Source organism: Pseudophryne corroboree, chromosome 3 (assembly GCF_028390025.1).
Source record: "Pseudophryne corroboree isolate aPseCor3 chromosome 3, aPseCor3.hap2, whole genome shotgun sequence".
NCBI lineage: Eukaryota > Metazoa > Chordata > Amphibia > Anura > Myobatrachidae > Pseudophryne > Pseudophryne corroboree.
The window spans coordinates 606,821,360-607,109,717 of record NC_086446.1 but is presented as its reverse complement, the minus strand read 5'-3'; the positions used below and the strand labels follow the sequence as shown (position 1 = coordinate 607,109,717).

The window sequence follows — 288,358 nt, the reverse complement described above, 5'->3', positions numbered from 1 at the left end:
ACATCAATGTACATACAATTACATATATGTGAACTGTATTATTTACCTCAAAACATGCATACAGTATTACAACATCCATTAACTTTTATATGAATAATATATATGCTTATACTCCATTTTAGTCACCATATTATAACTACCTCAGTATAAGTGTTGTTTAAACCCTAAATCAGGGTTACATTTCTCCCCCTGGTGCATTGTCACTGTTTAACATCTTTAGGTGCCAATGCACCATCTACCTTACTCACTATGCTAAAATAGTATATATTCATTCACATCCATTAGCAAGCCACCTCATCTCAACCATTTTAACTGTTGGCCAAATAGGGAGGGATGGAACTACATAGCCTTCATGCCTCCCAGGGATAGTGTTCTCTGATCGTGCTGGTTTCCCTTGCTCTTCTACACCTGATTTATTGACTTCTTTTAGTACTGGACTTCGGATGGAAGATTTAAGAGATTGTGCTAGGGTAAAGTTATCATGTACCTCACTACGATTGTCACTGAGACTAGTTTCTTTCTCTGGCGAAGCTTCTAAAGTTATCAAGTCTTTAGCATCTGAATTTTCCGTTTCTTGATCCTGGTACTGATTTACTCTACCATTGAATCTCGAGAGAGGTCGGTAATGTAAGGTTGTAGAAGGATGACATGGAGCTGGATCTCTCCCTTGCCTTTGTTCTGAATATGCACTTCCTTCATCAACCGCTTTTTCTCGTGGTTGATAACAATAACTGTATGATCCTCGTCGGTTTGGAGCAAATCGACTCCCTTTCACTGGTACTCCACCTATGCCAGTCACATTTGCTGCATGTACACCCTTTTCCCCTTCCAACACTTAAAATTCTACTTTCTCTCCATCTCCTACACTGTACAACAGTTTTAGGGGGTTATTCTTCGTTATGGATGTCCAATGTACAAATATGTCTTCTCCGGTGTCATGCCTTTTAATGAAGCCATAGCCTTTCTTCACATGGAACCATATTACTGTGCCAGTCATTTTAAGAGACATATACTGTGTCCCTTTACTATCAACTTTATTCATAGAAGATTGTCTCAGCAATATACCATCCACTACCTCAGTCTGTAATGCTATGTCCTTAGTATCTGGTCGCATAGAAAATTCATGGATACGGTCTTCAGGACAGTTGTTTAGGAAGTTGGCATCCTTGAGTATTTTATTCTCAGATTCTAGCTGAGACAGTCTTTCTTTCATTTCATTCAGACGAATATGATCCTCCTCTTCAGTTTCTTTACCCACTTCCAATAATTCAGACAACTCAGTTATTTTTGATTCCAGAGAATGAATATTGTCTTCCTGCTGCTGGTACATTATCAACTTTTGTTGCTCCTGATCCACTCTGGTTTGTCTTTCATCAGATGCCATGGTTTCCATCTCTCTCTGTATAAACCAAAGTTCTCTTTCAAGCTCTTTGTTCCTCTCATCAATTTTGGTGTTAAACATCTGTTCTTCTTTTAGCTTCCATCGGGTTTCATCTAGAACCTCCAACAACTGATAAATATGTTTAGACCTGTCCAGTGCTATATGTCTTATCACCTCTATCGGGGTCTGTAGATCCACTGGGCTATCTCTTCTTGTTGGTTCCTCAATGGAAGTTGGAAACAGGGAAAGCAGGTCCTTCTGTTGATCTTTTGGCAAAGCTAATACTAATTGTCCATGTTTCTTATAATCCTCAGCTATTTGCTTTAGCACAGTTTCTAATTTCTGTATACCTACATCTATCTTCACTTCCCCTGGAACTCTCTCTTTCAGTGGTAGAACATTCTTATCTCCTATCATTCCATAATCCATGTTAGCGACCAAAGTATGAGCAAGGTTGTCACTAACACCTCCCTCACTATCCTTTAGGTGGGGATCAAGTTTGACTTTCTTGTCCTTTGATTTTTTCTTTCTCTTCTCCAACTCTACAGGGACATCTAATATTTTTTCATTTTTCACACCTAGGTTATTTACAAAAGTTCCCACAAACTTGCATGTCACCTCTTCCTTTAAGCCTGGTCCCTTATGGTACTCTTGTTTGTCCATACTTTTACATTCTCTATTGGCTTCAACTCTCCCAACTGATACAGCAATTGCTTTATGTCCAACCTTCTCCCTGTTCCTTTGCTTCTTTCCCATATTTGTATTTTATTTTTAGGGATGTGAGGACTTTATCAATAATAATTAATGGCAGCTGAAACTTGAGGTGTAACAGGGCCTGAGTGTAACTTCTATCTCACGCGGTGCCTCCATATGTAACCCTACCCTCAATACCTTGAACGAGAGCTGTCTATGTATTCTATTAAGGGATGGTTACCTAATAGTTGTGCCTCCACTCAAGCTATGTGTAGTATTTAACTACCGTTAAGGCTTGCTTGAGTAAGCCTGATCTCTATCCTTAGGGGATGATTCCCTTATATCATAGATATATTATCTAATATACCTGTCTCTTTCTTCCTGGATCTTCAGATCAACTTCCAGACGGACCAGACACACATGGCAAGTATAACACTTTAATGACCAGTACCAAATGGATTAAGTATACATTAGCATTTCATCAATTACACATTCCCCTATAAGTCATTAATCCATGCTAACCCCCTGTCAATTAGGCCTATACACAGTACCTGCATGCAATACAACAAATCCTTTTTCTTTTCAAGACACCCTTAGGTGTTAGAGTGACCCGGGTACTCTTAATATGATAGTGCACTCTAAGGGCCCATAAACTTCCTAAAAATAACAGCAGTTAATACAGAATGTCTGACACTATGTTTTAGTATCAACTATCAGTTCTCCCTTCAGTTAATGAGAAAGATGTTTGGCTCAGTCTACTTATGGTAGCGATTACTTTCTCCTATAAGGTTACTTATAGTTCCTCCTTGGCAGATAACAGAAAGTACCTATTTAGCTCATAGATAGTAACATCAACAGTTGATTACCAAGGAATCTGTATCCTTTCCTCAGTAAAAATGTTACCGTAGTTGTCCAGTATTAAACTAAACTCCTAAGAAGCTGGTATGATAAACCTTTGTTATGCATGCGTCCTTGTGTCCATTTGAAGTAGCTGATGCTTTCTATATTTCAGAGCATATATAGCTTTTCGATTCCTGTATGCCTCAAATTATTGTTGTCTCTTAGGATGAGTCTATATTAAATATATCTGCAAGAGATGGTTTCTCTTATCATAGTCACAGCGAGCTCAAATCCTTTAACTTTAAAACTAATAGTCTCTTACGTGTCAGTCCTTCTTACGGGTTCACGAATATACATTTCTCTATCGTCCTAGTGGATGCTGGGGTTCCTGAAAGGACCATGGGGGGATAGCGGCTCCGCAGGAGACAGGGCACAAAAAGTAAAGCTTTTCCAGATCAGGTGGTGTGCACTGGCTCCTCCCCCTATGACCCTCCTCCAGACTCCAGTTAGATTTTTGTGCCCGGCCGAGAAGGGTGCAATCTAGGTGGCTCTCCTAAAGAGCTGCTTAGAGAAAGTTTAGCTTAGGTTTTTTATTTTACAGTGAGTCCTGCTGGCAACAGGATCACTGCAACGAGGGACTGAGGGGAGAAGAAGTGAACTCACCTGCGTGCAGGATGGATTGGCTTCTTGGCTACTGGACATTAGCTCCAGAGGGACGATCACAGGTACAGCCTGGATGGTCACCGGAGCCGCGCCGCCGGCCCCCTTGCAGATGCTGAAGTTAGAAGAGGTCCAGAATCGGCGGCTGAAGACTCTGACAGTCTTCTAAAGGTAGCGCACAGCACTGCAGCTGTGCGCCATTTTCCTCTCAGCACACTTCACACGCTGTCACTGAGGGTGCAGGGCGCTGGGGGGGGGCGCCCTGGGAGGCAAATGTAAACCTATATACTGGCTAAAAATACCTCACATATAGCCCCCAGAGGCTATATGGAGATATTTAACCCCTGCCAAACTTCACTAAAGAGCGGGAGACGAGCCCGCCGTAAAAGGGGCGGGGCCTATCTCCTCAGCACACAGCGCCATTTTTTCTCTCACAGAAAGGCTGGAGAGAAGGCTCCCAGGCTCTCCCCTGCACTGCACTACAGAAACAGGGTTTAAACAGAGAGGGGGGGCACAAATTGGCGATATAAATATATATATAAAGATGCTATTAGGGAGAAACACTTATATAAGGTTGTCCCTATGTAATTATAGCGTTTTTTGGTGTGTGCTGGCAAACTCTCCCTCTGTCTCTCCAAAGGGCTAGTGGGGTCCTGTCCTCTGTCAGAGCATTCCAGGTGTGTGTGCTGTGTGTCGGTACGTGTGTGTCGACATGTATGAGGACGATGCTGGAGGAGGCGGAGAAATTGCCTGTAATGGTGATGTCACTCTCTAGGGAGTCGACACCGGAATGGATGGCTTATTTAGGGAATTACGTGAGAATGTCAACACGCTGCAAGGTCGGTTGACGACATGAGACGGCCGACAAACAATTAGTAACGGTCCAGGCGTCTCAGAAACACCGTCAGGGGTTTTTTATAAAAAACGCCCATTTACCTCAGTCGGTCGACACAGACACAGACACGGACACTGAATCCAGTGTCGACGGTGAATAAACAAACGTATTCCTCATTAGGGCCACACGTTAAGGGCAATGAAGGAGCTGTTACATATTTCTGATACTACAAGTACCACAAAAAAGGGTATTATGTGGAAGTGAAAAAACTACCTGTAGTTTTTCCTGAATCAGATAAAATAAAATGAAGTGTGTGATGATGCGTGGGTTTACCCCGATAGCAAATATTGGCGTTATACCTTTTCCCGCCAGAAGTTAGGGCGCGTTGGGAAACACCCATTAGGGTGGATAAGGCGCTCACACGCTTATCAAGTGGCGTTACCGTCTCCAAATACGGCCGCCCTCAAGGAGCCAGCTGATAGGCAGCTGGAAAAAATATCCTAAAAAGTATATACACACAGACGGTGGTTATACTGCGACCAGCGATCGCCATCAGCCTGGAGATGCAGTGCTGGGTTGGCTTGGTCGAATTCCCTGACTAAAAATATTTTATTGATATAGAGCATTTAATAGGATGCATTCTATATATATGTATGCGAGATGCACAGAGGGATATTTGCACTCTGGCATCAAGATAAGTGCGTTGTCCATATCTCCCAGAAGATGTCATGGACACGACAGTGGTCAGGTGATACAGATCCCATACGGCACATGGAAGTATTGCCGTATAAAGGGAAGGAGTTATTTGGGGTCGGTCCGTCGGACCTGGGGGCCACGGCCACAGCTGGGAAATCCAACCTTTTTACCCCAAGTTACATCTCAGCAGAAAAAGACACTGTCTTTTCAGCCTCAATCCTTCCGTTCCCATGTGGGCAAGCGGGCAAAAGGCCAGTCATATCTGCCCAGACATAGAGGAAAGGGAAGTAGACTGCAGCAGGCAGCCCCTTCCCAGGAAAAGAAGCCCTCCACCAGTGGGGGGGTAGTCTCAAGAGTCTCAGCGCGCAGTGGGATCACTCGCAAGTTGACCCCTAGATCATACAAGTATTATCCCAGGGGTACAGATTGGAGAGTCGAGACATTTTTTCCTCGCAGGTTCCTGAAGCCTGCTTTACCAACGGCTCCCTCCGACAAGGAGGCAGTATTGGGAAAAAATTCACAAGCTGTATTTCCAGCAGGTGATAATCAAGGTACCCCTCCTACAACAAGGAAAAGGGTATTAGTCCTCCACACTATATTGTGGTACTGAAGCCAGATGGCTTGGTGAGACATAGTCTAAATCTGAAATCTTTGAACACTTACATAAAAAGGTTCAAATCAAGATGGAGTCACTCAGAGCAGTGATAGAGAACCGGAAAAAAGGGGACTATATGGTGTCCCTGGACATCAAGGATTACCTCCATGTCCAAATTTGCCCTTCTCAACAAGGGTACCTCTGGTTCGTGATACAGAACTGTCAATATCAGTTTCAGACGCTGCCGTTGAATTATCCACGGCACCCCGGGCCTTTACCAAGGTAATGGCCGAAAAGATGATTCTTAAAAGAAGAAAGGCATCTAAATTATCCCTTACTTGGACGATATCCTGAAAGGGACAAGTTTCCAGAGAACAGTTGGAGGTCGGAAAAGAACTATCTAAAGTAGTTCTACGACAGCACGAGTGGATTCTAAATATTCCAAAAATCGCAGCTGTTTTCCGATGATACGTCTGCTGTTCCTAGGAATGATTCTGGGCATAGTCCAGAAAGAGGTATTTCTCCTGGAGGGGAAAGCCAGGGAGTTATCCGACCTAGTCAGAAACCTCCTAAATCCAGGCCAAGTATCAGTGCATCAATGCACAGGAGTCCTGGGAAAAATGGTGGCTTCTTACGAAGCGATTCCATTCGGCAGATCTCACGCAAAAACTTTTCAGGGGGATTTGCTGGACGAATGGTCCGGATCGCATCTTCAGATGCATCAGCGGATAACCCTGTCTCCAAGGACAAGGGTGTCTCTTCTGTGGGGGCTGCAGAGTGCTCATCTTCTAGAGGGCAGCACATTCAGCATTCAGGACTGTGTTCTGGTGACCACGGATGCCAGCCTGAGAGGCTGGGGAACAGTCACACAAGGAAGAAATTTCCAAGGAAGTGTGGTCAAGTCTGGAGATTTCTCTCCACATGAATATACTGGAGCTAAGGGCAATTTACGATGCTCTGAGCCTAGGAAGACCTCTGCTTCAAAGTCAACCGGTGCTGATCCAGTAGGACATCATCATGGCAGTCGCCCACGTAAACAGACGGGGCGGCACAAGAAGCAGGAGGGCAATGACAGCAAGGATTCTTCGCTGGGCGAAAGATCATGTGATAACACTGTCAGCAGTGTTCATTCCGGGAGTGGACAACTAGGAAGATTTCCTCAGCATAAATGAATTCCACCCGGAAAAGTGGGAACTTCATCTGGAAGTTTCCACATGTTTGTAAACCGTTGGGAAAGACCAAAGGTGGTTATGATGGCGTCCCACATGAAGCGCCAGGTCTAGAGACCCTCAGGCAATAGCTGGGACGCTCTGGTAACACCGTGGGTGTACCAGTCGGTGTATGTGTTCCCTCCTCTGCCTTTCATACCCAGTGTATGGAGAATGATAGGAAGGAGAGGAGTAAGAACTATACTCGTGGTTCCGGTTTGGGCCAAGAAGAACTTGGTACCCGGAACTTCAAGAGATACTAGAAAGGATCTTGATTCAGCAAGAATCATGTCTGTTCCATGACTTACCGCAGCTGCGTTGACGCCAGGGCGGGTGAACGCCGGATCCTAAGGGAAAAAGGCATTCCGGAAGAGGTCATCCCTACCCTGGTCAGAGCCAGGAAGGAGGTGACCGCACAACATTATCACCGCTTAGGTGAAAATATGTTCCATGGTGTGAGGCCAGGAAGGCTCCACGGAAGAATTTCAACTAGGTTAATTCCTACATTTCCTGCAAGCAGGAGTGTATATGGGTCTCAAATTGGGGTCCATTAAGGTTCAAATTTCGACCGGTCGATTTTCTTCCAGAAAGAAATTGGCTTCAGTTCCTGAAGTCCAGAAGTTGTTAAGGGAGTACTGCATATACAACCCCTTTTTGATGTCTCCAGTGGCACTGGGCGATCTCAACGTAGTTTGGGATTCCTAAAATCACATTGTTTTAAACAACTCAAATCTGTGGATTTGATATATCTCACATGGAAAGTGACCATGCTGTTGGTCCTGGCCTCGGCCAGGCGAGTGTCAGAATTGGCGGCTTTATCTCACAAAGCCATATCTGATTGTCCATTCGGACAGAGCAAAGCTGTGGACTCGTCCCCAGTTTCTCCCTAAGGTGGTGTCAGCGTTTCACCTGAACCAGCTTATTGTGGTGCCTGCGGCTACTAGGGACTTGGAGGACTCCAAGTTGCTGGATGTTGTCAGGGCCCTGAAAATATAGTTTCCAGGTCGGCTGGAGTCAGGAAATCTGACTTGCTGTTTATCCTGTATGCACCCAACAAGCTGGGTGCTCCTGCTTCTAAGCAGACTATTGCTCGTTGGATTTGTAGTACAATTCAGCTTGCACATTCTGTGGCAGGCTTGCCACAGCAAAAAATATGTAAATGCCCATTCCACAAGGAAGGTGGGCTCATCTTGGGCGGCTGCCCGAGGGGTCTCGGCATTACAACTCTGCCGAGCAGCTACGTGGTCGGGGGAGAACACGTTTGTAAAATTTTACAAATTTGATACCCTGGCAAAAGAGGACCTGGAGTTCTCTCATTCGGTGCTGCAGAGTCATCCGCACTCTCCCGCCCGTTTGGGAGCTTTGGTATAATCCCCATGGTCCTTTCAGGAACCCCAGCATCCACTAGGACGATAGAGAAAATAAGAATTTACTTACCGATAATTCTATTTCTCGGAGTCCGTAGTGGATGCTGGGCGCCCATCCCAAGTGCGGATTATTCTGCAATACTTGTACATAGTTATTGTTACAAAAATCGGGTTATTGTTGTAGGAAGCCGTCTTTCAGAGGCTCCTTTTGTTATCGTACTGTTAACTGGGTTTAGATCACAAGTTGTACGGTGTGATTGGTGTGGCTGGTATGAGTCTTACCCGGGATTCAAAATCCTCCCTTATTGTGTACGCTCGTCCGGGCACAGTACCTAACTGGAGTCTGGAGGAGGGTCATAGGGGGAGGAGCCAGTGCACACCACCTGATCTGGAAAAGCTTTACTTTTTGTGCCCTGTCTCCTGCGGAGCCGCTATCCCCCCATGGTCCTTTCAGGAACCCCAGCATCCACTACGGACTCCGAGAAATAGAATTATCGGTAAGTAAATTCTTATTATAACACAGTTGTATTAAAGTGCCACAAGCTAGTCCTTGAATCGGGATGATATTCTAATCCTTTGTGGCTAAGAGGCTTTAACATTCATCCAATGTCACTGTAGTATGGCTACCTTTAATGTCCTTGACTCTAATTCTGCTAATTCAGGGGCATAAATACACACATTAGGTGGCAGCTTTTGGGTGTTACTTTCTATTTAGCGCTGCGGAACAATGTCTCTGTCTCTCCTTTGACTGATGTGATGCTGATATATGGGGGAGCTTTAAAACTGTATTTATGAAGCATTAAACAGTTCAAGTTTCACTCCACTCCTCCTGTTACATATATATATACCCAGTGCTTTCTACCTTCTCCTTAGCACTATGATTAAGCCATACATGGAACTGTAAACTAATTATAGGTCACTCTGACTACTGTGACCCATTACTATCCTCCTGCTTAATAGCCATTATTGCGGCCTAGCCCTGGAGTCCTTAGTCCCAATATGAAATTGACTATGTACCATAGTCACCTATGGCTTGCTGTGCTTAGTGTAGGGGTAATATAAATGGCTGGATTATACACTCACACTTCTACGATCTAGTGATGCTGCTGCAGGATGCTCCCCCTACTCCTCCCTTACACTTACAGCCACACAGAATGGAGCCTCTGCTGCTGGTCCTGGCTTCTTTGTGTGGCTGTCAGAGTCTGTGCCGGTAATAGGTAGGAAGGAACCCTCTCTGCCTCCCTGTCATAGATGCGCCCTTCCAATACTGCTGGGTGAGTTGACTAGCGCTGATGCCGGGTTCTATGAACAGTGCTGAGTCTCAATGCTGCTGTCACCACCTTCAGTAAGGAAGCCCTGTTTTGGCTACACACACTAAGCCCCCTCCGGCCGCCGCAATGTGTACCGCTCAGCTCTAATGCGGGCGACGGCCGGAGCAGCAAAAAACTATGTCCTCTCACCAAGGGATATGCAGTCTCTCCCCCAGCTACACTCACAGCACCTCTCCACCCCTCTCTAGTAGTCACATGACCCACTCTGAGGTGATGCCCCGCCCATTGGCAATCACCCCACTAGGTGATTGACAGTTAGGAGCACAAGGACATTAACCCTTTAGATACACTGTGAAACCATAAAATAAGCCTTAATTGTATTCACCACTACATTTACATCAATGTACATACAATTACATATATGTGAACTGTATTATTTACCTCAAAACATGCATACAGTATTACAACATCCATTAACTTTTATATGAATAATATATATGCTTATACTCCATTTTAGTCACCATATTATAACTACCTCAGTATAAGTGTTGTTTAAACCCTAAATCAGGGTTACATACATATCACTGAGGACCCTGCTGTTCCTGATAAAAGGGTCTATATGTATAAGGAAAAGAAACCTGAGGTAACGTTTCCTCCCTCTCATGAAATGAACACTCTATTTGAAAAAGTCTGGGAAAGTCCTGATTAAAACTTTCAGATTCCCAAAAGGATTCCGGTGGCTTATCCGTTTCCCTCTGGGGATAGGGAAAAGTGGGAGTCACCCCCCCCCCCCATTGTAGACAAGGCCCTATCGCGTTTGTCTAAAAAGGTGGCTCTTCCGTCACCTGGCACGGCAGCCCTTAAAGACCCTGCGGATCATAAGCAGGAAAATACGTTAAAATCCATTTATACGACCACAGGTACGCTACTCAGACCGGTCATTGCATCTGCGTGGGTGAGTAGTGCTATCGTAAAGTGGGCAGATAACTTGTCATCTGATATAGATACCCTAGATAGGGATTGCATCCTCTTGACCCTGGGTTATATCAAGGACGATGCAGCTTATCTAAAGGAAACTGGGAGAGATATTGGCCATTTGGGATCAAACGCCAATGCCATGGCAGTCTCAGCTAGGCGAGCATTGTGGATTCATCAATGGAATGCTGATGCTGACTCCAAGAAAAATATGGAATCTCTACCATATAAAGGTGGTGTGTTGTTTGGTGAGGCCTCGCTGATTTGGTATCTACGGCTACCGCGGGTAAGTCATCCTTTTTGCCTTATGTTCCTCCACAAAAGAAAACACACCACTATTAAATGCAGTCCTTTCGGCCCAATAAATACAGGAAAGGGCGAGGTTCTTCCTTCCTTGCTACTAGAGGTAGGGGAAGAGGTAAAAGATCACCAGCCTTGTCGGATGCCCAGGAGCAGAAGTCCTCCCCAGCTTCTGCCAAATCCACCGCATGACGCTGGGGCTACTCTGCAGGAGTCCGCGCCGGTCGGGGCACGTCTCAAACTCTTCAGTCAGTTCTGGTTTCGTTCGGACCTGGACCCATGGGTTTTACAAATAGTATCCCAAGGGTACAAACTGGAGTTTCAAGACGTTCCACCTTGCTGGTTTTTCAAATCGGCCTTACCAGCTTCTCTTCAGGACAAGGAGGTAGTATGCGACGCAATACAAAAGTTGTGTCAAAATCAGGTCATTGTCATGGTTCCCCCATCACAACAGGGAAAAGGCTTTTATTCAAGCCTGTTCGTGGTCCCGAAGCCGGACGGCTCGGTCAGACCGATCCTAAACCTGAAATCCCTCAATTTCTACCTAAAAAATTCAAATTCAAGATGGAGTCTCTCGAGCAGTCTGGAGGAAGGGGATTTTATGGTGTCACTGGACATAAAGGATGCCTACTTACATGTTCCCATTTATCCTCCGCATCAGGCTTACCTGAGGTTTGCAATTCGGGATTGTCTTTACCAATTTCAGACGTTGCCGTTTGGTCTGTCCACGGCTCCGAGGATTTTCACCAAAGTGATGGCGGAAATGATGGTTCTCCTTCGCAAGCAAGGAATCACGATTATCCCGTACTTGGACGATCTCCTGATAAAGGCGAGATCCAGGGACCAGTTGGTGCAAAACATTGCACTCTCCCTGACAGTTCTTCAACAACATGGTTGGCTCCTAAACTTGCCAAAATCATGGCTGATTCCGACGACGCGGGTGTCGATTTTGGGAATGATACTAGACACAGAACTACAGAGAGTTTTTCTTCCAGTGGAAAAGGCTCTGGAACTTCAGAGTCTGGTCAAACAAATTCTGAAACCAGCAAGAGTGTCTATCCATCAATGCACTCGGTTGCTGGGGAAGATGGTTGCAGGCTACGAGGCCATTCAGTTTGTCAGATTCCATGCCAGAGTGTTTCAGTGGGACCTGTTGGACAAGTGGTCCGGATCCCATCTGCACATGCACCGAAGGATAATCCTGTCTTCCAAGACCAGAATCTCACTCCTGTGGTGGCTGCAAGGCAAGTCTCCGAGGCTGGGGAGCAGTCGCACAGGGTGAAAACGTCTAAGGAAGATGGTCAAGCCAGGAAACTTGTCTCCACATAGACGTACTGGAGTTAAGGGCCATTTACAACGGCCTTCTACAAGCGGAACATCTTCGCAATCTGCCCGTACTGATCCAGTCGGACAATGTGACAGCAGTAGCGTACATAAACCGCCAGGGCGGAGCAAAAAGCAGAGCGGCAATGGCAGAAGCCACAAAGGTACTCCGCTGGGCGGAAAAGCATGTAAGCGCTCTATCAGTGATCTTCATTCCAGGAGTGGACAACTGGGAAGCAGACTTCCTCATTAGACACGATCTCCATCCAGGAGAGTGGGTCCTCCATCAAGAGGTCTTCACAGAAGTGACAAGTCATTGGGGAATTCCTCAAATAGACATGATGGCATCTCGTCTCAACAAGAAGCTTCAGAGATATTGGTCCAGGTCGAGGGACCCTCAAGCAATAGCAGTGGATGCACTGGTGACACCATGGGTGTTTCAGTCGGTGTATGTATTCCCTCCACTTCCACTCATTCCAAAAGTTCTAAAGATCATAAGAAGTACAAAGATTCAAGCGATCCTCATTGTCCCAGACTGGCCAAGGAGGGCTTGGTATCCAGATCTTCAGGAATTACTCATAGGAGATCCCTGGCCTCTTCCTCTACGCGAGGACCTGTTACAGCAGGGGCCGTGCGTGTATCAAGACCTACCGCGGCTATGTTTGACAGCATGACGGTTGAACGCCAAATCCTAGCCCGAAGGGTATTCCCAGTGAAGTCATTCCCACACTTACTCAGGCCAGGAAAGGAGTAACATCTAAACATTACCACCGTATTTGGAGAAAATATGTTTCTTGGTGTGAATCCAAGAAGGCTCCTACGGATGAATTTCAGCTAGGACGTTTTCTCCATTTTCTACAAACAGGTGTGGATGCGGGCCTGAAGTTGGGCTCAATTAAGGTACAGATTTCAGCCTTATCGGTTTTCTTTCAAAGACAGTTGGCCTCCCTTCCAGAAGTTGAGATTTTCGTGAAAGGTGAGTTGCACATCCAACCTCCATTTGTGCCCCCAGTGGCACCATGGGATCTTAACGTGGTATTGCAGTTCCTTCAATCACATTGGTTTGAACCTTTACAGAAGGTGGGGTTGAAATTTCTCACTTGGAAAGTGGTCATTCTGTTGGCCTTGGCATCCGCTAGATGGGTGTCTGAGTTAGCGGCCTTGTCTCACAAGAGCCCTTATTTGATCTTCCATTGAGATAGAGCAGAGTTGAGGACTCGTCAGCAATTTCTGCCAAAGGTGGTTTCATCTTTCCACATGAACCAACCTATTGTGGTGCCAGTGGCTACTGACGCCTTAATTGAGTCAAAGTCTCTGGATGTGGTCAGAGCTTTGAAAATTTATGTCGCCAGAACGGCTCAGGTTAGGAAAACGGAGGCTCTGTTTGTCCTGTATGCTCCCAACAAGATTGGGTGTCCTGCTTCCAAGCAGACCATTGCACGCTGGATCTGTAATACGATTCAGCATGATCATTCCACGGCTGGATTGCCGTTACCGAAATTGGTGAAGGCCCATTCTACTAGAAAGGTGGGCTCGTCCTGGGCGGCTGACCAGGGGGTCTCGGCATTGCAACTTTGCCGAGCAGCTACTTGGTCGGGTTCAAACACTTTTGCAAAGTTTTACAAGTTTGATACCCTGGCCGATGATGACCTCAAGTTTGGTCAATCGGTGCTGCAGAGTCATCCGCACTCTCCCGCCCGTTTTAGAGCTTTGGTATAAACCCATGGTTCTAATGGTGACCCCAGCATCCTATAGGAAGTATGAGAAAATAGGATTTTAATACCTACCGGTAAATCCTTTTCTCTTAGTCCGTAGAGGATGCTGGGCGCCCGTCCCAGTGCGTACTGTATCTGCAGTTTAGTTGTGGTTACACACATGTTGTGTTATGTTTATAATTGTTCATGCCGTTGGCTTGTGTTCTGTTGAATGCCACGTTGTGCGGCATGCTTGAGGTGTGAGCTGGTATGAATCTCACCTTAGTTTAACAATAAATCCTTTCCTCGAAATGTCCATCTCCCTGGGCACAGTTCCTATAACTGGAGTCTGGAGGAGGGGCATAGAGGGAGGAGCCAGTTCACACCCCTTTAAGTTTTAATGTCTTAAAGAGCCCATGTCTCCTGCGGATCCCGTCTATACCCCATGGTTCTTGAAGCATCCCCAGCATCCTCTACAGACTAAGAGAAAAGGATTTACCGGTAGGTATTAAAATCCTATTATATAATATCCATTGGTGTGGCATTCAGCTAAAAAAAAATAGGAGACCGGGTAGTGTTTTGTAGACATTTAATGCACTACCATCAGGATACACATCACAATAATACAAAAACTTACCTTAAATACCAGATCAGCCCAGTGATGTTTGATTTGATTTCTACGTTCCCGGTGTGTGAGTCCTTTGCTCCTGTGTGTGTGTGTACTGTGTGTGTGTGTGTGTGTATATATATATATATATATATATATATATGTGTGTGTGTATATGTGTGTATATATATATATATATATATATATATATATACACTAGTATTTTTAATATAGACACATGCATACAAAACAAATGTTTATTTATGTCCCCAGGCAGTGTGCAGCTAGCATGTGTTCTTAGTACACAGCATATCAATACGCATGCTGTGTACTGAGAACATATGCTGCCTGCACACTGCAGGGGGACATATTTACATTGGTGGGCAGTGGTGTTTGTCCCCAGACAGTATGCAGCCAGCATGTGTTCTCAGTACACAGCAGGGACGTGCAGGCAGGGGAGGCAGTGCCTCCCCTGTCCTTAATGATTTATTTTAATACAAAGAAGATACTTATGACACATATTCTGTGTCATAAGTATCTGCTTTAGCCTTTATATTATTTAAATCATTATTGTCATGTAAAAGAAAGTTTTAAATTTAGTTTTAAATGTGGTCGGAGGCACCGCTCTCGGTGCCTCCCGCTGTCAATGGAGAAGGGCCGGAAGCGGGGGGCCGGGCCAAGCATCGGGCAGTAAAAGCCCATTAAAAAAAGCCTTGTTAAGCGGCACCTATAGAAGTGCCTCTTAACGCCCCTGTCACAAAGGCTGATCTGATTGGGTAGTGGGCAGGTTCGAACTGGCTCTCCGTCACCAAACCACCACCATCCCGGAGCTGGCTGACGCGGCGAGCATCAGACGCTCCCTCCCTCCCACTACCAGCCGATAATGCCCCCTCTCCTCACCCCTGGAGATTACAGCTGCACTGGCGCTGCGATGGCCCACATCATACGCAGGTAGCGAGCAGGGCTGCCGCAGAGGCTCAGGGCAGCATTTCTCAAAAGTGTGCGCCGCAGCCACGAACATCGATCTGTGATGTGGCCCGATCACCCAGTTTGCATGCATAACTTGGTGATCGGTGCCTGCATGTGGGGAAGCAGTGCGGGCGGAGCAGCATCTACAAGTGAAAATGGATGCCGGGGCCGACGATGATAGATTGCCCTGTCCGCCCGCACCCCAAGTACGCAAATGCAGCTGCAGAATGAGCGGGGGAGGGAGAATGGAAGCGCACCTACTCAGGACCTTCGTGCTCATTTCCATAGGGGCCGCAGCTCCTCCTCTACACATGCTGCGCTCCCTGTCATGAACTACTTCTGCAATCAGTGTTTAAAGGTCAGTGTGTCACCATGACCTCCCCCAAAAAATGTGTTTCACTGTCCGTCCCCCCCAAGCTCCTGTATGTTTGTTAACTCCCCCTCCAGTGTGTCAGCAACTCCCCCTCCCTCCAGTGTGTCAGCATGTCTCCCTCTCAGTCTCAGACCCAGTGTGTGTCTGTCTGTGCTACCATGTCTCCCCCCATGCCCATGTGTATGTGTCACCATGCATTCCTATGTCACCACCCCAGACCCCAGTGTGTTTTTCAACATGTCATCCCCAGGCCTCAGCATGTGTTACCACGTTGCTCCCCAGGCCCGTGTGTGTGTCTCATCCTTTTTTCTTCTTTGCCTATTACTCTTTTTATATCTGTCCCACCACCTTTTAACATTTACTCTCACCACCCACCTTTCCCTTGTGCCCTCCCAAAACCACTATTTCTCTTGCCTTGCACTTTCTCCTCACACACATTTTCTTCCACTTCCACACTCTATACTACTTACCTTCCTTCCAGAGGCGTCTCAAGAGAGGAGGGGACACGTGTGCAGACTCCATATGTGCGCCCCCTCCTCTCCTGTAGCCGGCAGCGCCGCTGCTAGCGTTCTGAGCACTAGAGACTCTGGCACAGTGCCAGAGTCTACAGCGCATGCGCAGGACGCCGGAAAAATGGCTGCCGTACCATTTTTTCGGAGTCCAGCGCATGCACTGTAGACTCTGGCACTGTGCCAGAGTCTCTAGTGCTCAGCGCACTAGCAGCGGCGCTGATGGCTACGGGAGAGGAGGGGGCCCACACGGTCGCCAATGGGCGCCAGAAAGGTAAGTAAGGAAAAAATGGGTGCAGTGTGGGCCCCCCTGGACCCAGGGTCCCATGTGCACCGCACACACTGCAACCATTATAGATACACCAGTGCTTCCTCCCCATCTTCTGCCGGTGATGGAGTCCTGCTGGCAAGGAGTCAGAAGCGACATGGAGAAACCGGAGGATGGCAGGTAAGTACAAGTAAGCATAATTTCTCCCCCATTCCTCCTCTCTCTCTGCCATCTCCCTCTATTCCTCTCTCTCTCACTCCCATCTCCCCCCTATTTCTCCTCTCTCCTTTGTCCCCGCTACATCTCCTCTTTCCCATATAAGTCTTTTCCTCCTCTCTCTCTGCCATCTCCTCTATTCCTTCTATCTTCCTTCTCCCCCTTTTACTTCTCTCTCTTCCTTCTCCCCCTTTTACTTCTCTCTCTTCCTTCTTCCCCTTTTACTTCTCTCTCTTCCTTCTCCCCCTTTTCATTCTCTCTCTTCCTTCTCCCCCTATTCCGCCTTTCTTCCTTCTCCCCCATTCCTCCTCTCTTCCTTCTCCCCCTATTCCTCTCTCGCTCTATCTGCCCTTTCCCCCATTCCTTCTCTCTCCCTTTGCGTTGTTTCCCCCTATTCCTCACTCTGTCTGCCATTTCCCCCTTTTCCTCACTCTCTGCCGTTCCCCCTAGTCATCCTCTTTCTTCATTCTCCCCCTATTCCTTCTCTCTCTGACTGCCCTCTCCCTCATTCCTCCTCTCTCCCTTTGCGTTGTTTCCCCCTATTCCTCTCTCTATCTGCTGTCTCTCCCTATTCATCCTCTTTCTCCGGTCTCCCCCTGTTCCTCACATCTCCATACTTCTCCTCTCTCTTCCATCTCCCCATATTCCTCCTCTTTCTTATCCATAAATTTATAAAAATTGATAATATATTAGCCTCTTGCTCATCACAAGTTTGATGAGCAGACAGGCTACGGTCATTGGCGGGGACGGCGGCAGTAGCGGGCATTGGCTCGGGGGCTGTAGGAGTCATCTGCGGTACTCGAAGGACATTATGGCTGCAGTGCCTCACCAGCCATTGACCTCACCGCACGCCACTGGTACACAGCATATCAATATGCATGCTGTGTAGTGAGAACTTATGATGTGTGTAGAGGCGGATTTGGGGCCCTAAGCAAGATACCAATTTGGGTCCCTCTCCCTCAAACAATCTATAGATATATTTTCATTCCATTTGGCCGCCGTTTAGGGAACGCGGTCCGGCCAACACAGGTGTGGCCAGACCACACCGTGGGCGGGCCGCGGCAGCTGCGTGACGTCACATGCAGCTTCTGCGACTTGGGCAGCGACGAGCAGCTCCCGGCCGGTGCACAGGAGCTGCACTGGCTGAGAGTTACTCCTGAAGTACACAAGTATTGCCGCTGTGCAATGCTTTTGTGCTTCTGCGGGAGGGGGGGGGGAGGGGGCCGCGTCCCCCCGCATGTCAGTGTGTCTGATCGTAGATGTGCTGAATTTAGCACATCTACGATCTGGTCTGAATTAGGCCCTATGTCCCCTCCCCTTAATTTCCATTATTACACCAATCAATGTGCGCTGTCAGCCTCAGATGTATTTTGATTAAAAAAAGTTCACCGCACTGACACACGCAGTGACACAATAATACACCAGCACCGCACTGACACAATAATTCACCAGCTCCGCACTGACACACACACTGACACAATAATACACCCACGCCGCACTAACACAATAATACACCAGCTCCGCACTAACACAATACACCTGCTCCACACTGACACACACACTGACACAATAATACACCTGCTCCGCACTGACACAATACACCTGCTCCACACTGACACACACACTGACACAATAATACACCTGCTCCGCACTGACACAATACACCTGCTCCACACTGACACACACACTAACACAATAATACACCCGCACTGACACACTAATACAACCGCACTGCACTGAAATAATAATACACCCGCACCGCACTGACACAATAATGCACCCGCACTGCACTGACACAATAATACACCCGCACCGCACTGACACAATAATGCACTCACACTGCACTGACACAATAATGCACCCACTCCGCACTAACACAATAATACACCCGCACTGACATAATACACCCGCACCGCACTAACACAATAATACACCCGCACTGACACAATAATACACCCGCACCGCACTAACACAATAATGCACCCACTCTGCACTAACACAATAATACTTCAGCTCCACACTGACACAATACATCTGCTCCACACTGACACACACACACTAACACAATAATACACCCGCACCGCACTGACACAATAATACACCCGCTCTGCACTAACACACACACTGACACAATAACACACCTGCACCGCACTGACACAATAATACCCCTACACACTACACACTGGCCGATTACAATGAAAGATATGAACGATCTCGTTCACTAATGAAAGAGATATCTTTCAGTGTGTATGCACCCACGATGAATGATGCGCGGCCCCGCGCTCGTTCATCATTGGTGCTGGCTCATCGATGCCTGCAAGCCAATATGGACAATCTCGTCCATATTAGCATGCAGGGCTATGGGGCCGGGTGACGGAGGGGGGGGGTTTGGAAGAAACTTCACTCCCCCCGTCATCCTAACCCCTCTGCTGCCGCAAGGTCGGGCACTTCGGCGGCCAGGCGGCCAGTGTGTAGGGCCGTCACAGGAACACAATGAGCTGCTTTACCTGCAGCAGCATCGGAGCAGGAGCGCAAAGAGCGTGGCAGCCAGAGCGCACATCTCCCAGGCAGCATTTTCTGAATCGGGAAGCAGCAGCAGCAGTCACGAATGGGAGGGCTACGTCACGCCCATTGCTCTAACCCGATCTCGTCATCCACTCTCCCATTAAATTAAAACATATATCCTCTGCAGCGCTCCCCCTGATCACCGTAGCTGGCAGTGGCCGGGCCCCTGAATTTCGCTGGGCCCTAAGCGCATGCCTCGGTTGCTTAGCAGGAAATCCATCCCTGGATGTCTGCACACTGCCGGGGGACATATTACATTGGTGAGCAGTGGATTTTAGGAAATGTGTTTTATTGTGTCAGTGCGGTGCGGGTGTATTATTGTGTCAGTGTGGAGCTGGTGTATTGTATTAGTGTGGAGCAGGTGTATTATTGTGTCAGTACGGTGCGGCTGTATTATTTTGTCATTGTGGAGCAGGTGTATTGTGTCAGTGCAGAGCTGGTGTATTATTGTGTTAGTGCGGAGCAAGTGTATTATTGTGTCAATGCAGTGCGGGTGTATTATTGTGTCAGTGTGGAGCTGGTGTATTATTGTGTCAGTGCGGAGCGGATGTATTATTGTGTCAGTGCGTAGTGGGTGTATTATTGATTCAGTGCGGTGTGGGTTAATTATTGTGTCAGTGTGTTGGACTTTTTTAAATCAAAATACATCTGAGGCTGTCAGCGCACATTACATGGAAATTAAGGGGAGGGGACATAGGGCCTAATTCAGACCAGTTCGTAGATGTGCTACATTCAGCACATCTACGATCAGGCACACTGACATGTGGGGGGACGGCACCCCCCCCCCCTGCAGAAGTACAAAAGCATCGCACAGTGGCAATGCTTTTGTACTTCAGGCGTAGCTCCCAGCCAGCGCAGCTCCTGCGCATCGGGCAGGATTTACTCGCTGCTGCGCAGGTCACGCCGCTGCATGTGACGTCACGCAGCCGCCACGGCACGGTCCGGCCACACCTGTGTTGGCCGGACTGCGCTCCCTAAAACGGCGGCCAAACGCCACCATCCCACCCAGCGACCGCCTCTGCCTGTCAATTACGCAGAGGCGATCGCTAACCTAAGACAGCCATGTGCAGTTCCGACCTGAATGGCTGCTGTGTGAAATTGCACAGCACCGATCAGGTCTGAATTAGGCCCATAGTGCAAACAGTGAAGGGGGGAAAGTAAAAGAATATAAGGAGGAAAAAATACAGATAATGTAATGGGCATATCGGAATGAAAATATATGTGTGACACTGACATGGATATCCTATTAACGTGGATTTATGGGGATATATGTGGATATATAGGTACCATCACCCATATACTGGAGACAACCTGGGTGAGATACCTACATTTTCCCTAAAAGGAATCCTCACTTCTCACTAGCTTTCACAGTGCAGCTGAAAGGGTTAACACCTTCCCCTTGCTTAGGTTGCTAGGCAACGCCAGCCACCAAAGGACAGCATCTTGTGGAGCGCTAGGACCCACGTGCAGACCTGCAGAGCAGAAGAAATCAAAGCTGCTGATTGGGTGGTGCAGAGCAGGAAGAGTAGGAGGTGGGGTTACCTCCTGAAGTGATTGCTGAGGAGTCTCCTGAGGTGACAGGGAGAGAGACGCTGTGAGGAGTGCGCAGGGGAGGAAGACAGCCTGCCAGGAGTGGAGCCCTTGGGAAGAGATCACAGAGTCGCTATCGGGGAAAGACCTGTCTAAGAACCCTGAGCTGCCGCCCACCACTCGCTGCAGTGAACAGAGCCGGAGAATCCAGCACCGATGCTGTGACGTGCTGAGGAGAATTGCAGCTGGGGCAGAGGCACGGCGAGAGAGTGACCTCAGCCACCAGTCGCAGCTGTGAGGAGAGCCGGGGCCCGACCGCCGCAGCCAGCCTCTCCGCCGCTGAATGGATCCCAGGGCGAGCCTGCAGAGTCCAGAACGAGTGAGCCGGAGGCCATCAGGTACCAACAGGTAGCCATACCCCTCACCGCTTTCAGTGCCATCAGCCCATCCAGTGATCATACCCAAGTTACTCTGTTTAAGCACCACAGAGAGGGAGACACGGGAGAGGAGCCAGCCACTCTCACATATCTCGGCCAGTTATATTGAACAATAGGGGCGCCCCCAATTAGAGTGACTTCTCTGTAGCCGGTATCATGGTCACTTTGATTCTGCATCACCCCTGCACAAAGCAAGCTTAATTCCTATTCAGGAATAGACTCCCAGCTAAGTGGAAACCCCAAACAGGGATACTTCAACTAACAGGGACTAATGAGTCAATTACTGTATAAAGCAGCATTAGAGGGAGAGAAAGAGATACTCTGCCTAGTGACCTATTGCAGGGCTGTATTGTAGTCAGGAAGCTTGCCCAAAGGGAGAAACTGTGTCGGGCCAATCCACTACTGTTTGCATTATTCCAGTGAACTTATCCTTGTAAGAGTCACCACATTTCTCTCATTTTCCCTGCACACTAACCTCTATTATAAAGAACTAAGCTACCCTGTGGAACTTCTTACTGCTTGAGCGCTTATTTGTAGGCGGAACTGTGTCATGAACGATACTCCCCTATCTACTGCCAAATTTTGTCAGCTTGCTTTTGTTAAACACCTTTGCCTGCAATTACCTCATGCACTGGAACTGAACCCTGCTACTTACATTACCAGCTTTGCCTCAACCTTTCTATTCTGCTTAGAAACTGCTCTTACTAACATTATCAGCTTATTCATGCTGCCTTTATTGACTGAGCACTGTTAAGGACCTGCATGCTTAATTTCACTGAACTGCTGGACCTAGGTTGCATATTTGCTGTCTGACCTTTAGCATTTCTGAACTGTGCTATTGTCTGTGATATATCAACTGACTGTAGGTTAACTATAAATTGAGTTTGTGCCTAGGTAAAAGCGGCGTATAGTAATCAATAGGGTTAGACCGCCCAGCATAATAGAAGATTGCAAGTTACCAGTATAGTAATGTATACATTGTATACTGATTTGTTTGATTGTACAAGGTGACATAGGGGGTCATTCCGAGTTGATTGCTCGCTAGCAGTTTTTAGTAGCCGTGCAAACACATTGTCGCCTGCCCACTGGGGAGTGTATTTTTTTCTTTTCAGAAGTGTGAACGCTTGTGCAGCAGAGCACCTGCAAAATCTTTTTGTGCAAAACAAGAGTAGCCCTGTAGTTAACCTTCATGTGCGTTGATTCGAACGACGGAGGGACGGCTTTTGACGTCACACACCCGCCCAGCCATGCCTGCGTTTTTTCTGCCACGCCTGCGTTTCTCTAAGCACTCCCTGAAAACGGTCAGTTGAAACCCAGAAACGCCCTCTTTCTGTCAATCTCTTTGCGGCCGGCTATGCGATTGGAATCGTCGCTAGAACCTGTGCAAAACCACAATGGACTTTGTACCCGTACGAATCGTGTGCGCATTGCGGAGCATACGCATGCACAGATTAGCCGTTTTTTTCACTGATCGCTACGCAGCGAACAACTGCAACTAGCAATCAACTTGGAATGACCCCCATAGTCTTACTGTTCGCAACCATATTGCATCTCTTTATATGTATTATTTTTCTTTATATGTGAAATTGTATTTGCTCTTTAACCAAATAATTTTGCAGTGGTGACCAGTTGTGTTACTGCATAATAAATCTTAATGTCACCGTCCTAACGTGTGGTGACCTGTATATTGGGTCATCTGGAGTTGTGGTTCCTCGTCCTTTCTGCGTAGGGTTCCAGCAAGTGAGATCTGGTCTAAGAGGCGAAGAATCCAGGTAGGTCAACGTCCACCTGCACCTGCACAACACATCCACAGTACTTACTTGTTTGAGGGAGAGGGCCCCAAATTGGTATCTTGCTTAGGGCCCCAAATCCGCCTCTACACACATCCAGTGCCAGATTAAGGTCTACATGGGCCTGGAGCTGAAATTTATGAAGGGCCTATTATGCGCTGCAGAAAAGGGTGTGACCAGCGCTGCATGGGTGTTACTAGTTATATGGGGGTTGTGACCAATGTTGTGGAGATGTGGTCTGCACAGGGGGTGTGGCCTGTGTCGTAGGACGTGACTAGCACCTACCTTCAAAAACCTCAAACCACCCACCCTCTTCACTTATATCAATAGTGTAATGTGAGAGTCTACAAGCAAACAAATGAAATGCTAACGTGACTGTAAAATGGCACTTAATGATGATGCAAATGTGAAACCCTTCTATTAATTAGAGATGAGCGCCGGAAATTTTTCGGGTTTTGTGTTTTGGTTTTGGGTTCGGTTCCGCGGCCGTGTTTTGGGTTCGACCGCGTTTTGGCAAAACCTCACCGAATTTTTTTTGTCGGATTCGGGTGTGTTTTGGATTCGGGTGTTTTTTTCCAAAAAACCTAAAAAACAGCTTAAATCATAGAATTTGGCGGTCATTTTGATCCCAAAGTAGTATTAACCTCAAAAACCATAATTTCCACTCATTTTCAGTCTATTCTGAATACCTCACACCTCACAATATTATTTTTAGTCCTAAAATTTGCACCGAGGTCGCTGTGTGAGTAAGATAAGCGACCCTAGTGGCCGACACAAACACCGGGCCCATCTAGGAGTGGCACTGCAGTGTCACGCAGGATGTCCCTTCCAAAAAACCCTCCCCAAACAGCACATGACACAAAGAAAAAAAGAGGCGCAATGAGGTAGCTGTGTGAGTAAGATAAGTGACCCTAGTGGCCGACACAAACACCGGGCCCATCTAGGAGTGTCACTGCAGTGTCACGCAGGATGTCCCTTCCAAAAAACCCTCCCCAAACAGCACATGACGCAAAGAAAAAAAGAGGCGCAATGAGGTAGCTGTGTGAGTAAGATAAGCGACCCTAGTGGCCGACACAAACACCGGGCCCATCTAGGAGTGGCACTGCAGTGTCACGCAGGATGTCCCTTCCAAAAAACCCTCCCCAAACAGCACATGACGCAAAGAAAAAGAAAAGAAAAAAGAGGTGCAAGATGGAATTGTCCTTGGGCCCTCCCACCCACCCTTATGTTGTATAAACAGGACATGCACACTTTAACCAACCCATCATTTCAGTGACAGGGTCTGCCACACGACTGTGACTGATATGACGGGTTGGTTTGGACCCCCACCAAAAAAGAAGCAATTAATCTCTCCTTGCACAAACTGGCTCTACAGAGGCAAGATGTCCACCTCATCATCATCCTCCGATATATCACCGTGTACATCCCCCTCCTCACAGATTATCAATTCGTCCCCACTGGAATCCACCATCTCAGCTCCCTGTGTACTTTGTGGAGGCAATTGCTGCTGGTCAATGTCTCCACGGAGGAATTGATTATAATTCATTTTAATGAACATCATCTTCTCCACATTTTCTGGATGTAACCTCGTACGCCGATTGCTGACAAGGTGAGCGGCGGCACTAAACACTTTCGGAGTACACACTTGTGGGAGGGCAACTTAGGTAGAATAAAGCCAGTTTGTGCAAGGGCCTCCAAATTGCCTCTTTTTCCTGCCAGTATAAGTACGGACTGTGTGACGTGCCTACTTGGATGCGGTCACTCATATAATCCTCCACCATTCTTTCAATGGGGAGAGAATCATATGCAGTGACAGTAGACGACATGTCCGTAATCGTAACCACGGTTAGGTGGTATATACAATTATGGACGGGCTGCCGAGTGCCGACACAGAGGTAGCCACAGCCGTGAACTACCGCACTGTACTGTGTCTGCTGCTAATATAGACTGGTTGATAAAGAGATAGTATACTCGTAACTAGTATGTATGTATAAAGAAAGAAAAAAAAACCACGGTTAGGTGGTATATACAATTATGGACGGGCTGCCGAGTGCCGACACAGAGGTAGCCACAGCCGTGAACTACCGCACTGTACTGTGTCTGCTGCTAATATAGACTGGTTGATAAAGAGATAGTATACTCGTAACTAGTATGTATGTATAAAGAAAGAAAAAAAAACCACGGTTAGGTGGTATATACAATTATGGACGGGCTGCCGAGTGCCGACACAGAGGTAGCCACAGCCGTGAACTACCGCACTGTACTGTGTCTGCTGCTAATATATAGACTGGTTGATAAAGAGATAGTATACTCGTAACTAGTATGTATGTATAAAGAAAGAAAAAAAAAACACGGTTAGGTGGTATATACAATTATGGACGGGCTGCCGAGTGCCGACACAGAGGTAGCCACAGCCGTGAACTACCGCACTGTACTGTGTCTGCTGCTAATATAGACTGGTTGATAAAGAGATAGTATACTCGTAACTAGTATGTATGTATAAAGAAAGAAAAAAAAACCACGGTTAGGTGGTATATACAATTATGGACGGGCTGCCGAGTGCCGACACAGAGGTAGCCACAGCCGTGAACTACCGCACTGTACTGTGTCTGCTGCTAATATATAGACTGGTTGATAAAGAGATAGTATACTCGTAACTAGTATGTATGTATAAAGAAAGAAAAAAAAACCACGGTTAGGTGGTATATACAATTATGGACGGGCTGCCGAGTGCCGACACAGAGGTAGCCACAGCCGTGAACTACCGCACTGTACTGTGTCTGCTGCTAATATAGACTGGTTGATAAAGAGATAGTATACTCGTAACTAGTATGTATGTATAAAGAAAGAAAAAAAAACCACGGTTAGGTGGTATATACAATTATGGACGGGCTGCCGAGTGCCGACACAGAGGTAGCCACAGCCGTGAACTACCGCACTGTACTGTGTCTGCTGCTAATATAGACTGGTTGATAAAGAGATAGTATACTCGTAACTAGTATGACTATAAAGAAAGAAAAAAAAACCACGGTTAGGTGGTATATACAATTATGGACGGGCTGCCGAGTGCCGACACAGAGGTAGCCACAGCCGTGAACTACCGCACTGTACTGTGTCTGCTGCTAATATAGACTGGTTGATAAAGAGATAGTATACTACTAATATTATATATACTGGTGGTCAGGTCACTGGTCACTAGTCACACTGGCAGTGGCACTCCTGCAGCAAAAGTGTGCACTGTTTAATTTTAATATAATATTATGTACTCCTGGCTCCTGCTATAACCTATAACTGGCACTGCAGTGCTCCCCAGTCTCCCCCACAATTATAAGCTGTGTGAGCTGAGCACAGTCAGATATATATATACATTGATGCAGCACACTGGGCTGAGCAGTGCACACAGATATGGTATGTGACTGAGTCACTGTGTGTATCGTTTTTTTTCAGGCAGAGAACGGATATATTAAATAAAACAAACAACTGCACTGTCTGGTGGTCACTGTGGTCGTCAGTCACTAAACTCTGCACTCTCTTCTACAGTATCACAGCCTCAGGTCAATCTCTCTCTCTCTCTCTCAACCCTAATCTAAATGGAGAGGACGCCAGCCACGTCCTCTCCCTATCAATCTCAATGCACGTGTGAAAATGGCGGCGACGCGCGGCTCCTTATATAGAATCCGAGTCTCGCGAGAATCCGACAGCGTCATGATGACGTTCGGGCGCGCTCGGGTTAACCGAGCAAGGCGGGAGGATCCGAGTCTGCTCGGACCCGTGAAAAAAACATGAAGTTCGTGCGGGTTCGGATTCAGAGAAACCGAACCCGCTCATCTCTACTATTAATGACCGTAATTTAGTGTTGTCATGAATCAGAAATCTCTCTCTCTCTCTCTCTCTATATATATATATATATATATATATATATATATATATAAATAAATAAATAAAAGACTTTATTTATATCTATAGAGGTATATTTATTAAAATGTGCAGTCTGCCATGGAAAATTAACAATCCTTATTGCCGTATATTAAGGCAATAAGGATTCTTCTTCCGCTCAAGTTTATCAATCTTAATCACCAGGATAAGGGCTACATGAGAGCCTGTCCCAGAGATGAAAAAGAAATAAGCGATCGCATCTGCGTTCACTTTACTTTTATTTACAGACCCCCTTGTGACTACTGTGCACACGCACCTTTCGTGCTGTGCAAATGCATCAAAAGTAACAAATCTCTTTGTGACGCCCTGCAGCCCACCAGAGAGGGATCGCAAGATCCTCTCTGGCAGGGAAGCCCCAAAGCGATGCTGGGCTAACACGGCACTAGCCCATGCAGCAAGCTATGGGGACAGTTGCTGCAGAAGCCTGCTTTTCTCTTTAGTACAGCTGAAGGATACATAGTAACATAGTTTCTGAGGTTGAAAAAAAGATAACTTGTCCATCGAGTTTAACCTATTAAAGACTTCTGTATAAATGATGTAACCAAATTGTTTCATTTGGAATTCTTGTAGTACTTGTAGTAACAGACTGAAAAAAAAAACCCAGTTAAAAATAAACAAAATATAGTACATTTACTACTCTAAGTATGAAGAATCAGTACATCTTATAAACTATACGTGCTCCAACAATAGATGATCACCAAAAAAAACCAGCAGGCAATAACAATCTTAGAAGATGTGCCAGTAACATACCTGTGTGGGACATTAATAACAAATGGTGCAAACAAACAAATGCACTTGCTATAGCACTAAGGCGGTTGCTTTCTTTTTTTTAAACTACACTAGAGAATGCGCTACAGTCTGGATTCTAGGTGTTACACCAATTTTTTATGTAACGGCCCCCAATTGTGTTTTGGTGGTGGGTGATCACAGTCAGTGGCCCTTGCAAAAGAGAAGGAACAAGAATATTAGCGCTGGCTACAGGTCCTAACATGCAAATATTCAGAGGCAACATTTGTTGGTTAATGTAATCAGTATAATCATTGCAGATGATAAATCTCCCATACAGAATAAAGCTTTTTAAAACAGGAAAAATTTGTTTTTCCAAACCTCATCTGCAAAATACTGGCTTAAAAAAGGACTGTTGGTATCTTGTAAGAGAGCTTGCTTAAGTCCATCAATTCTAATTTCAGCCTATCCCGTTGTGTCTGCCACGATCTGTATAGCACAAAAGATTGCCCTTGCCATAATTTCCTACATGTAGTCTCATACAGATACTGTGGGGCAGATGTATTAACCTGGAGAAGGCATAAGGAAGTGATAAACCAGTGATATGTGCAAGGTGGTAACCACACCAGCCAATCAGCTCCAATATGTAAATTAACAGTTAGGATCTGATTGGCTGGTGCCTTTATCACCTCGCACATATCACTGGTTTATCATTTCCTTATGCCTTCTCCAGGTTAATACATCTGCCCCTGTATGTCAAACACTTAGGGGGAGATTCAAATGTTTGAAAAGTCAGGTGGGAGTCTGTTTTTTCCTATCTAATAGACAGGAAAAAACACACCCAACCGACTTTTCAAACATTTGAATCTCCCCCTTAAAATTTCATGAAGGCATGGTGTAAAACATGACGATGTGGGTTGGCAAGTGTGAGTGCCAAGTGAATGGTGCAAGCAAAAGTGGAGACAGAACGGTGGATACCAAGTTACTTATTCCCTTGGTGATATGCTGAATTTAATAGATTATTGTGGTACAATTAACTGATCATATACAGTATAATTCTATGTTCAGGCATTATGACACCAGGAAACAAATGTACGTTAATTTATCACTGCATATTGGTTGTGGTATGGAAGGTAGATAGTAACTAGGTCGACAGTGTCTAGGTCGACCACTATTGGTTGACAGTAACTAAGTCGACAGGGATATTAGGTCAACAGGGCCTCTAGGTCGACATGTTCTAGGTCAAAAGGTCGACATGAGTTTTTAAATGTTTTTTTATGTCGTTTTCTTCGTAGAGTGACCTGGAACCCCAATTAGTGCACCGCCATGATTCGGGCAAGGTGCCTTACTCCGCTACCGCTGCGCTCGGCACAGGTTACTGTTCCCAATCGTAGATTGTTAAGTATGAAAAGGTTCAAAAAAAGAAAAAAACTGTGAAAAACTCATGTCAACCTTTTGACTTGTTGACCTAAAAACCCTGTCGACCTAGAAACCCTGTCAACCAATAGTGGTCAACCTAGATAGTGTCGACCTAGAGACCTGATCCCCTGCATATTACACTGCAATGGTTCTGGACTACATTAAAACAGGTCATATTTTGGCTGCACACAAATTCTGCCTTTAAACATTTGGATATAGCAGTATCCGCATATTTTAAGGGCAGAATTGGTTAATAAATAGGCACCATAGTAAGAATATATTAGATCTAAACACAATATTAATGTTTGCGCTAGGATTTTTTTGAACAGGGTGCTGATTACTGTAGAGGGCACGTTTTAATTTTGAAGGGCAACATTTTGGTTGCAACGCATTGCTACAACTGTGGCAGATTATACATTTTGGAGTATACAGTGTGGTGTAGTATTTATCGGATGCAGTCACGATGTTAACAATTCCAATGTCAACAGTTATGATTTCAACATTGTTGAATGTTGGCATGGAACATGCAAAATGGCAACATGTTCTCAGTGAAGGCATATGAAAAGTCAACATTCTTAAAAATGCCAACATTAGGGTTAGCTTGCAGGGGGAGGATCAGAGCAAGTGATTCACCGCCAAAATTCTGCATCGGCTGACATTCTGAAGACAGCAGCGACACTGCTGGAGCTGCCAGACCACGTTCCTGCACCACCGGGAATGCTATGTTGACATTCTAATCATATCAACGTATCATCAGTGTCAACATGATAAATGTCGACATAACATACCAAACCCATATTTGTAAGAATTTTTTTTACATCTTTCCCATTCATCCCCCAAATCCTTTCAATGCCCCTCAGTCAGAGCCGGCCGTAGGCATAGGCAAACTATGCAAATGCCTAGGGCATTTGGTATGCTTAGGGGCACCAACAGCTTCTGCTGATTAAAATGATATGCGGCATGCCTATATTCTGTGTGTGACTGCGGCTGTATCTGCATACGAAATGCTACGTTGGAGTGTATTCCTGGATATCACTGTAATGTAGCATTTCGTATGCAGATACAGCCATAGTCACACACAGAATATAGGCATGCTGCATATCATTTTAATCAGCAGAAGCTGCTTGTGCATCCTAGCCACATAGTGATGCAAATTAGAGGCATTTTCATAAGCAAAAGGCGCCCGACGTTAGCAGAGCTGCCAGCTGACTCATGCCAGGCATCTCCTGCAGAACTAGCGGCGGTGCTAGGGGGCACCAGCCAAAATCTTGCCTAGGGTATCATATTGGTTAGGGCCGGCTCTGCCCTCAGTCCTCACAAAGTGCCATCAGACCACCCCACATGCTCCTTCACTGCCCATCAGACATGCCCCTTCAGCGGGTATAGCTTTCCCTGCACACCATCAGAACACAATTCATGACCCTGTAATGCCTCACAATTTCACTGGACAGACCCCTGTGCAGTGTTTGAACAGAGAGGGAGAAAAAGAACTGGCCCCCAGAGAGTGGCTATGCAGACTGGCGGAACATGGAAGAAGCAGTGCGATCAGCGGGTTTATGCAGAGGCACTGGTTCTTTACTGCAATCACTCCAGTTCCCGCTTCCTCCTGCCAGCCACACAAGAGTATTTCTACTGATTCCAGACTCCTTTTCGCCTGTCACTAACCTCGCCCGCTGCCAGTGACTTCACCTCGGGTGCTGCCCGGCACAAAGTCCATCAGGCAAAGGCGTACTCTACTTACTCACACCAATATTCCACCTGCCCCCGCTCCGCAGCTCTTTGTGTGGCTGCGGCCCCTCCTTCCTACAGAAGTGTGGCTCTGTGCAGTGTGCTGTTACTGCTTTGTGGTCCAGGATTGCAGGGGCAGGTGATAGCCGTGTCCAGCATCAGAGAGTGTCCACATCAGAGCTGATATTCAGTCAGCATGACACTCCCTAAAAAGGCATGGCACATGTTTCCGCGTACAAGATATGCAGGGTGCTCTCTGCTTAATCACAATGACATAATAATTGTGATCCGGTCAGGGTCCCAGCAGTTGGGATCCCGGCTGCCAGAATCGTGACACTGGGCCTGATTCAATAAGGATTGCAAATGCAAAGCTGTGCATTTGCAGTCCTTAGCAGTGCAAATACAGGAGGAGGTGCATACCACCTCCTCCCTGCACTTGCGATGCGATTGCATATCAGATGAACATCGTGACCATTGGTCGCAATGTTCATCTGCGATGGCAGGCTGAGTAAGCTTCAGCTTACTGAGCCTTGCCTTTGCAGTGCAGCTTGCGGGGCCAAGGAAACTGCATCTCACAGGCCAAGTCCTTGGCCTCGCAACTCCAGGAAAAAGGGGGCGCTCCGCCCCCTGTTTTCCCGAACGCTGGCCGACCCCACCTCCATCCCTCGCCTGTGAAAGCCTCTGCCTGTCAATCAGGTAGAGGTGTTTGCATATCTGCTCCACAACTGCAGGACCCAGTGTAGCCCCACTGATCAGCTTGGATCCTGATGCCGGTTTCTGACAGATGGGATCACGATCGAGTAACTGCCAGGACATCGGAGAGGTAAGCCGTGGAAGGGGGCGAGGATGGGGGGGATAGGATTAGGCAACCCCATTGAGGGTTAAGATGGGGGGGGGAGAGGTTAGGTTTTGGCTGCGGGGGGAGGGTTAGAGTAAGGCTGCGAGAAGGGGGGGTTAGGATTAGGCAACCCCATGGAGCGTTAAGGTAAGGCTGCAGTGGGGTGGGTTAGGTTTAGGCTGCGGGGATGGGGGGGTTAGGGTTAGGCAACCCCATGGAGCGTTAAGGTAAGGCTGCAGTGGGGAGGGTTAGGTTTAGGCTGCGGGGATGGGGGGGTTAGGGTTAGGTTTAGGCTGCGGGGATGGGGGTTACGGTTAGGCTGCGGGGGGGGGAGGTTTAGGCTACAGCAAGTTAGGGTTAGGTGATAAGGGGGTGAGGGGTAACATGCATCCCAACCCCTGTCGGGATTCTAAACAGCGGGATGCTGCAGTTAGTATTCTGACCGCTGGCATCCTTCCCCACCGGCATTTTAGTCCCAACCCATTATATATGTATATATATATATACATATATAATTTTGTAAGGCTCTCTTGTCTCCCCAATCTGGGAGCCCCAAATGTGGGACAGCCATAGGGTTCAGTATGGGAGCAAGGGTTTCGGGAAGGAACTGTGAAGGTGGAGGGGTCAAGAAGGTCCACTGCAATAGATGTGCGGAACCTAGCTGTTGGAGGGGGGGGGGGGGTCGGAAAGGAGCTGTAAGGGGTGGGGGATCAGAGACGTGCCAGGAGGTGAGGGTGGTATAATAGTAGAGGGGACAGGGTCAGCCAGAGAGGGTGCAGAGACCGAGTTTAGTAGCAAAATTTAATGACTCAAAAATTCAGTCAGCGGCACTGCAGGACACTGATGCCCCTTACCCTTCTGATCAGCCGCAGCTTGTCCCCGATCAGCAGCAACAGCTTATCTTGTCCCCAATCATCAGTAGCAGCAACAAGAAGCAAGGCCGCCTTCACGGAGCTGAGCCCCGCTGCATGCAGCAGTTGGGGTGGCACTTGTGTTACATAGGTAACAGCTGGATTTCCCGTCACTGCGCAGCCGCGCTGGAGAGGTAGACACTGCGGCACACGCAGGGCTTGTAAAACCTTCTGCTGAGCCGCCTTTAGCAATATTATGCCCGGTTTTTCAACCCAGGACAGGAAAGTGGGAAAGGGGGTTTGCTGTCTGCACTGGCTGGCCACTGTAACAGGAAAGAAAAATAAATCCTGTTTACAGCACCACAGCACAGATCTGATGGGCCTATTTTGATGGGTGGCCTGGAGCTGCAGCTCCATCCGCCCCATTGTTAATCCGGCCCTGCACACATCATAAGTTCTCACTACACAGCACAGCATGCATATTGATATGCTGTGTACTGAGAACACAAGCTGGCTGCATACTGCCTGGGGACAAACACCACTGCCCACCAGTGTATTTAATAATCCACTGCCCACCAATATAAATAAGTACCCCTGCAGTGTGCAGGCAGCATATGTTCTCAGTACACAGCATGCGTATTCATATGCTGTGTACTAAGAACACATGCTAGCTGCACACTGCATGGGGACATAAATAACCAATTTTTTTTATGTATGTGTTTATATTAAAAATACTAGTTTAAATATACATTATATCTATCTACACTGCTCAAAAAAATAAAGGGAACACTTAAACAACACAATGTAACTCCAAGTCAATCACACTTCTGTGAAATCAAACTGTCCACTTAGGAAGCAAGAGAAAGAGGGTGTATCTGCGCACACACACGCTTAGTCAAATGAGAGCTTGGAACAACAGTTCTACAAAAAAAACCTATAACTTGTTGGCAATTACCATTCTTTATGGGGGTGCTACCAACTACAGCTATAGTTAATGTCAAGGGAAAGAGAAAAAAGGCTGTACTATTGGTGCACGAAGAGAGGAGTGAACTAATTATCACTACTCCTTAAAATTTAACTTTTATTATGTTAAAATAAAAGTTAAATTTTAAGGAGTAGTGATAATTAGTTCACTCCTCTCTTCGTGCACCAATAGTACAGCCTTTTTTCTCTTTCCCGTGACACTTAGGAAGCAACACTGATTGACAATCAATTTCACATGCTGTTGTGCAAATGGAATAGACAACAGGTGCAAATTATAGGCAATTAGCAAGACACCCCCAATAAAGGAGTTGTTCTGCAGGTTGTGACTACAGACCACTTCTCAGCTCCTATGCTTTCTGGCTGATGTTTTGGTCACTTTTGAAAGCTGGCGGTGCTTTCACTTTAGTGGTAGCATGAGACGGAGTCTACAACCCACACAAGTGGCTCAGGTAGTGCAGCTCATCCAGGATGGCACATCAATGCGAGCTGTGGCAAGAAGGTTTGCTGTGTCTGTCAGCGTAGTATCCAAAGCATGGAGGCGCTACCAGGAGACAGGCCAGTACATCAGGAGACGTGGAGGAGGCCGTAGGAGGGCAACAACCCAGCAGCAGGACCGCTACCTCTGCCTTTGTGCAAGGAGGAACAGAAGGAGCACTGCCAGAGCCCTGCAAAATGACCTCCAGCAAGCCACAAATGTGCATGTGTCTACGCAATAGGTTCTCAGACTCGGTCCTCAGGACCCCACACAGTGCATGTTTTGCAGGTAACCCAGCAGGTGCACAGGTGTATTAATTACTCACTGACACATTTTAAAATGTCCACAGGTGGAGCTAATTATTTCACTTGTGATTTTGTGAGGAGACCTGCAAAACATGCACTGTGTGGGGTCCTGAGGACCGAGTTTGAGAACCTGTGGTCTACTCAAACGATCAGAAACAGACTCCATGAGGGTGGTATGAGGGCACAGCGTCCACAGGTGGGGGTTGTGCATACAGCCCAACACCGTGCAGGACGTTTGGCATTTGCCAGAGAACACCAAGATTGACAAATTCGCCACTGGCGCCCTGTGCTCTTCACAGATGAAAGCAGGTTCTTACTGAGCACATGTGACAGAGTCTGAAGACGCCAAGGAGAACGTTCTGCTGCCTGCAACATCCTCCAGCATGACCGGTTTGGCAGTGGGTCAGTAATGGTGTGGGGTGACATTTCTTTGGGGGGCCGCACAGCCCTCCATGTGCTCGCCAGAGGTAGCCTGACTGCCATTAGGTACCGAGATGAGAGCCTCAGACCCCTTGTGAGACCATATGCTGGTGCGGTTGGCCCTGGGTTCCTCCTAATGCAAGACAATGCTAGACCTCATGTGGCTGGAGTGTGTCAGCAGTTCCTGCAAGACGAAGGCATAGATGCTATAGACTGGCCCGCCCGTTCCCCAGACCTGAATCCAATTGAGCACATCTGGGACATCATGTCTCGCTCCATCCACCAACGCCACGTTGCACCACAGACTGTCCAGGAGTTGGCGGATGCTTTAGTCCAGGTGTGGGAGGAGATCCCTCAGGAGACCATCCGCCACCTCATCAGGAGCATGCCCAGGCGTTGTAGGGAGGTCATACAGGCACGTGGAGGCCACACACACTACTGAGCCTCATTTTGACTTGTTTTAAGGACATTACATCAAAGTTGGATCAGCCTGTAGTGTGTTTTTCCACTTTAATTTTGAGTGTGACTCCAAATCCAGACCTCCATGGGTTAATAAATTTGATTTCCATTGATAATTTTTGTGTGATTTTGTTGTCGGCACATTCAACTATGTAAAGAACAAAGTATTTAATAAGAATATTTCATTCATTCAGATCTAGGATGTGTTGTTTAAGTGTTCCCTTTATTTTTTTTGAGCAGTGTATATATCTTTATATAGATATATACAAGAGCAAAGGACTGACACACCGGGAACGTAGAAAACAAATCACACATCACTGGGCTGATCTGCTATATATGGTAAGTTTTTGTATTGTTGTGACGTGTATCCTGATGGTAGTGCATTTAAAGTCTACAAAACACTACCCGGTCTCCTGACTTTTTTTTTTATCTGTATGCCGCACCAGGTTGGCACTCTCTGTTTTTATACGTCAACTACATGGGGTGCACTCCAATGCATTCAGTTAGAAATCCATATGTACAAATATTCCAAAAAAGGCACTCACCAGGGTCTTTATAGCAAAGTCAAATGATGTTTATTTTACTCACAAAGTGGAAGCCATCGTGGCGGTCAACGTTTCGGTCACTCAACGTGTCCTTTCTCAGGACACAATCCCACAGAAGAGACAGGCATATCCACCCTAGTGACCAGAGCCTCTTTAAATACACCTGTCAATTGGTATTGAACAGGCCACTCCCACCTCCACCTACTGTATATTTAGCCTTACTTCCGGCTACAGTAGGCGGAGGTGGGAGTGGCCTATTCAATACCAATTGCCAAGGGTATTTAAGGAGGCCCTAGTCACTAGGGTGGATATGCCTGTTTCTTCTGTGGGATTGAGTCCTGAGGAAGGTCACGATGAGTGACCAAAACATTGACCGCCACAATGGCTTCCACTTTGTGAGTAAAATAAACATTGTTTGACTTTGCTATAAAAACCCTGGTGAGTGCCTTTTTTGGAATATTTTAATTATATTTCTGCAGCGGGGTACACTGGGTTTCACAGGGATAACATCGGGGTGTAGAGTTGGATCTTGATCTGAGACATCAACAGGCTAAAAGCTTTGACTGTTCCCAAGATGCTCAGCGCCGCCTCCTCTATAACCCCACCTCCGTGCACAGGAGCTCAGTGTATAAGTTGGTGCTCTGCAGGCAGGACACTAAGCAGCCCTGAAAAGAGCTTTTAAAAGAATCTAGAAGACTTCAAGCGCTGCAGCATGGGCACTCTTAGTGCTAGACGTCATTCTGACATCTCATGCTGCAGCTCCATCACCTCCCCCGGCGGCGCTGTATACTTCCGCGCCCTGGTTGCTGGGTACTTGAAGCAGAGGGCTCCGGTTTTTCACATCGCATCTCTCCGGGATCGTGTTGCCGCATCAAGGGAGGAGGTAAGAGGGTCCCCCAGGTGGGACCCACTGCAAATCGCGATCCGGCATGTCCATTAGGAGACGGGCCGCGCGCTGGCTGTTGGTACAGGGACCCCACTAGACCACCAGGGCAGGGGCACAGGTCGAATTCTCCTATAATCCGTTTTATTGAGACCCACAGTAACCGGTGGTGAAGTCCAGCAAGGGGATAAGGCTCTGACATATAGCCCCTCCCCCAGCCCCAGGGCGACATTTACAGTAATGTTCCCGCCCTGGAGCTGCATCTCTCTCACTCCCTGTCAGCGTCTGGGCGCCATTACACACATGCTGAGCTGATTCTGGGACTGCTGGGCACTGTCTCCTCTGTAAAGCCGCCTTTATCATCAGTGCTGTGCATTTACAGGACACTTAAGTATTCTACATGTCTTTTGACAGTGTTAGTTAAGAAACAGTGCATTACTACAGGGCTATTTAGTACAAGTACCCTGTGATATACATCCAGTCATTACTGTGCATTGATATATCTATAAGCCTATATAGCTTTACTTAGTACTACTTAGTAATGCTGGTCCAGTGCAGTTTTATTGTTTATCATAATTTCTGCATTGTACATGTGACTGTGTGTGTGATATACAGTAGCTGCTGTGTGATATCTACTTCATGTATCTCACTCATACTGCTATCCCTATATTCTGTACCCTGAGTGGGGCTAAGTGCATCAGGGTTATTATTTGATATAGGAATTTCACAGGATATACTTATTTTGTATTTTTCTCTGTGATGTCAGCTACAGGGGGCGATGGTTCTGTGGCTGATCCCGCAATACTTGGTGGTGATGCCGCAGATGCATTCGAGGAAAACATAGCAGCGGAGGGTTCCAGTTCTGGGGGTTTCCTACCCCCCAGTCAGTTTGTAGCAACAGGGGCACATCACGACCCGCTTTCGGGCTACTTTCTCTAATTTACTGACTACGCTGGTAACTAAACTTACGCCCCCTATGGGACCTCACATGACTTTACAGCCACATATCGTCCCTGCGGTTAATCTGCCATGGGCAGATCTCCTGTCCACTCAGTTACAGCAATTGAATCACTCATTGACTAAACAGAAACCTAACGCTCGTCCGCCTAAGACTAAGGGATCCTCTATGCAGGCCATTACTTCCTCTCAATCCACTCATGTTTCAGATACTTCGTCCGATGAGGATGGCATGTATACTGACTCTAAGACACTGATCCAGATGCTTCTGATGGGGAGTCTGTTTCACAGGTGGATGTTCCTGACCTATTAGAGGCTAGCAGGCTGATCCTTCAAATTGATGATGACCCAGAACCTGTTGTTGCCATTAAGAAACCTGAAAGATTCAAACGTCAGAAGGTTACCAAATTAAGTTTGCCTCATTCTGACCACTTCGTTGATATACGTCAGGAATCCTGGGAGAATCCAGGAAAAAAATTCACACCTCACAAGAAGATGCTGACTTGCTATCCCCTCGCTGCGGAGTTAAGTAAAAATTGGGAAACACCGCCGCCGGTGAACTCGGAAGGTGCCCGGCTAGTGGTGTCCTCTGCTCTGCCTGTCACTACCGTCACCTCTCTGAAGGAACCAATGGATAAGCGTGTGGAGGGTTGCTTAAAGTCTATTTATACCTTTGCGGGAGCTGTGCATTGGACCGCTATTGCGGCTACTTGGGCTGCAGAAGGTACTGAAGCGTGGGTTCAGGAGGTGGAAGCAGAGCTGCTGTCCAATTTTTCTGATAATGCTAGACAATGTCTTTCGTATATTGTCACAGCCTCATTAAGGAGGCGGTTTCTGATGCCGGTGTTCTGGCGGCCAAGGCTTCTACTATGTCCATTTTGGCTCGCCGGATTCTCTGGTTGCGGTACTGGTCTGTGGATCTGGACTCTAAGAATACCCAGGAGGTGCTCCCTTTTAAGGGGAACATCCTTTTTGGTGAGGATCTCAACAAGATTGTTGCTGACTTAGCTTCCGCTAAGACGGCATGTCTACCTAGTACTGCTTCTTCGGCTCTGAAGGTTAAGAGTACTTCCTTTCATTCCTTTTGACCTCCAGGTAAAAAGCAAAGGGTCAAACGTACCCGAAACAGGCTCGCACTTTCAAAACCACTAAGCCTAAACCTAAATGTGCGTGGGCTGCCCATCAGCCTGCTTCCAAATCAGACAAGCCTACTGCGTGACGGGGCGGGCCTCCCCCTGGGGGATCCCAGGGTGGGAGGCAGACTTCTAAGGTTTACCCAGGCATGGTTGAAGACCACTTCCGACACCTGGGTAAGGGAAGTAGTCACTCACGGATACGCCATATCCTTCAAGAAACGTTCCCCTCATCAATTATGCCTGACAAACATCCCTTCGGATCAGGTGAAGGCAAAAACTCTTCTTTTAATGGTACAGTCCCTCCTGGACACAGGAGTGGTATTGCCGGTGCCTTTGGCTCAGAGAGGCAAGGGGTACTATTCACTGCTGTTTCTAGTTCCGAAACCGAATGGTTCCTCCCGGCCAATTCTCATGCTCAAGTCTTTGAACAAATTTGTGAGGGTCTCCAAGTTTTGTATGGAAACTTTTCGCTCTATTGTTCTGGCTTTGGAGCCCGGGGATTATATTGTCTCCCTGGACATACAGGATGCTTACCTCCATATTCCTATTGCCATGTCGCATCAGCAATAGCTGCGGTTTGCTATTGGCAACCTCTATTATCAATTCCGGGCCTAACCTTTTGGATTGACCACGGCTCCGCGAGTCTTCACCAACAGGTCATGGCGGTGATGATGGCCCTACTCCACTTCAGGGTGTCAAGATTCTACCATATCTGGACGACTTGCTGATCCTTGCAAATTCCCCAGAAGTTCGGTCCAGTTTCTGCAAGGCCACGGGTGGCTCATCAACTGGAAGAAATCTTCCCTGGTCCCTGCTCAGTGCATGGTGCACCTGGGGGCATTATTGGACACAGGAGAAGGTCCTGAACGTTCAGGACAGGATTTGATGCTTCCTTTCTCGCCCGCGAGTGTCGATACACTCGGCGATGCAAGTACTAGGCATCATGGTGTCTGCTTTCAACATGGTAGAGTACACTCAATTTCACCAACGATTGAGCAGGTGTCGTCCATTCTGGATCTCCCACTGGGTCTTCCTGACAATGGATGCCAGTCTGAGGGGTTGGGGCATGGTGTTGGAGCAACACTCTGTTCAGGGTTGGTGGACCAGGGAGGAGTCCCTCCTCCCGATAAACATTATGGAATTGCGGGAGGTGTTCAATGCTCTGAACCTGGCCCAGCATCTGTTGCAGAACAGGCCTGTTAAAAGTACAGTCGGACAACACCACCATGGTGGCGTACATAAACCATCAAGGTGGCACTCGAAGCCGTATGGCAATGAGGGAAGTGTCAAGGATTCTTCAGTGGGTGGAACGCCATCTGCCAGACATATCGGCAGTGTTCATTCCGGGCGTCCTCAACTGGGAAGCGCACTTCCTTAGTTGTCAGGACGTACACGCTGGAGAGTGGAGCCTCCATCCAGAAGTATTTCAACTCCTAGTGGACAAGTGGACCTGATGGCGTCTCGACACAATCACCAGGTTCCGATCTTCGGAGCAAGGACAAGGGATCCTCAAGCGGCGTTTGTGGATGCACTGGCAATTCCATGGAACATTTGGATGCCGTACGTGTTCCCTCCGGTGTCACACCTGCGCAGTGTAATAAGGAAGTTCAATCAAGAAGGAGGAATCCTACTTCTGATCGCTCCAGCATGTCCCAGACGGCATTGGTTCTCAGACCTACAGGGTCTCTCGTTAGAGCATCCCCTTTTGCTTCCGCAACGCCCAGACCTCCTCATTCAGGGCCCTTGTGTATACCAGGATTTGGACCAGCTGGCTTTGGCGGCGTGGCTCTTGAAGCTTCAGTTCTGAGGGCCAAAGGATTTTCTGAGGCGGTTATTCAAACTATGTTGATGGACCGTAAGCCGGCTTCGGCTCGGATTTATCATAGGGTCTGGAATTCTTACATTGCTTGGTGCGCATCTAACAATCATGACGCTTACAAGTTTAGTATGGCCAACCTTTTGGCTTTCCTGCAACAGGGCCTGGACTTAGGCCTTCGTCTGGCCTCCCTCAAGGTTCATATTTCTGCCTTGTCGGTATTGTTTCAGAGAATAATTGCGATCCTTCCTGATGTTCAAACGTTCACTCTGGGTATTTTACGGATTCAACCTCCCTATGTCCCACCCGTGGCTCCTTGGAATTTGTTGGTGGTTCTGGAGGCCTTGCAAGAGTCTCCGTTTGAACCCCTTGAATCTGTGGACCTTAAGTGGCTTACTCTTAAGGTCTTGTTTTTGCTGGCTATTGCCTGTGCTAGATGGGTTTCAGACTCGGGTGCCTTATCCTGTCGGTCACCTTTTCTGATTTTTCACCGTGACCTGGCGGTTCTTCGGGCGCGCCCTGGTTATCTGCCTAAGGTGGTGTCATCTTTCCACCTTAACCAAGAGATTGTGGTTCTAGCCTTTATCTCTCCTGAAATGTCCTCCAAAGAGTGGTCTTTGGATGTGGTATGGGCTCTCCGTATATATGTGAAGAGAACTGCCTCTCTTAGGAGATCTGATTCTCTCTTTGTCCTTTTTGGTTTTCACAAACGTGGCTGGCCTGCAAATAAGCAGACCTTGGCCAGATGGATTAGAATGGTGATTGCACATGCTTATGTACAGGCTGGACTTCCAGCTCCTGCTACCACCAAAGCCCATTCTACTCGGTCTGTTGGACCTTCTTGGTATTTTTCTTGGCATTAGCTGCTGATCCCTTCTCCTGTCGTGAGAATGTGGTGTATGTGGCTACTAACGGTTGTTGTCTCTTTTACCTGCTACTGCATTGGACTGGTTAACAAAACTGAGCTCCTGTGCACGGAGGCGGGATTATAGAGGAGGCGGCGCTGAGCATCTTGGTTACAGTCAAAGCTTTTAGCCTGTTGGTGCCTTGGATCAAGATCCAACTCTACACCCCAATGTTATCCCTGTGGAACCCAGTGCACCTCGCAGAAAGAGATTTACAAAGGTAAGTTCTTACCATAAATCCCTCTCTCTCTCTCTCTCTCTCTCTCTCTCTCTCTCTATATATATCTATATCTATATCTATATATATATATATCTATATATATATCTATCTATATATATACACTGCTCCAACAAATAAAGGGAACACTAAGATAACACATCCTAGATCTGGATGAATGAAATATTCTTATTAAATACTTTGTTCTTTACATAGTTGAATGTACTGACAACAAAATCACACAAAAATTATCAATGGAAATCAAATTTATTAACCCATGGAGGTCTGGATTTGGAGTCACCCTCAAAATTAAAGTGGAAAAACACACTGCAGGCTGATCCAACTTTGATGTAATGTCCTTAAAACAAGTCAAAATGAGGCTCAGTAGTGTGTGTGGCCTCCTCGTGCCTGTATGACCTCTCTACAACGCCTGGGCATGCTCCTGATGAGGTGGCGGATGGTCTCCTGAGGGATCTCCTCCCAGACCTGGACTAACGCATACGCCAACTCCTGGACAGTCTGTGGTGCAACGGGGCATTGGTGGATGGAGCGAGACATAATGTCCCAGATGTGCTCAATTGGATTCAGGTCTGGGGAACGGGCGGGCCAGTCCATAGCATCAATGCCTTCGTCTTGCAGGAACTGCTGACACACTCCAGCCACATGAGGTCTAGCATTGTCTTGCATTAGGAGAAACCCAGGGCCAACCGCACCAGCATATGGTCTCACAAGGGGTCTGAGGATCTCATCTCGGTGCCTAATGGCAGTCAGGCTACCTCTGGCGAGCACATGGAGGGCTGTGCGGTGCCCCAAAGAAATGCCACCCCACACCATTACTGACCCACTGCCAAACCGGTCATGCTGGAGGATGTTGCAGGCAGCAGAACGTTCTCCTTGGCATCTCCAGACTCTGTCACGTCTGTCACATGTGCTCATTGAGAACCTGCTTTCATCTGTGAAGAGCACAGGGCGCCAGTGGCGAATTTGCCAATCTTGGTGTTCTCTGGCAAATGCCAAACGTCCTGCACGGTGTTGGGCTGTAAGCACAACCCCCACCTGTGGGTGTCGGGCCCTCATACCACCCTCATGGAGTCTGTTTCTGATCTTTTGAGTAGACACATGCACATTTGTGGCTTGCTGGAGGTCATTTTGCAGGGCTCTGGCAGTGCTCCTCCTGTTCCTCCTTGCACAAAGGCGGAGGTAGCGGTCCTGCTGCTGGGTTGTTGCCCTCCTACGGCCTCCTCCACATCTCCTGATGTACTGGGCTGTCTCCTGGTAGCGCCTCCATGCTCTGGACACTACGCTGACAGACACAGCAAACCTTCTTGCCACAGCTCGCATTGATGTGCCATCCTGGATGAGCTGCACTACCTGAGCCACTTGTATGGGTTGTAGGGAGGTCATACAGGCACGTGGAGGCCACATACACTACTGAGCCTCATTCTGACTTGTTTTAAGGACATTACATCAAAGTTGGATCAGCCTGTAGTGTGTTTTTCCACTTTAATTTTGAGGGTGACTCCAAATCCAGACCTCCGTGGGTTAATAAATTTGATTTCCATTGATAATTTTTGTGTGATTTTGTTGTCAGCACATTCAACTATGTAAATAACAAAGTATTTAATAAGAATATTTCATTCATTCAGATCTAGGATGTGTTATTTTAGTGTTCCCATTATTTGTTTGAGCAGTGTATATATATATATATATATATATATATATAGAGAGAGAGATATTTATAGAGTTTTGCTTTTTTATTTTCTTAATTATATCATTTAAAAAAAATAAATAAATAAATATATATATATATATATATATATATATTCTAGCAGATTCAAACAGGAAGCGGCACTCTGAGACACAATGCATCAGTAGAAGGTAAACAAAACGTGTTATTTATTCCATCTTGTGAGCTGCCTGTTTGAACCTGCTCGTATATTTCTAATTACACCAGATGATACCTGAGCTAAGTTGAATATCAATCGAGGGGAGTGCCGATCCTTTTATATTGTGTGTATGTATGTATGTATGTATATATATATGTGTGTTTATATATATATATATATATATATGTATACACGGGTATTGTAAATAAGGACTCGTAGGCAGATTTTTAGGTTACAACCACAGTGTCTTTAATGGCATCAGACACTGTAGCACAGCATACATAGGCTTGGGCCTGGTCACAGAGGTACATTGAAAAAATAAACAAACATAAAAGGTCCTAGCAATTCCCGTGCTAAAAAATCAATCTGCTGCAGTGGCTTGCAGCTACACATGCCATGGTCTCCTGGCATGGCCAATGTCCACAGTCCCTGGCGCTATAAACTCAGCCCTGCTCACTGGCCTCTAACAGGCACCAACAATATGCATTGTGGGTAAAAGGGATTTTTAAACCCCTCTCGTGCTCCTGACTTCCTGCTGTCTCTGGCTGAGCTGGAAAACACGGACATCTGTTTCTCCAGCTGCAGGATTTGTTTTCTCCCTTGGATGGAGCTGATTCCACCAGAATGTGGCCAATTGTGGTAAGACACAAGCCCTCTCACCACAATATGTATATAATTAGTTGAACATATTATATTTGATTACTGTGTTAAGTTTTAATTTTAATATTTTTTAATTAAATCTCACCTTTTACAGAGACATGGATGCAAACCGTGAGTTCTGGGCTGGATTCATCAATCTATTCCAGGCCAATGAGTGCTTGTGGCGTGTCGGATCAAGGGATTACGCCACTAGAGTAAAGAAAAATCTGGCATATCAGCAAATGGCCAGGTACAGCCTTGTCCAAGATAGTGGCGCTGACATCAAGTGGGTGAATAAGAAGATCCAGAATCTGAGAAAAGTATTTCTTAAGGAGCACAAGAAAATAAGATTTTACTCACCGGTAAATCTATTTCTCGTAGTCCGTAGTGAATGCTGGGGACTCCGTAAGGACCATGGGGGAATAGACGGCTCCGCAGGAGACTGGGCACATCTAAGAAAGATTTAGGACTATCTGGTGTGCACTGGCTCCTCCCCCTATGACCCTCCTCCAAGCCTCAGTTAGGAACTGTGCCCGGAAGAGCTGACACAATAAGGAAGGATTTTTGAATCCCGGGTAAGACTCATACCAGCCACACCAATCACACCATATAACACGTGATAGGAACCCCGGTTAACAGTATGATAACAAAATGGAGCCTCTGAAGAGATGGCTCACAACAAAACCCGATTTTTGTAACAATAACTATGTACCGGTATTGCAGACAATCCGCACTTGGGATGGGCGCCCAGCATCCACTACGGACTACGAGAAATAGATTTACCGGTGAGTAAAATCTTATTTTCTCTGACGTCCTAGTGGATGCTGGGGACTCCGTAAGGACCATGGGGATTATACCAAAGCTCCCAAACGGGCGGGAGAGTGCGGATGACTCTGCAGCACCGAATGAGAGAATTCCAGGTCCTCCTCAGCCAGGGTATCAAATTTGTAGAATTTTGCAAACGTGTTTGCCCCCGACCAAGTAGCTGCTCGGCAAAGTTGTAAAGCCGAGACCCCTCGGGCAGCCGCCCAAGATGAGCCCACCTTCCGTGTGGAATGGGCTTTTACAGATTTAGGCTGCGGTAAGCCTACCGCAGAATGCGCCAGCTGAATAGTGCTACAAATCCAGCGCGCAATAGACTGCTTAGAAGCAGGAGCACCCAGCTTGGTGGGTGCATACAGGATAAACAGTGAGTCAGTCTTTCTGACTCCAGCCGTCCTGGAAATATAAATTTTTAGGGCCCTGACTACGTCCAGCAACTTGGAATCCTCCAAGTCCCTAGTAGCCGCAGGCACCACAATAGGTTGGTTCAAGTGAAAAGCTGAGACCACCTTTGGGAGAAACTGAGGACGAGTCCTCAATTCTGCCCTATCCATATGGAAAATCAGATAAGGGCTTTTACAAGACAAAGCCGCCAATACTGAAACCCGCCTGGCCGACGCCAAGGCCAACAGCATGACCACTTTCCACGTGAGATATTTTAAATCCACAGTCTTAAGTGGTTCGAACCAATGTGATTTCAGGAATGCCAAAACAACATTGAGATCCCAAGGTGCCACTGGGTGCACAAAAGGAGGCTGAATATGCAGTACTCCTTTGACAAAAGTCTGAACTTCGGGCAGTGAAGCCAGTTCTTTTTGGAAGAAAATCGACAGAGCCGAAATCTGGACCTTTATGGACCCCAATTTGAGGCCCAACGTCACCCCTGCTTGCAGGAAGTGCAGGAATCGACCCAGTTGAAATTCCTCCATCGGGCCCTTCATGGCCTCACACCAAGCAACATATTTTCGCCAAATGCGGTGATAATGTCTTGCGGTGACATCCTTCCTGGCTTTGATCAGGGTAGGGATGACTTCCTCCGGAATACCCTTTTCCTTCAGGATCCGGTGTTCAACCGCCATGCCGTCAAACGCAGCCGCGGTAAGTCTTGGAACAGACAGGGTCCCTGCTGCAGCAGGTCTTGTCTGAGCGGCAGAGGCCAAGGGTCCTCTGTAAGCATCTCTTGAAGTTCCGGGTACCAAGCTCTTCTTGGCCAATCCGGAACCACGAGTATGGTTTTCACTCCTCGTCTTATTATTCTCAGTACCTTGGGTATGAGAGGTAGAGGAGGAAACACATAAACCGACTGGTACACCCATGGTGTCACTAGAGCGTCCACCGCTATCGCCTGAGGGTCTCTTGACCGGGCGCAATATCTTTTCAACTTCTTGTTGAGGCGGGACGCCATCATGTCTACCTGTGGTTTTTCCCACCGGTTGACCAGCATTTGGAAGACTTCTGGATGAAGTCCCCATTCTCCCGGGTGGAGGTCGTGCCTGCTGAGGAAGTCTGCTTCCCAGTTGTCCACTCCCGGAATGAACACTGCCGTCAGTGCTAACACATGATTCTCCGCCCATCTGAGAATCCTTGTGGCTTCTGCCATCGCCATCCTGCTTCTCGTGCCGCCCTGTCTGTTTACATGGGCGACCGCCGTGATGTTGTCTGACTGGATCAGTACCGGCTGGTTTTGAAGCAGGGGTCTTGCCTGGCTTAGGGCATTGTAAATGGCCCTTAGCTCCAGGATATTTATGTGAAGAGAAATCTCCTGATTTGACCACAGTCCTTGGAAATTTCTTCCCTTTGTGACTGCCCCCCAGCCCCGAAGGCTGGCATCCGTGGTCACCAGGACCCAGTCCTGTATTCCGAATCTGCGGCCCTCTAGTAGATGAGCCCTCTGCAGCCACCACAGCAGCGACACCCTGGTTCTGGCCGATAGGGTTATCCGCTGTTGCATCTGGAGATGGGACCCGGACCATTTGTCCAACAGGTCCCACTGGAACGTCCTTGCGTGGAACCTTCCGAATGGAATTGCTTCGTACGAAGCTACCATTTTTCCCAGGACTCGTGTGCATTGATGTACCGACACTTTTCCTGGTTTTAGAATGTCTCTGACCAGAGATGACAATTCCTCGGCTTTTTCCAGTGGAAGAAACACTCTTTTCTGGTCTGTGTCCAGAATCATTCCCAGGAACAGAAGACGTGTCGTCGGGACCAGCTGTGACTTTGGAATGTTTAGAATCCAGCCGTGCTGTTGTAGCACTTCCTGAGAAAGTGCCACCCCCACTATCAATTGTTCTTTGGACCTCGCCTTTATCAGGAGATCGTCCAAGTACGGGATAATTAAAACTCCCTTCTTGCGAAGGAGTATCATCATTTCGGCCATTACCTTGGTAAAGACCCTCGGTGCCGTGGATAACCCGAACGGCAGCGTCTGGAACTGATAGTGACAGTCCTGTACCACAAATCTGAGGTACTCCTGGTGCGGAGGGTAAATGGGGACATGCAGGTACGCATCCTTGATGTCCAGGGATACCATGTAATCCCCCTCCTCCAGGCTCGCAATAACCGCCCTGAGCGATTCCATCTTGAACTTGAACCTTTTGATATAAGTGTTCAAGGTTTTTAAATTTAAGATGGGTCTCACCGAACCGTCCGGTTTCGGTACCACAAACATTGTGGAGTAGTAACCCTTTCCTTGCTGAAGGAAGGGTACCTTGACGATCACTTTCTGTGAATACAGTTTTTGAATAGCCACCAACACTGCCTCCCTGGCAGAGGGAGTTGCCGGCAAGGCAGATTTTAGGAAACGGCGGGGGGGAGACGTCTCGAATTCCAGCCTGTACCCCTGAGATACTACTTGAAGGACCCAGGGATCCACTTGTGAGAGAGCCCACTGTGTGCTGAAAAACCTGAGACGTGCCCCCACCGTTCCCGATTCCGCCTGAGCAGCCCCAGCGTCATGCTGTGGACTTACCGGACGCAGGGGAGGACTTCTGCTCCTGGGAACTAGCTGTGTGTTGCAGCTTTTTTCCCCTTCCTCTGCCCCTCGGCAGAAAGGATGAGCCTCTAGCCCGCTTATTTTTCTGGGGTCGAAAGGACTGTACCTGATAATACGGTGCTTTCTTTTGCTGTGGGGTAGCCTGTGTTTTCCGACAGGGAGTCTGACCATGCAGCAGCAGCACTGCACATCCAAGCTGATGCAATAGCGGGTCTCAATATAATGCCAGTGTGTGTGTATATAGCTTTTAGGGTACTTTCCAGCTTTCTATCAGCAGGTTCTTTTAGGGCGGCCGTATCCGGAGACGGTAGTGCTACCTTCTTTGATAAGCGTGTCAATGCTTTATCTACCCTAGGGGGTGTTTCCCAGCGTGACCTATCCTCTGGCGGGAAAGGGTACGCAGCCATTAACCGTTTAGAAATGATCAATTTCTTATCTGCGGAAGTCCACGCTTCCTCACACACCTCATTTAATTCGTCAGATGCAGGAAAAACTACTGGTAGTTTTTTCTCACCAAACATAATACCCTTTTTTGTGGTACCTGGTGTATCATCAGAAATGTGTAAAAACATTTTCATAGCCTCAATCATATAACGGGTGGATCTATTGGAGGGTACACTCGTCTCATCATCGTCGACACTGGAGTCGGTATCCGTGTCGACATCTGTATCTGTCATCTGAGGTAGCGGGCGTTTTATAGCCCCTGATGACATTTGAGACGCTTGGACAGGCACAAGCTGAGTAGCCAGCTGTCCTATGTCGTCAAACCTTTTATGTAAGGAGCTGACACTGTCACGTAATTCCTTCCATAAGTCCATCCACACTGGTGTCGACCCCGCAGGGGGTGACATCACATTCACAGGCATTTGCTCCGCCTCCACATCATTATCCTCATCATACATGTCGACACAGCAGTACCGACACACAGCAGACACACAGGGAATGCTCTTACAGAGGACAGGACCCCACAAAGCCCTTTGGGGAGACAGAGGGAGAGTATGCCAGCACACACCAGGGCGCTATATAACACAGGGATATCACTATACAGAGTGTTTTCCCCTATAGCTGCCTATAATATATATATACTGCGCCTAAATTGTGCCCCCCCTCTCTTTTTTTACCCTTTCTGTAGTGCAGGACTGCAGGGGAGAGCCAGGGAGCTTCCTTCCAGCGAAGCTGTGAGGGAATAATGGCGCCAGTGTGCTGAGGGAGTTGGCTCCGCCCCTTTTTCGGCGGGCTTTCTCCCGCTATTTTATCGTTTCTGGCAGCGGTTAATATACACCTATATAGCCTCTGGGGCTATATATGGTGTTAGTTTTGCCAGCCAAGGTGCTATTATTGCTGCTCAGGGCGCCCCCCCCCCCCCCCCCCCCAGCGCCCTGCACCCATCAGTAACCGCAGTGTGTGGTGTGCATGAGGAGCAATGGCGCACAGCTGCAGTGCTGTGCGCTACCTTGGAGAAGACAGAAGTCTTCAGCCGCCGATTTTCCGGACCACCTTCTTGTTTCTGGCTCTGTAAGGGGGACGGCGGCGCGGCTCCGGGAACGGACGACGAGGTCGGGTCCTGTGTTCGATCCCTCTGGAGCTAATGGTGTCCAGTAGCCTAAGAAGCCCAAGCTACCACCACTTAGGTAGGTTCGCTTCTTCTCCCCTTAGTCCCTCGTTGCAGTGAGCCTGTTGCCAGCAGGACTCACTGAAAATAAAAAACCTAAACTATACTTTCTTCTAGGAGCTCAGGAGAGCCCCTAGTGTGCATCCAGCTCAGCCGGGCACCGAAATCTAACTGAGGCTTGGAGGAGGGTCATAGGGGGAGGAGCCAGTGCACACCAGATAGTCCTAAATCTTTCTTAGATGTGCCCAGTCTCCTGCGGAGCCGTCTATTCCCCCATGGTCCTTACGGAGTCCCCAGCATCCACTAGGACGTCAGAGAAATACAAAGATTCCCAACATTCTGAAGCAGGGGCAGATCAAGTCAAGAAGCCAACATTATGGTATTATGACTTGATGAAATTCGTATTGGATGAGGAGCCTTCGAGGACAGCGTGGAGCATGGAGGAGCCGAACACGCCCGAGATGTTCGAGCCTGAGGAAGAGGAGAGTGTGGATCCGGTAAGTATCCTCACAATACAGATGTCAGTGTTTCCTGTTTACTTTGTTGCCATAATATTCTCACATTTTTAATTTTTTTGTTTGTTAACACAGCTGTCTTTGAAGGAGCTGGACGTGGAACCTGCAGTGGAGGAGCCGGCAGAGCAAGCCACTGTAATGCCGGAGCTGGAGGAGAGTGAGGTGATGATGGAAACGCCCCAGGCTCTGGCTAGAAAGAGACGCCTGCTGGCTACCTGTGGAAGATCTGTCTCGTCCAGCAGGTCAGATACAATTCTGAGGCAGGCAGAGGAGGTCCTAAAAAAAAAAAAAACTGATGGATTTAAAGCTATGGGAGACCATTTCACCTGTGAGTTGCGGGACATGAATCCCACTCAGCAAAAATACGCTCAGCGCCCGGTATATGCCATTATAACACATGGCCACGATGATGAATTGAGCAACCACAGTGGCGTTGTGTTAGATACTAGACAGGTGCCTAGTACATATTATGCCCCTCCCCCACCTCACCCTCCCATGTATTCTGCGCCGGTAATTCCTCAACAATACCCAACATATCCTGCACCGGGTTACCAAATGCCACAATCCCCCTTCCCTGGCACCTCTTCAAGTTGAGTGTTCACCACTCTGTTGAGTGCACACTCCACTGTTCAGGGCGACCCAAATTTTAATCAAAATATTTTTGAATTTGCGTTTTTGTTTGCTGGCTTCAGATTTGTATTTGACCTTCCTCATCCAATATTTTTTTTCTTGAAGTCAATTGTATCATAATATTAGTTTTTTTACACTTCATTTGCCCCTGTAATAGAACATTGGGAATTATTTTATTTCTTGTGCACTTTAGAAATACTGTCCTCAAATTCTTTTACTTCTTCTTCACCTCAAGTTACGTTGGCGCCACTATTTTCGCTGCACTGTATCTGGCCAATTGTTGGAATGCCTGATGCCTCTATTGGTGTAATCCGTGCTGTCATGGCACTCATTGGCCCAAAAATTGATGAATCCAGCCCAGAATGTTTCTAATTTATTTTTTTTCTAAAATTTATAATTAAAAAAATTGTTCCAAAAAATTTCTACAAAGCAGATATGCAGTGATTTAAAATGGATGCTGTTATTTATTGTACAAAGAAGTCCTGCCCACCATCCTAAAACCATACCCAGAATTTAAATGAAGCTGAATCTTTCAAATCTTTCATCAGACATTGTTCAGTGTGTGTGCACAATATCGTTGATGGGAAATCTTTCATCTATCATATCTTTCATCTTTTAAATCTTTCGAATCTTCAAGTGTGTAGGGCCCTTTAGAATGGCTGCTTGGCAGTCAAAGTCAGGGCCGGTTCTTGGCCTTGTGGCGCCCCGGGCAAAGTATAGGGGCGTGGCTTCAAATGGGGGCATGGACAGTTACGCCCCCATTTATGCCCCCTGTAGTGACGCTGAAAGAAAAAATAAAATAAAAAAAAGTATACATACCATCCCCGTTCCTGATCCAGACCGCTGCAGACCTCCTCCGCCGGCGCCGCTCTTCTCTCCTCTCCTCGATCTATGGGAGAGACGTTATTACGTCTCTCCCATAGAACAGCATAGACACTAGAGGTCAATTATGACCCCTAGTGTCTGTGCCACTATGCTGTGCGGTGCGCGATGACGTCATCGCGCACAGCAAAGGTCCTCTACATGAAGGGAAACTAGACCGTAGCGTCTAGTTTCCCTTCATGGAGAGGACCTTTGCTGTGCGGTGCGCGATGACGTCATCACGCACCGCACAACTAAGGTCCTCTCAATGAAGGGAAACTAGACGCTACGCGTCTGGTTCCCTTCAAAGCGGGGGGCACAGTGGCGGATCTTGCCCTGGTGCGGCACCCTCCGGAAGGCGGCGCCCCGGGCAAAAGTACCGCTTGCCCGTGGCAAGATCCGCCACTGGTCAAAGTTGTCCGCTGCACGAAAAGACCGTGCAGCGGCTAATGGGCCCTACACACAGTGCGATCCGCCGCCGAGCTGCCCGACGTGGATACGGCCGACGGGTGACCCGGCGGCTGGGGGGGCACCCATCACCTGGCTCCATAGCAGTGCAGGCAAATATGGAAGAGATCGTCCATATTGGCCTGCATGCACAAGCGACGGGGCACCAGCGATGAACGAGCGTGGGGCCGTGCATCGTTCATCGCTGGTGCCTCCACACTGAAAGATATGAATAGTATGTCATTAATTAATGAACGAGATCGTTCATATCTTTCATTACTATCACGCAGTGTGTAAGGCCCTTAAGTCTATTCAGAGTTAATGCCGTCTGAGCAGCCAAAGTGGGCTCAGGATATTTCTAGAACTTTGCAGGGGTTACAACAGTCCATGTATAGTTCAGTTTCTAAGAATGGTCATCGTTTGTCTCATAATTACATTCTGACGATGCAATGCCACATCTGATAACTCAGAATTGGGCCAGGAGTCAGATAGTGACTCTTAAAAAGCAGTTAACAGAAGCATGGCTAAATCTAGCTAAACAATTTTCTGTGACCAAGTGTTTTTTGTGTAAATATACTTTCCCACAGACTATGACAACTAAGTCTCCACCAGTGGAGTCTTCAGTTTCAAACTTTCCAAATAAAAAATATATTTTTTAACTATTCCAGTCCCATCTGCAGCGACGCTTAAAGACCCTTCAGAGTGTAAGCTGGAGGCCATGCTACTGTCCATGTATACAGCAACAGGTGATGCTTACACCTGATTCAGTTGGAGTTTGGATTAACAAGGCTGTAGTTGCATGGGCGAAACAGCTCAGGTTAGGCCTACAACAGGGTTTTTTTACTTCAGGCCAGCTTATACTTCTTACCGATCACATTGGTGAATTGGCTGCGTATTTAGGTATGGCTTCTATGCCTGTTGGATAAGTTTGTTCTCGACTTTCTATATCACTAGTTGCGGCCCGTTGGACGCTATGGTTGCGTTCTTGGCAGACCGAGGTGGAGTCGAAACGAGGGAAAGAGGCATTGCCTTATACTGAAAATATGTTTTTTGGTCCTGAATTGGACAAATAGAAATCTGTTTTCCTGCCATTGCCCACACCAGTTCCTAAGTGGAAATTCGTTGGACCAGGGTTCAAATCTTTTAGACCTCAGTCCTTTCGAGGTTGTGCCACAAGAACAACCATACAGAGTAGACGTGGTTTTCAAAAAACCACTAACCGTCGTCAGAACACAAAAGCCGCTGACAAGCCAGTGGCATGGCAGGCTTCCAGCCCATCTCGGATCTTCAGTTGTGGGAGCACGACTTTAGATGTTTCACTTGCCATGCTTTCAGACAGCTGTGGATCCGCAATTTAGTGTTCAACGGTTACAAAATACAGTTCCATTGTCTACCACCAATGTGGTTTTTTTCAAGACGTTCCTGCCTGTGCCAGGAGATGAAAAGGCGGTTGTGCAGACCGTGATTCAATCTCGCATAGATTCAGCAGTTTTGATTCAAGTTCCAGTACACCAACAGGGTACTTTGTAGTACCAAAGCCTGATGGCTCAGTCAGACCGATATTGAACCTGAAGGAGCTCGATCAGTATGTCACTTCCTACAGATCCAAAATGGAATCTCTGTGGTCAGTGATTCCGGGTTTAGAACCACAAGACGCATCATTTTGCTGGATCTCAAGGATGCGTACTTACGCATTCCAATTTGGCCACCGCATCAGGCATACAGTACATAAGGTTTGCAGTACAATAAAACCATTTTCAATTTCAGGCGCTACCGTTTGCCCTCTCATCAGCGCCGCGGGTATCACAAAGGCGACGTACAGTGTACTAGTTCAGCACCGTTGGATTGTCAACTTCAAGAAATCAAGCCTGGTTCCGTGTAAAAAAATTCAGTTCCTAGGAATGATTCTGGATTAGGTGGATCAATGAATTTACCTACCAGAACAGAAAGCACAAAGTATTCATCATCTGGTACAGTTTGTGCTTGATCCACGGACAGTCTTGGTGCACTTGTGCATTCGACTGTTAGGAAATATGGTAGCGTCTTTCGAGGCACTCCACGGCAGATTTCACTCACGTCCTTTTCAGCTAGATCTTCTCGCACAGTGGTCTGGCTCTCATCTACAAATTCATCAGATGGTGCAGTTGTCCCAAAGGGCCAGAGTATCACTACTCTGGGAGCTCCAAGTACAGCATCTCACTGCGGAAAAATGGTTCGGAGTCTGGCATTGGATAATTCTGACAACGGACGCAAGTCTCAGAGGTTGGAGAGCAGTGGTCCTACATCGTCAGCATCAGGGTCTGTGGTCAGACAGAGAAAGACTGCTGTCTATAAATGTCCTGAAACTCAGGGCAATTTACAATGCTCTGCAACAGGCAGTTCACATCTTCCAGTCTTAGACTGTTCAAGTTCAGTCAGACAACGTGATGGCAGTCGTGTTAATCAACAAACAAGAAGGGACTCGAAGTCGCATGGCAATGTGAGAAGTTGCTTGACTCCTGAATTGGGCCGAGCATCACCAAGTGATATTGTCAGCAGTTTTCATTCCAGGAGTGGACAACTGGGAAGCAGATTATTTTAGCCATCAGGATTCTCATCCAGGAGAATGGGCTTTACATCCAGAGGTGTTCCAGATGTTGGTCCAGTGGTGGGGTTACCCACAGGTGGATCTAATGGCATCTCGCCAAAATCATCAAACACCCTATTATGTGTCCAGAACAAGCGATCCAAAGACAGTGGCAGTGGATGCTCTCACAATAGCGTGGCCGTACAGCTGCGTGTATCCGTTTCCGCTGCTTCCTTGGTTGCGAAAGCAGATCACAAGAGAAACCACGACCGTTATACTACTGGCGCCTCATTGGCCTCGGAGAGTGTGCTTCTCGGATCTCTGCGGTCTACTCGCAGATGATCCCTGGCCGCTTCCACTACGTCCAAACCTACTACAGAAGGAACCGTTCCTTTACCCCGATTTAACGCAGCTGTGTTTGACGGGGCGGCTGTTGAAACCGCTCTCTTAAGACAAGAGGGCATTTAAGAGTCGGTTATACCAACCATGTTACAGCAGCTCATTATCACAGAATTTGGCGAGCTTCTATAGGTTGGTGTGCTCTGAAGTTTCCAACATCTTCTTTCAAGTTATCCCATCTTTTGCTCTTTTTACAGGCGGGGTTAGATGGAGGACTACGTTTAGCTACACTGAAAGTGCAGGTCTCTGCCTTGTCAATTGGCTTTCAAAGGAATTTGGCTCTTTTGCCAACAGTTCACACTTTCCTGCAAGGTGTCCTTAAAGTTTAGCCTCAATTCATTCCACCTACAGCTCCATGGGACTTGAATGTAGTTTTGCATGTTTTTGCAGTCTTCAATTTTTGAATCCTTACAACAAGTGGATGTTAAGTTTCTAACTTGGAAAACAGTGTTTCTCCTAGCCTTCGTTTCGACAAGGCATGTTTCAGAATTAGGTGCTTTGTCATGCAAGTCTGATGTTTCATGGTAACACACTGGAACTTTGGACGAATTCCGCTTTTCTACCAACGGTAGTATCTTCTTTTCACATCAATCAACCAATCGTAGTTCCTGTTTTTTCAGAATGTTCAAGAACTCCAGCTACTTTGGATGTGGTACGCGCACTTCGTGTTTATGTAGCCCGAACATCAACAGTACGTAAAACAGATACATTGTTTGTTTTCTATGATGCAGTCAAGATAGGTTGGCCAGCTTCTAAGCAGATCTTGGCTGGATGGATTAAGCGGACTATTCGTCAGGCTTACTTTCGTAGAAGAGCGTCGCAAACATATACTTTCAAGAGTGGTGAGAGGCCTAGAAGAGAAAGTGGTATGAACCCCGGAGTGAAAGTGTCTAAGTTGGAGGTAGCTGAAAAATTCACTGTGAGGGAGAGAGTATTGTGTCTGAACCTGGGTAAATGAAGGAAGGGGTATACTAGTGGTAATGTCGTTAAGAAAGGCAATGTTTCCTTGTTTCCAAAGTGAGAAAGCAGATTTAACCATTCCCGGAGGGAAGGCAGGGTTATGGAACAGAGGTATGAGGGGGGATGGGTTAGGGGCCAATTGATGTTTCCTCACAACAAGATCCCAAATGTATAAAGAACGGGCCACCACTGGGTGAGATGAGGTGGCACGAGGGCGAGCGGTTCTCGGAAGCCACAAGAGGGAAGAGAGTGTGGAGAGTCCCAGCTCACCGGCTTCGATAGCTATCCACACCTTGTCCACCCCTGGGCCACACCACTGGACACAGGATGCCATCTGGGCTGCGTGGTAATAGTATTTAAAATTGGGTATGCCTAGACCTCCGCCCCATGAAGGCCGTTGCAGCAGTGAAAGTTTAATTCTAGGATGTTTATTGGCCCAAATAAAGCGGGAAGTTTGATGCTGCAAGAATTTAAAAACGAAGGGGGGAATATAGATCGGGAGCGTCTGGAAAAGATAAGCAAGTCTGGGAAGAACATTCATCTTTATAGAATTGGCACGTCCAATCCACGAAATGAAATAGGAGGACCAAGTTTGGAGATCAGAGCGAATTCGGTCCAAAAGACGTGGGAAATTCGCCTGAAAGAGTTGGTGGTGTCTGTGGGTTAGATAAATACCTAGGTATTTGATTTTTTGGTTATGCCAGGAAAATGGAAATATTGATTCAAGTTGCGACCTAGACGCAGGGGTAATGTAAAAATCGAGTACTTCTGTTTTAGTAGCGTTAATCTTATAACCCGAGTATTGCGAATAGAGGTCAATCTCAGAGAGGAGAGGAGAGAGTGACGATGTCGGGTTTGAAAGAGAAACCAGCACATCGTCAGCATAAAGTGCAATTTTGTGTTCCATGCGGCCGATTCGAATCCCCGTAATATTCGGATTGAGACGAACCCTGGCCGCTAAAGGCTCCATGACAAGGGCAAAAATCAAGGGCGAGAGCGGGCATCCCTGTCGGGTACCATTACATATCTCAAAGCATGAGGAAGTGACCCCATTGACAGAGACCCATGCTGAGGAGTTGCGATACAGTGCTGAGACACCATCGTAAAACTTACCAGAAAAGCCCATGCGTTGGAGGACCGAGAAGGCGAAAGGCCACGAAATGCGATCAAATGCCTTCACCGCATCCAGGGCTAGCAACAGGGAAGAGGACTTCTGTTGGTGAATAGAATGTATAACATCAATGGCCCTTCTGGTGTTATCGGAGGCCTGTCGGCCTGGAATAAATCCAACCTGATCGGGATGCACCAGTGCAGAGAGAAGGGAGGCCAATCTCAAGGCTAGGATTTTTGCATAAATTTTCAAATCAACATTTAGCAATGAGATGGGCCTATAGTTACCGCATTGAGTGGGGTCTCTGTCAGGCTTAGGGATCACAACAATATCAGCTTGAGTAGTTGCCGGAGCAAAGGATGCGCCCCCCAAGATCTGGTTAAAGGGGGCGGTAAGATGAGGGGCTAATATTTTAGCAAAGTGTTTATAGTAGTGTGCTGTGAAACCGTCAGGGCCAGTAGTGGCTGAGGACCGCATGGATTTCACTGCTGTTAACGTCTCCTCTACTGAGAAATCCTGATTTAGTGTGCCTAATTGAGCTGCGGATATGCCCGGCAGAGGGGTTGAGGACAGGTAGGAACGTAACCTCTCCGGATCGAGGGAAGGGGAATGCATCGGGGTCGTCAAGTTATAAAGAGAGCTATAGTAGTCCTTAAACTCATCAACCATTTGTTTAGGGTCGTAAGTAGGCCTACCCAGAGTTCAGGAATAGAATTTGTCAATTGCGCCAGTCGCCTGTTTACGTCGCAGTTTATTCGCCAGCAGGGAATCTAACTTGTCCGCCTTGTCATAGAATTTCTGATTTAATTTCCGCAAAATGAGAGCTGCAGGTCGGGATAAAAGCGCGTTCAGTTGGCCTTGAAAGTTAGCGATTTGTGCAAGTAAGGCAGGGCAGGGAGTTAGTTTATGCTGGGTGGTTAGGGTAGCTATTTGAGATTACAACAAGTATATCTCCTGCGTCGCTTTCTTGCGCAGCGAGGAGGTCCGTGCCATAAGCAGCCCTCTCAAGGTGGCCTTATAAGCCTCCCAAATTATACTAGAAGAGATATCAGGCGTGGTATTCTCAGTAAAATATTGTTCTATCGCCATTTGTATTTCCGCGGAGACTGACGAGTTAAGCAACAGGGATTCATCAAATCGCCATTTGCAAACAGAGTGTGCGGAATGATGCAGATCCATGAGAATGTAAACACCGGAATGGTCAGCCCAAGTGAAAGGGGTTATTCCCGCATCAGTAATTCTAGAGGCAATGGAGGACGAAATATGTAACATATCAATCCGGGTGTAGTGTTGATGCGGGGCTGAATAGTGGGTATAGTCTCTGGCTACAGAGTGGCAGAGACGCCACAAGTCCCGCAGATCGTGAAACTTAAGGGAGTCTGCAAGCGTGCGTGAAGCTCTAGAGGCAAGGGGGGGATCAGTCCTATCTAAACTGGGGTCAAGAATGGTGTTAAAATCTCCACCCAACACAATGTGGCCCTGTGCAACCTTGCCAATGTGACGGAAAAGGGAATGGAAAAACTGAGGCTGATCCTGATTAGGAGCGTATATAGAGATAAGTGTCAGGACTTCAGAGCGGAGAGTACCAATAACCATCAAGTACCGACCGTCTGGGTCCGCCACAGTTTTGCTATGTGTGAATGGAACGTGGCGATTAATTAAAATTGCAACCCCACTGTGGCTGGAGAGACCCGAGCCCACGTGGACAATGGCGACGCGGCACTGAAGGGGTTAACCCTCAGTGACCGGCGCCATATTCAAGGACAATGGGCGCTTGGCGCCACTTTTAAACTGTGCACTGGTGCTAAACGCCATCTTTAAATGTAGTGTGGGTGCTAGGCACCGGGTATTTAAAAATATATTTACTACTGTGTTTTCACCAATGTTATATTTAATGCAAATGCCAGCACTTAGAAGGAATGTGTAAGCTGTGTTGGTTTTAAAATGCACTTACTATAGATGTCTGAATAATCATCTCCTGTCAGTAGGAAGTGGCATGCTAATGGCCCTGTCCTAGCAGAGAGGTGTGAATGACAAAACCTTTTGATGTGTAAAGATGCTAATCACGGGGTCTATGGGCTTGGGACCTGTTTCATGTACCTGATTTAATTGATATACGAACCCTGAATGGCAGATGCAGGAAGGAAGACTGTATGTTTGTATTGTAGCCTTTCCTGTTGTAATCTCAAACACTGGGTTTGCCTGGAGATGTGAATGAGACAGAAACATTTGTATTTTGAAGCTATGTGATAAATTTATCAATAGTGAATGTTAATCTGATACCAAACGTTGTCTGGGTGACAGGAAGGAGGATATTGTTTTATTGCACTTATCTCCTTTTGAAATGTAATTTATTTATTGGTATTTTGTTAAATAACCTGATTGGTTGGAGAAGACAGGGAGGGCTTACCCCCCTGTGGTACTGTGTGGAAACTGACATAAAAAGGAGACCTGCGTGCCTCCAGAGTTGTATTGCATTGTACCATCTTTATTCTGCTGAAACATCTTGTTGTATGCTGTTGCCCCTAGCAATAGGGAGGAGCCTTTTTAAAGGTTATTATTGAGCAAATAAACATCATTGCCTCAAGAAGATTGCTTTATCTTGTGACCTACAGGGTAATGCCAAACATAGCCCCGTCCTCCAGCTGTCCAGGGAAGCACCTAACGTCTCCAAGTTCCGCCTTCCGCCAGCTACCGGTAGAGGCCTAGCAAGTGGCTAGTGGGGATTCGTCAGCACCACACAGGTGTGGTAAGGCAGTGCGTCGGCACATACAGAGCAGAACCGTGGTTCCAAACGCCACGGCAGGTTAGGAGTTTGGTGGTGGCAGCATAAATCCGCCCACAACGCAGTGGGTGGAGTCAGTAACAGGCGGTTACTGACGGTAAGCGGGAATCCCCTATGTGGTCAGGCCTCGTGTGACTTGACCTTCCATTCTGTGCGCAGCCAACGGGACGCGAAAGCGGCAAGTGCTTTCGTACGGGATCGTCCTGTCACAACCACGTTTCTTACAATCTGCTGAAGCAAAAAAAGTTTGTGTAAATTGCCTACCGCAGAGTTGTGTATGGGAGCCCGTAAGGTGGGTTTCCTGAAGAAAAACTACATCAGCTTTCTCACGTCTACAGGTGCCCAAGAGCACCGTCCGTTTTTTTGGGGAGTTGAGGCCATTTACATTAACAGATAATATCTTTAGGGGCATGGTGGCCTAAGTTACAACATCTCGTAGAGAGCCATAAAAATGGGGGCACAAAAACTAAGGCCTCCCGGGACCCAACTACCCATAAAGGAATAAGGACAAGTAGAATGGATACCCAGAACCCACCACAAGGACGAGGGGAGAAATGGGAGGTGAGAGAAAAGAAGGCCACAGAAGGAGAGTAAAGAAGAGCAAGAAGAGAGGAAAAAAAAAAAACATTAGGGCAAAAACCCTGTAGCAATGGGGCCCGTAACAGGACCGCCAAACTAAAGAAAAACATAGTCAATATAGTAATCAAAGCAGGGAGCATGGGGGTAGTGGCACGAACCACCATATCAGGCTTAGCGGCCTGACCGAGAATAAAATGGCCGAGGCCAAAAAAGTATAACATACGAAGATAAAACCTGTGTCAGGAGGGGAAGGAAGAGGAAGGGAGGGAGGAGGGGAAGAAGAAAAAAAAGGGATGGGGGGGGGGGGGAAACCGGGAAGGAAGGACAGGTAAGAGGGGCATCGAGGGGAGTAGTATAGCAATAACATGTGGTCCACAAAATAGGATAGGCATCGCAGCACCAAACCGTAAAACGACCGGTTATCTTGTGGCCACGAACCTGAAAGCAAAATGTACAATAAAAAACATAACAAGTGGAACATTCAAAGAACCATCATAGATAGTGCCTGAGATAAACCAGGGAGACCAGGAAGCAGGGACCAGGTCAACCCGCTCCGTGGAAGGCCCCCATTACCAAAAAATAAACAAACAAACAACTATTGTCATTGGATATAGAACATTAAAGGCAAAATATCAATCAACATATAAAGAGAAACAAAGGAGGTCCAAGGAACCAGGGAGGTTAGTCCAGACCAGGGGGAACCTCCAGCAAACTGGTACAATAGCTTAGTGAAACCAATAGTAGAGAAGAGGGCAGGCAATCAGGGGTGAGCATCATCTTCACCCCTATGACGAGACACTCTTGTCCAGTCCGGCTGAGGCGAACGGGGTTGTTGTGATTTTGGTGAGGCAGGTGGATCGACAGAGGAGGACGACGAATCTGGAAGGAGATCAAGCTTGCGAAGCAGTTCCTGCCCTTGTGCCAGGGTCTTAAATGTATGGTTGACGCCATTAAAAGAAAGCTGCAACTGAAAGGGGAATCCCCAGCGATAGCAAATTTGGTGTTGGCGTAGAAGCCTAGTAATCGGTTGGAGGTCCCGTCGTTTCTGGATGGTCGAGGGCGCCAAGTCCTGGTAAATCTGCAATTGCATGCCCCGGAAGACTATATCAGAGGAATCCCGGACGGAAGCCATTATTTTTTCCTTCGCGCGGTAATAATGGAGACGGGCTATAATGTCCCGAGGGGGTTGTGACGTTGAAGGTTTGGCCCACAGGGCCCTATGTGCCCTATCAAAGAGGCAATCCTCATCAGATAAGTCCGGGATTAAATGCTGGAAAAGGTCTTTCAAGAAGGAGGGCAACGTAGAGCTCTGGACTGATTCCGCCACATTACGTATGCGCAAATTATTGCGATGGGATCGATTCTCTTGGTCCTCTTGGCGCTCCTTCAGGGTCTCACCTTAAAAAGGAGCCTCGAGAGTTCGTGGTTTATGCAAGCGACATAAGTCGTCAGTCTTCGTCTCCAAGGCATCCGTACGATTTCCAAGCGAGGCAATCTCCGTTTTGAAATCCAAGACAGCTTTGGACAGTTCTTGCTTAAAGGCTGTTTGCACGCCTTCCAGGAGGCCGGACATCACTGCCTGAATCTGAGGGTCAATACCCAACTCCGAGGAGTGTGGTGACGAAGGGGACTCCGGGGAGTGCGCCATATTCTGGGGCCCTTAGCCTTGCTGCCAAAAAAGTTTGCGGAGGCCTGGGGAGCCTTCTTGTTCCTTTGTGAAATAATGGATGCCAGCCGGGGAGAAAGCTATCTTTTTCAGTAAAGTTGCAATAGAGAGGGGGGAGGAGTGGTGGGGTAGAGAATAGGAATTGACACAGGTGGGTTATGAGGCGGTCAGGCCGACCATGGGGTGTTATTCATCCAGAGACCATCGCAGCCGCGAGAAACACCAGGGCCAGACTGTATAGGCAGGAAAGACAATATCGTAGAAGTGGGTAACAGTGACCACTGGAGGGGGTCAGTGTATCAAAAATGGATCAGCAGAATCCAAGCAGGGGCATTATATCAGAGTAAAGACAAGGATACAGCTGTCGTGCTCCTTAGTAGAGGGTAATGGCTATTCGTGGACCCTCAGCAGTGGCTCCGGAAGCGGCCTGTCACCAGAGGGCGTGGTTTCACTGGCAAGGGTAGGCCCCGGTCCGCGGACTGGAGCCAGCAGGTCCCACTGCTCCCCACACAGCAGACAGGTCAGCAGAAGGGGCTGCGGTGGCCGGGTGAGTGAACCGGGAGGTCGGATGTGCAGGGAAAGGTGAGGTCAGAGCCACCTTAGCTGGAACTCAATTAAGCATGTACCTCACGATTAGGCAGTCACGAGGCTGTGCTTTTCAGCTCACTTGAGGGGTGCCAGCAGAAAGGTAGGGGCAGTGGACTAGGCAGCAGAGGGCACAGCTTAAAATTCAGCAGGTGCTGCAGCACTTCAGCGTCCTCACGGCTGCAGAGCAGGGCGAGTGTGGCGCCAGTTGCAAGATGGCTGCCGCCCGCCAGCATCCAGCGACTCTCCCGCGATTCCCCCAGGCCTCGGTCACCGGCAGAGCCGGAGAGTCCACAGGTCGAGGGTGCAGGAGATGGGGGCCGGGACCCGGGAGCACAAAAGAGCTGCGGCGCGGGCGGAGCAGGCCTCAGAAACCAAGCGGCGCCAACCACAAGATGGCCGCCCGCCCACCAGGGAGATGTACACCGACCTTGTCCACCCACGAGTTCCCAAGCCTCCGGCCACCTGCAGGGCAGTGGGGTCCGCAGGGCGAGGGGTGGAGAGTGGAGACCAGGAGGAAGGGGGGTCCACGATGCAGGCTGAGCTGAGCCCGCGAGGGAACTTCCACAGCGGTCTCCACCCGAAATCCAGGTCCCGGCTTCCATGCTGGAGGTAGGCCACAATCCGTAGGGGGCAGAATGCCCCCCCGATTCCGCAGCACCAACCTCCAGGAACAGGGTGATTCAACAGGCCCAGGGGACCGTGTTACTGGTGATGGGCCACTAAACCAGGGTGAGGGCTACGTATAGGGAATATTGCAGAGAGGAGCTCCACGGGAACACGTCTACCCCAGATAGCAGCCCCCCGTCAGGCTTACTTTCATACTAGTTTACAACCGCCTGCATCCGTTTATGCATTCCATGTGTTCTGTGGGTCGTGGAGCTTCTACAACACAACTTTGCCGTGCAGCTACATGGTCACATTTGTGCACTTTTACAGGTTTGATACGGCTGCGGCATCAGCATCTACCTTTAGCCGTCTACTGTTACAGGTGCCAACCTGCTCTCCCGCTCAAGGGGGAAACTTTGGTACGTCCCAAGAGTACTCCAGTGACCCCTAGTGGATGAAAAAGAAAAGAGGATTTTGGTACTTACCAGGTAAATCCTTTTCGTTGAATCCTTAGGGGTCACTGGACGCCCACCCAGAGCAGTTTCACCTGTCACGTGGTAAGTTCAGTAAATCTTAATGGCAACACATTCTCACCGACTTGTTCAAATGTTAGGGTGATTGTTATCTATTGTCGTGTCAACTTCTAGTTGTCCGTTATGTTATAATGTTATATGTAATTCTCCATTGTTCATCCTCTCTTTCGCTCTGGTTCGGCTCAGCAAAAAAAACTGAGGCATCTGGGGCGTATAGAGGGGAAGGAGGGTTACACATTTAAATATTAAATGTGCCTATCCCTGCTATCGCACCATCCATATCCCAAGAGTACTCCAGTGACCCCTATGGATTCAAAGAAAAGGATTTACCTGGTAAGTACCAAAATCCTCTTTTTAGGCTGCTGTCCACCCCATGAAGAAGTGCTGGCTGCACATTGGCCCTCATTCCGAGTTGATCGCTCCCTAGCTGCTTTTAGCAGCAATGCAACGCTAGGCCACCGCACTCTGGGAGTGTATCTTAGCTTAGCAGAAGTGCGAACGAAAGATTAGCAGAACTGCACAGGAAAAATGTCATGCCATTTCTGAGTAGCTCCAGACCTACTCCTATCTTGCGATCACTACAGTCTGTTTAGTTCCTGGTTTGACGTCACAAACACGCCCTGCGTTCGGCCAGCCACTCCCCCGTTTTCCTGCCACTCCTGCGTTTTTACCTGGCACGCCTGCGTTTTTTAGCACACTCCTTGAAAACGCCGAGTTGCCGCCCAGAAACACCCACTTCCTGTCAATCATACTACACGAATGACTGAAAAACGTTGCTCGAGCTTCTGTAAAACTGCAAACTTTTGTGTGAAAGTACTTAGCGCATGCGTGTTGCGTACCATGCGCATAAATGCCGTTTTTTCCCCTGATCACTGCGCTGCGAAAAATGGCAGCGAGCGATCAACTCGGAATGAGGGCCATTTATAGATAAGGAAAGTTGACAAACGGCTGCGCTGTGTCTCAGGAGAAATAATGAAAGGATGAGAGCCGTTATAAGCAAACTAATTTATTAACCATGAGGAAGGTTAAAAACACCTATTTATAAACAAACATGCATAAACCTATAAAAACACCTTAGTGGTCTCTTGTAAACGAAGTCTTGCTTTTCAGTATTAAAAACAGTCTTTAAGAAAGAATCCGTAGTCACTGAATGCTGGTAGTGGGGGTAGTGGTTGGTATGTGATTATAACCGCCCCTAAGATTCCAATTGATCAATTTCACCGGGTTCAATCATAAATGCTTGTTATTACCTCTCTGTGTGGGCTGGTGTTTAAACCGGGCGTCCCCGGTCTAAGTCCTGCAATGCCCACGAGCGCTTAGCAGCGGGAGGAAAAGTAGGACCAAGCCGCCAGGGTCGGTCTGGTCAGGAGCGGTGCAAGATACTACCGCGGTCGATGGAAAGGAACCCGTCAGAAGAAAACCAGATGGATCAGTGCTTGCAGACACGGAGAGAGACCTCAACAGGTGTATCAGAGGTGGAGTTCCTATTTATATATAGGAATATAGATAAGCTAAGTTAGTTATATCGGCTACTGTGTGCAGAGTGGTCAGGTCATTACTGCAGAGCTTGACACTACCACTATCACTGCTGCTCCCAGGTGCAAGTAGCATCACCCCTCTGCCTATAGTGACCAGTGGAATGATTATTTACTACACATCCTTCACAGCAGAAGTGATCTGTGCTGTACAAGTAGAGAGCTGGTGAGTCTCCCTTGTCAATATTATGGATAACTGACATGTACTGAACTCCTAGTTAACACATCCAAAACTAATAATCTGTGCTTTGGTCACCATTGTAATGACTTTTCTTTTTTTTTACTGTCTCAACTATGCCAGCACCCACCTCAAAAAAAAAAGTGTAGAATGTGCACAGCTGTGTTCATTTATATAAATTCACAATTTCACTATCTGTCCCCACCGATAATTATGCACACAGTCCGCCCGACCCCCCCCCCCCCCCCCACCCCTTTTTACATGCACCTACCTATCTGCTGTGGTCAATATTTTAATTACAAATTCACTGTACAGTATACCAGGGTCTCCTGAACCCCCACTATATGTGAATTACTCACAATCTTAGTGTCACACTTTTGCTAACAAGGCTATCACTGCATGCTCATTGGTCTGTGGCTTGAACAGCGGTGGGCTTTTTCCTTCAACATTTCACTTCATACTTGCCTACCTGACCCTCTCCATGAGGGAGAAAATGTTCTGTTCCTGGACTTTCCTGGTAATGTATGATTGCCATCACCTGTGGTGAGCTAGGTAATTGATAAGAAAGGCGTTTCACCACAGGTGATGGCAATCATACATTACCAGGAAAGTCCAGGAACAGAGCATTTTCTCCCTCATGGAGAGGGTCAGGTAGGCAAGCATGTTTCACTTGCTGGTTTACAGTTTGGTAAGCCTGGAGGCAAAAGGATTTTCCCACGCCATATATCACTCCACTTGTGAGCAGTTTGGGATACATGCCTTGTAAGGCAGATGACCAACCCCATCCCCCGCACACAGTTTACAAGCCATAGTATAGAGTTTGATTAGTCTATAGCAGTGGATCTGTATTTGGAAGCAGGTGGTACAATTACTGACCTAGTTAAATACATTAACATTAAATAAATCCACACAACCTGACCTGTTGATGATACTTGGTCAATAGAGCATATAATATTTATCAGTTTGGTCCCCTTATTGGAAAATTAAGGACCAATTCTGCACTCCATGGTCTTTATCCTTAAAGACTCACAGCCTGAAGTATGGAGCTTCTCTTGTCCTCGTCCTCTCATTTTCAGTACTTTTTTTTTTTCTCCTAACAATTTTTGACAGGTTACAAAAATATACCATTGCAATACACAAGGAATGCCATAAAGAAACAACAATATATATTGGAGTATTGATGAAAAGAGGAGACTAGAACTATGAACATACAGAATTGCCAGTGTGTAACATATATCAGAAACGTGTGTTATTCTATTGCATCAAAAAAGAACTTCCAACTTTTAACATTCAGTAAGGTAGAAAGATTTTCTCAGGGCTTCCTTCAATTCAATGGATAAGGGGGGTCATTCCGAGTTGTTCGTTCGTTGACGATTTTCGCTATATTGGGATTAGTCGCTTACTGCGCATGCGCAAGGTTCGCAGAGCGCATGCGCTTAGTTATTTTACACAAAAGTTAGGTATTTTACTCACGGCATAACAAGGAATTTTCATCGTTCTGGTGATCGTACTGTGATTGACAGGAAGTCGGTGTTTCTGGGCGGAAACTGGCCGTTTTCTGGGCGTGTGCGAAAAAACGCTGGCGTTTCTGGGAAAAACGCTGGAGTGTCTGAAGAAATGGGGGAGTGTCTGGGCGAACGCTGGGTGCGTTTGTGACGTCAAACCAGGAACGAAACTGACTGAACTGATCGCAATGGCTGAGTAAGTCTGGAGCTACTCAGAAACTGCTAAGAATTTTCTATTCGCAATTCTGCTAATCTTTCGTTCGCAATTCTGCTAAGCTAAGATACACTCCCAGAAGGCGGCGGCTTAGCGTGTGCAATGCTGCTAAAAGCAGCTAGTGAGCGAACAACTCGGAATGATGGCCAAGGTGTGTACATATGGAAGTAAAGAAATTTGCTGTCATTCTATCCTTATTTCTTTTTCATCCACTAGGGATCACTGGAGTACTCTTGGAATATGGACAGGGATAGGCACATTTAAATATTTAAATTAGAAACCCTCCACCCCCTCCATACTCCTAAAGGTACCTCCAGTGTTTTTTTGTGCCTCACCAGGATGCACACGTTGGAGTCTTCTCCACACTTAATTTTTCATTTAAAGATTTCTCTTTTTTGGCTATTCCCAATCCTTTCCCATTTTACTAAGAAACGTGGGTCCGGGATTGTGGGTGCTGCTGAGTGCAGCAAGGCTTGTCGGCGCTCAGGAGAGGAGCCCCGCCATAGACCTAATCAGCAAGGCTGCAGGAGCTGGATATTGCTTAACACAGAAGCCCCGTCAGAGCCTCCACTTAACACAGCTAATGAGTGGGCAGGCAGCAGACACTGTCGTCGCTCCGTTATACATTCATGTTATGGTACCTGGGGAGCGGGGCAGTCTGCTCATGCAAACGCCCCGCCATGTGTGGGACGTTTTAGTTACAATCGCATGCGCGGCAACCACGCTGCCACTGCTGGGTGCCCACCACTCCCCTGTGTATAGCCGCGCTCAGCTTCTGCTGCCGCTAGCCGCCGTCGATGAGGGGGAGATCGCGGTGACACTCGGCAAACACAGCTCTAACTAAGCTGTGGTGTGTTACTTCAGCCACCGCCGGCTTCCATGTGGAGATCACGCTGCTGCTGGGGTTCACTCCTTACTGTTCCCGGCCGCAAACAGCTCTTACTACTGCCGCAAGCCACCAGCTCTGTTACCCTGCATTGCGCTGAGGGGAAAGATCGCAGTTACTGCTAGCAGGACCTCCTTTTACACACTAGTACCACGGTTCACAGCAGGGGGGGGGGGGGGGGGCGCTGTAAAGTCCAGCATTTTTACCTCTCACATAGGGGGGGGGGGGGGGGGGGGGGGTTAATAGTTTGTGTACTAAAACAGGCTATTAAGCCTGAACACAGTGCTGTTATAGTAAGGATTACTGAATTTAAAAACAATAACATATCTAAGCACATGGCTGGATGCCATTTTGACACTACTTCCCGTTTCTTCTTACACAGGAATTTGATGTCACCTACAACACATGACCACTGGAGGGGGCAGGGGTGTTAGTAAAAAAATGTAACTAAAGTGTGTAAAAGTCAGAAGTGTACTGCACCTGAAACACCCTAAATATGTTAAATATATACTTCACTGAAAATTCCTACCGAGTCGTGGGAACTTGTGCTTCATTGTCTATCGGTGTGCATGATGAGTAAAGCTAATGCAGAATCAAAAAAGCAGCTTGTCTGTGAGGGTGTTACCTGACGGGAATTCCACTTGCACAGTGTGTCTTGCAAACAAGGGTCCAAATACGAACCTGTACCCTGTTCCTCCTTGGGCGATGATGACAGGTGTGATGACAGACTTAAAATCAGAGTTGGCCGCTGTGCAAAAAGATTGTGAGGCGGTTAGATCTGATGCTACATTAATAGCATCTGAGCTGCCAGGGTGGGCTCAGGATATGTGTAGGACTTTGCAGAGTTTACAAAGGTCCAGGCATAGCTCACTTCCTAAGAGTAGTCATCGTTTGTCTCATAATTTACCGGTTTCAGCTGTGTTGCATTCTGATGATTTAATGCCAGACCAAATATCTCAGGAGGAATAAGAGGAAGGTGAATTGGGCCAGGAGTCAGATAGTGAGGTTACTGATAGTCCAGCCATTGATAATCTCATCAGTGCAGTACGCCAGGTTCTAAATTTTACTGAGACTGAGGAATCTCTTACAAATGGTGAAGTTTTATTTGCTAAAAAACAGAGAGCATCTGTGTATTTTCCTTATTCAGATTCTCTTAATAAGCAGTTAACGGAAGCATGTAAAAATCCAGATAAATGGTTTTCTATGCCTAGCTGGTTTCTGTCTAACTACCAGTTCCTAGAGTCTATGACAACTAAATGGTAAAATCCACCAATAGTGGATTCCTCGGTGTCAAAACTTTCAAAGAAGTTAACCATTCTAGTCCCAGCTGCAACAACGCTTAAAGACCCGTCAGAGCATAAGCTAGAAGTTATGCTAAAGTCAATGTATACAGCAGTAGGGGTGTTGCTTAGACCTGGTTTAGTTGGAAGTTTGGGTTAACAAGGCTGTAGGTGCATGGGCAACACAGCTCAAGTTGGGCCTACAACAGGATCTTCCCTTAGACCAGCGTATACTTCTTGCTGATCACATCTGTGAATCTGCTGAGTATTTAGGTACGGCTGCTATGGAAGTTGGCCAGGTTTGTTCTAGGCTTTCAGCTTCGCTAGTTGCGGCCCGACAGAAGCTTTGGCTGCGTTCTTGGCAAGCAGAGACAACGAGGAATAGAAGCGTTGCCTTACGCTGGCGAGATGTTATTTGGTCCTGAATTGGACAAATGGATTCCTCAGGCTACTGGGGGAAAGTCTGTTTTCCTGTCATTGCCCGCACCAGTTCCTAAATGGAAAAATGCTGGACCAGCATTCAAATCTTTTAGACCTCAGTCCTTTCGAGGCCATGCTAGAGGAACAACAATACAGAGTAGACGTGGCAAAGGACGTGGTTTCCAACAAACCACTAACAGTCGTCAGGACACAAAGTACGCTGACAAGCCCGTTGCATGACGGCCTTCCAGCCCATCTCAGATCTTCAGTTGTGGGAGCACACCTTCAAACCTTTCATTTGGCGTGGTTTCAAACATCCACAGATGGGTGAATCTGCAATTTAGTGTTCAAAGATTACAAAATAGAGTCCCATTGTCTACCACCAATGTGGTTTTTCAAGACAGGCCTGCCTGTGTCAGAAGACAAAAAGGCAGTTCTGCAGACCGCGATTCAATTTCTCGTAGATTCAGCAGTTTTGATTCAGGTTCCAGTTCTCCAACAAGGTCAAGGTTATTATTCCAGTCTTTTTGTAGTACCAAACCCGGACGGCTCGGTCAGACCGATATTGAACCTGCATGAGCTCAATCAGTACGTCACTTACTACAGATTCAAGATGGAATCCCTGCGGTCAGTGATTGCAGGTTTGGAACCACAGGAATTCATGATTTTGCTGGATCTCAAGAATGCGTAATTACACATTCCAATTTGGCCACCGCTTCAGGTGTACTTATGGTTTGCAGTACAACAAAACCATTATCAATTTCAGGCACTACCTTTTGGCCTCTCCTCAGTGCCTCGGGTATTCACAAAAGTGAGGTCTGTGATGATAGCTTATCTCAGATCCCTGGGAGTGATAATAGTTCCGTACTTAGACAACCTTCTCATCAAGGCTCCGTCTCAACGAATACTTCTTCAAAATGCCTTACTAACGTACAATGGGCCTAATTCTGAGTTGATCGCAGCATCAAATTTGTTAGCAGTTGGGCAAAACCATGGGGGTAATTCCAAGTTGATCGCAGCAGGATTTTTGATAGCAATTGGGCAAAACCATGTGCACTGCAGGGGAGGCAGATATAACATGTGCAGAAAGAGTTAGATTTGGGTGGGTTGTTTTATTTCTGTGCAGGGTAAATACTGGCTGCTTTATTTTTACACTGCAAATTAGATTGCAGATTGAACACACCACACCCAAATGTAACTCTCTCTGCACGTTATATCTGCCTCCCCTGCAGTGCACATGATTTTGCCCAATTGCTAACAAAAATCCTGCTGCGATCAACTTGGAATTACCCCCCATGTGCACTGCAGGGGGGACAGATATAACATGTGCAGAGAGAGTTAGATTTGGGTGTTGTGTATTCAAACTGAAATCTAAATTGCAGTGTAAAAATAAAGCAGCCAGTATTTACCCTGCACAGAAACGAAATAACCCACCCAAATCTAACTCTCTCTGCAAATGTTATATCTGCTCCCCCTGCAGTGCACATGGTTTTGCCCAATGGCTAACAAACTTGCTGCTGCGATCAACTCAGAATCACCCCCAATGTACTAGTTCAGCACCGTTGGTTTGTCAATTTAAAAAACTCAGGCCTTGTCCCGGGTCAAGGGATTAAATTTCTAGGAATGATTCTGGATGTGGTGGATCAACTACTTTACCTTCTAGAACAGAAAGCACAAAGTATTCGTCTTCTGGTACAGTTAGTGCTCAGACCACGGACAGTCTCGGTGCATTTGTGCATTAGACTGTTAAGAAAGATGGTGGCACCTTTCGAAGCACTCCAGTTCAGAAGATTTCACTCACATCTCTTTCAACTGGATCTTCTCGCACAGTGGTCAGGCTCTCATCTCCAAATTCATCAGATGGTGCGGTTGTCCCCAAGGGCCAGAGTATCCCTACTCTGGTGGCTCCACATACACAATCTCACCACAGGCAAACGGTTTAGAGTCTGGAATTGGATAATTCTGATGACGGATGCAAGTTTCAGAGGTTGGGGAGCAGTGGTCCTATATTGTCAGCTTCAGGGTCTATGGTCAGACCGAGAAAGAGTGCTGTCAATAAATGTCCTGGAACTCAGGGCAATTTACAACATGCTGCGACAGGCAGTTCACTTGCTCCAGTCTCAGACTGCTCAGGTTCAGTCAGACAACGCGACGGCAGTCGCATACATCAAAAACAAGCAGGGACTCAAAGTCACATGGCCATGTGAGAAGTTGCTCGAATCCTGAATTGGGATGAGCATCACCAAGTGATATTGTCGGCTGTGTTTATTCCAGGAGTGGACAACTGGGAAGCAGATTATCTCACTTGTCAGGATTTTCATCCAGGAGAATGGGCTTTGAATCCTGAGGTGTTTCAGATGTTGGTCCAGCGGTGGGATTACCCACAGATGGATCTAATGGCATCTCACCAAAATCATCAAACAACCCAGTATGTGTCCAGAACAAGAGATCCAAAGGCAGTGGCAGTGGATGCTCTCACAATAGCCTTGTGTATCTATTTACACCATTTCCGCTGCTTCCTCAGTTGCTAAAGTGGATCAAAAGAGTCCACAACCATTATGCTAGTGGCGCCTCATTGGCCTCAGAGAGCATGGTTCTCGGATCTCTGCAGTCTACTCGCAGACGATCTGCGGACGCTTCCGCTACGTCCAGACCTTCTGCAACAGGGTCCATTACTTTACCCCGATTTAGCGCGGTTGCATTTGGCAGGGTGGCTGTTAAAACCACTCTCTTAAGAGGAATGGGCATTCCAGAGTCGGTTATACCAACAATGTTACATGCTAGGAGGCCAGTTACAGCGGCTCATTATCACAGGATTTTGCAAGCTAATATAGGTTGGTGTGAAGCTTGGAAGTTTCTGACATCTTCTTTCCGGTTATCCCGCATTTTGCTGTTTTTACAGGCTGGGCTAGATGGAGGACTACGTTTAGCTACACTAAAGGTGCATGTCTCTGCCTTGTCAATTTTCTTTCAAAGGTGTTCGACTCTTTGACCAACAGTTTACACTTTCCTGCAAGGTGTCCTTAGAGTTTAACCTCTATTTATACCACCTACAGCGCCATGGGACTTGAATCTAGTTTTAGATTTTTTGCAGTCTTCAATTTTTGAACCCTTACAACACGTGTATGTTAAGTTTCTAACTTGGAAAACAGTTTTTCTATTAGCCTTAGCTTCGGCAAGGCGTGTTTTAGAATTAGGTGCGTTGTCATGCAAACCACCGTATTTGGTGTTTCATGATGACAGAGCGGATCTTCGGACGAAGAACCGCTTTTCTACCAAAGGTGGTATCCTCTTTTCACATCAATCAACCAATCGTAGTTCCTGTTTTCAGAAGTTTCAGGAACTCCAGCTACTTTGGATGTGGTATGCGCACTTCACGTTTATCTAGCCCGAACATCAACGATACATAAAACGGATACATTGTTTGTTCTCTATGATGCAGTCAAGATAGGTTGGCCAGCTTCCAAACGGACAGTGGCTAGATGGATTAAGCTGACCATTCATCAGGCTTACTTTCATGCTGGTCTACAGCCGCCTGCATCCGTTTCAGCCCATTCCACGTGTTCTGTGGGAACGTCATGGGCAGCAGGTTGTGGAGCTTCTACGATGCAACTTTGCAGTGCAGCTACATGGTCATCAGTGCACACGTTTATGCGCCTTTTACAAGTTTGATACGTTTGCGGCATCAGCATCTAGCTTTAGCCATCTAGTGTTATGGTGCCAAACAGCTCTCCCGCCCTAGGGGGAAACTTTGGTACATCCCAAGAGTACTCCAGTGACCCCTAGTGGATGAAAAAGAAAATGGGATTTTGGTACTTACCAGAAAAAATATTTTCTTTGAATCCACAGGGGGCAATGGACGCCCACCCAGAGAAGTTTCACCTTGTTTGTGGTAAGTTCAGTAGTTCTTATGGTAACACATTCTCACCGACTTGTTCAAATGTTAAGGTGATTGATATCTATTATTGTGTCAACACTTCTAGTTGTCCCTTATGTTATAATGTTATATGTAATTCTCCATGTTCATCCTCTTGTTCCTGTTCGGCTCAGTAAAAAAACACTGAGTGAGGTACCTTTGGGAGTATGGAGGGGGTGGAGGGTTACTAATTTAAATATTTAAATGTGCCTATCCCTGCTAACGCCCCGTCCATACCCAAGAGTACTCCAGTGCCCCTGTGGATTCAATTTCCCTGGTAAGTACCAAAACCCTATTTTAAGGAGGCTTACGTCCAATTCATAGAAAATAGGACTGATGGGGTAATTCAGAGTTGATCGCAGCAGCAACTTTGTTAGCAGTTGGGCAAAAACATGTGCACTGCAGGAGGGGGCAGATATAACATGTGCAGAGAGAGTTAGATTTGTGTGGGGTGTGTTCAAACTGAAATCTAAATTGCACTGTAAAAATAAAGCAGCCAGTATTTACCATGCACAGAAACAAAATAACCCACCCAAATCTCTCTCTGAAAATGTTATATCTGCCCCACCTGCAGTGCACATGGTTTTGCCCTACTGCTAACAAATATGCTACTGCGATCAACTCTGAATTACCCCCTGAGATCCTAGGGTGCAGAAGTTGAATAGATAGTCCATTGGGACAATATAGTCTTTTTAGTGGCATCTGCCAATTTAATCATAAGTGTTTAGTGAACTTTAGGTAAGGTATAAGAGCTGTCTTTGGGATACAGACCCCAAAAAGCCCAGGATAAAGTTATCTTTAAGGAATTAATAATGTAATCTTGCAAAGACATCCACAAGATTTGTACTTTAGGACCAAATCTTTAGGACTATATGTTCCTCCAGCTCTCCACATTTATAACATTTGGAATTGGCAGCATCCCCTATTAAATATTTAAACTTAGGGGTCTGTGTAAGATCTTTTGGTGCATCTCAGCATAAGACATTGAAATTAATCTTTTGTCTAGAATAAGATTTGCATTTAAAATAGTCTTCAAGAGAGATTTGGAAAGTCCAATGCCCACTTTAACAGACTTACAGTACCTGATTTTATATTAAGTTCGGGTCGGACATGTACATAAATTTGAGAAGTGGAGAACTGGTTCCCAGCCCTATGACAAACACAGCCATCTAGTCTACATTCTTTATCTGTCTCCTTTAGAGATTGTAAGACTTTTTGTATGTAACTATAGGCCTGTAGGAACGGACATGAAGGGATAACTAAAGCAGGGATTTTTCTTTAATCTGAGAATGTGTAAGCAAAAACACACGAGTTCGGTTGTAAGGATTAGTCCTCCGTCATACCACATTTTAAAAATTGGGGAAGATCTATAGGATGGGAAATTTGGATTACCCCATAATGGTAGGACTATAGAAAAATATTTAGATACTTTCAATGGGGTGCGGGCAATTCTCCACGCCATACAAGCGGAGTGTAGCAGTATGTTATTTTTGACCAGCTCTGGAATCGAGTGTGGAAGAGTATGCAAAAGCGATACTAGAATCCAATGTGAATAGAATCCAGATAAATATTATTAGTGCCTTATTTGTGACTAATCTCGTTTACATGGGATGAGCGGAAGCATCTGTAATACGTAAAGACATCTTGAGAAGCAAACCCGTTTGTAAAGATGACATCTACCAGTGTACTTTAATGGGAGATAGGACTACTTTTTTAAAGTCCCAAAAAGTTTTTGGGAAGGGGGGAATATAATTGGAGTCATACAGTTTAGAGAGATGATTAGGGATTTTGATGCCTAGATATATAAAACAATCATTAATGGGTCATTTAAATTGTAAAGAGGTCCCCCAACCAGATTTTGCCCCTGAGAAAAAAGCGAATGCTTCCGTCATAGTGTAATTAATCTTAAACCCTGTCAGCGATTCCAAAGGTTTCCAGCAAGGCAATCACATGAGGTACTGTATGGCTGGTTTTAGATTAGTAAAACACAATAGTATGTCATCGGCAAAGGCCGAAAATTTCACCTCAGTTTGAGCCATTTGAATACCACACCATCTCTGTTTCTTTAGAAAGTGTTGAAAAAGAGGGTCTAGGGCTAAGTTAAATAAAAGCAACAATGGGCACCCCTGCCTCGTACCTCTGAACAAACAAAAGCAGCAGGTATGAAGTGCATTTATAGTCATATAGGCTGTCGGACACTGTTAAATAGTGTGAAAACATGAATAAAAGTTAAACCACACATCTGAAGTCGGAATACTCTGTGCAAGTGTGTCCAGGAGACTCTTAAACACTTTATCCATGTCACAATTAAGGACTATGGCCCAGATTTATCAAGCCTTGGAAAGTGATAACTGCCATGTTACAGGCTGTGTTTTAAAAATTACAGTTAGGAGCTGATTGGTTGTTACTTAATCACCGTGCTATTAATCACTCTTCAAGGCTTGATAAATCTGGGCAATGTTTTCTTTTTCCTGTATGTCAAGTGTCTTAATCATGACAGCTAAAAGTGTCCTGACGTTGTGCAGTGTCGGTTCCTAAAAAAGGCAGTTTGTGCTGGATGTAAAAGTTTACATGGAATCAATTAGAGTTGGGTTGCAAGCATCTTAATAAATATCTTAAAATCCTGATTCAGGAGGAAAATTGGTCTACATGAAGAGACTAAGTTAGGGTCTTTATTAGGCTTGAGAAGTACTATTACCCGTGCGGTGTTAAATTCTAACAGAGATGTTTCCTTCCAAAATGGAATTAAACAATTTATAAAGATACATTGTAACTTGTAATGAGAGAGCATTATAGTAAGCTGCCGTAAAGCAGGCAGGGCCAGGCGTTTTACCAGTGGGCAACGATTTTATAGTTACATCTATTTCTAGGTCTTAGATTGGTTATATGAGGCTCTCCCTGTCATCAGTGGAGAGTTCAGGGAGACCGGCCTGTTCCAAAAATTCCAGCCCTCACACAGAATCATCAGGGGGTGCTGAATACAAATGTTCAAATAATGTGTTATGGCGATGTGAAAAAAAGGAGTATTCTTGGGAAGTGGTTTATACAGCGCCACGGATCTAATACTTGAAAGGCGTCCATTAATAAAGACAAAGTGGATGGAGCCACACGGCCCTGGCCAGGCTGGGGCCACCTGAGACATCCAAAGAGGGGGTCTATAGCAACATTCAGGTCACCACCTAAGATCAGCGAGCATCTTCATTACTCTTATGAGAATATTTCTGGACCATTGTCTGACCTTATCATAATGTCATATTGGCTCACACATTTATTATGAAATAGGTTGTGTACTGTACCTATTGTTCTAATTAAATCGGTTGCCTGTCAACTCCCCCCCCCCCCAAAAAAAAAATATAAAAAAATTAAAAGCATATTCAATAAAAAGCTAAAAAGTATGCTTCAAGAAGGGTTATTAAATTGTTTCCATGCCCTTTATGTACTGTACATTCCACGTGATTGCTGCTAAATGCCTCTCTAAGCGCAAGGCTAAAATATGTCAACTCAAAGCCTGCAAATCTGTGAGGTGCAAACAGATGTTGCGTTTTTATATGGTTCTTTATCCAACTCTAGTTAAGGGCTTTAGTTTTACCACGCTTTCACTTGGAATGTGTTAATGAATCTTACACTTTGTACATGCACATGATTTTGGAGAGCTGTGAAACCTCACATAATCCATGAATGTACAAACTGGTCTTATCAGTAAAGGAGGTAAGTGGCAAAAAATTGCAGCTTGCCTTATATTTCCTAGTTATTTTTGGCCACTTGTACGCCACAACTATAATTGTATACAGATTTTTGTAACGCTTTACAGACGTTTTTACCATATTGAGTTTTGTTGAAGAAAGAGCGCTATATAAACAAAATAATAATTATATTATATCACATTTGCAACTTTTCTACCATCAACAAACTAGATATTGAACTTGTATAAAAACCACGCCACACAATGTGTTTAATAAAGGTTTTCTGTATTGAATATCAACAAAAGTGAAGATGAAAAACCATCAGATGTTGGTTTGAAGTTATCATCATGTAGAAATCGTCCACAGGTATTTTCTGGAAAAGCGTTTACTGCAAACATTCAAGTTTAGGTAAACAGAAGCCTTGCTCAGCATAAAAATTGGATAGATAATGTCAAATTGTTTTCAAAACAGTAGTGGATAAGAACAGAATTGTTTATTTGGGGAATACTGTAACCACATCGTACCCCTCAGGTGGGGTCACACGTTCCCGGGCATGTTTTTCACAGTACATCTTTTCTTCCACAAAAAAGTGCCCTTTTTGCTTCAGGTTTATGCCACAGTCACTGCACACATAGCATTCGGGGTGACGAGGTTTGTCACGAATCTTAACAAAGATGCCCCTGAGAAACAAAGGTTATATTAGATGACTCCGTATAATATCAGACCTCACTGCTGTTCAGGGAGCTTTATTAATATTACAAAAACTGCCCAGGTTACATCCAAAAGATTTCACTGAAAGGTATTTGGTGTTTCTACATGAATCCCATTAACTGCAACCAATACTGCAGCAACACATACAGGGACAGATCAGGTGTCTATCCATAATAAATATCAACTATAGTCTACAGTATTTCATTTGGCCTCCCCAATGTTTACAAACTGAATAGATCTCATACACCTACTCATAGAACACACATCAAGTGACCAGATTCTATATGCTAAACAGATGTCAATCGTAGTTTTCAACAAAACTGGGCCCAAACATCCACACTGGCCATTCAGATCACTATGCCAGGGCTACTTACACATTCTCTGGATTTAACAACTAGAGAGAAAATTGATAAAATATAAGTCTATATGAACAAGAAGGAGTAGCTAAGGTGTAGTATACACATATACAAATACTCACACAATGCCAGATCCACAGTGATCACAGATTGGCAGTTTCTGCCCACTGCCCACAGAGGCTGCCACTTTATTAGCGGGGGCTCTCACACTACGGAAGCCGGAAGGCTTCTCACCTGAAACAGATCATAGAAATTCATTATAAATCCATTTAAAACATATAGACTATTAGATTATACATTTCTATATGTGAAATTTAGAAGATGTAGTGCGATGTGAACGTTAAGTGACAAAACACTATTGTCCATGTTAATGGGCAATATAGTGTTTACGTAAACAAAATATTCATAATGTAATTGTACAGACTTGCATATCAGAGTATCCTAAAATCAACCTAGTACTTGCTTAAAGGAAGCACTAAGACAAACAATAAGTCAGCCTTAATTTAAAGGCTTACTAATAACATTCACAAGTGTATATGCAAAGACTCCCATATCGTGACAGGTGTTTGACATATTTTGCCATTTAGCTGAGTAAGTGGTTTTAGAAAACGTATACTTAAGTTAATATTATTTCCCTGGACATGGCAGTGGATATGAAATCTTTATGAGGACAATATGGCAGATGTATTAACCTGGAGAAGGCATAAGGAAGTGATAAACCAGTGATATGTGCAAGGTGATAAATGCACCAGCCAATCAGATCCTAACTGTTAATTTACATATTGAAGCTGGCCACCGGTTTTTCATACTGACCCGTCATTCTACTCCCTAACTTCCTTCCATGAATCTACAAAGTCATAGCATAAATAAGAACTAGCACAGGGGGACAAACTGGTGCCCACTTCCATGTCCTGATGATAATAATGTAACCCTACCCTCAATACCTTGAACGAGAGCTGTCTATGTATTCTATTAAGGGATGGTTACCTAATAGCTGTGCCTCCACTCAAGCTATGTGTAGTATTTAACTACCGTTAAGGCTTGCTTGAGTAAGCCTGATCTCTATCCTTAGGGGATGATTCCCTTATATCATAGATATATTATCTAATATACCTGTCTCTTTCTTCCAGGATCTTCAGATCAACTTCCAGACGGACCACACACACATGGAAAGTATAACACTTTAATGACCAGTACCAAATGGATTAAGTATACATTAACATTTCATCAATTACACATTCCCCTTTAAGTCATTAATCCATGCTAACCCCCTGTCAATTAGGCCTATACACAGTACCTGCATGCAATACAACAAATCCTTTTTCTTTCAAGACACCCTTAGGTGTTAGAGTGACCCGGGTACTCTTAATATGATAGTGCACTATAAGGGCCCATAAACTTCCTAAAAATAACAGCAGTTAATACAGAATGTCTGACACTATGTTTTAGTATCAACTATCAGTTCTCCCTTCAGTTAAAGAGAAAGATGTTTGGCTCAGTCTACTTATGGTAGCGATTACTTTCTCCTATAAGGTTACTTATAGTTCCTCCTTGGCAGATAACAGAAAGTATCTATTTAGCTCATAGATAGTAACATCAACAGTTGATTACCAAGGAATCTGTATCCTTTCCTCAGTAAAAATGTTACCGTAGTTGTCCAGTATTAAACTAAACTCCTAAGAAGCTGGTATGATAAACCTTTGTTATGCTGCGTCCTTGTGTCCATTTGAAGTAGCTGATGCTTTCTATATTTCAGAGCATATATAGCTTTTCGATTCCTGTATGCCTCAAATTATTGTTGTCTCATAGGATGAGTCTATATTAAATATATCTGCAAGAGATGGTTTCTCTTATCATAGTCACAGCGAGCTCAAATCCTTTAACTTTAAAACTAATAGTCTCTTACGTGTCAGTCCTTCTTACGGGTTCACGAATATACATATAACACAGTTGTATTAAAGTGCCACAAGCTAGTCCTTGAATCGGGATGATATTCTAATCCTTTGTGGCTAAGAGGCTTTAACATCCATCCAATGTCACTGTAGTATGGCTACCTTTAATGTCCTTGACTCTAATTCTGCTAATTCAGGGGCATAAATACACACATTAGGTGGCAGCTTTAGGGTGTTACTTTCTATTTAGCGCTGCGGAACAATGTCTCTGGCTCTCCTTTGACTGATGTGATGCTGATATATGGGGGAGCTTTAAAACTATTTATGAAGCGTTAAACAGTTCAAGTTTCACTCCACTCCTCCTGTTACATATATATACCCAGTGCTTTCTACCTTCTCCTTAGCACTATGATTAAGCCATACATGGAACTGTCATTATAGGTCACTCTGACTACTGTGACCCATTACTATCCTCCTGCTTAATAGCCATTATTGCGGCCTAGCCCTGGAGTCCTTAGTCCCAATATGAAATTGACTATGTACAATAGTCACCTATGGCTTGCTGTGCTTAGTGTAGGGGTAATATAAATGGCTGGATTATGCACTCACACTTCTACCATCTAGTGATGCTGCTGCAGGATGCTCCCCCGACTCCTCCCTTACACTTACAGCCACACAGAATGGAGCCTCTGCTGCTGGTCCTGGCTTCTTTGTTGTGGCTGTCAGAGTCTGTGTCGGTAATAGGTAGGAAGGAACCCTCTCTGTCTCCCTGTCACAGATGTGCCCTTCCAATACTGCTGGGTGAGTTGACGAGCGCTGATCTTGGGTTCTATGAACAGTTCTGAGTCTCAATGCTGCTGTCACCACCTTTACAGTAAGGAAGCCCTGTTCTGGCTACACACACTAAGCACCCTCCGGCCGCCGCAATGTATACCGCTCAGCTCTAATGCGGGCGACGGCCGGAGCAGCAAAAAACTATGTCTTCTCACCAAGGGATATGCAGTCTCTTCCTCAGCTATACTCACAGCACCTCCCCACCCCTCTCTAGTAGTCACATGACCCACTCTGAGGTGATGCCCCGCCCACTGGCAATCACCCCACTAGGTGATTGACAGTTAGGAGCACAAGGACATTAACCCTTTAGATACACTGTGAAACCATAAAATAAGCCTTAATTGTATTCACCACTACATTTACATCAATGTACATACAATTACATATATGTGAACTGTATTATTTACCTCAAAACATGCATACAGTATTACAACATCCATTAACTTTTATATGAATAATATATATGCTTATACTCCATTTTAGTCACCATATTATAACTACCTCAGTATAAGTGTTGTTTAAACCCTAAATCAGGGTTACAATAATAAAACAAAAAGGTAGTATGGTACGTATGACAAGCAGTATCTGATGTCTGGACCTTACATCTGTCTGGCTAGCTACAGGGGATATTATGAGTAAAGGTAGACTAAACTGAAGACAGCAGGTCAAGATTATGGTGTTTGATAATCATATGTAAAGAATGGCTAGATTGCCAACTTTGGGCCTGATTCAGGTTTGGCTGTACGGAGAAAAGCAGCTGCTTCCGTGGAGAGAGCAGCGACACTTACCTATGGTAATGCAGCAGGAGGCATCGGGTATAAGTAGACGCCTCCTGCATGTATGTGTAATCCAGTGCTGCATCTGTGGACGCAGCATCAGATCACTCTGCGATACCATCATCCGGCTGGGTAGCCCTGAGGTTACACAGACCGGCCACCGCAGCTCCATCGCTGAGGTCAAAAGATGGAAACCCTGGTCTCAGCATTCCCACGGTCCGTTTTGTGAAATGAAGACCATGCCATGCCCTCCCTGCCCCCAGGCAGCTGTAGACTATCAATCACCTGACGTATGGAGCCGATTTGCAAGAGATGTCTCAGGACCCATACTGCACGCGCATAATATACTGAACATTGGTACACTGCTTTGCCAGCATAATGACCGGACATGAATCAAGCCCATCATCTGGAGATGTTACAAATCCTATGAGGCATAAACGGAGTTCTGTAATTGTTATTATTGTCATTTATGAGTATATTTGGCCTTAATGTAGCTGGTGATTCATTTCCTAACTACCCCCAGTGTCCAACCTTAGGTCTAGGGTAAGCAGTTAAGCATCTAAAGCCCTAGACTTTTGTACATAAGACAACAGACCGCATTTGACATCCAGTATACGCCACCTTAATGGCATTGTATGACACTGACCAAGCAGACAGCACACATAACCATGTATAACCTCTTCATGACCCTTATTACCATCTCTCCACCGGATCCATGAATATTGCTCCATCATCTTACAGAGGGTCACTTTTTTTAACATGGAAAAATCTAATTCTAATTAGCATTTGTTTGGATCTTAACCAGGGAAAATTCTTGCCAAAGGTTTAGCCCAGGGTAGCCATAAGGACCTTACTCTCTCATGGGTGCAGGAAAGATGGATGGGTTAATATAAAAAGAATCTGCATTAACCTGTGCTCCTATGTCTGGAACATAGGAGCATTGGGAACCTCTTTGGTACCCAATGCAAGGCTATGGTCCACAAGAATCCTAATAACATTTGAAACTAACAGCTTTGTATAAAGTGAAGTACGCAAAAAGGGCACAAAAGGAAAAAATCTCTCTTTTATATATATATATATATATATATATATATATATATATATATATTTTCAGCACTTTTAACATCCTGACACGTTTACATACATGGCTGTACTACTATTAGAGGCTCTTTTACTTAAGGCTACGTGGATAGTAAGTGTCCTTTGAGCTTGCTTTGTTTATGGACAAAGGTAAAACAGATATGAGCAAGGTGACTGCAATATCCACATATAACAATGACTGTGCCATCTGCCCCTCATAGTAAGAGAACATGCAACTGAGCGCGTAGCGACAGACGTGAGCAGCATTTACACCAATGTGACATGTAGCAATTGCTAAACATGCTCTACCTGGCTCTCTAATATCTCCGGCTGTAGGACCTGTGAATAAATGTTCTGTGCCATCAAAAGCTGGCAACGGGGAAAGATTGTTTAATTATATGAATCATTATTTTTAAACTTAAGATACACCGACTTGGAAGTTCATTTTGTAACGTACATCTTTATAATAAAAGACATATGGGGGAGAGGTATCAAACTTTAGAGAGATACAGTGGAGATTTTGCTCATAGCACCCAATCATATTCCAGGTATCATCATCGCTCTAAAGTTTGATACATCTCTCCCATACATAAATGAAATAACATGAGAAAAATAGTTTTATAGACACTTGTTCATTTCTTAGGAAACTGCATATTAAAAAAAGTACTGAACAGCTGGACCCAATTGTGTTGTCGGAAACTTTATTTTTATTATTTATTATACATTGTACTTAGAACCTGTAATATGTGTGGCACTCAGGGTCCGCAAATATGATACAATAGAACTGCCTGTGTGTGTTCCAGCATTAACGGGTCTATGAACTAAGCCTTGGAGAGAGATATAGTGGAGAGATATAGGAATCTATGTACTTTGTCTTGGAGAGAGATATATTACCAGCCAATCAGCTCCCAGCTGCCATGTTACAGGCTGTGTTTGAAAAATGACAGGAGCTAGATGGTTTGGTACTTTACTGTATCTCCAGAGCGGTCTTTTCATATGGGCTCAATGGGCAGTTGCCCAAGGGCCCCAGGAGTGTAAGGGCCCTAGGCTGATAGCTGAGGGCCCCCTTTTCCAGGGTACCAGATTTTTAAATTCGGCCCTGGGGAACCAGAGATATCTGACTTCAAAGCAGTGGTCCCATGATCTGAGCCTGTTGATTGCTCTTCCTAGCCAGATATCTCGGGTTCTGTCTGACAGATTTTTGCTGAGTGTATACTCCAAAATCTGGTACTCTCCCCTTTCAGTGGAAACTGGCAGCTTGTCTCTACTAGGACCAGTACCAGAGATTTCAGCCTTCCAACAGCTGGTCCCTGCTCCAGCTCCACACACCCGATATGCAGTTTTATATTTCCGTCAGTGGTTTGCTCTGGTTCCTGAACTCTGATCCCCAAGTACCCAGTACTTCCTGAAAGGTGGGACTCTCTAGCTTTTTATCCCATTGAAAGCTAAGAAATCTATTTCCAGGAACTGGAGATATCTGCAGTCAAGCAAGCTGCCCTCTCACCGGAAAATGATGAATATTAAGCCCACTCAATCCAACTCCTCCCTGCATATAAAACACCCCCTACCACCATGGAAGTCATAACACGGGGCTTCTTCATTCAGCCCCATGTCCCTTCTACAGTTTAGTGTTCTCCCTCCCACCATCTGTGCTGCCACTGATAGCAGCCCCCACCCCTACCGCTGGAGGATGGGTAGGGGCCCCAGTGCGCTGCTTTGCCCAGGGGCCTGCACTGCTGTTAAAATGGCCCTGTGTATGTCCGTCCACTTTATATCTCTCGAAGGATTAGTACATAGACCCCATAGTTTTTGAAATGACAGTTAGTAGCTGAATGGTTGTTCTGAGCAACTTCTCCACTTTATCTCTCTCCAACGCTTGATACATCTACCTGCAAACATGTAGGTCTGTTGTGCTACTGATATTTCACTACCTCCACTCACATTCCCTTGTGTGAGAGACCATGCAATTTACCCTACACATTCAACAACTTGAAACGTCACCATCCATGGGAGTCAATCCAATTACTGCAGGTGCGAGTTGGCTTGTGCAAATTTGCATTCCATTGTCCTTTCAAAATCACGCACAGATGAAAAGTAGGGAACATTTTAATTATAAGGTAAAATGCAGGACTTGCTTTAGACGCCCTCGTACAGCCCCCCCTATTGACTAATTAGACAATCGGAAGTTTTCAATTCTATTAATTAGGCCATTAATTACATGTCATTATTGGGGTTACAAAAAGTTGCATCAAATTTTCCCAAAGTCAACTTTATTTGTTTCTAAATTTAAAGTGGCCTCAGATTACCCCAAAGTCACCTTTTTTTTCTTTTGCATTTTTGTTTATTAATTTGTAATTAAACAAAAAAAAAAAGTTTCCTTTTTATAATTTTTCATTTTCAAAACAAATGCACAAGTCAGCCATTTGACACCTTTTAAGAACCTCTAGCACTTTCTTTATGGCAACTAACAGCCTTCTATATGATTCTGCTATCTTAGTTGTGTTTATAGGGTCCAGAACAGTTTTCCTACTTTTTCATGCACTTCTCCCAGATCACTTTTTTTTTAAACTTGCGCTGCCTGGCCACAAGTACCACGAATTGGCATTTCTAATTGGATGTAGCATTTCTCGGGTACGTGCATTCGGGAAATGCTTGCAAGTTTTATGATGCAAGTTTGCTTTTGCAATCCCGCACCTAACTGGATTGAGCTCCATGTCTTGACTAAATGGTTCACAGATCCAGTTACTTGAAGGCCCCCCAGAAAAACAGATTTACTATGTTTGGGCAACATAAAGAGGTTTCTACTGTCAAATAAAATAAATTTATTGACCTGCAGGTGTCCTTCTAATACTTTGCTTTTTAATTTTATTTTCCTTCAAAACAGATTATACAGAATATGTACAATATACACTGTCTCCCCTATGCAGCTGGTTGGCTAGTTACTAAATATGTGCTTCTCTACCTAAAGGCAACCATAAGGTTGATTGGGCCGATTGTACAGTGTATGGCCAACACCGAACGTCAATTATTACTCGGTTGGGCAGGAGAGAACTTTCAGTATGCTGCTCGGATCTGACAGTGGATATACTCAATATCACACCAAGAGACCAAATTATCTGGCAGCATATGGCACCACATTGATTTCACTTTTGTCAGATATTATAGTGAGGTGTACTGAATGCTTGTAAGTGAAGTCGTATGGCATGATGTAAATAAGTATAGTCCATCAGTAAATATTACTGCAGTATTGATGTTCTATGTGTACCACATCTATGTAGACTGCTATTAGTATAAACAGTCTAATAGAGCAGGCAAGGAATACTAGACAATAACAACTGTATCTATGACATAAAACAGAAATAAACCAGACTGTTACCACAATATGTAGACAAAAGTGATTAGACACTGACTGCAGATAGATCAACAAGATTTTATTTACATCAGTACTTTGTAGGTCCACCACTTTGCAGTAATCACTAGGACACCCTTCTTGCCAAATTGTCCACAAGTTCCTGGACAACAGCAGGTGGTATGTTTTGCCATTCCGCCTTAAGTACAGTGACCAACTGTGGCACTGAAGAAGGTCGTCCTAGAAACGCACCCGCTGCTCCAATTCGTCCCAGAGTTTCTCAATGGGGTTAAGATCTGGACTCTGAGCTGGCCCGTCCACGCATTGTCATCCTAATAAAAACGTAAAATCTAACTCTCTCTGCACATGTTATATCTGCCTCCCCTGCAGTGCACATGGTTTTGCCCAACTGCTAACAAAAATCCTGCTGCGATCAACTCAGAATTACCCCCCAGGTCCGGTTTTAGAAGCTTTGGTAAATCTACCCCCATTGAATGAAACACTGCAAATACACTGCATACTCAATAACATGTTAGTACTGTATCAGGAAACATTTCTCATTACCTAGTGTGTTGGCATGTGGATATGTTCATTTTTAAATTAAATGATAGGAATTTAAAAGTGAAATATAGTATAAAACAAGATTTTATAATTTAGTGTAATTAGAATGACTTAATATATTTAAACTCCTGTAAAGAAAATAGGATTTTAATACCTACCGGTAAATCCTTTTCTCCTAGTCCGTAGAGGATGCTGGGGTCCACTTCATGACCATGGGGTTTAGACGGTTCCGCAGGAGCCATGGGCACTTTAAGACTTTTCAAGGGTGTGAACTGGCTCCTCCCTCTATGCCCCTCCTCCAGACCTAAGTTATAGGAACTGTGCCCAGGGAGACGGACATTTCGAGGAAAGGATTTACTTTATACTAATGGTGAGATTCATACCAGCTCACACCTCAACCATGCCGCACAACATGGCATTCAACATAACACACGCCAACAGGCATGAACCAATTACAGCAACATGCTGAAACTAATATAACACAACTTGTGTAACTCTAATAAACAAAACTGCAGATAAAGTACGCACTGGGTCGGGCGCCCAGCATCCTCTACGGACTAGGAGAAAAGGATTTACCGGTAGGTATTAAAATCCTGTTTTCTCATACGTCCTAGAGGATGCTGGGGTCCACTTCATGACCATGGGGTTTATACCAAAGTTCCAGTACGGGCGGGAGAGTGCGGATGACCCTGCAGCACCGATTGACCGAACTTGAGGTCCTCATCGGCCAAGGTGTCAAACTTGCAGAACTTTGCAAAGGTGTTTGACCCTGACCAAGTAGCTGCTCGGCAAAGTTGTAATGCCGAGACCCCCCCGGGCAGCAGCCCAGGATGAGCCCACCTTCCTAGTAGAATGGGCCTTCACCGACGTCGGTAACTGCAATCCAGCCGTAGAATGAGCCTGCCGAATCGTACCTCTGATCCAGAGCGCAATAGTCTGCTTGGAAGCAGGACACCCAATCTTGTTGGGAGCATATAGGACAAACAGAGCCTCTGTTTTCCTTATCCGAGCTGTTCTAGCTACATAAATCTTCAAAGCCCTAACCACATCTAGAGACTTTGACTCAGTGAACGTGTCAGTAGCCACTGGCAGCACAATAGGTTGGTTTATGTGGAAAGACGAAACCACCTTTGGAAGAAAATGTTGGCGAGTTCACAACTCTGCCCTATCTTCATGAAAGATCAGGTAAGCGCTCCTGCGAGACAAGGCCCCCAACTCCAACAACCGCCTTGCGGATGCCACGGCCAAAAGCATCACCACTTTCCAAGTGAGAAACTTTAACTCTATCTCCTGTAGAGGTTCAAACCAATGTGATTGAAGGAACTGCAACACCACATTAAGGTCCCAAGGTGCCACTGGAGGCACAAATGGAGGCTGGATGTGCAGAACCCCTTTCACGAAGATCTGAACTTCCGGAAGAGACGCCAATTGTTTTTGAATGAAAACTGATAAGGCCGAAATCTGGACCTTGATTGAACCCAATCTAAGGCCCGCATCCACACCAGCCTGCAGAAAATGGAGAAAACGTCCCAACTCAAACTCTTCCGTAGGAGCCTTCTTGTATTCACCCCAAGACACATATTTGCTCCAAATACGGTGGTAATGTTTAGACGTTACTCCTTTCCTGGCCTGAATAAGAGTGGGGATGACTTCCTTGGGAATACCCCTTCGGGCTAGGATCCGGCGCTCAACAGCCATGCCGTCAAACGTAGCCGCGGTAAGTCTTGATACACGCACGGCCCCCGCTGCAGCAGGTCCTTGTGAGGAGGAAGAGGCCGAGGATCTTCTATGAGCAACTCCTGAAGATCTGGGTACCAAGCCCTCCTTGGCCAGTCTAGGGCAATGAAGATTGCTCGAACTCTTGTTCTTCTTAGTATCTTGAGAACTTTTGGGATCAGCGGAAGTGGAGGGAAGACATATACCGACCGGAATACCATATGCAAAGTTCAAGCCCTTCTCTACACACTCGGCGCAACACACAGAAATGCGTCCCTTAATTTGTTTCTTTGGATGTCAATCTTCCTCCTCGCACTTCTTCTATTGGAAAGTCTCTGATCCGTAAGCTCCGAAAAAATATGAAAAAAAAAACAACAACCACCAATGTGTAGTTCCTTCTTATCTGCAAATAGTCTCTGTGTAAAATGTCTCTATAGTAAGATCAAAGCTTCAGCGTACCAAGACTCTTATAAACAAATATCAATATATGGCTTAAAGGTATCTTTTATCCTCTTTTTCCTCTAAACTCGTGTTAACTTCACCACATAGTGTAACAACTTGAAAAACATGTTTGAGTAAAGGATAGTCCAATTGGGAACGTACCCCAAAACTCACACAATAAGTGCAGACTGTAAACACATCTAGGTATCTTTGGGGTATAATGCACTGCGTACCCGAACTCACAATGTATGACGTGGGATAACTCTTATAAAAGGTATCTTTCGAAGACAGTGATTCAGTGTTCCTTTCTCCACTCGGAAATCTTATGTGCTCAGTGTAAATATATAAAAAAATAAAAAAATAAATTTTTTGTGCAGTATATTTTGGTAAGTTGATTTGAAGAAAATGATAAGTGCTCAAAAAGTATGTCCTTCACCACTTTCCTTTGTATGAAGGATTCACCGCGAGGTGTGTAGAAGAAAGAGACAAATTTGTCAAAAATAGAGGGAGTCAACTGGGATGCGTACCCCACAACTCACACAGGAAATGCTGATTATAAACACATCTAGGTATCTTTAAATCAATTCATATTGCGTACCCGGACTCACACTGTAAACTATGTGATGATTCTCATAAAGGTATCTTTAGAGGCCCAGTTATTCTCATCCAATGGATCTTCAACTATTAATATAGTCGCTCAGGAAAAGAAAAAATGAAACAGGAAAGGAAAATGTGTAGTAGGTTCTAAAATCAAAGGGTGAACTTAATGGTATTGCTCAAACTGAAGCGTACCCCACTCACACTAATCGCAAGTGATATATACACATCAAGGTAACTTTAGGTGTTCTTATGTTGAAAAAAATGCATTCAAACCGGAAATAAGTGCCCAAAAGAGAAACTGGTCATAGGGGAATGCGTACCACAACACTCACAGGAACAGTGAAAGAACCAAACATATCATGGTATCTTTAACATGTGTAGTTTCCACATATATCTCGTACCCCGACTCACACTCTGAAGTGATATGCTGCTCCTATCAAGGTATCTTTTCCAAATGGTCAGTGGAATGCCCCCTTCTCCAATTTATATCCTCCAAAACAGCATGTATCCACCATTTATTCCATAAAAACCAACGATTTATTTGAACAAAACGATAAAAAGGTCCACAGTCAGAAAAAACAACTGTCCAAATAAAAAACAAAAATAAAAGATTTTCCAGATAAAATAGATGTTGGCTACTCACACTCCTGATAGCAGTATCAACGCGTTTCGGTCATGCGACCTTTATCAAGATAATGTGGAGTGTGCAGGAGCCAAATATTTAAACTAAGAGTAGCCAATGAAATTACTACAGGAAATGACATCATGTAATTAATACAAATGTGTCTAAAAATCAAATTTCTGCATAAGCAAATCCTAACTGATCATAAGATCTATTTAGCTCAAATAGAAATATTGTCTATCTTTTTATAAACAGCCCCCTTGGGCAACATTCAATCACTAAAAACTTATCCTAATGGTCTAATTACGTTGCAGCAGGTCCTTGTGAGGAGGAAGAGGCCGAGGATCTTCTATGAGCAACTCCTGAAGATCTGGGTACCAAGCCCTCCTTGGCCAGTCTAGGGCAATGAAGATTGCTCGAACTCTTGTTCTTCTTAGTATCTTGAGAACTTTTGGGATCAGCGGAAGTGGAGGGAAGACATACACCGACCGGAATACCCACTGGGCCACCAGTGCATCCACTGCTATTGCTTGAGGGTCTCTTGACCTGGAACAATATCTCTGAAGCTTCTTGTTGAGACGAGATGCCATCATGTCTACTTGAGGAACTCCCCTGAGACTTGTCACCTCTGCGAAGACTTCTTGGTGGAGGCCCCACTCTCCTAGATGGAGATCGTGTCTGCTGAAGAAGTCTGCTTCCCCGTTGTCTACTCCCGGAATGAAAATCGCTGACAGAGCCTTTACATGTCTTTCTGCCCAGAGGAGGATCTCTGGCACCTCTGACATTGCCGCTCTGCTTTTCGTTCCACCCTGCCTGTTAATGTACGCGACTGCTGTTACATTGTCCGACTGGATCTGCACGGGATGATCTTGAAGAAGATGTACCGCCTGTCGAAGGCCGTTGTAAATGGCTCTCAATTCCAGAACGTTTATGTGAAGGCAGGCTTCCTGACTTGACCATTTTCCTTGGAAGCTTTCCCCCTGTGTGACAGCTCCCTAGCCTCGGAGACTTGCATCCGTTGTTATTAGGACCCAGTCGTGAATCCCAAACCTGCGTCCCTCTAGTAGGTGAGAACTGTGTAGCCACCACAGGAGCGAAATCCTGGCTTTGGGGGACAGGATTATTTCCCGGTGCATGTGTAGGTGGTATCCGGACCACTTGTCCAACAGGTCCCACTGGAAAACTCTGGCATGAAATCTGCCAAACTGTATGGCCTCGTAGGCCGCTACCATTTTCCCCAACAACCGAATGCATTGATGGATCGACACGCTTGTTGGTTTCAATATTCGTTTGACCATTTTCTGGATTTCCAGAGCCTTTTCCACTGGAAGAAAATACTCTCCGTACTTCTGTGTCCAGAATCATCCCTAAAAAGGACAATCTTGTCGTCGGTTCCAACTGCGACTTTGGAAAATTGATGATCCAACCGTGTTGTTGGAGTATTGACAGGGAGAGTGCGATGTTGTGCACCAACTGTTTCCTGGATCTCGCTTTTATCAGGATATCGTCCAGATAAGGAATTATATTGACTCCTTTTTGACGAAGGAGGACCATCATCTCTGCCATCACCTTGGTGTATACCCTCGGTGCCGTGGAGAGTCTGAACGGCAACGTCTGGAACTGGTAATGACAATCCTGTATTGCGAATCTCAGATAAGCTTGGTGAGGAGGATAAATGGGAACATGCAAGTAAGCATCCTTTATGTCTACTGACACCATGAAGTCCCCCTCCTCTAGACTGGAAATCACTACCCTCAGGGATTCCATCTTGAACTTGAACCTTTTCAGGTAGAGATTCAGATTTTTCAGGATTAAAAATCGGTCTGACCGAGCCTTCCGGCTTTGGAACTACGAAGAGGCTTGAATAAATTCTCCTTGCTGTGACAAGGGTACCAGGACAATGACCTGATCCTGACATAATTTTTGAATTGCCATTGTTACTGCCTCTCTTTCTGTAAGAGAAGCTGGCAAGGTCGATTTGAAAAATCGGCAAGGGGGGATGTCTTGAAACTCTAGTTTGTACCCATAGGACACTATTTGTAAGACCCATGGGTCCAGGCCAGATTGAATCCAGATTTGACTGAAAAGTTTCAGACATGCTCCCACCCGAGCGGACTCCCGCAAGGGAGCCCCAGCGTCATGCTGCAGATTTGGCAGAAGCAGGGGTTGACTTCTGCTCCTGCGATCCGGGAGACGCTGCGGATTTCTTTCCTTTTCCCCTTCCTCTACCTGCAAAAAAAGGGGGAACCTTTGGCCTTTTTATATTTGTTGGGCCGAAAGGACTGCATGTGAGAGTGATGTGTCCTTTTCACCGGTGTAGGAGCATGAGGCAAGAATGTCGACTTACCTGCGGTAGCCGCCGAGACTTAAGCATCCAGCCCATCACCAAACAAGGCCTCACCTTTATACGGGAGAGCCTCCATATTTCTTTTGGAATCTGCATCAGCATTCCACTGGCGAATCCACAACGCCCTCCGAGCCGATACTGCCATGGTAGCGGTTCTTGATCCCAAGAGACCAATATATTTTATGGTTTTTAGTACGTACGCAGCAGAGTCTTTGATATGACCTAATGTTAGGAGTATCTCGTCTCCATCTATTGTGTCAATGTCTAATGACAAGTTTTCTGACCACTTTTCAATAGCACTACTCACCCACGCACAGACAGTGGTAGGCCTGAGTAGTGTCCCATTGGCCACATCAATAGATTACCTCACTCACTTGCGGTCTGTCGGCTCCTTAAGTGAAGCCATTCCAGGCGCAGGGAGAAACACCTTTTCTCTTTTATGACAGGGCCCTGTCTAAAATGCGGGGTGACTCCCACCTTTTGGAAAAAGGTAAGCTGCCTGAATTCCTTTTGGGAATCTGAAATTTCTTTTCAGGTTAAAACAGACTCCCTCCAAGAGACTGTTCAACTCCTGAGGTGGAGGGAAAATTACATTACTTCTTTACTAAAGTAAACCCTCTCCTTGTGGTAAAAGAGGGGACTTCGTAACTTCTAACACCTCCTTTATAGCTAAAACAAGTTTTGAATGCTTTTTTACTAACTTAGGACCTATTCCCCTGGAATCACTAGTGTCGACACAGGAATCAGAGTCCGTGTCGGTATCAGTTTGTAGTAGTTGTGCAAATTTGTATGTGACCCAGAGGGGTCCCTGTGGATGAAAGGCAGAACTATTAAAAATCACATCTTCAACAGATTTTATTCAGTTTTCTGTATGAGATTCAGTCCAACCTCTTACTGATATGATTCACACTATGATGTAACCTTTCACCCAGTCAGGCTCTTGGTGTCATATTACACCTCTGTTTCCCTAACATGTCTCCCACAGACTGAGGAAGAATTCCCTGCCTCAGACTTGTCACACACGTGCAACAACCACACCACAGACACTCCGGGAATTACAGGGGACAGACCCACAGTAAAATCTGCCAGAGGGACACAGATAGGATTTGCCAGCTCACAACCCAGCGCCAGTAACACAATATCTGTGAACACAAAATGCCCACTGACATGCAGCGCTTTTATAATGTTAATCACACAATTATATAGCACCAAATTCACTGTGGCCCCCTGTTTTGCACCCTGATACTTGTTCAGCAGTGGAGGAGGACCAGCGTTGTTCTCTGCAGCCTGGAAGGAGAGAAAATGGCGCTGAGCAGTGTGCTGGCTGACTGAGGAGGAAGCTCCACTCTTCAGTGGTGTGTTTCTCCTCAGCTTTTATGAGGTAAATGTTTATACTGGCGGGGGTAGGACTGTGCCTTGGCATCTTATGCCCCTTTTCAGCCAGTTTTATAAGGTATTATGCTGCCCAGGGCGCCCCCCCCCAGCACCCTGCACTCTGCAGTGCCTGTGTATGTGTGGGCAACATGGCGCGCTGCGCTCCCGCCAGACACGCGGTACCTTTAGCCGTCACCTTGATTGAAGATCTCTCTTCTAACACTCACCTGTCTTCTGACTTCTGGCTCTGTGAGGGGGGTGACGGTGTGCTGTGGGAGTGAGCATCTAGGCACGGCTAGCATTCAGTTCCCTTCAGGAGCTAATGGTGTCCTGTCAGCCAGAAGCAGAGCCATGAAACTCTTTAGGAAGTTGGTTCATACTTCTGCCCCCTCAGTCCCACGAAGCAGGGAGACTGTTGCCAGCAGTTCTCCCTGAAAATAAAAAACCTAACAGAAGTCTTTTCAGAGAAACTCAGTAGAGCTCTTCTGGAGTGCATCCAGTCTGCCTGGGCACAATTCTAAAACTGAGGTCTGGAGGAGGGACATAGAGGGAGGAGCCAGTTCACAGCCTTGAAAAGTCTTAAAGTGCCCATGGCTCCTGCGGAACCGTCTATACCCCATGGTCAGGAGGTGGACCCCAGAATCCTCTAGGACGTATAAGAAATACAGGTTATACGGGTATTGCGATTTCAGCAATTTAGCGAATACTTGCCTGTCTCATCGGTCTCTAAAATTTCCTGCAGTACTAAGAAAGACGCAGACTGTCTTGGGGGCTCGTCCGACTCTTGATTCTCCTGCAGCATCTTGTAGACCTCAGAATCTGTGTCAACATGTCGAGTGTTTGTGGGCTGCGGTCTTTCTGCACTGCATGTAATAAAAGAACAAATATAGGCCTATTAATGTACATCTTGATCTTCATACTTCAAACTTGATAAGAACAGTACTACATGTGACCCAAATGTAGAAATCTTGCAGAAAATAAAATACAATACACCTCTAATTAGACTTGTTACTTACATATAACACATGCATATTGTCTGCCCTAGATAGATTTTTAGAAACATATTTTTCTCGGTCATAATATGTAAAAGACAGACTATTAGTTTTTTTTAAGGATGGAAGTTTTAAGGAGGGGCAGTAGGGATGATGTAAAGGTTAGCATTACTGCCTCACATCAATGAGGTCATGGGACTAGATGGGCCAAGTGGTTTTTATCTGCCATCAAAATTCGGATATCTGGTCCATAGATCTACACTAAAAAGATCTACAGTCAATAGGTCGACCATTAATGGTCAACAGGGTCAGAAGGCAGACAGTTCAAAATGTCTCCAGGTACAAAAGGTCAACACAGGTTTTTTTAAATTTTATTTTACTTTTACATACTTTACCATCAACGTGGACTACTATTAGGAAAAGAAACCTGTGCCGAGGGCAGCGGTTGCGATGCTTAGTCCTAACTCTAAATGAGGTCCTGGGTATATATTTTACTCCACACAAGAATATGGAAGATTAGTTATGACCATTCTACTAGAACGTTTATTGTACTGGTTACAGAAATGAAGGCCACTAAGGTGTTAACATGGTTTTCCATGAGACAGCTTTTATTTCTTGGCTTGTATATGACCTTGTGCAGGTTTTACCAAATATAATTTTACTCTTAACGGCTTCCTTTTGTATTATTCAGCATGTGTTTAATTAATCAGGCAGAGATGTTTATTTGTGTTGCCCTAGGACAATATAAAGCAGCTGCCTGGACACAACCCTATCCTATGACTTGTGTCATATCCTAGGGCAATGCAAGTAAACAACTCTGCCTGATTAGAAGAAAGAACACTTACCTAAACAACGCAGAAGGGAGCCAAACAGATAAAACAATGTATTTAAGGAAAAGTTGCCAGAGGGCATGTACAATGCAAAATATACTTTTGCCCACAATCAGGGAGACTGGATATGGAATCATTTACCATAAAGAAAGAGAGAAATGAAAGATATGCAAACATGGTCTATGTATAGTTACCCTGAAATTATGTATGCTTACACTGGGATTAAAATGAACATATATTATAATATATTATTCTGAATGATATGAAATGTCTCATGATGCTTCATTTTGTGCCCCATTTGCACATATATAAATAATGTCCCCACTAATCCTGTAGAGCTTAATCTGAAGTTTTGACAGAGAATCCGAAATAAAAGATTTCCAGTGCTACAAAAAATCATGACTCTAGAAGTCTGCAAAGGTCAGTGATCCTGTTCCAACATTTGTAAAGGTGACGGCAGTAGTTTATCTTCGGTTGCATCAGATGATTTTAGTAGCTCTTCTTCCTTGATGTCTATAAGCTTACTGAATGATCTATTATAATGCCGAGCTTCTCAAAAATGCAACATTGGCAGGAACTATCTCCTAGAGTGAGCTGGAACTTTAAATGACGTGACCAGACCAGACAATACAACGCACAGGATAAAGTTATCAGCCATGAGATGCATCCACACCATACACAATTTGACTGGCAGTGCCTGAAGAAGCGGCCCGTTGCACTGAGACACAACCACTTTCTTTCATGTAAGAAATCCATTTCTATTTTTTTTTTTCAATTTTATGATTTATTATCCATATTTTTTGTTGCTATGTTGTTTTAAAATATGGATTTTATGTGCTGTTGTATATATTTTATTGGTTCAGAAGCATTTCAAAAACACCTGTATTTTAGAATGTAAGTTTTTACGAGCAGGGCTCTCTTCCCTCATGTGCTTTTACGTCTCTTCCTTAACCTATCTTCTTTTCAATACACCCTTTGTCAGCACCAAATCCCTCGGTTTTCTGCCGCCCTGATATTTCAGTGCTGTTTACTGACACAGCTATGTTTATATACCCTGTACTTGTACTATATTGTATGGAGCTGTAAGTCACTGTCTTCATGTTTTGCTTATTTGTTTAATTTGGCGCTGCGGATCCCATGTGGCGCCATATAAATAAAAGGATAATAATAATAATAATTTTAAAAACACTTGTTTTTTTATAGACTTGCATCGCATTCCCCATTATTTCTTCATTTATACACTGCAAGTGGGACTAATAACCTTAAATACAATCTGCTTTAAGTTATTGGGGTATATTTACTAAGGCGTGAGTTTTTTAGAAGTGGAGATGTTGCCCACAGCAACCAGATTCCACTTAACATTTATCTAGCTCAGGCCTGGCCAACCTGTGGCTCTCCAGCTGTTGTAAAACTACAAGTCCCATCATGCCTTGCCACAGTTTTGCTATTAGGGAATGCTAAAACTGTGGCAGGGCATGCTGGGATGTGTAGTTTCACTACATCTGGAGAGCCACAGGTTGGCCAGGCCTGATCTAGCTGCTTCTAGAAGATAATAGCTAGAATCTGATTGGTTGCTATGGTCAACATCTCCACTTTTCTAAAAAAAGAAAAAAAACCTCATGCCTTAGTAAATATACCCTATTGTATACAATCCGTTTCTGGGGGTAAAGGAAAGAACACTCCAGACATATGTGCTTTTATTATTTAATTCAATAAACTTAATTGACCCATTGGGTAAGATATTAGAGATTAGCTACTGTATATGGGAATAATCCTGAACACAACTACAGCCTACAAAATATACTTTTTTTTATTAGGGCTTTCACATTTTTGGTCTATTTTTAAAGAATATATATGTGATTTCCAGCATCGGAGAAACACACACACAAACGTACTATGGGGGTAATTCAGATCTGATAGCAGCAGCAAATTTGTTAGCAGTTGGGCAAAACCATGTGCACTGCAGGGGAGGGGGGGGGGGGGGGGGGGGAGCAGATATACCATGTGCAGAGAGAGCTAGATTGGGGTGGAGTGTGTTCAAACTGAAATCTAAATTGCAGTGTAAGAATAAAGCAGCCAGTATTTACCCTGTACAGAAACAATATAACCCGCCCAAATCTAACTCTCTCTGCACATGTTATATCTGCCACACCTGCAGTGCACATGGTTTTGCCCAACTGCTAACAAATTTGCTGCTGCGATCAACTCTGAATTACCCCCTATGTGTAGTGAGCCAATATCAATCAGGCACTGATTTGTATCCAATAGATAGGCTGCACATTCCCATGTATATTCGATCATCTCACAAAAGTGCTGCTTGCACCGTGTTTATGTGATGTGTGCTCTTAAGATTCCATCAAATTTATCTATGTAAAAAACAATGGCGTGCATGTTTTCAGGCCTAACACTTTTTTGTAAAAATAAAATAAGAATTTACTTACCGATAATTCTATTTCTCATAGTCCGTAGTGGATGCTGGGACTTCCGTAAGGACCATGGGGAATAGCGGCTCCGCAGGGAACTGGGCACAAAAAGTAAAAGCTTTAGACTAGCTGGTGTGCACTGGCTCCTCCCCCTATGACCCTCCTCCAAGCCTCAGTTAGGATACTGTGCCCGGACGAGCGTACATAATAAGGAAGGATTTTGAATCCCAGGTAAGACTCATACCAGCCACACCAATCACACTGTACAACCTGTGATCTGAACCCAGTCAACAGTATGATAAACGTAGGAGCCTCTGAAAAGATGGCTCACAACAATAAACAACCCGATTTTTTGTAACAATAACTATATACAAGTATTGCAGACAATCCGCACTTGGGATGGGCGCCCAGCATCCACTACGGACTATGAGAAATAGAATTATCGGTAAGTAAAATCTTATTTTCTCTGACGTCCTAGTGGATGCTGGGACTTCCGTAAGGACCATGGGGATTATACCAAAGCTCCCAAACGGGCGGGAGAGTGCGGATGACTCTGCAGCACCGAATGAGAGAACTCCAGGTCCTCCTCAGCCAGGGTATCGAATTTGTAAAATTTTGCAAACGTGTTTGCCCCTGACCAAGTAGCTGCTCGGCAAAGTTGTAAAGCCGAGACCCCTCGGGCAGCCGCCCAAGATGAGCCCACTTTTCTTGTGGAATGGGCTTTAACAGATTTTTGGCTGTGGCAGTCCTGCCACAGAATGTGCAAGCTGAATTGTACTACAAATCCAACGAGCAATCGTCTGCTTAGAAGCAGGAGCACCCAGCTTGTTGGGTGCATACAGGATAAACAGCGAGTCAGATTTTCTGACTCCAGTCGTCCTGGAAACATATATTTTCAGGGCCCTGACTACGTCCAACAACTTGGAGTCCTCCAAGTCCCTAGTAGCCGCAGGCACCACAATAGGTTGGTTCATGTGAAACGCTGAAACCACCTTAGGGAGAAATTGAGGACGAGTCCTCAATTCTGCCCTGTCTGAATGAAAAATTAGGTAAGGGCTTTTATATGACAAAGCCGCCATTTCTGAGACACGCCTGGCTGACGCCAGAGCTAACAGCATGACCACCTTCCATGTGAGATATTTTAATTCCACAGTGGTGAGTGGTTCAAACCAATGTGATTTTAGGAACCCTAAAACTACATTGAGATCCCAAGGTGCCACTGGTGGCACAAAAGGAGGTTGTATATGCAGTACCCCCTTGACAAACGTCTGAACTTCAGGCAATGAAGCCAGTTCTTTCTGGAAGAAGATCGACAGGGCCGAAATTTGAACCTTAATGGATCCTAATTTTAGGCCCATAGACAGTCCTGCTTGCAGGAAATGCAGGAAACGACCCAGTTGAAATTCCTCTGTGGGGGCCTTCTTAGCCTCACACCAGGAAACATATTTTCGCCAAATGCGGTGATAATGTTTCGCAGTTACATCCTTCCTGGCTTTGATCAGGGTAGGGATGACTTCATCTGGAATGCCTTTTTCCATCAGGATCCGGCGTTCAACCGCCATGCCGTCAAACGCAGCCGCGGTAAGTCTTGGAACAGACAAGGTCCCTGCTGGAGCAGGTCCTTTCTTAGAGGTAGAGGCCACGGGTCCTCCGTGAGCATCTCTTGCAGTTCCGGGTACCAAGTTCTTCTTGGCCAATCCGGAGCCACGAGTATAGTCTTCACTCCTCTCCTTCTTATGATTCTCAGTACTTTTGGAATGAGAGGCAGAGGAGGGAACACATACACCGACTGGTACACCCACGGTGTTACCAGAGCGTCCACCGCTATTGCCTGAGGGTCCCTTGACCTGGCGCAATATCTGTCCAGTTTTTTGTTGAGACGGGACGCCATCATGTCCACCTTTGGTTTTTCCCAACGGTTTACAATCACTTGAAAGACTTCTGGGTGAAGTCCCCACTCCCCCGGGTGGAGGTCGTGTCTGCTGAGGAAGTCTGCTTCCCAGTTGTCCACTCCCGGAATGAACACTGCTGACAGTGCCACCACATGATTTTCCGCCCAGCGAAGAATCCTTGCAGCTTCTGCCATTGCCCTCCTGCTTCTTGTGCCGCCCTGTCTGTTGACGTGGGCGACTCTGCCGTGATGTTGTCCGATTGGATCAATACCGACTGACCCTGAAGCAGAGGCCTTGCTTGACTTAGGGCATTGTAAATGGCCCTTAGTTCCAGGATATTTATGTGAAGAGACGTTTCCATGCTTGACCACAAGCCCTGGAAATTTCTTCCCTGTGTGACTGCTCCCCAGCCTCTCAGGCTGGCATCGGTGGTCACCAGCATCCAATCCTGAATGCCGAATCTGCGGCCCTCTAGAAGATGAGCACTCTGTAACCACCACAGGAGAGACACCCTTGTCCTTGGAGATAGGGTTATCCGCTGATGCATCTGAAGATGCGATCCGGACCATTTGTACAGCAGATCCCACTGAAAAGTTCTTGCATGGAATCTTCCGAATGGAATCGCTTCGTAAGAAGCCACCATTTTTCCCAGGACTCTCGTGCATTGATGCACTGACACTTGGCCTGGTTTTAGGAGTTTCCTGACTAGCTCGGATAACTCCCTGGCCTTCTCCTCCGGGAGAAACACCTTTTTCTGGACTGTGTCCAGAATCATCCCCAGGAACAGTAGACGTGTTGTTGGAATCAGCTGTGATTTTGGGATATTTAGGATCCACCCGTGCTGACGTAGCACTACCTGAGATAGTGCTACTCCGACCTCTAACTGTTCCCTGGACCTTGCCCTTATCAGGAGATCGTCCAAGTAAGGGATAATTAAGACGCCTTTTCTTCGAAGAAGAATCATCATTTCGGCCATTACCTTGGTAAAAACCCGTGGTGCCGTGGACAATCCAAACAGCAGCGTCTAAAACTGATAATGACAGTTTTGTACTACAAACCTGAGGTACCCTTGGTGAGAAGGGTAGATTGGGACATGGAGATAAGCATCTTTGATGTCCAGAGACACCATATAGTCCCCTTCTTCCAGGTTCGCTATCACTGCTCTGAGTGACTCCATCTTGAATTTGAACCTTTTTATGTAAGTGTTCAAGGATTTTAGATTTAAAATTGGTCTCACCGAGCCGTCCGGCTTCGGTACCACAAACAGCGTGGAATAATACCCCTTTCCCTGTTGTAGGAGGGGTACCTTGATTATCACCTGCTGGGAATACAGCTTGTGAATAGCTTCCACTACCGCCTCCCTGTCGGAGGGAGACGTTGGTAGAGCAGACTTCAGGAACCGGCGAGGGGGAGAAGTCTCGAATTCCAATTTGTACCCCTGTGATACTACCTGCAGGATCCAGGGGTCCACTTGCGAGTGAGCCCACTGCGCGATGAAATTCTTGAGACGGCCCCCCACCGTGCCTGAGTCCGCTTGTAAGGCCCCAGCGTCATGCTGAAGACTTGGCAGAAGCGGGGGAGGGCTTCTGCTCCTGGGAAGAGGCTGCCTGGTGCAGTCTTTTTCCCCTTCCTCTGCCCCGGGGCAGAAATAAGTGGCCTTTTGCCCGCTTGCCCTTATGGGAACGAAAGGACTGAGTTTGAAAAGACGGTGTCTTTTTCTGCTGAGAGGTGACCTGGGGTAAAAAATAGGATTTTGGTACTTACCAGGTAAATCCTTTTCTTTGAATCCATAGGGGGCACTGGAGTACTCTTGGGATATGGACGGGCGTAGCCGAACAAAGGCACTGAATATTTAAATTTAGGACTCTCCCCCCCTCCATATCCCCAAGTACCTCAGTGTACTTTGCCAGTGTTTTTTACTGAGCGAACAGGATATAGAGAGATTGACAATGGAGAATCCCTATAACAGACAACCACAAAGTTGACCTGTAACCTTATTGTCAACTAAACAGTTGACACCTTAACCGATAGAACTTTATAATTTGAGCCAATCGGTGAAAATGTGTTACCATAAGCTCCTTTGAGCTTAACACCACCTTATTGTCAACTAAACAGTTGACACCTTAACCGATAGAACTTTATAATTTGAGCCAATCGGTGAAAATGTGTTACCATAAGCTTCTTTGAGCTTAATACCACACAAGTAAAATTTGTTCAGTAAGCTCCCTTGAGCTTAAAACAACCCAGGTAAAACTGCTCTGGGTGGGCGTCCAGTGCCCCCTATGGATTCAAAGAAAAGGATTTACCTGGTAAGTACCAAAATCCTATTTTCTTTATCATCCACTAGGGGTCACTGGAGTACTCTTGGGACGTACCAAAGCTTCCCTCGTGGGCGGGAGAGCTGTTTGATACTTGTAACAGTAGGCAGCCAAAGCTATATGCTGACGGCGCCACCATTCATAACGTGTAAAAGTGCACAAACGTGGTGCACTGAAGGCTATGTAGCCGCGTCGTAGACGCTCCACGACCCGCTGGGTCTGACATTCCCACAGAACCTGTGGGATGAACTATTACTGACGTAGGCGATTGTAACTTAGCCTTAAAGTAAGCCTGACTTGTAGTCATTATTATCCAACTGGATAATGTCTGCTGAGAAACTGGCTAACTCCAGTTTGCAGTATCATATAGAACAAACAACGTATTCATATCACGTACTGTAGTCGTTCGGTACATATATAAACGCGTAACGCGTGTACCACATTCAGAATTTTAGAATGTGGTGTCCACACAGGAACCACTATTGGTATATTGATGTGAAGAATACGAAAGCGGATTTCGTCCGAAGATCTGCTTTGTCATGAGAAAACTCAAATACGGTGGCTTGTAATACAAGGCAACCAAATCTGAAAACAAACCCCTTGTCGAAGCACTATTGCCGAAGCCAAGGCTAGAAGAAAAATGTTTTCCAAAGTGAGAAACTTAATCCCCATTTTTTGAAAGGGTTCCAAAATATGAAAACTTAATTCCCTTTTGTTGAAAAGGTTCCAAAATATGAAAACTGTCATAAATCTGAACCCAACCTCAAATCGCCTAGCGCTGTAGGTGGGATAAATAGAGTCTGAACTTTGGTGACACCTTGTAGAAAGATGTTTACAGACGCAAATAGAGCAAACGCTTTGAAAATAAGTTTACCACACAGATACCTGCACTCTTAGTGCAGATGACCGCAGTTTTCCATCCCATTCCGTTTAACAGAATACGGTTACTTGAAGGATGATGTTGGAAACTTCCGAGGTTTACAACCTATGTAAGCACACGAAATCTTTTTAATAATGAGCTGCCTTAAGCGGCTTACTATTTCGTAACATGGTTGGTATAACCGATACAGTAACGCTCTATTTTTTTTAAGAGGGCGGTCTGAACCCTCACCCTGTCAACCGCAGCTGCGGTACATAGATAATAGGTACATAGGTAACTATGGGTAAAAGAACGTTTCCTGATGTAACAGGTTGGACGTATTATGAGCGGGCCCAGATCGTGTGCAAGTATTCCTTGAAAATTCGAGAAGCAACTTCTCTGAAACCCATGAGATCCCACCAGTATGACTGTGACGAACTGTCTTCTGATCCGTTTTGGCAACGAAGAGAGAAGCGGAAAATGGTGTAGCTAGACACACGATGCTGAATGACCCCATGAATGTGATGTACACATACTGATATACTTGAGGGTAACCTCCTTGTGTGGACTCACATACGAAACACCTGTGGATTTAATGTCCAGTTTTCAAGATCCAAACCCTGACGGGTGAGATCGTGTGTCTAACAGATGTCCACTCACGGATTGATGTCTTGACATTTTCACATAATGGCGTTCTGAGCCATTGAAGATTTGAGTTACCTGCCGCATTGTCATGCGGCTTCTTGGTTCTCACTGGTTGTTGAGTATGCAACTGCCGTTGCTTTGTTTGACTGCTTAAGGGCAGCGTGAGCCAGGCCTGAAAAACAAAATTACATGAAACTCACGGTTGTTTCTCTCCACAGAAATCTTTAGTAAAAAGCGAAAGATTTATTCGTTCTGAAGAGAAACCAGAGTCTATCTCTGGTTCGACTGAAAGCGAATCATTTAATGCATTGTAAAATGCACAGAGTTCTAGGACATTTATCTATTGCATTGTAAAATGCACAGAGTTCTAGTACATTTATCGACAGCAATGTGTCGTGTTTTAGAACCTTTGCGTTGAATTTAAATACAAATCCTGACTCTCTGTGACTGTTGTCCAGATTATACGCATCCTTGCATTCCAGAGTATACGCACCCTTGTCCCTTTGTGGGAAACGCGAGTGAAGGGTGGCGAACTAACTGAAAACACATCTTTATTCTTAATAAGTGAATACAGCAATATACCGCTAGTGTGCGTGTACTTTTGTTGTTGCTGGTGTAGTAGGTAAAAGTATTTGATTTACCGTATTTATAATCTTACTTCGGAATTGATATCGTTTAGACAGACTTAGATGTGATTGTTTTCGAACTTAATCTGCTACCGCAGTATATCTTAGTAGCGCAAGATAGAGGACTTTGTTGATACATAGTTCTTATGTGAGATGAGCTATCATTGCAACATCACTTTGGTAAATACCGGAAGCGATAAGCAACGGTAGAATGGAAATGGGTAATGGTTGTGGCGATTTGCAAACGCTATAACCTGTGATGAAGAAACCGGACTGGGTAAATACGCATTGTGAAGATCAAATGCAATTATACAATTTTGTGGCTCGAAAAAGCAAAAAACTCACTGCAGAAAAGCCATTTTCTAACTGTAGTAAATGACTTGCTGATTGATATTGCAACGGAGCTGTTTGATTTTGCTCAAACAGAGGGAAATAAGTAACTTTGACTCTGTTGGCGTACTATTGCCTGGTTTATAAACCAGCAAAGACTAAATGACAACCTGCCAAACCGTTCGACAGAAGCAGTTTTGTACTCCAAGCTGTAAATAGCTGAGACATATATGAGTTGAAGTCATGAAACCTCGCAAAGGTAACATGAAAAGACGCACTTCCACAATTGTAAAAGAGGTCATCAAACCACTGGCTTGTTGACTGTAACGTCTTGTCGTTACAAGGCGTGACTATTTCTTATACAGGAATAAAACGCCGTTACAAGTATACTGTATGCGCTAATGTCAGAATATCCTAAAAGGGATAAAATGCCGTTACAAGTATATTTAGGAGCAAACAAGCTCTGGCCTTTTAGCGCTTAACTAACGACAATGAAAATAACCGGCGTTAGCAGAAGCTTTACAGATATACTGTGCAGCTTATTTAACCGTGATCGACATGGTTTCATACATAGAATCTAGGGGTTTTTATAATGTTTGACAGAAACGCATATACCAATGGCGGATCGCGTCTGTATGGTTGTCCAAAACCCCGCACTATCTGAGTGCTGGACTAATGTACCCTTCTCACTCGTAGTTATCGGTGTGAGATTTGACATAGAATCGTGCATTAAATTATAAGACCAGTGAAATAAACCCTCTGGTACCCAAAGGAAAATTGTCCCTTTGGAAAGATTGTCTTTTGTTAGCGCTGGCGGAGTTATTCCGAGACTCCGATTACCGCTGTTTTAATTTGAATTGCCAATGTTAACATTTTTAGTCTGCACTAGAGCCTTATTCGCTATGTAGACAGACATCTTAATAGGCAACAGACAGACACTTGCACGACTTAATAAATTTATTATATGGCATATATATCTATATATATATGTTATTGCTGAACAGCATATTTATTAGGAACTAAAGTGTTCCTTATGTGAAAAGCATTTCACATGGGCATGAAACCCGAACCAAATTCCTACTAACACCCCTGCGCCTTCTGGTGGCTTAAAGATGTAGGGCAGGAATGTTCTAGAATTATCCTAAACTAAAAATTCCCACTAACACCCCTGCGCCTCCTTGTGGAGTAGAGGTGTATTGCCGGAATGTTCTGGAATTATAACTGGAAAAACAGCAATGATTAAAATGGCCGTCATGCCATGTTTTCACATAAAATCACAGTACAGGTTACCTGCTGCATTTTTAATATAGACTTAATAGCCTATTATACAGATTATACAGTGATAACACAGGTGTAGGATACAGTAAAATACATGTATTTAGTTAGCCTTCATTAATATGAACACTGCCTGCAGTGAATGTCTTATAGAAATTAACAGAAAACATGGTTAAACCTGCAATAGATTATGCCACTGATAGCCTATTGCCAACCAAAGCCTCATATATATATTATATATATAAACTGCTTAACATATAATCACAGTTTCATACTGATATTAGACACAGTCTGGCAGCAACAAGCTTCATTATATATTAGATATATAAAATGTGCTGAACATATAATCACAGTTCCCACTGATCTTATATCTACAGTTTTATACTGATAATATAGCTTCTGATTCTGTTTAAAACGCTGCGCTGCTTATTTTAAACCCATGCAGCCTTTGCTGCTGCTATGGGCATTACTCCCCCTCCCCCCCCCTGTCTCCCCATGGTACCTGCAGCGTACGGGGTTCGAGGTGCAGGGAGAGCAGGAGAGCGATAGCAGAAGAGCGCTGTATATAGCGCCGGGGAGCCGTCCGGACGAGCGGGCGGCGTAGTACACAGTCTTCTGTGTCCGGCCAGCAGCGTGCAGTGTGTCATTGAAAGAGCGGCCGGCGTCCGTGAGTGACGTGCGGCCGCTCTTTAGCATACAGGAAAGTCTCGGCAGTGTTAAAGTCTCGGCAGTCTCTGTGCGGCGTGTAGTGGTGCCGGGCATTAGCGCAGTGAGAGCGGCCGGCGTCTGAGTGACGTGCGGCCGCTCTGCGCGTATTCAGCACACGGAGTCTCTCCGGTCATCAGCACAGTGAGAGCGGCCGGCGTCTGAGTGACGTGCGGCCGCTCTGTGCATAGTTTAGCAGGACCCCTTCAGCGGTGCTTAGCGGCGGGTACAGTTAACACTTTCACACACAGCAGGGCGGCAGCGTGAGCTGACCGCCCTGACACCCCTACCTTGTGCCGTTTTCATCCTGGCTGTGATCTGTGTAAACTCCGTTACAGCCTCCAGCTTCTCATCTGTGACGGGGCTTCTGGTGTAAGCTCCTTGCAGATGTAGTTTCTTCCAGCTCTTTGTCTCATCCTGGCTGTGACGGAGCTTCTTCCTGTAAGCTCCGTTCAGTTTGCAGGAGACAGTGGCTGCCTGTGGCTGTGAGGGTGCTCTTTGTGAGGACCGACACGCCATGCGCTGCCTTGTAGCGCCTGTGGCTGTGAGGGTGCTCTTTGTGAGGACCGACACGCCATACGCTGCCTTGCAGCGGCACCATCCCGGACCCAAGTTTTTCCAGAAACTGGGACGGGAAGTGTAAAAATTAAAAATAAAAATAAAAATCTTCTGAAAAGTGGCCATTGCCACAAGCCGATGTTCATCTGTGAGCACCGAAAAAACACTGGCAAAGTACACTGAGGTACTTGGGGATATGGAGGGGGGGAGAGTCCTAAATTTAAATATTCAGTGCCTTTGTTCGGCTACGCCCGTCCATATCCCAAGAGTACTCCAGTGACCCCTAGTGGATGATAAAGAAAGGTGGATTTTCCAGCCGTTGCTGTGGCCACCAGGTCCGATAGACCGACCCCAAATAACTCCTCCCCTTTATACGGCAATACTTCCATATGTCGTTTGGAATCCGCATCACCTGACCACTGTCGCGTCCATAACGCTCTTCTGGCAGAAATGGACATCGCACTCACTCTAGATGCCAGGGTGCAAATATCCCTCTGTGCATCTCGCATATATAGTAATGCATCCTTTAAATGCTCTATAGTTAATAATATACTGTCCCTATCCAGGGTATCAATATTTTCAGTCAGGGAATCCGACCAAGCCACTCCAGCACTGCAAATCCAGGCTGAGGCGATTGCTGGTCGCAGTATAACACCAGTATGTGTGTATATACCTTTTAGGATATTTTCCAGCCTTCTATCAGCTGGTTCCTTAAGGGCGGCCGTATCGGGAGACGGTAACGCCACTTGTTTTGATAAGCGTGTGAGCGCCTTATCTACCCTAGGGGGTATTTCCCAACGCGCCCTAACCTCTGGCGGGAAAGGGTATAGTGCCAATAATTTATTAGAAATCAGCAGTTTTTTATCGGGGGAAAACCACGCTTTATCACACACCTCATTTAATTCATCTGATTCAGGAAAAACTACTGGTAGTTTTTTCACACCCCACATAATACCCTTTTTTGTGGTACTTGTAGTGTCATAAATATTCAATGCCTCCTTCATTGCCGTGATCATGTAACGTGTGGCCCTACTGGACATTACGTTTGTCTCCTCACCGTCGACACTGGATTCAGTATCCGTGTCTGGGTCTGTGTCGACCATCTGAGGTAACGGGCGTTTTAGCGCCCCCGACGGTGTCTGAGACGCCTGAACAGGCACTAATTGATTTGCCGGCTGTCTCATGTCGTCAACAGTTTTTGTAAAGTGCTGACACTGTCACGTAATTCTTTAAATACGACCATCCAGTCAGGTGTCGACTCCCTAGGGGGTGACATCACTAACACAGGCAATTGCTCTGCTTCCACATCATTTTCCTCCTCATACATGTCGACACAATCGTACCGACACCCAGCACACACACAGGGAATGCTCTGAAAGAGGACAGGACCCCACGAGCCCTTTGGGGAGACAGAGGGAGAGTTTGCCAGCACACACCAGAGCGCTATATATATATACAGGGATAACCTTATGTAAGTGTTACTCCCTTTATAGCTGCTGTTTTATATTAGCTGCCAATAGTGCCCCCCCTCTCTTGTTTTACCCTGATTCTGTAGCAGGACTGCAGGGGAGAGTCTGGGAGCCTTCCTTCCAGCGGAACTGTGAGGGAAAATGGCGCTTGTGTGCTGAGGAGATAGGCTCCGCCCCCTTCACGGCAGCCTTTTCTCCCGCTTTTTTTAGGAAAACTGGCAGGGGTGAAATGCATCCATATAGCCCAGGAGCTATATGTGATGTATTTCTTTAGCCATATAAGGTTTAAACATGTTTTATTGCGTCTCAGGGCGCTCCCCCCCAGCGCCCTGCACCCTCAGTGACCGGAGTGTGAAGTGTGCTGAGAGCAATGGCGCACAGCTGCAGTGCTGTGCGCTACCTTATCTAAAGACAGGAACGTCTTCTGCCGCCGATTTCTCCGGACCTCTTCGCTCTTCTGGCTCTGTAAGGGGGCCGGCGGCGCGGCTCCGGGACCCATCCAGGCTGAACCTGTGATCGTCCCTCTGGAGCTAATGTCAAGTAGCCAATAAGCCCAATCCACTCTGCACGCAGGTGAGTTCGCTTCTTCTCCCCTTAGTCCCACGATGCAGTGAGCCTGTTGCCAGCAGGACTCACTGAAAATAAAAAACCTATTTAAACTTTTACTTCTAAGCAGCTCAGGAGAGCCACCTAGCATGCACCCTTCTCGTTCGGGCACAAAAATCTAACTGAGGCTTGGAGGAGGGTCATAGGGGGAGGAGCCAGTGCACACCAGCTAGTCTAAAGCTTTTACTTTTTGTGCCCAGTCTCCTGCGGAGCCGCTATTCCCCATGGTCCTTACGGAAGTCCCAGCATCCACTAGGACATCAGAGAAATTAACATTTTGTGAACCAATAGACATTTCAGTCATTTCCAACACATTTATATACATTGTATATCAGTAGCGAAGGATGCAATATGCAGATACAGTGCATTCATACTGATAAGGATTGTACTATTACCATAGCAGACAATGTGAGAAGAAAATACTGTAAGGTGAGATGCGAATTCATAGGCATGCGGTGCCACTCTACAACATGCATGCAACATGCCAGCTACTTGTGCGCACGTGCAATGTTACCTGGGATAAGATGGGTTAATGGAAGAGATCTGCCCCTGCAATGTATCCATAATGTTATCCTGGGAATAGAGCTGTAATGGGGAGTTAAACTGGATGTGCGTAACTCTGAGGCCAGGAATATCCACCTCCACTGGGCTGTTGGGACAGATCTGTGCGGCTTGTTTTAACTCTTCAGGTACCACTCGCACTTGAGATGGGATTGAGGAGGTGCTGTGCCTCCTTTGCAAAGTGCTGGGGGAAGTACTTGACTGAAGAGGGTTATAGACAGAAGCCAAAGGTGCCTTAAACATGGCAGAGGGTGACAGGGGGCTAGACACCAGTTTGAAGTTACAGGTCAGAGGCAGAGAGATGTTCACGTTCACGTCAGCAACAAAAGGAAGGAAAAGTTTAATTAATAAAAAGGAAACAGTTGTGTGCAGCAATCGCCTTCCTAAAACTATAGTATACTAATTCAGAAATACTGGACTTCTGTCAAATAAAAGACTGTGCATCTAAAAAAGTTAAATAATATTGTATCAGTAATGTAAATAAATATACACACTATATAATAACAATATAATAAATAATAGTCATACGACATATCTAATAATAAATCAATCTTAAATATACTTTTTTTATATATAAATATATATTTCTATCTACCTCAAACTTAATATTTCCAAAACAGAGTTAATTATATTTCACCGGCCAACAGCAGTTATCAACCTGATATTTCTATCACTGTTGAGAACGCTACAAACAACCCTACACCACAAGCTCACTGCCTAGGTGTCTGCTTCCCACATTCAATCTGTCTCTAAATCATCTTACATGCATCTAAGAAACATATCCAAAATACGCTCATACCTTACACAAGACACTGCTAAAACTCTAATCCATGCTCTCATTATCTCCTGCATTGATTATTGCAATAGTCTTCTTACTGGTCTTAGTAAGAAGAGGCTCTCACCATTACAATCCATTCTGAATGCAACTGCAAGGCTAATATTCCTCGCTAGACGTTCATCGTCTGCAGACCCACTAGGTCACCCCCCCTCCACTGGCTACCGGTATTCTACCGTATTCAATATAAAATACTGTTACTTACACACAAGGCTATTAACCATACTACACAAACATACATCTCTTCGCTTTTCTCAAAATATCTCCAAACCCGGCCCCTTCGCTCTTCACAAGATCTACATCTCTCATCCACACTCATTACTCGCTTCCACTTACGATTACAGGACTTTCTTCGGGCTGCACCCACTCTGTGGAATGACCTACCACGTACAGTAAGACTCTCCTCTAGTCTTCAAACCTTCAAGCGTTCCCTGAAAACTCACCTATTCAGACAAGCTTATCAAATTCCAGAACCGCTCACATTACCTTCATCGCTTTCCTATGCAATTATATCCCCACAGTACAGTTCAAACATATCCATCTACATATTTTCTTTCTTCACTCTCCCTTCCTCCTGACCCTGGTTCATCACTGCTGTGATGTGATATCATGCAGCCCACCAAGAACCTTTGCAATCTGGTGGACAACTATGCAATAGATAGGCATTGATACACAAGGATAGGTGATATTTCCCCATAGATTGTAAGCTTGCGAGCAGGGCCCTCCTACCTCTATGACTGTTTGTTTTTATCCAGTTTTGGCTTCTAATTGTGCCCAGTTGTAAAGCGCAACAGAATTTGCTGCGCTATATAAGAAACTTCATAAATAATAAATAAATCTATGGATTAAATTAGAATGCTGCAGTGTATTTTATGGTCTAAATTGCCCTCTGCTGGTAACACTTTAAAGAGGACCCATATCTTACAGCGGACAAAAACACGTCAGGCTGATTAAATATTCACCCTCTCAATTAACCAGGAAATAGTGACAGCACTGAGGCATTAGGCGGCTTATCCTACGGCTTCAGCATGTACATTGTCTCCACTAAATGTAGACGATGGGACCCCCATAAGCTAGCAGCAGATCAGATAAATGGAAAAGCACCTGATGGAGCTTGTTGGTGATTTTAGTGGCTGGTAAGTCATGCTGAAAGCACGCTGAAATTTGACAGGTCTCTGGTAAATAAAGAAAACACGCTGTTAGTTTTCCACCGGTCGATCATTTGTAGGACTCATGTGAACAAAGAGAAAAAATACGGTCAAACATGCAAGGGTCAGATAAAATTCAACATAATTAATTTTGGATGTAACATTATCAGCTGTACATTTTATCACATGTTGGAAAATTAACACATTGTTTGCAAGTTAGGAATGTGGTTTGGTGAACATACACAGTATAACAAATACAGAAATGTTGTCTATATACTGTACCATGCACTTAATACACCATTGAAACATTCCAGACTCAAGATACTTACACTTTGCTTGGCACTGGGACACCAGCAGATTTGGTTTCCAAAGTACTATTGAAGGTTTGGATGTTGTCGGAGGAATAAAGGCCGGCTGGGTTGTTGTACTGGGCAGTGATGACTTTGGGGGTGCTGGAAGCGGAGGCAGCAGTGAACGGTAAAGCACTTCGATTGTGTGCGATTCCTATCTGTTTTACTTCCTGCATGCAAGGGGACCAGAAGGAAAATCAGATGTGTATCTAACATGCACGCGTGCCGAGACAGCTAGAACTCATGCAATGCTGAACCAAAAGATATGGACATATGATGGCTGGCAAGTCATAAAGGATACTGAGGGCAAACTGAAAGCTAGAACTAGGACAAACCACATTTTAAGTCTCAGAATGGGATTTCAAACTGGTATCACAACTGCAAAATACAACGCGTTGTTAGACTAAACCCTTGGGATTTTTTCTTTTTGTTGTCAATCTTAAGGAACAAGATTTTTTTTTTATTTTAGTTTTAAACCTCATATATTTATTGAAAAACAGCAAAAGTTTAATTGCTGTCCATTACTAGCATAATGATTTGTTGCAGCAAGAAAAAAAAAAAATCTCATTACGTGTGTGTGTGTGTGTATGTGTGTATGTATGTACATGTGTAGAAATAGGCGGCACCCACAGGTCTCAAACAGAGTAAGTCACAGCACATACAGGGTGAACTGGGATTCAGTATGAAATGCCGCCACTTGGGATCCCAACAGTAAGAAGACAGACGGTGGGAACCCGAAGTATGCAATGCCGATGGGTGAGAGTTGAGGCTGTTCTCCTCCCTCCCCTAACCTCCCCCTATAGTGGCTAACACTAACCTCCCTGCGGCAGTGCCTAAACCTAATCCCCCACCTCACCCTAAACCTAACCCTCCCTCTCCCACAGCCTAACCATCCACGTGAGTAACCTATCCCACCCTCCCCACAGCCTAACCCTAACCCCCCTCGCACAGCCTAACCCTAACCTTTCTGTGGGGCGCCTAAACTCACCACCCCACCCCACTAAACCTCACGCAGATGCTATACTTATATAGGTCAGTATTCCGAAGTCTGTGTCCTGACCATTTCTGTATTCAAGAGCCGGCATTGTGACAGGTGTCTGCATTCCGGCATCAGTATTCCAACAGCCAGCAAATTAACCACATCCTGTTCAGGGTTGTGCTGTGACTTCTTTGGTTTGAGACCTGTAAGTGCTGCCTATTTGTACACAAACAGTATTTTGGGCACCATACCCAAGAATGGCATGGGGCAAGTTAAACTTTTAGCAAGTTTTAGAGTGCCGGCGTTTCTATAGTAAATGTTAATAACAATAGTAATGTATTGTATACGCAATACTCATGTACAAAGACAATAAGTCATACATCTTTGCATCATAAATTTTGCTACAATCTTAAGTTTATAAAACATAAACGTTAATTTATCTTACGTCCTAGAGGATACTGGGGACCATTTAGTACCATGGGGTATAGATGGTTTCACTAGGAGCCATGGGCACTAAGAATTGATAGTGTGGGCTGGCTCCTCCCTCTATGCCCCTCCTACCAGACTCAGTCTAGGAAACTGCCCGAGGAGACGGACATACTTTGAGAGAAGGATAGTGGTGAGATTCCGAACCAGTACACACAACAAGAGGAAAGCCAAGCTAACCAAACTTGAAACAGGAACAGTAACGGCTGAACTAACATTACTTAACCAAGTAACAGTGTAGGAAGAATGAAGCACTGGGCGGGCGCCCAGTATCCCCTACAGACTAAGAGAAAAGGATTTACCGGTAGGTAATTAAAATCCTATTTTCTCTTACATCCTAGAGGATATTGGGGTCCATTTAGAACCATGGGGATGTACCAAAGCTCCCAAACCGGGTGGGAGAGTGCTGAGGTTCCTGCAGAACTGATTGACCAAACTGAAGGTCCTCAGAGGCCAAAGTATCGAACATGTAGAACTTAGCAAACGTGTTCGAACCTGACCAAGTAGCTGCTTAGTAGAGCTGTAAAGCAGACACACACCCCGGGCAGCCGCCCAGGAAGAACCCACCAACCTAGTAGAGTGGGCCTGTACAGATTTTGGACATGGCAAACCTGCCATGGAACAAGCATGCTGGATAGTAAGTCTGATCCAGCGTGCAATTGTCTGCTTGGAAGCAAGACACCCAATCTTATTGGGATCATAAAGAACAAACAGCAAGTTTTTCTGTGACGAGCTGTTCTTTTCACATACACTTTCAAAGCCCTCACAACATCCAAAGAAGTAGCAGAGGTGTCGGTGACAGCCGGAACCACAATAGGTTGGTTGATGTGAAATGCGGACACCACGTTAGGAAGAATTTGCTGACGAGTTCTGAGTTCAGCTCTGTCCTTATGGAAAATTAAATAGGGACTTTTGTGAGACAAAGCCCCCAGCTCCGACACATGTCTTTCTGAAGCCAAGGCCAACAGTCTGACGGTCTTCCATGTAAGTTATTTTACGTCCACCTCCTGTAACGGTTAAAACCAGTCCGATTGGAGGAATGGAAGCACCACATTGGTGGGAGGCACAAAGGGAGGATGGATGTGCAGAACACCTTTCAAGAACGTCTGGTCCTCAGGGAGAGAAGCCAATTGTTTCTGAAAGAAAATGGACAAGGACGAAATCTGGACTTTTATGAAGCCCAGATGCAGGCCCACATCCACGCCTGCCTGCAGAAAAAGCAGGAAACGTCCCAGATGAAATTCCGCCGCAGAATAATTTCTGCTCTCACACCAAGAGACTTATTTCTTCCAAATACGATGGTAATGCTTAGACGTTACCCCCTTTCTGGCTTGGATCATAGTCGGGATAACCTTTTTAGGGATCACACTCCTGGCTAGAATCAGCTGTTCAACTTCCATGCCATCAAACGTAGCCGCAATAAGTCCTGATAGACGAACGGGCCATGTTGCAGAAGATCCTCACGAAGTGGTAGCGGCCACGGATCTTCGAGGAGCATCTCCAGAAGGTCTGTGTACCAGGCCCTTCCTGGCCAGTCCAGAGCAATGAGTATTGCTTGATCCTTTCCCTTTTTATTTGCTTTAGAATTCTTGGGATCAGAGGAAGTGGAGGAAACACGTACACCATCTGATAAACCCATGAAGTTGTCAGGACGTCTACCACCACCGCCTGTGGGTCTCGACCTGGAACAATACCGCCTGAGCTTCTTGTTGAGACGAGAGGCCATCATGTCGATCTGTGGATATCCCCATCGACTTGTCAATCATCCGAGTGAAGGCCCCACTCCCCCGGGTGCAGGTCGTGTCTGCTGAGGAAGTCTGCTTCCCAGTTGTCTACTCCCGGAATGAAGACTGCTGACAACGCCACAGCGTTTCTTTCTGCCCAGAGGAGAATTCTTGACACCTCTGACATTGCCGCTCTACTTTTCGTTCTGCCCGATCGGTTTATGTACGTTACTGCCGTCACATTGTCCGACTGGACCTGAATGTCCCGATCTTGAAGATGTGAGGCCTGCAGAAGGGCATTGTATATGGTCCTGAGTTCCAGAATGTTGACTGGAAGAATGACTTCCTGACTTGACCATCTTCCACGAAACTGCACACCCTAAGTGACCGCTCCCTAACCTCTGAGGCTTGCGTCTGTGGTTAACAGAATTGCATTTTGAATTCCGAACCGCCTTCCTGAGACGAGGTGAGAAGACTGTAGCCACCACAGAAGGGAGATCCTGGCCTTTGGTGACAGACGGATCCTCTGGTGCATGTGAAGATGCTATCCGGACCATTTGTCAACCAGATCGAGCTGGAAGGGTCTTGCGTGAAACCTTCTGTATTGAAGAGCCTCGTTAGAGGCCACCATTTTCCCCAGAAGGCGAATGCACAGACACCCAGGTTGGCTTCAGGACATCCCGAACCATCGATTACCAATGCCTTTTCCAATAGAAGGAACACCTTTTGTGACTCCATGTCCATTATCATTCCCAGGAATGGGAGCCTCCTTGTTGGCTCTAGGTGAGATTTTGGAAGGTTCAGAATCCACCCGTGATCCTGGAGGAGTTTGGTTGAGAGAGCAATGCTGTCCTGCAACCTCTCCATGGACGGCGCTTTTATCAGGAGATCTTCCAGGTACGGAATTATTTTCACTCCGTTTGTGGAGTAGAAACATCATCTCTGCCATCACCTTGGTGAACACCCTTGGTGCCTTGGGGAGACCAAATGGCAGGGCCTGGAACTAGTAGAGACAGTCCTGCAGTGCAAACCATAGATAAGCCTGATGAGGCGGCCAGATCAGAATATGAAGGTACGCATCCTTAATATCCAGAGACACTAGGAATTCCCCCTCCTCCAGACCTGAGATTACCGCTCTCAGAGACTCCATCTTGAATTTGAACACTCATAAGTATGGGTTCAAAGACTTGAGGTTCAGAATCGGTCTTACCGAACCATCCGGCTTCGGTACTACGAACTAGTTGGAAGAGTACCCCTTGTTTAGTAGATGAGGTGGTACTGGGACAATGACCCGAGTCTGTACCAGTTTTTGGATGGCATTCTGTAAAGTTATACTTGCCTTTTGTGAAACTGTTAAGCCTGATTTGAAGAATCTGTGAGGTGGGAGCTCTTGGAACTCCAGTCTGTAGCCCTGGAAAATAAGATCTATGACCAAGGGATCCTGGCATGAATTTGACCAGATCTGACTGAAGACTTGTAGCCGGGCTCCCACCTGACAGCCTTCCAGGCATTGCTGTCCACCATTATGCTGAAGGCTTTGAGGAAGCAGAGCCTGAGATCTGTTCCTGAGCACCTGCAGTTGCTGGTTTGCGTGGTTTACCTCTTGCGCCGCTGGAGGACGTAGAAGCACCTCTGGATTTGCCCTTGAACTTGGCCATCCGAAAGGACTGTAACTTAGAAGGAAGATACATAGACTTACCCGCAATAGCTGTGGAGATCCATTTGACTAGTTCATCTCCAAACAAGGCCTCTCCAGTGAATGGTAGACCTTCCACACCTTTCCTGGAGTCCGCGTCAGCAATCCAATGGCGTAGCCACAAGCCCCTGCATGCCGATACTGCCATAGCGGTGGCGCGTGCATTAAGCACGCCTACTTCCTTTATGGCTTCCACCATAAAGTTTGCAGAGTCCTGTATATGCTGTAGGAGTAAGACAACATCCCCCCCAGATAAGGAATTTAACCCCTCAATTAGGTTACCCAACCATTTCGCAATGGCTTTAGTGATCCACGCACATGCAATAGTGGGTCTTTGGGCCACCCCAGCAGCTGTGTACAATGATTTGAGTGTAGTTTTAATTTTACGATCAGCAGTGTCTTTTAGGGAGGCTGCATCAGGAACAGGCAATACAGTTTTACGTGACAGCCTAGAGACTGATGCACTATCGGTGGATTTTCCCATTTTTTCCTATCCACAAGAGGAAAAGGAAAAGATGAAAGCAACCCTTTAGGGAACTGAAACTTCTCATCAGGATTAACCCATGATTCTTCATACAGAGTATTCAATTCCTTTGACACTGAGGACTTCTTTACATTAAAATAAGATTCCTCATTCTCCTCTGACACCTTATCAGGAATATGCAGAACATCTCTGATAGCCTCTATAAGAGCCTCTATTCCCTGTGACAGAGCCACATCCCCCCCCCCCCCCCCTCCAAGTCTACCTTACCCTCCTCCAAGTCTGACCCGTCAGAGTCACATTGCAGGATATGGGCCAGAGATCGCTTTTGCGGACAAATGGGAGGGGATTGAGACTCTGTTCATAAACTCATCCACAGTTTGTTTTAAGTATTGCGTCTCTTTCTCATTGCAGGACAATTTTGTAGAAAGAGTGGAAATCATTGCTTTGAGAGAATTAACCCACAACGGTTCAGCCCCGCTAGCTTGTGAATCCTGAGTACCCAACAGTGAGCCCCCTGGTGCAGAGGAACACTCCGCTGTACAAGAAAAACACTCTTTGCCTGACATAATGTAAATGTGACAGCACACACACACACACAGACACACACACACACACACACACAGACAGGAAAAGGTTAAGCACAATTAACCCACAAAGAGCCCTTCAGGGAGACACAGAGTTGTTTGGAGCCAGCCCCCACCGCGCCCTTATTGCTAATGCCAAGCTTAGCCGGGTCGCAGACTAAGTACCCTGATAGGGGACTTAGTACACTAATAGTCGCTCCCCCCCTGCTATGACCCCCTGGCACCGCTGAGGTAATCTGTAGTCAGACCAGAGGAGCTGCGCGTCCCTGTCCTGTCAGCGTCTGTGTCCACTGCAGAGGGAAAATGTCGCTGGTGAGCTGCTGGATCCTCTCATAGTGAAGCCCCGCCCCTTCAATGGTGCATGGTCTTCCCGCTTTTTTTATACTGGCTGAGGAATCTGTGCTTAAAATGGAGAGAAACCGTTTTAGGGCTGTGTTGCCAGTCTGGGTACTGTGTACAGTGTACTGAGACGCAGTTGCGTACTGTGTCTGGAGACGCATTCTGCCCCATTTAGAAGACATGCGTCTCCGTACCCTCATGCCGCCATAATGGCCGGCACCCCGCTAACCGGGACGCCGGCTCAGTACTCGCCACTCTTCATTCTTCTGACTCCGTTAAGGGTGGCGGCGTGCTGCGGGAATGTGCGCTCGCCATGGTGGGGCTTGCAAATAGTTCCTTCAGGAGCTCAGTGTCCTGTCAGCGGGGAACGGGACCATTAACCCTTCAAGAGGTTGGGCTGTCCCAGAAAGCAGGCAGGCTAGTGCCAATCAGCCCTGCCTGAAAACAACAAACATGGAAAATAAATGCAGAAAACTCTTCAGGAGCTTCCTTCAGCGTCATCGGCTTCTCCGGGCACATTTTCTAAACTAAGTCTGGTAGGAGGGGCATAGAGGGAGGAGCCAGCCCACACTATCATATTCTTAAAGTGCCTATAGAGCTCCTAGAGGACCCATCTATACCCTATGGTATTAAATGAACCCCAGTATCCTCTAGGACTTAAGAAAAATTGAGACTACACTCAAATCATTGTACACAGCTGCGGGGGTCGGCCAAAGATCCACTACTGCAAAGCCATTGCAAAATGGTCAGATAACCTAATTGAGGGATTAGATTCCTTGTCTGGGGGGGATGTTGTTTTACTCCTGCATCATATACAGGACTACAATTCTTCAGTCAGATCTGGTCAAGTTCGTGCCAGGATCACTGGGTCATAGATCTTATTTCCCAGGGCTACAGACTGGAGTTCCAAGAGCTCCCACCTCACAGATTCTTCAAATCAGGCTTGCCAGTTTCACAAGAGGCAAGTATAACTTTACAGTATGCCATCCAAAAACTGGTACAGACTCGGGTCATTGTTCCAGTTCCATCTCATCTGCTCAACAAGGGGTACTATTCCAACTTGTTCGTAGTACCGAAAACCAGACAGTTCAGTAAGACCGATTCTGAACCTCAGGTCTTTGAACCCGTACTTATGAGTGTTCAAATTCAAGATGGAGTCTCTGAGAGCGGTAATCTCAAGTCTGGAGGAGGGGGAATTTCTAGTGTCTCTGGATATCAAGGATGCGTACCTTCACATTCCGATCTGGCCATCTCATCAGGCTTATCTACGGTTTGCACTGCAGGAATGTCACTACCAGTTCCAGGCCCTGCCCTCTGGTCTCTCCACTGCACCGAGGGTGTTCACCAAGGTGATGGCAGAAATGATGTTTCTACTCCACGAACAGGGAGTGAACATAATTCCGTACCCGGACGATCTGCTGATAAAAGCACAGTCCAGGGAAAGGTTGCAGTACAGCATTGGTCTCTCAACCAAACTCCTCCAGGATCACGGGTGGCTTCTGAACCTTACACTCACCTAGAGCCAATAAGGATGCTCCCATTTCTGGGAATGATACTAGACACGGAGTCGCAGAAAGTATTCCTTCCGTTGCAGAAGGCACTGGTGATCCAGTCGATGGTTCGGGACGTCCTGAAGCCAACCCAGGTGTCGATGCATCTGTGCATTCGCATTCTAGGGAAAATGGTGGCCTCTTAAGAGGATCTTCAATACGGTAGGTTTCACGCAAGACCCTTCCAGCTCGATCTGTCAAATGGTCCGGATCGCATCTTTATATGCACCAGAAGATCCGTCTGTGGCCAAAAGCCAGGATCTCTCTTCTGTGGTGGCTACAGACTTCTCACCTCGTCGAAGGTCGTAGATTCGGAATTCAGAACTGGATTCTGTTAACCACAGACGCAAGCCTCAGCGGTTGGGGAGCAGTCACTCAGGGTGTGCAGTTTCAAGGAAGATGGTCAAGTCAGGAAGTCGTTCTTCCAATCAACATTCTGGAACTCAGGGCCATATACAACGCCCTTCTGCAGGCCTCACATCTTCTTCAAGATCGGGCCATTCAGGTCCAGTCGGACAATGTGACGGCAGTGACGTACATAAACCGACAGGGCGTAACGAAGAGCAAAGCATCAATGTCAGAGGTGTTAAGAATTCTCTGGGCAGAAAGAAACGCTGTGGTGTTGTCAGCAGTCTTCATTCCGGGAGTAGACAACTGGAAAGCAGACTTCCTCAGCAGACATGACCTGCACCCGGGGGAGTGGGGCCTTCACTCGGAAGTGGTCAGGTGCTTGACAAGTCGATGGGGATAACCACAGATCGACATGATGGCCACGAACAGGGAGTGAACATAATTCCGTACCCGGACGATCTGCTGATAAAAGCACAGTCCAGGGAAAGGTTGCAGTACAGCATTGGTCTCTCAACCAAACTCCTCCAGGATCACGGGTGGCTTCTGAACCTTACACTCACCTAGAGCCAATAAGGATGCTCCCATTTCTGGGAATGATACTAGACACGGAGTCGCAGAAAGTATTCCTTCCGTTGCAGAAGGCACTGGTGATCCAGTCGATGGTTCGGGACGTCCTGAAGCCAACCCAGGTGTCGATGCATCTGTGCATTCGCATTCTAGGGAAAATGGTGGCCTCTTAAGAGGATCTTCAATACGGTAGGTTTCACGCAAGACCCTTCCAGCTCGATCTGTCAAATGGTCCGGATCGCATCTTTATATGCACCAGAAGATCCGTCTGTGGCCAAAAGCCAGGATCTCTCTTCTGTGGTGGCTACAGACTTCTCACCTCGTCGAAGGTCGTAGATTCGGAATTCAGAACTGGATTCTGTTAACCACAGACGCAAGCCTCAGCGGTTGGGGAGCAGTCACTCAGGGTGTGCAGTTTCAAGGAAGATGGTCAAGTCAGGAAGTCGTTCTTCCAATCAACATTCTGGAACTCAGGGCCATATACAACGCCCTTCTGCAGGCCTCACATCTTCTTCAAGATCGGGCCATTCAGGTCCAGTCGGACAATGTGACGGCAGTGACGTACATAAACCGACAGGGCGTAACGAAGAGCAAAGCATCAATGTCAGAGGTGTTAAGAATTCTCTGGGCAGAAAGAAACGCTGTGGTGTTGTCAGCAGTCTTCATTCCGGGAGTAGACAACTGGAAAGCAGACTTCCTCAGCAGACATGACCTGCACCCGGGGGAGTGGGGCCTTCACTCGGAAGTGGTCAGGTGCTTGACAAGTCGATGGGGATAACCACAGATCGACATGATGGCCTCTCGTCTCAACAAGAAGCTCAGGCGGTATTGTTCCAGGTCGAGAGACCCACAGGCGGTGGCGGTAGACGCCCTGACGACTCCATCGGTCTATCAGATGGTGTACGTGTTTCCTCCACTTCCCCTAATCCCAAGAATTCTAAAGAGAATAAAAAGGGAAAAGGTTCAAACAATACTTATTGCTCTGGACTGGCCAAGAAGGGCCTGGTACGCGGACCTTCTGGAGATGCTCCTCGCAACAGGGCCCGTTCATCTATCAGGACTTACCGCGGCTACGTTTGATGGCATGGAAGTTGAACGGCTGATTCTAGCCAGGAGAAGGATCCCTAACAAGGTTATCCCGACTATGACCCAAGCCAGGAAGGGGGTAACGTCTAAGCATTACCATCGTATTTGGAAGAAATACGTCTCTTGGTGTGAGAGCAGAAATTATTCTGTGGTGGAATTTCATCTGGGACTTTTTCTGCAGGCAGGCGTGGATGTGGGCCTGCGTCTGGGCTCCTTAAAAGTCCAGATTTCGGCCTTGTCCATTTTCTTTCAGAAACAATTGGCTTCTCTCCCTGAGGTCCAGATGTTCTGGAAAGGTGTTCTGCACATCCAACCTTCCTTTGTGCCTTTTACCTTGGGATCTCAACATGGTGCTGCAGTTCCTCCAATCGGACTGGTTTGAACAGTTACAGGAGGTGGCCGTAAAATATCTTCATGGAAGACCGTCACACTGTTGGCCTTGGCTTCAGCAAGACGTGTGTCGGAGTTGGGGGCTTTGTCTCATAAAAGTCCCTATTTAATTTTCCATGAGGACAGAGCTGAACTCAGAACTCCTCAGCAATTTCTTCCTAAGTGGTGTCTGCATTACACATCAACCAACCTATTGTGGTTCCGGTTGTCACCGACACTTCTGCTGCTTCAAAGTCTTTGGATGTTGTGAGGGCTTTGAAGGTGTATGTGAAAAGAACAGCTCGTCACAGAAAAACGGACTCACTGTTTGTTCTTTATGATCCCAATAAGATTGGGTGTCCTGCTTCCAAGCAGACAATTGCACGCTGGATCAGACTTACTATCCAGCATGCTTATTCCACGGCAGGTTTGCCATGTCCAAAATCTGTACAGGCCCACTCTACTAGGTCGGTGGGTTCTTCCTGGGCGGCTGGCCGGGGTGTCTTGGCTTTACAGCTCTGCCGAGCGGCTACTTGGTCAGGTTCGAACAGGTTTGCTAAGTTCTACAAGTTCGATACTTTGGCCTCTGAGGACCTTCAGTTTGGTCAATCAGTTCTGCAGGAACCTCAGCACTCTCCCACCCGGTTTGGGAGCTTTGGTACATCCCCATAGTACTAAATGGACCCCAGTACCCTCTAGGACATAAGAGAAAATAGGATTTTAATTGCTTACCGGTAAATCCTTTTCTCTTAGTCCGTAGGGGATACTGGGCACCCGCCCGGTGCTTCGTTCTTCCTGCAATGTTACTTGGTTAAGTAATGTTGGTTCAGCCTTTGCTGTTCCTGTTTCAAATTTGGTTAGCTTGGCTTTCCTCTTGTGTGTGCTGGATCGGAATCTCACCACTATCCTTATCTATCCTCTCATAGTATGTCCAGCTCCTCGGGCACAGTTTCCTAGACTGAGTCTGGTAGGAGGGGCATAGAGGGAGGAGCCAGCCCACACGATCAAATTCTTAAAGTGCCCATGGCTCCTAGTGGACCAGTCTATACCCCATGGTAATAAATGGACCCCAGTATCCTCTATGGACTACGAGAAAAGGATTTACCGGTAGGTAATTAAAGTCCTATTATTTTATGGATTCTAGTCCATGAATGGTAACATATCTTTAAAAAAAACAAAAAACATTCCAACGCACAGTAAACTGTGCATCTCTTGCTTAAAGTAATTCTTTTAATATGTGCGCAATTTGTTCATAAGAACCTCATTTTGCGTTGCAATATTATCATTATTTACTAAATGCTTGCTGAAGATCAATGTTGGAGCCATCCAGGGTTAAAAATCTAAATAATTTACACATGCAAGCAAGTGTATCAAAGTATATTAAAAGCTAAGGGGTATATTCAATAAAAGTCGGGTCCATTTTGACATGCAGTTGTCGGAATGGACCCTACAACCCCTATTCAAAAGAGCGGCCAAATCAGACTGTCGGATTTGGCCGCTCCCGTGTCCTGCTGCTGCTGCTGTCAGCGCTGCGGGTGCGCTGACAGCAGCGGCAGAGGGAGCTGTCAGCGGCGTCGGGGGTGAGTGGCCTCCGGCGCCGGAGCTGAGGGAGAAGCGGGATGCGGCGCCGGAGGTGAGGTGAAGTCTGCGGCGCCGGGGGGGAGAGGAGCGGAGGAGACGGAGCGGGCGGCGGAGGAGAGAAGGAGACGGGGGAGCAGCGGCTGCAGCAGTTGAGGCAGAAGTCCACCCGGCTCCAGAAAGCGGGATGTCGCTTGCTGGAGCCGGGTGGACGCTGCCGCTGGGTCCCTGCTCTACCCGCTGCTCCCCCGTCTCCTTCTCTCAGATCAAATATCTCAATCCGACTTTTTTAAAGTCAGATTGAGATTGTTGGAAACGGGGCTAAAACCTGTCGGGTTTGGCCCCGTTTCTGACAATGCACACTGATCGGCGGCAGCGTGCATTCCGACAAGTCGGGTTTCCCGACTTGTCGGAAAAAATAGGGCCGTAATGAATAGGTCGGAACCCCTTCCGACCTAAAACTGTCGGAAGCTGCCGTCTTTCCGACAAGACGGCAGCTTCCGACAGTTATTGAATATACCCGAGTGTCTAAGTCTAAGCAATAATTTATAAAGCATAGCAAATTTATTTTTGAGTACTTTTACAATGAGGTAAAATAAAATAAAAGTCAAATTTAATCTTAGGTTTCTCTTATTTATTCGTTTGTTGGTACCTTCTCATGCATTTAACTTTGTACAGCAAAACTGTGTCCTACATAAATTCTTTCATAATATGCATTTTGAATAATTGATACATGTCCACAATACTTCACATTTAAAACTGGTCAAGCACATTATTACTGAACAATGTGTGTTCTAGGAATTATATATAAATGTACACAGTTTTACATGTGACGATGTTGGGTAAGAACAAAGGGCTGAAAAGACTATTGCTTATTGAAGAAGGTCTAGAACATTACACCATGTTGGTATGAAAAGTGTTTGGTGTGATCAAGGTTTAAAATTGTACTAAGGGTCTGAATTATGTTTGTAAGTAAAGCAAAAAAGCAAACGACTGAGCAAAACCATGTTGCACTGCAGGTGGGGCAGATGTAACACGTGCAGAGAGTTAGATTTGGGTGGGGTGTGTCCAAACTGAAATGTAAATTGCAGTTTAAAAATAGATCTGTTTAACATGTGTGGACTACATGCAAAAGCAGCCAGTATTTAGCCTACACAGAAAAAATATAAATGTATTTGCTCCCCTTGCATGACAACATGGTTTGTTCCAGACACAAAGTTAAACGCTTTTTTTGCTTTACTTACAAACATGAATTAAGCCCGTAAAATAATGTGATAAAAGGCTCAGTAGTGAAGGACTAACCATTTAACAATTCTCAAGGTTATTTTGATTGTCACTTTTTATTTTGCTGACAGAAAAGGCGTTGTGTGTGTCACATGCAATTCAATTTCTTTCTATAGTATAATCAAGAGGAAACTTAGGGACCTCAGTCCTTTTTTGGCTACCACAGGGGTTCTAAATTTCTTCACCCAGCCTCCACAGTCCGGGAATGCTGGGAACTGCCCCAGCACTTGCCAGCACAAAGCTGGCAGCCTTGGGATGAGGTAAATGTATTCCGGGGATTCAGTAATATTTACTGGCGGCTGGGATGCCGGCCGTCAATATACCGACAGCCGCATCCCGGGCGAGCACAAAGAGTCCCCTTGCGGGTTCGGTGGCTCGATGCCCTCGCCACAGGTTCTATTCCCACTCTATGGGTGTCGTGGAAAAACACGAGTGGGAATAGTCCTGTTGCGCAGTATTCCAGCTGTCGGCATTGCCAGCTGTCGGGATTCTGTTGTCGGTAACCTGACCGCCAGGATCCCGACAGCCAGCAAATTAAACGTATACCGTATACTAAGGATTCTCTTGCTATAATGTGAGTGGTCCAGCCTGTCTAATCTTCCACTTAAGCATGGGGCGCCAAGCTTGATGCACTCCTGTTAGGGACCACCCAGGCTGTATAGTGTTCTAAATGCATCAGCAAAGCATAGGGAAGCCTTTCCAGGTGAGTACCAGCCATTACTGCAGCGAGTGTCCGTAGCAAATAGATAAAGCTGACAGAAGTGCACTGCACACAAGGAAAAATATAGCACAAGCAAATGGGGCTCTTTGCATCAGTCACATGCTTTATATGGAGACGCACCAGGAACAAAACGGAATTGTTTTGGTTACTACAGTTTGAAAGAGGAATAATTGAATGTGGTGAAGCTAAAAATTAATCACATTATTATACTTGAAAAGATCTGTATTTAGACAGTACTGATATTATATTTTACGTTTATTACATTTTAGAAGTAGTGAGATAAACCTATATTGAGCAAAAATAAAGACAGTTCTTTTTACCGCTGATCTATCATTTTACTTCCAGTCATAGGGTGGTATCCAATTAGCTGCGGTATTTTCCCGCAGCTAATCGATTCGCAGAGAACAACTAATTAGCCTTGATACCCGGCACTTATCGGGGATTATGCTTCTCATGCCTCAGGCACCCGAAGCATAATCTCCAATAGCCAGCCCTCAGAGCCGCGATAACACATGGGTCCGGATACTTATCATGTGTTATAGCCCAAAACAGATAATTTTTCAGCCCCCAAAAAAGTGCTATAATTGGATAGCCTAATAATGATGATCGGGCTAAAATCACGATAACAGCACGTTTTTTTTTTACTGAAAAAGTAGCACATCTAATGAGATAACCCCCACAGTAAGCAAGCCCTTGCAAAAAAAAAAATCAATAATAATAACTGCAAGTTTCCAGTGACCCTTTATGACAACATATTTTATGTAGGATATCATTACCGCTGAGCCCGTGGACTGCTATAACCATCATGTTATATGTACTGAACGTGACAAAAGTGCTTATTATTTCAAATTCTCCTCTTCAATAAATATCAAAGGTATATAACCTAGAGAATAACTAGGGTTGGCTTTCAACTTGCAGAAACGGTTATTGTGCATTTGGTGGATACTGAAAAATAGGGACATTTCCCAAGGAAAAAGAAAACACCACACAGGTCAGGCAGGCACAATAGGTACATGTCTTGCACGGACGGTGTTAATCTGCCTTCTATAAAAAGCATACAGTAACTTCTGACATTCCAAACCTATGACACAAATGTTGCTCTAGAGCATGAAATTGCCCTATCAGATCTTGTGTCTGCTATTTCACTGTTATCACGCCTAGCTGCATGACACAGTACGCAATCACATCACGTACCTCCGGAAACAGATCAACACGCACAACATAAAATGACTCACTATTCAGGAAGGGGAAATAAGAGCAACTTGCATGTTGATATAGCCTTAGGCGACACAGGAAATTACAGTGCAATATACAGGAATTCAGTTTTCTAGAACCAGAAATAATAAGTGTATTCTACAGACAAGTGATAAGAACTCGCAGACAGTTAGAATCCCAAGTAGGACTTTTTCAAGATTGGAGAGGGCAATGCAGCGGTGTACTGGCCAAGGCCAAGAGCATCAGTAACAGACAACATTTTGACCTGTTGTACTATAATCCCCAGCAAACACTGCAAGTTGCTGAGCCTGAGTGGTAAAGAATGCAGCTAAAGGATGGGCAGACAATAATTGTACAGGCTTAATATACAGTATAAATGCTCAGTGGTCTTATTTAGTAGTGGATTAGTGATCTAGAGAAATCAGGTACGGGATGTCTTAGCCAGAAGCTGGTAATGCAAAATGTAAATAATTGGTGCTTTGCAGTAATCATGTCATACACACAGACATACCACCCAGAGTTCCCTATAGACACAAAGTAATGCTGGAAATGCCAGGATCAGAAAGGGGAAAGACGGTCATTGTTCAGATGCAATTTAGCATATTTTATCAATGGCTCCAAATTACAGGGAAAAAACTCATCTGGAGACTGTAAATCCCAAGGATTCCTGCTAATAGACTGCCATATCTATATGCCTATTATATATTTATATAATATATTTATAGTAACATTGATGTGACACAAATGATTGGCAGCCACCAGCACTGGATTGGCCCATCATATTGACCATACATAAATAGATTTGGTTGTGGAACACTAATCCGTGGCACCCCTACAAATGCCTGGTATCCGTTTGGATGGTCGACCACTAATGATCGACATTGACATGGTCGACGCACGACATAGATTTTTTTTATTTTTCATACTTTACCATTCATGTGGACTACGATTGGTAATAATAACCTGTGCTCGGCACAGCGGTAGCGGAGCGAGGCACCTTGCCCGCAGCATGGCGAGCAAAGCGAGCCATGCAAGGGATGCGGTACACCAATTGGGGTTCCTGGTCATGCTACGGAAAAAAGGACACCAAAAAACAGTTAAAAAATTCACATGTCGACCTGTCACGTGTCGACCATGTATCCATGTCGACCATGTCAATGTCCATCAATAGTGGTCGACCTAATGACTGTTGACCATTCATAACGGAACCCAAATGCCTTGCACACTCCGTTTTGGAACCACTGGTTTAAGCAACAAAATGTCAATATGGTCACTAGGTGGCGCTGCGTCTGTATACAGTGCCTAAATAATCCTCTAACGGAATTTACAACATGGTAGTTCACACTAAGATTACAAAATAAATATGTTGGGGTGAAAAATTATTCTCTGTGCAAAGCTAACTAGTAGAAAGGACAATGTAACAAATGTAATAGGGTCATTTTAAGATAAATGGGTGAAGGAGCTTCCAATATGGGGATGGTATCGGGATTCTGGCACTTGGAACGCCTGCAGTCAAAAATAAGATTTTAAACCTACCGGTAAATCTATTTCTCCTAGTCCGTAGAGGATGCTGGGGACTCCGTAAGGACCATGGGGTATAGACGGGCTCCGCAGGAGATAGGGCACCTAAAAAGAACTTTGACTATGGGTGTGCACTGGCTCCTCCCTCTATGCCCTTCCTCCAGACCTCAGTTAGAGAACTGTGCCCAGAGGAGATGGACAATACAAGGCAGGATTTAGCAATCCAAGGGCAAGATTCATACCAGCCCACACCAATCATACCATGTAACCTGGAACATACATAACCATTTAACAGTATGAACAAAAACAACAGTAACGGTCCAAGACCGATGTCAACTGTAACATAACCCTTATGTAAGCAACAACTATATACAAGTCTTGCAGAGTTTCCGCACTGGGACGGGCGCCCAGCATCCTCTACAGACTAGGAGAAATAGATTTACAGGTAGGTTTAAAATCTTATTTTCTCTTACGTCCTAGAGGATGCTGGGGACTCCGTAAGGACCATGGGGTTTATACCAAAGCATCCAATCGGGCGGGAGAGTGCGGACGACTCTGCAGCACCGACTGAGCAAACGCTAGGTCCTCATCAGCCAGGGTATCAAACTTGTAGAATTTAGCAAAAGTGTTTGACCCCGACCACGACGCCGCTCGGCAAAGTTGTAAAGCCGAGACGCCTCGGGCAGCCGCCCAAGAAGAGCCCACCTTCCTAGTGGAATGGGCCTTAACCGAATTTGGTACCGGCAATCCAGCCGTACAGTGAGCCTGCTGAATCGTATTACAGATCCAGCGAGCAATAGTCTGCTTTGAAGCAGGAGCGCCAATCTTATTGGCCGCATACAGGACAAACAGAGCCTCTGTTTTCCTAATTCTAGCCGTCCTGGCTACATAAATTTTTAAGGCCCTGACTACGTCCAGGGATCTGGAATCCTCCAGGTCACCGGTAGCCACAGGCACCACTATAGGTTGATTCATATGGAACGACGAAACCACTTTAGGCAAAAATTGCGGACGTGTCCTCAATTCAGCTCGATGCACATGAAAAATCAAGTAGGGGCTCTTGTGTGATAGAGCCGCCAATTCTGACACTCGCCTTGCTGATGTAAAGGCCAACAACATGACCACCTTCCAGGTAAGAAATTTCAACTCAACCTTGTTAAGCGGTTCAAACCAGTGTGATTCTAGGAACTGCAACACCACGTTCAGGTCCCATGGTGCCACTGGAGGCACAAAAGGGGGCTGGATGTGCAGCACTCCCTTTACAAACGTCCGGACTTCTGGAAGAGAAGCCAATTCCTTCTGAAAGAAAATCGAGAGGGCCGAAATCTGTACCTTAACCAAGCCTAATTTCAGGCCCATATCCACTCCCGTCTGTAGGAAGTGGAGAAGACGACCCAAATAAAAATCTTCCATAGGTGCATTCTTGGTCTCACACCAAGACACATACTTTCGCCAGATACGGTGATAATGTTTTATCGTCACCTCCTTCCTAGCCTTTATTAAAGTAGGGATGACCTCTTCCGGAATCCCCTTTTTTGCTAGGATTCGGCGTTCAACCGCCATGCCGTCAAACGTAACCGCGGTAAGTCTTGAAATACACAGGGCCCCTGCTGCAACAGGTCTTCCCTCAGAGGAAGAGGCCAGGGGTCTCCTGTGAGCATCTCTTGTAGTTCCGAGTACCAAGCCCTTCGAGGCCAGTCTGGGACAACGAGTATCGTCTGTACTCTTCTTCGTCTTATGATCCTCAACACTTTCGTGATGAGAGGAAGAGGAGGGAACACGTAGACCGATTCGAACACCCACGGTGTTACCAGTGCGTCTACTGCTACTGCCTGAGGGTCCCGAGACCTGGCGCAATACCTCCGAAGTTTTTTGTTGAGGCGTGACGCCATCATGTCTATTTGAGGAGTTCCCCAAAGACGTGTTACGCCTGCAAAGACTTCTTGATGAAGTCCCCACTCTCCTGGATGGAGATCGTGTCTGCTGAGGAAGTCTGCTTCCCAGTTGTCCACTCCCGGAATGAAGACAGCCGACAGAGCGCTTACATGATTTTCCGCCCAGCGAAGGATCCTTGTGGCTTCCGCCATCGCGACTCTGCTTCTTGTCCCGCCTTGGCGGTTCACATGAGCCACTGCTGTGACATTGTCTGATTGAATCAGAACCGGAAGGTTTCGAAGAAAACTCTCCGCTTGTCGAAGGCCGTTGTAAATGGGCCTGAGTTCCAACACATTGATTTGTAGACAGGACTCCTGGTCTGACCAAAGACCCTGAAAAGTCTTTCCCTGTGTGACCGCTCCCCATCCTCGGAGGCTCGCGTCCGTGGTAACCAGGATCCAGTCCTGAATCCCGAACCGGCGACCCTCCAGCAGGTGAGCACTTTGCAACCACCACAGGAGGGACACTCTGGTTCCTGGGGACAGAGTTATTTTCCGATGTAAATGCAGATGGGACCCGGACCACTTGTCCAGAAGGTCCCATTGAAAAGTCCTTGCATGGAACCTTCCGAAGGGAATGGCCTCGTAGGCCGCCACCATTTTCCCCAGAACTCGAGTGCATTGGTGAACTGACACCCTTTTCGGTTTTAGCAGGTCTCTGACCATGTTCTGGATGTCTTGGGCTTTCTCTATTGGGAGGAAGACCTTCATTTGTTCCGTATCCAGTATCATACCTAGGAACGGTAGTCGAGTTGTCTGAATCAACTGTGACTTCGGTAGATTTAGAATCCAACCGTGTTGCTGGAAAAATCGGCGCGGGGGCACCTCCTCGAATTCCAATTTGTAACCCTGGGAAACTATTTCCAACACCCAGGGATTCAGGTCCGAACTGACACAGGCCTGACTGAAAAGTCGAAGACGTGCCCCCACCGGTGCGGACTCCCTCATGGGAGTGCCAGCGTCATGCTGTGGGTTTTGGAGCAGCCGGGGAGGACTTTTGTTCCTGGGCAACTGACGAAGCAGGTGCTCTCTTGCCTCTGCCCTTACCTCTGGCGAGGAAAGAGGATCCCCGACCTCTTTTGGACTTGTGCGACCGAAAGGACTGCATCTGATAGGGTGTTACTTTCTTTTGCTGTTGGGGAATATATGGTAAAAAATTTGATTTACCTGCTGTAGCTGTGGAAACCAGGTCCGTCAGCCCATCCCCAAACAATACATCACCCTTATAGGGTAGTACTTCCATATTTTTTTTGGAATCCGCATCACCCGTCCATTGGCGAGTCCATAAGGATCTTCTCGCTGAGATAGACATGGCATTGGCCCTAGACGCTAGCAATCCAATGTCCCTTTGAGCATCCCTCATAAATAAGACTGCGTCTTTTATATGGGCTAGAGTTAGGAATATAGTATCCTTATCCATGGTATCAAATTGATCTGTCAGCTCATCTGTCCAAGCTGCAATTGCGCTACACACCCATGCCGACGCAATCGTCGGTCTTAACACTGCACCCGTATGAGAATAAATACCCTTTAAGGTAGTTTCTTGCCTGCGATCTGCAGGGTCCTTAAGGGCCGCTGTGTCAGGAGACGGTAGCGCCACTTTCTTGGACAAGCGCGTCAGGGCCTTGACCACAGTGGGGGGTGATTCCCAAATCTCCCTGTCCTGCTTATGGAAAGGGTATGCCATAAAAATTCTTTTGGGGATCTGCGGTCTCTTATCCGGAGTCTCCCAAGCTTTTTCAAAGAACTCATTTAATTCATGAGATGTGGGAAAATTAATAATCTGTTTCTTTTCCTTAAACATGTGTACCCTTGTGTCGGGGACCGAGGGTTCATCCACAATATGCAACACATCCCTTATTGCCACAATCATACACTGAATGGTTTTAGTCACCCTAGGGTGCAATTTTACTTCGTCATAGTCAACACTGGAATCAGAATCCGTGTCGGTAGTAGTGTCTTGTGTTAAGGGACGCTTTTGAGACCCCGACGGGCCCTGTGAGTTGGTCCAATCTGAGGATTGACCGCCTGATGTCCCCCCTAAACCAGCCTTATCAAGCCTTTTATGTAAAGATGCCACACTTGCATGCAACGTATGCCACATATCCATCCAATCTGGAGTCGGCAAAACCGACGGGGACACCACTCATTTGCTCCACCTCCTCCTTGGAGAAGCCTTCCGCCTCAGACATGTCGACACACACGTACCGACACCCCACACACACAGGGAGTTACCTATAGGGGACAAAACCCCAACCAGGCCCTTAGGAGAGACAGAGAGAGAGATATGCCAGCACACACCCAGCGCTTAAAAACACTGGAATATATGACCAGATAGCGCTGTTATATGTATATAATTATAATCTCCACTCACTGCGTCGCCAAAGTGCCACCCTCCTCTTTTTTCCAGCCTGTGAAGCTCAGCAGGGGAGAGAACAGGGAGCCAGCGTTTCCTCATGCAGTCTCTGTGGAGAAAATGGCGCTGGTTAGTGCTGAGGATCAAGCCCCGCCCACCCGACGGCGGGCTTCGGTCCCATCAACTTTCTATAAAAAAATGGCGGGGGTTACCGGATTTACTGTGCCACAACCTAATCCATACTTATCAATGCCAAATATGAGGAATATTGCTGCCCAGGGCGCCCCCCCCCTGCGCCCTGCACCCTTCAGTGCCTTCTTGTGTGTGTGACTGGGAGCAATGGCGCGCAGCTTACCGCTGCGCGCTTACCTCATGAAGATCTGATGTCTTCTGCCGCCTGTCTTCTTTGCCTTCTCATACTCACCCGGCTTCTATCTTCGGCATCTGTGAGGAGGACGGCGGCACGGCTCCGGGACGAACCCCAGGTGAGACCTGTGTTCCGACTCCCTCTGGAGCTAATGGTGTCCAGTAGCCTTAGAAGCAGTGCCCAACTTAACAAGCCAGCTCTGCTTTTCTCTCCTCGGTCCCACGATGCAGGGAGCCTGTTGCCAACAGGACTCCCTGAAAATAAAAAACCTAACAAAATTATTTTTCCACAGAAAACTCTGGAGAGCTCTCTGCAGTGCACCCAATCTCCTCTGGGCACAAGATCTAACTGAGGTCTGGAGGAGGGGCATAGAGGGAGGAGCCAGTGCACACCCATAGTCAAAGTTCTTTTTAGGTGCCCTATCTCCTGCGGAGCCCGTCTATACCGCATGGTCCTTACGGAGTCCCCAGCATCCTCTAGGACGTAAGAGAAATATTGACAGCAGCATTCTGAAGCTCAGGATACCGTCACGAAGTTGGTAACACTAGCCCTAATCCCCAAACCCCCCTAACCCTCCTTACCCGAAGCCTGAACCAAACACCCCATCGCAGCTTAACCCTAACCTTCCCCCCGTGGTGCCTAACCCTAAGCCCTCCCCTTCCCGCAGCCTAAACCTGACCCTCCCTCCCTTGCAGCCTAACCCTAACCATCCCTGGTGGTGCCCTAATCCTAATGCCCCCCCCCCCCTTCCCGCAGCCTAAACAGACTAACTCTACCTCCCCTCCTCTATCCCTAAACCCCCCTACCTCCGCAGCCTAACTCTCCCGAGACTAACCCTAACATCCTCTCTGTCGGCCTGTAGGGATCTCAGCGGTCGGGATCCCTGCACCGCCATTCTGAGCAGTGAAGGGGTTCCGGCATCGGTGTTTCGACTGCCGGGATCCTGAACACCGGATCGCCTATATGATAGTAGATTATGCGACTATAAAAAGTTTTTATTGTGTTTCCATTGAACATCATACAGATTAGGTCAGTTTCCTACAGGAGTGTGAATGAATCATCGCATTGTGTTGCTGGAGGCTTGCAGCTGTGTATGATAGGATGGAAAACAATTATAAGATAACAGCTTTATAATATAGCAATAGAAACCCTAAAGGACGACAGTTTGTGTGAGCAATTGAAACCCTATTTAGAGCGGCAGATAATACAATTCTGGCTGCAAGAAGACTAGGGCTGGCCATTAGTGTTACCAGTGTACATCCCAATCGATGCTTATTGAGTACATAAATGGTCATATCTGGCCCTTTGTCTGGATCTCCAGGCAAATATGTGACATAATTTGGAAACACACATTGGGGGGACGGGGAACGACTTAATTCAATGGGATATGCTGAACATATCAGCAGACATTAAACGTTTTCCCATGCACCTCTACAGGGTGTAACAGATTACCTGCTATGATGGCAAATTCAATGTACTGTTGGACTATTGGACATTGTGCTTGTGCACCTGCCACTACCTCCCCCTGTCACCCTCTGCGCCTCCCTGCATTTTCCTGTCACCCTCTGTCTTCCTTTGCCTTCTTTTGTCACCCTCTGCCTTACACTGTCACCTCTGCCTCTCCAGTCACCCACTGCTGTGTGGCATATTGTGAACCTGGGTTGGGGTGGAGGAGGGGGGCCCGAATTAGCAAATTATATTTTTGCACTTGGACCCACCACTCACAAGTTCCACCACTAATACAAGATTTGGCTAAAAAAAAACATTTTGTCGGAATTTTTGTGTTGACCATTGCAATGTTGACCTTTTGATCCTGTTGAACTAATGCATGTCGATAATTTGGTGTCTACCTATTGACTGTCACCATAACACTGTCGACCTCTTATACCACACCCAGTCATTCTTATTTATAAACATTTATTTGAAGTCCTGTAAATCATTATGTAAACCTTTTGGTGGCAGGGTATTCCTAGGAGCAGTCGGGACGTGTTAGAGGTTTTATATTAGATAATATAATGCATGGATTTTTTTCACGGTGGATTTATTGTTGTTATGTAGAATTTAGAATTCTACAATTCACATGAGTGTTTGTAATGTGCATGTCTTACATTGTATCTATGAATAATATAATGTACTAATATACTGTGACTAAACTGTATGAATCTACCCATGGGATACACTTTAAACAGCTGTTGCTCCACTGTGGAATGGAGAAAGAATAAGGGGCCCAAATGTATTAAGCCTTAAGAAGTGGGTACTAGTAGCGGTTGCAGAGCCGGTGCTGCAGCACAGTCCAAAAATAAAAGTGCGGGGAGGGCAGACAAAATAAAAACCAACCGCACCTCCAAACGCTGCCCAACATTGCCAGGAGTTGGATGGAACAACAAGCAAACCGGGGATCGGCCGTGTGCACCACAGCAGCTAATTACCTCGCCCCCCAGGCTCTGGTGCCAACCAGCTCCCATTGGCTAGCTGACTATAGGTGTAATTCAGACCTGATCGCTAGGGAGCGTGTTTTGCATCCCTGCGATCAGGTAGTCGCCGCCTACAGGGGGAGGATATTGGTTGTGTGCAGGTGTGCGATCGCATTTATAGCAGAACTGCACAAACATCAGTTTGTGCAGTTTCTGCTCAGCACAGGACTTACTCTGTTGCTGCGATGATTGGGGCCGGAGCTGACGTCAGACACCCTCCCTCCAAACGCCTGGCCCTCCTACATTTTCCCAGACACTCCTTGAAAACGGTCAGTTGCCGCCCACAAACACCCTCTTCCTGTCACTCTCCTTGCAACCGTCTGTGCGTTCGGAATTTTCGCACCATCCCGTCGCTAACTTGCGATCCCCATTGCTGCGGTCCATCGCGCTTTCGCATTGCGGTACATACGCATGCGCAGTTCAGATCTGATCGCAGGCTGTGAGAAAACGCAGCCAAGCAATCAGGTTTGAATCGGCCCCTATGTGCCCTCCCCCCACTCTCCTGTGTCCGACACCTGTGATGATGCCGGTTTTAGTGTGTGTAGAAGTAGTACAGTGCTAGGAGAGTATTATTAGTGTAGCTGGAAGTAGTACGTACTTTTTGTTCCAGCTGTGCAGCCCTACATGTAACAAGATATTTGTTGTTTGTAGTTTAGATGATTAGTAAAGTGTGGCAGATTGCTTAGCCTCATTAACTGTACATACTGCACACTGAAAACGATTTATTTTCATTTGAACAGTGATTGCTCAGTAAGCTCTATTAATATAAAACATTACTAGATGCGTATACAACAATATTTATCTCAATAACTGCGGTAGCTGAGAGCATAGTCTACACTGCCAAGTCGCAGCTGTGCTTTGTATAAGCATTGTGTCATTATGTAGGAAAATACACAATTTATGAGAAACCATGCAAAGGCAGCTGTGTATGTGTACATACTAGTGCGATTCGTGCTAAGAGAATAATATATCATTCCTACTGAAAATAAATATCCTGAAAGTATTTATTTACATTGAAATAGAAGAGAGAAGATGCTATGCTGGATAGTTTGCAGGTTTCTGAGATTTTCTTGCAGTGCAGTAAGCCACACATAAAAAATGTGCATTACAAATAAACACACTATGGCCCAGATGTATCAAGCCTTGGAGAGTGATAAAGTACCAACCAATCAGCTCCTAACTGCCATTTATTAAACACAGCCTGTAACATGGCAGGTAGGAGCTGCTTGGTTGGTACTTTATCACCGTGCAATGTATCACTCTCCAAGGCTTGATAAATCTGGTCCTATGACCATACCTCCCAACTGTCCCAATTTTGGCAGGACAGTCCCATTTTTTATGGTCTGTCCCGCTGTGGGGGGGGGGGGGGGGGGGGGGAGCAGTTGGGAGATCCCCCCCCCGTCACTCGCTGTTCTGAGTAGAGCAGCGGTGAATAGATGCTGTGTGCATGCGCACAGTGTCTATTCACGGCAGAGAGGGACAGAGGACATGACCAGCAGATCTCTGAGCGCTATTCATGCCCCCATAATGACATATATGGAGGCACGGCTTTCAATCGCGGCTCTTGACGTGAGGTCACGCCCCTTTCCGATAGGCCATGTGCCCCCCTAATTTCAAATGCGCGCGATAATGTCCCTCCCTGGCCCAGAGCAAAGTTGGGAGGTATGCTATGACTAACTGAGGAGTGGGCTCACCTTATGCAATGATTACAGTACAAGAAAACAGGAAACCCGTTTCAGCAGATAGGTACTAGTAATGTCTTTCCAAATAGTGTGAAACTACAACTCCCAGCATGACCTGACAGCACGCTGGGAACTTTAGCTTCACAACTGTTGATCTTACAGTTCTTCTGAGAATATGCTTAAGCTTTAAACAAACAAGACATCATGAGGAGTAATACAATTATTTACCTGAGGATTAGATGCCAAATTCATTTTATATGGGTTGGTTTTGCCTTCTTCAGATACAAGAGGTGACCAGATTTTAGACTCGGTTCTGGAAGAAATCAAAAGAGAATGTTTAGTTTCTTAATGGTCTGCATTGGTTTAATAAAACATGCTTTCAGGCAGCGCTACAGATCATGGAGAATAGTCGGGATGGGGTTTTCCAAAGAAAACATTTGCAGAAATAAGGTATACTTAAAAATGTACAGATAATCAAGCGGTAAGAAACAGATAATGACCCCAAACTGAATATAGAATCAAATTCAACTTGTATCTAACTAGGGTTGGTTGAACAGTGCAGAGTTCTAGAAACAAGTAAATTATTATGTGAAATATATGACAAAGTAAATGTAATCGTTTTGGGACTGATTTGCTGTTGGACAAGTCTATTTGCATGTCATTCCCACAAATTTGTACTGTGCAAGTACACTAAAGCACCGTACACACTGATCAGCAACACAGGCCTATAGGAACGATAACAATCTTTTTGATAAGATCTATTGTTCATATCGTTCAGTGTGTATGAATTAGCGATGCGCACACCCACGGGTCGTTCTCATTCATCCATGATCTACCGAACATAAGGCTCAACTTTAACTATATTGTTGAGCTGCATGTTCGGGAAGTGTGGGGGATGACGTCACTAAACTATATTTCTCATACGTCCTAGAGGATGCTGGGGATGCTTCAAGAACCATGGGGTATAGACGGGATCCGCAGGAGACATGGGCACACTTTAAGACTTTGAATGGGTGTGAACTGGCTCCTCCCTCTATGCCCCTCCTCCAGACTCCAGTGCCCAGTGAGACTGGTCACACACAGGGGAGCTCTACTGAGTTTCTCTGAAAAGACTTTATGTTAGGTTTATTATTTTCAGGTAGACCTGCTGGCAACAGGCTCCCTGCATCGTGGGACTGAGGGGGAGAGAAGCAGACATACTTCTGTGAGTTTCAAGGCTCTGCTTCTTAGGCTACTGGAGATTAGCTCCAGAGGGTCTGATCGCTAGGTACGCCTAGATGCTCGTTCCCGAAGCCGTGCCGTCACCCCCCTTGCAGAGCCAGAAGTCAGAAGCCGGGTGAGTAGAAGAAAATCAGAAGACTTCAGTGACGGCAGAAGATTTCAGTGACGGCTTTGAGGTACCGCGCAGCAGCCGCGCTGCGCGCCATGCTCCCACATGCAAAGCAGCACTGCAGGGCGCAGGGGGGGCGCCCTGGGCAGCAAGAGTATACAGTGCCTGGGCACTAAATACAGACCCCCGCCAGTATAAACATATAAAGATAAGCGGGACTGAAGCACGCCATTAAGGGGGCGTGGCTTAGCCCTCATAGCTCTAACCAGCGCCATTTTCTCCTCACAGAGACGCTGGTCCTTCCAAAACACTGCTGTACAGATCAGAGTGGAAAACGAGGGGGGGGGGGGGGGGGGCACAGTTGTTTGGTGCAATATAAGTTAAACATAAAAGCACACTATATCATGAGCGCTGTGGAAATGAGCTGGTAAACTCCTTCTGTGTTTCCATGACAGAATGTACTGGGGTCTATCCCTTATAGCCAGTGTAATGTCGGTGGGTGTTTGGTACAAGTGTGTCAGCATATCTGAGGCTGAGTGCTATGCCACAAAGGGAATGACTATGTCGGCGCTGTCGACTCCTAATAGTACTTGGTACATGTAAATTAATGTCAACATATCAGCAGAGATATATTTTTCCCAAGAGAAAACTATATGGGACACACAGACGTGGGGGGGTGACCCTGTCGGCACCAACAATATCTGAATGGGTGGATATTGACATGATAATGTGATGCTTATCAGAAAGAGCTATACCTATATGTATACAGTATGTATGTATGTATGGTTAAGTTACAGAGGTCTGTGGCACGATCACAGACGCGATAATATTTATGGAGGGAGTCCTATTCATAGAATTGATTTCTCTCAGGCCCCTCGGGATCGCAAAACTGTTATTTTGCCCAGTTACTACTCCCTGAGATCGACTCGAATAATGTTTCTTATGTCGACCATAATGTTTCCTGATCAGATCCACAAAATCGGCATTCAGTACCTGTTCATTCACATTGGAACGTATTAATGTCACTAGGGACCCTGCTGTTCTTGACAAAAGGTTATATGTATACGTATTAGATATATATATATATATATATATATATATATATATATATATATATATATATATATATATATGTGTGTATAGGTGCATTAGAAGGTATATTTATGTGTGTATTTATATATATATATATATATATATATATATATACACACATATACACACACACACATACCTATACATACATACATACATACATACATATATATACATACACATATATATATATATAATGGGGGGATAAGGGTACTGGCGACTATTGTTGGTTGAAAGAACATATACTAAAACTTAGAATCCAAAAATATAAAATTAAACAGACAGTTTTTAATAATAACGCATAAAAAAATGGGATTAAACATAAATGTTTGCCAAATATTGATAAAAACATAAAGGTCAGATAAGGAGTTATAACTTAACTTAAAATAGGCAAGGGGGTCACTGCAGGGAAACCAACGCGTTTCGTCACACCAGACTTCTCCCCTTGAAGAAGTCTGGTGTGACGAAACGCGTTGGATTCCCTGCAGTGACCCCCTTGCCTATTTTAAGTTATAACTCCTTATCTGACCTTTATGTTTTTATCAATATTTGGCAAACATTTATGTTTAATCCCATTTTTTATGCGTTATTATTATTAAAAACTGTCTGTTTCATTTTATATTTTTTGGCTCATAAATTATAAGTTTTAGTATATGCTCTTTCAACCAACAATAGTCGCCGGTACCCTTATCCCCCCATTATATACTCTCTTCAGCAGTACTCTACCAGTATTGCAATCTTAAGGGGTGGCAGACACCTCTAATGAGGTTTTGTGTTTTTAGCATTTTTAGTAAACTTTTCATTACTGAGATCATATCCCACAAGTGGCGCTGTATCACTTTGCTACATATATATATATATATATATATATATATATATATATATATATATATTTATAATGAATGCTGAGGTAAAAGTTATTCCTTCTCATGGATGGAATAAAGTGAGAGTCACCCCTGTTTTGCACAGGGCTCTGTCACAAAGGATCGTATGCAGGAAGATATGTAGTACTGATTATGTGGCCGCATGTACGTTGATTATACTAGCATTACATGCGCATGGGGGAGTAGTTGTATGCAGGGTACTCCTGAAGTTGAGTCATGTCTATATCATTGCAGCATACTGCCGTGCGACTACAAGGGATATAGGACTCTTGGGTTCGCGGGCCACTTCCATGGCGGTCTCGACTAGGAGGACGTTGTGGATTCACCAATGGAATGCGGAGGCTGACTCCAAGAAGTACTGGAGTATCTTCCCTATGAAGGTGAAACCTGGTTTGGGGATGGCTTTGTTAAGTTGATCTTGGCAGATACCACTGGTAAGTCTACCTTCTTGACCTATGTTCCTTCACAACTGTTGGTGACGCATTTTTGTAGGATGCAGTCATTTCGACCGAAGGGTTACGGTTTTCCCTTTCTTTGCAGGTAGAGGAAGGTGAAAAGGTAAGAGGTCAGCAGCCTTTTCAAGTTCGCAGAAGCAGAAATCATCCTCTGTTTCTACCACATCCACTGCATGTCGCTAGGTCTATCTTGCGGGAGCCCACACCGGTGGGACCACATCTAATACTCTTCAGTCAGTTCTGGAATGGACATGGACCAGTGAGTTTAAGAAGAGAGTCCCAACCGAAGCCGGAAAGGGATCCAACGCAATGTTCTAACTATCGCCCGATCTCATTGCTGAACGTAGATCTTAAGATTTACGCTAAAATCTTAGCCAACCGCTTGGCTCCCCTACTCACACAATTGATACATCCGGACCAAGTAGGCTTCATATCTGGCCGTCAGGCCTCCGATAATACCAGGAGAGCCATAGATTTGATTTACTCTATCCATAAACAGAAGCTACCCTCGTTGTTGCTAGCACTGGATGCCGAGAAGGCTTTTGACAGGATCTCCTGGCCCTTCGCTTTCTTGGTACTCCGGAGGATGGGCTTTTCTGGCAAATTCTTAGAAGGTGTTTCGGCGCTTTACAGATCCCCTACTGCCACGGAATCTGTTAATCGCCTCACCTCTTCCGCGTTCAGTATCAATAACAGCACCAGACAGGGATGCCCGCTCTCCCCGTTGCTATTTGCCCTAGTTATGGAACCGTTGGCAGCAAGGATCCAAGCTAATGTAGATATAGCTGGAGTGCGGGTGGGCCCTTCTGAGCATAAAATAGCGTTGTACGCTGACGATGTCCTAATATCACTGGGATCCCCTTCCCAGTCGTTACGGACGCTCTTTACTGAGATAGACCTCTACTCTAAGCGGTCAGCCTATGTGGAAGGAGGGGGACACAGCTGCAACGGCGCCTCCACCAATTACATTGCGCTGCTGTGGCTCCCGAGTCCCCCTCCCTCCTCCTCTTTCTCCCCAGCCTGGGATCATCATCTGCCTGACTGCCTGACCTAGCGGGCAGAGAGTAAGTATTGTCTGTTCTTTCTGTCTATCTATTCTGTCTGCCATAATGTGTAAAAAGGGGATGCTGTCTGCCGTAATGTGTAAAAAGGGGGACGCTGTCTGCCGTAATGTGTAAAAAGGGGACTGTCTACTGTAATGTGTGTTAAAAAGGGGGCGCTGTCTGCCGTAATGTGTAAAAAGGGAACACTGTCAGCCATAATGTGTAAAAAAGGGACGCTGGCTGCCATAATGTGTAAAAAGGGGGACTATCTGCTGTAATGTGCAAAAAGGGGGACGCTGTCTGCCGTAATGTGTAAAAAGGGGGACTGTCTGGCGTAATGTGTAAAAAGGGGGACTGTCTGGCGTAATGTGTAAAAAGGGGACGCTGTCTGCTGTAATGTGTGTTAAAAAGGGGACTCTGCCGTAATGTGCAATAAAAAGGGGACACTGTCTGCCGTAATGTGTGTTAAAAAGGGGACCCTGTCTGCCATAATGTGTAAAAAGGCCTCTACCTGGTGTAATTTGAATAATGGAGACTACTGTGCACCGTAATATGAATTGGTATTATTTTGTGTCCACACCCCTTCCCCATGAAGCCACGCCCCTATATTTTTTGTGCACGCCTACGGCGCGCACTGCCCCTGTTTTACATGAAGGGGGGGGCGCTGATGCCGTTTCTTGCACACAGCGCTAAAATGTCTAGTTACGGCACTGGGCATAAGGTCACAGGTCTCGGAACTCTGAGAAAAGGTCTATTGGGTTGGGGTTGGAGCTGGGCTGAGACTGCATGCTGTATTTATTTTATATAATGTAATGTCTAAATGTGAATTCCAAATAAGAATTAAAGAGAGCGCTGTTAGTATTGTTCATTAATGCCTGAACTGGCCCAGGTCAAGTCACGGAGAATTGCATGCAGGGGAAGATAAGGATCACACTGTAGCTGTCCAAGACGCAGTGGCTGTGTGATCTGCATATATATCTGAGTTAGGCCTTGTAGTTGCAGCCAGATCATGCCAGAATCTGCAGTTCACAAAAGATAAAAAATATTTTTTTCTATTATTAACCCAAGGGGATCCACATGTTTTTTTTTTCTTGTGGGTCCAATACCTCTGGGAAAACCAGCCCCAGCTGGTCTGGGGCTGATTAGAGGCATGCTGGTGACCCCCTCTATGACTTCAGCAGCCCATGCTGGCAAAACACTGTGCTGGTTACCTTAAAATCAGGAGGTTTTCCCCCTTGTTTTGGGGTAACCAGTGCTGGTTAGAAAGCAGGGGAGACCCATACACATTTTTGGGAGGCAAACTATAGGTCACAGATGGCACTTGTGGTTCTCCAAGTGCTAGCTTGCCTTAACAGCTGGCCCATGCTAGGACCTGTAGTTCACCAACCATAAAAAAAAAAAATACAGCTTCATTGGGAAAAAAAAATCGTAAACACAAATACAGTACTCATGTTTATTTTTGTTTTTTTAATAAAAATATTTATATGGAAGATGCAGAAGTAGACAGACACTATGGGGGGTATTCAATTCCTGACGGAAACTGCTGTCTTGTCGGAAAGATGGCAGTTTCCGACTGTTTTAGGTTGGAAGGGGTTCCAAACCTATTCAATGCTGGCTCAGATTTTCCGACAAGTCGGGAATTCCCGACTTCCCGGCTTAAGCCGGCGATCCACGTGTTTTTGCCGGAACCGTGGCCAAATCCAACAGGTTTTGGCCCCAGTTCCGACAATGTCAATCCGACTTTAACAAAAGTCGGATTGGTATTGTCATGAACGGCCAAATCCTGTCGGATTTGGATATTCATTGAATACTCAGATGACGGAAAGGATCCAACATCAATTGACTACACCTCTAATGGGGGGAATGTGCTAGGGTGTGAGACTCATGAAGTGAGAGATTCCAGGAGAACATTCACAAAATTTCTCACTTCCTGATTCTCACACCCAAATACATTATACAGTCCCCCTATACATCTACATTTGTGACATCACAAACTGGAGAGAAGTTAGCTAGTCTGATAAAAAAAAAGTTGGTTAGGTGCATGGAGCGCCATTTTAGTTGCACAAGTTGGTCAGCTGGATGGCTGTAGGAAAGTTGGTCTGATGTACAGCCAGCTTAAGGACAGCATCTGCCACGTGATAATTTGAATCATAGGAGGGGCCCACATGCATTAAAGAAAGACAAAGCAAATAATTTATTGGAGAACCAGTTATACCGCTGTGCTTTTATAAAGGCTTAATCTACAAAGTTTATATTATAAAGCTTCCAGTTTAGGTGTAATAAGTGTCCCTTCCAGGAATGTTAATGAAATATCAACTAGAAACCGTTAAATACCAGTATTCACATTCAAAGAATAAGCTGACGGGCCAAACAGGATGATTTAGAATCTGAAGGAAATGATTACTTAGTAACTGCATATTTATTAATAAAATGCTGTTTGGTGCCAAATACTAAACAAACACTTCCCAAGATTCCATGAGAAACAAAATAAAATGTGTTTAGTTTCAAGTTGGGGAAAAACCCTGTATACTAATGTGTTCTGTGCAGTAATCCAAGCTGCTGTCAGTGTAGTTAATCATCCTACAGCAAGAATTGTATCTGCTCTTTTCTGTCTTTTTATAAAAATGGTCCTTCTGCCCTTTAGTGTGCACATAACATGGCAACCCGGGTCACTTTCACTGTAGTATAGAGCAAATGTTTATTTTATTTCTGCTGTGTAAGGTTAAAAGGAACACTGACCTACAAAATCTAAATTCCCTTATTAGAAGAGCTCTATGGAGAGATACAAGGATTCTGGGTAGTAAACTATGTAAAAGATCTAACTAGTGCCAAAAGAAACAAAAGTAAGACCATACTAAGATTATCATACAATCACAAGATTATTACATAAGACCAGTGGTTCCCAAACTGTGCGCCGTGGCTCACCACGTCCCCAGGGTGGCGCAGCAATTTATGAATGCATTATTCTTATGCGTGGCAGGAAAGGGGTTTGGTCAATGAGCGGAGCCGGTGAGTGTCTGTGATTAACGGGGGAGTGTGAGGGAGCTGCAGTGGAAAGCAACAGATGAGGCTGCCTATTACTGAATGTGGTCCTACAACTCACTTCCTGACTGTTCTAGGGAGCAGAATGGCAATCACAACTAAAGGGAAGTAAGGTGCAGGGGGGGCGTATAGACAACTATACTATAGAGAGGGGGCTGCATAGAGAATTATGTTATGGGGCTGCAAAAGGGAAAGTGCTCGGGAGTGCTTGTAATTATTTTGGCTAAAGGCCCATACACGCTTGCCAATAAAATGAGTGACGTCGCTCATTTTCCCCCTCCCTGAGCGACGCCGCTCATTTTAAATCGGCAAGTGTGTATGCCACCAGCGTCGACCGATGCGCGGCCCAGCAACGATTGCCGCTGTCGCCAGTGCATACATGCAGGATCTGGACTGTCGTCCACCACCTGCATGCAGGGCTGGCAGAGGCGGGACGTCACTGATCGATTATATCGCTCAGTGTGTACAGTCGGCCGCCGACCGTCTGGCCCGGGAGGGGAAACATTAGACTACATCGCTCACAGAGCGACATCGTCTAATGTGTACGGACCTTAAGGGGTGCCTTGAAAAAATGTATTAATTAAATGATCTAATAAATACACATATGCAAGAAGTGACTTGTAGAGAAGAAAAATAAATGGCTATTTTTTTGTCATATGTAAGAGAAAAACAAAATAAAAACAGGTACTAAATAGTTTCCTACTTCATAAGCCCTTACAGCTTATTCTCTGTAGTACATCTTAAAGGATAGCTAAACTCAAAATTGTCAAATATGAATAACACAGGCAAGATTAAGTTGTTCATTGATAACTTTTTAACAGCACCGCCCCATAGACAGCTGAATTCCCTACCACACAATAGAAACATAGAATATGATGGCAATTCCTCTTGGCCCATCTTGTTTGCCCCATTGTGACAGGATTTAGATGAGATCTCATATAAATCAAAAAGTTGAGCATACAATAGTCTTCATAACTGTGGCATCACTGGCCCTGCCCCTGTATAAGTAGCTGCCAATCCACACAGTATATAGCTGGGTGCACAACTACACAATCGTTGGCTTCGGTTTTAATTTCGCAACGTTAAATTTGATAATCGGAAGAGTGTGTATACACCTCCAATTATGTTTTCTTGGAAGAAAACAGGTCAAATTGAAGGATCACATCTAATGTACAGATTCATTTTTATCAGATTCAACAGGTCCAGGTCAGACCAAAAGTGCATTGTGTATGCACCTTCGCCCGTTCTTGCCATTATTCTTACTACTGTACACCGCCTCTGTGGGCGTGCATAATTAATCCACGGCAGGAAGGATGGTGAATCTTGCGCTACTCTTCATGTAAACATTCGCCCTTTACCATAAACCTTTTCCCAGCACACATACTCCAAGATTTTAAACTGTATGCTGGCATGTGTAGTTCCACACTCGCTGGGATTGCTCAGCCAAACAACACCTGGATGGCCACTTAGTGCCCACCCCTTATCCATATTACAATGTACATATTTTATATTTATATTGAGGGAGAGAGACACCTACGCGCGCTCATCCAAAAAGGAGGCGTGGCACGATTGCTTTTTTCGTCACTGAGGGGGCATGCCAAGCGCTCTGTGAGCTGCTGGCACGCCCTCAATCCCTCTGTTTCCACTGAATAGAGGCTAAGCAGAGCAGCAGTGACAGTCGGGTCCCAACTGCCCCCATACCACCGCAGGACACTGCAGCCCGCAGGTGGGACAGCCCCAAGAAAACGGGACTGTCTCGCGAAAATCGGGACAGTTGGGATGTATGCAATAACACCTGACCTGTATATTCATTAGCTACAATGCTGCAGTTCTAAATCCATGTCAGATCTGTGCTGTCTCAGACTGCCACAAGTGTGTGTGTGTGATTATATATATATATATATATATATATATATACACACACACACACACAATTGTGACAAAGTGTTTAGAAGTCATTCAGTTACCTTATTTATCTTTAAATAATCAAAAACAGTTTATTTTCCCAAATATCTTTTTTGTTTAAAAGGTTAAGAATAATGTATATAAAGTTTTTGTTGTTAAATGAGCCAAATAACATGGCACACACCAGCCTACAGTATATGGCTATACACGACGACAAGTGGGAACATGCAAACATATAGGGGGTATATGTCGCTCATACAGTCCCATGCCAACATGTTCAGAAAATAGCGAGGCTATTCCAGGCGGCTTGTTTTGGTCCAGTAATCACGACCCTTCCCCGCCCATTATGCTAATTTTAGGTGCACCCACTGCGAGTGCAGCCCGGCATAGGGGAGATTGTGAACAACTGTACAATCATTTTCTTTCAATATTTTGCCATCCTGGGATCGACGGTCGCAAGTATGATTGTAAAGGGGTGTACATGTTTATCAGGGATCAGACGCCGGAATCCCGACCACACAATCCCGACAGGGGTGGCGAGCGGAACGCAGCCCCTTGCGGGCTCGCTTCGCTCGCCACGCTGCGGGCACGGTGCCTCGCTACGCTCGGCACACTATTATATTCTCCCTCTGTGGGTGTCGTGGACACCCACAGAGGGAGAATATGTCGGGATTGTGGCAGTCGGGATTCCGGCGTCGGTATTTCCGCATCCCGTTGATCAGCACTGTGGACTTCCAAAGGGAAGTATAGTCGAATTAACCATTGTACCAAAAGTGTGATTGTACAGGTGTGTACCCAGCTTAAGTCTGTATTCTACCCCTCATCAGCAGTATAATGCTGGGTGCACACTAAGCGATCAGTTTTAGGATATATCATGTGGATCGCATAGTGTGTACGCTAGATCGCATGCGTCCCAGCAGTCGTCTACCGCACAGAAAATGGGACGATGTAATGAATGACGCCATGCTGCCAAATGCAGCATGGAATGGTACATCACACCATCGTCCAGGGTGTGTGGACGGCACCATGTATTGTGCCATCACTGGGTACACACATCGTTTAGTGTGTACCCAGCATTACACTGCCGGAGAGGAGTTCCAGCAATACACTGACAAAAAGCAGTGTTTTAAGGCTTGTTAAATAGAGCCACTTAAATATAGAAGGCTATTGGGACTGAAGAAACAAATTTAGAGGGACCGGGGGAGAAATCTGTGATTTCTAAGTGGAAGTCCTCTTGTTAAATAGGAGGAAGCAGTGACCAGCCCTTCCTTCAGCAGAAAGCAGTTATTATCACTGCTAAATAGATGCCTGTAATCATGACTGCACTTTTGCACTACATTACAGGGTTATTTTATCTCTGTACAGGGCCACACCTTTGTTACACTTACATAAAATTCTATTGCATCACCAATACCATGACAATCCCAGAACAAACATCACACGGCTAAGATCAAGAGGATAATAGAAACTATTACACATTGTTTATTATATGCATATAACCATAGCAACAACAGGCAAAGTACTTATAAACTTGCACAAAACCACAAGCTTGTAAAATGATCACTCTCCATTAATGTGGTCCGATATAGGAGGTCATTCTGAGTTGATCGCACGTAACAACTTTTTGCTGCTCGTGCGATCAACTAGACGCCGCCTATGGGGGAGTGTATTTTAGCATAGCAAGGCTGCAAACGCTTGTGCAGCCCTGCTATGCTAAAACAAGTTTTGTGCAGAACAAGACTAGCCCTGCAGTTACTTACCCTGTGCGATGGATCCAGCGATGAAGGTCCCGGAATTGACGTCAGACAACCGCCCTCCAAACGCCTGCGTTTGGATCTCCACGCCTGGAAAACGGTGAGTATCCGCCCCGGAACGCCTCCCCACTGTCAATCTTCTTGCGATCGCGCTAGCGATCACTTTCTTCTCTCTTCTGGTCTTTGCCCCTTAGTATGAAGCCGAGGGAGTCCAGTATCACAGCTCGTCCAAGAGCTAGTGCATTTCTTTATTTTAAAATATATCAGTATAAATGCCTGAACCAATGCTTAGCAAAGCCGGAGTGACAGGTGGTCAGAGGTCCCGGCAGTTGGGGCAGTGAAGCACCACAATCTGTAAAAAGACGGTAAGTGACACCAGGAAGTGACATTGAAAAGAAGTGCAAAGAGATGAATGGCATTTTGTGATTGCTAGCCATCCTCAGAGAGCCAAATCTCAACCAGACCTTGGATGAAGGTAAGTGTTGCAAGTATGCTAAACCCAGATAAAATGGGTAATAAAAATATAGCCAGCAATTCTTAGTTCAGAACCGGAATGAGGAGCAGAGAGACTTTAAAGAACATTTTTATTGGAACCGCTGGGGAAACAGAATACAAAGACTGAGAGGCTCATGTAGGGTTAGGAGTAAAACCTCCCAGGGGTGGGAGTTAAAAAATTAACAAACATATTTTTATAGTTGGAAATGGCCATGGCCTAAAAATGTAAAAAATTAAGCTGGCCAGTATTTATGTGCAACAAAAAAAAAAACAATAGAAAGCGCTGTCCACAATAGAGAGGATTTGATTTAAAAAATGTATTAGAATCATCAAATTCACATAAAACCAACTAAAGTTAAATTTTCAACGACATCTGAGCTCAGAGAATCTTTTCCAAATTTAGCAAAACTAACTGCTATTGGACTGACCATGCCTGTAAGCACAGCTGAATGTGAAAGAGGATTTTCTACTCTAAAACAAATTAAAACCTGTCTAAGGAACCAGATGAAGCAGAGCACCCTAAATAACCTGATGCTTATTTCACTAGAGGTACCAGATCCTGCAGACTTTCATTATGAAAAAGCTGCAGACAACTGGGCCTCTAAGAAGAAGAGGAGAATTAATATATAAAAATCTAAAGTTTAAATCAATATGGTCATGATTGAAAAATATGTTATTATTGTGAAGGCCACCCGGCTAGAAAAATGTTCTAGGGAGGGAGAACACTGCTGATAATGCAATTCTTAAGAAGAATGAATACATTAGACACTGATTGACCTCGCTGGAATGAAAAATCAGGAGAGGCTGCTGGGTGTTCAGGTAACAAAGGTTTATTAGCATACCTTCAGCTTGTAAATCATATTCCCACCCTGTATACTGCCGAGTATGGGATCCTTTTTGCATGTCTCAGTTACACACCTACACACTGTGGGGGTAATTCAGACCTGATCGCAGTAACAAATTTGTTAGCTAGTGGGCAAAACCATGTGCACTACAGGGAGGACACATATAACATGTGCGGAGAGAGTTAGATTTGGGTGGGTTATTTTGTTTCTGTGCAGGGTAAATACTGGCTGCTTTATTTTTACACTGCAATTTAGATTTCAGTTTGAACACACCCCACCCAATAACTCTGCCCCACCTGCAGTGCACATGGTTTTGCCCAACTGCTAACAAATTTGCTGCTGCGATCAACTCTGAATCAGGCCCTGTGTAAATAACAATATTGCATACATGCCAATGTGGAATATAAAGGTAGCACATTTTTAGTTTGATTCTGATGTGCCAGGTTCTTAATAATCTGGGTGATAGAGTGGGACTTGCAGGGAGATGGTGGTCCTTGACATTGGGCAGCAAGCTAAAATACATTAAGTAATCCATGAACCAAAGCCCCATTATTTATGTATTAAGGCAAGTGAGCTTACTATGGTGAGTGCTAGGGTCTCTGTTGTTTTATTTATTTGAGCTATGTGGTCACAGGCTCCTGCACCCCACCCTGGGAATGGCAAGTGCGGTGGATTTCTGTGGGTTTGATACAATGTGTGTGTGTGTATATATATATATATATATATATATATATATATATATATATATATATATATATACACATATATATATATATATATATATATATACACATACATACATACATACATACATACATACATACATACATACACACATGTACATATATACACATACACACATATATACACACACATATATGTCTGGCACTCACTACAATGCACAGAAGCTTCCTCCGTTGCCCTCTGTCCATACCAGTTCCAGCAGGGAAAAAATAAGCATTTACTCACCGGTAATTCTATTTCTCGTAGTCCGTAGTGGATGCTGGGTACTCCGTAAGGACCATGGGGAATAGACGGGCTCCGCAGGAGACTGGGCACTCTTAAAAGAAAGATTAGACACTATATCTGGTGTGCACTGGCTCCTCCCTCTATGCCCCTCCTCCAGACCTCAGTTAGGGAAACTGTGCCCGGAAGAGCTGACATTACTAGGAAAGGATTTGGAATCCAGGGTAAGACTCATACCAGCCACACCAATCACACCGTACAACTTGTGATAACTATACCCAGTTAACAGTAGGAACAACAACTGAGCCTCATTCAACAGATGGCTCATAACAATAACCCTATAGTTAAGCAATAACTATATACATGTATTGCAGAAAGTCGGCACTTGGGACGGGCTCCCAGCATCCACTACGGACTACGAGAAATAGAATTACCGGTGAGTAAATTCTTATTTTCTCTGACGTCCTAGTGGATGCTGGGTACTCCGTAAGGACCATGGGGATTATACCAAAGCTCCCAAACGGGCGGAAGAGTGCGGATGACTCTGCAGCACCGAATGAGCAAACTCAAGGTCCTCCTCAGCCAGGGTATCAAACTTGTAGAATTTTGCAAAAGTGTTTGAACCCGACCAAGTAGCAGCTCGGCAAAGTTGTAAAGCAGAGACCCCTCGGGCAGCCGCCCAAGAAGAGCCCACCTTCCTCGTGGAATGGGCTTTTACTGATTTAGGATGCGGCAGTCCAGCCGCAGAATGTGCAAGTTGAATCGTGCTACAGATCCAGCGAGCAATAGTCTGCTTTGAAGCAGGAGCACCCAGCTTGTTGGGTGCATGCAGGATAAACAGCGAGTCAGTTTTTCTGACTCTAGCCGTCCTGGAAACATAGATTTTCAGGGCCCGGACTACATCCAGCAACTTGGAATCCTCCAAGTCCCGAGTAGCCGCAGGCACCACAATAGGTTGGTTCAAATGAAACGCTGATACCACCTTTGGGAGAAATTGGGGACGAGTCCTCAATTCTGCCCTGTCCATATGGAAAATCAGATATGGGCTTTTACAGGACAAAGCCGCCAATTCTGACACACGCCTAGCTGAGGCCAAGGCCAACAGCATGACTACCTTCCACGTGAGATACTTCAACTCCACGGTCTGAAGTGGCTCAAACCAATGTTGAGTTCCCAAGGTGCCACTGGAGGCACAAAAGGGGGCTGAATATGCAGCACTCCCTTAACAAACGTCTGAACTTCAGGCAGTGAAGCCAGTTCTTTTTTAAAGAAAATAGACAGGGCCGAAATCTGGACTTTAATGGATCCCAATTTTAGGCCCATAGTCACTCCTGACTGTAGGAAGTGCAGAAATCGACCCAGCTGAAATTCCTCTGTTGGGGCCTTCCTGGCCTCACACCAAGCAACATATTTTTGCCATATGCGGTGATAATGTTTTGCTGTCACATCCTTCCTAGCTTTTATCAGCCTAGGAATGACTTAATCTGGAATGCCCTTTTCCATTAGGATCCGGCGTTCAACCGCCATGCCATCAAACGCAGCCGCGGTAAGTCTTGGAACAGACAGGGCCCCTGCTGTAGCAGGTCCTGTCGGAGCGGCAGAGGCCAAGGGTCCTCTGAGATCATTTCTTGTAGTTCCGGGTACCAAGTTCTTCTTGGCCAATCCGGAACGATGAGTATAGTTCTTACTCCTCTCTTTCTTATTATCCTCAGTACCTTTGGTATGAGAGGAAGAGGAGGGAACACATAAACCGACTGGTACACCCACAGTGTCACTAGAGCGTCCACAGCTATCGCCTGAGGGTCCCTTGACCTGGCGCAATATCTTTTTAGCTTTTTGTTGAGGCGGGACGCCATCATGTCCACCTGTGGCCTTTCCCAACGATTTACAATCAGCTTGAAGATTTCTGGATGAAGTCCCCACTCTCCCGGGTGTAGGTCGTGCCTGCTGAGGAAGTCTGCTTCCCAGTTGTCCACTCCCGGAATGAACACCGCTGACAGTGCTAGCACGTGATTCTCCGCCCATTGAAGAATCCTTGTGGATTCTGCCATCGCCATCCTGCTTCTTGTGCCGCCCTGTCGGTTTACATGGGCGACCGCCGTGATGTTGTCTGACAGAATCAGCACCGGTTGGTTTTGAAGCAGGGGTTCTGCTTGAGTCAGGGCATTGTAAATAGCCCTTAGTTCCAGAATATTTATGTGTAGGGAAGTCTCCTGACTCGACCACTGTCCTTGGAAGTTTCTTCCCTGAGTGACTGCCCCCCAACCTCGGAGGCTTGCATCCGTGGTCACAAGGACCCAGTCCTGAATGCCGAATCTGCGGCCCTCGAGAAGATGAGCACTCTGCAGCCACCACAGCAGAGACACCCTGGCCCTCGGGGACAGGGTGATCAACCGATGCATCTGAAGATGCGATCCGGACCACTTGTCTAACAGATCCCACTGAAAGATCCTTGCATGGAACCTGCCGAAGGGAATTGCTTCGTAAGAAGCTACCATCTTTCCCAGGACTCGCGTGCAGTGATGCACCGATACCTGTTTTGGTTTCAGGAGGTCCCTGACCAGAGAGGACAATTCCTGGGCCTTCTCCTCCGGGAGAAACACCTTCTTCTGTTCTGTGTCAAGAATCATGCCCAAGAACAGCAGACGCGTCGTAGGAATCAGCTGCGACTTTGGGATATTCAGAATCCAGCCGTGCTGTTGTAGCACTTCCCGAGATAGTGCTACTCCGACTAACAACTGCTCCTTGGACCTTGCCTTTATAAGGAGATCGTCCAAGTACGGGATAATTATAACTCCCTTCTTTCGAAGGAGTATCATCATTTCGGCCATTACCTTGGTAAATACCCTCGGTGCCGTGGACAGACCAAACGGCAACGTCTGGAATTGGTAATGACAGTCCTGTACCACAAACCTGAGGTACTCCTGGTGAGGTGGGTAAATGGGGACATGTAGGTAAGCAACCTTGATACCATAAATCCCCCTCTTCCAGGCTTGTAATAACCGCCCTGAGCGATTCCATTTTGAACTTGAACTTCCTTATATAAGTGTTCAAGGATTTCAAATTTAGAATGGGTCTCACCGAACCGTCTGGTTTCGGTACCACAAACATTGTGGAATAGTAACCCCGTCCCTGTTGAAGGAGGGGAACTTTGATTATCACCTGCTGGAGGTACAGCTTGTGAATTGCCGCCAGTACTACCTCCCTTTCCTTGGGAGCAGCTGGCAAGGCTGATTTGAGGTAACGGCGAGGGGGAGACGCCTCGAACTCCAGCTTGTATCCCTGAGATACCACTTGTAGAACCCAGAGATCCACCTGTGAGCGAACCCACTGGTCGCTAAAGTTCCGGAGACGCGCCCCCACCGCACCTGGCTCCACCTGTGGAGCCCCAGCGTCATGCGGTGGACATAGTGGAAGCAGGGGAGGATTTTTGTTCCTGGGAACTGGCTGTCTGGTGCAGCTTTTTCCCTCTACCTCTGCCTCTGGGCAGAAAGGACGCGCCTCTGACCCGCTTGCCTTTCTGAGGCCGAAAGGACTGTACTTGATAATACGGTGCTTTCTTAGGCTGTGAGGGAACCTGAGGTAAAAAAGACGACTTCCCAGCTGTTGCTGTGGATACGAGGTCCGAGAGACCGTCCCCAAACAATTCCTCACCCTTATAAGGCAAAACCTCCATGTGCCTTTTAGAATCAGCATCACCTGTCCACTGCCGAGTCCATAATACTCTCCTGGCAGAAATGGACATTGCATTAATTCTAGATGCCAGCCGGCAAATGTCCCTCTGTGCATCCCTCATATATAAGACGACGCCTTTAATATGCTCTATGGTTAGCAAAATAGTATCCCTGTCAAGGGAATCAATGTTATCTGACAGGGTATCAGACCAAGCAGCTGCAGCACTACACATCCATGCTGAAGCAATTGCAGGTCTCAGTATAGTACCTGAGTGTGTATACACAGACTTCAGGATAGCCTCCTGCTTTCTATCTGCAGGCTCCTTTAAGGCGGCCGTATCCTGAGACGGCAGTGCCACCTTTTTTGATAAGCGTGTGAGCGCCTTGTCCACCCTAGGGGATGTTTCCCAACGTAACCTGTCCGTTGGCGGGAAAGGGTACGCCATTAGTAACCTCTTAGAAATCACAAATTTCTTATCTGGGGAACACCACGCTTCTTCACACAATTCATTTAACTCATCAGATGGGGGAAAAGTAACTGGCTGCTTTTTCTCCCCAAACATAATACCCTTTTTAGTGGTAACCAGGTTAATGTCAGAAATGTGCAACACATTTTTCATTGCCGTAATCATGCATCGGATGGCCCTTGTGGACTGTACATTTGTCTCATCCTCGTCTACAATGGACTCAGACTCCGTGTCGACATCTGTGTCTGCCATCTGAGGTAGCGGGCGTTTTTGAGCCCCTGATGGCCTCTGAGACGCCTGGGCAGGCGCGGGCTGAGATGCCGGCTGTCCCAAAGCTGTTACGTCATCGAACCTTTTATGCAAGGAGTTGACACTGTCGGTTAATACCTTCCACATATCCATCCACTCTGGTGTCGGCCCCGCAGGGGGCGACATCACACTTATCGGCTCTTGCTCCGCCTCCACGTAAGCGTCCTCATCAAACATGTCGACACAGCCGTACCGACACACCGCACACACACACACAGGGAATGCTCTGACTGAGGACAGGACCCCACAAAGTCCTTTGGGGAGACAGAGAGAGAGTATGCCAGCACACACCAGAGCGCTATATAACAGAGGGATTTACACTAAGACAAAGTGAATTTTCCCCCAATAGCTGCTTATATCACCTTTTGCGCCTAAATTTATGTGCCCCCCCTCTCTTTTTTACCCTTCTTGTAGTGTATACTGCAGGGGAGAGCCTGGGGAGCGTCCTTCCAGCGGAGCTGTGAAGAGAAAATGGCGCCGGTGTGCTGAGGGAGATAGCCCCGCCCCCTCCGCGGCGGGCTTCTCCCGCTTTTTTAATAATGTTAATGGCGGGGGATTAGGCACATATACAGTTTATAACTGTATTATGTGCACATTTGCCAAAAGGTATACTTATTGCAGCCCAGGGCGCCCCCCCCGCCCCCCCCCCGCCCCAGCACCCTGCACCCACCAGTGACCGGAGCGTGTGGTGTGCTGTGGGAGCAATGGCGCACAGCTGCAGTGCTGTGCGCTACCTTATTGAAGACCGGAGTCTTCAGCCGCCGATTTTCTCCTGGTTCTTCCGTCTTCTGGCTCTGCAAGGGGGACGGCGGCGCGGCTCCGGGAACGGACGATCGAGGTCGGGCCCTGTGTTTGATCCCTCTGGAGCTAATGGTGTCCAGTAGCCTTAGAAGCACAAGCTAGCTGCAAGCAGGTAGGTTTGCTTCTCTCCCCTCAGTCCCTCGTAGCATTGAGTCTGTTGCCAGCAGATCTCACTGAAAATAAAAAACCTAACAAATACTTTCTTTTCTAGTAAGCTCAGGAGAGCCCACTCGGTGCATCCAGCTCTGGCCGGGCACAGATTCTAACTGAGGTCTGGAGGAGGGGCATAGAGGGAGGAGCCAGTGCACACCAGATATAGTACCTAATCTTTCTTTTAAGAGTGCCCAGTCTCCTGCGGAGCCCGTCTATTCCCCATGGTCCTTACGGAGTACCCAGCATCCACTAGGACGTCAGAGAAAGTCAAATATTATTCAGTATTTGGCAGAACTCAGGGACTCAAAGTATGACATGTCTACTGACGCTGAATATTGGATATATTATATAAAGAAAAAATGATATTGTCTCCCTAGTTCTAACTGTGTATGATATAATGTGGTATATAGGATGCAATAACAGTGTATGATATAATGTGGTATATAGGATGCAATAACTGTGTATGATATAATAAGAATTTACTCACCGGTAATTCTATTTCTCGTAGTCCGTAGTGGATGCTGGGAACTCCGTAAGGACCATGGGGAATAGCGGGCTCCGAAGGAGGCTGGGCACTCTAGAAAGATCTTAGACTACCTGGTGTGCACTGGCTCCTCCCACCATGACCCTCCTCCAAGCCTCATTTAGGTACTGTGCCCGGACGAGCGTACACAATAAGGAAGGATTTTGAATCCCGGGTAAGACTCATACCAGCCACACCAATCACACCGTACAACTCGTGATATGAAACACAGTTAACAGTATGAAACAATAGAGCCTCTCAACAGATGGCTCAACAGTAACCCGATTTAGTTAACAATAACTATGTACAAGTATTGCAGATAAACCGCACTTGGGATGGGCGCCCAGCATCCACTACGGACTACGAGAAATAGAATTACCGGTGAGTAAATTCTTATTTTCTCTAACGTCCTAGTGGATGCTGGGAACTCCGTAAGGACCATGGGGATTATACCAAAGCTCCCAAACGGGCGGGAGAGTGCGGATGACTCTGCAGCACCGAATGAGAGAACTCCAGGTCCTCCTCAGCCAGGGTATCAAATTTGTAGAATTTTGCAAACGTGTTTGCCCCTGACCAAGTAGCTGCTCGGCAAAGTTGTAAAGCCGAGACCCCTCGGGCAGCCGCCCAAGATGAGCCCACTTTCCTTGTGGAATGGGCTTTTACCGATTTTGGCTGTGGCAGGCCTGCCACAGAATGTGCAAGCTGAATTGTACTACAAATCCAACGAGCAATAGTCTGCTTAGAAGCAGGAGCACCCAGCTTGTTGGGTGCATACAGGATAAACAGCGAGTCAGATTTTCTGACTCCAGCCGTCCTGGAAACATATTTTCAGGGCCCTGACAACGTCTAGCAACTTGGAGTCCTCCAAATCCTTAGTAGCCGCAGGCACCACAATAGGCTGGTTCAGGTGAAACGCTGACACCACCTTAGGGAGAAACTGGGGACGAGTCCTCAATTCTGCCCTATCCATATGGAAAATCAGATAAGGGCTTTTACATGATAAAGCCGCCAACTCTGACACTCGCCTGGCTGAAGCCAAGGCCAATAACATGACCACTATCCACGTGAGATATTTCAGATCCACGGTTTTTAGTGGCTCAAACCAATGTGATTTTAAGAAACTCAACATCACGTTGAGATCCCAAGGTGCCACAGGAGGCACAAATGGGGGCTGAATATGCAGCACTCCTTTCACAAATGTCTGAACTTCAGGTACTGAAGCTAGTTCTTTTTGAAAGAAAATCGACAGAGCCGAGATCTGTACCTTAATGGAGCCCAGTTTTAGGCCCATATTCACTCCTGCTTGCAGGAAATGCAGAAATCGACCTAGTTGAAATTCCTCTGTTGGGGCCTTTTTGGCCTCGCACCATGCAACATATTTCCGCCATATGCGGTGATAATGCTTTGCCGTAACATCTTTCCTGGCTTTAATAAGCGTAGGAATGACTTCCTCCGGAATGCCCTTTTCCTTTAGGATCCGGCGTTCAACCGCCATGCCGTCAAACGCAGCCGCGGTAAGTCTTGGAACAGACAGGGGCCCTGCTGCAGCAGGTCCTGTCTGAGCGGCAGAGACCACGGGTCCTCTGAGATCATCTCTTGAAGTTCCGGGTACCACGCTCTTCTCGGCCAATCCGGAACCACGAGAATTGTGTTTACTCCTCGCTTTCTTATTATTCTCAATACCTTTGGTATGAGAGGTAGAGGAGGGAACACATAAACTGACCGGTACACCCACGGTGTCACTAGAGCGTCCACAGCTATCGCCTGAGGGTCTCTTGACCTGGTGCAATACTTCTCTAGTTTTTTGTTTAGGCGGGACGCCATCATGTCCACCTGTGGACGACCCCATTGATTTACAATCATTTGGAAGACTTCTGGATGAAGTCCCCACTCTCCCGGGTGGAGGTCGTGCCTGCTGAGAAAGTCTGCTTCCCAGTTGTCCACTCCCGGGATGAACACTGCTGACAGTGCTAGTACATGATTCTCCGCCCATCGGAGAATTTTTGTGGCTTCTGCCATCGCCGTCCTGCTTCTTGTGCCGCCCTGTCGATTCACATGGGCGACTGCCGTGATGTTGTCTGACTGGATCAGCACCGGCTGGTGTAGGAGCAGGGATTTTGCTTGACTTAGGGCATTGTAAATGGCCCTTAGTTCCAGAATATTTATGTGAAGAGCAGTCTCCTGACTTGACCATAGTCCTTGGAAATTTCTTCCCTTTGTGACTGCCCCCCAGCCTCGTAGGCTGGCATCCGTGGTCACCAGGACCCAGTCCTGTATGCCGAATCTGCGGCCCTCCAGAAGATGAGCACTGTGCAGCCACCACAGAAGAGACACCCTGGTTCTTGGAGACAGGGTTATTAAACGATGCATCTGAAGATGCGATCCGGACCACTTGTCCAACAGGTCCCACTGAAAAATCCTGGCATGGAACCTGCCGAATGGAATTGCTTCGTAAGAAGCTACCATCTTTCCCAGGACCCGCGTGCAGTGATGCACCGATACCTGTTTTGGTTTTAGGAGGTCTCTGACTAGAGAAGACAACTCCCTGGCTTTCTCCTCCGGGAGAAACACTTTTTTCTGGGCCGTGTCCAGAATCATTCCCAGGAACATTAGACGTGTCGTGGGGACCAGCTGTGACTTTGGGATATTCAGAATCCAGCCGTGCTGGCTCAGCACTTCCTGAGATAGTGCTACTCCCACTAACAACTGTTCCTTGGATCGTGCCTTTATTAGGAGATCGTCCAAGTATGGGATAATTAAAACTCCCTTTTTTCGAAGGAGTATCATCATTTCCGCCATAACCTTGGTAAATACCCTCGGTGCCGTGGAGAGTCCAAACGGCAGCGTCTGGAATTGGTAATGGCAGTCCTGTACCACAAATCTGAGGTACTCCTGGTGAGAATTGTAAATGGGGACATGCAGGTAAGCATCCTTGATGTCCAGGGATACCATGTAATCCCCCTCGTCCAGGCTTGCAATAACCGCCCTGAGCGATTCCATCTTGAACTTGAATTTTTTTATGTATGTGTTCAAGGATTTCAAATTTAAAATGGGTCTCACCGAACCGTCCGGTTTCGGCACCACAAATAGTGTGGAATAGTAACCCCGGCCTTGTTGAAGTAGGGGTACCTTGATTATCACCTGCTGGGAATACAGCTTGTGAATCGCTGCTAGCACCGCCTCCCTGTCTGAGGGAGCAATCGGCAAGGCGGATTTTAGGAAACGGCGGTGTGGAGTCGCCTCGAATTCCAGCCTGTATCCCTGAGATACTATTTGAAGGATCCAGGGATCCACCTGTGAGCGGGCCCACTGATCGCTGAAATTCCTGAGGCGGGCCCCCACCGTACCTGGCTCCGCTTGTGAAGCCCCACCGTCATGCGGCGGACTTGGAAGAGGAAGCGGGGGAGGACTTTTGTTCCTGGGAACCTGCTGTTTGCTGCAGCCTTTTTCCCCTGCCTCTGCCTCTTGACAGAAAAGACCCTCCTTTTCCCCGCTTGTTTTTCTGGGACCGAAAGGACTGAACCTGATAAAATGGCGCCTTCTTAGGCTGTGAGGGGACATGGGGTAAAAATGCTGACTTCCCAGACGTTGCTGTGGAAACTAGGTCGGAGAGACCATCCCCAAATAATTCCTCCCCCTTATAAGGCAAGACTTCCATGTGCCTTTTGGAATCTGCATCTCCAGTCCACTGGCGAGTCCATAAGCATCTCCTAGCAGAGATAGATAATGCACTTATTTTAGATGCCAGCCGGCAGATTTCCCTCTGTGCATCTCTCATGTATAAGACTGAGTCTTTTATATGGTCAATTGTTAGCAGGATCGTGTCTCTGTCTAACGTGTCAATATTTTCTGACAGTTTATCTGACCACGCAGCGGCAGCACTGCACATCCATGCTGACGCAATAGCTGGTCTGAGTATAATGCCTGAGTGTGTATATACAGACTTCAGGATCGCCTCCTGCTTTCTATCAGCAGGTTCCTTAAGGGCGGCCGTATCCTGGGACGGTAGTGCCACCTTTTTAGACAAACGTGTGAGCGCTTTATCCACCCTCGGGGGTGTTTCCCAACGTAGCCTATCCTCTGGCGGGAAAGGGAACGCCATTAGTAGCTTCTTAGGAATTACCAATTTCTTATCAGGGGAAGCCCACGCTTCTTCACACACTTCATTTAATTCATCTGACGGGGGAAAAACTACAGGTAGTTTTTTCTCCCCAAACATAATACCCTTTTTTGTGGTACCTGGATGTAAATCAGAAATATTTAACACCTCTTTCATTGCCTCAATCATGCAGTGAATGGCCTTAACGGGCATTAAATTTGACTCATCGTCGTCGACACTGGTGTCAGTATCCGTGTCGACATCTACTTGTGCCACCTGAGATAACGGGCGTTTCAGAGTCCCTGATGACTTTTGAGACACCTGGACAGGCACGAGCTGAAGACTCGGCTGTCCCACAGTCGGCATGTCGTCAAATTTTTTATGTAAGGAGTCTATACGTGCACTCATTTCCTGCCATAATACCATCCACTCAGGTGTCTGACCCCCAGGGGGTGACATCCCTGCTAAAGGCATCTGCTCCCCCTCCACATCATTATCCTCCTCAAACATGTCGACACAGCCGTACCGACACACTCCACACACACAGGGAATGCTCAAATAGAGGACAGGACCCACAGAAGCCCTTTGGGGGGACAGAGTAAGAGTATGCCAGCACACACCAGAGCGCTATATATATATACAGGGACTAACTGAGTTATGTCCCTAATAGCTGCTTTTTATATATATATACTGTATACAGTGCCAATTTTAATGCCCCCCCCTCTCTTTTCCCTCTTACTGTACTGTAGAATTGCAGGGAAGAGCCAGGGAGCTTCCTTCCAGCCGAGCTGTGAGGGAAAAATGGCGCCAGTGTGCTGAGGAGATAGGCTCCGCCCCTTTTTCGCGGCCTATTCTCCCGCTTTTTATGGGATTCTGGCAGGGGTATTTACCTCATATATAGCCCCAGGGGCTATATATTGAGGTATTTTAGCCAGCCAAGGTGTTTTTATTGCTGCCTCAGGGCGCCCCCCCCCAGCGCCCTGCACCCTCAGTGACCGGAGTGTGAAGTGTGTATGAGGAGCAATGGCGCACAGCTGCAGTGCTGTGCGCTACCTTGGTGAAGACAGGATGTCTTCATGCCGCCGATTTTCCGGACCATCTTCTTGCTTCTGGCTCAAGGGGGACGGCGGCGCGGCTCCGGGACCGAACATCAAGGCTGGGCCTGCGGTCGATCCCTCTGTAACTAATGGTGTCCAGTAGCCTAAGAAGCCCAATCCGGCTGCAAGCAGGCGAGTTCGCTTCTTCTCCCCTTAGTCCCTCGCTGCAGTGAGCCTGTTGCCAGCAGGTCTCACTGAAAATAACAAATTCTAAGACTATAACTTTCTAAGAGCTCAGGAGAGCCCCTAGTGTGCATCCAACCTCGGCCGGGCACGAAATCTAACTGAGGCTTGGAGGAGGGTCATGGTGGGAGGAGCCAGTGCACACCAGGTAGTCTAAGATCTTTCTAGAGTGCCCAGCCTCCTTCGGAGCCCGCTATTCCCCATGGTCCTTACGGAGTTCCCAGCATCCACTAGGACGTTAGAGAAAATATGGTATATAGGATGCAATAACTGTGTATGATATAATGTGGTATATAGGATGCAATAACTGTGTATGATATAATGTGTTATATAGGATGCAATAACTGTGTATGATATAATGTGGTATATAGGATGCAATGACTGTGTATGATATAATATGGTATATAGGATGCAATAACTGTGTATGATATAATGTGGTATATAGGATGCAATAACTGTGTATGATATAATGTGTTATATAGGATGCAATAACTGTGTATGATATAATGTGGTATATAGGATGCAATAACTGTGTATGATATAATGTGGTATATAGGATGCAATAACTGTGTATGATATAATATGGTATATAGGATGCAATAACAGTGTATGATATAATGTGGTATATAGGATGCAATGACTGTGTATGATATAATATGGTATATAGGATGCAATAACTGTGTATGATATAATGTGGTATATAGGATGCAATAACTGTGTATGATATAATGTGGTATATAGGATGCAATAACGGTGTATGATATAATGTGGTATATAGGATGCAATAACGGTGTATGATATAATGTGGTATATAGGATGCAATAACGGTGTATGATATAATGTGGTATATAGGATGCAATAACGGTGTATGATATAATGTGGTATATAGGATGCAATAACTGTGTATGATATAATGTGGTATATAGGATGCAATAACTGTGTATGATATAATGTGTTATATAGGATGCAATAACTGTGTATGATATAATGTGGTATATAGGATGCAATAACTGTGTATGATATAATGTGGTATATAGGATGCAATAACTGTGTATGATATAGGGGGTCATTCCAAGTTGTTCGCTCGTTGCCGATTTTCGCAACGGAGCGATTAAGGCAAAAATGCGCATGGTAAGCAGTGCGCATGCAGTTAGTATTTTAGCACAAAACTTAGTAGATTTACTCACGTCCGAACGAATATTTTTTATCGTTGAAGTGATCGGAGTGTGATTGACAGGAAGTGGGTGTTTCCGGGCGGAAACTGTCCGTTTTCTGTGAGTGTGCGGAAAAACGCAGGCGTGCCAGGAAAAAAAGCGGGAGTGTCTGGAGAAACGGGGGAGTGGCTGGCCGAACGCAGGGCGCGTTTGTGACGTCAAACCAGGAACGAAACGGCCTGAGCTGATCGCAATCTGTGAGTAGGTCTGGAGCTACTCAGAAACTGGTAAGAATTTTCTATTTGCAGTTCTGCTAATCTTTCGTTCGCAATTCTGCTAAGCTAAGATACACTCCCAGAGGGTGGCGGCCTAGCGTGTGCAATGCTGCTAAAATCTGCTAGCGAGCGAACAACTCGAAATGACGCCCATAATGTGGTATATAGGATGCAATGATTCACAACTAAATCTGCCTAGTATTATGGTTGTGGTCAAAACCATTATTTAGCATAACTGACTGTATGTGGCCAGCTAGCCACGGCTCACCCCCTGCCTGGAGCTGCAGCATGTCACTGTGTGTTAGGGGGGTAAATTGCCCTCATCGCTGTCACTAGCGAGTACCCACCACACACTACATAGAGCAGGGGGGGGGGGCCTGTGGAAATTTTGCTATGGTGCCCCCATAGGTCTAGCTATGACCCTGGATATATTTTTGACATACAGGCACCCTATTCTCTGGCATTCTGCCCTTATTAACAGGGCTCTTCCCCTGTGCTCACCCCATGTATTTGAATACAATTGCTGACAAAACAAGCTCACAGGAGGAGACCACAGGAATGCACAATATATCATGTTATTACATGAGCAGGCGCTGAACCCATCAGAGAAGTGAAACTTATTTATTCCACGCTTTCTCTTCATCTAGAAACGGAGTAATACAAAGACATCCATCCCGTTACCTGGTTATCGTGAGGCTCAATTCATCCTCACAGCCCTTTATTTTATTTTGTGCCTCCAAATGCGTCATCCCATCTGTGTTTTCTCCATCAATGGCTATCACAACATCTCCAATAGCCAGATCAGCCAAAGCAGCCTTGCTTCCCGGGGACACCTGTAACAATACAGTGCAATGTTCACTCAAAGTGTTTTATTCTTCAGAAAGAGCATTCATTCACTATATATTACAACTTCTAGATTTTATTCCTTGCACTGGTCCATGCACATTGTTCTGTAAATGCCTTATCAATCCCGTGGCATAAAGTGTTTTAAAATGTATTTACACACATTCATTCTAAAACCTAGGAAACCTCAGCCTCAATCCATAAATTGTATTAGTGGCTCAGTCTTATGAAAATGTTATGCTACCTTCAGTGGTCCTATAACAAGCAAAATATCAGTTTAATAAAAAGGAATTAAAAGCTTACATACATTGATTTTTATTAGAACCAACATGAGTTATTAACAAAAACGTATCCATGGTGTATTTGAATTCTAATCCTTTTGTATCCTAATGTTTGCCACCTGGAGGCAGGAATAAACTGCTGGGAGTGATTAAATCGGCGTGTGCTCGCTGCCTTATTAATGCTGGCTGGCGTCATATTCATTAGAGTTGACAGGATAATAACCCATAACTCCAAATAGTAGTAAAACAATTATTAGGTACTGTATAAAAATGGGTTGTTCGACCCGAAGCAGTTACACAGCTACAGGAATGGTTTATACTACAGCGTAGTCTGTCATACACGGTTTATACAGTAGTTACCCATCTATAAAACATGCAGGTTCTAGTTATTTATTTAGTGTACAGCCCAGTGTCAGGTACACAGCAGAGGAATCAGAAAGGGAACATAGATTATTTTTACAGATAAGCAACTTTTTAAAACATTAGGAAAGTAAGGGAGGGTCATAATTGCTGTATCTACATCCCAAGCTTCCGTCCTCTAAAAAGGCAGCTGACTCTGGAGCCTACTACTGTTTCCTGACCTGGTGGAAAATACAGCCAATATATTCAGAATTTTTTATTTATTTATTAATTTATATCTCCATGTCCCAATATACAGTACATATAGACTAAACTTGGTATTTATAACACAGCTGTTATTGGCTGCTGAATAGGGGTGGGGCAGGTGTTGCACTGTGTGCATTTCATGTGGGGGGCCCTGGGGTGACTAATTTGTGGGTGCCCCTATCAAATAAATAGTCAATATCATATGCTGGTGATGTTTTTCAAAAGTATAATGAGGAGAACACAGAATTATTTTTTTTATATATCTTGGAAGGGTTCATAGATTCTTTGTCTGACGACATTAAACAGAAATTGCATCAATGTTTTCACTCAACACAATGGTATGAAATCAGACAGCTGTTGGGCGACGGCCCCATTACCATGCCACAACTACTTGTTTGAGAAACTTCCTTTTCATCTTTCATGCCAGCCATGCCTACTTTACATTGGTTATTATGTATAGACCTCAATTGTCCATTTATCCTTGTATATTCCATCATATATTGCCATGTTTCTACTGCTGGAATGTGCTTTTGTTTTCCTTTGCTCTGTCCTCAATTAAAAAAAAAAATGTGTGTGTGTGGGGGGGGAGGGGGGGGGGGGGGGGGCGGGTGGCAATTGCATCGTTGCATCATCGTAACCACACCCCTGTTAAACAATGCCATGATTACTGGCATGGTGAAGCATCAGCAGCCTGTACTGCCCGCTTCAGTCGGAAGTGGTTAGCCACAGCCAAGGAGCATTCTTCGAGGAGTCCAGGAGCCTCCCAGCTGTTCCGTGGGAGTAGGCTAGTATGACATACTGTGATGCCCACAGTTACTATCATGTCACACAGAAACCCCAGTTCACATAAACCATAGTGCCTTCCATGCTGTTGATGTACAGTAGCTATGTGTATATATGGATGGAAGGAAGGAAACTGGAGGACATGGATCCGGGTTCACGCCATTTTTTCAGTCTTTTTTCTTGGCTGTGTGGACCATACTGTTAATTTAATCTTGTTATACAATGGATAAATGCTCCTGGGTATACATTTACTAAAGTTCGATATTGGTGATTCAAGGCATTTAGCATTCTGTTTCAATTCGATTTCCATTCAATTTGGTTTGAACAGATTTACTAAAGACCAAATCAATTGTCAAAACTATTCTAAAGGCAGATTCAACTCACCTCCCAATAGAAATCGAATTTCGGAAAAACATTGATGTTATCCCATAGACCAACATGAAATCCCCTCATTTACTACAGTTCGATTTGAAATCAAACTCTAAAATCAAACTCCAAATAGAACCTCAAATCCCCAAATGTTTAGAATGATGTTAGACATTCAATTTTGGCTTCTAAACCCATTCTAATGGTAGGGAATTGATAGTGGTGACTTTCTAAGTACCCAAAAGCATGTAGGTCAGTGTGGAAGTAGTAATAATGGATGCCCAAGGTTATGGTAAGTTGTGCACATACCTGCACAATGCAAATCACCACCTGACTAAGGGGCCCTACTCACTGGCCGACCCGCCGCAGAGCTGCCCGACGGCGGATACGGCCGACGAGCGACCCGGCGGCGGGGGGGCAGTGACGGGGGGAGTGAAGTTTCTTCACTCCCCCCCGTCACGCGGCTGCATTGAAGTGCAGGCAAATATGGACGAGATCGTCCATATTGGCCTGCATGCACAGCCGACGGGAGACCAGCGATGAACGAGCGCGGGGACGCGCATCGTTCATCGCAGGAGTCTCCACACTGAAAGATATGAACGAGTTCTCGTTCATTCGTTCATATCTTTCAAAAAATCGGCCAGTGTGTAGAGCCTATTAGATTATCCTCGAGGATCAATCAGAACACCATCAGGAACTTAATGAGTTGAATAGTGCACATATTTATACTTATAGACATCAAACAATCCATTAATGTGCAATAGATAGCACCAGAGCACAATATTGGGCAATTTTGCTGGAAAATATATAGAAATATAAAATCATTAGTGAAGTAACTGGCTATCCTTGTTCCTCCCATGATGCAAACACCCTCATCAATTCATCCCTGTCTGCAAAAAAAAAAACTTGTGGGACAAATGCCAGAGGGATGGTTGTTGTTTAAGATACCAGTCTGTGCTAATAAAGCAGCTAATAGTAAATGTTCCTATATTGTTCCACTTCCACCCAAAAAAAAGTTATTTTAAAGGTTGTTGCTCTTGGCTTCTGGCATTGTCAAATCCAGAAACTCCTGCTGAGCATAAGCATAAAGAGGCACATATAGCCACCCAATCCTTGACAGAATGCATCTTTTGTTTCTTTAAAAATAAATAAAAATTTGAAAGGCATATTATATCATTTTGCAAAAATGTTTGACATTGTGCTCTGCTGCCGTCTACTGCATAATCGCACATTAAATAAACCACTCCCCCCAAATTATGCAAAAAACAGGGAGCAGTCAGAGTTTTTTTAAGCAACAACTGACTGTGTGTGCACAGAAAGTGGAAGGCAGGCAGGAAAGCAGATTAGGGCTAAGCTTTTTGAACAACTATTTCAGCTGTAAATTTAAAAGAAAGAAAAAAGAAAAAAAATCATCAGTTAGGTTTTCATGCATATAACAGTGTAGAGAGAGCATCCCCTTTAATTAGTGTGCATGTGGTACGTTTGGACCAGTATGAAGCAATGAGGAAGTTCTGTTCGATTTTGCTGGGGATTTGAGGTTTGATTTTGGAAGGGATTTTTAAAATCTCAACACAAAATTCCTTCTAAGCATGAATCAAAATGGAATTTGATTTGAAAATCGAATGCCAGATCAAATTTTAGTAAATAAGGGAATTTTAATTTTTTTCCAGCTTCAATAGATTCGATTTCAGTTTATTTTTAACAATCATAAACATGAATCCCATATCGAATGATATAAATCCCAAATCGAACGAGTAAATATACCCCCTGGTGCATGTAATACTGTACTCAAATTGAAAGTACTTCTTTGATTTTATACATGTGTTGGTCATGCTTCAATAAAGATAAATTTGCTTCAAAAACAAAACAAAAAAAAGCGAGACTAGAATGGAAGAGGCAAGTAGTTACTGTCCCAATACAGTGGCATGGATGAGGAAAGTCTAACATGGCCGCCATAATGACAGATAATACCTGAGTAATGATTCCAGAAGCTGGCAAAGATAAAGATAATACATCACTCATGAATTATAAGAATACTGTATACTATCGCTTCATAGAAAATAGGAACATCGCCAAGGACTAACCTTTCAATGGAGATACAAATCTTTACAAGCACGATCCATCTAGAATATAATATAATTGCTACCTTATATTGCTTGAAGCTAAATTATACAATAAACCAGAGCCTTTAATAACATAACTAGACATCAGCCTTGCTTGAATCTCCTTCTGTAGCAGTCTATTCCTTAGAGGCTCTGTACAGATCTGAGGACGGTGATTGATTGGATTTTCCAATTAGACGTGGAAATTCTGAGGTTCACATTGCTTATTCAAGCTGTATTTATATCTTGTACTGTAAAGTATAGCATGCAGCAACATGTCTAAATATGGAGCCCAACATTGTCCTACCAAAAAAAAAAGTCTCTGCCAACCTGTTAATTTTACCACAGTGAAACGACAACGGGCATACTGTATTTTTACAAAGAGCACTACAATATGAAACCTGAGCACTGAAGACCACTCCCAGCATCAACAGTCCGTTACATGCAGAGCTACGGTTTACAAACAATGTACTGTACACATAGAACACTTCTTACACCGAGATTGGTAACATCAAAAGAAAACAGATTCAAAGATTAAGCTAGAGACTGGAGATGTAAAGAACCACACAGGCAAGAAAATCAGAAGCTTATAGGTTAGATAGGTGGTAAATAAATGCGTGCTTGTAGACTTCATGGACCTTGCTTCTGGGAGACCTGGAGGCAAGGGCGCATTAAGGGGAACATAGGCCTGGGCTCAAAATATTCAAGTGCCTATACTGAGAAGGAGAGGAACTGTGACCAGAACTCTGTGGGTGTGGCCAGTGTCACGTGCAGCGTGTACATCCTCTACACTATCAGCCCCACTGTCTCCCTAAACAAAATAGAAAAACTTCATAATTTTATAAGAAAACTAGAAATACAATTAATACTTTAATAAAATTATTTATGACTGACTGTGGGCCAGTTCAGCAGCTGGTCACCATGATACTGCCATGGTGATGGGACTATTTGTATGTGGAGGTCTGGTGCTGTAGCTCCATCCGCCCCATTATTAATCTGGCCCTGCCTGGAGGCAAGGCAGGAAAAGGCAAGATGGAGAAGGCTCAATTACATAGTTCACAAAAAATGGGTTGAGCAACCACATGATTCATATCCATCCATCTCAGTACATGCCAAGTAGTGAGGGTGTGCTGACACCATAACAATGCCCCATAATTAGTAAAAAAAATGCATGCAGCTGTACACATCTACAGAACTTCCCCCAACCATATCAATTAATGGGCACCTGGGGAACCAGCTAAGAAGAATTGTCTTACATATGGGAAAATGGGATGCAAGAGAAAATGTGACCACAACATTTTAATATAAACAATAGGCTTTACTATACGGCACTCTACATAGCTGAGCACTGCTTTACAACTGCGTATGTACAAAAAGATCTGAAAACTCTGATGACGCATATATTACACAGTGTAGGCACAATGGTGCTGATGCGGTTGGGTCAGACAGCATAAGAAAGGTTGCAGAAAAGTGATGGGTGTCCCTGGGTAGTGGATGGGTGGTGGCTAGTAGTGCACGCAAAAATGGTCTATTGAGTGGGTGTGTTATGGGAGTACCTCAGGTGCGTCACTGCAAGAAGCTGCAAGTATAGGAGGCCATGGTCTGATGGAGAAATGGTGTGAGTAATGGTGGTGTATAAGGATGCACTAATCCGTATTACGGCTTGCACGGACGCTAACAGTGGCCGTCTCAGTCCTTGCACATTCAGCTGCACAGATGTACTTGAGTGATGGCGTGTGTAGGCTATTTGCATATCCTGGCAAAAGGGGACCACCAATAGAGGCTTTTGTGTGCGACTTGGATTCAGACCCTTTGCATGTTAAATTAGGTCTAATGTGAAGCACAAAAATATCCCACCTACTGTATAAAATGTGTGTTCATGCTAATCGGCTAACAACAAACTGCCAGATATCCATGTCCACAAAAATACATTGCAGCATTCATGTACAGTACTGTGCAAAAGTTTTAGGCAGGTGTGGAAAAATACTGCAAAGTAAGAATGCTTTCAAAAATAGAAGTGTTAATAAAAAATAAGATTTTACTCACCGGTAAATCTATTTCTCGTAGTCCGTAGTGGATGCTGGGAACTCCGTAAGGACCATGGGGAATAGCGGCTCCGCAGGAGACTGGGCACAACTAAAGAAAGCTTTAGGACTACCTGGTGTGCACTGGCTCCTCCCTCTATGACCCTCCTCCAGACCTCAGTTAGGATACTGTGCCCGGAAGAGCTGACACAATAAGGAAAGGATTTTGAATCCCGGGTAAGACTCATACCAGCCACACCAATCACACCGTATAACTCGTGATACTATACCCAGTTAACAGTATGAAATATAACTGAGCCTCTCAACAGATGGCTCAACAATAACCCTTTAGTTAAACAATAACTATATACAAGTATTGCAGACAATCCGCACTTGGGACGGGCGCCCAGCATCCACTACGGACTACGAGAAATAGATTTACCGGTGAGTAAAATCTTATTTTCTCTGACGTCCTAGTGGATGCTGGGAACTCCGTAAGGACCATGGGGATTATACCAAAGCTCCCAAACGGGCGGGAGAGTGCGGATGACTCTGCAGCACCGAATGAGCGAACTCTAGGTCCTCCTCAGCCAGGGTATCAAACTTGTAGAATTTAGCAAATGTGTTTGACCCCGACCAAGTAGCTGCTCGGCAAAGTTGTAAAGCCGAGACCCCTCGGGCAGCCGCCCAAGAAGAGCCCACCTTCCTCGTGGAATGGGCTTTTACAGAATTAGGATGCGGCAGTCCAGCCGCAGAATGTGCAAGTTGAATCGTGCTACAGATCCAGCGAGCAATAGTCTGCTTTGAAGCAGGCGCACCCAACTTGTTGGGTGCATGCAGGATAAATAGCGAGTCAGTCTTTCTGACTCCAGCTGTCCTGGAAACATAGATTTTTAGGGCCCGGACTACGTCCAGCAACTTGGAGTCCTCCAAGTCACGAGTAGCCGCAGGCACCACAATAGGCTGGTTCAAATGAAACGCTGAAACCACCTTTGGGAGAAATTGGGGACGAGTCCTCAATTCCGCCCTATCCATATGGAAAATCAGATAAGGGCTTTTACAAGACAAAGCCGCCAATTCTGACACACGCCTGGCCGAAGCCAAGGCCAACAGCATGACCACTTTCCACGTGAGATATTTTAGTTCCACGGTTTTAAGTGGTTCAAACCAATGCGACTTTAGGAAATCCAACACCACGTTGAGAACCCAAGGTGCCACTAGGGGCACTAAAGGGGGCTGAATATGCAGCACTCCCTTAACAAATGTCTGAACTTCAGGTAGTGAAGCCAGTTCTTTTTGGAAGAAAATCGATAGAGCCGAAATCTGGACGTTAATGGAACCCAATTTTAGGCCCATAGTCACCCCTGATTGTAGGAAGTGCAGAAATCGACCTAGCTGAAATTCCTCCGTTGGGGCCTTCCTGGCCTCACACCACGCAACATATTTCCGCCATATGCGGTGATAATAAGATTTTACTCACCGGTAAATCTATTTCTCGTAGTCCGTAGTGGATGCTGGGACTCCGTAAGGACCATGGGGAATAGCGGCTCCGCAGGAGACTGGGCACAACTAAAGAAAGCTTTAGGACTACCTGGTGTGCACTGGCTCCTCCCACTATGACCCTCCTCCAGACCTCAGTTAGGATACTGTGCCTGGAAGAGCTGACACAATAAGGAAGGATTTTGAATCCCGGGTAAGACTCATACCAGCCACACCAATCACACCGTATAACTCGTGATACTATACCCAGTTAACAGTACGAAATATAACTGAGCCTCTCAACAGATGGCTCAACAATAACCCTTTAGTTAGGCAATAACTCTAAACAAGTATTGCAGACAATCCGCACTTGGGATGGGCGCCCAGCATCCACTACGGACTACGAGAAATAGATTTACCGGTGAGTAAAATCTTATTTTCTCTAACGTCCTAAGTGGATGCTGGGACTCCGTAAGGACCATGGGGATTATACCAAAGCTCCCAAACGGGCGGGAGAGTGCGGATGACTCTGCAGCACCGAATGAGCAAACTCTAGGTCCTCCTCAGCCAGGGTATCAAACTTGTAGACTCTTGCAAAAATGTTTGAACCCGACCAAGTAACAGCTCGGCAAAGTTGTAAAGCCGAGACCTCTCGGGCAGCCGCCCAAGAAGAGCCCACTTTCCTCGTGGAATGGGCTTTTACAGATTTAGGGTGCGGCAGCCCAGCCGCAGAATGTGCAAGTTGAATCGTGCTACAGATCCAGCGAGCAATAGTCTGCTTAGAAGCAGGAGCACCCAGCTTGTTGGGTGCATACAGGATAAATAGCGAGTCAGTTTTCCTGACTCCAGCCGTCCTGGAAACATATACATTTCAGGGCCCTGACTACGTCCAGTAACTTGGAATCCTCCAAGTCCCAAGTAGACGCAGGCACCACAATAGGTTGGTTCACATGAAAAACTGATACCACCTTAGGAAGGAATTGGGAACGAGTCCTCAATTCCGCCTTATCCATATAAAATACAGATAAGGGCTTTTGTATGACAAAGCCGCCAATTCTGATACACGCCTGGCCGACGCCAAGGCCCGCAGCATGACCACTTTCCACGTGAGGTATTGTAGCTCCACGGATTTAAGTGGCTCAACCCAATGCGACTTCAGGAAATCCAACACCACGTTGAGATCCAACGGTGCCACTGGAGGCACAAACGGGGCTGACTATGCAGCACTCCCTTAACAAAAGTCTGAACTTCAGGCAGTGAAGCCAGTTCTAATTTGGAAGAAAATCGACAGAGCCGAAATCTGGACCTTAATGAAACCCAATTTTAGGCCCATAGTCACCTCTGACTGTAGGAAGTGCAGAAATCGACCTAGCTGAAATTCCTCCTTTGGGGCCTTACTGGCCTCACAGCAAGCAACATATTTCCGCCATATGCGGTGATAATGGTTTGCGTTCACTTCTTTCCTAGCTTTAAATAGCGTAGGGATAACTTCCTCCGGAATGCCCTTTTCCTTCAGGATCCGGCGTTCAACCGCCATGCCGTCAACGCAGCCGCGGTACGTCTTGGAACAGACAGGCCCCCTGCTGCAGCAGGTCCTGTCTGAGCGGCAGAGGCCATGGGTCCTCTGAGATCATTTCTTGGAGTTCTGGGTACCAAGCTCTTCTTGGCCAACCCGGAACAATGAGTATAGTTCATACTCCTCTCCTTATTATTCTCATTACCCTGGGTAAGAGAGGCAGAGAAGGGAACACATACACCGACTGGTACACCCACGGTGTTACCAGAGCGTCCACAGCTATCGCCTGAGGGTCCCTTGACCTGGCGCAATATCTTTGTAGCTTTTTGTTGAGGCCGGACGCCATCATGTCCACCTGTGGCCTTTCCCAACGGTGTACAATCATTTGGAAGACTTCTGGATGAAGTACCCACTCTCCCGGGTGGAGGTCGTGTCTTCTGAGAAAGTCTGCTTCTCAGTTGTCCACTCCGGGAATGAACACTGCTGACAGTGCTAACACATGATTTTCCGCCCATCGGAGAATCCTTGTGGCTTCTGCCATCGCCATCCTGCTTCTTGTGCCGCCCTGTCGGTTTACATGAGCGACCGCCGTGATGTTGTCTGACTGGATCAGCACCGGCCGGTGTTGAAGCAGGGTCTAGCCTGACTTAGGGCATTGTAAATGGCCCTTAGTTCCAGAATATTTATGTGTAGGGAAGTCTCCTGACTTTTCCATAGCCTTGGAAGTTTCTTCCCTGTGTGACTGCCCCCCAGCCTCGAAGGCTGGCATCCGTGGTCACCAGGACCCAGTCCTGTATGCCGAATCTGCGGCCCCCTAGAAGATGAGCACTCTGCAGCCACCACAACAGCGACACCCTGGCCCTTGGAGACAGGGTTATCCGCCGATGCATCTGAAGATGCGACCCGGACCACTTGTCCAACAGATCCCACTGGAAGATCCTTGCATGGGACCTGGCGAATGGAATTTCTTCGTAAGAAGCTACCATCTTTCCCAGGGATCGCGTGCATTGATGCACAGACACCTGTATTTGTATTAAGAGGTCTCTGTCTAGAGACGACAACTCCTTGGACTTCTCCTCCGGGAAAAACCCTTTTTATCCTGTTCTGTGTCCAGAACCATACCCAGGAACAGTAGACGCGTCGTAGGAACCAGCTGCGACTTTGGAATATTCAGAATCCAGCCGTGCTGTTGTAGCACTTCCCGAGATAGTGCTACTCCGACGAACAACTGCTCCCTGGACCTCGCCTTTATAAGGAGATCGTCCAAGTACGGGATAATTATTTCGGCCATTACCTTGGTAAATACCTCGGTGCCGGGGACAGACCAACGGCAACGTCTGGAATTGGTAATGACAATCCTCTACCACAATTTTGAGGTACTCCTGGTGAAAAGGGTAAATAGGGACATGCAGGTAAGCATCCTTGATGTCCAGTGATACCATGAAATTCTCCAGGCTTGCAATAATCGCCCTGAGCGATTCCATTTTGAACTTGAACCTTCGTATATAAGTGTTCAAGGATTTCAATTTTAGAATGGGTCTCACCGAACCGTCTGGTTTCGGTACCACAACATTAGTAACCCCGGCCTTGTTGAAGGATTTCACCTGCTGGAAGTACAGCTTGTGAATTGCCGCCAGTACTACCTTTCTCCGAGGGCAGCAGGCAAGGCTGATGTGAGGTAACGGCGAGGGGGTGTCGCCTCGAACTCCAGCCTGTATCCCTGTGATACTATTTGCAGAACCTAGGGATCCACCTGTGGGCAAGCCCACTGGTCCCTGAAGTTCCCGAGACGCGCCCCCACCGCACCTGGCTCCACCTGTGGAGCCCCAGCGTCATGCGGTGGACTCAGAGGAAGCGGGGGAAGATTTTTGATCCTGGGAACTGGCTGTTCCTTCTTCCCTTGTCTCTGTGCAGAAAGGAAGCGCCTTTGACCCGCTTGCTTTTCTGAAGCCGAAAGGACTGTACCTGAAAATACGGTGCTTTCTTAGGCTGTGAGGAAACCGGAGGTAAAATTTTGCTGTGGATACGAGGTCCCAGAGACCATCCCCAAACAATTCCTCACCCTTATAAGGCAGAATCTCCATGTGCCTTTTAAAGGCAGCATCACCTGTCCACTGCCGGGTTTCTAATACCCTCCTGGCAGAATGGACATTGCATTAATTCTGGATGCCAGCCGGCAAATATCCCTCTGTGCATCCTTCATATATAAGACGACGTCTTTAATATGCTCTATGTTAGCAAAATATTATCCCTGTCTAGGGTATTAATATTATCTGACAGGGTATCAGACCACGCTGCAGCAGCACTATTTATGCCGAAGCAATTGCAGGTCTCAGTATAGAACCTGAGTGTGTATATACAGACTTCAGGATAGCCTCCTGCTTTTTATCAGCAGGCTCCTTCAAGGTGGCCGTATCCTAAGACGGCAGTGCCACCTTTTTTGACAAACGTGTGAGCGCCTTATCCACCCTAAGGGATATCTCCCAACGTGACCTATCCTCTGGCGGGAAAGGGTACGCCATCAGTAACTTTTTAGAAATTACCAGTTTCTTATCGGGGGAACCCACGCTTCTTTACACACTTCATTCACTCATCTGATGGGGGAACAAAACACTGGCTGCTTTTTCTCCCCAAAAATAAAACCCCTTTTATGTGGTACTTGGGTTCATGTCAGAAATGTGTAACACATTTTTCATTGCCGAGATCATGTAACGGATGTTCCTAGTGGATTGTGTATATATCTCAACCTCGTCGACACTGGAGTCAGACTCCGTGTCGACATCTGTGTCTGCCATCTGAGGTAACGGGCGTTTTTTGAGCCCCTGATGGCCTTTGAGACGCCTGGGCAGGCGCGGGCTGAGAAGCCGGCTGTCCCACAGCTGTTAAGTCATCCAGCCTTTTATGTAAGGAGTTGACATTGTCGGTTAATACCTTCCACCTATCCATCTACCCTGGTGTCGGCCCCACAGGGGGCGACATCCCATTTATCGGCCTCTGCTCCGCCTCCACGTAACCTTTCTCATCCAACATGTCGACATAGCCGTACCGACACACCGCACACACACAGGGAATGCTCTGACTGAGGACAGGACCCCACAAAGTCCTTTGGGGAGACAGAGAGAGAGTATGCCAGCACACACCAGAGCGCTATATAATGCAGGGATTAACACTATAACTGAGTGATTTTTCCCCCAATAGCTGCTTGTATACATATATTGCGCCTAAATTTAGTGCCCCCCCCCTCTCTTTTTAACCCTTTGAGCCTGAAAACTACAGGGGAGAGCCTGGGGAGCTGTCTTCCAGCTGCACTGTGAAGAAAAAATGGCGCCAGTGTGCTGAGGGAGATAGCCCCGCCCCTTTTTCGGCTGACTTTTCTCCCGCTTTTTTATGGATTCTGGCAGGGGTAATTTATCACATATATAGCCCTGGGACTATATATTGTGATGATTTGCCAGCCAAGGTGTCTTATATTGCCCTCAGGGCGCCCCCCCCCCCCAGCGCCCAGCACCCATCAGTGACCGGAGTGTGAGGTGTGCATGAGGAGCAATGGCGCACAGCTGCAGTGCTGTGCGCTACCTTGTTGAAGACAGAAGTCTTCTGCCGCCGATTTTCCGGAACACTTCTTGCTTCTGGCTCTGTAAGGGGGCCGGCGGCGCGGCTCCGGGAACGAACACCAAGGTCGGGTCCTGCTGTCGATCCCTCTGGAGCTAATGGTGTCCAGTAGCCTAAGAAGCCCAAACTACCACCTGTTAGGTAGGTTCGCTTCTTCTCCCCTTAGTCCCTCGCTGCAGTGAGTCTGTTGCCAGCAGATCTCACTGTAAAATAAAAAACCTAAATATACTTTCTTTCTAGGAGCTCAGGAGAGCCCCTAGTGTGCATCCAGCTCAGCCGGGCACAAGATTCTAACTGAGGTCTGGAGGAGGGTCATAGTGGGAGGAGCCAGTGCACACCAGGTAGTCCTAAAGCTTTCTTTAGTTGTGCCCAGTCTCCTGCGGAGCCGCTATTCCCCATGGTCCTTACGGAGTCCCAGCATCCACTTAGGACGTTAGAGAAAATGGTTTGCGGTCACTTCTTTCCTAGCTTTAATAAGCGTAGGGATAACTTCCTCCGGAATGCCCTTTTCCTTCAGGATCCGGCGTTCAACCGCCATGCCGTCAAACGCAGCCGCGGTAAGTCTTGGAACAGACAGGGTCCCTGCAGCAGCAGGTCCTGTCTGAGCGGCAGAGGCCATGGGTCCTCTGAGATCATTTCTTGAAGTTCTGGGTACCAAGCTCTTCTTGGCCAATCCGGAACAATGAGTATAGTTCTTACTCCTCTCCTTCTTATTAGTCTCAGTACCTTGGGTATGAGAGGCAGAGGAGGGAACACATACACCGACCGGTACACCAACAGTGTTATCAGAGCGTCCACAGCTATCGCCTGAGGGTCCCTTGACCTGGCGCAATATCTTTTTAGCTTTTTGTTGAGGCGGGACGCCATCATGTCCACCTGTGGCCTTTCCCACCGGTGTACAATCATTTGAAAGACTTCTGGATGAAGTCCCCACTCTCCTGGGTGGAGGTCGTATCTGCTGAGAAAGTCTGCTTCCCAGTTGTCCACTCCGGGAATGAACACTGCTGACAGTGCTAACACATGATTTTCCGCCCATCGGAGAATCCTTGTGGCTTCTGCCATTGCCATCCTGCTTCTTGTGCCGCCCTGTCGGTTTACATGGGCGACCGTCGTGATGTTGTCTGACTGGATCAGCACCGGCTGGTGTTGAAGCAGGGGTCTTGCCTGACTTAGGGCATTGTAAATGGCCCTTAGTTCCAGAATATTTATGTGTAGGGAAGTCTCCTGACTTGTCCATAGTCCCTGGAAGTTTCTTCCCTGTGTGACTTCCCCCCCCCCACCTCGAAGGCTGGCATCCGTGGTCACCAGGACCCAGTCCTGTATGCCGAATCTGCGGCCCTCTAGAAGATGAGCACTCTGCAGCCACCACAACAGCGACACCCTGGTCCTTGGAGACAGGGTTATCAGCCGATGCATCTGAAGATGCGATCCGGACCACTTGTCCAACAGATCCCACTGAAAGATCCTTGCATGGAACCTTCCGAATGGAATTGCTTCGTAAGAAGCCACCATCTTTCCCAGGACTCGCGTGCAGTGGTGCACCGACACCTGTTTTGATTTTAGGAGGTCTCTGACTAGAGATGACAACTCCTTGGCCTTCTCCTCCGGGAGAAACACTTTTTTCTGTTCTGTGTCCAGAACCATCCCCAGGAACAGTAGACGCGTTGTAGGAACCAGCTGCGACTTTGGAATATTCAGGATCCAGCCGTGCTGTTGTAGCACTTCCCGAGCTAGTGCTACACCGATCAACAACTGTTCCCTGGACCTCGCCTTTATAAGGAGATCGTCCAAGTACGGGATAATTAAAACTCCCTTTCTCCGAAGGAGTATCATCATTTCGGCCATTACCTTGGTAAATACCCTCGGTGCCGTGGACAGACCAAACGGCAACGTCTGGAATTGGTAATGACAGTCCTGTACCACAAATCTGAGGTACTCCTGGTGAGGAGGGTAAATGGGGACATGCAGGTAAGCATCCTTGATGTCCAGTGATACCATGTAATCCCCCTCGTCAAGGCTTGCAATCACCGCCCTGAGCGATTCCATCTTGAACTTGAACCTTCTTATATAAGTGTTCAAGGATTTTAAATTTAAAATGGGTCTCACCGAACCGTCCGGTTTCGGTACCACAAACATTGTGGAATAGTAACCCCGTCCTTGTTGAAGGAGGGGTACCTTGATTATCACCTGCTGAGAATACAGCTTGTGAATCGCCTCCAGCACTGCCTCCCTGTCCGGGGGAGCTGTCGGCAAGGCAGATATGAGGAAACGGCGAGGGGGAGACGTCTCGAATTCCAGCTTGTACCCCTGAGATACCACTTGTAGAATCCAGGGATCCACCCGTGAGCGAACCCACTGGTCGCTGAAGTTCTTGAGACGGGCCCCCACCGTACCTGGCTCTGCCTGTGGAGCCCCAGCGTCATGCGGTGGACTTAGAGGAAGCGGGGGAGGACTTTTGTTCCTGGGAACTGGCTGTATGTTGCAGCTTTTTCCCTCTACCTCTGGGCAGAAAGGACGCGCCTCTAACCCGCTTGCCTTTCTGGGGCCGAAAGGACTGTACCTGATAATACGGTGCTTTCTGTGGCTGTGAGGGAACATGGGGTAAAAATGCTGACTTCCCAGCTGTCGCTGTGGAAACGAGGTCCGAGAGACCATCCCCAAACAACTCCTCACCCTTGTAAGGCAATACTTCCATGTGCCTTTTAGAATCTGCATCTCCTGTCCACTGCCGAGTCCACAATCCTCTCCTGGCAGAAATGGACATTGCGTTTATTTTAGATGCCAGCCGGCAAATATCCCTCTGTGCATCTCTCATGTACAAGACAGCGTCTTTAATATGCTCTACGGTTAGCAATATAGTGTCCCTGTCTAGGGTATCAATGTTTTCCGACAGGGAATCTGACCACACAGCTGCAGCACTGCACATCCATGCTGAAGCAATAGCCGGTCTCAGTATAATACCTGAGTGTGTTTATACAGACTTCAGGATAGCCTCCTGCTTTCTATCTGCAGGCTCCTTTAGGGCGGCCGTGTCCGGAGACGGTAGTGCCACCTTTTTTGACAGACGTGTGAGCACTTTATCCACCCTAGGGGATGTCTCCCAACGTGACCTGTCCTCTGGCGGGAAAGGGTACGCCATTAGTAACCTTTTAGAAATTACCAGTTTCTTATCGGGGGAAGCCCACGCTTCTTCACACACTTCATTTAATTCATCAGATGGGGGAAAAACCACTGGTAGTTTTTGATCCCCAAACATAATACCCTTTTTTGTGGTACCTGGGGTAATATCAGAAATATGCAACACATTTTTCATTGCCGTAATCATGTAACGGGTGGCTCTATTGGAATGTACACTAGTCTCATCATCGTCGACACTGGAGTCAGTATCCGTGTCGACATCTGTGTCTGCCATCTGAGGTAGCGGGCGTTTTAGAGCCCCCGATGGCTTTAGAGACGTCTGGGCAGGCACAGGCTGAGAAGCCGGCTGTCCCACATCTGCTATGTCGTCAAACCTTTTATGTAAGGAGTCGACACTGTCGCGTAATTCCTTCCACATAACCATCCACTCAGGTGTCGACCCCGCAGGGGGTGACATCACATTTATCGGCACCTGTTCCGCCTCCACATAAGCCTCCTCATCAAACATGTCGACACAGCCGTACCGACACACCGCACACACACAGGGAATGCTCTGACTGAGGACAGGACCCCACAAAGCCCTTTGGGGAGACAGAGAGAGAGTATGCCAGCACACACCAACAGCGCTATATAACACAGGGATTAACACTATAACTGAGTGATTTTTCCCAATAGCTGCTTGTATACACAATATTGCGCCTAATTTTAGTGCCCCCCCCTCTCTTTTTTACCCTATGTAGTCTGGAAACTGCAGGGGAGAGCCTGGGAGCGATCCTTCCAGTGGAGCTGTGAGGGAAAATTGCGCCAGTGTGCTGAGGGAGATAGCCCCGCCCCTTTTTCGGCGGACTTCTCCCGCTTTTTTCTATGTATATCTGGCAGGGGTATTTTACACATATATAGTCTCTATGACTATATTATGTGTTATTTGCCAGCCAAGGTACTCAATATTGCAGCCCAGGGCGCCCCCCCCCCAGCGCCCTGCACCCATCAGTGACCGGAGTGTGAGGTGTGCATGGGAAGCAATGGCGCACAGCTGCAGTGCTGTGCGCTACCTTAATGAAGACCGAAGTCTTCTGCCGCCGATTTCCAGGACCCTCTTCTTGCTTCTGGCTCTGTAAGGGGGACGGCGGCGTGGCTCCGGGGACGGACGACCGAGGCTGGGCATGTGTTCGATCCCTCTGGAGCTAATGGTGTCCAGTAGCCTAGAAGCCCAAGCTAGCTGCAAGCAGGTAGGTTCGCTTCTCTCCCCTTAGTCCCTCGTAGCAGTGAGTCTGTTGCCAGCAGATCTCACTGAAAATAAAAAACCTAAAATAAACTTTCTTTTTCTAAGAGCTCAGGAGAGCCCCTAGTGTGCATCCAGCTCAGCCGGGCACAAAATTCTAACTGAGGTCTGGAGGAGGGTCATAGAGGGAGGAGCCAGTGCACACCAGGTAGTCCTAAAGCTTTCTTTAGTTGTGCCCAGTCTCCTGCGGAGCCGCTATTCCCCATGGTCCTTACGGAGTTCCCAGCATCCACTAGGACGTCAGAGAAATAAACTATCAATTAACAAAATGCAAAGTGAATGAACAGCAGCAGGACAATGAACACAAACATTCAGCCAATGTCATTAAGAAGTATATTCAGCTTAATGAAGAACAAGGAGTCCTGGAAGTGATGATTTGGCCCAAACAGAGCCCTGATGTCAACATTATCGAGTCTGTCTGGGATTACATGAAGAGACAGAAGGATTTGAGCAAGCCTACATCCACAGAAGGTTTGTGGTTATGTGACACTCAGGTAAGTATTGTGTAAAGGTGTTTGAAGGTAAGTATGATCTTTTTAGCTTACAGGTGAGTACTTAGTTACTATAGTAGTACCATGTCTCTTTTCTCACTTTACCGGTCTCTTAAAACTTCAATCTTCGCGGAGGTGAGGAAGAATCCCATAATAGCAAGTTATTTGAAGGTTTTGCTGCACAATTTATTAACAGACGTTTAATTTATAATGGACTCAATAACGTAAGAGGTTCACAAGAGCAGCATAACATTAAACAAAGTAACATTACTAACAATGCAGTATAATTTGCACACCGTCACCGTGTCTTCTTTTACCTGCTTATGCTAGAATTTCCTAGTCATAAAGGGTTAGTGCAATTCCTATTAAGTCAATACCATATCATATCCACAACTCAGTACATCATGCAATACTCTGGTCACTCCAGCAACCAATATAGACTTAACTGACTTTGCTATAAATCATTAAGTTCACAGTACACTTCTGCATTTAGGGCCTTATTTCAGAGTTGTTAGCACACCAAAAAAAGATAGCAATTGGGCATAAACCATGTTGCACTGCAGGTGGGGCAGATGTAACATCTGCCGAGAGAGTTAGATTTGGGTGGGGTGTGTTCAAACTGAAATCTAAATTACAGTATAGAAATTAATCAGTCAGTATTTACCCTGCACAGAAACAATATAACCAACCCAAATCTAACTCTCTCTGCACGTTACATCTGCCCCACCTGCAGTACAACATGGCTTTGTCTAATTGCAAACTTTTTTGGTTTGCTAACAATTCTGAACAACCCCCTTACTCATATGTCACAGTCTGAGCACTCTCTTTCTCGTTGGTGCACGTTTGAATAATCTTTTGTGGTGCTAATAAAAACTTATTATGTCTTTGCTAATTGAGTCTTGTGTCCCTCTAAAACAGTTCGTCTACTAGTCTTCACTAGGTTTTCTCAATATCTCTCTTTCCCTTTACAAATCTGCAGGTAGTGTGAGAGCTACTGTAATGCACTTTAGTAACAATATCTTGCAAGTGCGAAATACCGTATAACCGCTTTATGATCCTGCTCTCTCTCTGCCTGTCCTCTGAGAGAGCAGAAAAAGGGGAAAGTAAAGGAAGAAGAGGTTTCCTGACTGATAACAGTAATTGCTGCTCCTAACAAGAGTATGTGAAGATTAATGGTTTATTAAATGCAGATTTTGAATTGTTAATTCCTACTCTGAGAAGTTACTGTCCACTTCTGTAAATTCAAGGTTTATGAAGAGTTCAGAAACTATTATACCCCTTATACACCGCCAGCTTGTAACACGGGTTATTGCACATGAGCGTGCATAACCTGTGTTGCTGTGCGGTCTAAAAGAGCCCAGTTGGAATAATCTGGGTCGAGTGACCCGGTATTCCAGCTCGGGTAGCTTGCAGGGTTGAACACGGGTTCAACCCAGCAAGCTGTGCTGTGTAAACGGGAAGCCGGGTTGATGCGACCCAGCTCCCGTTCACAGTGTATGGACGGGCGGCGTTTGGAGATCATGTGACACTCTAATCCATGCTCTCATTATCTCCCGCATCGATTATTGCAATAGTCTCCTAACTGGTCTTCCCAAAACGAGACTCTCACCACTACAATCCATTCTGAATGCAGTTGCGAGGCTAATCTTCGTCGCTAGATGTTCATCGTCTGCAGATCCACTCTGTCAGTCCCTCCATTGGTTACCTGTATTCTACCGTATTCAATATAAAATACTTTTACTCACACACAAGGCCATTAACCAAACTACACCTATGTACATCACTTCGCTTATCTCAAAATATCTCCCAACCCAACCTCTTCGCTCTTCACAAGATCTGCGTCTCTCATCCACACTCATTACTCGCTTCCACTCACGATTGCAGGACTTTCTTCAGGCTGCACCCACTCTGTGGAATTCCTTACCATGCACAATAAGACTCTCCTCTAGTCTCCAAACCTTCAAGCGTTCCCTGAAAACTCACCTCTTCAGGCAAGCTTGTCAAATTCCAGAACCGCCCACATAATTTTCATAAACTTTCCTATCAAATTGCATCCACTCTGCACAGTCCACACATATCCTCACATGTCTTCTCATTCTTCACTTTCCCTTCCTCCCAACCCCGGTTCATCATTGCTGTATGACCATATCATACAGCCCACCAAGAACCTTTTCAATCTGGTGGAGAACTATGCAATAGATAGCACCTATCCTTGTGTATCCATGCCTATTTCCCTATTGATTGTAAGCTTGCGAGCAGGGCCTTCCTACCTTTATGACTGTTTATTACCCAGTTTTGTTATATCATTGTTATTTCCAATTGTAAAGCGCAGCGGAATTTGCTTCGCTATATAAGAAACTGTTAATAAGTTAAAAAGATAACTGACAGTGAAGCCAGATGAAGTTCGTGAGACTGCACGGGCTTCACTGTGACTGGTAGTGACTTCCTATTGGAAGTCCTACCTGCCAGCCACAGACACTACAGGCAGTCCCATTGGGAGGTGTTTTTCCGCCCTCCGGGACTGCTAGACCGGGCTGCAATAGGCAGAGAGCTGGCTTCCTGTAGGGGGAAAAAAAAAAAAAAAAAAAAGATAGGCACTGCCTCACCTGCCATAGACTTTTTGCTTCAGAGTTTTGACTATAAAAATTATTAGAATAATGCAAAGAAAATTTCTAATATATTCTTTGCATTTTTTTATATATTTTATACAGTCAAAACTGTGGCGTAGATGTTCGTATGACAGGAAAGGCTCTGCCTCACCTGTCTAACCTCACCGCACATCACTGCTCAACCTCATCGAGCACCTTTGGGATGAAATGGAATGGACAATGGGGGTCATTCCGAATTGATCGCTCGCTAGCAACTTTTTGCAGCACTGCGTTCAGGTTAAATCTCTGCAAAACTGCGCATGCACCGCAATGCACAGGCGCATCATACGGGTACAAAGAGGATCAGTGCTGGGCGATGGATTTAACAAAGAATCATTCGCACAGCTGATCGCAATGAGACTGACAGGAAGAGGGTGTTTGTGGGTCTCAACTGACCGTTTTCTGGGAGTGGTTGGAAAAACGCAGGCGTGTCCAAGCGTTTGCAGGGCAGGTGCCTGACATCAATTCCAGGACCAAAAAGACTGAAGTGATCGCAGCAGCTAAGTAAGTCCAGAGCTACTTAGAAACTGCAAAAAAAAATTTTATGCCGTTGGCTGCAAAAGCGTTTGCACACTTGCAAAGCGAAAATACACTCTCCCATAGGCGGGGACTATCTGATCACAGCCCTGCAAAAAGTTGCTAGCGACCGATCAACTCGGAATGACCCCCATTGTGAGCCAGGCCTCCTTGTCCAACATCAGTGCCTGACCTCATAAATGCTTTACAGAATGAATGAGCACAAATTCCCACAGAAACACTCCAAAATCTTGTGGAAAGCCTTCCAAGAAGAGTGGGCGCAGTTATAGCTGCAAATGGGGGGTTGGGCAACTCCATATTAAAGCATATGTATTTGAACACAATGTCATTACAGTCCCTGTTGGTGTAACGGTTAAGCGTCTGAATACTTTTGTCCATATAATGTATGTATGTACATACATACATACAAACACACACATACACACACACACAAACACTTAGTCGTGGTTATTTGCAAAAAGGATGTAAGATTACAAATACAGTATGTGACAACTTGTGTGGGGAAATAAAAAACAACAGATTCAAATGACCGCTATGTTAAGACTTCCACATAAACAGAAAAAAAATAGAACAGAAATGATATTTATTCTTGCAACAAACTAAACAGCCAAATACCAAACATTTTTGGGTGAATGACAAAGTAAAATCTGGTATGGGTTATTCTGTCACGGATTAGATTTATGAAGTGTTCTGTGAGAACCTGGGCTAATGAACTCTTGATTTCCTTAGACACAGATTTAAAAACAGATAACTAAACATTTAGGTGAAAAGAAAAAATGTATTCCTGCCTGGCCCGAACTGTAACATACCCATAATGATAATGTTAATTCAGCCACCCTATGTTTTACGTTTTCTGTAATACAAATGTTATTTCTATATTCCTGTGGGTTGGATACCATCAGGACATGTAATAGCAGACACACTGCTATGACACTCTCCACGGATGTACTATACTGTCCTGTAGATGTGCTATGGTTTGTTACTGCAGCATGCATTTTCCTACATGGCTCATCATATCCTAATAGTTTCAATTTTGGCATGACAGTCCCAACTTAAGGACACACACATATCTGTGTAGTGGTAGAAAAGTTGGTAGGTACAGGTGCCCGCAGATACAAAAGGGTATTTGGAGGGGACGTAGCTAAGGGGCAATCTAGTACTTAATGAACAAACTAGCCAAGCCCTTAGTGCAGTGATTCCCAAACTGTGTGCCTAGGCACCCTGGGGTGCCTCAGGACACTTGCAGGGGTGCCTTGGATTGGTGATCCAGAACCAATTTAAATTATATATGATCAGTATAATAGGCAAAACCAGTGCTGGTGGCTGCCAATCAGACAATGGGGGTCATTCCGAGTTGTTCGCTCTTTATTTTTTTCTCGCAACGGAGCGATTAGTCGCTAATGCGCATGCGCAATGTCCGCAGTGCGACTGCGCCAAGTAAATTTGCTATGCAGTTAGGAAATTTACTCACGGCATTACAAGGTTTTTTCTTCGTTCTGGTGATCGGAGTGTGATTGACAGGAAGTGGGTGTTTCTGGGCGGAAAAAGGCCGTTTTATGGGAGTGTGTGAAAAAACGCTACCGTTTCTGGGAAAAACGCGGGAGTGGCTGGAGAAACAGAGGAGTGTCTGGGCGAACGCTGGGTGTGTTTGTGACGTCAAACCAGGAACGACAAGCACTGAACTGATCGCAGATGCCGAGTAAGTCTGGAGCTACTCAGAAACTGCTAAGAAGTGTCTATTCGCAATTCTGCTAATCTTTCGTTCGCAATTTTGATAAGCTAATATTCACTCCCAGTAGGCGGCGGCTTAGCGTGTGCAAAGCTGCTAAAAGCAGCTTGCGAGCGAACAACTCGGAATGACCCCCAATATGTGGACAAACAGAAGCAATTCCTGTCCCACACAATTGAACCTAAGGATGACATATAAACACAATTTACTTAATTTAATATTTATTCTAAATCTCTCAATAAAAAACTTTTGGCCTAGGGGTGCCGTGAAAAAAAATTCTGATACTCTAGGGCGCCGTGATTCAAAAAAGTTTGGGATCCACTGCCTTAGTGCAATATGGCCACTACCCCTGTCCTCATTCAGGGATCTGAATGGTTGGGAGGTTTATCTTATTCATCAATTCATTTTTCATTCACATTCATCATTTATTTTTAGTGAAAAAAACCCCACCAAAACGGCTAATGTGAGCTCTGTGTTATGGCTGGGCTGCCCAGAACTGAACAACGCACAGAAAAAAAACTTTTTGTTCAGAGTATTTGTATATACAAACAATACGAGAAGTTAGATTTAGATCAGAAAATACAGGAAATGTAAAACACACACACACACACACACACACACACACACACACACACACACACACACACACACACACACACACAGGAGGGTTAACCAGCAACACCGCTCACAACTGCACATCATCTGGAGGCATAAGTATATTCCAAGTTGTTTTCACAGAGTTTATGTAGAGTTGAAAACATTTTAAAATAAATTTCCTTGGATGCTACAAGCCCCATAATAATATAATATTGTATCCTTTATACATGTTGAACTTTGTAATATTAATTACTCTCTGAAAACATTAACTATGCACAGAGAATCTACACAAGAATTTGGCAACAACCCTATCCCCTGCCCCCCCCCCCAACACCACCACAATACTTTAACCGCAGCCCCCAGCTACTGTATTTGCTCAAACTTTCTCTGCTTTGTTATGAAGGAAGAATAAGACTTAGGGATAGTCATTGGCCATCGATAATCAGAAATCATTGATGGATGCCAGCAATATTAAAATAGTTTTACCATAGACGGTGGACAGATTGTTTCCCACCATCAATGGTAGTCATGGGCCAGATTTTCTATTTTTTCCCGTGAGTGCAGTAGCTGCTGCGTAGGGCTACTAGTCTGTCAGCCAGCAGTCCTGCACCACCACATGCTTACACACACATACAATACATACAGTGTGTGTGACTGTGTACCGGTATGTGCTGGCCCGCCTCCCTGACTTGATAGGCCAAGATCAGCTGTCAGTCAGAAGACCAGCACCGGCTCACATAAAGCAGTGAGCACACATGGGGGTATTTAGGAGTAAGTGAGCGGCATCTGTAGGTATTTTAGGATAAGTGATGTGGGGATGCAGATTCGGCTCATCTTAATGTTGAAGGACCATTCTAAAAAGGAGATCAGGTTGCCTATTAATAATATAAACTGATAATGTCGATATTATCTTAAACCATAAAGCTATACCTTTAAACACACTTTTACCATGGAGCCGCTGCGGCCGCTAGACTTAATACACGCTACGCACTTTGTACGCTATTTGCGTACAGAGTCGGGATCCGGTCTGAAGATCGACAGTATCTAGGTCGACAATGTTTAGGTCGACCACTATAGGTCGACAGTCACTAGGTCGACATGTGCTAGGTCGACAGGTCTAAAGGTCGACATGAGTTTAAAAAAAAAAAAATTGGGGGGATTTTTTCTTACTTAACGATCCACGTGGACTACGATTGGAACGGTAAAGTGTGCCGAGCGAAGCGGTAGCGGAGCGAAGGCACCATGCCCGAAGCATGGCGAGCGAAGCGAGTCATGCGAGGGGACGCGGTGCACTAATTTGGGATCCCGGTCACTTTACGAAGAAAACGACACCAAAAAAAAAAAAAAATCCTCATGTCGATCTTTAGACCTGTCGACCTAGCACATGTCGACCTAGAAACCATGTCGACCTTCCATCCATGTCGACCTAGTGACTGTCGACCTATAGTTGTCGACCTAAACATTGTCGACCTAGATACTGTCGATAAAACGAACCACACCCACAGAGTCCCGCACCGTGTACATACTTTGCGTACAAAACGCCGCGCTGGGGGTACAAAGTACACACAGCGCGTGCACACACTCTTGATAAACTTAAAACCTTATTAGTAATGCAATGCAGTGATATTATACCTTAAACCTTACGTAGCGCTGACGGTATAAAGTACCCGCAGTGCGTACACACCTTATCAATACACTCTTAAACCTTATACAGTTAAATATACTTTAAACCTTAGCAGGGAAATGAGGACACAACACCTATTTGTAGTTAACCGCTGGGTTCTAACGCCACAGTGGATTATTTGAAAGGGGATAACAATACAAATTATACACTACAAGGCTAACAAGATAAATCTACAACAGAATAATGGCTACAGTCAATGTACATACGTGAGAATATTCGCTTGCGCAACCTGGACCAATCCTCCGCTCATCAGGTAGATAGCGTTCAGAGTCTTCTGACCGGCCAGGCAGCAACAGGCTTTTTATACACAACTTCCATAAACAATACAATGGTTACTGTAATCCCTTTGTTCATTGGACACAGAGATGCATCTTTACATTACAGGAGAGGTCACAGGTTGATTTGAAAAGGTGGGCGATGTCTTTCCCAACTGCTCTTGTGGGTGGTCTCCTCTGGATTCCCGCCGCATACATAATATACAGTAAATACAGTTTATATCTATATTCTACTTCTGCACATAACTATACGCAGGAACATGCGATCTTCCTCTAACCACTACCGGAATGTTACCCTTAAAATACCCTACAGCTGGATACTAGACATCACCTTATAACCTTAGTCTGTCCCTTCCTATCATGCAAAGGTGAATCCCTTAGTCCTGAAATCATTTAAACTGTTGGTACTTGCTGATGTGGTGCAGGGGGGCTATGTGTACAATGTGCACTATTTGGGTTAAATATGTAATGTTTTGATAACCCTCTATGCGCTCACAAACTCCGCCGTAAATACCCATACCACGCGCAGGATCGCGGGAGCGATCATATGCAAATTGCGGATATGTGCACGCACAGCGGAACAAATGCATGCGCAGCGGGCATGTGTGTGTGGTTAGTACGTGGTGTGTGTGCTACAATATTTTCCGACTTTGACAAAACAGATAGTGAAAATCCACAACGCAGATCAAATAAATGGTGCAGTTAGTCAACATAGAAATTATGGAAAAATAAGATTTTACTCACCGGTAAATCTATTTCTCGTAGTCCGTAGTGGATGCTGGGGACTCCGTAAGGACCATGGGGATTAGCGGCTCCGCAGGAGACTGGGCACAACTAAAGAAAGCTTTAGGACTACCTGGTGTGCACTGGCTCCTCCCACTAAGACCCTCCTCCAGACCTCAGTTAGGATACTGTGCCAGGAAGAGCTGACACAATAAGGAAGGATTTTGAATCCCGGCTAAGACTCATACCAGCCACACCAATCACACCGTATAACTCGTGATACTATACCCAGTTAACAGTATGAATAATAACTGAGCCTCTCAACAGATGGCTCAACAATAACCCTTTAGTTAGGCAATAACTATATACAAGTATTGCAGATAATCCGCACTTGGGATGGGCGCCCAGCATCCACTACGGACTACGAGAAATAGATTTACCGGTGAGTAAAATCTTATTTTCTCTAACGTCCTAAGTGGATGCTGGGGACTCCGTAAGGACCATGGGGATTATACCAAAGCTCCCAAACGGGCGGGAGAGTGCGGATGACTCTGCAGCACCGAATGAGCAAACTCTAGGTCCTCCTCAGCCAGGGTATCAAGCTTGTAGACTCTTGCAAGAGTGTTTGACCCCGACCAAGTAACAGCTCGGCAAATTTGTAAAGCCGAGACCCCTCGGGCAGCCGCCCAAGAAGAGCCCACTTTCCTCGTGGAATGGGCTTTTACAGATTTAGGGTGCGGCAGTCCAGCCGCAGAATGTGCAAGTTGAATCGTGCTACAGATCCAGCGAGCAATAGTCTGCTTAGAAGCAGGAGCACCCAGCTTGTTGGGTGCATACAGGATAAATAGCGAGTCAGTTTTCCTGACTCCAGCCGTCCTGGAAACATATACTTTTCAGGGCCCTGACTACATCCAGAAACTTGGAATCCTCCAAGTCCCAAGTAGCCGCAGGCACCACAATAGGTTGGTTCACATGAAAAACTGATACCACCTTAAGAAGGAATTGGGAACGAGTCCTCAATTCCGCCTTATCCATATAAAATACAGATAAGGGCTTTTGCATGACAAAGCCGCCAATTCTGATACACGCCTGGCCAACGCCAAGGCCCACAGCATGACCACTTTCCACGTGAGGTATTGTAGCTCCACGGATTTAAGTGGCTCAACTCAATGCGACTTCAGGAAATCCAACACTACGTTGAGATCCCACGGTGCCACTGGAGGCACAAACGGGGGCTGACTATGCAGCACTCCCTTAACAAAAGTCTGAACTTCAGGCAGTGAAGCCAGTTCTATTTTGGAAGAAAATCAATAGAGCCGAAATCTGGACCTTAATGGAACCCAATTTTAGGCCCATAGTCACCTCTGACTTGTAGGAAGTGCAGAAATCGACCTAGCTGAAATTCCTCCTTTGGGGCCTTACTGGCCTCACAGCACGCAACACATTTCCGCCATATGCGGTGATAATGGTTTGCGTTCACTTCTTTCCTAGCTTTAAATAGCATAGGGATAACTTCCTCCGGAATGCCCTTAACCTTCAGGATCCGGCGTTCAACCGCCATGCTGTCAAACGCAGCCGCGGTACGTCTTGGAACAGACAGGCCCCCTGCTGCAGCAGGTCCTGTCTGAGCGGCAGAGGCCATGGGTCCTCTGAGATCATTTCTTGGAGTTCTGGGTACCAAGCTCTTCTTGGCCAACCAGGAACAATGAGTATAGTTCTTACTCCTCTCCTTCTTATTATTCTTATTACCCTGGGTATGAGAGGCAGAGAAGGGAACACATACACCGACTGGTACACCCATGGTGTTACCAGAGCGTCCACAGCTATCGCCTGAGGGTCCCTTGACCTGGCGCAATTACTTTTGTAGCTTTTTGTTGAGGCGGGACGCCATCATGTCCACCTGTGGCCTTTCCCAACGGTGTACAATCATTTGGAAAACTTCTGGATGAAGTCCCCACTCTCCCGGGTGGAGGTCGTGTCTTCTGAGAAAGTCTGCTTCTCAGTTGCCCACTCCGGGAATGAACACTGCTGACAGTGCTAACACATGATTTTCCGCCCATCGGAGAATCCTTGTGGCTTCTGCCATCGCCATCCTGCTTCTTGTGCCGCCCTGTCGGTTTACATGAGCGACCGCCGTGATGTTGTCTGACTGGACCAGCACCGGCCGGTGTTGAAGCAGGGGTCTAGCCTGACTTAGGGCATTGTAAATGGCCCTTAGTTCCAGAATATTTATGTGTAGGGAAGTCTCCTGACTTTTCCATAGCCTTGGAAGTTTCTTCCCTGTGTGACTGCCCCCCAGCCTTGAAGGCTGGCATCCGTGGTCACCAGGACCCAGTCCTGTATGCCGAATCTGCGGCCCCCTAGAAGATGAGCACTCTGCAGCCACCACAACAGCGACACCCTGGCCCTTGGAGACAGGTTTATCTGCCGATGCATCTGAAGATGCGACCCGGACCACTTGTCCAACAGATCCCACTGGAAAATCCTTGCATGGGACCTGGCGAATGGAATTTCTTCGTAAGAAGCTACCATCCTTCCCAGGGCTCGCGTGCATTGATGCACCGACACCTGTATACGTATTAGGAGGTCTCTGTCTAGAGACGACAACTCCTTGGACTTCTCCTCCGGGAGAAACCCTTTTTATCCTGTTCTGTGTCCAGAATCATACCAAGGAACAGTAGACGCGTCGTAGGAACCAGCTGCGACTTTGGAATATTCAGAATCCAGCCGTGCTGTTGTAGCACTTCCCGAGATAGTGCTACTCCGCCGAACAACTGCTCCCTGGACCTCGCCTTTATAAGGAGATCGTCCAAGTACGGGATAATTATTTCGGCCATTACCTTGGTAAATACCTCTGTGCCGGGGACCGACCAACGGCAACGTCTGGAATTGGTAATGACAATCCTGTACCACAATTTTGAGGTACTCCTGGTGAAGAGGGTAAATAGGGACATGCAGGTAAGCATCCTTGATGTCCAGTGATACCATGAAATTCTCCAGGCTTGCAATAATCGCCCTGAGCGATTCCCTTTTGAACTTGAACCTTCGTATATAAGTGTTCAAGGCATTCAATTTTAGAATGGGTCTCACCGAACCGTCTGGTTTTCGGTACCACAACATTTTGGAATAGTAACCCCGGCCTTGTTGAAGGAGGGGTACCTTGATTTCACCTGCTGGAAGTACAGCTTGTGAATTGCCGCCAGTACTACCTTTCTCCGAGGGCAGCAGGCAAGGCTGATGTGAGGTAACGGCGAGGGGGAGTCGCCTTGAACTCCAGCCTGTATCCCTGTGATACTATTTGCAGAACCTAGGGATCCCCCTGTGGGCAAGCCCACTGGTCCCTGAAGTTCCCGAGACGCGCCCCTACCGCACCTGTCTCCACCTGTGGAGCCCCAACGTCATGTGGTGGACTCAGAGGAAGCGGGGGAAGATTTTTTAATCCTGGGAACTGGCTGCTGGTGCAGCTTTTTCCTTCTTCCCTTGTCTCTGTGCAGAAAGGAAGCGCCTTTGACCCGCTTGCTTTTCTGAAGCCGAAAGGACTGTACCTGAAAATACAGTGCTTTCTTAGGCTGTGAGGAAACCTGAGGTAAAAAAAAATTTTCTTCCCAGCTGTTGCTGTGGATACGAGGTCCCAGAGACCATCCCCAAACCATTCCTCACCCTTATAAGGCAGAATCTCCATGTGCCTTTTATAGGCAGCATCACCTGTCCACTGCCGGGTTTCTAATACCCTCCTGGCAGAATGGACATTGCATTAATTCTGGATGCCAGCCGGCAAATATCCCTCTGTGCATCCTTTATATCTAAGACGACGTCTTTAATATGCTCTATGTTAGCAAACTATTATCCCTGTCTAGGGTATTAATATTGTCTGACAGGGTATCAGACCACGCTGCAGCAGCACTATTTATGCTGAGGCAATTGCAGGTCTCAGTATATAACCTGAGTGTGTATTTACAGACTTCAGGATAGCCTCCTGCTTTTTATCAGCAGGCTCCTTCAAGGTGGCCGTATCCTAAGACGGCAGTGCCACCTTTTTTGACAAATGTGTGAGCGCCTTATCCACCCTAAGGGATATCTCCCAACGTGACCTATCCTCTGGCGGGAAAGGGTACGCCATCAGTAACTTTTTTGAAATTACCAGTTTCTTATCGGGGGAACCCACGCTACTTTACACACTTCATTCATTCATCTGATGGGGGAACAAAACACTGGCTGCTTTTTCTCCCCAAAAATAAAACCCCTTTTATGTGGTACTTGGGTTCATGTCAGAAATGTCTAACACATTTTTCATTGCCGAGATCATGTAACGGATGTTCCTAGTGGATTGTGTATATGTCTCAACCTCGTCGACACTGGAGTCAGACTCCGTGTCGACATCTGTGTCTGCCATCTGAGGTAACGGGGGCTTTTTTGAGCCCCTGATGGCCTTTGAGACGCCTGGGCAGGCGCGGGCTGAGAAGCCGGCTGTCCCACCGCTGTTTTACGTCATCCAGCCTTCTATGTAAGGAGTTGACATTGTCGGTTAATACCTTCCACCTATCCATCCACTCTGGTGTCGGCCCCACAGGGGGCGACATCCCATTTATCGGCCTCTGCTCCACCTCCACGTAACCTTCCTCATCCCACATGTCGACACAGCCGTACCGACACACAGCACACACACAGGGAATGCTCTGACTGAGGACAGGACCCCACAAAGTCCTTTGGGGAGACAGAGAGAGAGTATGCCAGCACACACCAGAGCGCTATATAATGCAGGGATTAACACTATAACTGAGTGATTTTTCCACCAATAGCTGCTTGTATAAACAATATTGCGCCTAAATTTAGTGCCCCCTCCCCCCTCTCTTTTTAACCCTGAAAACTACAGGGGAGAGCCTGGGGAGCTGTCTTCCAGCTGCACTGTGAAGAGAAAATGGCGCCAGTGTGCTGAGGGAGATAGCTCCGCCCCTTTTTCGCAGACTTTTCTCCCGCTTTTTTATGGATTCTGGCAGGGGTATTTATCACATATATAGCCTCTGGGGCTATATATTGTGATATATTTGCCAGCCAAGGTGTTTTTATTGCTGCTCAGGGCGCCCCCCCCCCCAGCGCCCTGCACCCTCAGTGACCGGAGTGTGAAGTGTGTATGAGGAGCAATGGCGCACAGCTGCAGTGCTGTGCGCTACCTTGGTGAAGACTGATGTCTTCTGCCGCCGATTTTCCGGACTCTTCTTGCTTCTGGCTCTGTAAGGGGGCCGGCGGCGCGGCTCCGGGACCGAACATCAATGGCCGGTTCCATGCGGTCGATCCCTCTGGAGCTAATGGTGTCCAGTAGCCTAAGAAGCCCAAGCTACCACCAGTTAGGTAGGTTCGCTTCTTCTCCCCTTAGTCCCTCGCTGCAGTGAGTCTGTTGCCAGAGAATCACACTGTAAAATAAAAAACCTAAAATATACTTTCTTTCTAGGAGCTCAGGAGAGCCCCTAGTGTACATCCAGCTCAGCCGGGCACAAGAATCTAACTGAGGTCTGGAGGAGGGTCTTAGTGGGAGGAGCCAGTGCACACCAGGTAGTCCTAAAGCTTTCTTTAGTTGTGCCCAGTCTCCTGCGGAGCCGCTATTCCCCATGGTCCTTACGGAGTCCCAGCATCCACTTAGGACGTTAGAGAAAATGGTTTGCGGTCACTTCTTTCCTAGCTTTAATAAGCGTAGGGATAACTTCCTCCGGAATGCCCTTTTCCTTCAGGATCCGGCGTTCAACCGCCATGCCGTCAAACGCAGCCGCGGTAAGTCTTGGAACAGACAGGGTCCCTGCAGCAGCAGGTCCTGTCTGAGCGGCAGAGGCCATGGGTCCTCTGAGATCATTTCTTGAAGTTCTGGGTACCAAGCTCTTCTTGGCCAATCCGGAACAATGAGTATAGTTCTTACTCCTCTCCTTCTTATTAGTCTCAGTACCTTGGGTATGAGAGGCAGAGGAGGGAACACATACACCGACCGGTACACCAACAGTGTTATCAGAGCGTCCACAGCTATCGCCTGAGGGTCCCTTGACCTGGCGCAATATCTTTTTAGCTTTTTGTTGAGGCGGGACGCCATCATGTCCACCTGTGGCCTTTCCCACCGGTGTACAATCATTTGAAAGACTTCTGGATGAAGTCCCCACTCTCCTGGGTGGAGGTCGTATCTGCTGAGAAAGTCTGCTTCCCAGTTGTCCACTCCGGGAATGAACACTGCTGACAGTGCTAACAAGGATATTTGAGAACTATGCAAAATACAATATGGTCTTTACAAATGTATAAAACAAAAGACAACTTCTATGGAGAAATTGGTGCCAGTGCAATATGCCAATGCAGTGTACAACATGGACTTGTATGATGGGAACACCAGATAACTATTGTTTATTGTAAAGCGCCACATAACTCTGCACATACTCGGAGTATAACAAAGCACACATAAAAACAAGACAAGTATGGTTTCCTGCCAAAGAACATTAGGTAGGACATAAAAAGGGCCCGCAGCGAGGAAGCGATTCGGTGACCCAATATACTACAGGGATGTAAGGTGTAACAAATTAGAAATCTACTTCCTCTACTCTTACTTGTCACACTGTATACAATTATTTTCAACACATGAAGTACTGTACACCGCTGAGTTTGAATGACACTTGCTTACGGATACAGATAAAGTCCTATTGTATGTTATTATTTGTAGTGATGTGCACCGGAAATTTTTCGGGTTTTGTGTTTTGGTTTTGGTTCCGCGGCCGTGTTTTGGATTCGGACGCGTTTTGGCAAAACCTCCCTGAAAAATTTTTGTCGGATTCGGGTGTTTTTTTTACAAAAAAACCTCAAAAACAGCTTAAATCATAGAATTTGGGGGTCATTTTGATCCCATAGTATTATTAACCTCAGCATTATTAACCTCAATAACCATAATTTCCACTTATTTTCAGTCTATTCTGAACACCTCACACCTCACAATATTATTTTTAGTCCTAAAATTTGCACTGAGGTCGCTGGATGGCTAAGCTAAACGACACAAGTGGCCGACACAAACACCTGGCCCATCTAGGAGTGGCACTGCAGTGTCAGGCAGGATGGCACTTCAAAAAAATTGTCCCCAAACAGCACATGATGCAAAGAAAAATGAAAAAAAAAAAAAAAAAAAAGGAGGTGCAAGATGGAATTGTCCTTGGGCCCTCCCACCCACCCTTATGTTGTATAAACAGGACATGCACACTTTAACAAAACCATCATTTTAGCGACAGGGTCTGCCACACAACTGTGACTGAAATGACTGGTTGGTTTGGGCCCCCACCAAAAAAGAAGCAATCAATCTCTCCTTGCACAAACTGGCTCTACAGAGGCAAGACGTCCACCTCATCATCCTCCTCCGATTCCTCACCCCTTTCACTGTGTACATCCCCCTCCTCACAGATTATTAATTTGTCCCCACTGGAATCCACCATCTCAGATCCCTGTGTACTTTCTGGAGGCAATTGCTGCTGGTGAATGTCTCCACGGAGGAATTGAATATAATTCATTTTGATGAACATCATCTTCTCCACATTTTCTGGAAGTAACCTCGTACGCCGATTGCTGACAAGGTGAGCGGCTGCACTAAACACTCTTTCGGAGTACACACTGGAGGGAGGACAACTTAGGTAGAATAAAGCCAGTTTGTGCAAGGGCCTCCAAATTGCCTCTTTTTCCTGCCAGTATACGTACGGACTGTCTGACGTGCCTACTTGGATGCGGTCACTCATATAATCCTCCACCATTCTTTCAATGGTGAGAGAATCATATGCAGTGACAGTAGACGACATGTCAGTAATCGTTGGCAGGTCCTTCAGTCCGGACCAGATGTCAGCACTCGCTCCAGACTGCTCTGCATCACCGCCAGCGGGTGGGCTCGGAATTCTTAGCCTTTTCCTCGCAGCCCCAGTTGTGGGAGAATGTAAAGGAGGAGCTGTTGACGGGTCACGTTCCGCTTGACTTGACAATTTTCTCACCAGCAGGTCTTTGAACCTCTGCAGACTTGTGTCTGCTGGAAAGAGAAATACAACGTAGGTTTTAAATCTAGGATCGAGTACGGTGGCCAAAATGTAGTGCTCTGATTTCAACAGATTGACCACCCGTGAATCCTGGTTAAGCGAATTAAGGGCTCCATCCACAAGTCCCACATGCCTAGCGGAATCGCTCTGTTTTATCTCCTCCTTCAATGTCTCCAGCTTCTTCTGCAAAAGCCTGATGAGGGGAATGACCTGACTCAGGCTGGCAGTGTCTGAACTGACTTCACGTGTGGCAAGTTCAAAGGGTTGCAGAACCTTGCACAACGTTGAAATCATTCTCCACTGCGCTTGAGTCAGGTGCATTCCCCCTCCTTTGCCTATATCGTGGGCAGATGTATAGGCTTCAATGGCCTTTTGCTGCTCCTCCATCCTCTGAAGCATATAGGAGGGTTGAATTCCACCTCGTTACCACCTCTTGCTTCAGATGATGGCAGGGCAGGTTCAGGACTGTTTGCTGGTGCTCCAGTCTTCGGCACGCGGTGGCTGAATGCCGAAAGTGGCCCGCAATTCTTCGGGCCACCGACAGCATCTCTTGCACGCCCCTGTCGTTTTTTAAATAATTCTGCACCACCAAATTCAATGTATGTGCAAAACATGGGACGTGCTGGAATTTGCCCAGATGTAATGCACGCACAATATTGGTGGCGTTGTCTGATGTCACAAATCCCCAGGAGTCTCCAATTGGGGTAAGCCATTCTGCGATGATGTTCCTCAGTTTCCGTAAGAGGTTGTCAGCTGTGTGCCTCTTCTGGAAAGCGGTGATACAAAGCGTAGCCTGCCTAGGAACGAGTTGGCGTTTGCGAGATGCTGCTACTGGTGCCGCCGCTGCTGTTCTTGCTGCGGGAGGCAATACATCTACCCAGTGGGCTGTCACAGTCATATAGTCCTGAGTCTGCCCTGCTCCACTTGTCCACATGTCCGTGGTTAAGTGGACATTGGGTACAACTGCATTTTTTAGGACACTGGTGGCTCTTTTTCTGAGGTCTGTGTACATTTTCTGTATCGCCTGCCTAGAGAAATGGAACCTAGATGGTATTTGGTACCGGGGACACAGTACCTCAATCAAGTCTCTAGTTGCCTGTGAATTAACGGTGAATACCGGACACACGTTTCTCACCACCCAGGCTGACAAGACCTGAGTTATCCGCTTTGCAGCAGGATGACTGCTGTGATATTTCATCTTCCTCGCAAAGGACTGTTGGACAGTCAATTGCTTACTGGAAGTAGTACAAGTGGTCTTCCGACTTACCCTCTGGGATGACGATCGACTCCCAGTAGCAACAACAGCAGCGCCAGCAGCAGTAGGCGTTACACTCAATGATGCATCGGAGGAATCCCAGGCAGGAGAGGACTCGTCATCCTTGCGAGTGACATGGCCTGCAGGACTATTGGCTTTCCTGTGTAAGGTGGAAATTGACACTGAGGGAGTTGGTGGTGTGGTTTGCAGGAGCTTGGTTACAAGAGGAAGGGATTTAGTGGTCAGTGGACTGCTTCCGCTGTCATCCAAAGTTTTTGAACTTGTCACTGACTTCTGATGAATGCGGTCCAGGTGACGTATAAGGGAGGATGTTCCTAGGTGGTTAACGTCCTTACCCCTACTTATTACAGCTTGACAAAGGCAACACACGGCTTGACACCTGTTGTCCGCATTTGTGTTAAAATAATTCCACACCGAAGAGCTGATTTTTTTTGTATTTTGACCAGGCATGTCAATGGCCATATTCGTCCCACAGACAACAGGTGTCTCCCCGGGTGCCTGACTTAAACAAATCACCTCACCATCAGAATCCTCCTTGTCAATTTCCTCCCCAGCGCCAGCAACACCCATATCCTCATCCTGGTGTACTTCAACATTGACATCTCAATTTGACTATCAGGAACTGGACTGCGGGTGCTCCTTCCAGCACTTGCAGGGGGCGTGCAAATGGTGGAAGGCGCAAGCTATTCCCGTCCAGTGTTGGGAAGGTCAGGCATCGCAACCGACACAATGGGACTCTCCTTGGGGATTTGTGATTTAGAAGAACGCACAGTTCTTTGCTGTGCTTTTGCCAGCTTAAGTCTTTTCATTTTTCTAGCGAGAGGATGAGTGCTTCCATCCTCATGTGAATCTGAACCACTAGCCATGAACATAGGCCAGGGCCTCAGCCGTTCCTTGCCACTCCGTGTCGTAAATGGCATATTGGCAAGTTTACGCTTCTCATCAGACGCTTTCAATTTTGATTTTAGGGTCATTTTACTGAACTTTTGTTTTTTGGATTTTACATGCTCTCTACTATGACATTGGGCATCGGCCTTGGCAGACGACGTTGATGGCATTTCATCGTCTCGGCCATGACTAGTGGCAGCAGCTTCAGCACGAGGTGGAAGTGGATCTTGTTCTTTCCCTATTTTACCCTCCACATTTTTGTTCTCCATTTTTTAATGTGTGGCATTATATGCCAGTATCAATAGCAATGGCCTACTACTATATATACTGCGCACAACTGAAATGCACCACAGGTATGGATGGATAGTATACTTGATGACACAGAGGTAGGTAGAGCAGTGGCCTTCCATACCGTACTGCTATATATACTGGTGGTCACTGTCAGCAAACTGCAAAACTAAAAATGCACCACAGGTATAGAATCTAGATGGATAGTATACTTGACGACACAGAGGTAGGTAGAGCAGTGGCCTTCCGTACCGTACTGCTATATATACTGGTGGTCACTGTCAGCAAACTGCAAAACTAAAATGCACCACGGGTATAGAATCTAGATGGATAGTATACTTGACGACACAGAGGTAGGTAGAGCAGTGGCCTTCCGTACCATACTGCTATATATACTGGTGGTCACTGTCAGCAAAATTCTGCACTGTACTCCTCCTATATAATACTGCTGGTCCCCAGTCCCCACAATAAAGCAGTGTGAGCACAGATATATGCAGCACACTGAGCACAGATATGGAGTGTTTTTCAGGCAGACAACGTATACTGGTGGTCACTAGTCAGCAAAACTCTGCACTGTACTCCTCCTATATAATATACTGGTGGTCCCCAGTCCCCACAATAAAGCAGTGTGAGCACAGATATATGCAGCACACTGAGCACAGATATGGAGTGTTTTTCAGGCAGACAACGTATACTGGTGGTCACTGTCAGCAAAACTCTGCACTGTACTCCTCCTATATAATACAGCTGCTCCCCAGTCCCCACAATTAAGCAATAAGCACAAATATTTGCATCAACATTAATAAACGGAGAGGTCGCCAGCCACGTCCTCTCCCTAACATTTCCAATGCACGAGTGAAAATGGCGGCGACGCGCGGCTGCTTATATAGAATCCGAATCTCGCGAGAAGCCGACAGCGGGATGATGAAGTTCGGGCGCGCTCGGGTTAACCGAGCCATACGGGAGAATCCGAGTATGCCTCGGACACGTGTAAAATGGGTGAAGTTCGGGGGGGGTTCGGTTTCCGAGGAACCGAACCCGCTCATCACTAATTTGTTGTATCATCTCTTCAGCAGACAAGTGATTCACGTTAAACACCAGGATCAAGAACTGCTAAAGAAATATGGACAGCTGTGGAAGTATGGAATAGCAAGGAGAGCTGCAGAAGTATGGAATAGCAAGGAGAGCTGCAGAAGTATGGAATAGCATGAACAGCTGCAGGAGTATGGAATAGCATGGACAGCAATGAAAGTATGGAATAGCAAGGAGCATGGAGAGCTGCAGAAGTATGGAATAGCATGGAGAGCTGCAGAAGTATGGAATAGCATGGAGAGCTGCAGAAGTATGGAATAGCATGGAGAGCTGCAGAAGTATGGAATAGCATGGAGAGCTGCAGAAGTATGGAATAGCATGGAGAGCTGCAGAAGAATGGAATACCAAGGATTATGGACAGCTGCGTAAGTATGGAATAGCATGGAGAGCTGCAGAAGTATGGAATAGCATGGAGAGCTGCAGAAGTATGGAATAGCATGGAGAGCTGCGGAAGTATGGAATAGCATGGAGAGCTGCAGAAGTATGGAATAGCATGGAGAGCTGCAGAAGTATGGAATAGCATGGAGAGCTGCAGAAGAATGGAATACCAAGGATTATGGACAGCTGCGTAAGTATGGAATAGCATGGAGAGCTGCGAAAGTATGGAATAGCATGGACAGCTGCAGGAGTATAGAATAGCATGGAGCATGAACAGCTGCAGGAGTATGGAATAGCATGGACAGCTATGGAAGTATGGAATAGCAAGGAGCATGGAGAGCTGCAGAAGTATGGAATAGCATGGAGAGCTGTAGAAGTATGGAATAGCATGGAGAGCTGCAGAAATATGGAACAGCATGGACAGCTGCAGAAGTATGGAATACCATGGACATCTGCAGAAGTATGAAATACCAAGGAGCATGGAGAGCTGCAGAAGTATGGAATAGCATGGAGAGCTGCAGACGTATGGATTAGCACGGAGAGCTGCAGAAGTATGGAATAGCATGGACGGCTGCGGTAGTATGACATAGCATGGACGGCTGCGGTAGTATGGGATATCTAGACCTCAAACTGCTCCTAAATATACATAAAATCACTGTTTTGGCAAGATCCGTATTTAAGATCAGCAGCATTGTTACCTATGTACAACCTGTTATGTCCACAGTATATGCTGAATAGACATTATACAGGCGGCATGTTTACAGCTGCTCTCTGGCTAGTGCTGAATCTTCAGAAGACATTCCATAACTTTCGGGCAGAAATTACTGAAGTCCTTTAGACCAGTGTTTCCAAAAGTGGGCACTAAGAAGTACCGTAAAAAAGTTGAATGTTGTGCATGTATATACCATAATCTTTATTGAAAACAAATTCCTACAAATAATAAAAATTTTAAAAAAATACAAAATCTAAAAACTACTGAAGGAACCTCATTTGAGCTCTTTTTTGCATTTGAAAATATACTTTCAGTTACCATTATTAGAAATAACCCCAGAATTATGCAAGAATAAATAGAACATTGGTATGTATGTTGTTAGTACGTGTGTGTATCTGGTATGTGTGTTGTTAGGGAGGGATACTTACAATTTACCGTCTGATGGGATCCCCTCCGCCAGAATGCCGTCAGCAGGGCGATCACTAGAAAGCCCCTTGTGGGCTCGCTGTGCTCGTCACGCTGCGTTCAGGTTATATTCTCCCTCTATAGGAGTCGTGAACACCCACAGAGAGAGAATAGCCCTCGTCACCGGTATTCCGGCAGCGTCATTTCCCCGCATGTCGGGATTCCAGCGTCGGTATTGTGACTGCCAGGATCCCGACTGGGGGTGTTTTAACCGCTTCCCGTTAGAGACTATGACTGACCTCCTATAACAAAACTTCATGAAGCGTTTATCTTGTGACTCCTGTCTACTGCAGTGACACATATCAGACCCAGAATAGCTCTACAATGACTACACTCATATCTTGATCAAGTCCATCAAATTCCCTGAACAATAGCCAGGTCACCATATGAGCTGAAACTTCTTATTCTATTATTATTCAAAGCCATGAGTTATTCCATTCTCATTATAGTTTAAATTCTTAAACTTCCACTGTTATAGAAGGGATAGTTAATAACTGCTTATGTCTGGGCTCTGACTGGTGTTAAGGGCCCTATACACGGGAGAGATGTGTGCTGATGCGGGGGGAGGACGGGGGGGGCGCTCATTTCACCCAGCGGGTGAAATGAGAGACGTGCTAGATTGAGCCTGCACGCAGGCCAATCTAGCACCGGCGATAGTAATGTGCGGCTATCGCTGTGGGGGGTACACACGAGTGATCTGTGCTTAAAATTTAAGCAATCTAGTCAGATTGCTTAGATTTTAAGCATGGATCTCTCCGTGAGTACGCCCCTTTAGAAAGTATGGAAAAAATCCACACAGAACCTCCTCCCCCCGTCCCGACACTTAACTGATACCAGGTAAAAAAAAAAAATATAGGATTTTGGTTACCTACCGGTAAATCCTTTTCTCGTAGTCCGTAGAGGATGCTGGGGTCCATATTAGTACCATGGGGTATAGACGGGTCCACCAGGAGCCATTGGCACTTTAAGAGTTTAATAGTGTGGGCTGGCTCCTCCCTCTATGCCCCTCCTACCAGACAGTCTAGAAACTGTGCCCGAGGAGGCGACATACTTTTAGAGAAGGAATTACACAGATAGTGGCGAGATTCATACCAGCTCACACAAACATGAAACTCCGGCCAACATGCCGGAACAACTCAGCAACAGCTGAAACAGTAAATAACTCAGAACTTACCTAGGAACCAGGTAACACTGAACTATAAAACCAATGCAGGAAAACGAAGCGCTGGGCGGACGACCAGCATCCTATACGGACTACAAGAAAAGGATTTACGGGTAGGTAACCAAAATCCTATTTTCTCTAACGTCCTAGAGGATGCTGGTGTCCATATTAGTACCATGGGGATGTACCAAAGCTCCCAGTACGGGAGGGAGAGCGCGGAGGCTCCTGCAACACTGCCTGACCAAACTTGAGGTCATCAGAGGCCAAAGTATCGAACTTGTAAAACTTGGCCAACGTGTTCGACCCAGACCAAGTAGCTGCTCGGCAGCCGCCCAGGAAAAACCCACTTTACGAGTAGAGTGGGCTTTTACGGATTTCGGACACGGCATTCCTGCCATGGAATAAGCATGCTGGAAAGTGAACCTGATCCAGCGTGAAATCGACTGCTTAGAAGCAGGATATCCAATTTTCTTTGGATCATAGAGGACAAACAGAGTCACTTTTCCTATGACGAGCCGTCCTCTTCACGTAAATCTTCAAAGTCCTCACTACATCCAAGGCCTTTGAAGTAATTGAGGAGATAGTATCCACTGGCACCACAATAGGCTGGTTGATGTGGAAAGCCGACACAACCTTAGGCAGGAACTGTGGACGAGTCCTAAGTTCTGCCCTGTCTTCATGGAAGATCATATAGGGGCTATTACAAGATAAAGCCCCCAATTCCGACACGCGTCGTGCAGAAGCCAAGGCCAACAAGGTGACCACCTTCCACGTGAGAAACTTGAGATCAGCCTCCTGTAGAGGCTCAAACCAAGCAAATGTTGGAACTGCAACATCACATCAAGATCCCATGGAGCCGTAGGCGCCACAAAGGGAGGCTGGATGTGCAGAACCCCTTTCAAAAAGGTCTGAACCTCAGGAAGAACAGCCAATTGCTTATGGAAGAAGATGGACAAAGCAGAGATCTGAACCTTGATGGAGCCCAGTCTCAGCCCCATATCCACCCCTGCCTGCAAAAAACAGAAGACGACCAAGTTGAAACTCCACCGCCGGAAACTTCTTGGCCTCACACCAAGAAACATATTTCTTCCAAATGCGATGGTAATGCTTAGACATTACCCCCTTCCTGGCCTGTAACAGGGTAGGAATGACCTCACTCGGGATACCCTTCCGAGCTAAGATCTGGCGTTCAACCGCCATGCCGTCAAACGAAGCCGCAGTAAGTCTTGATAAGTGAACGGCCCCTGCAGAAGCAGATCCTCCCGAAGAGGTAAAGGCCGTGGATCTTCCAGAAGAAGATCCAGCAGGTCCGCGTACCAAGCCCTCCTTGGCCAGTCCGGAGCAATGAGGATTGCCAGAACCTTCGTTCTTCTCACGAGTTGAAGAACCCTTGGTATCAGAGGAAGTGAAGGGAACACATACACTGACTTGAACACCCAAGGTGTTACCAGTGCATCCACCGCCACTGCCTGTGGGTCTCTTGACCTGGAACAGTACCTCCGTAGCTTCTTGTTGAGGCGGGAGGCCAACATGTCTATGTGAGGAACCCCCCACCAACTGGTTACCTCCTCAAACACCTTCCGGATGGAGGCCCCACTCGCCTGTATAGAGATCGTGTCTGCTGAGGAAGTCTGCTTCTCAGTTGTCTACGCCCGGAATGAAGATTGCAGACATCACCACCACGTGCCTTTCTGCCCAGATGAGGATCTTTGACACCTCTGCCATGGCAGCTCTGCTCTTAGTTCCGCCTTGTCTGTTTATGTAGGCCGCTGTGGTCACGTTGTTCGACTGCACCTGAACAGCCCGATCCTGTAGAAGGTGTGCTGCTTGTAGAAGGGCATTGTAAACGGCCCTGAGTTCCAGGATGTTTATTGGGAGAAGTGACTCTTGATCCGACCATCATCCTTGAAAGGTTACACCCAGAGCGACCGCTCCCCAACCTCTTAGACTTGCATCTGTGGTCAAAAGGATCCAGTCTTGAATTCCAAACCTTCGCCCTTCCAGAAGGTGTGGAAGTTGCAGCCACCAGGAGTGAAATCCTGGCTTTCGGAGACAGGCGTATCCTCTTGTGCATGTGTAGGTGAGAGCCCGACCACTGGTCCAAGAGGTCCAGTTGAGAAGGTCGAGCATGAAACCTGCCGTACTGCAGAGCCTCGTAGGCGGCAACCATCTTCCACAGAAGGCGTATGCATTGATGAACCGATACCCGGGTAAGCCGTAGGACATCCCGGACCATTGTTTGAATCACCAACGCTTTCTCCGCTGGGAGAAATACCCTCTGCACTTCCGTATCGAGGATCATTCCCTGGAAAGACAGCCGCCTTGTCGGCTCCAGAAAGACTTCGGAAGATTCAGGATCCAACCGTGCTTCTTGAGCAGCTGTGTCGTGAGTGCGATAGCCCGCAACAACCTCTCCCTGGATGACGCCTTGATCAGGAGATCGTCCAGATATGGAATTATGTTCACCCCCTGTTTGCGGAGGAGAACCATCATCTCTGCCATCACCTTGGTGAAGATCCTTGGTGCTGTTGAGAGGCCAAACGGCAGCGCCTGAAACTGATAGTGATCGTCCATCAGCGCAAACCTGAGATAAGCTTGATGCGGCGCCCAAATCGTAATGTGGAGGTAAGCATCCTTGATGTCCAAGGACACCAGGAACTCCCCCTCTGACAGCCCTGAAATGACAGCTCTCAGAGATTCCATTTTGAATTTGAACTCCTTGAGATAAGGGTTCAAAAATTTTAAATTTAGAATAGGCCGTACCGAACCATCCGGTTTCGGTACCACAAAAAGGCTTGAATAATAACCCTTGTTCCGTTGCTGAAGAGGGACCTGAACAATGACCTCTGACAACACCAATTTTCTGATGGTGGCCAGAAGAATTGTCCTGTCCGCCAGCAGAGCTGGTAAGCCTGACTTGAAGAAACGGTGAGGCGGGGGCTCTTGAAACTCCAGTCTGTACCCCCTGGACACTACATCCAGAACCCATGGGTCCAGACCCGACGACACCCAGACGTGGCTGAACTGCCTGAGTCTCGCCCCTACCTGACCTTCCTCCAGGCCTAGCTGTCCACCGTCATGTGGAGGACTTAGGGGTATCAGAAGCGGGCTTCTGGGTCTGGGAACCTGCGGGAGCGGGTTGCTTTCCTTTGGCACGACCACCTCTAAAGAAGGTGTTCGAAGGCTTATTCTTTCTAGGCCTCACGGCCCGAAAGGACTGTGACGTGTTAGATGAAAAGGGCTTCTTCGTAGCCGGTGTAGCTGAGGGGAGAAAAGGAGACTTACCCGCGGTAGCCGTGGCAATCCACGCATCCAGCGCCTCCCCAAATAGAGCCTGACCTTTGTACGGAAGGCCTTCCACACACTTCCTGGATTCCGCGTCCACAGACCAGTTGCGCAGCCAGAGACCTCTCCGAGCCGAGACCGACATGGAGGAGATCCCCGCAGCCATGGAACCCAGGTCCTTCATGGAATCCACCAGGAACCCTGCAGAATCCTGAATATTACGCAAAAACAAATCAACGTCACCTTTGTCCAGCGTAGACGATTCCTCTTGCAGAGTGATCGACCACCTGGCAATAGCTTTAGCAATCCAAGCACTATAGTAGGCCGCAATATAGCCCCCGAAGCTGTGTAAATGGATTTTAACGTAGCATCTACCTTGCGATCTGCCGGGTCCTTTAACGCGGTAGATCCCGGGACCGGTAAAACTACCTGTTTGGAAAGCTTGGATACAGAGGCGTCGACTATCGGCGGTGACTCCCATCTCTTCCTATCTTCCTCTGGGAAGGGAAAAGCCACCAACACCCTCTTGGGAATCTGGAATTTCTTTTCCGGAGTTTCCCATGCCTTTTCAAAGATAGCATTCAATTCTTTGGATGCCGGGAAAGTGAGGGGGGGCTTCTTATTATCTGTGAAGAAGGCCTCCTCCACCTGTTCCAGAGCTGTGTCTGAAATGTGCAAAATATCCCTAACAGCCTCAATCATCAACTGCACCCCCTTGGCAAGTGATGCCGTCCCCCGCAACACATCCCCATCACCGCCTGCAGCGTCAGAGTCGGTATCCGTGTCATCCTGCATGATTGCAAGCGCACGTTTATGAGAATGTACCGCCGGGGACCCCGAGGAGGCAGAATCAGACCATACCACCATAGAGGACTGAAGGACCTGAGTGGCGGGTGAGTGACAGGGTTTTATGTAGGCAGAGTTTCCCCGTCCCCCCCCAAGAAAGGCAGAGAGACACAGAGATTGGAGCCAACCCACACACAGCGCTTTTTAGGCAAAGGGAATCCCTTCCCAGCGCTGACTGTGTCCCTTAATAGGTGACGCAGTCTATTATGCAGCCTCCCCGCCCTTCTACAGCCCCCTGGTACCGTACAGACTGCTGGAGAAAGCTCTGGAGGGACCTGGATCCAGTGGATAGCGACTGCAGGCAGGAAAAATGGTGCTAAGCGCTGCTGGGTCCGCTCTGAGAAGAAGCTCCGCCCCCTTCAATGGCGCCGGCTTCCCGCTCTCAAGAAGATTATACTAGCCTGGAGGATTTGGCTGACCTGGATCCACAGACCCAGACATGCAGGAAACGACTAGTGCAGGGTCCGGAGCTGGCCCAGGGTGCTCCCTCCCAGCACTGCACCAAGGTACCGCTGAGCCTTCCAGGAGCGTGGTTAAGACCGAGCTCCTAACCCTCTAGGCGCCCTCTTCACACTGTCCCCCCGCTTGCAAGGGGGGACAGTGACTCACTCGCCATCTTCAGCTCCTGAGGGGGTGGCGGCCGGCTGCCGGGGCGAGCGTTCTCCTGCAGCGGGGCGCGATCGGACCCCTCTGGAGCTAGTGCCCAGTCAGCAGGAGCAGTAGCTCAAGACCCCGCGGGGTGGACACTGCTCCCCCCCCCCCCCCCCCCCATGTCCCACGCTGCAGGGAGGCTGTCGCCAACAGCCTCCCTGTAAAATAAAAAAAAACCTGAAAAGGAAGAAATATACTCTTTTACTAAGAGAACTCTGTAGAGCTCCCCTAGCTGTGACCGGCTCCTCCGGGCACATTTTCTAAACTGAGTCTGGTAGGAGGGGCATAGAGGGAGGATCAGCCCACACTATTAAACTCTTAATAAAGTGCCAATGGCTCCTGGTGGACCCGTCTATACCCCATGGTACTAATATGGACCCCAGCATCCTGTAGGACGTTAGAGAAATTTATCAAATCTGCTTCTAAAGGAATAATACTAAAGTCTCAGTTGCATACATTTGCAAATATATACCATCTGCCACTTTCAAAGCACTTCTTCTACAAAGATCTACCTATGAGTGCACCTACAGTGCGTCACACAGGGCTGCCATCAGAAATTGTAGGGTATGGGACTGACAAAATAGATAGCCAGCCCCCCCCCCCCCTCCCCCAGGAGACAAAATAGACTGATGTTCCCCATCCCCCTCTTCCCAAATGGAGCATACCCAGTAGTAAGTTATGTGCCAGCAATCCTGACAGTTGAGAAAATATCCAACCACTTGTCCCCAGCTCTCTTCAGCCTCATCCCGTGTTTTTGCAGCTCCAGCCCCTTCTGTCTCTCCAGCCAGCCCCATCCTTCTTTCTCTCCAGCCAGCCCCCCCTTCTGTCTCTCCAGCCAGCTCCCCCTTCTGATGCTCCAGCCCCCCCCCTCTCTGATGCTCCAGCCAGCCCCCCCCCCCCTTTCTGATGCTCCAGCCAGTGCCCCCCCCCTTTCTGATGCTCCAGCCAGTGCCCCCCCTTTCTGACGCTCCGGCCAGCGTCCCCCCCCCCCTTTTCTGATGCTCCAGCCAGGCCCCCCCCCTTTCTGATGCTCCAGCCAGCCTTCCCCCCCCTTTCTGATGCTCCAGCCAGCCCCCCCTTTCTGATGCTCCAGCCAGCCAGCCCCCCCCCCCTTTCTGATGCTCCAGCCAACCCCCCCCCCCCTTTCTGATGCTCCAGCCAGCCCCCACCCCCTCCTTTTCTGATGCTCCAGCCAGCCCACCCCCCCCCTTTTCTGATGCTCCGGCCACCCAGCCTCCCCCCCCCCCCTTTCTGATGCTCCAGCCAGCCCCCCCACATTTCTGATGCTCCAGCCAGCCCCCCAGAGCCTTGGGATTGGGGTCAAGGATCTGTGCAGGTCAGTCAAGTTCTTCCACACCAAACCTCTATGCAATGGAATCGCTTTGTCCACAAGGCCAATATCATGCTGAGACAGTAATGTCATGCTGAGATATGACCAAAAGTAATTTTTATCTGGTTGCCAAAATTGGAAGCACATAATATTCTAGACTATCATTGTATGCTGCTGCGTTATGGGCCAAACCATGAATAGCAACAGACCATTATTCCTCCTGCACAAACTGGCTTTTCGGACATTCCCATTTCTCCAGAGCATTTCCCATTTCTCCAGATTCCCATTTCTCACACCAATTCACCTGACATTTGGAGGGGGTAATTCAAAGTTGAACGCAGCAGTAAATTTGTTAGCAGTTGGGCAACACCATGCTGCACTGCAGGTGTGGCACATATAACATGTGCAGAGAGAGTTAGATTTGGGTGGGTTATTTTGTTTCTGTGCAGGGTAAATACTGGCTGCTTTATTTTTACACTGCAATTTAGATTTCAGTTTGAACACACCCCACCCAAATCTTTCTCTGCACATGTTATATCTGCACCCCCTGCACTGCACATGGTTTTGCCCAACTGCTAACAAATTTGCTGCTGTGATCAACTTTGAATTAGGCCCGGAAACCAAATCCATGAAGCTCCCAATGAACAGTTCTAGCACTGATGTTGCTCCTACAGGCAGTTTGGATCTCCGTAGTGTGTACTGCAACGGACAACATATGATTTGTACCCACTACTTGCTTCAACAATCGGGGATCCCGTTCTGCGGTTGTGTGTTTGCTACTTCTTTTTGACTGAGCTGCAAAACCTAGATGTTTCCACTTCACAATAACAGCATTTACAATTGATCAGGGCAGCTCTAGCAGGGTAGTATTATGACAAACTGATTCGTTGAAAAGGTGGCATCCTATGAATGTGCCTTGCTGAAATACACTGAGCTGTTAGCACTCTACTGCTTATGTTTAACTGTGGTGACTGCATGGCTGTAAGCTGAATTTTATGCACGCGTTAGCAAAGTGTGACACTGGAATAGACTAACACACACATTTGCAAACATACACAACCTGACAAATTAAAATTAGGAGAAAAGTTGAAAAGCATATCCGCCCACAGCCAAATAGTCTACATCCCCCCACTCTTGCTTACTGCCCTCGGAGTGGACTAGCTGAAGGAGTAGATGCCCTTGTGTGGAGGAAACGAGGAGGACGAAGATAGTTTCTTCTCTTATACTTTAATGAGAGAATAACATACAGGTTTATGTATGATTGACAATCGGGAATAAAAGGTCTGTGAAACGAAAGCAGCATGAGACCAGGACATTGTAAATTACTGGTCTGCGTATTTAGATATTAGTTCACTATAAGTGAAGAAACTGAATACGTGAAGACGGGGCTGAAAACTCGGAAGAAATATGGTTACTGGATATCTGAAGACGTGGCTGAAGAACTCTGAAGACAAATGAATACTGAGTATTATAAGACATGGCTGAAGAACACGGAGAGGAGACTGGCAGACCCCACAGGGTCCCAGGGAACCCAAGGTACCAACCGGAGCGCAGTTAGGGCTGGCGAGTAGTATGCAGCGGTGGAAAGCAGATACTCACAGGGAGCGGAGTGGGAACCAAGGCTACCTGGAGACACAGAATCTGTCGGAGCACAGAGCTGGGCTTTTGCAAAGCAACAACAAAGCACTGGCAGAGAGTACAAAAAGCTGACCCTTTTTAAAAGGAGGAAAGGTACCAGGATTGGCTAGACACTTGGAGAAGCCCCATTGGTTCCTGAGCCATTGAGGTCTCCAACATGGCCACCTCCCGTGCTGCAAACACACAGGAATGCAGCTGCCTGCCTGGTCTTTCCACCTCCCGTCCTCCCGGAAGCCACACATCACCGCCACCGGCTGCGCCGTGCCCCTGCCCGTTCACACAGCACTGCCAGCAGCAGTGCCCAGACCCTGGTCCCCGCGGTAAGTCTGCAGTGGCGCGTGACAGGAAATAGGAAAACTACGAAATTAGAATTTTAATAAAACGCCCCTAAAAAGGGATGAAAATAGGATTTTAATTACCTAAATCCTTTTCTCGTAGTCCATAGAGGATGCTGGGCTCCACATTAGTACCATGGGGTATAGACGGGTCCACCAGGAGCCATTGGCACTTTAAGAGTTTGAGAGTGTGGGCTGGCTCCTCCCTCTATGCCCCTCCTACCAGTCTCAGTCTAGAATGTGCCCGAGGAGACGGACAACTTCGAGAGAAGGATTTTACACAGATAGTGGCGAGATTCACACCAGCTCACACAAACAAGGCAAACCAAGCTAACTAGCTTGAAACATCAGCAACGGCTGAACAAGATTACTTAACCAAGTATCAAAACAGTACTGAACCAAGAACTAAGCATTACTGAACTAAGTAACCACTGCAGGATCACGAAGTGCTGGGTGGGCGAGCAGCATTCTCTACGGACTACGAGAAAAGGATTTACCGGTAGGTAATTAAAATCCTATTTTTTCTTACGTCCTAGAGGATGCTGGGGTCCACATTAGTACCATGGGGATGTACCATAGCTCCCAGAACGGGAGGGATAGCGCAGAGGCTCCTGCAGAACTGATTGGCCTCTGATGATCTGGAGTTCGGTCAAAGTATCGAACTTGTAGAACCTTGCAAACGTGTTCGACCGCCACCAAGTAGCCACTTGGCAAAGCTGTAAAGCCGAGACACCAGGGCAGCCGGCCAGGAAAAACCCACCTTACGAGTAGAGTGGGCCTTAATTGACATAGGACAATCCTGCCGTAGAATATGCATGCCGGATAGTGAACATGATCCAGCGAGAGATCGTCTGCTTAGAAGAAGGACACCCACGTTTCTTGGGATCATACAGGACAGAGAGTCCGATTTTCTGTGACGAGTAGTCCTCTTCACACAGATTTTCAGAGCCCTTACAACATCCAAGGACTTTGATGAAATTGAGGAGTCAGTAGCAACTAGCACCACAATAGGTTGGTTGATATGAAATGCCGACACAACCTTCGGAAGAAACTGCTGACAAGTCCGAAGCTCAGCTCTATCTTCATGGAAGATCAAGTAGAGGCTCTTAAAAGACAAAGCCCCCAGCTCAGAAACACGTCTAGCAGAAGCTAAAGCCAACAAAGTGACCCCCTACCATGTGAGAAAGATGACCTCAACCTCCTGTAGAGGCTCCAACCAATCCGATTGGAGAAACTGCAGCACCATGTTAAGATCCCATGGTGCCGTAGGCGGCACAAAGGGAGGCTGGATGTGCAGAACCCCTTTCAAAAAGGTCTGAACCTCCGGGAGGGAAGCCAACTGTTTCTGGAAGAAAATGGATAGGGCCGAAATCTGGACCTTTACGGATCCCAACCTCATGCTCATATCCACACCTGCTTGCAGGAAGAGGAGAAACCGTCCCAGTTGAAACTCCACCGTAGGAAAGTTATTGGACTCGCACCAAGTTACATATTTTTTCCAATGGTAATGATTAGACGTTACTCCTTTCCTAGCCTGTATCAGGGTAGGAATAACCTTGTTTGGAATGCCCTTCCGAGCTGATATCTGGAATTCAACCTCTATGCCTTCAAACGTAGTCACGGTAAGTCTTGATAAGCGAACGGCCCCTGCAGCAGGTCCTCCCGAATAGGAAGAGGCCTCGGCTCTTCTAGTAGTAGATCCAGAAGATCCGCGTACCAAGCTCTTATAGGTCAGTCCGGAGCAATGAGGATCGTCTGAACTCTCGTTCTCCTTACGAGTTATAGAACTCTTGGACTGAGTGGAAGTGGAGGAAACACGTACACCGACTGGAACACCCACGGAGTCACTAGGGCGTCTACCGCCACGGCTTGCGGGTCCCTCGACCTGGAACAATACCGCTGAAGCTTCTTGTTGAGACGAGAGGCCATCATGTCTATTTGAGGTGCACCCCAAAGATCTGTTACCTCCGTGAACACCTCTGGATGGAGTCCCCACTCTCGTGTCTGCTGAGGAAGTCCGCCCAGAGGATGATTCTTGTTACCTCTGACATTGCAGCTCTGCTCTTCGTTCCGCCCTGTCGGTTTATGTAAGCCACTGTCGTTACATTGTCCGACTGCACTTGAATGGCTCAATCTCGCAGATTTGGCCGCTTGGAGAAGACCGCTGTAGACGGCTCTTAGTTCCAGAATGTTTATTGGTAGGCTGGATTCCAGGCTTGACCACCTTCCTTGGAAGGTTTCCCCTTGAGTGACTGCGCCCTAGCCCCGGAGACTTGCATCGGTGTTTAGAAGGATCCAGTCCTGAATCCCGAACCTGCGGCCCTCCAGAAGGTGAGGTAGTTGTAGTCACCAGAGGAGTGAAATCCTGGCTTTTGGTGACAGACGTATTCTCTGGTGCACGTGTAGATGAGATCCCGACCACTTGTCCAGGAGATCCAGTTGGAAGGGCGAGCATGAAACCTTCCATACTGTAGAGCCTCGTAAGAGGCCACCATCTTCCCCAGAAGGCGAATGCACTGATGAACCGAAACCCGGGCTGGCTTCAGGACATCCCGAACAAATTGTTTGTATCACCAACGCTTTCTGCTCCGGAAGAAACACCCTCTGCACCTCTGTGTCGAGGATCATTCCCAGAAAAGACAACCTCCTGGTCAGCTCCAAATGTGATTTTGTTCCCTGAGCAGATGAGTCGTGAGAACAATGGACTGCAACAACCTCGCCCTGGACGATGCAGATCGTCCAGATATGGGATTATGCTCACCCCCTGTTTGCGGAGGAGAACCATCATCTCTGCCATCATCTTGGTGAACACCCTCGGTGCCATGGAGAGGCCGAACGGCAGTGCCTGGAACTGATAGTGACAGTCTAACAGTGCGAATAGGAGATAAGCCTGATGCGGCGGCCAAATTGGAATGTGGAGGTACGCATCCTTGATATCCAGGGATACCAGGAACTCCCCCTCCTCCAGGCCTGCGATCACCGCTCTCAAAGACTCCATTTTGAAATTGAACTCCATCAGATAGGGGTTAAACATTTTCAAATTCAAAATTGGCCTGACCGAACCATCCGGAAAAGGTTTGAATAGTAACCCTTGTTTTGAATCTGAAGTGGAACTGGGACAATGACCTTTGACTTCTCCAATTTTTGGATGGCTTCCTGTAGGACAGCCCTGTTTGCCAGTAAAGCTGGTAAGCCTGATTTGAAGAATCGGTGAGGCGGGAGTTCTTGAACCTACAGCCTGTACCCCTGGGACACAATCTCCTGCACCCAGGGGTCCAGGCCGGACGACACCCACATGTGGTTGAACCATCTGAGCCTCGCCCCCACTGGCCCTCACTCCAGGCCCTGCAGTCCACCATCATGCTTAGGATTTTGATGTACCAGAAGCAGTCTTCTGGTCTTGGGAACCTGCAGCAGCAGGTTTTTTGGATTTTGCACGACCTACTCTAAAGAAGGTGTTAGAAGGCTTGGCCTTTTTTGTTTTTACTGTCCGAAAGAACTGTGATGGGAATGAAGAAAAAGGTTTCTTCGTAGCAGGTGTAGCGGAGGGAAGAAAAGGTGACTTACCCGCAGTTGCCGTGGAAATCCACGCATCCAACGCTTCCCCAAATAAAGCCTGACCTGTGTATGGTAAAGTCTCCACACCCCTCCTGTATTCCGCGTCGACAGACCATTGGCGTAGCCAGAGTCCTCTGCAAGCCGAGACAGACATGAAAGATATCCCTGCAGCCATCGAACCCAGGTCTTTCATGGATTCCACCATAATTCCTGCAGAATCCTGTATGTTACGTAAAAACAATTCAACGTCACTTTTATCATCGAATCCAATTCCTCAAGTAACGTGCCTGACCACTTTACTATAGCTTTAGAGATCCATGCACAGGCAATAGTAAGTCGCAATATCGCCACTGAAGCCGTGTATATGGATTTGAGCGTAGTGTCAATTTTGCGATCAGTCAGTTCTTTTAACGCGGTAGATCCCGGGACAGGTAAAACCACCTTCTTTGACAGTCTGGAAACAGATGCGTCAACTATGGGTGGGTTTTCCCATTTCTTTCTATTCTCCTCAGGAAAAGGAAAAGCAACCAGAACCTTTCTGGGGATCTGGAATTTTTTCTCCGGGTTTTCCCAAGATTTCTCAAATATAGCGTTTCATTCTTTAGACGCAGAGAAGGTTAGCGAGGCTCTTATTATCCGTGAAGTAAGCCTCCTCAACCTGCTCAGGTGTTGCGTCAGTAATATTCAACACATCTCTAATGGCTTTAATCATCAACTGCACCCCTTTTGCAAGAGATGCCGCTCCCCTCAGCACATCACCCTCACCGTCTGCCGTGTCAGAATCGGTATCCGTGTCATCTTGCATAATCTGGGCAAGAGCACGTTTTTGAGACTGTATGCTAGGGGGCCCTGGAACAGAACCGGACCATACAGCCATATAGTGTTTTGTAAAACCTGAGTTGCTGTCTCAGTTTGCGCTACCCTGGTAGAAATCTGAGAGATCATTCCCTTAAGAGAGGCTAACCACTCAGGCTCCTTAGCAGGAATCTGTGCTAAAACAGTGCAATCCTGAATGGGGTCATACTGAGGGGACATATCCTCTGCAGCATATGACACAGAGTCCCTAGACATGGCCAGTTGGGGACAACAAACACTCCACACACACACACTTAAAGTTTCCCCCCAAGAATGCCAAGAGAGCCACAGAGATTAGAGCCAACCCCCACACACACAGCACTTTTTAGATACAGGAAAACCACTATCCAGCGCTTACTGTGCACCATAATAGGTTACACAATACATACACCGCCTCCCCACCCCTTCTACAACCCCCTGGTACTGTACAAGACAGCTGGAGTTGATGAGAAGGAACAGCTCTACCTGTCAGCGTCTCTGCATGCAGGAAAAATGGCGCTGAACGCTGCTGGGTCCGATCTGAGAAGCTCCGCCCCCTTCCATGGCGCTGCTTACCGCTCTCTGGTTCTTTATACTGGCCTGAGGAATATCTGCTGGCAGTGATCTTGGGTTCCCGATAGGCTTCTGACCAGTGTAGGGTGTAGGTGCTGGCTCAGGGCGCCCCTCACAACGCCGCACAATGTACCGCAGAGCCCCGGAGCGCAGTTAGTACTGCGCTCCCTACCCTGTTGCCGCCATCTTCACATCCGCTTGCCAGGGGACTGGTGACTCACTCGCCACTGAAGTCTTCTGGCTCTGTAAGAGGGTGGCGGCATGCTGCGGGGGTGAGCGATCACCTGTGGCGGCGAACGTTTATTCCCCACAGGAGCTCAGTGTCCTGTCAGCGGAGATAGTGGCTCAGACCCCTTAGGGCGGACACTACTCCACCCCCCACCCCCCCTTAGTCCCACGAAGCAGGGAGGCTGTTGCCTAAACTCTCCCTGTGCCTAAACTCTTAAAAAAAATTAAAAAAAACAGAGAAACTCCAATGGAGCTCCCCTAGCTGTGACCGGCTCCTCCGGGCACATTTTCTAAACGGAGTTTGGTAGGAGGGGCATAGAGGGAGGAGCCAGCCCACACTCTCAAACTCTTAAAGTGCCAATGGCTCCTGGTGAACCCGTCTATACCCCATGGTACTAATGTGGACCCCAGCATCCTCTAGGACGTAAGAGAAAAGGGGATTGACATAATGGCGTCATTACTGATGCATGGCTTGCGTTGCGTGAACAATAACGTCCAAACGGACAAATCGGATCAAAATTGGGATTGCACCTGCAATGTGTAGAATTTAATAGACTAATGCTTCTTTCAGACCGCAAAAGCCGGATCCTACCCGGTAAGACAAACGTGTACTTACCGGGTGGGATCCGGCATTTGCGCTCCGCTGCTGGCTTTCCGACCCGGCAATATACCGGGTCGGTTGCCATAGCAGCGGAGGGAGCAGCAGCAGCAGGGGCGGGTGTGGAGGCGGCGCCGGGAGATGAGCTCATCTCCTGCGCCGCCTCTCCCTATGCTGTGAATGGGAACCGTGTCGCATCGACACGGCTCCCATTCACACCGCACCTGACCCGGTAATCAACCCGGGTAAAACCCTTCTTTTTTACCGGGTTGAATTACCGGGTCAGGCGACCTGCTAAAACGACCAAGGACCTTTCACATCGCACACTGACCCGGGTCGACACGGCAATATGCCGTGTCGATACCGGGTTATTTGTGCGATGTGAAAGGGGTATAAATAAAGGATCCTGTCACTTTTACCGTATCTGCTATGGGTGCTTCTCGAGTAACGCCAAGAACCATGGATCAATATTTACATCTCTATAGATTTACCAAATCTTAAACACTCATTTATATTTACAATTGTGAAAATCAGAAACTCAGAAACTCCTGTGCGAAGAACTGGTAGAGCAGCTAGTAAGGGATGTGCCCAAGCCTATGGGAACAGGCTTCAGCTTACACTGAATATTTCCCCTGTGCCCCTCATATATCATTAGCTGTGTTGAGATCTGTAAGTTATTATAAAGTTTAATAATAACTTGCAGAATTGCGGGAAAGTGGCGCCAAATGGTCAGCTCAAGAAGTACTCTTTTATAGAAAGGGAGATAAAGCCATGGAATAGTCACCCTGTAGCAGAGATTTATACTGGAAGTTAATAATGCATATGACAAAGATATGGCTAAAACTTAAATAGTGACGCAACGAAGTTCTGGAACTATACCAAGGGTAGATTAAAGGTGGCCATCCACTACTCAGACTTGTCTGAACTGCAGATAGCATCAGATTTCTCTTGAACTCTCCCGGGAGCGTCCCGGGAATCGGATCAGACCCTGGCTTTAATTTTCATTACATTCACTTCAGATATATCTGATGCACACATGCTACATGTGATTGATCTGATGCTGCCGCTGTTCCCCCTCTTGGTGGGTGGGAGTGGTCAGGGAGATGCCAGTCAAGTGACGCTTCAGATGAATCTGAAGTAAAAAAAACAATCCGATGTGCACCTGTTTTCTTCAGATTTAGATAAAATAGTTGGGGCAGCCTCAGAGATCTGTAGTTCAGACATATCTGACACGGGAGTGAGCATTGGATCTGAAGAGCCATTCAATGTGACACTTTTCTTCAGATATGACGGTCAGGTGCAGCGAAATCTGAAGAAAACTGCCCAAATCTGACTAGTGGATGGGGGCCTTTAGTGTGGCAGCTGTCTAACTTTCTGTTTGGTGCCACACTTACTCAGTTAAGATACTAACACATAATACTGTAAGATTAATCCCTGCTGTATATGATATTTACATGGATGCTGTGCAAATCCATCAAGCATATTCCAGATACACAAGGCCAAACATATTAATACAAGAATGAAGCATTCAGCGACCAGACAGATCTTATCTGAGCCACAAGTGCATTCTCCAAACTCATCAGGGTAAGTTTTCTGACCACACTAAACCAAACAATCACAGCCTCACAATGGGGGTTATTCAGAAATGTACGCAGATTGCTGCATACACAGCCAGATCTGCGTCCATCTCCTCACATGCTGGGGGCATATATTTGTCATATACATTATCATGTATACATTACCATGTGTTAGGAAAAATTAAGCACATAACCTATTTTATGTTATATTATTACAAGCATTTTTATTCTTAAAGTTTCTCTAATGGAAAAGACAAAAAGGACAATCACAGAGTTCATAGTGGAGATACACTGGAGAAGTAGCAATCACTGTATCTTGTAACATTAAAGCACAATAGCAATGTAAATACACAAAGATGGCAATTTAGATCAAGCCGACACAGAAACAAGAAGAAAGGTTGCAGGGTAAAACAGAAATATACTCAGTGAAACCCATAACATAGCCGCTATTGTTACCCTTCCTGTTTGTCTTTGTCTGCTGAACATGGTCTCTGTTACTGCAGTGTTTACACAGTGACTCAGAGCATGAGCCAAACAATGCTGCTCTGATAATGGTCTATGGTGTGACCTGGACAATCTGCCTGGTCTCACCTTCCTAGTACATGCTCTGGGCACTGTACCCAGTGATTTCATTGACTGTTTCACAGTTTTCAGGGAATTTCACCCAGATTGGTGAAATTTTCAGGAATGCAACATTTCTAACATTTTAAACATAAAATACATGGCACACTACAGGTTTTGAGACTTTTGATGGTGACTGTGCATTACCACCTTTCCCAAAGTAATTTAGAAATATAGGGGGATATTTATTAAGCAGTGATAAGAGCAGAGAAGTGAGTCAGTGGAGAAGTGCCCATGGCAACCAATCAGCACTGAAGTAACATATATAATTTGCATACTATAAAATTATACAGAGCTGCCGATTGGTTGATGGGACAACTCCGCTCTTATCACTGCTAAGTAAATGTCCCCCATAATGTCATCAGGCAGAGGTGCATCTGTTTAGATGTAAAGAGAGCAGGTTACTATACATTAAGAACTCCCTATGTATGATAGCTTTGGCACGTCACTGAAGTTTTGTTGACTCAGGACAGGAACCCTAGGGAGGGAGAGGGAATGAAGCTGTGAGGCTTAATGAAGCTCCTCCTCATCAGAGACTGACTACTGATGAATGAGGAGCAGACTGTGGAGCAGGAGTGGGTAAGGTATCTGAGTCAGGCTCTAATAGCGGAGAGAATGGCGTGGTTAAAATCGGAGGTCTGGATCAGATAATGAGAGCGGATAGCCCTTAGTGGAGACCAAAACTGAATGGTAGTGCAGGAAGCACTTGACAGAGACCAATGACATATGGTCTACTCTATGCACTATGACTTAGAGAGAGACAAAGTGGACAGAGAAAAAGTCTCAACCAAACAGCTTCTAAGTGTCATTTTTCAAACACAGCCTGTAACGTTGCAGTTAGGAGCAGACTGGCTGGTACTTTTTCTCTGTCCACTTTATTTCTCTCCAAGGCTTAGCACATTGGGGGTCATTCCGGGTTGATCGTAGCTGTGCTAAATTTAGCACAGCTACGATCATGAACTCAGACATGCGGGGGGATGCCCAGCACAGGGCTAGTCCGCCCCGCATGTCAGACCACCCCCCCGCAGAAGTGCAAAGGCATCGAACAACGGCGATGCCTTTGCACTTCAAGAGTAGCTCCCGGCCAGCGCAGCTTTAGTGTGCTGGCCGGGAGCTACTCTTCGCTCCCCGGCCTGCAGTGGCTGCGTGTGACGTCACGCAGCCGCTGCGGGCCACTCCCCGCACGGTCCGGCCACGCCTGCGTTGGCCGGGCCGCGCCCACAAACGCCGGCCAAACGCTGCCGCTTCGCCCCCTCCCGCCCATTGACCGCCTCTGCCTGTCAATCAGGCAGAGGCGATCGTAGTGTAACGACGGACGGCCATGCGCCAGCGCACTGCGGCGCATGCGCTGATCTGACCCGATCTCTACGCTGCGAAAAACTGCAGCGTGCGATCGGGTCAGAATGACCCCCCCATAGACCCCAAAATTGCTGAGTGTAGCACACAGTCAAAGACAGATGACAAAGTCCTTGCTGAGTATAGTGCACATCCGTAGATATGTACTGGTGCAGGAGGCAAACTAAGACAGGATTCAGGAAGCAGGTCTCAAGGGAAAATCCAGGTTTAAATAGGGTGCTCCAGGTGCCTATAGGCTAAGCGGGCAGGTGACCGGGACAGCTGGAATGGTTGGTTCACAGTCAAGTGAGTACCACCAAGATGGCGATGCCCATGTACCGCAAATGTGGTAGCTACGCTGACGAAAACGCCAACCATATGTGCAGGGGAACGGGCACACCATTTAGGAATTCTGCAAACAATCAGAAGGGACAAGAATGGTTGTCAGATGGCGTTGTCAGATTGGGTAATGGGGACAGGACCCCGATATGCGTCGAGCATCCTGCATAGACGGTGGAGACTGTCCTGCCATATACAGAACAGAAATATAGAAAACAAAAGCTGAAAAAGGTAAACTTTATTTCAAAGGAATTTATGGAATAAAATTTTATCGTAAATTTCAAATAAAATAAAAAAATTAAAAAAACATAACTAATTTTCTGATCATGGTCAAATTTCAACGTAAATGCATAAGTTATGAGTAAAAATAAGAATTTACTTACCGATAATTCTATTTCTCATAGTCCGTAGTGGATGCTGGGGACTCCGTAAGGACCATGGGGAATAGCGGCTCCGCAGGAGACTGGGCACAAAAGTAAAAGCTTTAGGACTACCTGGTGTGCACTGGCTCCTCCCCCTATGACCCTCCTCCAAGCCTCAGTTAGGATACTGTGCCCGGACGAGCGTACACAATAAGGAAGGATATTGAATCCCGGGTAAGACTCATACCAGCCACACCAATCACACCGTACAACCTGTGATCTGAACCCAGTTAACAGCATGATAACAGAGGAGCCTCTGAAAAGATGGCTCACAACAATAATAACCCGATTTTTGTAACAATAACTATGTACAAGTATTGCAGACAATCCGCACTTGGGATGGGCGCCCAGCATCCACTACGGACTATGAGAAATAGAATTATCGGTAAGTAAATTCTTATTTTCTCTAACGTCCTAAGTGGATGCTGGGGACTCCATAAGGACCATGGGGATTGTACCAAAGCTCCCAAACGGGCGGGAGAGTGCGGATGACTCTGCAGCACCGAATGAGAGAACTCAAGGTCCTCCTCAGCCAGGGTATCAAATTTGTAGAATTTAGCAAACGTGTTTGCCCCTGACCAAGTAGCTGCTCGGCAAAGTTGTAAAGCCGAGACCCCTCGGGCAGCCGCCCAAGATGAGCCCACCTTCCTTGTGGAATGGGCATTTACAGATTTTGGCTGTGGCAGGCCTGCCACAGAATGTGCAAGCTGAATTGTACTACAAATCCAGCGAGCAATAGTCTGCTTAGAAGCAGGAGCACCCAGCTTGTTGGGTGCATACAGGATAAATAGCGAGTCAGATTTTCTGACTCCAGCCGTCCTGGAAACATATTTTCAGGGCCCTGACTACGTCCAGCAACTTGGAGTCCTCCAAGTCCCTAGTAGCCGCAGGCACCACAATAGGCTGGTTCAAGTGAAATGCTGAAACCACCTTAGGGAGAAATTGAGGACGAGTCCTCAATTCTGCCCTGTCCGTATGAAAAATTAGGTAAGGGCTTTTATAGGATAAAGCCGCCAATTCTGAGACACGCCTGGCTGAAGCCAGGGCTAACAGCATTACCACCTTCCATGTGAGATATTTTAAGTCCACAGTGGAAAGTGGTTCAAACCAATGTGATTTTAGGAATCCCAAAACTACATTTAGATCCCAAGGTGCTACTGGAGGCACAAAAGGAGGTTGTATATGCAGTACCCCCTTGACAAACGTCTGTACTTCAGGAACTGAAGCCAGTTCTTTTTGGAAGAAAATCGACAGGGCCGAAATCTGAACCTTAATGGACCCTAATTTTAGGCCCATAGACAGTCCTGTATGTAGGAAATGCAGGAAACGACCCAGTTGAAATTCCTCTGTAGGGGCCTTCCTGGCCTCGCACCACGCAACATATTTACGCCAAATACGGTGATAATGTTGTACGGTTACATCCTTCCTGGCTTTGATCAGGGTAGGGATGACTTCATCCGGAATGCCTTTTTCCTTCAGGATCCGGCGTTCAACTGCCATGCCGTCAAACGCAGCCGCGGTAAGTCTTGGAAGAGACAGGGTCCCTGCTGGAGCAGGTCCTTTCTTAGAGGTAGAGGCCACGGGTCCTCTGTGAGCATCTCTTGAAGTTCCGGGTACCAAGTCCTTCTTGGCCAATCCGGAGCCACGAGTATAGTCCTTACTCCTCTCCTTCTTATGATCCTCAGTACCTTGGGTATGAGAGGCAGAGGAGGGAACACATACACTGACTGGTACACCCATGGTGTTACCAGAGCATCCACAGCTATTGCCTGAGGGTCCCTTGACCTGGCGCAATATCTGTCTAGTTTTTTGTTGAGGCGGGACGCCATCATGTCCACCTTTGGTTTTTCCCAACGGTTCACAATCATGTGGAAGACTTCTGGGTGAAGTCCCCACTCCCCCGGGTGGAGGTCGTGTCTGCTGAGGAAGTCTGCTTCCCAGTTGTCCACACCCGGAATGAACACTGCTGACAGTGCTATCACATGATTTTCTGCCCAGCGAAGAATCCTTGCAACTTCTGTCATTGCCCTCCTGCTTCTTGTGCCGCCCTGTCCGTTTACGTGGGCGACTGCCGTGATGTTGTCCGACTGGATCAGCACCGGCTGACCTTGAAGCAGAGGTCTTGCTAGGCTCAGAGCATTGCAGATGGCTCTTAGCTCCAGGATATTTATGTGAAGTGATGTCTCCAGGCTTGACCACAAGCCCTGGAAATTTCTTCCCTGTGTGACTGCTCCCCAGCCTCTCAGGCTGGCATCCGTGGTCACCAGGACCCAGTCCTGAATGCCGAATCTGCGGCCCTCTAGAAGATAAGCACTCTGCAACCACCACAGGAGAGACACCCTTGTCCTTGGAGACAGGGTTATCCGCTGATGCATCTGAAGATGCGATCCGGACCATTTGTCCAGCAGATCCCACTGAAAAGTTCTTGCGTGGAATCTGCCGAATGGAATCGCTTCGTAAAGAAGCCACCATTTTTCCCAGGACCCTTGTGCATTGATGCACTGACACTTGGCCTGGTTTTAGGAGGTTCCTGACTAGCTCGGATAACTCCCTGGCTTTCTCCTCCGGGAGAAACACCTTTTTCTGGACTGTGTCCAGAATCATCCCTAGGAACAGCAGACGTGTCGTCGGAATCAGCTGCGATTTTGGAATATTTAGAATCCACCCGTGCTGTCATAGCACTACTTGAGATAGTGCTACTCCGACCTCTAACTGTTCCCTGGACCTTGCCCTTATCAGGAGATCGTCCAAGTAAGGGATAATTAAGACGCCTTTTCTTCGAAGAAGAATCATCATTTCGGCCATTACCTCGGTAAAGACCCGGGGTGCCGTGGACAATCCAAACGGCAGCGTCTGAAACTGATAGTGACAGTTCTGTACCACAAACCTGAGGTACCCTTGGTGAGAAGGGTAAATTGGGACATGGAGGTAAGCATCCTTGATGTCCAGAGACACCATATAGTCCCCTTCTTCCAGGTTCGCTATCACTGCTCTGAGTGACTCCATCTTGAATTTGAACCTTTGTATGTAAGTGTTCAAGGATTTCAGATTTAAAATAGGTCTCACCGAGCCGTCCGGCTTCGGTACCACAAACAGCGTGGAATAATACCCCTTTCCCTGTTGTAGGAGGGGTACCTTGATTATCACCTGCTGGGAATACAGCTTGTGAATGGCTTCCAATACCGCCTCCCTGTCGGAGGGAGACGTTGGTAAAGCAGACTTCAGGAACCGGCGAGGGGGAGACGTCTCGAATTCCAATTTGTACCCCTGAGATACTACCTGCAGGTTCCAGGGGTCCACTTGTGAGTGAGCCCACTGCGCGCTGAAATTCTTGAGACGACCCCCCACCGTACCTGAGTCCGCTTGTAAGGCCCCAGCGTCATGCTGAGGACTTGGCAGAAGCGGGGGAGGGCTTCTGTTCCTGGGAAGAGGCTGCCTGATGCAGTCTTTTTCCCCTTCCTCTGCCCCGGGGCAGATATGAGTGGCCTTTTGCCCGCTTGCCCTTATAGGGACGAAAGGATTGAGCCTGAAAAGACGGTGTCTTTTTCTGCTGAGAGGTGACCTGGGGTAAAAAGGTGGATTTCCCAGCCGTTGCCGTGGCCACCAGGTCCGATAGACCGACCCCAAATAACTCCTCCCCTTTATACGGCAATACTTCCATATGCCGTTTGGAATCCGCATCACCTGACCACTGTCGCGTCCATAACCCTCTTCTGGCAGAAATGGACAGCGCACTTACTCTTGATGCCAGAGTGCAAATATCCCTCTGTGCATCTCGCATATATAGAAATGCATCCTTTAAATGCTCTATAGTCAATAATATACTGTCCCTGTCCAGGGTATCAATATTTTCAGTCAGGGAATCCGACCAAGCCACCCCAGCACTGCACATCCAGGCTGAGGCGATTGCTGGTCTCAGTATAACACCAGTATGTGTGTATATACTTTTTAGGATATTTTCCAGCTTCCTATCAGCTGGCTCCTTGAGGGCGGCCGTATCCGGAGACGGTAACGCCACTTGTTTTGATAAGCGTGTGAGCGCCTTATCTACCCTAGGGGGTGTTTCCCAACGCGCCCTAACCTCTGGCGGGAAAGGGTATAATGCCAATATTTTATTTTATTTTTTTATCGGGGGAAACCCACGCTTCATCACACACCTCATTTAATTCATCTGATTCAGGAAAAACTACGGGTAGTTTTTTCACACCCCACATAATACCCTTTTTTGTGGTACTTGTAGTATCAGAAATGTTCAAAACCTCCTTCATTGCCGTGATCATGTAACGTGTGGCCCTACTGGAAAATACGTTTGTTTCCTCACCGTCGACACTGGAGTCAGTGTCCGTGTCTGGGTCTGTGTCGACCATCTGAGGTAACGGGCGCTTTAGAGCCCCTGACGGTGTTTGAGACGCCTGGACAGGTATTAACTGTTTTTCCGGCTGTCTCATGTCGTCAACAGTCTTTTGTAAAGTGCTGACGCTATCACGTAATTCCTTCCATACGACCATCCAGTCAGGTGTCGACTCCCTAGGGGGTGACATCTAGAGATGAGCGCCTGAAATTTTTCGGGTTTTGTGTTTTGGTTTTGGGTTCGGTTCCGCGGCCGTGTTTTGGGTTCGAACGCGTTTTGGCAAAACCTCACCGAATTATTTTTGTCGGATTCGGGTGTGTTTTGGATTCGGGTGTTTTTTTCCAAAAACACTAAAAAACAGCTTAAATCATAGAATTTGGGGGTCATTTTGATCCCAAAGTATTATTAACCTCAAAAACCATAATTTACACTCATTTTCAGTCTATTCTGAATACCTCACACCTCACAATATTATTTTTAGTCCTAAAATTTGCACCGAGGTCGCTGTGTGAGTAAGATAAGCGACCCTAGTGGCCGACACAAACACCGGGCCCATCTAGGAGTGGCACTGCAGTGTCACGCAGGATGTCCCTTCCAAAAAACCCTCCCCAAACAGCACATGACGCAAAGAAAAAAAGAGGCGCAATGAGGTAGCTGTGTGAGTAAGATTAGCGACCCTAGTGGCCGACACAAACACCGGGCCCATCTAGGAGTGGCACTGCAGTGTCACGCAGGATGGCCCTTCCAAAAAACCCTCCCCAAACAGCACATGACGCAAAGAAAAAAAGAGGCGCAATGAGGTAGCTGTGTGAGTAAGATTAGCGACCCTAGTGGCCGACACAAACACCGGGCCCATCTAGGAGTGGCACTGCAGTGTCACGCAGGATGGCCCTTCCAAAAAACCCTCCCCAAACAGCACATGACGCAAAGAAAAAAAGAGGCGCAATGAGGTAGCTGACTGTGTGAGTAAGATTAGCGACCCTAGTGGCCGACACAAACACCGGGCCCATCTAGGAGTGACACTGCAGTGTCACGCAGGATGTCCCTTCCAAAAAACCCTCCCCAATCAGCACATGATGCAAAGAAAAAGAAAAGAAAAAAGAGGTGCAAGATGGAATTATCCTTGGGCCCTCCCACCCACCCTTATGTTGTATAAACAAAACAGGACATGCACACTTTAACCAACCCATCATTTCAGTGACAGGGTCTGCCACACGACTGTGACTGATATGACGGGTTGGTTTGGACCCCCCCCAAAAAAGAAGCAATTAATCTCTCCTTGCACAAACTGGCTCTACAGAGGCAAGATGTCCACCTCATCTTCACCCTCCGATATATCACCGTGTACATCCCCCTCCTCACAGATTATCAATTCGTCCCCACTGGAATCCACCATCTCAGCTCCCTGTGTACTTTGTGGAGGCAATTGCTGCTGGTCAATGTCTCCGCGGAGGAATTGATTATAATTCATTTTAATGAACATCATCTTCTCCACATTTTCTGGATGTAACCTCGTACGCCGATTGCTGACAAGGTGAGCGGCGGCACTAAACACTCTTTCGGAGTACACACTTGTGGGAGGGCAACTTAGGTAGAATAAAGCCAGTTTGTGCAAGGGCCTCCAAATTGCCTCTTTTTCCTGCCAGTATAAGTACGGACTGTGTGACGTGCCTACTTGGATGCGGTCACTCATATAATCCTCCACCATTCTATCAATGTTGAGAGAATCATATGCAGTGACAGTAGACGACATGTCCGTAATCGTTGTCAGGTCCTTCAGTCCGGACCAGATGTCAGCATCAGCAGTCGCTCCAGACTGCCCTGCATCACCGCCAGCGGGTGGGCTCGGAATTCTGAGCCTTTTCCTCGCACCCCCAGTTGCGGGAGAATGTGAAGGAGGAGATGTTGACAGGTCGCGTTCCGCTTGACTTGACAATTTTGTCACCAGCAGGTCTTTCAACCCCAGCAGACCTGTGTCTGCCGGAAAGAGAGATCCAAGGTAGGCTTTAAATCTAGGATCGAGCACGGTGGCCAAAATGTAGTGCTCTGATTTCAACAGATTGACCACCCGTGAATCCTTGTTAAGCGAATTAAGGGCTGCATCCACAAGTCCCACATGCCTAGCGGAATCGCTCCGTGTTAGCTCCTTCTTCAATGCCTCCAGCTTCTTCTGCAAAAGCCTGATGAGGGGAATGACCTGACTCAGGCTGGCAGTGTCTGAACTGACTTCACGTGTGGCAAGTTCAAAGGGCATCAGAACCTTGCACAACGTTGAAATCATTCTCCACTGCACTTGAGACAGGTGCATTCCATCTCCTATATCGTGCTCAATTGTATAGGCTTGAATGGCCTTTTGCTGCTCCTCCAACCTCTGAAGCATATAGAGGGTTGAATTCCACCTCGTTACCACTTCTTGCTTCAGATGATGGCAGGGCAGGTTCAGTAGTTTTTGGTGGTGCTCCAGTCTTCTGTACGTGGTGCCTGTACGCCGAAAGTGTCCCGCAATTTTTCTGGCCACCGACAGCATCTCTTGCACGCCCCTGTCGTTTTTTAAAAAATTCTGCACCACCAAATTCAAGGTATGTGCAAAACATGGGACGTGCTGGAATTTGCCCATATTTAATGCACACACAATATTGCTGGCGTTGTCCGATGCCACAAATCCACAGGAGAGTCCAATTGGGGTAAGCCATTCCGCGATGATCTTCCTCAGTTGCCGTAAGAGGTTTTCAGCTGTGTGCGTATTCTGGAAAGCGGTGATACAAAGCGTAGCCTGCCTAGGAAAGAGTTGGCGTTTGCGAGATGCTGCTACTGGTGCCGCCGCTGCTGTTCTTGCGGCGGGAGTCCATACATCTACCCAGTGGGCTGTCACAGTCATATAGTCCTGACCCTGCCCTGCTCCACTTGTCCACATGTCCGTGGTTAAGTGGACATTGGGTACAACTGCATTTTTTAGGACACTGGTGAGTCTTTTTCTGACGTCCGTGTACATTCTCGGTATCGCCTGCCTAGAGAAGTGGAACCTAGATGGTATTTGGTAACGGGGGCACACTGCCTCAATAAATTGTCTAGTTCCCTGTGAACTAACGGCGGATACCGGACGCACGTCTAACACCAACATAGTTGTCAAGGACTCAGTTATCCGCTTTGCAGTAGGATGACTGCTGTGATATTTCATCTTCCTCGCAAAGGACTGTTGAACAGTCAATTGCTTACTGGAAGTAGTACAAGTGGGCTTACGACTTCCCCTCTGGGATGACCATCGACTCCCAGCGGCAACAACAGCAGCGCCAGCAGCAGTAGGCGTTACACGCAAGGATGCATCGGAGGAATCCCAGGCAGGAGAGGACTCGTCAGACTTGCCAGCGACATGGCCTGCAGGACTATTGGCATTCCTGGGGAAGGAGGAAATTGACACTGAGGGAGTTGGTGGGGTGGTTTGCGTGAGCTTGGTTACAAGAGGAAGGGATTTACTGGTCAGTGGACTGCTTCCGCTGTCACCCAAAGTTTTTGAACTTGTCACTGACTTATTATGAATGCGCTGCAGGTGACGTATAAGGGAGGATGTTCCGAGGTGGTTAACGTCCTTACCCCTACTTATTACAGCTTGACAAAGGGAACACACGGCTTGACACCTGTTGTCCGCATTTCTGGTGAAATACCTCCACACCGAAGAGCTGATTTTTTTGGTATTTTCACCTGGCATGTCAACGGCCATATTCCTCCCACGGACAACAGGTGTCTCCCCGGGTGCCTGACTTAAACAAACCACCTCACCATCAGAATCCTTCTGGTCAATTTCCTGCCCAGCGCCAGCAACACCCATATCCTCCTCATCCTGGTGTACTTCAACACTGACATCTTCAATCTGACTATCAGGAACTGGACTGCGGGTGCTCCTTCCAGCACTTGCAGGGGGCATGCAAATAGTGGAAGGCGCATGCTCTTCACGTCCAGTGTTGGGAAGGTCAGGCATCGCAACCGACACAATTGGACTCTCCTTGTGGATTTGGGATTTCAAAGAACGCACAGTTCTTTGCGGTGCTTTTGCCAGCTTGAGTCTTTTCAGTTTTCTAGCGAGAGGCTGAGTGCTTCCATCCTCATGTGAAGCTGAACCACTAGCCATGAACATAGGCCAGGGCCTCAGCCGTTCCTTGCCACTCCGTGTGGTAAATGGCATATTGGCAAGTTTACGCTTCTCCTCCGACAATTTTATTTTAGGTTTTGGAGTCCTTTTTTTTCTGATATTTGGTGTTTTGGATTTGACATGCTCTGTACTATGACATTGGGCATCGGCCTTGGCAGACGACGTTGCTGGCATTTCATCGTCTCGGCCATGACTAGTGGCAGCAGCTTCAGCACGAGGTGGAAGTGGATCTTGATCTTTCCCTAATTTTGGAACCTCAACTTTTTTGTTCTCCATATTTTATAGGCAGAACTAAAAGGCACCTCAGGTAAACAATGGAGATGGATGGATTGGATACTAGTATACAATTATGGACGGACTGCCACGGTTAGGTGGTATAAAAAAACCACGGTTAGGTGGTATATATTGTAATACAATTATGGATGGACGGACTGCCTGCCGAGTGCCGACACAGAGGTAGCCACAGCCGTGAACTACCGCACTGTACACTGGTTGATAAAGAGATAGTAGTATACTCGTAACAACTAGTATGACACTATGACGGTATAAAGAATGAAAAAAAAACCACGGTTAGGTGGTATATATTATAATACAATTATGGATGGACGGACTGCCTGCCGACTGCCGACACAGAGGTAGCCACAGCCGTGAACTACCGCACTGTACACTGGTTGATAAAGAGATAGTAGTATACTCGTAACAACTAGTATGACTGTGACGACGGTATAAAGAAAGAAAAAAAAATACCACGGTTAGGTGGTATATAATTATACAATTATGGATGGACGGACTGCCTGCCGAGTGCCGACTGCCGACACAGAGGTAGCCACAGCCGTGAACTACCGCACTGTACTGTGTCTGCTGCTAATATAGACTGGTTGATAAAGAGATAGTATACAACAATATACTACTATACTGGTGGTCAGGCACTGGTCACCACTAGTCACACTGGTAGTGGCACTCCTGCAGCAAAAGTGTGCACTGTTTAATTTTAAATTAATATAATATTATGTACTCCTGGCTCCTGCTATAACAACCTGCAGTGCTCCCCAGTCTCCCCCACAATTATTATAAGCTTTTATACATTGATGTGCAGCACACTGGGCTGAGCTGAGTGCACACAGACTGAGTCACACTGTGTGACTGCTGTGTATCGTTTTTTTCAGGCAGAGAACGGATATAGCAGAGAACGGATATATTAAATAAAAGTTAACTTAACAACAACTGCACTGGTCACTGTGGTAAACTCTGTCTGCACAATCTCTCTCTCTCTCTCTCTCTTCTAATCTATTCTAATGGAGAGGACGCCAGCCACGTCCTCTCCCTATCAATCTCAATGCACGTGTGAAAATGGCGGCGACGCGCGGCTCCTTATATAGAATCCGAGTCTCGCGAGAATCCGACAGCGTCATGATGACGTTCGGGCGCGCTCGGGTTAACCGAGCAAGGCGGGAAGATCCGAGTCGCTCGGACCCGTGAAAAAAAAAGTGAAGTTCGTGCGGGTTCGGATTCAAAGAAACCGAACCCGCTCATCTCTAGTGACATCACTATTACAGGCAATTGCTCCGCCTCCATACCATTTTCCTCCTCATACATGTCGACACAACGTACCGACACACAGCACACACACAGGGAATGCTCTGATAGAGGACAGGACCCCACTAGCCCTTTGGGGAGACAGAGGGAGAGTTTGCCAGCACACACCAGAGCGCTATATATATATATATATATATATATATATATATATATATATATATATATATATATATATATATACACAGGGATAACCTTATATAAGTGTTTTTCCCTTATATAGCTGCTGTATTATTAATCTGCCAAATTTAGTGCCCCCCCTCTCTTGTTTTACCCTGTTTCTGTAGTGCAGGACTGCAGGGGAGAGCCAGGGAGCTTCCCTCCAACGGAGCTGTGAGGGAAAATGGCGCTTGTGTGCTGAGGAGATAGGCTCCGCCCCCTTCTCGGCGGCCTTTCTCCCGCTTTTTTAAGGAAAAACGGGCAGGGGTTAAATGCATCCATATAGCACAGGAGCTATATGTGATGTATTTTTAGCCATCTAAGGTGTTTTTATTGCGTCTCAGGGCGCCCCCCCCCAGCGCCCTGCACCCTCAGTGACCGGAGTGTGAAGTGTGCTGAGAGCAATGGCGCACAGCTGCGGTGCTGTGCGCTACCTTATTGAAGACAGGACGTCTTCTGCCGCCGATTTCCCGGACCTCTTCAGTCTTCTGGCTCTGTAAGGGGGCCGGCGGCGCGGCTCTGGGACCCATCCATGGCTGGGCCTGTGATCGTCCCTCTGGAGCTAATGTCCAGTAGCCTAAGAAGCCCAATCCACTCTGCACGCAGGTGAGTTCGCTTCTTCTCCCCTTAGTCCCTTGGTGCAGTGAGCCTGTTGCCAGCAGGTCTCACTGAAAATAAAAAACCTAAAACTAAACTTTTCACTAAGCAGCTCAGGAGAGCCACCTAGTGTGCACCCTTCTCGTTCGGGCACAAAAATCTAACTGAGGCTTGGAGGAGGGTCATAGGGGGAGGAGCCAGTGCACACCAGGTAGTCCTAAAGCTTTTACTTTTGTGCCCAGTCTCCTGCGGAGCCGCTATTCCCCATGGTCCTTACGGAGTCCCCAGCATCCACTTAGGACGTTAGAGAAAGAGACTGTTTAAACCACTGGCAATGCCCCAGCAAGTCATTATGCCACACCATAAGTCAGTCTGTGTGTCCTACGAAATGTTAATCTGTATATGTATCTGTGTCGCGTTCCTATGTAGAGTCTCAGCAGCATCCTGCAACTCACCACATGCATATCGGCGTTTACCTTTTCAGTGTGTGGACTTCTGGGTTCATGATCAGTCCGTCTGTGCATGTGCCTAGTTACCCATCTGCCACAGGGATATGACTGGATACCTCAGCGGGAAATGCAAAATAAGCCCATAGGCTTCTATAGGGCAACACCCACCGCATCCAAGCCCCGGAATGTATCACATTCTAGGGCTTGGTGCACATACTGTAATCTGCCAAGCCTCCAGAAACTGCATTTTTGAAGGTTTGGCCTCATTTTACAGATTGATGCATCCCTCCCATTATGTAAAAAAAATAGAAAACTATGTACCTTTGTACTTTGCTGTATAAGTACACATAATCATGTATCCTGTAGTATCTTGTGGTACATTTCTGGGGTTATGCTAATTACATGAAAGGGACTATGAAAAGAATCATGAAGAGTGTATTTGTTCTCATGTTATCCGGTTTTCCTAAACAATCAATCGTTTAAAAAGTTATTACAATTTAATAAACTTTAAATTATTTTTAAATGGTCTTAAAATTGTCACCATACCGCCTAAACATGGAATTTAGGGCCTAATTCAGACCCTGTCGCTGATGTGCAAAATGCTTCATATCGATTTTTGCACATCTGTGCATGCGCGTACGCCGGGTACACGCATGTGCAAGGTCCTAAACTGCGTTCTCTTCAGAAAGTAGTTTTAGACCTGGAAGGGGTGGGAACAGGGCGTCGATGCCGTGTTTTGTGGGTGTCGATGCTCCATTTAAGGGGCGCGGTCTGGACAATGGAGGCGTGTCCGGTCCACTGGTGAGCAGGTCGCAGCAGCAGCTGCGTGATGCCGCTGCGACCCTTAGCATGGCAGGTAGCCGTCTGCCTTCGCAAAACATGCAAAAGCATCGCCGCCATGCAACGCTTTCACATGTCTGTGGGGGAGGGGGGCTGGATCAGGCATGCAGGGCAGACTTGCCCTGTGCTGGGTGCCCCCCCCCACGTCTAAGAATTTGATCATAGATGTGCACATTTACGATCAGGTCTGAATTACCCCCTTAAGGGTACTCACGGAGCGATAATCTAAGCAATCTGACTAGATTGCTTAGATTTTCAGCAAGATCGCTCCGTGTGTAGCCCTAACAGCGATAGCGATGCGCTGCCCCGCGCGTCGCTAATTGCTGCTGCTAGATTGGCCTGCATGCTGGTGAAATGAGTGGCCACCCATCCCGTAAGTGGCTGGGCAGATGGCCTTTCCCTTTGCAGGTTGTTTGGCGGCGATGAGGGCAGGTGGTCTCATCTTTACATATTTGTGGGCAATTGACCCAACTGGTTTTTGTAATGTTAGCAAGTTATTGCTAGGCCACTCTTCCGCCGCCAACATACCCAATTTTAAGCTTAAAGTTAAAATCCCTTCAAATAAAAAGCTGACCCATTTCACACCAATTAAGTTGTCGGAGTTATTATTTCTCTTATACAGTACTGTGCAAAAAGTTTTAGGCAGGTGTGGAAAAAATGCTGCAAAATAAGAACCCTATATTTCTCAGCATTGAAGCACAAAGAAATGGGAAACATTGATGACTGTGGACGCAGTGGTCGGCCAAGGAATCTTAGTTCATCACATGAAAGACACATCATGCTTACTTCCCTTCAAAATCGGAAAGATGTCCAACAGTGCCATCAGCACAGAACTGGCTGGAACCAGTGGGACTAGGTACACTCATCTAATGGTCACAGAAGTCTGGTCTGAAGTGGTCTTCATGGAAGAATTGCAGCCAAAAAGCCATACCTTTGACGAGGAAACAAGTCCAAGCGACTCTATACATGAAAACATAGGGACTGGGGTGCAGAAAATGTCAGCAGGTGCTCTGGACTGATGAGTTAAAATGTGTAATATATGACTGTAACAGAAGGCAGTTTGAAAGGCTGGAGAGCAGTACAGTAATGGATGTCTGCAGGCAATAGTGAAGCATGATGGGGGGTTCCTTGCAAGTGGGTGTAGTATGGTATGCCGGCGGCCGGGCTCCCGGTGATCAGCATACCGGCGCTGGGAGCCCGACCGCCAGCATACCGACAGCGTGGCGAGCGCAAATGAGCTCCTTGCGGGCTCGCTGCGCTCGTCACGCTGCAGGCACAGTGGCGCAACGCTATTTTATTCTCCCTCCAGGGATGTCGTGGACCCCCACGAGGGAAAAAAAGTGTCGTATGCCGGCTGTCGGGATTCCGGTGCCGGGATCCCGACAGTCGGCATACTGAAGACCACCCCTTGCAAGTTTGGGGCTGCATTTCAGCAAATGGAGTTGTGGATTTGGTCAGGATTATTTGTGTCCTCAATGCTGATAAATACAGGCAGGTACTTATCCATCATGCAATAGATTGCCATGTAAAATAAGTATCAGCCCTGTGCTAACAGCTAGAGGCACTTCTAGTCAGATCTAGACTACAGCAGTAGTGAGACTTGTTTTCCACTTTGATCTGACAGCCAGATGTTGTTTCTCAAAGTCTGGCAGTCTCTGCTGTATGTAAAAAGCAGCATTGTGCAATACAATAAAAAAAAAAATACAAAAATCAATCACTAAGAATAAGGACCCGCACACACCATTAATATATAGAAGAGAAAACGTTATATTGATATAAGATTAGAGGAATATGCAAACATTTGCACACAAAGGCATATAAAATCACTGAAACCAAAGACTTTAGAACCAGCGATCGATGGCCCTAAACACCTGTATAACCATATAACCAACCACATCATAGACACTTTAGGGCACGGGTCTTCAACCTGTGGCACTCCAGCTACTGTGGAACTGCACATCCCAGCATGCCCTGTCACAGTTTTGCTTTTAAGGCATGCTAACTGAGCAGGGCATGCTGGGATGTGTAGTTCCACAGCAGCTGGAGGGCCGCAGGTTGAAGACCCGTGCTTCTTTTCTTTTTTACAGAGCTTAAAACACCTTATTCTGAAACATACGAAAATGAGCATTATCTGTCAGTCAGTAATAGGAAACAAATCCTGAGAAAATAATTGGAAATTGTCAAGAACTAATCCGAAATTAATTGGAACTATGAATCAGGACTAATGACAACACTTTCCATTGAAGCAGGTAACAGCCATTGTTTTTTATACCGATATCTCTGTAACCTCCTGAGGATTACAAGCTTAGACCTGATGCATTTGGGCGCCACAACAGTGATAAGTAATAGGTACCCGCGGCATTCGCAGACAATTGACTATCATCGGTCAGGCATCCATTACTTAAAAGCGCCCTCCTATGTACTATCAGAAATACCTCCAGCTTCCTATCCCTTGCATCTGTTTTCAGATGCACTGGAAAATAAGATTTGATTTCCCCATAAGGGGTGGCATGCATTTTGTTTGTAGAGAAGCATTAATTAATATTCAGCTGTCAGAGAAGACGCATGTAGTGTTGGCGAGGCTTAAACAGTAGGTTACATTTATGACTGGTCAATCAGGCGCATCAGGAGACATCACCATCCAATATAAACTAATCTATATGGATCCCAACTGTCCTGATTTGGGAGGGGCAACACCAACACGCACACATCAAAAGGGGCGGAACCTGCATTAAAGTAGGCATAGCTATGACAAACATGGGTGTTTGGGCGGATCAGGGACAGACATTCAATGCTGAACACACATTCTGCTATATAAGCAGCAATACAAGTTACTTGTCCATGGTCTGACAATCGATTGGATGGAGTATAGAAGACTTCTATCAACACGTGAGCTCTTTTAAACAGCAGTAACAGGTCCCAGTTCCCTCCAAAGTGATCCGGCAGCTACTTGGAACATCCAGACCTTTTCCAGTATGACAGCGCAAAATAGGCGCTCATTCTAGTACTCGGGCAGAGCAGAAGGATCAGCTCCTGTTTAACTGGCTTAAATCAAAAGGGGATATTCTCCTTGTCAGGAGGCAGACTTCTAACCCATTTAAGGACTGCATGTTAGACTGTACAAATACCATTACTATACAGCCAGAAGAACAAAGTAAAAGGCAATGACTGTTTCAATTAGGCCAACAGACAATGGAAGCAGACATCTCCTGGACTGAACAGATACTCATGAGAAAGCAACCTATTAATTCACCAGAAACTAGTAGTTACACTTGCTGTGTATAGCTAGGATAGGTAAAACAGTTTCTGGTATCACATCACATATGATCAGCTAAACTACAAATTCAGCGGCCTTGCATTCCATTATATATCTATCTTATATTTAAAAAATAATAATATTTAAGGGCCTTTACACACTAAGCCACTGATAATGCACTTTTCTCCTGCTAATGTTTGAAAAGTGCATTAGAAATAAGATCAATGGTTTCTTTTGGGCTTATACACACTCCTTGATTCTAAAATGTCAATGCAGTACCTTGTCATACAGCAAGACCTATTTCTCAGGAGTTATTCATTACCAGCACTATTAACACAAGCAGCTCTAAAATAAGAATTAAAGAAATGGCAAACAGTGCTTATTATTTGATGCCATTCCAAAAGAATTCTAGCAAAAGGCTAACCAGCACAGTAGGCCTGGCTCCTATGCACCAAACTCCAAAAAAAGAGTCGCTTTTCAGAGTTTGGCCCCATTAGCTTACGCCATCCTCAGGTGGCATAAACTGCTCCGTGCCTATGGAGGTATATTACAATCCTTCTAGAGCCCCATTCTGCGCCGGATAGTGTGTACAGGTGCAGTGTCCATTTCTCAGGAGAAGTCTTTCAAAAAGACTCCTCTGAAACCAGAGGGATGTAAAGGGGGGTACTCACGGAGAGATCCATGCTTAAAATCTAAGCAATCTAACTAGATTGCTAAGATTTTAAGCACAGATCACTCGTGTGTACCCCCCTCAGCGATAGCGATGCTGTCAGCATCCCGGCAGTCATGTACTGACGGTGGAAACCCAACACCACTCTGAGACCCGGCACTGGCTCACGACATCCCACACGTAAGTATCGGAGTCACTGTTAGGGATAGGGCTGGGAAGGTGTGGGGGGGGGGGCCTTATCTGCCGCACCTTGTGACTTAAGGGGGGTACTCACGGGAGAGATGTGTGCTGAGCGATCTTAACACAGACCGCTCAGCACACATCTCTCACCCCGCTCAGCACAGCGCGATGTGCTGAGCGAGGGGGAAAGCCGACGGGGGGCCGCTCACTTCACACAACGGTGAAGTGAGCGCCTCGCTAGATTGAGCCTGCATGCAGGCTCAATCTAGCATCGGCGATAGCGATGTGCGGGGCCGCGCATCGCTATCGCTGGAGGGCATACACACGGCAGATCCGTGCTTAAAATCTAAGCAATCTAGCAAGATTGCTTAGATTTTAAGCACGGATCTCTCCGTGTGTACCCCCCTTTAGCCTGAGCCAGACCTAACCAATATGATGGCCTAGGCAAGATTTTGGCTGGTGCCCCCTAGCACCGCTGCTAGTTCCGCCTTTGACCCTGCACCATCACCCCTCACCCATAGCAGTCCTCATTTTGGTGTTTCCATCCCATATATCTTATATAGGAACAGTGCCCACGTCTGGCGCACAGACCAAAAAGGGGCGTGTTCTTGCTGGGAAGGGGCATAGCCACACAAATAGTACTCCTATTTCAAATTAGGCCTCACAGTACTGCAACTTTATTTACATTTTATCATGCGATAGGGTCCCTAATTTACTTTACATCACACAGTAATACAACTTTACCTTATAAACGTTACTCCTCACAGTAGTGCCCCTTATTTACATTACATCACACTGAATTGCTCCTTATTCACATTACACCACACTATATTGCTCTTTATTCACATTAGAGCACACAGTAGTGCCCTTTCTATATGTTACGCCACACAGTAGAGCACCTTATACACATAATGCATTTATACACATAATAACACACAGTAATGCCCCTTACACATGACACACATTATTGATGTCCTTAAAAACATAACGCACCTTACACATTATGTCAACTTTTATTAATGCCCTGATACACATGTCCCTTACTCATATACGGCACATTAATAATGCACATAATATACACATAATGTTTCTTTCACATATGCCGCACATTATTAGCGCACTTATACACATAATTAAACACAGTGCCCCTTACACATATGCCGCACATTATTAATGTATTTATACACACAATGACACATATAGTGTCCCTTACACATGCCGCACATTATTAATGCATTTATACACGATACACATAATGCCCTTACACATATGCCGTACACTACTGCACAACCAACCCACCGCACACAGCACTCACATGGCCGCTAACACTGTGACCTCTGCCTCTGCTTGGATACACATGTGTCCTCATCCATCTTGCCTCAATACGCCATGCAGCAGGAGATGGCAACTCTGCTGTTGGGCACCTATTTTTATAAAAAGGCATCTTAATTGCATTTACTATGTGGCTAGGATGCACAAGCAGCTTCGGCTGATTAGAATGATATGCAGCATGTCTATATTCTGTGTGCGACTGTGACTGTATCTGCATACAAAATGCTACATTACAGTTATTTCCAGGAATACACTGTAGCATAGCATTTCGTATGCAGATACAGCCGCAGTCACACACAGAATATAGAAATGCCGCATATCATTTTAATCAGCAGAAGCTGCTTGTGCCCCTAAGCATACCAAATGCCCTAGGCATTTGCCTAGTTTGCCTATGCCTAGGGCCGGCTCTGGCCATAGCCACCAGCGGGTTAGGGTAGGAGGCAGGGGAGGGGTAAATTATACCCCTTTTCCACTAGCTCAAAAACACGGGTAAATGAACGGGGGCGCGCATTTACCTGTGTTTTTTGCTAGTGGAAAAGGGTCCCCCGGCAAAAACCCGGATCAAGTGACCCGTGAATCCTACCCGGGTAACTACCTGGGTAGGACACAGGAATGATCCGGGTAGGGTTGTAGTGTAAACGGAAGCCGCGTCGAAGCGACACGGCTCCCGTTTACACTGTATGGAAGGGCAGCGCTGGGAGATCATGTGATCTCCCAGCGCCGCCCCTGCCGCGTCACTAGCAGCGTCACCAACCCGGCAATATGCTGGGTTGGTGAGCGCAGTGGGAAAGGGGGCTGAGCACGGGCCGCAGCCGGGTAGCACCCGCGTCAGGCTCCCGACTGCGACCCGTGCTCAGTAGTGGAAAAGGTTGTCGGGATTCAGGTGATGGTCGTGGGACCGTCGGCATCCCCACCACCGGGCTCCCGTATCACACCCGACAAAACATGAGACAGCCCTACTAGCTTGGGATATAAAAGTTATAGGTGGGGTGAGACTAGATTGGCTGATTGTGCTGCACATTGGAACAACCACTTGTGAATACAGTATAAAATAATAAATCATTTACATAAGAGGAATGTAAACTACTATAGGCACAATAAAACACAAATAATTTTTATTTATTTGGGGGGGGGGGGGGGGTTTCTGGAGGGTGCTGCTAGTCTCATATGATGGGGGGGGGGGGGGGAGTTTCTGGAGGGTGCTGCTAGTCTCATATGATGGAATGTATTTTTACTACATGTGCTTACATGTTATTACAATATACTACTAGGAGCATTAATTACTTATTTTTACTTTATTATTTCTGGCCTGTTCACTATACAAGAACACCCTTACGAAACTGATGAGCGCATTCTTTCTGCCAAACTAGAACTATATTACCTTCCCAAATGTCAGATTACATAATACTGTGACAACACGCACATAATAGAAATTACAAAGCAGCAGCTGCAGTTTCTGCCTGCAAAACTCTAGTATCAAACAGAACCTTTGTGGTGTAACATTCATTCTCAGGATCAGCCCAAAAGAACAGCACTCACATTCCATTCCCCACTCATTCCCATGTACAATGCTTTCACCTGACAAACAGTGCCAAGCTCTAGCTGTACATTCTATACCCCACTCATTCCCATGTACAATGCTTTCACCTGACAAACAGTGCCAAGCTCTAGCTGTACATTCTATACCCCGCTCATTCCCATGTACAATGCTTTCACCTGACAAACAGTGCCAAGCTCTAGCTGTACATTCTATACCCCACTCATTCCCATGTACAATGCTTTCACCTGACAAACAGTGCCAAGCTCTAGCTGTACATTCTATACCCCACTCATTCCCATGTACAATGCTTTCACCTGACAAACAGTGCCAAGCTCTAGCTGTACATTCTATACCCCACTCATTCCCATGTACAATGCTTTCACCTGACAAACAGTGCCAAGCTCTAGCTGTACATTCTATACACCACTCATTCCCATGTACAATGCTTTCACCTGACAAACAGTGCCAAGCTCTAGCTGTACATTCTATACCCCACTCATTCCCATGTACAATGCTTTCACCTGACAAACAGTGCCAAGCTCTAGCTGTACATTCTATACCCCACTCATTCCCATGTACAATGCTTTCACCTGACAAACAGTGCCAAGCTCTAGCTGTACATTCTATACACCACTCATTCCCATGTACAATGCTTTCACCTGACAAACAGTGCCAAGCTCTAGCTGTACATTCTATACCCCACTCATTCCCATGTACAATGCTTTCACCTGACAAACAGTGCCAAGCTCTAGCTGTACATTCTATACCCCACTCATTCCCATGTACAATGCTTTCACCTGACAAACAGTGCCAAGCTCTAGCTGTACATTCTATACCCCACTCATTCCCATGTACAATGCTTTCACCTGACAAACAGTGCCAAGCTCTAGCTGTACATTCTATACCCCACTCATTCCCATGTACAATGCTTTCACCTGACAAACAGTGCCAAGCTCTAGCTGTACATTCTATACCCCACTCATTCCCATGTACAATGCTTTCACCTGACAAACAGTGCCAAGCTCTAGCTGTACATTCTATTACACCCCTTATAAAACTTCCACTGACACTTCATGATTATAATCCAGTCTGCTAAATGTAAACTCTGCAGTGCAGCAATAACTTATTACAGAGCTTCAGAGCTTCTGTAAGGAAGTAGGGACACTGCAGGCAGCTAGTAGGACTCAGGAAGCCGTCAGTGTACCCCACCCATCACTTAGGTGTCACTGCTGCCAGGAGAGCTGCATGTGTGCAGATAGGAGTGTGACATTTCTTCCCTGCATGTGTAACAAAGCACTACTATCACACAGGACTCTATATGAGGGCTGCTGGATACACTCTATCACCCACACAGGAGCTGCCGGCATAAATACAGCTGTGAGAGAGAGGACACTTACCCTGGAAATAGTTAAAGGCTGATCAAAGTCTTTCCCGCCGACTAGTCGGAATCCCCAGGGCGCGGGTCCTGCGATTACTATTCGTTTCGTGGCCATCACGCTGGAGAGAGAATATAGATAGATGTTCCCCTACTGTATATCGGTTCCTTCCAGGCACAGGCTGAGCGTGGATGTTCCTGTGAAGCAGGAGCTGTTCCTGATTACTCAGCCCTCAGGCACATACATAGGGGTGTGGTGTGTCCCAGCCATACAAAGACTTCCTAGCGTTAGAAAGATTCCCTCTTCTGGCAGCATACAGAGATCTATTGGGCTCTCTGACCTGGGCAGGTCCGGGTACACTCCCGCCCCTCTCTGACACTGTGTCCTTGTATGGAAGCAGGGATCCCAAACCTAGGGAATGTTACAGGGGACGTACTAAAAGGAATGACACTCTGGTCTGCATAAATGGAATACCAACTGACTATAATGGGAGCAGATTGAACTTTTATGTATATTTCAAAAACTCTTAAACCAACAGTATGCACCATATCTTCAGCACACATCTTCCTAAGGTGATGTCACATATTTTACATCCAGAATGACGTGGAATGACATCTATTTACTATGGAATGACAGCTGTTTTATTCCCCATCCCTAGGCAAAAATAGCTTTAACCACTTAACTGACGATTTTCCCAACAAAAAAAAACTGCTCCAGAATTGTCGGGTTTTTTTCATGAGTGAATTAGTTGAAGAACATGAATTTATCCAAAATGATTTTAGTTAATAACATTTTTTTTAAAAATATGTTTATTTTTTATTTTTCAGACATCGATAGGGAACATCGTGACCATCGGAAACATCGCCACCATTGCGGCTTTCATTTTGAAAGCCATGATAGCCTCCAGGTACACAGGGGGAGCTTGGGGGGGGGGAGTTAATTTACACTCCCCAGCGGCTGCTATTGTCTGCAGCCGCTGAAGGGGGGCCCTGCCATGTAGACCAATCAACAGTGATCGGCAGCATGGTAATCAGTGGGGGAGAGTGCAGGGAGGCAGAGGAGGGAAGTTTCCCTTCCCTGCCGCTGCTAACACTGTGTATCTGGCTGGTCGCATCCTGTGCGACCATAGGTGTGCGCACGGGGGTGCCTGGTGTGCACAGGCACCTCCTAATGTCCGGCACCCCTCTCGCACATACGCCTGCTTGTGCAGTAATCGCCAAGCAGAGGGTACCGATGCCTGTGTTCCCCCACTCTGCTGCGCCCGGTCAGGACTACTACACTTAGCCACCCGGCAGTCACGAAGATAGAGCTGGGCGCGTTTGAAATGTGGCAGTGGCTGTAAGTCAATTTGAGATTATAGATCAGCAGCCAATCAGGAGCGTCTGCTTTTGACTGGATACCGGCCCGTGAGCTCAGGTGCCACAGTTGAAATGCCGTCAGCGGCAGCGTTGTTAGGTGCACATGCAGGGGGGTTTGAGTAGTTGGATAGGTTTCACCTGAGACCTCAAAGATGCAATCGTCAATCCATGGTGGTCCAGAAGGGGGCCACATGACCTCTTCAAATGACGAGGCCAGGCTGTACTGAGGCATTTCCTCACAGCCACGCCATACAGCTCCTCCACAGATAGGCCTGCAAGATCTCAGCTCCCTCACTACTACAGAAAAAAAAAGAGAGAAACCTGTTGAAATGAAAGTGACAGGAAGAAATAAAGAGAAAGAAAACAGAGTAAGGTAATAGCAGGTTATGCGTTTAACATACCGTTCGTCGGGATCCTGGCGGTCACAATAATGACCCCAAAATTCCGACTGGGGTACAATGCTGCCACCGGAATACCAGCGAGGTAGGTGATTCTCCCTCTGTGGGTGTCCACGACACTCATAGAGGGAGAATAGAACCTGTGGCGAGCAAAGTGCCTCAATGCGTTTGCCCTGCTGCCAACATTCTGGCGGATGGGATGCCATTGTCGGTATAGTGACAGCCGGCATCCCGTACGCTGGGATCCCATACAGATCCCGATAGTAGATAGTGATTAAAGTGGGGTTTAGGAAACAGGTAGTGAGACACACATAGATGGGAGGCTGAGAGGCAGAGTTAATACGGGGAAGGCTGAAAGACACAGTGAAGGGGGAAGGCTGAGAGACACAAAGTGAGGGGGATGGTGAGAGATGCAGACGGGAGGTGATGGTGTGGCAGAGAGACGCAGAGCTGGAGATGATGGTGTGGCTTTAGAGACGCAGGGGGGGGGGGATGATGGTGTGGCTGAGAGATGTAGAGTGCAGGAGGTGACACGAGTCCAGATCAACTTCTGTTGTATGGTGATGACATTGGTTATATTGCTACACAAACAGGCATCGTCCGGACCATGTGACATCCTACATGAATAGTGAATACTGACTGAAGACCATCTTCCCAGGGAGAATACATTTCTTCAGAGGTTCCTTGTTGTGAGAAACCACCATACAGGTGAGGTGCATTTGGAATAGAAAGGAATGCCAATAGGTGGTGCTAGACACGCCTCTCCGACAGTGCACCCCCTAATAAAATGTTCTGCGCACGCCTATGTGTGCGACCAGGTCAGATAAAGCGCTTGCCGGCATGGTCGCATCTGATGCAACCTTCCCAGGAAAGTGGTTAAGTCAGTGCATATGTCCCATATAAAATCCCCGATTTTTCTATGATCCCTTAAGTACACTCACTAATCCTTAATTTCCACATGCGTCCGCCTACATCTGTACCCTACTATACATGTCACATAATGCAGAATGTCGGCTGTTTACTATGGAACAGAGACAAAGCCTGTGGTTCCCAAGTAATATGAGGTGGATTGGGTATAGAATCCCGGTGGTCAGAATAGCAACGCTGGGATCCCGGTCGCCAGAATGCCTGCAGAGCCCCTTCACCGCACTGTGGGCTTGGTGGCTCGCAACAGGTTCTATTCCCACTCTATGGGTGTTGTGGACACCCAAGAGTGGGAATAACCCTGGCGCAGCTGTCGGCAGTCTCGACGGTCGGGATTGCGGTGTCGGTATTTTGACCGCCGGTATCCCGACCACCGGGATATTAACTACATCCCTATAAGGCATAGGTGGGGAATGCAATTATGTGCTGGATAGATTTGCCCTGCAAATCCTACTGCCACTGCCGATGTTTACGGCGGCGAGGATCTTGCTTAAAAAGGCTCGCTACCCCATAGGTGGTGAGCATTTTTAGACAAATTGGGCATTTGGCTGGCTGAATCTGCCTGTCGTTGCCGTATTTTAAACACCGCTGCAAAAGCAATTTGACCATAATTGAATTCCCCCCCCCTTCCTTAGTACTACAGTGTTTTTGAAGCACTTTTATCAAACAGTAAAATAGGGAGGAGGAGGAACCTTGCACAGCTTTGTTGTACCCGTGCAGATATGGATAAATGATAATTATCTGTATAAATAGTGAGTTCTGATGTCATCACTTCAGTGTCCACCAGGAAGATATGTATTATTCATTATTAGCATAGCAACCTACTCTTCTGCAATGTCAGGGAGGCTCCCAGACTCGGGAGAAACATGGTACTATTATCATTGAGATCGTTTCATAGGTTTATGGGCACTCAGGTAGCTAATTCCAATGTGTCTTACAGTATGGCGGTGCAACGGTTAGCTTGCTGCCTCACACTGGCCTCTATGTTGTAGACTTTGTATGTCCTTCCCATGTTTGTGTGGTTTCCCCTGGGTGCTTCAGTTCCCTCCCACACATACTGGTAGGTTAATAGCTTCTGGCCAAAAAAATAGCCCTACTGTGTTTTTGTAGGCCCCCCCCCCCCCCCCCAGTAACCTCCTACGTACTGTCATCTACTCTACAATCTAACCCACACTACGACGCGACACAAGACCATAGCGACGCACGTGCAGTCGGAAAACAATTGGCCAACTGCGAGAACGTCAGAGTTGCGTCCACCTCTTGATCAGGCGCATAGATAGTAAGCTCCATGGGGCAGGTACTAGGATTGTGATGTGTGTGACTATCCTCGGTAGGGATGGCCGTCGTAGAGATCACCCTTTCCCCATTGGCCCGTCTCCACCGATGGCCTCGGAGGGTGTAAGCGATCAATGGTTTTCTGCGGAATCTCACCATCGGAGTGACCAGCGCTGGAACCACTGATGGAGGTGATGGCCATCCCTGGTTCTCTGTACGGCGCTGAGAGATATGATATGAGGGAAAGCACAGAGCTAGGGTACAGAGTAGCTACAACAAAGCACTGGCCAAGAATGAAATAATCCCAGCCAATTTATAGGCCGCACAAGCACAGGATTGGCTAACACTTACCCACAGGTGCTCACAGGTGCTGCATTTGGTCTCCAACATGGCCACCTCCGATACTGCAGACACACAGACTCAACTCTGGCCATTCATTCCCCGCACTCCTGGCTCCCAGAACCTGCATCACCTCTGCCGCTGATCATGCCGCGCCCCCACATGCCTGCACAGCACCGCGAGCAACCGCGCCAGCAACGGATGGACCCCAGAACCCACAGCAGTAAGTGATCGGTTCATGACACCAGCTACTTTGATATGTGTGTGGGGTGAGGAGGTTTGCTCACTGCTGTACTGCAGACAGTAAGTGGCAACCTTAGTGGCATGTGCCTTGTGGAAAATCTGCCACTGATTTTTTATTTACATATTTTATTGAACAGATCACATCATGTTACATTGACCACAAAATACAAGGGATAACAACATATTATAGATGTGAGATACTAACAGAGCCGGATTAACGGCGGGGAGGAAGAGGCGGTCGTCCCCACACACTGTCCTCACAACTGCAAAAAAACATCGGAGTAGGTGTACAGCATTTATCTGGCTCCTCTCCGTCCTCCTCGGCAGCTGAGACGTTCCATTACAGCTGCGGCCGCCGAGGAGCTTCACTCACTGCAGTGTGAAGTCTCGCGAGATTTGATATTATCTTGCGAGACTTCACACTGCTGTGAGTGAAGCTCCTCGGCGGCCGCAGCAGTAAAGGAACAGCTCAGCTGCCGAGGAGGACGGAGAGGAGACAGGTAAATGCTGTACTCCTACTCTGATGTTTTTTTTTGGTTGTGAAGACAGTGTGTGGGGGGGCCCACAAATTTGTTGCCCAGGGGCCCCCACAAAGCTTAATCCAGCCCTGGATACTAATAACAGATCTGTAGTTATATTAGCTTTAGAGTGATCCAATTTTAATATATTAGAAGGTGAGGAAAACAGCCTCACATAGGGCAGTTTCATCAACCGCCAGTGGAAAAAAAGCAGAGAGATAGGTAAAGTAAAAAATGGCAGTAAGGAAACAAAGAAAAAGAACAAATAGGAGAACCAGTGGAGTTTACCTCCTAGTGGAAAATTACACAGAGTTAATATTACTTATTTACTTACGGAACAGCGAGGGGGCACTTTGAGAGGCTAACCAGGGAGTCCAGATTTTATCAAATGATTTAGCTGAATATTAGATTATACTGGTCATGTACTCCATTTTATAGGCATACCATATGCAGGAGATAAACAATTGCAACGTTGGTGGGGTTGACGGTTTCCAGTCAGCTGCAATTTGGCATGTGTTAGTGGAGACAATATGGTATGTGTTTATTTCTTTTGGTCTCTAGACTTCAATGGGAGCCCCAGAGACAGGAGGAAGAATTTAGGGTCAGAAGGGACAGATGTATTAAATAAAAACGACATGAGATCATTGACTTCCTGCTAGAAGGAAATTATTTGTGGACACGCCCACCAGATATGAATAAAAGATCCATCACTGGAGCAGTTCCTCCAGCATTCATCCAAGGTATCTGGGAACATTGCCTTCAGATGAGAGGGAACCTAGGACCAGTGTTACAATCATTTCTTTAAATTTAATTTTAACGCATATAGAACTGTAGGCAGCATTTTTCCATATCTCCGACCATTCCTAATTTTTTAAATTAACCCCAAGGTCCGCCTCCCAAGCTTTCTCATAAGGCACTCTTGCCGGTGGCAGTCCTACTTTAAGCACTGCGTACAGGTCCGAATCTACACTGATTGTTAAGGACCTAATGAAGCTGCCAAATGACTGGGAGCAGCTGGGCGGGCCAGTGGACAAAGACTAAGAGCATGTAGGAGGCAGACCTTAGGTCTTTAGACGAATCAGGCCATTCTCGACCTAGAAGGGGTAGTACCAACAGGGACAGACATCAGAGTTATGGTTACCACCCAACCGGGATTACTGTGTATAATCCAGTAATCCACCAGACTACCCAGAGTCTGGATGGTTGGTAATCTGTACATGATTCAGCGCAGCCAGCAGGGTCAGTTGCTTCTGCGGGGAGTCTTGAGAGATTCTGGCCAATGCTGCCATGCCACCACCAAGAAGGGGGCTGCAGCGATATAAACGGTTCTGGATGGACACATGAGGGCTGGAAAGACTCTGGGGTTGGAGAAACATAGGGACTGGAGCTGGAAAGATGCAAGGGGCTTTGAGGCATATAAAGGGGCATGGGAGGCTGTGATCTGGCATGTAGGAGCATTAGGGAGCTTGGTGACATATTTGGGGCATAAGGGGGCTCTGAGGCATATCAAGGAGCATGAGAGGCTTTGTATTACAGTGATTAGCAAATGGGCTGAAGTCTGACAAATGGTTATAACCTGACTGCGGTCTTCTCCCCCCCCCCCCCCCCCCCCCCGGTCACTCCCGAATCCAGGAATTTAAAAATGAAAAGATGGATAATAAGCTGTTATGTGTATTTCAATGAGGATTAAGCACAATAGTGCAAACTGTAGCCACATCTACACGTTACAACCCAGAAACGCCCATCAAAATTGCATGGATCTCCATGCGTCCTCCGGTAGTAAACATTGGGATGCATGCTCATAAGTAAAACATCAGGCACAAGCTTTACCTGTGTCCACTTGTGAATCACTTCCATAGTGTTCACAACTACAGTATGCTATTATCTGAAATCCTAACATGGCACAGGAGAAGCAGAAAAGAATTAAGGCCTTCGCTGGGTTATGTGAATGTCCATCAGAATACACTTAGCAGATGGCTGTGTAATAAGGCTAGAGTCACATATATGTAATGTACATGTATATAGGGTATGGATGGCAGTATGTAATATGGGTTAGTGGAGCATCACAATCTGCAGTGGGTCCAGGAAGTGGAAGAAAGTGATGATGAGTAATGTATTTCTTGTTGACATGTGTACTATTGTGATAGGTAGTTAATAGTAGTAGACACCAATGGAACATGCACATTAAGTTGGGCTACGAAGTGAGATTTAACCAGGCTTGTAGGTATATTGCGGTATGCAGAACTACAATAGTACTCACTGTAATGTACAGTGATAGCGGAGTATGTGGATACATACAGCAGACCGTCCGGTCATGTATACAGGTGGTATGTAGGATAATTAAGATGATCTCCTAGAGTAAAGTACTACACAACTGCTCAAACACAGCAAACAAGATGGCGCCACGCATGCGTAGATGTATCCATAGTGTGCATCTTGGAAAAAGATGCTATCACTTCTGTAGAGGCGATATGATGAAAGTCCAATAGCACACTACATTTCCAACAATTCTGCCCCAACTGTACACTACTCTACAAATATTTGCTGGATGTATTTGATGTGGACTATTATTGTACCAGTTAGAGATTACAGTAGCAGGATGTATGGTCACAGAATATTTAATCATTTCACGTTTTATAGAAAATATAATAGAATCCAGTAGTATGGCAGTCACAAGAATACTCTCTGTATTGCATGGTGGTCACTCAGATTCTCTCTGCATCATATGGCAGTCTCTGAGATGCTCTCTGTATCGTGTGTGTCAAAAAAAATACAGTTTGTATTTTATATTATGTGGTGAGAGTGCTTGTGTCTCACCACAACTACCCACAATTGTGTGGGGTCACCTCCTTTTAAGAGAGAGGAAAACAAGACCTGCACATTCTGCATCTGCAGTGGAGATTTATAATTCCAGGCTTTCTAAACTGCACAGCTGCAACTGGAGAAACAGAGGTCCAGCTTTTCCAGCTCACCCAGAGACAGCAGAAAGTCAGGTGCAGGAGAGGGGTTTAAAAATTCAATTTACCCAGAGTTCTGGGTGCTGGTGCCTGTTAGAGGCCAGTGAGCAGGGAACAGTTTGTAGCGCCAGAGACTGTGGACATTGGCCTTGCCAGAAGAGCATGGCATTGGTGGCTGCAAGCCACTGCAGCAGAATGACTATTGAGCATGGAAAATGCTACAACCTTTTATGTTAATTTGTTTATTTTCTGTATGCATCTGTGTGACAAGGCACAAGCCTTGGTATGCTGTTCTACAGTGTCTGATGCAAATAAAGACACTGTGGTTGTAACCGGAAAGCCTGCCTGAGAGTACTTATTTCAAGTACCCAATTTACAATTCAAAATCACTCTGATTTGTCTGTTAGTCACTACGATGCTCCAAAGTTTAAATACAGGCAGAGGCAATGTAATCATTTTTCTCTTACGTCCTAGAGGAAACTGGGGATCCATTTAGTACCATGGGGTATAGACGGGTCCACTAGGAGCCATGGGCACTTTAAGAATTTGATAGTGTGCGCTGGCTCCTCCCTCTATGCCCCTTCTACCAGACTCAGTTTAAAAAATGTGCCTGAAGGAGCCGGTCACGTCACATGGAAGTTCCTGAAGAGTTTTCTGCATTTATTTTTTCTGTTTGTTATTTTCAGGCAGGACTGGATGGCACCAGCCTGCCTGCTTCGTGGGACTTAGGGGAAGGGGGGTGGGCGGGGGGAGGAACGGCCCAACCTCTTGAAGGGTTAATGGTCCCATTCCCCGCTGACAGGACACTTACCCCCAGGAAATTATTCGCAAGCCCCACCACGGCGAGCGTACATTCCCGCAGCACGTCGCTACCCCTAACAGAGCCAGAAGATAGAAGAGTGGTGAGTACTAAGCGGCATCCCGGTTCGCGGGTCGCCAGCCATTATGGCGGCATGAGGGTACAGAGATGCACGGGTTCTATGGGGGCGGCGGGGTCTCCAGACTCAGAACACAGTGTGGACGCACCGCTTCTGAGGTAGCGAACTGAGTCTAAGTACACTACAGGTGTACACAGTACCCAGACTGGCATTACAGACTTAAAAGGCGACTGACTCCATTTTAAGCACTAAAAATTACCTCTGCCAGTATAAAAAAGTGGGAAGACCGCGTGCCATTGATGGGGCGGGGCTTCACTATGAGCGGATCTAGCAGCTCACCGGCGCCATTTTCCCTCTGCAGTGGACACAGGCGCTGACTGACAGGGACGCACAGCTCCTCCGGAGAGACTCCAGATTACCTCAGCGGTACCAGGGGGTCATAGCAGGGGGGGAGCTCTTACTAGTGTACTAAGTCCCCAATCTGGATACTTAGTCTGCGTCCCAGCTAAGCTTGGCATTAGCAGTAAGGGCACTGTGTGCTGGCTCCAGACTGTCTCTGTGTCTCTCTTGAAGGGCTCTTTGTGGGTTAATTGTGCATTTAACCTTTTCCTGCGTGTGTCACTGTCACAGTATGTCAGACAAAGAGTGTGTTTCATGTAAGGCACAGTGTTCCTCTTCTCCAGGGGGTTTCACTGCAGTGTACTCAGTGCAGTGCACCCTCCCAGTCTAGTGGGGCAGAGCCAGTTTGGCTGGATAACATTAGGGGAATGATTTCCAATATCTCTTCTAAATTGTCCCGCAATGAGAAAGAGACGCAATACTTAAGACAATTGATGACTGAGTTTATGAACAGAGACTCAGTACACAAACCAGCGTCTCAGTCCCCTGCCATTTCTCTGCAAAAACGTCCTTTAACTCATATCCTGCAGTCTGAGTCTGATGATGACGGGTCAGACATGGAGGAGGGGGAGGTAGACACAGGTGGGGGAGGCTACTCTGTCACAGGGAATAGAGGCTCTCATAGAAGCTATCAGAGATGTTCTGCATATCCCTGATAAGGTAACAGAGGAGACTGAGGAGTCTTCTTTTAATATAAAAAATAAATCCTCAGCCACTTTTCCTGTGTCAAAGGAACTAAATACCCTGTTTGAAGAACCATGGATTAATCCTGATAGATCCCTAAAAGGTTGATATCATCTTTTCCCTTTCCTCCTGAGGATAGAAAAAAAAATGGGAAAATCCACCGATAGTGGATGCATCAGTATCCAGGCTGTCCCGGAAAATTGTATTGCCTGTCCCGGGTGCAGCCTCCCTAAAAGAAATGGCTGATCGTAGAATTGAGAATACACTCAAATCTTTGTATACAGCTGCCGGGGTGGCACAGAGATCCACTATAGCATGTGGGTGTATTACTAAGGCCATCACAAAATGGTTGAGTAACCTAATTGAGGGGTTAGGTACCTTGCCTAAGGGGGAGATTATTTTACTCCTGCAAAATATACAGGACTCTGCAAATTTTATGGTGGAAGCCATAAAAGAAATAGGCTTACATAATGCATGCACCACTGCTATGGCAGTGTCAGCACACAGAGGCTTATGGCTACACCAGTGGACTGCCGACGCGGGCTCCAGAAAAGGCGTGGAAGGCCTACCCTTCACAGGAGAGGCCTTATTTGGAGATGAACTAGATAAATGGATCTCCAAAGCTACTGCGGGTAAGTCCACGTATCTTCCTTCTGCAGCTCCCCCAGCCAGGAAGGCTTACTCAGGACCTAATCTACAGTCCATTCGGACTGCCAAGTTTAAGGGCAAAACCAGAGGTTCTTCTACAGCCACCAGAGGCGCTAGAGGTAAACTACGAAAACCAACAACTGCAGGTTCACAGGAACAGAGCTCAAGTTCTGCTTCCTCAAAACCTTCAGCATGATGATGGACCGCGATGCCTGGAAGACCGACAGGTGGGAGCCCGACTAAAATTTTTCAGTCACATCTGGACAACAAGTTAAGATAACTAGTTAAGATAAATCTACCAGGCTTGCATGCTAGATGTGTCAGTGTTATTAAGCACCTATGATACAATTGCAACAAATATCTCCAAATTAATGACTAATCAGCGCTATCCAGTCACCATGTGTAGTGAATATCACAACTATTACTAGGACACAGTGGATAGATGATTATTGAAATATAGATAGTAATATATCTGCTGATTACCTAACAATGCAATGGAGTAATGAGCAAAGCAGCAGTGACTGTTAAAATCCTCTGACATATTTAGGGAGCAGAAGGAATTGCCTCAAGCTCAAATAGATACACTCCATTTCTATGTTACATTTGATACAACAGAGCAAATGCAAATGCAACAAATGTTTCCAGATGAACCCTCCAAGCTTGTCAGTGATCACATAGGAGTGACTGTGATATGATATAATGTGGTAGCTGTGAATAAAACACATGTGTTAACACTAATATATAGTGCTACTTGGAAAATCTATCTTCATTAGGTGGTACATATCAGAATAATAAAATCTTTATTCAATACGTTGCTATTATATATACCAAATGAAGGTTTCTCCTTCTTATTAATTATATTAGATGCTCAATGGTGATGCATAATCTGGAAAGTTGTACACTGATATTTAAGTTCTATTATCTGCAATATAGTCCTAATAAATGAAGATACCCTTCTTCTAAGGACATACTAATGTGAATATCTGATAGATCGTAACATGTGGATATTATAAACAACTACAATACAATAAATGATTCCCCTTCCTAATGAATTGTCTGATGCCTGATGATGGTGTATAATTAATATTCTGTCTATAACAGAAAGGTGTCACTAATCCTGCATAATGAGGACGCTTTTTCCTCTAGGGATAATAATATTGTGAACACCTAACTATTATAATCAACTGTTATATACTTAATCACGAATAAAATCAGGCATTTGGAAGGTATTGAATCAAATTAACTGAGTGGGTATCACCAGCCCCTATGAATGGAGGTGTCTGCCTTCAAGGGACAGTAATAGTGTGATTACCTAACTACCATAAGAGGACGTTACATATGTTACTGATCATAAACAACTGGGGAAGATATTCATCCCTTTAGAGTGTACCATATATCCATATGGAATGTATAGCATCACTTTTGTTTTCTACACTTTACCATACATCTGATCCAATTAGATATTGCGACGATTATAGTGTTACACATAAGCTGATATTAAACAGCTCATATTGAAATTATACCTAAGACATTATACTAATTAATATCCACATTCCTTAAATGCCTCCTTCAAGAGCATAATAATGACTAAACATATGAATGAACACTGATCCCATTATGGAATAATAGAGTATACATATTTGGACATTGGAAAAAGACACATGGACACACATTTTAATCTTTAAAATAAGAATTTACTCACCGATAATTCTATTTCTCGTAGTCCGTAGTGGATGCTGGGAACTCCGTAAGGACCATGGGGAATAGACAGGCTCCGCAGGAGACTGGGCACTCTAAAAGAAAGATTAGGTACTATCTGGTGTGCACTGGCTCCTCCCTCTATGCCCCTCCTCCAGACCTCAGTTAGGGAAACTGTGCCCGGAAGAGCTGACACAACAAGGAAAGGATTTGGAATCCAGGGTAAGACTCATACCAGCCACACCAATCACACTGTACAACTTGTGATAACCATACCCAGTTAACAGTATGAACTACAACTGAGCCTCCTTTTATGGATGGCTCATAACAATAACCCTTTAGTGAAGCAATAACTATATACATGTATTGCAGAGAGTCCGCACTTGGGACGGGCGCCCAGCATCCACTACTGACTACGAGAAATAGAATTACCGGTGAGTAAATTCTTATTTTCTCTGACGTCCTAGTGGATGCTGGGAACTCCGTAAGGACCATGGGGATTATACCAAAGCTCCCAAACGGGCGGGAGAGTGCGGATGACTCTGCAGCACCGAATGAGCAAACTCAAGGTCCTCCTCAGCCAGGGTATCAAACTTGTAGAATTTAGCAAATGTGTTTGAACCCGACCAAGTAGCAGCTCGGCAAAGCTGTAAAGCCGAGACCCCTCGGGCAGCCGCCCAAGAAGAGCCCACCTTCCTTGTGGAATGGGCTTTCACTGATTAGGATGCGGCAGTCCAGCCGCAGAATGTGCCAGCTGAATCGTGCAACAGATCCAGCGAGCAATAGTTTGCTTTGAAGCAGGAGCACCCAGCTTGTTGGGTGCATGCAGGATAAATAGCGAGTCAGTATTCCTGACTCCAGCCGTCCTGGAAACATAAATTTTCAAAGCCCGGACTACGTCCAGCAACTTGGAATCCTCCAAGTCCCGAGTAGCCGCAGGCACCACAATAGGTTGGTTCAAATGAAACGCTGATACCACCTTTGGGAGAAATTGGGGACGAGTCCTCAATTCTGCCCTGTCCATATGGAAGATCAGATACGGGCTTTTACATGACAAAGCCGCCAATTCTGACACACGCCTAGCTGAAGCTAAGGCCAACAGCATGACCACCTTCCACGTGAGATACTTTAGCTCCATGGTCCTAAGTGGCTCAAACCAGTGTGATTTCAGGAAATCCAACACTTTCTTGTAGTTCTGGGTACCAAGTTCTTCTTGGCCAATCCGGAACGATGAGTATAGTTCTTACTCCTCTCTTCCTTACTATCCTCAGTACCTTGGGTATGAGAGGAAGAGGAGGGAACACATAAACCGACTGGTACACCCACGGTGTCACTAGTGCGTCCACAGCTATCGCCTGAGGGTCCCTTGACCTGGCGCAATATTTTTTTAGCTTTTTGTTGAGGCGGGACGCCATCATGTCCACCCGTGGCAGTTCCCAGCGATTTACAATCTGTGTGAAGACTTCTTGATGAAGTCCCCACTCTCCCGGGTGGAGGTCGTGCCTGCTGAGGAAGTCTGCTTCCCAGTTGTCCACTCCCGGAATGAACACTGCTGACAGTGCTAGCACGTGATTCTCCGCCCATCGAAGAATCCTTGTGGCTTCTGCCATTGCCATCCTGCTTCTCGTGCCGCCCTGGTGGTTTACATGGGAGACCGCCGTGATGTTGTCTGACTGAATCAGTACTGGGTGGTTTTGAAGCAGGGGCTCTGCTTGACTCAGGGCGTTGTAAATGGCCCTTAGTTCCAGTATATTTATGTGTAGTGAAGTCTCCAGACTTGACCACTGTCCTTGGAAGTTTCTTCCCTGAGTGACTGCCCCCCATCCTCGGAGGCTTGCATCCGTGGTCACCAGGACCCAGTCCTGTATGCCGAACCTGCGGCCCTCGAGAAGATGAGCACTCTGCAGCCACCACAGCAGAGACACCCTGGCCCTTGGGGACAGGGTGATCAACCGATGCATCTGAAGATGCGATCCGGACCATTTGTCCAACAGATCCCACTGAAAGATCCTTGCATGGAACCTGCCGAAGGGAATTGCTTCGTAAGAAGCCACCATCTTTCCCAGGACTTGCGTGCAGTGATGCACCGACACCTGTTTTGGTTTCAGGAGGTCCCTGACCAGAGATGACAATTCCTGGGCCTTCTCCACCGGGAGAAACACCTTCTTCTGTTCTGTGTCCAGAATCATGCCCAGGAAAAGCAGACTCGTCGCAGGAATCAGCTGCGACTTTGGGATGTTCAGAATCCAGCCGTGCTGTTGCAACACTTCCTGAGAGGGTGCTACGCTGACCAACAACTGCTCTCTGGACCTCGCCTTTATGAGGAGATCGTCCAAGTACGGGATAATTATAACTCCCTTCTTCCGAAAGAGTATCATCATTTCGGCCATTACCTTGGTAAATATTCTCGGTGCCGTGGAGAGACCAAACGGCAACGTCTGGAATTGGTAATGACAGTCCTGTACCACAAACCTGAGGTATTCCTGGTGAGGTGGGTAAATGGGGACATGCAAGTAAGCATCCTTGATGTCCAGCGACACCATAAAATCCCCCTCTTCCAGGCTTGCAATAACCGCCCTGAGCAATTCCATTTTGAACTTGAACTTCTTTATATAAGTGTTCAAGGATTTTAAATTCAGAATGGGTCTCACCGAACCGTCCGGTTTCGGTACCACAAACATTGTGGAATAGTAACCCCTGCCCTGTTGAAGGAGGGGGACCTTGATTATCACCTGCTGGAGGTACAGCTTGTGAATTGCCGCCAGTACTACCTCCCTTTCCCTGGGAGCAGCTGGCAAGGCTGATTTGAGGTAACGGCGAGGGGGAGTCGCCTCGAAATCCAGCTTGTATCCCTGAGATACAATTTGTACAGCCCAGAGATCCACTTGTGAGCGAATCCACTGGTTGCTGAAGTTTCGGAGACGCGCCCCCACCGCACCTGGCTCCGCCTGTGGAGCCCCAACGTCATGCGGTGGACTTAGTGGAAGCAGGGGAGGATTTTTGTTCCTGGGAACTGGCTGCCTGGTGCAGCTTCTTTCCTCTACCCTTGCCTCTGGCCAGAAAGGATGCTCCTCTGACCTGCTTGCCTTTCTGAGGCCGAAAGGACTGCACTTGATAATACGGTGCTTACTTAGGCTGTGAGGGAACCTGAGGTAAAAAAGTCGACTTCCCAGCAGTTGCTGTGGATACGAGGTCCGAGAGACAGTCCCCAAACAATTCCTCACCCTTATAAGGCAAAACCTCCATGTGTTTTTTAGAATCAGCATCACCTGTCCACTGCCGAGTCCATAATACTCTCCTGGCAGAAATGGACATTGCATTAATTCTAGATGCCAGCAGGCAAATGTCCCTCTAGGCATCCCGCATATATAAGACGACGTCTTTTATATGTTCGATGGTTAGCAAAACAGTATCCCTGTCGAGGGAATCAATGTTGTCTGACAGGGTATCAGTCCATGCTGCTGCAGCACTACACATCCAGGCTGAAGCAATAGCAGGTCTCAGTAGAGTACCAGAGTGTGTATACTATACACAGACTTCAGGATAGCTTCCTGCTTTCTATCCGCAGGCTCCTTTAGGGCGGCTGTATCCTGAGACGGCAGTGCCATCCTTTTAGATAAGCGTGTTAGCGCCTTGTCCACCCTAGGGGATGTTTCCCAACATAACCTATCCATTGGCGGGAAAGGGTACGCCATCAGTAACCTCTTAGAAATCACTAGTTTCTTATCAGGGGAACTCCACGCTTCTTCACACAAATCATTTAATTTATCAGATGGGGGAAAAGTCACTGGCTGCTTTTTCTCCCCAAACATAATACCCCTCTTGGTGGTAACCGGGTTAATATCAGAAATGTGCAATACATCTTTCATTGCAGTAATCATGCATCGGATGGCTTTTGTAGACTGTACATTTGTCTCATCCTCATCTACACTGGAGTCAGACTCTGTCGACATCTGTGTCTACCATCTGAGCTAGCGGGCGTTTATGAGCCCCTGACGGCTTCTGAGTCACCTGGGCAGGCACGGGCTGAGACCCCGGCTGTCCCAAGGCTGCTGCGTCAACGAACCTTTTATGTAAGGAGTTGACACTGTCGGTTAAGACCTTACACATATCCATCCAATCAGGTGTCGGCCCCGTCGTGGGCGACACCACACTTATCTGCCCCTGCTCCGCCTCCACGTAACCCTTCTCATCAAACATGTCAACACAGCCGTACCGACACACCGCACACACACAGGGAATGCTCAGACTGAGGACAGGACCCCACAAAGTCCTTTGGGGAGACAGAGAGAGAGTATGCCAGCACACACCACAGCGCTATATAACACAGGGATTTACACTATAAAAAGTGATTTACCCAATAGCTGCTTAAATATCTTATTTGCGCCTAAATTTATGTGCCCCCCCTCTCTTTTTTACCCTTCTTGTATCAGGATACTGCAGGGGAGAGCCTGGGGAGCTGCTTCCAGCGGAGCTGTGAAGGGAAAATAGCGCTGGTGTGCTGAGGAAGAAGGCCCCGCCCCCTCAGCGGCGGGCTTCTGTCCCGCGTTTTATGTAACTTAATGGCGGGGGTGTTTACACATATACAGTTTTCAGACTGTATTATGTGTATTTTAAATGCCAAAAGGTGTTATAATTGCTGCCCAGGCCCCCCCCTTCCCCCAGCGCCCTGCACCCTACAGTGACCGGAGTGTGTGGTGTGCTGTGGGAGCAATGGCGCACAGCTGCGGTGCTGTGCGCTACCTTAATGAAGACAGGAGTCTTCTGCCGCCGATTTCATCGCTTCTCTTCTGTCTTCTGGCTCTGCAAGGGGTCGGCGGCGCAGCTCCGGGAACGGACGATCGAGGTCAGGCCCTGTGTTCGAACCCTCTGGAGCTAATGGTGTCCAGTAGCCTAAGAAGCACAAGCTAGCTGCAAGCAGGTAGGTTTGCTTCTCTCCCCTCAGTCCCACGTAGCAGTGAGTCTGTTGCCAGCAGATCTCACTGAAAATAAAAAACCTAACAAATACTTTCTTTTCTAGCAAGCTCAGGAGAGCCCACTAGGAGCACCCAGCTCTGGCCGGGCACAGATTCTAACTGAGGTCTGGAGGAGGGGCATAGAGGGAGGAGCCAGTGCACACCAGATAGTACCTAATCTTTCTTTTAGAGTGCCCAGTCTCCTGCGGAGCCCGTCTATTCCCCATGGTCCTTACGGAGTTCCCAGCATCCACTAGGACGTCAGAGAAATCACCTTTATTTCATTTGCACTCTGTATGTTTTGTCTACGTCATAATTTTTAACCTCTATGCTTCGCTTATACTCATGGTTATGTGTAAGTAATGTACACTAGTTTTAAATAGATATCAATAAAAGTTAAATTTTAAATAAATATAGGCAGATGTGATAACCAGATCTAGTCTCCCTTATGTGCACCGACAACACAGCCTTTCCCTTCTTCCCTTTGTACATCTGGACAACATCATGCCAGGATCCCTGGGTCATAGATTTATTTCCCAGGGCTACAGACTGGAGTTTCAGGAGCTCCCACCTCACATATTCTTCAAATCAGGCTTACCAGTTTCACGAGAAGCATGTATAACCTTACAGGATGCCATTCAAAAACTGGTACAGACTCAGGTCATTGTTCCAGTTCCACCTCATCTGCAAAACAAGGGATATTATTCCAACCTGTTTGTAGTACCGAAACCGGATGGTACGGTAAGGCTGATTTTGAACCTCAAGTCATTGAACCCGTACTTACGAGTGTTCAAATTCAAAATGGAGTCTCTGAGAGAGGTTATCTCAGATCTGGAAAAGGGGGAATTCCTAGTGTCTCTGGATATCAAGGATGCGTACCTTCACATTCTGATCTGACTGCCTCATCAGGCTTATCTACGGTTTGCACTGCAGCACTGCCACTACCAGTTCCAGACCCTGCCATTTGGTTTCTCCACGGCACTGAGAGTGTTCACCAAGGTGATGGCAGAGATGATGTTTCTTCTCCGCAAACAGGGAGTGAACATAATTCCATACCTTGACGGTCTTCTGATAAAGGCACCGTCCAGGGAGCGGTTGATGGCCAGTATTCGCCTCTCAACCAGACTACTCCTGGATCACGGGTGGATTCTGAACTTACCAAAATCTCACCTGGAACCGACGCAGAGGCTTTCCTTTCTGGCAATGATACTGGACACGGAATCTCAGAGAGAGTTCCTTCCTGTGGAGAAGGCTATGGAAATCCAGTTGATGGTTCGGGCTGTTCTGAAGCCAACCCGGATCTCGGTGCATCTGTGCATTTGCTTTCTGGGGGAAATGGTGGCCTCTTACGAGGCGCTTCAGTATGGAAGGTTTCATGTGAGGCCCTTCCAGCTAGCTCTATTGGACAAATGGTCCGGATCGCATCTTCACATGCACCAGAGGATCCGTCTGTCGCCAAAAGCCAGGATCTCCCTTCTGTGGTGGCTACAGACTTCTCACCTCGTCAAGGGTCGGAGGTTCGGGATTCAGAATTGGATTCTGCTAACCACGGACGCAAACCTCAGAGGTTGGGGAGCAGTCACCCAAGGGGTGCAGTTTCAAGGAAGATGGTCAAGTCAGGAAGTCGTCTTTCCAATAAACATCCTGAAACTCAGGGATATCTACAACGCTCTTCTGCAGGCCTCATCTCTACTTCGGAATCAGGCCATTCAAGCCCAGTTGGACAATGTAATGGCGGTAATGTACATAAACCGACAGGGCGGAATGAAAAGCAGAGCAGCAATGTCAGAGGTGTCAAAAATTCTCCTCTGGGTGGAAAAACACGCCATGGCGTTGTTGACCGTCTTCATTACGGGAGTAGACAACTGGGAAGCAGACTTCCTCAGCAGACACAACCTGCACCTGGGGGGGTGGAGTCTTCACCCAGAGGTGTTCAGGTGCTTGACACGTCGGTAGGGATATCCAGAAATCGACATGATAGCCTCTCGTCTCAACAAGAAACTCAAGCGGTATTGTTCTAGGTCGAGAGACCCACAAGCAGTGGCGGTATATGCTCTGACAACTCCGTGGGTCTACCAGATGGTGCACGTGTTTCCTCCACTTCCTCTGATCCCAAGAATTCTAAAAAGAATAAGAAGGCAAAAGGTTCAAGCAATACTCATTGCTCCCGACTGGCCAAGAAGGGCCTGGTACACGGACCTTCTGGAGTTGCTCCTCGAAGATCCGTGGCCTCTGCCTCTTCACAAGGATCTTCTGCAACAAGGGCCGTTCGTCTGTCAGGACTTACCGCGGCTACGTTTAACAGGGGATCCGGACTGAAAGTCGACAGTAACTAGGTCGACAATGTCTAGGTCGACCACTATTGGTCGACAGTAACTAGGTCGACAGGGTGTCTAGGTCGACAGGGTATTTAGGTCGACAGGTCAAAAGTTCGACATGAGTTTTTCACAATTTTTTTCTTTTTTTGAACCTTTTCATACTTAACGATCCACGTGGACTACGATTGGAATGGTAAAGTGTGCCGAGCGAAGCGGTAGCGGAGCGAAGGCACCATGCCCGAAGCATGGCGAGCGAAGCGAGCCATGCGAGGGGACGCGGTGCACTATTTGGGGTTCCCGGTCACTCTACGAAGAAAACGACACCAAAATAACATTAAAAACTCATGTCGACCTTTTGACCTGTCGACCTAGAACATGTCAACCTAAAGACCCTGTCGACCTAGACACCCTGTCGACCTAGCTACTGTCGACCAATAGTGGTCGACCTAGGCATTGTCGACCTAGTTACTGTCGACTTTCAATACCACACCCGTTTAACAGCATGGAGGTTGAACGGCTGATCCAAGCCAGGAGAGGGATTCCTGACAAGGCCATCCCGACTATGATCCAAGCCAGGAAAGAGGTAATGTCTAAACATTACCACCGTATATGGAAGAAGTATGTCTCTTGGTGCAAGACCAGACAATATTCTGCGGTGGAATTTCATCTGGGACGTCTCCTGCTTTTTCTGCAGTCGGGAGTGGATATGAGCCTATGCCTAGGTTCCATTAAAGTCCAGATTTCGGTTTTGTCTATTTTCTTTCAGAAACAATTGGCTTCTCTCCCTGAGGTCCAGACGTTCTTGAAAGGTATTCTGCACATCCAGCCTCCCTTTGTGCCTCCCTTTGTGCCTCCCACGGCACCTTGAGATCTCAATTTGTTGCTGCAGTTCCTCCAATCGGACTGGTTTGAACTGTTACAGGAGGTTGACGTAAAGTACTTTACGTGGAAGACCGTCACACTGTTGGCCTTGGCCTCAGCAAGACGTGTGTCGGAACTAAGGGCATTGTCTCACAAGAGTCCCTACTTCATTTTCCATGAGGACAGAGCTGAACTCAGAACTCGTCAGAAGTTTCTTCCGAAGGTGATGTCCGCGTTTCACATCAACCAACCTATTGTGTAATGTGTAAAATGGGGACTCTTGCCTGCCATACTGTGTAAAATGAGGACTTTTGTTTTTTTGTTTTTTTCCCTGTGGTGGCCGTGATGATATCAGACGAGGCCACGCCCACTTTAATGAGGCCATGCCCATTTTAATGAGGCCACGCCCCCTTGTCAGGAGCATGCTTTTTCTTTTTATAGCTATAGGGGGGGCACATTTTTTTATGTCAATGGGGGGGGGCGCATTTTGAAATCTCGCACTGGGAGCCAAATTGGCTAGAAACGGCCCTGCATGCAGAAGCAAGCCTGACTTGGCTTTGTAAATACATGTTGAGTATCCCTTATCCAAAATTCAAAATCCCACACTTTTAGGTCCCCTACTGAGATAATAACATATATGTTATATTTTATGTGTATATATAGATATATTACACATATATATATGTGCTGAGATACAATGTTGTATGTTTATTTGTTTGTGGTTGCTATGCAACACGTCCGTCTGGCTATCTGGTGTCACTTTCCAGCGTCGCCTGAGTTTCTGTCAGTGAGGCGGGAAGCGGCACCAGAGGCGTCCTTACACTGGGGCTATTTAGGGGGTAAGTTTTTATTGTATTGTTTGTATAGTGTGACCAATCTTGATAAAAGAGCAGCAGCAGTGAAACGTTGACAACATCATGCGTCAGTGATTTTTTCTAATCATGAGTCCCGAGTGCCGCCGTTCGAAATGCTTGTATGGAGCTGTATGCTGTGCAGCCTAATTCGGAGGGCACCGGGCAAGTTGCTAGTGGAGTTTATCTGAGTGCCGGATTCTCGTTTGTTGTAATATAATATCTATATATATGGGTCATTATCTCAGTAGGGGACCCAAAAATGTGTGATTTTGAATTTTGGATAAGGGAGACTCAACTTGTATACCCCTTAAACAGTGTTTACCGACCTGACAAATGACAAGAGTATATCACCAGAAATATGGTGTAATATTAAAAAGTCAGTACTATACACACACACACACACACACACACACACACACACACACACACACACACACACACACACACACAAACACACACACACACACACTTATTATTATTATCATTATTATTATTATTATTTTTTTAGTTACTTATATATTGCCATTATATTCTATTGTGTGCAGATCTACAAGTAAATGTCTCAGAACTGATCTATAAATTGTACCATGGAGCCATTGACTAATATTATTGGCTACCCAAGAGGAGCCTTGAGTGTTTCAGGTAGTTTAGGTAACAAATATATCAATGGACAAATGTAATGTACATTGTTTAAGTATTTAAACATTATCATATCAAATCATCTTGCATCAGTCTACTTTTCTCTTAATCTGCATTGTGGGATCCTCCACTAACTTCCTATATGTCAATTGACCACATAATTGTCTTCTCACCTCGGTATCATAATCAGTCAGGCTTTATATAATGATTGCTCTGACTTTATCGGTGAGGTGAATTACAATTTTATGGTCCATCCTCAAATCTTTTTGCCTACATGCTCCTTTAAAGTAAGTAATCTATTATTAAGAAGTTGACTAGATGTTATTGGTCTTAGGCATTTCACACCATTCCTGGGACTGTGGATCTCCAGACACAGTCACGGGAAAGGCGTCCCCTGATGTAAAGGTCTCTAGTACAGGCATGCGCAGAGTAGAGGTAACTATCCGGACCCTCAGTCACACCACCTTTTCCTATAGAGGGGGTATTTAATTGGCACTAAGTGCTAGGTGATTAAGTTTATTTCCTGGAGATACTGTGAATGTTACTTGTGATTCCTGTTGTTGACCATTGACTTTCATTCTTGATTACCCTTCTGCCTCCCCACTTGATTTGAATTAACCTGTGTACCAACTCAGTTTATATTCTGAACCTCTTATTGAATTACCTATGTACCAAATTGGCTCTGTTATCTGGACTTGCTTTTGCAATATCCTTTGGCTAACATCTGATCAACAGTTTACTGAACCCAGGGTTGGACTGGCCCACAGGGGTATAGGGGAAACCCTAGTGTGCCCCACTGCCTGGAGCCCCATCTCCTCATCTGGGAATCAGGTTCCAGACTGTGCACTTGAATGATACATTATACTGCACAGGACCATGGTGTATTTTTTACAGTGCATTGTTGTTATTAATCTGGTATATTATAATACATCCCCTAGTAGTATTTACTATAGATATTTATAAAGAGACCCAGGCCATGCACTCTCTAATAGGTAGCCAAACTTCTGTGTTGGCTGACCACACCCCATCTGTAGGCTAGCCACACCCCTTATCCTCATTGGTTACTATCTGCTTGATAGTGTATCAGGCCCAGACTGTGTGACTCAGAATTGCTATACTGCCTTATGACAGGTGAGCAATATATCATATCTGTATTGTTGCTCATTAATGCTGCTATTACGTGTCTCTGCCACTTGGGTCTATTATTGTCATACTGAATAGATACAGAACAAGGTGTGGCTGACTATCTGCACACCTTCATATGTGGCGAAGAGATAGATTGGTTGTAGCCACAAAACCTACTAGATTCCTCTTCTAGTTATGGTATATATTAAAACATTAAAAATAATGTTTTTGGTGCAGTTCTTGCTTACTGTAGTTAAGGAAGGGTGGGACCAACACTAGGTAAAGATAAGGTACAGATCAAGAGGAAGTGATCCCCTTGCAAGCAGTATATTATACATACAGCTGTATTTTATTTTACTTTATATTTTAACAGCAATTACAAATAAAAGAGATTTTCAAAACCATAAACAATGTGTTCAAAGCACATACAGTTGTACATAGGAAAACATATCAATAATAGCAAATATACATATATCTCATCTTTGTAGTGTCCAAAACATATATCTCTTAGTGCTTAGTGTCCACATCATATATCTGTCTCTTTATAGAGTAGGACAGCAACCACATCAGAAATATATTTTTTTCTTCTTCAATAGATATATTTGAAGGTGCAGCGTGGACTCAGCAACAGCACAAACCCTTTAAGAAGACCGTGGCATTAAGAACAATGAGTGCATTAAAATGTGCACTTACAGTATATGTTAAACCATGTTGTCTCACCTAAATGGTGTTTTATCAGTCCAGAGACCTGTGATCCTCTGCCTGACCAGCTAATGTTACAACAATTGGGGCGGGATGTAATGGAGTCTGAGTTCATCCGACATGTGGGATGTTGGCTGAACTCAGACGTTTTTTAAAGGGGCAGTCATTTACAAGGCATGGTTTTGCCTTGTAAATGACTGCCCCTTTAAAAAAAAATTCAAGTTTAACCGGCATCTCGCACATCACTTGGACTCCATTATGATCCGCCCTTAGGGGGTTATTCAGAGTTATTAGCAAACCAAAAAAGTTAGCAGTTGGGCAAAACCATGTGCACTGCAGGTGGGGCAAATGTAACGTGCAGAGAGAGATATATTTAGGTGTGGTGTGTTCAAACTGAAATCTAAATTGCAGTGTTGAAATTAAGTAGCCAGTATTTACCATGCACAGAAACAATATAACCAACCCAAATCTAACTCTCTCTGCACATGTTACATCTGCCCCACCTGCAGTGCAGCATGGTTTGCCCAGTTGCAAACTTTTTTTGATTGCTGACAACTCTGAATAACACCCTTAGTGTTAGTTATTGTTTTCCAATTATGAGAGGCACTATTGGTCTGGTATATAAATGCTCCGTATGCGGCACTCATCCTGTTTACTAAGATTTGTGGAGTGCCGCTGCTCAGTTTCTTCACTTCAGTGGTCCAGCTCCCCTTAGTTTGCTGGGGATGGGGCGGCCACATTCTTTCTGGCTCCTGGAGAGCATGCCTGGAATGCACAGAGTTAACTTCTGGTTCTGCTTTTGCCCACTTCTGGTTTCTCTAGAGCACGAGATTGTAGTGAGTGAGGTACTCCAACGCGTTTATCTCTCTTGGGGCTTCGTCTGGAATCAATTATATATACCAGATTGTGACACTTTCTGTGCATCTGGTGGCAAGTGGTATAATATCCAAGTTTACTCCATCTGAACATTGGGCCTAATTCAGTATTGCTGTACAGTACTTTGCAAATGCATAGGATCCGTAACGCGCATGTGCGTATGGATGCACTATAGCTGCAGGTCCTGCTTTGTTTAGGGGTGGGGAGGGGACGGACTCTATTTCCAAAAAGGGAGGCATGTCATTGTCGCTGGTGGTGGTGGTGGTGGTGGGGGGGGGGGGGAGGGGGCCGAGGTCAAGATATCCACCAGAAGAGATTTCCTGGTATCTGTGTAGGAATTGTAGCAGCTGGCTTGTGCGATCCCATGGCAGATGGTGTTGCAGGTGTATCAATGCTGCGTCCTAGAATGCAGCACTGGATAACTAATGCAAGCAGGTGGCATCTACAGTACTTATACCATACGCGTCCTACTGCATTACTACTAGCGCATCACTGCTGCTTCCAAGTGAGTAGCAGTGAGAGTGCCTCCATCCACATCTGAATGAGGGCTATCAGCATCAACTAATATAACACCCCACAATCCAAATGAGTGATTTCCTACTGAGACGGATGAATCACAGACTGATGCATCACAGATGATCGAGGGACAGTTGTGAGCTGCTTTAACTTCATGACAGAGAAGCAAGGACCTCAATTCACCCACATGGTAACAACAGCCTTCTTGCACAAGACAAAGTTTTACAACAGTAATGGCCGTTCCCATCACCTACCCTCCTTACGTCCAGTATCCGTATAATAGGTCGACAGTTAATCAGTAGACACCAAATTGTCAACAGGTTCAAATGGTCCACAATGACAATTTTTTTTCAACTTTATCATACTTTACCATCCACGTGAACTACAATTGAGAATGGTAACCCTGCCCGAAGCATGGTAAGTGCTGTGAGCCATGGGGGGGGGGGATGAAATATACTAATTGGGGTTCCATGTGCTGAAGGCTAACATTTGACACCCTAAAAAATGACAAACATGTTGATCTTTTCATGGTGTCGACCTTTCTCACATGTATACCTTGTACATGTCGACCATTATTCCAATAACAATAGATTCTCTGAAGTGTCTAGATCTCAATTTAAACAAAGGGATCAGAGAAGAAATTCATGGATAGAAATAGATTATACGAATGGATTTACTGTATTGAGCAACAGCAAATATACCCCAATAAATAGAAATAGAGCACGAAGAGGGGACCAATCGAGAACCTCAACAGTTAATTTTTTAAAGAACAGAAACCACTTGCCCCAGGGCCCAGTATCGATTCCAAGGGAGAATCCAAAATTGACACTCACCCCAAAAAGAAAAAGAGATGAAGGGTTAGAGGCTGTTAAAGTAAAAAAATATTGTAATACATATGCCTTGTACTAACCCCATGCACATGCCCGCTGCTCTTGCACTCAGTCTGCCGTGCGTGCACATATCCGCAATTTGCGTAGGATCGCTCCGGCGATCATGCGCGTGATATGGGTATTTACGGCGGAGTTTGTGAGCGCGTAGAGGGTTATTAGAACATTACATATTTAACCCAAATAGTGTACATTTTAGATATAACTCCCCTACACCACATCAGCGAGTATTAATAGTTTAAACAGTTCCTGGACTAAGAGATTCGCCTTTGCATGATAGGAAGGGTCAGATAAAGGTTGGAAGGTGATGTCTAGTATCCAGCTGTAGGGTATTTTGAGGGTAACATTCCAGTGTTGGTTAGAGAAAGATCGCATGTTCCTGCGTATAGTTATATGCAAAAGTAGAATATGAACATTAACTGTATTTACTGTATATTATGTATGCGGCGGAAATCCAGAGGATACCACCCACAAGAGCAGTTGGGGAAAGACATCGCCCATCTATTCAAATCCACCTATGACCTCTTCTGTAATGTAAAGACACATCCCTGTGTCCAATGGACAATGAGATTACAGTGACCATTGTATTGTGTATGCATGTTGTGTATAAAAAGTCCATTGTTGCCTGGCCGGGCAGAAGACTCTGAACGCTTTCTATCTGACTAGCGGAGGACCGGCCGGGTTGCGCTTGCGAACATTCTCACGTATGTACATTCTCTGTAGCCATTATTCTGTTTAGATTTATCTTGTTAGCCTGTAGTGTATGATTTGTACTGTTTACCTTTTGGAATTAATCCACAGTGGCCTTAGAACCCTGTGGTTGCAACTACAAATCAGTGTTGTGTCTTCACTTTCCTGCAAGGGCTTTAAAGTATATTTATCTGTATAAAGGTGTATAAGTATTGATAAGGTGTACGCACTGCGGTTACTTTATACCGTCAGCGCTAGTTAAGGTTTAAAGATATAACATTGTTGCAGTACTTTGCTGCTAAGGGTTAAAGTGTAATCAAATTATTACATTGTATCATTAACAAGGTTTAAGGGTTATCAATTGTGTGTGCGCACGCTGTGTGTACTCTGTACACTCAGCGTGGCGTGTGTGCGCCAAGTGCGTACCACGTGCAGGACTCTGTACGCAAATAGCGCACAGAGTGCATAGCATGTGTATTCAGTCTAGCGGCCATAGCGGCTCCACGGTAATAGTGTACCTAGAGGTATAGCTTTTCGGTCTAAGATAATATCAGACATTATCAATTGGGTGCTCGTCCGGTTCTTCCTCATACCCGCAGCCTAGCAAGTTTACGCAGACTTTATCTATCAGCAAAGGGCGGAAAGGTATCTCCTGTAAGCCTTCTCTTGGTCGGTGGATACACTAGTGCTGATTAGATAAGCATCTGCCCTGCATGGTTTGAAGGGATGCTGGAGGGATCCGTAAGGTAAGAACGCAAAAGCTATTTTTAAAATCTGCAAATTTCTGTTTGGCGCCAAATGCGCACGCAACACACGCATACACCTGTATTTTGTACTTTGCATATCTGCTCGCATTTTTGCCGTAAGCATTGATTACTAGATTCATTTTGACCTGTACTGAGAAAATTTGTTGCTATTTAGTTAAAATATAGAGTTAATAGTTAAGGAAGTAAGTGTAAGACGCACACGCAGCCTGGCCTAGTTGTAAAGGTTTATACAGTAGAAACTGTGTGTTGTGTTAAGTGAGCGATTATAGTCAAATATCGCTTACATTTATAGAAGTGTGGGATTTGTAGTACTGCGGACGTATGGCCTTTGTACACGTGTCTCGGACAGCGTGCGGGACTGCGTACGCGACGTAAAGACGTACGCACGTGGCGTGTTCACGCAACGTGCGTAAAAGTACGACCGCTAAATACAAATCGCACAATAGCATTGTTTTAGTTTAGGCGCGAGACGGTAACCACGCGATAATAGCACAAATTGATCAGTTTCCAATATTTAGTTTAAAAACCTTTTTTACTGTATTACCTCTGGGGAAAGCTATCAGTTAACAGGAAAGGATATTTTCTGATCAGAAAACTATAGAATGTTAGTGTGGGCTGAATAAGGTGTGAATGTATTGAACCCCGCTTGGTGAGTTTGGTGAAGCTTGGTGAAACTTGGTGAAGCTTGGTGAAGCTTGGTGAAGCACGGTCTAGGTGAAAACGTGGTGAGCACGGTCTAGGTGAATACGTGCAACGGAGTGTGATAAAGTTTTCGTGGTATTACACTCCAGCTGTTTTGGAGCACAGGGTGGAGACTCCAGTGATCCTACCACTTATAGATAGCAAGTGTCTATGAGCGGTACGATTGGACCGCACGGTTGTGTGGGCAATACACGGCGCAACGTGATATGAAGTTTTGCATATTTGTGCGTAAATCTCGTCATCATAGGCGTTATGTGAAGCACATGCAAGCGTGATTTGTGTAAAGTAAAGGTTTAGGGAGTTTTCGCTGGTCTCTCAGGAAAATCTCCAGAGGCAGATATTCACTGGGTACCTAAAGGCCCAGGGGATATAGGCCGAAGTAGGGCCTGCAACGGCTACACGTGTCTGCTAAAAAAAAGGCGGATCCGTGATACTCGGAGCAGAAGAAGTTAGTGGAAGTACTTTGAGGACTTCCACCGGTAGACTACTGTGTTTGGTGCATTTTAGGAAGTTTTCCCGTGTTAAAAAGGTCCACAATGGAAGCCAAGTGCACAACACAGGGACGTTCCTCAGTCAGGGTTCAGACTGCAGATTTCAGACCCAGGGGGTCAGCTCGGTTAGTAATGTGGGGGAAGTATGGTCCCCACACTGAGACCTTTTGTGATGAATGGACACAAATGACTGTGGGGGATAAAGCACCATTTCCTGGGATAGGTAGTTTTTACTCAGAGGTATTGCATAATCTAAGGCTTAGGATCTGTCTGATAAAATCTCAAAAACAAAGGATTAGACACACAAACTGTTTAAATTTATGGCAGCAAGAGGGTGATATGCAGAGGGAACTAGCTTACACAGCCGGTTCCAACCCTAGCAGGAAACTGATGGCAACTGCAACACCACCACCGTATATTACAGGGGAGAAAGTGGCTACAGACAATGACATACTGATATATGCTAAGAGTAAAATTGATAAATGTAGTAATGATAATAAGAATTAACTTAATAAATGTATTAATGCAAACCCGTGCAAGTTGTATCCCATCTTAAACTTCCCTCAGGAATACGAGCAAGAAGATGAACCCAGCGCGATATCGGCACTTTCTCCAGCAGCCACCATACAGGACACCCAGGTGGGCACGGCCCAACCGGTAAGAGCAGTAGTAAAGCCCCCTAGCGGAGGGATAAGTGAGGTCGTGTCCACAGGTAAGTACGGTACAGTACATTATGCAGAGACAATTGCACCTCACATTGTAGAAGCAACCCAGAATGATGTAATTGAACTAAATCCTGTAAGGGTGATCGCAGTCCCCAAACATTGCTATGCATTGTCCTTGGTCCCGGACAGAATTGAAGACAATTATGTCTGAATTTCCCGATCCCAGAAAAGATCTAGTCGCATGCCAGAGGTTTATTAAAGAATTAGGTAATGCCACCGAACCCACAAACAAAGATTGGCGAACAGTGCTACGAGTATGTCTACCTTCCAATATTGACCCTGTGAAATGTATTACTGATTGTAAATTAGACGCAGAAGTACCTCTCACTGAGGAGTACACTCAGGAGAATGTACGACAAATCAATCTGCAATTAGGAGTATATTTCCCTACTGTTGTCAAATGGAACAAAAACTTTTCCATAAGACAAAAAGAAGGTGAAACAGCATCTGAATATTTCCACCGAGCACTGCAGGAAATGTCTAGATACACTGGGATCGAGGACATTAAGGAAAATATACATCACAGGGAGGTAGCTGTGTCAGTATTAATGGACGGGTTAAAAGACACACTAAGAACCAGGGTACAAACCTCTCTACCTAACTGGAGAGGTATCTCGGTGGCTGCATTAAGAGAGTCCGCTATCGAGCATGACCGTAATATCCAAAGAACCAGGGAAGCACAGGGAGAGCGGTTGATGGTGATGAGCATCCAAGCACTGGAAGCATCAACTCGACCAAAACCCCAGGCCCCTGGCACATGGAGGAAGCCAAGAGTTTGTTATCTGTGTAAAAGGGAAGGACATTATGCCAGCAACTTTAACAGCACACATAAATTCAGACCCCCTAGACAAGAACACGAGCAAAGTTATGATACAGGTAATTGGGATCAGGGATCACATAGGAAAAATTTTGGGCCGCACCTGTAGTTTGCAACCAGTGAAGTTGATTGCTAGCCTTGGTAGTAAACCTGAGGTCACAGTTGATGTAGCTGGTAGATCATTCCTTGTAGATACAGGGGCGGCCAGGTAAACTCTGTGATCTATCTTTAAAGTTTCCTCTTCATCTCTGATGTTCACCGACAGATTTACAGCTCAAACGTCACATATTTACTCTGTCTTTTCAGAGGTCTGCCCAACCCCAGTATATCTCACCAGCATCATTGTGCCTGGCCATGCACAGAGGGTGGAGAGTGGAAATACTGGTGAAGGGAGACTGTGCAGAGATACCGATAGACATGATGGTGTGACAGCCCGATGGTGAACGAAAATCTGACAAATTTTCTTTTTATTATTCTCTCTCTCTTTTTTCATTTTCCACGGATGGTTTATTTCACACAACCGTTAAACACATTGTAATACAGGATTTATGTTCCCTACAGAAAGGTCGCTGACTCGGAAAGAATAGCGTATCACTGGAGTGTCTGTTCTGGGAAGACCGAGAGGCAGCACTGTTGAGACGGCACCTGAGCACAGAGAACTACAAGACCAGAGGCGGTTGTCGCACCAAATTTCTTTTTCCTTTTTTATTATCTTCTCCATTCCCCCATTACCCTCCTTTCCCCCCTTCCTTGCTCCTTTTTCTCTCCCCTTAACAAGATGGACTTACCCCAAGAGACTGCATTCCGGGTTTTCCTGTTGACCCTGTTGTTGACCAGAGCAGTCTGTTTCGGTCAGAGTACCAGAGAGGTCGAGAAAGGATCTGGAATGGGTCCTGATGGCAAGGACGGATTGATAGAATTCCAAGAGCAACACATCCACCGAGCAAAGGCGAGTATCAGAAAACGATCTGGTAGTCAAGAAACTAGGAGGCACTGTGAAGGGTTATTGGCTGAGGAAAATTGTATTTGTAGAAACTGTGAAAACATAGTTGAGGACGGGTACATCCAGAGATGTCAGTCCAGCCTTAATATCAACATGGACCGTTATCCATTGAGTGATTATCACTCATTAGTGGGTAAGGTTTTAAACCAAACAGATTGCTGGGTGTGCTCACAAGTACCTCAAGGTCAGAGCAAGTCAGGACTAGTACCGTATCCTTTAACAATAGATGAGGTACTTGAATTAAGGGGTGGGAGACCGGTGGACAAGAAATTTTATATTTCTAGGCCCCCTAGTTTGAAGCTCCACCAATATCATGTGGATAGATCCTTAGTATGTTTCAACATTTCCAATTCCCGAAAGCCGGGAAATTGGGAAGTGACAAGGAATAACCAAACCATGGCATTTTCACACAGAGCTGACAGAATGCCCGTAGACTCTGAACTTATACGCCAAATAGCCAACGGTGGAACATATTTTTGGTACAGGTATACTCTAGGAAGTATGACCATGCGGGTTAGAGAAGTATCACCAGGGTACTGTGCGCATATCATACAGCCTGATACGTGTACTGAACAAATGAGAGAGTTAGGGATAGGATTTTTCACTTGGAAGGTTTGCAATATGGTAATGTCATATTCTGTCCCATATGTTCTCCACGATGATGCATATTTCATATGCAAGAGGAAGGCGTATAAGTGGCTTGCCCCAAACTCAGAGGGATTGTGTTACATTGGAAGAGTGTTGCCAGAAGTTATGACCATAACCCATAATAAGATGAAAAATGTTCACCGCAATGCTCAAGCTCCTTACACTCACACTCACTATGAACACATTGTTAAGAGACACCTCATAGATAGGACAGAGCACCCACCTCTGATTTGATCCACAAATCCACCGGGATTCAATTCCTACTCGCGTTAGATATCACCCGTACCCCCAGAGGAATTATAAATTATAGGTATGCGCTAGCGAACCTAATAGATATATATGCGCTAGCGAACCTAATAGATAATATCACCGAGATGTATGATGACACCTTCAGGTATACAGGGAGGGAGTTGCAAGCTTACAAAACTGATCCAGCACAGGATGGTTTTAAATTATATCACAGCGGTGACAGGTGGGTACTGTGTCACCTTGGCAACTCAGTATGGTGTGAAGTGCTGCACGTACATTACAAACAGCACCGATGACCCAACCGAGGTCATAGATCAAAAGATGGACGATATCTTGCAATTGAAGTGGGAGTTCCGAAGGAGACACAACCTTACCCTTACTGCTGTGAGTAATGAACTGACCGGCTGGGTCTCATGGTTGAACCCACGCAATTGGTGCTCAGGTTTAGGAGAATGGGCTCAAAATTTTATCGTGAGTGTAGGAAAGTTTCTCCTTTATATCCTGGGAGTTGTCATAATGATTGGTTTGATATTTAGGTGTGTTCGAATTTTAACGCGGCGCAAGCACGGTACCAAAGTGATGAGTTTGAGGAGCGGGGGCATTGTTACAACAACTGATTTAATTTATGACCCATCAATAGAGACAATGTTGTGATAAGACGTGATTCCACGGTCCGTTTCTTTCACCCGTTTCTCCTTTGTTTTCCCTCAAGCAAAAATACATCCATTCGGAAAAGACTTTTGATGAACAATACATCCATTCGGAAAAGACTTGATGAACAATACATCCATCCAGAAAAGACTTTGATTAACACTTTCAGCAAAGATACACCCATCCGGACAAGACTTCAACCAACACCCAAGAACGATTGCACAAATGTTATGTGAATGTATTTGTGATACGTGTCTTATCTTCATCTCTACAACCTTCAGGTAGTGACACACATAGTCGACAGGTGATATCCACATATTAGCATTCACATGTGTTCCCCCTCCATGTATCATCAACTAAATGTGCACCCCATTTGTTGGAACAAGAAGCCGAAAAGAGCTCGGTAGTGTTTGTTGGCCCACTTACAGACCCTTAATACGGGATGAGAAGGATTTAATGTATACTTCACAATACCTGGAAGCTTATCTAGAACATGTACGGCACGATGATACATGCCCCTCAGACATGGATTTCATACATACAAGCTTTTACTATCCCACTAGGTCATACATTTCCCGCCTACACCTCTCCTCCTACCATCCAATTATTTTATGGATAATGTATTGTATATTTTTATCCAACCATCTGTAGATATTGTATTGTATATTTTTCTGTTTAATGTTTAGATAGTGGCAGTTATTGTTGACTGCCAAAGGGTGGACTGTTAAAGTCGAAAAATATTGTAATGCATATCTAGATCTCAATTTAAACAAAGGGATCAGAGTAGAAATTCATGGATAGAAATAGATTATACGAATAGATTTACTGTATTGAGCAACAGCAAATATACCCCAATAAATAGAAATAGAGCACGAAGAGGGGACCAATCGAGAACCTCAACAGTTAATTTTTTAAAGAACAGAAACCACTTGCCCCAGGGCCCAGTATCGATTCCAAGGGAGAATCCAAAATTGACACTCACCCCAAAAAGAAAAAGAGATGAAGGGTTAGAGGCTGTTAAAGTCAAAAAATATTGTAATACATATGCCTTGTACTAACCCCATGCACATGCCCGCTGCTCGTGCACTCAGTCTGCCGTGCGTGCACATATCCGCAATTTGCGTAGGATCGCTCCGGCGATCATGCGCGTGATATGGGTATTTACGGCGGAGTTTGTGAGCGCGTAGAGGGTTATTAGAACATTACATATTTAACCCAAATAGTGTACATTTTAGATATAACTCCCCTACACCACATCAGCGAGTATTAATAGTTTAAACAGTTCCTGGACTAAGAGATTCGCCTTTGCATGATAGGAAGGGTCAGATAAAGGTTGGAAGGTGATGTCTAGTATCCAGCTGTAGGGTATTTTGAGGGTAACATTCCGGTGTTGGTTAGAGAAAGATCGCATGTTCCTGCGTATAGTTATATGCAAAAGTAGAATATGAACATGAACTGTATTTACTGTATACTCACACATCTGAGATTTCACTGTTGAAGAAAAGGCTTAAAATTTGCTCCAGAAACAAAACCAAATCTCTTTACACTTTTTGTGGATTTGAATAAGTTTGTCCATACCCGGAGTAGAAAAAGATATTTTATTAAAAAATCACTACAGAAACAAAACATAGAAGGTTAACCGATCTGTTTGGGTAAACAAGACGAGGAACCAGTGAGGATATTGGGGTCACTCCTGATGAAGAGTAGTGGTGATGCAGATAAAATAGGAATACAGAAATTATTTAATATAAATAAACAAGATTTACAAAAGTTTAAGGTGTCTTCAGAATTCTGTCCTTTGCAACATAGAAGCCCATTCGTAGAAGGCTTCTACACAACTACAATGAGAGACTTTGAAAAATATGTTATAAGTATGATAAGATCAATGTGAGAGATAATCTCTCGAGATCTGAAAGAGTGGCCTTAAAAAAGCTTATGAATGACAAGGAAATTATTATTAAACTGGCCGATAGAGGCGGTGGCCTAGTAATTCAGAATTGAGAAGATTTCCTTTTCAAAGCATTTAGACAACTTAATGACATTACTTTTTATAAGAAATTATCTGTAGATCCCACTACTCTCTATCAGGAAGAATTGACGCTACTGACAGATTCAGCAGTGGATCAGGGAATCATTAACAAAGAAATACAATCATTTCTGTTTATTACTCACCCGGTGTTCTCAGTGTACTACTATTTGCCTAAGGTGCATAAATCTCTTACACACTTCACCAGGATGCTTCATAATTTCAGCGGTTAGTTCCTTATCAAATCTATCAGCTTTTGTAGATGCTTATTTACAAAAACATCAAAGACACTACTCACTTTTTACACAAGTTAGATGGGATCATTTGGAAAGATTCCTACACTTTGTTGACTCTAGATGTAGAGTCTCTATATACACAAATATAGCACATGAATTGGGGCTCCTAGCAAATAATCATTATTTATATTCTGATCCAAAGATTGATGATTCACTGCACACTTTTATTTTATCAGCTATTAGGTTTATTTTAGAACACAATTATTTTTCATTTGATCCGCACTTTTATCTACAACTAAAGGTACTGCCATGGGGACCAGGTTCACACCCAGTTTTGCCAATGTTTTTTTGGGGTGGTTCGAATATAGCCACATTTGGGGAGGCAAATTCAGGGTGAGCCTGGTCCTATATGGCAGATACATAGATGATCTTTTCTTTATTTGGGACAGGGGACTATTATTCTATCACTGAATTCACTGAATACTTAAACTCTAATCATATCGGTCTCAAATTCACTGAGAATCACAGTAGTAGCACTATTAATTTTCTTGATATCACCATTACCATACAGGAAGGTAGGATAGAGTCTTCTACTTACGTCAAGGATGTGGATTGTAACAATTATTTAAATTTTAGGAGTAGCCACTATAAACCATGGAAAATTAATATACCAAAAGGTCAGTTTCTGTGATTGCATAGAAACTGTTCCACTGAAGAAGTGTTTTTGAACCAAGCAGAAAGTATGTATGCTGCATTTCTAAGACAAGGCTACCCAGTCCTCATCCTTGACAGAGCCTTACGAGAGACTGTTACATATTCTCAAACATCTCTAATTAATTCCAAAAATAAAGAGATTAAAACAAATGATGAACAATCTAGAAGAGTGACTCAAACCAAATCACTTACATTCATCACTCAGTATAACACAGCCGCAACAGATATAAAGAAAATAATTGCTAAGAATTCGTCAATTTTATAATCAGATACATTTCTTGAAATCTTACAGTTAGATAAGAACTTGGTGGTAGTTAGGAAAGCAAATACACTTGAACAAAAATAAGCTCCAAGTATGTTTGTTAGAGAATCATCAAAAAGTAATGTAGAGGGAACAAACGGTCAGGTTTTACCATCTAAACCGAACGTTATTTTTAGATGTGGAAGAAACAACTGTACCACATGTCTGTTTGTGGACAATAAGTGTCAGAAAATCAAGTCTTTTTGTATACAAAAGGAATTCGAAATAAAAGGTTTTTTGAACTGTAGAACCAGATTTGTGATTTATGCAAATGTGGCATACAGTATGTAGGCCGTACCATTCGCTCTCTACACAAAAGATTTATGGAACATAGACAGAACATTCTAAAGAATTTGAAGAGTCACAGTCTTTCCCATCATATTGCTACATGTCAGAAGGGGGTCTTCAGGAGGCATGACAGTGAGAGCCATAGAGCATGTCAAACCCACATTCAGAGGGGGAGATAGTGATAAAGCTAAATATTTATCTTACTTAAAACCCTTTAAGAGGTCTAAGAACAATGTACGCTATTAACGTATGGAATACCGTAAGGGTACGCACGTTGCGTAACAATCGCTTAGCCGTAGTCGAGACGCTCAAGCGCCACGTTCGCTCACGGCCAAGGGATCACAGGCAGGCCCGCTATTGGCTGCCGACTAACGTAATGATTCGCTATAGCGTAGCGGACGCTCGGGACCACGAGGAGATCACCAGCGGCGCAGACGCTAACAATGTTAAACCTTTATAACTATACCATAAAACAGTGTATTATGCAGTAACCCTTGGTGTAGTGATAAGATGAGAATGCAACACTTAGTAAGCGGGTTTACGCAAAAGCTGTTTGAGCGATAGAGACGCTCCTATTACCTACTGAAATATAATGAACACACAATACCGGTCTAAGGGTCTAACGCCTTTTAAGGAAATGAATGAACGTTCAAAAGAATAATACAATACAAGTCATACACTACCAATATAACATTGACTACCTAACCAGATAACTGCACATGAAATACAATATCAGTACAATGACTATATAAGAGAAACGAGTGGGAAAGAGAAGAGAGAGAGAGAGAGATATGGCTCAGAATAACAAGAAAGACAATATGATTGCGGAGAAAACTTACGCACAAAGGAACAATCGCATGCGCCTCTGGATATCCAGCTCCCGATTATCAGCAGTGAGAACCGTTGAAGAGTGAGAGCTGGATATGATCGGCTTGTCTATTTATGCCCCACACATAATACAATTCAATGGTCCCTACAATCTCATTGTTCATTGGACACAGGAATTCGTCTTCGCACTAAAACAAAAGGTCATAGGTTGATTCATACAGGTGGGCTGTGTCTACTTCCAACTGCTCAGGTGGGTGGGAAACTAGGTTTCCCGCCGCATGGATAAGTAAGTGCAAATAATAGTAAATAGACATAAACTTCTTATGTCCATAACTATTCGCACGAGCGATTAATCCGCTTCAAACCAACACCGGAATATTGCTAATTAAATACTCTTCCGATGGATACTAAACACCACTGTATAATCCTTGTCTGACCCCTTGTATCAGACAAAGAGGGATCCCTCTGTCCATGAACATGCTACATTAACTAAACTTTCAGAATCTATCAAAGGGACCATGATCTACAAAATACATTATATGGTTAAAATATATATCGATTGAATCGCCCGCTAGACGCATACAAACTCTACCGTAAATCCGCATATCGTGCGCCTGCGGGTGCACGCGAAGGCGAGTATGCGCACGCACGGGAGAGCTCTTGCACGTGCAGCGGGAGCTCACATGAGGTGCAAATATGGCAGTGTGCATAGTGATATTTTTCTGACTTTGACAGTCCACCCTTTGGCAGTCAACAATAACTGCCACTTCCTAAAACATTTCAAAACGAGAAAAATATATATCAAGTGTAAATACATTTCCATGATTGGGTAGGGGAGGAGAGGAGAAGGTAGGAAAAGGGTATGACCTAGTGAGATAGCAGAAGCATGTGTGTATGAATCCATGTTTGGGGGGTCATGTATCATCGTGCCGTACGTGTTTTAAATCAAGCTTCGAGGTATTGCGAAGTATACATTTGAATTCCTTCTTATCCCGTGGTACGGGTCTGTGGATGGGCTGTCAAACTTTACCGAGCTCTCTTCGGCTTTTGGTTGCAACAAAATGGGGGAGCACATTTTAGTTGATGATACATGAATGGGGGAATATGTGAATGCTGATATCTGTGCCGGTATTCCCTATCGCCTATGTGTGTGCTTTACCTGAAGGTTGTAGGGATGAAGATAAGACACAATTATGGTAAATGCAGTGGTATTCTATGTCAGGTTAATGAACATTTGTCGGTTGAAGTCTTGTTCGGTGTCTGTTGAATGCAGTCTTCTTTGGGCTTTTGCCAATAGGTGTGGGCAAAAGCTTTGTCAATGTCCATAGACTTACAAAAGTGTTGGGCTAGCGTAATTTTAAAATTTCTAGGGAAACTGGGGGTCTATGGCATAGTTCATCAAATATCTGTGTATAAGGTTGTCAAAACTTCTTCTTTAATCCATCAGTTGTCTGTATACAGGCTCGTCAAATTCCTCGTCCAAGTGGGTCTTTTTACCTTGGAGAAAACGGAAAAACAGGTGAAAGAAACGGACCGTATAATCGCATTTTCATCACATCATTGTCTCTACCGTTGGGTCATAAATCAAATCCATTGGAATTACAATTTCCTCACTCCTTAAACTCATCACCCTAGTACTTCGTTTGCACTTCATTAAAGCCTGACCGCATCTAAATATCAAGCCAATCGTTATGACAACACCTAAGATACATAGGAGAAACTTCCCTACATCCATTATGACTCCTTGAGCCCATTCTCCTAAACCAGAGAACCAATTTCGCGGGTTCAACCATGACACCCAACCAGTCAGCTCATTACCCACAGTAGCAAGGGTGAGATTGTGTCTCCTGCGAAATTCCCACTTTAATTGGAGAATATCGTCCATCTTTTGGTCTATGACCTCGACCGGGTCCTCGGTACTATTCGTTATATATGTGCAGCATTTCACGCCGTACTGCGTTGCCAGTGTGACACAATATCCACCTGTCACTGCCGTGAGATAATTGAGAACCATTCTATGCTGAACCAGTTCTGTTTTATATGCTTGAAGCTCTCTTCCAGTATACCTAAAAGTGTCGTCATACATTTCAGTGATATTGTCTAACAAATTTGCAAGCGCAGATATGTATTTATAATTCAACACTCCTCTGGCGGTGCGAGTGATGTCTAACGCAAGTAGAAACTGAATCCCGGTGGATTCATGGATCATGTCAGAGGACGGATGCTCTGTTCTTTCTATCAGGTGCCGTTTAACTACGTGCTCGTAGTGGGTGTGAGTATAAGGAGCTTGGGCAACACGGTGTATATCTTTCATTTTGGCATGTGATACAGTCATTACTTCAGGCAGTACTTTTCCAATATAACACAATCCTTCAGAGTTTGGGGCAAGCCACTTATACGCCTTCCTCCCGCATATGAAATATGCATCATCGGGGAGAACATATGGGACGGAGTAGGACATAACCATATTACACATCTTCCATGTGAAATCTCCTAACCCTAATTCTCCCATCTGTCTAATACACGTATCAGTTTGTACGATATGTGCACAGTATCCTGGTGATACCTCTCCAACTCTCGTAATCCTACTTCCTAGGGTATACCTATATCGGAAAGATTTTCCTCTACTGGCTATGTGGCGTATAAGCTCTGTATCTGTCGGCATTTTATCTGCTCTATATGAAAAGGTCATGGTTTGGTTACTCCATGACACTTCCCAATTTCCCGGCTTTCGGGGATTGGAAATGTTAAAACATATTAGGGATCTATCCACATGATATTGGTGGAGCTTCAAACTAGGAGGACTAGAGATATTAAACCTCCTGTCCACCGGCCTCCCACCACTTAGCTCAAGTACCTCCCCTATCGTTAAAGGAAATGGTACTAGTCCTGATTTGCTATGACCTTGAGGTACTTGAGAGCATACCCAACAATCTGTTTGATTTAACACACTACCCACTAAGGAGTGATAGTCACTCAAGGGATGCCGGTCCATGTGGATATTAAAACTGGATTGGCATTTCTTGATGCACCCATCCTCAATTACATTGTCACAGAGCCTACAGATACAGTTTTTTTCAGCTAACAATCCTTCACAATTCCTTCTATGGTCTATGTTATTGGATCGTTTTCTGATACTCGCCTTTGCTTGTTGATTATGTTGTTCTCGGAAAACTACGCCTCCATCTCTGTCATCAGAACCCATTCCAGAACCTCTCTCGACCTCCATGGTACTCTCGCCGGAACAGACTGCTCTGGTCAACATCATGGTCAACAGGAAAATCCGGATCACAGTCTCTTGGGGCAAGTCCATCTTATAGGAGGAAACGAAGAAGAATGAGAAGGGGGATGAAATAATTTGAGGGAGAGGGGATGGGAAGTGGAGAAAAACAATAAAAGGGAACAGGGAATCGACAACTGCTTTTGATCTTGTGATTCTCAATGCTCAGGTGCCGCCTCAGTCCTCCTGGAACAGACACTCCAGTGATAAAACTTCCTCTACCGTCTGTTCCTTATCACGGGACCTTTCTGGATCAGCAACCTTCTTACAATGGGACGAATGAACCCAAGTCTCTCTCTCGGCAACCTTCAATGCTGTAGTGCTAGTCAATAAGACTTGGTATGGTCCTTCCCATCTGTCAATAAGGCAACCTGAGCGTAGAAAATTCCGTATCATTACATAATCCCCAGGTTCAATGTCATGACAATTACTATCTGGTAAATCAGGAATCACCAACTTCAAATTATCATTTTGATTCCTTAGCTGTTTACTCATGTTGATCAAGTATTTTACAGTCACTTCATTGTTACACTTCAAATCATCCTGAGGGTTAATCATAACATGCGGTTGTCGACCAAACAAGATTTCAAAGGGAGACAGATTAAGAGGGGACCTGGGAGTGGTTCTGATGCTGTACAGTACTATGGGTAAAGCTTCTGGCCATGTCAATCCTGTCTCTGCCATAACTTTGCTCAGTTTATTTTTAATAGTGCTGTTCACTCTTTCCACCTTCGCACTCGCCTGTGGACGGTATGGAGTGTCAAAGTCAGAAAAATGTTTCTATACACATTGCCATATTTGCACCGCACACTGGTCTGCGCTGCGCATGCGTACGCTCTCCCGTGAAGGCGCATACCCGCAATAGCGTGCACCCGCGGACGCACGGTATGCGTATTTACGGTAGAGTTTATGTAGCCGTAGCGTGCGACTCATTCGTTACATAATTTCACAATTAATGTATTTTGTAGACCATGGTCCCTTTGATAGATTCTGAAAGTTTGGTTAATATAGAATGTCCCTGAACGGAGGAATCCCTCTTTGTATTGTAGGAAGGGTCTAACAGGAGTCATACAGCAGTGTTTGGTACCCATCGGAAGAGTATTTAATTAACAATATTCCGGTGTTGGTTTGGAGCGTATTAATCGCTCGTGCGGATAGTTATGGACATAAGGAGTTTATGTCCATTTCTATTATTTACTCATACTCAGGTATGCGGCGGGAAACCCAGTTTCCCACCCACCTGAGCTGTTGGAAATCGTCACAGCCCACCTGTACGAATCAACCTATGACCTTTTGTTATGATGCAGGGCCGAATTCCTTCGTCCAATGGACAATGGGATTGTAGGGACTATGAGATTGCATTGTGTGTGGGGCATAAATAGGCAGGCCGACCATATCCAACTTCACTCTCATCAACGGTTTTCTTGCTGATAATCGGGAGCTGGATATCGAGGCGCATGCGATCATACCCTTTGTGCGTAAGTTTCTCTCCGTAATCATTGTCTTACTGTGAGCCAATCTCTCTCTCTCCGTCTCTCTCTCTCTCTCTCTCTCCGTCTCTCTCTCTCTCTCCGTCTCTCTCTCTCTCTCCCTTCTATTTCTCTTGTATCTCCCATTGACTATTATCGTATTGTATTAGATCAGCATAGTATTGTATTGTATTTCTTGTATAGTTATTTGGTTAGGAAGTCTCTGTTATATTGTAGTGTATCATTTGTACTGTGATTCTTTTTGCGAGTATAATAGTTATAATACAGATAATAGGCTTTGGACCCTAAACAGGTATCTGTGTATTTTTCTCATAGTGTTAAGTGTTCACTTGAGCGTCGGTGACGCTCAAGCAGCTTTGTAGTTAGTCAGGTTACACAAGGTTGCACTTACACCCTGTATTCACATTAAGGTATTCTGTGTATTTCATTGATAAAAGGTTTAGACATAAAGGTATAGCGTTGTGAGCGTCTGCGCCGCTGGTGATCTCCTCGTGGTCTCGAGCGTCCGCTACGCCATAGCGAATCATTACTTTAGTCATCGCCAATAACGTGCTGTCCTGTGATCTCTGGGCCGTGAGCGAACGTGACGCTTGAGCGTCTCGCCTACGGCTAAGCGATCGTTACGCAACTAGCGTACCCTTACGGTACTTCTTAAGAAAACCGCGTACAGTGTTCTTAGACTTCATTAAGGGTTGTTTATACGACAAAAGAATTTAGAATTGTCAATTGGGGACTCGTCCTGTCCTTCTCATATCTGCACTAGGTAGATCAGCAGACATTATCCCCCAGCAAAGGGTGGGAGGTTGTCTCGCAGTGCTGACGGGATAAGCGTCTGCTTCACTTAGATAAAGAGTGCTGAAGGAATCCGGGAACCGGAAGTAAGAACAAAACGCTTGTGTCTTTTAAAACTGTTTATTTCTCTTCTGTCTTGCGTATACACGCACGCATACATATATATCTGCATTTCTTTTTCAATTTCGTATATCACTATTCCTGTTTGCCAATTTTTATAGTTGATAGAAAGTACTAAAAGAGATTTGCTGTTATTTCATAGTAGAGGTAATAGTTAAAGTATAGACCAACACACGGCTTGTCTGGGAGATAAGGCAGTCAGTGTGGTGTGCGGTAGATGATCAGGGATCATCTACATTGATAAAAGTAGAAATTGTGTTACGGTGGATCTTTTGTTTTGCGTACACGTGTCTCTAACAAAGACTAGCGTACGCAATCCAAAGGCAGACGCACGCAGCGTACATTACGCAACGTAGCGTCCGGTTACGCCCACGTAGCTCAAGTTGTGAAAAGGCGATAAGTAACGCAAAGGCGATAAGTAACGCACAGCGGTAGATAACGCGACGCGGTAAATAACGCAAATCTATTTTTGGAAAATTTGAAATTTAGTTTAACAGATCCTGCTCCTAATTGGTAACACAGCTGGGCTAAAGAAAATTTCTGCGCAGAAATAGATATAGAAACGAAAGTATACATGTGTTGAGTGAGTGTGTTTTTGTATACATAAGTTTATATAACTTAGAGGTTGAACCAAAAAAAGAAATCGGGTACTCGTAAAGGACATACGTGTAAGTGACATATACGGTGGCTAGGGAGGCATCCCTGGTTAAATAATATTTGAGCATTAGAGTATAGCGGACCACAAGGTAACAAGACCAGGAGGTCACAAGGTAACAAGACCAGGAGGTCACAAGGTAACAAGGCCAGGAGGTCACAAGGTACAAGAAGGTCCGCTATAAAGGTACAAGAAGCACAACCCCGGGGGTTGGTGCTAAAACCCATATAGGCCATTGGAAGCTCTGGCTGAAGGAATTCGCAGCCGCAATTTTCGATTCCATTGATCTCTCAGTACATAACAGGTAGTGCTTATGTACTGAACGATTGTACCGCACGTAATTGTGTGCAGTAGTTAGTAATCTGACCTAATACCATTAGAGTAAAGTGGTCACAAACGCTATTTGTACATTCTGACGTGATTTGTGTAATTTTTTATTTTTAAAGGGAAGTTCGCTGGTCACTCAGGAACTATCTAACAACCCCACCTTTACTGGAAAGAGTAAGTGTCCTGCGGGTAACCCTCGTATGTTCCAGTAAACAGAAGGTTTCTGGTAGGGCCCTGTATCGAGTACGCCAGCACCATATCGGTGTGATCAGGTCGTATTGGTCGAGGTGGGCGAGTGAGTGGGGTACTCGGTAAACCGCCACCGCCGGCCTATTTTGAATAA

At 46.2% G+C, this 288,358-nt stretch overlaps 1 protein-coding gene and 1 pseudogene across 2 annotated transcripts; both read right to left on the bottom strand.

Annotated features, from left to right (window-relative positions):
- Nucleotides 1–77,787: 77,787 nt before the first annotated feature.
- On the bottom strand, nt 77,788–244,497 carry PDLIM1 (PDZ and LIM domain 1). 2 transcript variants are annotated; one of them, XM_063961559.1, is made up of 8 exons: nt 244,185–244,497; nt 165,175–165,326; nt 138,176–138,260; nt 112,207–112,277; nt 110,221–110,529; nt 94,890–95,041; nt 78,709–78,820; nt 77,788–78,199 (listed from the first exon to the last, which is right to left on the bottom strand). In XM_063961559.1, the coding sequence occupies exons 1-8, from the start codon at nt 244,278–244,280 to the stop codon at nt 78,013–78,015; spliced, it is 1,164 nt and encodes a 387-aa protein (XP_063817629.1). In that variant the 5' UTR covers nt 244,281–244,497; the 3' UTR covers nt 77,788–78,012. The 2 variants fall into 2 exon arrangements, with proteins under 2 accessions (XP_063817629.1, XP_063817628.1); XM_063961558.1 differs by lacking the exons at nt 110,221–110,529; nt 112,207–112,277 and adding an exon at nt 112,580–112,770 and having other exon boundaries at nt 244,185–244,480.
- Nucleotides 104,302–104,409, bottom strand: LOC134899890 (U5 spliceosomal RNA; annotated as a pseudogene).
- Nucleotides 244,498–288,358: the final 43,861 nt, after the last annotated feature.

Coding starts and splice junctions, on each gene's coding strand:
- PDLIM1 (XM_063961559.1), bottom strand. CDS start 244,280: ATGGCCACGAAACGAATAGTAATCGCAGGACCCGCGCCCTGGGGATTC. Junction 110,530..112,206: donor TCACCAACAAGCTCCATCAG/GTGCTTTTCCAT, acceptor ACTGGTGTCTAG/CCCCCTGTCACCCTCTGCCA. Junction 95,042..110,220: donor ATTAACCCATCTTATCCCAG/GTAACATTGCAC, acceptor TATTACATGCAG/TGCAGAAAGACCGCAGCCCA.